The 288,358-nt window shown below is 45.4% G+C and overlaps 2 protein-coding genes across 2 annotated transcripts in view; one reads left to right on the top strand and one right to left on the bottom strand.

The window, feature by feature from the left end:
- TNFRSF1A (TNF receptor superfamily member 1A) overlaps window positions 1-87,914 on the top strand; it is a 97,196-nt gene extending 9,282 nt beyond the window's left edge. Inside the window, exons 2-10 of the mRNA XM_086932877.1 lie at window positions 62,566-62,764; window positions 63,546-63,674; window positions 65,965-66,111; window positions 71,057-71,138; window positions 72,307-72,374; window positions 72,465-72,581; window positions 77,085-77,125; window positions 82,592-82,751; window positions 84,220-87,914. Coding sequence (XP_086789003.1) covers window positions 62,566-62,764; window positions 63,546-63,674; window positions 65,965-66,111; window positions 71,057-71,138; window positions 72,307-72,374; window positions 72,465-72,581; window positions 77,085-77,125; window positions 82,592-82,751; window positions 84,220-84,491 — 1,215 coding nt within the window. The 3' untranslated portion in view covers window positions 84,492-87,914. The remainder of the gene's footprint in view (window positions 1-62,565; window positions 62,765-63,545; window positions 63,675-65,964; window positions 66,112-71,056; window positions 71,139-72,306; window positions 72,375-72,464; window positions 72,582-77,084; window positions 77,126-82,591; window positions 82,752-84,219) is intronic.
- Window positions 87,915-132,805: 44,891 nt separating this feature from the next.
- PLEKHG6 (pleckstrin homology and RhoGEF domain containing G6) lies at window positions 132,806-286,128 on the bottom strand. The gene is made up of 16 exons (XM_086932876.1): window positions 285,727-286,128; window positions 245,731-246,367; window positions 199,391-199,537; window positions 182,681-182,845; window positions 175,796-175,891; window positions 173,899-173,949; window positions 173,152-173,301; window positions 172,190-172,300; window positions 171,457-171,606; window positions 160,399-160,536; window positions 157,474-157,593; window positions 152,654-152,786; window positions 152,093-152,208; window positions 150,406-150,560; window positions 146,485-147,756; window positions 132,806-142,495 (listed from the first exon to the last, which is right to left on the bottom strand). The coding sequence occupies exons 2-16, from the start codon at window positions 246,007-246,009 to the stop codon at window positions 142,486-142,488; spliced, it is 3,093 nt and encodes a 1,030-aa protein (XP_086789002.1). The 5' UTR covers window positions 246,010-246,367; window positions 285,727-286,128; the 3' UTR covers window positions 132,806-142,485.
- Between the last annotated feature and the right edge of the window lie 2,230 nt (window positions 286,129-288,358).

Raw genomic sequence — 288,358 nt, 5'->3', positions numbered from 1 at the left:
CTAAACCCTAAAACTTTCGACCCATAAACTATACCAATCCCTGACCCCTGAAACCTTCACCACCCTTAAACTCTACCCATCACCAAACCTTAAAAACCCTCACCAGCTGTAAATGCTGCCCATCTGTGAAACTTAAAAACCCCTCAACACCCTTACACTCCACCCATCCCTGAACCGTAAAAATCCCTCACCACTCCTAAACACACCTAAAAAAACCCTCACCACCCGTAAACTTTACCCATTCCAGGTCCCTAAAAGAAAGTCACCACCGCTAAACTTCACTCATCCCAGAACCCTAAAAACCAATATCTACGCCTCCAATCCACCCATCCCTGAATCCTAAAATTCCTCCCTACCCCTAAACGCCACCCAAGTTTAACGTCATTTTAGATTTTTCCTTAAAGTTATAATTCCTTTGAAATGTTCCTTTTTAATTTTCGATTTATTTGTATTTTCTTCCTTAAAATTTGGTTTCCATTATTTGGTGTCCTCCAATATGGTTTCTCAGTTTTTGTTTATCCATTAATTTACACACATCAGCAAGCGGGTGTGACAGTCATACAAGTTAGACAAAAAAGTAAGGCCAGGAACTTTAACATTCAATACGTTCTAGAAATTTGCACCTCACAGTGAAACATTGGTCACAATTTGCCTAAAATTTACTGCATTCTCATGGAAGATTACATCGCTCATCTCTTGCCATTTTTACCAGAAGTGTGAAGTTTAAAAAAAATCTTTAGTTTAACCTTTAATTGTTTGTGAAAAAGTTACAGACCCTTTATTCCTCTATTTCCTAAAGACCGGGAGTTGCATTAATTTGCTTCTTTCATTACAATCATTCCTCATGAATCCATTTTTTTCAGGTTGAGCATTTGTGCTTCTTGAAATAGTTTGAAAAACTGCCGGGTTGTTAAAACATTGTCCCTACTGAAGACATTTGCGACATCCCCCTTTTTATCATAATTAATTTCAAACTTGGTAGTAAATTGAAACTCCGACAACGTATTCTAATACTTTAAGTTGGAACAAATACTTAGTCTCTGGGGGTAGGAAGTTGGAATAAGGAGCGTGCTTCCTTGTGAGGGTGTTTCAAATTTAACAGAATCTACAATCCTTGTATGCTCATCGGTTCCTTCTTTATAACTAACTTTAAAAACTATAGTCATAAAAAAATTCTGCTGAAACAAACATATAATCTGTGGTTGCTATTGAAGCAAAATCTAAAAGTACACTGACCGGAACGTCGAAAGAGGAACCTGGCCACAAGCACACACAGTTTAACTGAGACAGCATTGTTCCCATAACCAAGGCATTTATCTCAGGCGCCTGGCTAGAAGGCACATCTTATACTAGGAGAGATCTTTCAAGCAAACATTGAAGGGATCAGAATTAATTTGCAGGTTAAAATCCTCCCTCACCACCTTTACTGTTTGGGGATTTGTTTATCAAAATCTTGGCTAATCGTTTTGCAGCATGACCAGTGAAGTTAACTGTTGTATATTTATACTTACTTCAATATGGCTACTTGGTGTCGGTAGTTCTTTCTTAGTGTTCCTATCTTACTTATCTCCCATAGTACCTAAGAGTGTTCTCTCTAGTATGTGAAGATTCCAGCCTTGGCAGTTGATGGTCTGGTTAGCTGTGAGGTTTACTGCTCTGCTGTCTTATCTTGTACTATCTTAATAAATCCAACTTAATAACCTGAAGACGTGTCCTGCTACCTACCTAAACTACTTACAACATTAACCCCTGAGCTTTTTTCTTAAACTGCACTTAAAAGTTTACTGATTATATCTGGATTAGGTACTTCCCATCAGCATAAAATAAAGCAAAAACATCTCTTGCCCATTTACTATCTATTAGGGTATATCTAGTACAGTCTTGAGTCAAAAGGTCTCCCACCGGGTGAGCCCAATGGTTTTTAATAGCAGGTAGGTCAATTGCTAAGTCTCCACCTATAGAAGTGCGCGCCCCCAACCACACCTCCAGGAGTAAAAGAATTATAGTGCACCAGCCATTCAAAGAGCAGAGCATCCATCCAAAGCCCTGCCAACCTTGGACCAGTCTACCCCAAGAAGCGAGCATCACAAATCCACCCCCTCTGTCTTAGTGCACAATAAAAACCTCATAATATCCCACGAATTATGGACAGGAGTAACTGGAGCTTGCACACAATATCACTCCCATTTCTTTGGGATACTTTTGTTAGCTTCCCTTTGGGAACATTCTAAAACCCTCATATGATTAGATTTAATATTATTCCAACTTTATTTCCAATTTTTGCTGTTAAACTGGTCAGTTGTTGTTTGAATTATCGTGGCAGAGGAGCTTGCGAAACCCAAGTCCAGAGAAAACCTGTCCGCACCATGTTTAAGATTTTTGATTCTCTGCCAATTGGTAAAAAAAACTTATTTTCTGGGATTAACTGCAAACCTTCCTGTCCTACAACATTAGCTGCTTCTACAATAATATTTTCACAAAACAAAATACAGAGCTAGCTTTGAGTTCTCACTCCACTTCATAGCTACAAAGCATAGTAATTTAATTTGAAAAAGCACATGACTACTATTAAAAACAGAAATTTTCTTCACAGCATGAATAGACTTACATTTCTGTAACTTTTTTACTTGATCCATCGCATTCAGGAAGCAAGTAGGTTCACCTGGCTGAACTGTATACATTGTGAATTTGTATGACAGACCTTTATTCCATCTGTCATTAGCCCAGAGGTGCATCTCTTACCATTGTAACACAAAGCGAGAAGCACACATGCAAGAAAGAGTAAAAAAATATGAAGTTCCTCTGCAGGAAATATATCCCTCCAAAGAATCCAGGATCAGAGTTGCACCAATACTCAATGACTGTTGGTGCATGCTGCTGGGAATGGACATTTCAACATATGACACATGCCGGGACTCTTAATTTGACTGGAGCATTAGTCCTGGATTGGAAATTGATAATTCACCTCACTTGAATGAGGATTTGCTGGTTTGACACATGCCTTCTAAACATTTATTGAATGTGGGCACGTGCTTGAAATAATATGGAGAACCACTTAGCTACAACATAAAGCACCATTTAGGTTCCACAGCAGTTCTCAAAGTTTTCTGCCCTGAAGAACTCCCTATGCCTAATGATGAAACATGCTGGCTGTGTCCTTGTCTCTGCTTCTAAAGTGCAAGAAAAATAAAATAAAAAATGAATTTCCAGTGAAAATTCTATGCTTTGTGATGTCTCGTTCCTGTACTATGACATTGTTGTAACTCTGCTCTTTGATTCTTTGGAGGGATACATTTCACGCAGAGATTTTGTTTTTTTGCTCTTTTGTGCATGTGTGCTTCTCGCTTTGTGTTACATTGTATTTAATTTGGATTCTTTTGGATGATTGACCCTAAGAGTGAGCACCTATTGTTTGAGGGATCCATACAGAGGGCGGCAATACTATTTCACAATCATTCTGGCAGTTTTGGTATTTTGGCTTTTAACATTGATTTTATTTCTTTTCGATTAAGAACTTCTACTTGTTACATAATGCAGCAACCACTACTTTCTCTCTGCCATCTTGATCTAGTTTACTACCCATCCAGGTTTACTCTTGATATTAGTATCTTTCCTTTTTTTCCTCAAAGTGCCACCAAGTCCTCAGCAATTTCATAACACTTTACCCAAGTGGATTTTACTGTCTTAGAAAAAGGTCTAGTATTCCTCCTCTTTCGGTGTCCAGAAAAATAGCCATCTTCCAAGACGGCCCTCATTGCGGGACTTTCAGTACGTGCATGACCCAGTGTCGGACTCGGTGAAAGAGTGTACCCTGCCCTTAGTTCTAGGATGGGGTTGAAAAGGCATGATATGGCACTGATGATTGGTTCATCAAGACTGCTCAAATAATGCAAACATTTGAACCCAAAAAACATCCTGCTGATTTAAAACATTTTTTTTTAGGTCAAGCCTACTAGACGGCGCATGCGCTGTCTGTTGTGAGACATATTATGACTTACCAAGAACACAGAGGCGCTTGGAGCCTGCCCACTGCTTAACATTGGTTTACTTTCAGGGGGGGGCCCGGTGGAGGTATTAATCCGGTAAGATGGACCCCCTGCGCAAGGTCACTCCGGTAGGAGGGTGGGACCTAGCTTGGTCTGGACCTAGGGTCGCCTATCATTGACCTTGACGTAGGCTCTAACAGGGATACGCAGAAAGAGAATATCGCTATTGCTTGGCTTACGATAGGAACGTATATGTCTTGAAAGCATGTTAAGGTGAACCAATTGACATCTTGTACCTATCAATGTATTGCCTTTCTGCGTATTGCGTGCGTAATGTAAATAATAATAATTTTTAATGTTTGCTTATCTTATGTAATAAGATACTGCTGGGGTTTATGACCTCTAATCCAAAACAGTGTGGTGCTTTAATTGTTTGCCTTGGGGGGGAAAGTGTGTGGGGGGGGTTGGAGCCCCATGCTAGCCGGGACGGTTCCCACCCCAAGGGTTGTGGGTGAAGAGGAGGGGGACTTTAGGCAGTGCCAGACCATATGGAGAGTGCCCATTGCTTAACATTGGTTTGATTTCAAGTCCCTCCTATTTGCTGCCTTGTTATTTGTGTCCCAGCTTGTCAATCTTGTGCTTGTCCCTACCATGAAGCATTGCATGTCTGCCATCTCTCTCTGCTTCCTTTTCAAGAACCCCGTCACCCATGTGCTTATCCCTATTGCTTTCTTCACACTCTGTGTTGGTTCTCCCCACCTGCGCCCTCCTCTTTGTCCCGTTGTTGCTTCCTGCAGTCGTGCCCTCTGTGTTGCCAACCCCTGTGATGCTCCTGCCCGTGCCCTCCACTCGGTTCATTCTTTCCCCCCCCCCTCTTGTTGCCTCCGCGTCTGTTCTCCTTACTCCTGTGCTGCTTAAGCTCTCCGCCTATCCACTTTCAAAAAATGTTTTTAAATCTTTTTGTTTTTAGTTACTAATTTGACTACTTTCTACTACTCATCTGCAAAGAATTTGAGAAGTTTGTTTTATCACCAGCACAAGTTAAGATCTATAATACTGTCAGTGTTGAGTGTTATTGCAGAGTACCTAGGCGAGCACAATTTCCCACCGACATATTAATAAAAACTTTTAAATAAAAATGGGATGGGAAATTACAAAACACTGTTTGGTTCTCTGTGGCGTAGCTAGACCTTGTGCCCCAGCTGCTTGTAAGAGTGTGTGAGGGTGGTGCTGGCGATTCCTGTGACGACTGCAGATAAGAGTGGGGGAGGCCATCGCTCCCAAAACTCCTGTCTCCCATTGCTATGCCGCTGTTGCTTCTTTAATAGCATAACGTATTGCTATCACGAATGTGCTTTCTTCACGTTTCACCAATGCATACCCAGGGTCGTCTGAGTATGCAAGCCAGCCTGGCAGTTAAGCCGACTGGCCTCTATTCGGGGGGGGGGGGGGGGGGGGGGGAGAGAATCGGGTAACAACACTGCTGCTGCTTTTGACATTGCAGTCCTTTGAGTACTCTGTGGAGCATTCCCTTCCCTGGCCATAACGTACTTGGAACTGGAGTGGTTTGGGTCCCTTTTTAGGTTTTGACTGGCCATGCGCTTTGCGCATGTGCCAAAAAACTTCTTGAGTTGTGTGTGTGGCTTTGGGTCGGCCCTCGTCATTGATTGGCTGGCTCCGTAAACGGAGCCTTGCCATTGGACGAGGGGCCTGTCCGTCAATGCCGGACCAGACACGGGGGCGTTCCTGAGATTCTTTGGCTTTTGCCGACGTCACGCGACGCCGGGAACGCCCCCGTGTCTGGTCCGGCATTGCCGGCACTTCTGCGTCTTCTGTTACTTCTGCAGTAACAGTGCAGGTGAGTGAACTGCCAAATTGCGAAAACACGCGTACTGATAGTGCTTGTCATCATCATTAATTCCAACATGACAGTCCCTTGTTTTCCAAACTCGCTCACGACAGCACCGTTGCTTTCCGGCGTGTTTTCACCAGCTCGACGTGTTTTTTCTTTTTAAAAATTGCCCTGTTGTTCTTCAGTGTTTCCTCGAAGTAGGCTGCCATTTGAACTTTACGGCCACCCCTTCACCAGTCACCATTCAGGGGAGATAGGCAGCGGAAACACGATCTGAAAACAGGAAACAGGCCGAGCAGAGGATGTGTCCTCGTGAAGGGCACCCGCGTGCACAGATAAGCAGCCGTCCGTCATACTCCGTCATACAGCCAGGGCCGCGCTGGGATTGGCCCAGCCGGCCCAGCCTCCGCCGTGTCATCGGGAGAAGGGGGAGTGGAGAGCAGGAAGCAGCCTACGTCTCTGTCCCGAGGCTCCCGAGCGAAGGAGGAGCCCCGGGGAAAGAGCAAGTCCCGCCTCGGCCCTGGCGTTGGGTCCCTGGTCCCCGCCGTGACTGCCCCGGTGAATCGGCCTAAATCCAGCAGCTTGCACCGGGCCCGAGGTGAGGTTCCGTGACAATTATAAGTGATGCATTGGACTCGCACGAATATGGTCGAGTCTGGTATCTATGAACCGCAAATGACGAGCTTAGTAAGTATGCGCAGTTTCGCTGTGCTAACTTAAACCGTTTGTTTGTTACGTGGGTTTTTCATCTGTACCCACGGGTTCCATCTTAGATGCGGCATCCATTTTGTCTCTTGCCCTCAAGTAGCCAGCGAACGGACGCTGTCCGCTTCGCGACCCTGGGACTCTCGATATTTGCGGAAGACACATGTCCTTTGTAAGTGTCTTTATGACGAGGGGGACGCTATTGTAAAGCAGATGGCGTCGCTCGAGACTCATCTTGCTGCACGGACTTATTGTCTCAGCCGTGCATCTCATTAGGCACGTCCCTTTGATGCCTGTATCTCGTGTATCCTGATACCTCCCCTTTTTACATCCTTTCCGATCTCCCCACTGTCTCCGTCTTCCTCTGCACCTGTCTTTGTTCCTATTTCGATCTGTTTATTACCGATTGGAATGCACTAATGTTGGGAAGATGGGTTTTTACAGTTGGGAACCACCAAATGTTTCCCAACTTATGTTCCGGACCTTATGTGTTTTCAAAGTGACCAAAGCGACCCCTCTGGGGGATTATGGTGGGAACCGGGCCATAAACTTTTGTTCAATGTAACCCTATGGGGAAATTGTGTATAAAAGGAGCGATCCACAGAACCAATTTGAAGCAGTCTCCCCAAGTTGCACGCGTGTTGCTTGTCGTGACTTCTGTGTTCCCTGCAGTAAATAAACCTTGAATCTTTGACGCCGAAGGAAGTGTCCCGTGTCTCTGTCATTTGTACGCCGGAGCAGGTTACCCACGAAGGTTTCAGGTGTTGTGCCCTGGCACCGCTGGGTCCTACAGAACCCAGTCCTTCAGTTGGCGCCCAACGTGGGGCTGCATCAGTGGTACCGGTCCAAGCCCGACGATCGTGAGGAACTTCGTGTGAAATCTCCGAGGGAAGGTGCACCCCGCTTCATCGATCCTGTTGTCGAAATAAGTGGCCCGAAGACTTTTCCCGCGAAGATTCCCGCCTCCTGACGGCTGCGACGGACTGCTGCCCTGACTGTAGACCTGTTTTGGCGCCTGGCGTAGACCTTGGTATAGCGAGACGATAGACGGGCCTTCCTGGTGACGCCATTGATCTTTGAGTTAAGTATTTGTGGGTCGCTCCCAGAGTTCTTGGTTGTTGACACTTTAGCGAGTGTTTTTGTTGTTAACGCTGTGTGAGTGTTTTTGTCGGTGACACTTTGCTAGCGTTTTGTTGTTGTGTTATTTGACGACTGCAGCCGCCAAAAACCGAGGGTTTTTGTTCTTTGCTGGGACTTGGTAAATCCCGTAACCCTTGAAGTTTGTGAAACTCGGCTAGTGTGCAAGATGCCTGGTCGCAGTACTTTGTTTAGTTGCTTCAGACCTTGTGGTATGGATTCCCGACTGGAGGACTCGTGTCCGATACCTCCGGTTGGAACTCCCACTTATGACCTGTACAGTAAACATGGGCTAGGCCCGATTACTTTTAATGATTATTGGATTAAATATACAAAAAAGGACGGCGACCTTCGCTGGCCACCTCATGGTAGCTTCGAGGCGCCGATTTTAGATAATCTAGAGATTCAATTGTTCGAACGAAAGTCAAGGCCGGCCATGTTTGATGCCTTTCGGTTGTGGCGCAAAGAAGCCCGGCAGAAAGAAATTAGACAGAATAAACGTAGTCAGCGAGATAATGTTGCTACTATAGTAAAGAAAGCAGAGCAATTTCAGCGTGATAAGGAGGTTAAGGATAAGGAAGTGTTTGACAGACTACAGCGTATGACCGTAGATAAATGTTATCCTGCTTTGCCTACGGAGTCAGAAAAGAAGGAAGAGCCAGTTGAGGATCCTTTAATGTCTTATCTCATGAAGTCGCCACCTCCGTACGTACAGGGTACCGCAGCTGCAGCTCCTGTGGTTCCTGCCGTACCTATTCCCCCTGTGCCTGTTCCTCAGCCTGTTCCTCCGCTTGTACCCGCTCTTCCAACTGTTCCTCCTCCTTTGCCTGTTTCTATCCCTACTGCTCCTCCGCTTCCACATACTCCTGTTCCCGCTACTGTTTCTGCTACTGCTCCTGTTTTGTTGACTCCTGCTGTTGCTACTGTTTCTACTCCTTCACTTGTTAGTCCTGTGTCTTATAATTCTCCCTCTACTCGTTCTCGTAACTCTCCCCTTGCCGCTAGTTTCTTTCATTCGCTTGGGCCTGTTCATGGGTCCGTTAGCTCCGATGGTCCTCAGAGACGTAGTCAGCTTCCTGGAAATAGAGAACGCGTTGCGCTATATAATATGGCGATGGGTTGGATGGTAAACCCTCTTAGAAATCCGCCCCGTGTTGTACTCGAAACATTTTGTCAATTTAATATACCTACCCAAAGATACGTGTTCGATGAAATGTGTAAGTTCCTTCGCGATCAGATAGAGGCTGATGCGCCTGACGAGGTGCTGACCGCCCTGTCTGAGCTTCAGCTCCAGTTTTCACATGGACTGATAGTAGATACTAATGTTCGACGTGCTATTGAGCGGTTGCTATCTCTCCGCCCCGCTCCGATACCTCATGCATTGTTTGTTGAGGATATTGAACCACAACCAGCCGAGTCTGGCCAATATCCTATGCGTGAAGTTCCGCCGGTTTGGGTACCAGCTGACCCTAATGCTCATCCTCCGACATTGGCGCATTTCCAGAGAATATGGATACATCTACCATGGAAACGCTCGGAAGTGTTGCAGGTGAAGCAATCTTTGCCTGACCCTCGCAAAAATCCTACAGGGTATTATAAAGAATTATCGCAGCTCGTAGATGCTACGGTAATGAATCTTGCCGATATTGATATGTTGTTTGGCAATGTAGTACCGCAACCGGTATGGGCTAAGATTCGTCATGAAAATCACCCGGCTGAATTAGGTGGTGCTTGGACTGCCATTGTAGCGGCAGACGCCGGACAAGTAGCTGCTACTAAACCCGACCAGTTGATTCTTGACCTTCCCCAAAGGATTATTACGCTAATGAAAACTCTTATGCCAGCTACGAAGGTGAACTGGGACAAACTGGCAGCCTGTAAGCAGAAGAAAGATGAGAGTGTTTCCGACTTCTTTACGAGGTTCGAGGAAGCATTCATCGACCATAGTGGTCAGGATATGGGTACCGAGGGTGGACAGAGATTGTTTGTGGATAAATTTGTTTCCAACTTATTACCCGATTTAAGCCTTAAATTGAGGAATTCAGAAAGTGCATGGGCCGTTTCTACTTCAGCTCAGATATTGGCTACAGCACAATATTATGAGAATAGAGAGAAAGAAGAGAGCGACCGTGCTGATAAAAAGACGAAAGAACTAAAAACTAAAGTGCTGCTTCAACAAGCATATCCTCCGCGTTCAAATCAGAATGCACCCCAGCAGAATAGATCGCAGTCACAATCAAATCGTTCGCAGCCACGCAATGATTCCTCCTCCCAAAGATCATTGATAGGGTACAATCAATGTGCTTATTGTAGACAGGAGGGGCACATTAAATTCAATTGCCCTGTTTTGAATGAACGTAATAGTGGTAACTCATCTAGAGGAAATCGTGGTGGTTCACAGCAGGCACCACGTGGTAGAGGTCGTGGTGCTCAGAACGATCGCTCAGATAACTCATCCAATAACAATAATTGTTTCGATCAACGTGGATCATCGCAAGGACGATCTGCACAGTATAATGTAGATGACTATTACGTCGATCAGGGAACTGACAACAGTAATTACTAGGACAGCCAAAGACAAGGAGAGGGAGCGGTATCAGTTCCGATTGATCAGAGAGGGCCTTACGTCGCAGTTGCTACATCGGGCGTCGTTGAGCCTTTTCTGTTGGACACTGGTGCGGCGAAAAGTTCTATTCAACATTCGAAACTCCCTGGCGCACCTTTGTCTGGCTTAACAAATGTTTCCGTTGGATTCTCTGGCGCCCCCGTTAGCAATCCAGTTTCATGCCCTTTGCCCCTTAAAATTGGGCCACGTGAGCTGGAAGCTCCGTTGATTCTAACCACAGGTTGTGGTGAAAATCTTTTGGGCCTGGATTTGCTTAAACGTTTGTACGCAACTTTGTATTGCTCTCCTGCGGGTGTAAAGCTTACGTTAGGAGAGAGGGTCATCTCTCCTATGTGTTTGTCTCTCGATAAGCTTCCACCGGAATTGAGTTCTCTTCCTGCGTCTTTGTGGGCAACGGGTCCGAATGACGTGGGCCTACTCGACATCTCCCCTTATGTTGTTCAGTTGAAATCTAATGTGCGATTGCCACGTATTCCCCAATATCGTATCTCTCTTGATGGTGAACGAGCATTGTTAGCGATCATTTATGATTTGATCGAGAAAGATGTGATTGAAGAGACTCGGGGAAACGTGTGCAACAGCCCTGTGCTGCCCATTCTTAAACGTACAGATCCTTCCAAACCACCTGTTTATCGTTTTGTTATCGATTTACGGGAGGTGAATAAAATTGTGGTTCCTCAATTTCCTGTTGTGCCTGACATCACGGCGTTACTGACTCTGATTCCAGCTTCTGCATCGTGGTTTTCGGTGATTGACTTGAAGAATGCGTTCTTCAGCATCCCGATTGCCGAAGAGAGTAGGGACCTTTTCGGTTTCTCTCTCGGTGGACGCAGCTTCCGGTTCAAACGCGCTCCTCAGGGCTACTGTGAAAGTCCATCGATTTACAGTCAAGCCTTGAAGGGTCAACTGGATGCGTTTAGGTTGCCGGTCGGTGCGGCCTTAATCCAATACGTCGACGACTTATTGGTGGCTGCTGATACTCAGGACATTTGCAAAATTGCTACAGTGTCGTTGCTGCAACATCTCTGTGAGTTGAATCACAAGGTGTCACCTACTAAACTCCAATATTGTTGTCAAGAAGTAACCTATCTAGGTCACTTATTGTCAAAGGAGGGAAGGAGGTTGACCCCAGAGAGAATTGCAGCGATTGCGCGAATGGCTGTGCCACAAACCCAAAGAGATGTGCGTGCCTTTTTAGGTATCACGTCATACTGCAGGCAATGGATCCCTAATTTTTCATTGCTAGCGAAACCATTAGTGGCTCTCACGTGCAAGGATGTTTCAACTCCTTTACCATGGACGGAAGAATGTCAGAAGAGTTTTTCTGAATTGCGTGATTCATTGTGTTCGGCTCCTGTGTTGGGTACTCCCGACTACAGTAAGCCATTTACATTATATGTTCACGAGAGAGAAGGTTGTGCGTTAAGTGTCTTAACGCAACCTTTTGGTGGTAAGCAGCGTCCATGTGCATATTTTTCCTCGACCTTGGACCCAGTAGCTAGAGCCTTGCCGAGTTGCTTGAGAGCAACAGCGGCAGCTGCGGTCTCTATCCGACAATCAGCAGGATTGGTCATGGATAATATGCTTACGGTGATGGTTCCGCATGCAGTCGATACTCTTTTGAATCGTACGAAAACTCAGCACTTGACGAGTGCGAGGTTGTCTGGGTACGAATTGACGCTTTTGGCAAGCCACATTCAGATCAAACGTTGTAATGTTCTGAATCCGGCAACTTTGTTACCAATTAGCGCAGAGTCAGATGAAGTAGCAGAACATGATTGCTACTTGAGGACCGAAGAAGAAACAAAAGGTCGAGTGGACCTTAAAAACACCCCATTAGAAGATCCGGACGGTACACTGTATGTGGATGGGTCATGTTTTAAGTTGCCGAATGGCGATGTGACCACTGCTTATGCTGTTGTAACGTTGAATACTGTTGTTGAGACTGCAAGGTTGAATCAGAATTCTGCCCAGGCTGCAGAATTGATTGCTCTCACTAGAGCATGTGTGTTAGCCAAAGGGAAACGTGTGAATGTGTTCACCGACAGCCAATACGCATTTGGCGTCGCACACAGTTTTGGACGATTGTGGAGAGAGAGAGGTTTCTTGACGTCGCACGGTACGAAGATTCAGCATGGTCAGCTTGTGAATGATCTTTTAGATGCATTGACGTTGCCTACGCAAGTTGCGATTGTTAAATGTAGCGCGCATCGTAAGGTGACGGATGATGTTGGTCGTGGTAACGCGTTTGCAGATGAGACTGCTAAGGAGACTGCCCGGAACCTTAGCACTCGAATGTATGTGACGAGTTCGGTTAGGTGGCCTGCAGAATCGAGCATGTGTGAAGACACTATTGAGAGTGTGAAAGAAATTCAGAATGAGGCCACCGAGACTGAAAAGACGAAGTGGAAAGAAAGTACGGGAAAGTTGGATGCGAATGGTTGTTGGATTGATTTGTCTGATCAGAAAAGATGGATGTTACCGGATGCGTATGTGCTGGCCGTTGTGACAATGGCGCATGGGTTAGCACATATTAGCGCGAAAGGTATTTGTAAGTTGTTGTCTCCTGTGTGGAAGAATGATGGTATTACGAAATGTGCTGAACGTTTGGTGAAGAATTGTATGGTGTGTATGATGTATAATCCTGGCAAAGGAACCCCAACTCCTCCTGGCAGTTTTGCTCCCCCTTCATGTCCCTTTGAGGTGATACAATTGGACTTCATCCATATGGAGCGATGCAATAACCTGAAGTACGTTTTAGTCGTGGTTTGCGCATTCTCCCGATGGATCGAGGCCTACCCTCTCAAAGACAATACTGCCTTGTCTACTGCGAAAATCCTACTGAAGGAATACTTTCCTCGGTACGGAATGCCTAGAGTCGTGTGGTCAGATAACGGAAGTGAGTTTGTGGGTAGTGTGATGAAGAGTGTGTGTAAGGGCCTTGGAATTAATCAGAAATTCCATAGTGCCAACCATCCCCAGTCAGCTGGTTTGGTTGAAGGGTACAACGGTACCCTTAAACTAAAGCTAGCGAAGATTCAGGCTACGACTGGTCTCTCGTGGCCTGACGCTTTACCTTTAGCACTACTGTCAACTAGGGCGACTGTACACTCTCGAGTAGGGCTTAGTCCCTATGAAATAGTGTTCGGCCGTCCTGCGAATGTGTGGGGGGTTCCTAGGCCAGGAATGTTTTCTGATCTTGAGTACCCAATGTTGATTGATTATCTACATGACTTGACTGCTAAACTGAGGTTAATTCACCAACAGGTTTACGACGCATTGCCGACGCAGACGGAGGGTCCAGGCCACCAGCTCCAGCCCGGAGATTGGGTGGTGACAAGAAATTTTTCACGCAAAAACAACCTAGACCCGAGGTTCACCGGACCCTATCGAGTGCTCCTGGCCACGAGGACTGCCGTTCGTCTTGAGGGACGTAAGAATTGGGTGCATGCCACGCACACCAAACGAGTCCCCATCCCTTTGTCGGCAGACCCGTGGGCAAGGAGAGGCATTGCGTCATCGGAAACAGAAACATTGCCGGCGTTTGTGCCTTTTAGCGACGCACAGCCTGTTGGAGAGTCCTCAGCACAGCAGAAAGACTTTGTTGAACAATTGTCATCGAAAGACTCGAGATCAGAACAATCAACTGATCAGCAGGACGCTGTCTTTTCAACGGATCCTTTATTCGACGAGCAGACACGTCCTGGGAAAACCCGATATTTTCTCCGACCACGCACTAAGGACAAATAAAAATCTTGCTTTGTTGTATTGACAACTGCATTATCCCGTTTTCCGTGATCAATTTGGAACTTCTTGTATTATTGTAACTATTTTGTATATATATATATATATATATATATATTGAGCTTCATTCCATATACTTTTGCTTCCACAGTTGAGAGACTTTGTTTTTGCATATATACATATTGTGCATTAAAGGCCGTAGGGCCGCGCGCGTACTTCCTTCTGGATAGTAGGTCTTGACGCTAGGTTAAAGACCGTCGGTTCCTGGGAACTCCTAGGGATTGACTATTGCTGCACAGAACGAAGTGCGTCAAGAAACGTTGCGGACGGTCGTAGGGAATGGCATTCTCGAAGCTGAATGATTTGGAGGGAGCTCAGGTTCATCGATTCAAGCTGCAGCAACTCAGTCGTACCAAATGTTTTATATTCCAACTGTTTGTATTGTTTTTGACTGCTTCAGCATTATTGGCGGGTGGGGTGTATTACGCAATGTCTTACTTCTTACCTGCTACACCTATTCCTACTCCTGACCCTAATCTTACCTCTACTGTTTCTCCCCATTCCTTTCATATGTTACCAGAACACGAGCAGGCTAGACGTGTAGAATTCCGCAATAATTCCTTTATTCAGCTCCTTCATCAGCATCAGTTAGTGGTTAACACTACTAATTGTTGGGTGTGTGGGTTGATGCCACATACTACGGATAAGGGAATCCCATATTTGGTGTTACCGTATAGTTCCCAAGGGTCCGCTCAAGCATTTCAAACAATGTTTCGAAGCGCACTGGGTTTCCACCCCATTCGAGAACCACGTTCCCCCTACTCTGGTCCTACCTCGTATCAAAAACCTTTGTCAATAGCGATAGAGGATTTAGATAGTGATATCTATGATCCCTCGCTCATTCCTGAAGAAGAGATACAGGCCTATAGGGTCCTAAGTAGAGGCGAATATAGTGCGTTCACTAGCGAAAAGCAGCTTAAAAGCTCGCCTCCGATATGGGTCGTACCCCACACTGGTAATTTTTGTCTCATGGGTCGTGGTCGAAGATCGCAAGCCCGACTTGGAGCAAGTGCTTGCACTGAAAATTACATTCTGCCAATGTTCTCTTCCCCTGTGTTTCTGGCTGCCAAGGGTACATACTTTATCTGCTATGATCGTGCATATGCATGGTTGCCCGCTGATTTCATGGGCTCATGTTTTATTGCAAATCTGTTACCTCCGACGTTCACTGTAGATGCCGATTATCACAAGACTAGAGTTGTGAGAGGCATAATTAGCGAAGAAGATACTGCTGGTCAAGAGGCAGGAGACTTTTTCAAGGGTTTCCTCCCGTTTTGGGGACCTATGGTTAATAGTAGGAACCTGAGACAGTTGACTCGAGTGGTAGAATCAACAGCTAATATTACTGCCAGTGCCCTTGGTAATATCACTACAGAACTTCAGGCAGAGAGACTTATGACGTTACAAAACCGTATGGTTTTAGATGTCATCTTAGCAGATCGAGGTGGGGTATGTAAGGTGATCCATTCGAGCTGCTGCATTTTCATTCCAGATAATGCTCCAACTGTTTATCAAGCCATCTCGAGGTTACATAAGATCTCCGAATCCATACACGTGGATGTAGGGGATTGGACGTTACTTGGATGGTTTTGGGGTCTGATGTCGACTTGGGGTTGGAAGATTCTGATGATCATCGGAGTCGTTGTGGCGTTCCTGTTCACGTGTTGCCTTTGTGTGCAGTGTGGTCCTGCCTTATGTGGCCTCTGTGCTACAACGTGTATGAGACAGCCACCTGTTACCAAGGGGACTCGATTGGACAGAGCTATGCTACAGCAACATCTCGAGGGTCTGATGAATATCGAATATGATTCGGACTAGTGCTTGCCTACATGAGGGCAAAAGGAGCGTCTGAGGTTCCGTGACAATTATAAGTGATGCATTGGACTCGCACGAATATGTGTCGAGTCTGGTATCTATGAACCGCAAATGACGAGCTTAGTAAGTATGCGCAGTTTCGCTGTGCTAACTTAAACCGTTCGTTTGTTACGTGGGTTTTTCATCTGTACCCACGGGTTCCATCTTAGATGCGGCATCCATTTTGTCTCTTGCCCTCAAGTAGCCAGCGAACGGACGCTGTCCGCTTCGCGACCCTGGGACTCTCGATATTTGCGGAAGACACATGTCCTTTGTAAGTGTCTTTATGACGAGGGGGACGCTATTGTAAAGCAGATGGCGTCGCTCGAGACTCATCTTGCTGCACGGACTTATTGTCTCAGCCGTGCATCTCATTAGGCACGTCCCTTTGATGCCTGTATCTCGTGTATCCTGATACCTCCCCTTTTTACATCCTTTCCGATCTCCCCACTGTCTCCGTCTTCCTCTGCACCTGTCTTTGTTCCTATTTCGATCTGTTTATTACCGATTGGAATGCACTAATGTTGGGAAGATGGGTTTTTACAGTTGGGAACCACCAAATGTTTCCCAACTTATGTTCCGGACCTTATGTGTTTTCAAAGTGACCAAAGCGACCCCTCTGGGGGATTATGGTGGGAACCGGGCCATAAACTTTTGTTCAATGTAACCCTATGGGGAAATTGTGTATAAAAGGAGCGATCCACAGAACCAATTTGAAGCAGTCTCCCCAAGTTGCACGCGTGTTGCTTGTCGTGACTTCTGTGTTCCCTGCAGTAAATAAACCTTGAATCTTTGACGCCGAAGGAAGTGTCCCGTGTCTCTGTCATTTGTACGCCGGAGCAGGTTACCCACGAAGGTTTCAGGTGTTGTGCCCTGGCACCGCTGGGTCCTACAGAACCCAGTCCTTCAGAGGCATCATGAAAAGCCACGTGTCTGTAAATAAATAAATTACACACCGCGTCACGGTAGAGTGATTTCAAGATTACACCATTTATTAATGCCGGAGATGTCTGAGCTCACTAATGCCGACTTCTGGTACCGAGAGAATGGGATGAGGGAATGCCCTGAAGTCTATAGCGCTGGCGGTGACTTGCAGACCCCGCCCCCTTCATCCGAAGTTTCCGTCTTTGGTCCCGGGCAGGCGATTACCTCTGAGCGGGGGCATGAATCGCTCCCAGTGTGTTTTTTTTACTTATGTTGTGGGGAGGAGGGTCTCCCCCTGACGTGGGAGTCTCATCACAGATGTCCCCTCGGCAGCGGACCGGCTGCGCTCTTTCACAGACTGAGGCAAGCCCACGTCCTCGGCCAGCAAACTGCATGCACGTCCCAGGTGCCCGGCTCCAGTAGCAGCCTCCCAAAAAAAAGTTTCACGGCACTCTGTAAAGACTGAATCGCTGTCCAGAGTTTGCAAAACATCTGCCGTTCTGCAAAATGTCATTGTAGAATGCGAGTAGACCCTCGGCGCATTCCTTGGCAGGTGCATGCCAAGGAATGCGTGAGACTGTTCGTGCAGCACGAGGGGAGGTCGGAGGCTGGCCTCGCGCGAATGCATACCTGCCTGTATTATCTGCATATCGGCACGAGTAATGCACCAATCACGCGATGCATTCGGCCCCTGCCTCTGCCGAGATTTATGTTTCACGGACTGGTTAATGTGCATGGTTAATAGCAGCTCTGCTGCAGGAATAAGGCCAAGCATTCCGTGCTGCCAATGAGCTGCACGCAGGGGCGGGTTGACGGGCCAGACCGAGGGGCTCTGGTGGCTACTGCAAAGGAGGTCAAGGTTGTGCGATCTCCTACCTGTGGCGATAAATGGCAGATGATGTATGATTGGCTGCAGAGCCCGAGAGTGGTCCAGCTGTGTTCTGAGCTACATTAGTGGGCACTGCCCATGTGTGATGTACCTGGGCACATCTGTGCCAGGCACACACACGGGCCCGGCCTGGAGTCCTCTTTGAGCGTTTGCTCACATTTTAGACACCGTCTGAAGGCGATGCTCATATCTGGCAAACCCGTGCCTTCAAAAGGCAGTCATTTTTGCGTGCAGTGTCCCAGGGACCTCACTGAACTTCACATATTTATTTCCGTTGACTCTGTGCAGAGAATTAGTTAGCCTACACGTGCCATAAATTAGAACCAATTTGACCAGGAGGTGAATACCAAAGCCACTAAGCGCCTGTCCCCGTCCTGTCTGACAGTGTTGCGCTAGGTTGAACGTGGGCTGTCAGGGGAGGGATGTCCCTGCACCTGTCTCAGGTTTGCCTTGAAGTTTACTGCGATTTTATTCTCCTGGGTGCAGCAGGTGCAAGATGAAATCTGCTGTCTCTGAGACCCACGGGTGCCAGCTCACACACATTTGCAAAGTGCCCACCGCCCCCCAGGTACCCCCTGCATTCCAGCTATTTGAGTACATATACATACCACACAAACGACCCTCTTAGGCGAGGCACGTGTTATCCATTTGCTAAGAATCAAATCTGGAAAGAACTGAACCTGTCATGTCCAGCATATTTCACTTTATCGAGGCCACAATGCTTTTTGATAAAATAACACTAATTCCTATGTGATGGAGTACAGTAAACATGTTTTTACAGCAAGTTCTCTTCCAGTGATTTTACAACTGTGCTGCGTTTTCTTTGAAAATCCATTTCCTATTTACAAGGACGATGATTTTAATTTGTTTTATTTTTTTGTGTCAAATGAGCCAATTAAGTGTCATTGATATCCTGTAATTGTCGTTTATAGAATGTGCACTTTTTTGGTGCATACATTTGCTCAGTCGTCTTTGACACGTCACAGCAACTGTAATGTTTTACATATGGCGATATATCTACGCCAGCCCAATTAAAACAGCGTCTGCCTCAGATTCCTATTGAAGGTTGTGCTATAATTAGAGTGTATGCATGTACGCACATCTTCAGTACCATGTATGACAATAATCAGAACTTCGCTGATTGTCACATTGTCCCCATGGACGTCACACATTGAAATTCTGACTCAGAAGTGCTTCAATTTCATGTTAATCATAACTAGAAGGATAACCCTTAAATAGATTTCTTTCAAAATATCAGTTCATTTGTTTCTCTGCGTTCCACTAAATATATTTTCTTGAATGTATCTGAGTAGGGAACCTTTTGCCCTTCCGATTAGGAGCTATCAATAAACTGAAAGTGCTAACAGATGTCTTGCTGAAAAAAAAAATGAATCCTACCGTTTGACCTGCAGTTTTGACAACTTAAAACACAAAAATTGGTACGAAATGCACACACTACAATGATCCTCCTTTCCTTTGGGGTTTTCTTTTAACTTAGCAATTAAAATTAATACAGCCAAAAATATTTTTCCTTATTTCTTCTCATTTTCATGTAGTTACCATGTGCACACTAAAAAAAAAAAAAAATGCCAGAGCCAGTAGATATGGATTTATGGATGATACAAGCCGTTCCCTACACATATATAATTTATACAAAAGGCCCTGATTTCCTCGTTAGTGTAAATGCCTCTTGTCTCCAGAGTTCACAGTGGAATAATGGTTGGGAAGCAGAGTTCGGTGAGGGCGTTGCTAGATCACGCAGCTAGAGTGAATGTGTCTGCTCCCATGGTACCCTGAGACAAGCTCCGTCGTTTGGTTCTTTGCGCCTTTTTAAAGGAAGAGATCATATCTATTTTAAAGATAAAAAGGAATTGGTTAACAAAGCACCAAAAGGAATGAGGCACCATTCTGAAACAAATTCTATACAACGAGCCTGGCAGTATTAAAAAGTCTCCTGACCTGTAGCAAATTATACCTATTGCTCGTTGGTCAATATCTCTTCCGTTGTCAATGGAAGCGCATTAAATGGAGATTCTGCAGACAAACTGAGTTCTGCTACATCAGTCCTTGCCAAAGTCTGACATTGTTAATACATTAATAATATGTCTGTAATGTAATGGAAAACTATTAATCACATCTGGTTATGTGCCAGAAATCTAACCTGTTGTTGGCTGATTTTTGACAGCAAAGCTCTACATATGCTTGATATTCAGCCGACTTGCGCGCTCTACACCTTTTCATTGTCCTTGCACCAAACTCATCAAATAATATAATCCATAATCCTGTATAATGGCCGTCATTATTGCTCTGATTTATTTAATGAGCATTTGAGGGGGAATTGCTTTACTACGACTGTATGTGTTAAGAAGACACTTGGGCTACATTTATTTTCAATTTCTCCTCTGTCGCTGAGGTCTGTGCATGCATCACGCTGAGGCATGTCTAACACTGAATGTATTTATTGGAAATTATAAGTGGGGCGACAATGATGGGCAACTAAAAGTCAAATAGATGGGCAGAAAGGAATAGTGGATTTATTTGCACCCCAAACTTAAAACAGAAAATATGAAATCAGAGGAACAGCCATGTGCACCTAGGTTTGTCGCTTTGAGATTTCTTGAAAGCCGTTTAATGCTACCAGTAGTCTTCAGAATTTTTTTATTGCTAAAACTGTTATTGGAGGTAGCCCATTATTCATTGCCTCTATACAACTAATTAGTGAAAGGTCTGCATGCATATCTTGTATGATGCAGGGGGTCCCTCAAGTCTAATATACTTGTTGCCTTACATTTTTACTCCTTGCCACTTACCTGCCAGCAGTCCGGAGGCTCATGGGGTCTTATGAAAACTGAGCTTGTTCACTGAGATTTTCTGCAGGCCAAATAATATGGGCTGAAAAGTATTTTTACTAGCTAACCACTACTTAATAATGACAATTTTTCTAAATAAATAAAGCCCCAAATAATGGAAATGCACTAACATTTATTAAGATTCCCAAACTACATATAGGAGCATCACCGGTATCTGAATGTGCAATCCTATTTCATGACCTTTATTAGGACTTTTTATTCCATATTATGCTTTGCTTCTGTGATAATGAATGTTGCTAAGGTTTTTTTTTTGGGGGGGGGGGACATTATGAAATGTTTTAAGTTGCTTAATTTGAGTTATTGATAAATGCCTCTGACCTTCAGTCAGAGCCAAAGACTATTAAATCCGCATTTAGTCACAAACTCCCTCCCTGCGGCGTGGGATATCACGGGATCCCATGAAATTGTCTGGATTATCGTTTGAGTTAATACGTCCCTCGTCAGTCCCATGCCATCTTTATGGGATTTAAACATCTTCTGCTGTAGAGAAATCTGTTCCATACACCACAATTTCACTGTTGTTGATTACACATAAGTATTGCGACAGTTTTGCAGCAGGCTGATCTGTATTCAGATCAACGTGGCGAGGCAATCCGAGTTTTCAGCACATTTCCTAAAACAAACTATTGCAGCCTGTCCTATAATAGCATTTTGTGAATTGAATATGATGAGAATGGCAATTGCATCCATAAGGCAATTATTATAAACGACTTTGCTATGGAAACACAATCCAACCATCTGTTGGCATTTCACAGTATCTTTGGCTTCACAGAGTTGAAGGCCAGACAATATTTAAATACAGTGAACTATGCAGAGATTGTCCTCACATCAAGGAATTAGCATGATGCGGAAAGAGGTTTCATAAGGGCGTGATTGTGAAACTGAACTGACTTACTGATGGCCAAGGAGGAGAAGGCTGAGCAATCAGATAGTTGGAAATGAAGCCTTCTCCGAGAAGCATTGTGTTGATCCACCTCAGTTATTTCTTTCTATGAGTGATCATATGGGCTGTATTACGGATGAATTAATAAACGCACCGATCTATATGCGCCATAAGGGAGTTGCTTCAATTCGGAGAGTAAACTAGTGGAATTACTAAAGTCCAGTTTGTAGTATACAGATGTTTCAGACCCACTCGTATACATTCCGCACATGCTATAGTTTCTTCAAAAGGATGAGGGCGTGACCTTGTTAGGGCTTAGTGGGAGGCATGGACTTGCGACAGGGGAATGGAGGCAATCTATCGTAATCATTACAGACAATAAGAACTGTGTCTGCTAGCCTGTTTGACACAGGATGCATTTTCCACAATATGTACTCAGCCCATCCTTTTGAATTACAAAATAGTTAATTGTGGAATTTGTTTTACATTTGCAATCTCATAGGTTCAGCTCTGTGGGTGATAGACCTAGCAGGAATTCTAATATAGTTTGGAATAAGCCTTCTTTTATGTACGATCAACATTTTTGAGTGCTGTAAAAAGTTACATTAAAAGTTGATTGACCCATTTTTTGTCATTGTTATGTAATAACCCAATCAGCCTAGTGTGACACCGAAGTCTGTGATTTAAGTCAAGACTGAAAGAAATACGTTGATTTAAAAATTGAAACCTTTCCAGCTGAGGTGCTATTTATTTATTTAGACCTTGTAAATGCTCACAAGCAATTATATCTTTCGTACTTTTATACTCATCGCTAAAAACTGGATTGCTTGTTTATGTTCAATGATAATTGCTGTTAGCCAACCCAGTAGCAACCCTTCTATCAATTGCATAGTTGTTTCCCCCTGGATTTGAACTTGAAACGAGCAGGTTAAACGCCATTTTCTGCAGCAGCATTAAAAATACTGAAGCTAGTATTAAAACCCAATAGGAGAAAAGTAAAAATGTTGAAATGTATAAGATCCCTATGTATTAGGAACGGGAAGAGGTTAAAGTAGACACCGGCATAATGACCAGACACATTTAATCAAGTTCACATTTCATGAAGTTTCATGAGTTTGTCGCTCATTTGATTCCCATTTAGTCTACAGCTGACAGGTTTTAGGTTTTGCCTAGCCAATGCGTACGAAGTACGCATGTGCTAGGAAAAAGCTAATGAGTATAGTATGGGGGCTGGGAATCCGCCCCCGTCTTTCATTGGCTAGCTCCATAAATGGAGGCTAGCCATTGGAAGACACGTTTGTCCGTCAATGCAGGACCAGATTCGGGGGCGTTCCCGAGAATTTTTGGCTTTTGGCAACGTCAGCCGAAAGCCAGTTCTCGGGAACGCCCCGAGTCTGTTCCGGCATTGACGGCACCCGCCCTCAATACAGTTGCCTCGTCCCTTGCCGATTTTTTTTGAGCCCCCTGGCAGGTGCCCACCCTGCCAGGGACATTGCCGTCTTTGAGCGAGTGCCACCTCGCTTTATATTTTAATTGAAGCCGGTGCCCACCTGGCATTGCCCCGTGTTTACACCGCCGCCGGCCCGGTGGGAGATTAGGAGGCGCTGTCCGGCCTCCCGACCCCAGGGCCGCGCTGCGATTGGCTGCGACCCGGAAGTCAGGCAGGCCGGGGGGCGGGACAAGCGGAAGTGCCGGAGAAGAAGAGCTCCAGCGCAAGGAGAAGAAGCCGCCTGCCGTGTCCTTCCCTGGGCTCCCAAGTGAAGGGGGAGCCCCAGAGTTCTGGCCAGTCTAGAGGGAGGAGCGGGAGTCCTCTAGCCCCTGGCCGCCCTGTGTTGCGTAGGTGCGTCACCAACTTTGAGGGGGGCAAGCCAGGCTCGTCTGAGCTGCCGCAGTAAGTTAAAGGTAAGCTGTTGGGGGTGGGGGGGGCAGGGGGGTTCTGCAACCCTGGCGACATGCTCACCTGCTGCCCCTGTCGCCCTGGGCCTCTGTGGCGAGCTTGCCGCACCCACATCATCCGTCAGCAGCAGTGTGCGGTGGCTTCAGTAGGTCCTGACAGGCGGCTTCGGGCCGACGTTTCAGCTGCTGAGGGTTAGGGTGGGTGGTTCTGTCGTCCACCTCCCTCCTCCCCCAATCCCCCTCCCCCCCCCCCACCCGAATTGGAAAGTGTTTTGTTTCTTATGTTTTAACAAGGCCGAGCTGTTTGTCTGCCTGGTTCCGTCGCGCGAGGGCCGGCGCTTCACGCCACCTTCCTCTCTTTGCGGCATAGTAAGGGAACCACCTGTTAGTGCGACCTCGACTGCCCCGCATATGCATAATGGGGATTGGATGTGAGTGCGCACAGCCGTGGCACCGCCAAGTCCTGTAAGGTGTACACGGTGTGCTGTCAGCCACTTATGAAGGCCTGTGGGGTGCACACAGACACGTCCTATAAATTGCACACACTGCGCTGCTTTATTCAGCTTACCAAGGTACCTGTATGCACATGGGAAATGACCTGCAGCGCACACGCAGCAAATCGTGGCACGGATGTCTGGAGAATGTTCACGCGCGTCTACTACAGACAATATGTTGTTCAAGTATCTATAGTGTACGTGTAGCACTCTTGCTGTCAGATATAGCGTCCATTTATAAAGCAAGTTTGCATAGTGCGCGTAATGCACATTGTTAATGATACTGTTAATTACTAGCCAGACGCTGAGCAGATCCAGGCAGAATATTCACACCTTTCTATTACGAGCAGGAATCTATACCTCGTAGGATGAGACATACGTATACTAGCATCATAGAACAAAAAATCCACCCAGTAATACATATTGAATTCAAATATCAGCTTCGCCAATGGTGAATGTATATATGTGTGTGTTTATCCCATACAACCTCAGTGCACGTCTATGCTGTAAAGACACGAACCACAACCCACTGTTTTGTAGTGGATGAGTGGGCGGATGGATGAGTGAGCGGATGGATGAGTAGGTGGAAGGATGACCGGATGGATGAGTGGGTGGATGGATGGATGGATGAGTAGGTGGAAGGATGAGTGGATGGATGAGTAGGTGGAAGGATGAGCGGGCGGATGGGTGGGTGGAAGGATGAGCAGATGGATGTGTGAGCGGATGGATGAATAGGTGGAAGGATGAGTGGATGGATGAGTAGGTGGGCAGCTGGAGGGAGGGACGAGGGAGCGGATGTATGATGAGGTCGGCGGGCACCTGCTTTGATAGATGAGTGGGTACCGGAATGGACAAGTGGGCAGCTGGGTGGGTGAATGAAGAGATTGGCAAGCGCATTCGTAGATAGATGAGCGGGTGGATCAGTGGCTGGGAGTTCAGATGGGTTAGATGAGTGGTTGAATTTGCTATTGTAAATGACAATGCCATTTATGTTAAAAAAAACATAAATAAAAATAATGTCAAGAGCAATGCCAATAGCTCTAACTTTAACAAAGGCAAAACCATTGCATTGTAAATGCTTGTTATACACATCTTCTCAACCGGGGATGCAAACTGACTGTCTTAAACGGCAGAACCAGTCAGGGTGGTTCTTCTTTCAAGTGTGTTTCTCAGGCTGCTGTCCACACACAGCCTTTGTGTAGAGTGATGTTTCTCACATCAGGTATATGGGGGACTGTCTCCAATCTAGAGATTGGACAACAAGGTATGCATTTTCTGCATCTGACTGTCATCTTTCCAACTGAGGAGTAATTGGGGGACAATCAAAATGTGAGGCTTGCCCTAGACACTTCCTCACCTTTCACAAAAGAAAATGGAGTCCTACTCTTCATCCCATCCAGCAACCAAACGGCACTGCTGAGGAAGACAAATCAGTGGCTCGTTGTTGACCAAAAGCCTCATTGATTTCCTAAAGGTGGCCCTGTCTCCATCCTACTCACTTCAGTGTCTAGTCCTCCAGCCACAAGAACGCAGGCGATACACTTCCACTGTCTGGGAAAACAGTTCTCACGCCCCATCCTTTGCTATGCCAGACCTGTGGCGTGCAAAACGCACCCAACTGGCTTATTACTCATAGTCTTGATGGAGTAATTGCTTGGCCATATTGAATTTATAATTGTAATTACTTTAGAGGCTGTTGGAGGTCAACGTTTTTCACGGTTTGCGGGCTGAAGAATGATGGTTGTACTTTAGGGTTTGTCTGGCATTTAAGAAAAGTTTTAATTAGGCCGATTCCATATCTAAAAGGAAATGTTTCAGATTCTGGTCAGATGGTCTTGCATGATTTCTTCAAAAGCTTGGACATTTGGCCAGTTTTGGTTTAGGTGTTGGCTTCTTTTAATTGGCTATTGCTGGCTTTGTTGGATTTGCGAACCATTGTCTTGTGAAAAACACAACATGTTCTCCAAGTTGTGGAGTGGATGAATGTTCAATTCCCTGTTGCACCAATGGGTGTACTCTTGGTTTCTCTGCTTTCCAGGGTGTGAAAAGTCGTACAATGCCTGGGGTAGGTCCATGCAGTATTCAGCTCTGCGGTCCAACTTTACTGCAGGCCAGAGTAATTAGCGACCGGACAACTATTTCACTTGTGAGTGTACTGAGAATGTTTGGGCAAGGCGACTCTGTTTTAGGCAGTGGTGGAAGATGAACTTAGTGTGAAGGGAGGATACGATTGTGAAGGGGTTCCGCAGCTCAGCTGATTGGCTTGCTGTAATTTTGATTACCGATCATTGAGACATAAGCTCCTGCGATAACCTCTCATTTGGGTAAGAATTTTGCTTGGGGTAGAGTGTTCCCATGGGGCACTGGGTCAAGACTGATTTGCATATGGCTGGGTCCAAACTGGGGTGGCTTGGTGAGCAGAAGAATGATGATGGATTAAACCCAGATCAGTGACTGGGGGTGAGTGTCTGAAAAGATTCAGTGCTCCGTCCAGCATCTTATTGTGTTTCCTGGGTTGGAAAGTGAGGCATAGAGTGGCTAGTTGGGAGCCGAGGGTGATGTGTTGGGTGACCAGGCTTTTGTGGTTGGCACATTTGCTATTGAAGTGAGCAGTGTTGTTCAAGTGGTGTAGTTGATAAGGTGCTGATTTGCCTTATTTTTTTAACTCTGTTTCTACCAAATAATTGTTTCAGTCGTATTCTGAAAGTTGATCTATGGTAAGGGAGGAATCAAAATGTGTTCCTGATCAGGCGGACAGGTAAAGGGCGTTGTTCATGAAAGATTCATGAGTATCGCGTTTGTTGTTGTGCATGAATCAGGGCTGCTGCCAGAATTTCTGGTTGGGTTGTGAAGTTTCAAGTTGTTGACGCTGCCTAGGACTGGAAGAATTCCTGGCTGAGAGTGACTCACAGCCCTGAGGTTCATCAGGTTTGTGTGCTCCTGTGGCAAGGGTTGCTGCATGCCCAAACCGGAGTTTGACAGTCGGAGATGGCCCTCCTGCTACTTGCTTTTACCCAACCCCCCTGCTTGCTTTTACCCATTCCCCCTGCTTAGTTTCACCCCTTCCCCCTGCTTGGTTTAACCCCTTCCCTCCTGCTTGGTTTTACACCTCCCCTCCCTGCTTGGTTTTACACCTCCCCCCGCTTGGTTGACCCCCTCCCCCCGCTTGGTTGAACCCCTCCCCCCCTGCTTGGTGGAACCCCTCCCCCCTCTGCTTGGTTGAACTCCCCCCCCCCCCACTTGTTGAACCCCCCCCCCCACTTGTTTGAACCCCTCCCCCCCTGCTTGGTTGAACCCCTCCCCCCCGCTTGGTTGAACCCCTCCCCCCCTGCTTGGTTGAACCCCTCCCCCCCTGCTTGGTTGAACCCCCCCCCCCTGCTTGGTTGAAGCCCCCCCCTGCTTGGTTGAAGCCCCCCCTGCTTGGTTGAAGCCCTCCCCCCTGCTTGGTTAAAGCCCTCCCCCCTGCTTGGTTGAAGCCCCCCCTGCTTGGTTGAAGCCCCCCCCCTGCTTTGGTTGAAGCCCTTCCCCCCTGCTTTTGTTGAAGCCCTTCCCCCCCTGCATTGGTTGAACCCCTCCCCCCCGTTGGTTGAAGCCCCCCGCTTGGTTGAAGCCCCCCCTGCTTGGTTGAAGCCCTCCCCCCTGCTTGGTTGAAGCCCTCCCCCATGCTTGGTTGAAGCCCTCCCCCCTGCTTGGTTGAAGCCCTCCCCCCTGCTTGGTTGAAGCCCTCCCCCCTGCTTGGTTAAAGCCCTCCCCCCTGCTTGGTTAAAGCCCTCCCCCCTGCTTGGTTAAAGCCCTCCCCCCTGCTTGGTTAAAGCCCTCCCCCCTGCTTGGTTAAAGCCCTCCCCCCTGCTTTGTTGAAACCCCCCCCTGCTTGGTTGAAGCCCTCCCCCCCCCAACTTGGTTGAAGCCCTCCCCCCCCCAACTTGGTTGAAGCCCCCCCCCCTGCTTTGGTTGAAGCCCTTCCCCCCTGCTTTTGTTGAAGCCCTTCCCCCACCCTGCATTGGTTGAAGCCCTCCCCCCTGCTTTTGTTGAAGCCCTCCCCCCCTGCTTTTGTTGAAGCCCTTCCCCCCCCTGCATTGGTTGAACCCCTCCCCGCTTGGTTGAAGCCCCCCTGCTTGGTTGAAGCCCTCCCCCCTGCTTGGTTGAAGCCCTCCCCCCTGCTTGGTTAAAGCCCTCCCCCCTGCTTGGTTGAAGCCCTCCCCCCTGCTTGGTTGAAGCCCTCCCCCCCCAAACTTGGTTGAAGCCCTCCCCCCCCTGCTTTGGTTGAAGCCCTCCCCCCTGCTTTTGTTGAAGCCCTTCCCCCCCCTGCATTGGTTGAAGCCCTCCCCCCCCTGCATTGGTGGAAGCCCTTCCCCCCCTGCATTGGTGGAAGCCCTTCCCCCCCTGCTTTGGTTGAAGCCCCCCCCCCCGCTTTGGTTGAAGCCCCCCCCCCCCTGCGTTGGTGGAAGCCCTTCCCCCCCTGCTTTGGTTGAAGCTCTTCCCCCCCTGCTTTGGTTGAAGCCCTTCCCCCCTGCTTTGGTTGAAGCCCTTCCCCCCTGCTTTGGTTGAAGCCCTTTCCCCCTGCTTTGTTTGAAGCCCTTTCCCCCTGCTTTGGTTGAAGCCCTTTCCCCCTGCTTTGGTTGAAGCCCTTTCCCCCTGCTTTGGTTGAAGCCCTTTCCCCCTGCTTTGGTTGAAGCCCTTTCCCCCTGCTTTGGTTGAAGCCCTTCCCCCCTGCTTTGGTTGAAGCCCTTTCCCCCTGCTTTGGTTGAACCCCCTCCCCCTGCTTTGGTTGAACCCCCTCCCCCTGCTTGGTTGAACCCCCCTGCTTGGTTGAACCTTTTGCTAGCCCTGCAAAGTTGAACTTCTTCCCCCCCCTGCTTGGTCGAATCTCTTCCACCCTGCTTGGTCGAATCTCTTCCACCCTGCTTGGTCGAATCTCTTCCACCCTGCTTGGTCGAAGCTCTTCCTCCCTGCTTGGTCGAAGCCCCTCCTGCTTGGTTGAAGCCCTCCCCCCTGCTTGGTTGAAGCCCTCCCCCCTGCTTGGTTGAAGCCCTCCCCCCTGCTTGGTTGAAGCCCTCCCCCCCGCTTGCTTGAACCCCCTCCCCCCCCGCTTGCTTGAACCCCCTCCCCCCCGCTTGCTTGAACCCCCTCCCCCCCCGCTTAGTTGAGCGCCTCCCCTGCTTGGTTGAACCCCCCTGCTTGGTTGAACCTTTTGCTAGCCCTGCAAAGTTGAACTTCTTCCCCCCCTGCTTGGTCGAATCTCTTCCATCCTGCTTGGTCGAATCTCTTCCACCCTGCTTGGTCGAATCTCTTCCACCCTGCTTGGTCGAAGCTCTTCCTCCCTGCTTGGTTGAAGCCCCCCCCTGCTTGGTTGAAGACCCCCTGCTTGGTTGAAGACCCCCTGCTTGGTTGAAGACCCCCTGCTTGGTTGAAGACCCCCTGCTTGGTTGAAGCCCCCCCCGCTTTGGTTGAAGCCCCCCCCCTGCGTTGGTGGAAGCCCTTCCCCCCCTGCTTTGGTTGAAGCTCTCCCCCCCCCTGCTTTGGTTGAAGCCCTTCCCCCCTGCTTTGGTTGAAGCCCTTCCCCCCTGCTTTGGTTGAAGCCCTCCCCCCCCAAACTTGGTTGAAGCCCTCCCCCCCCCCTGCTTTGGTTGAAGCCCTCCCCCCCTGCTTTTGTTGAAGCCCTTCCCCCCCCCTGCATTGGTTGAAGCCCTTCCCCCCCCTGCATTGGTTGAAGCCCTTCCCCCCCCTGCATTGGTTGAAGCCCTCCCCCCCCTGCATTGGTGGAAGCCCTTCCCCCCCTGCATTGGTGGAAGCCCTTCCCCCCCTGCTTTGGTTGAAGAACCCCCCCGCTTTGGTTGAAGCCCCCCCCCTGCGTTGGTGGAAGCCCTTCCCCCCCTGCTTTGGTTGAAGCCCTTCCCCCCTGCTTTGGTTGAAGCCCTTCCCCCCTGCTTTGGTTGAAGCCCTTTCCCCCTGCTTTGGTTGAAGCCCTTTCCCCCTGCTTTGGTTGAAGCCCTTTCCCCCTGCTTTGGTTGAAGCACTTCCCCCCCTGCTTTGGTTGAACGCCCTTTCCCCCTGCTTTGGTTGAACGCCCTTTCCCCCTGCTTTGGTTGAACGCCCTTTCCCCCTGCTTTGGTTGAACGCCCTTTCCCCCTGCTTTGGTTGAACCCCCTCCCCCTGCTTTGGTTGAACCCCCTCCCCCCCCGCTTGCTTGAACCCCCTCCCCCCCGCTTAGTTGAGCGCCTCCCCTGCTTGGTTGAACCCCCCTGCTTGGTTGAACCTTTTGCTAGCCCTGCAAAGTTGAACTTCTTCCCCCCCTGCTTGGTCGAATCTCTTCCACCCTGCTTGGTCGAATCTCTTCCACCCTGCTTGGTCGAAGCTCTTCCTCCCTGCTTGGTCGAAGCCCCCCCTGCTTGGTTGAAGCCCTCCCCCCTGCTTGGTTGAAGCCCTCCCCCCTGCTTGGTTGAAGCCCTCCCCCCTGCTTGGTTGAAGCCCTCCCCCCTGCTTGGTTGAAGCCCTCCCCCCTGCTTGGTTGAAGCCCTCCCCCCTGCTTGGTTGAAGCCCTCCCCCCTGCTTGGTTGAAGCCCTCCCCCCTGCTTGGTTGAAGCCCTCCCCCCTGCTTGGTTAAAGCCCTCCCCCCCGCTTGCTTGAACCCCCTCCCCCCCGCTTGCTTGAACCCCCTCCCCCCCGCTTGCTTGAACCCCCTCCCCCCTGCTTGCTTGAACCCCCTCCCCCCCCGCTTAGTTGAGCGCCTCCCCTGCTTGGTTGAACCCCCCTGCTTGGTTGAACCTTTTGCTAGCCCTGCAAAGTTGAACTTCTTCCCCCCCTGCTTGGTCGAATCTCTTCCATCCTGCTTGGTCGAATCTCTTCCACCCTGCTTGGTCGAATCTCTTCCACCCTGCTTGGTCGAAGCTCTTCCTCCCTGCTTGGTTGAAGCCCCCCCCTGCTTGGTTGAAGACCCCCTGCTTGGTTGAAGACCCCCTGCTTGGTTGAAGACCCCCTGCTTGGTTGAAGCCCCCCCTGCTTGGTTGAAGCCCCCCCTGCTTGGTTGAAGCCCCCCCCTGCTTGGTTGAAGCCCCCCCTGCTTGGTTGAGGCCCCCCCTGCTTGGTTGAAGCCCCCCCTGCTTGGTTGAAGCCCCCCCTGCTTGGTTGAAGCCCCCCCTGCTTGGTTGAAGCCCCCTCCTGCTTGGTTGAAGCCCTCCCCCCCTGCTTGATTGAAGCCCCCCCTGCTTGATTGAAGCCCTCCCCCCCCTGCTTTGGTTGAAGCCCTCCCCCCGCTTTGGTTGAAGCCCTCCCCCCCTGCTTTGGTTAAAGCCCTTCCCCCCTGCTTTGGTTAAAGCCCTTCCCCCCTGCTTTGGTTAAAGCCCTTCCCCCCCTGCTTTGGTTAAAGCCCTCCCCCCCCTGCTTTGGTTGAAGCCCTCCCCCCCTGCTTTGGTTGAAGCCCATCCCCCCCTGCATTAGTTGAAGCCCTCCCCCCCCTACTTTGGTTGAAGCCCTTCCCTCCCTACTTTGGTTGAAGCCCTTTCCCCCTGCGTTGGTTGAAGCCCTCCCCCCCTGCTTTGGTTAAAGCCCTTTCCCCCTGCTTTGGTTGGAGCCCTTCCCCCCCCCTTGCTTTGGTTGAAGCCCCCCCCCTGCTTTGGTTGAAGCCCCCCCCCCTGCGTTGGTTGAAGCCCTTTCCCCCTGCGTTGGTTGAAGCCCTCCCCCCCTGCTTTGGTTAAAGCCCCCCCCCTGCTTTGGTTGAAGCCCTTTCCCCCTGCGTTGGTTGAAGCCCTCCCCCCCTGCTTTGGTTAAAGCCCTTCCCCCCTGCGTTGCTTGAAGCCCTTCCCCTCTGCGTTGGTTGAAGCCCTTCCCCCCTGCGTTGGTTGAAGCCCTTCCCCCCTGCTTTGGTTGAAGCCCTTCCCCCCTGCTTTGGTTGAAGCCCTTCCCCCCCCTGCTTTGGTTGAAGCCCTTCCCCCCCTGCTTTGGTTGAAGCCCGCCCCGCTGCTTTGGTTGAAGCCCGCCCCCCTGCTTTGGTTGAAGCCCGCCCCCCTGCTTTGGTTGAAGCCCGCCCCCCTGCTTTGGTTGAAGCCCCTTCCCCCCCCTGCGTTGGTTGAAGCCCTTCCCCCCTGCTTTGGTTAGAGCCCTTCCCCCCCTGCTTTGGTTAAAGCCCTTTCCCCCTGCTTTGGTTGAAGCCCTTCCCCCCTTGCTTTGGTTGAAGCCCTTCCCCCCTGCTTTGGTTGAAGCCCTTCCCCCCCCCCTGCTTTGGTTGAAGTCCTTTCCGCCTGCGTTGGTTAAAGCCCTTTCCCCCCGCTTTGGTTAAAGCCCTTCCCCCCCTGCGTTGGTTGAAGCCCTTCCCCCCTGCTTTGGTTGAAGCCCTCCCCCCCCGCTTTGGTTGAAGCCCTTCCCCCCCCTGCTTTGGTTGAAGCCCTTCCCCCTGCTTTGGTTGAAGCCCTTCCCCCCTGCTTTGGTTGAAGCCCTTCCGCCCTGCTTTGGTTGAAGCCCTTCCCCCCCCTACTTTGATTAAAGCCTGCCCCCCTGCTTTGGTTGAAGCCCTTCCCCCCTGCTTTGATTGAAGCCCTTCCCCCCTGCTTTGATTGAAGCCCTTCCCCCCTGCTTTGGTTGAAGCCCGCCCCCCTGCTTTGGTTGAAGCCCGCCCCCCTGCTTTGGTTGAAGCCCCTTCCCCCCCCCTGCGTTGGTTGAAGCCCTTTCCCCCTGCTTTGGTTGAAGCCCCCCCCGCCCCCCTGCATTGGTTGAAGCCAACCCCCCTGTATTGGTTGAAGCCCTCCCCCCCCTCCTTTGGTTGAAGCCCTCCCCCCCTGCTTTGGTTGAAGCCCTCCCCCCCCCTGCTTTGGTTGAAGCCCCCCCCCCATTTTGGTTGAAGCCCTCCCCCCCCTGCGTTGGTGGAAGCCCTTCCCCCCCTGCTTTGGTTGAAGCCCTTCCCCCCTCTGCTTTGGTTGAAGCCCTGCCCCCCCCCCGCTTTGGTTGAAGCCCTTCCCCCCTGCGTTGGTTGAAGCCCTTCCCCCCTGCTTTAGTTGAAGCCCTTCCCCCCCCTGCGTTGGTGGAAGCCCTCCCCCCCCCCTGCTTTGGTCGAAGCCCTTTCCCCCTGCTTTGGTTAAAGCCCTTTCCCCCTGCTTTGGTTGAAGCCCTTTTCCCCCCTGCTTTGGTTGAAGCCCTTCCCCCCCTGCTTTGGTTAAAGCCCTTCCCCCCCTGCTTTGGTTAAAGCCCTCCCCCCCCCCTGCTTTGGTTAAAGCCCTTTCCCCCTGCTTTGGTTGAAGCCCTTTCCCCCTGCTTTGGTTGAAGCCCTCCCCCCCCCCCCCCTGCATTGGTTGAAGCCCTTCCCCACCCTGCTTTGGTTGAAGCCCTTCCCCCCCCTGCTTTGGTTGAAGCCCTTCCCCCCCTGCTTTGGTTGAAGCCCTCCCCCCCCGCTTTGGTTGACGCCCTTCCCCCCCCCTGCGTTGTTTGAAGCCCTCCCCCCCTGCTTTGGTTGAAGCCCTTCCCCCCCCTACGTTGGTTGAAGCCCTTCCCCCCTGCGTTGGTTGAAGCCCTTCCCCCCCTGCGTTGGTTGAAGCCCTTCCCCCCTGCGTTGGTTGAAGCCCTCCCCCCCTGCGTTGGTTGAAGCCCTCCCCCCCTGCTTTGGTTAAGGCCCTTCCCCCCTGCTTTGGTTAAAGCCCTTCCCCCCCTGCTTTGGTTAAGGCCCTTCCCCCCTGCTTTGGTTGAAGCCCTTGCCCCCCCCTGCTTTGGTTGAAGCCCTCCCCCCCCCCCCCTGCTTTGGTTGAAGCCCTTCCCCCCCCTGCGTGGTTGGAGCCTTCCTCCCCTGCTTGGTTGGAAGCCTTCCTCCCCTGCTTGGTTGGATTCCTTCCTCCCCTGCTTGGTTGAAGCCCTTCCCCCCCCCCTTGGTTGAAGCCCTTTCACCCCCCCATTTGGTTGAACCCCCCCTCCCCCCTCCCCATTTGGTTGAAGCCCCCCCCCCCATTTGGTTGAACACCTTTCCCCCCGTTTGGTTGAACCCCTTTTCCACCCCCGTTTGTTTGAATCCTCCCCCCCGTTTTGGTTGAACCCCTTTTCCCCCCTTTTGGTTGAACCCCTTTTCCGCCCTTTTGGTTGAACCCCTTTTCCGCCGAGCTCGGTTGAAGCGCTTTTCCCCCTAGCTCGGTTGACCCCCTTTTCCCCCTAGCTCTGTTGACCCCCTTTTCCACCTAGCTCGGTTGATCCCACTGCCCCGGCTCGGTTAAACCCACTGCCCCGGCTCGGTTGAATCCACTGCCCCGGCTCGGTTGAAACTCCCCCCACCACCCCCCGGCTTGGTTGAAGCCCTTCCCCCTGCTTCCCATAGCCCCTGCTTGTTTTGACCCATACCCCTTGCTTGGTTTGACCCTTAGCCCCTGCTTGGTGTGACCCATGCCCCCTGCTTGGTGTGACCCATGCCCCCTGCTTGGTGTGACCCATGCCCCCTGCTTGGTGTGACCCATGTCCCCTGCATGGTGTGACCCATTCCCCTTGCTTGGTGTGACCCATTCCCCTTGCTTGGTGTGACCCATTCCCCTTGCTTGGTGTGACCCATTCCCCTTGCTTGGTGTGACCCATTCCCCCTGCTTGGTGTGACCCATTCCCCCTGCTTGGTGTGACCCATTCCCCCTGCTTGGTGTGACCCATTCCCCCTGCTTGGTGTGACCCATTCCCCCTGCTTGGTGTGACTCTTTCCCCCTGCTTGGTGTGACCCTTTCCCCCTGCTTGGTGTGACTCTTTCCCCCTGCTTGGTGTGACCCTTTCCCCCTGCTTGGTGTGACCCTTTCCCCCTGCTTGGTGTGACCCTTTCCCCCTGCTTGGTGTGACCCTTTCCCCCTGCTTGGTGTGACCCACGCCCCCTGCTTGGTGTGACCCACGCCCCCTGCTTGGTGTGACCCACGCCCCCTGCTTGGTGTGACCCACGCCCCCTGCTTGGTGTGACCCACGCCCCCTGCTTGGTGTGACCCACGCCCCCTGCTTGGCGTGACCCACGCCCCCTGCTTGGCGTGACCCACGCCCCCTGCTTGGCGTGACCCACTCCCCCTGCTTGGCGTGACCCATTCCCCCTGCTTGGCGTGACCCATTCCCCCAGCTTGGCGTGACCCACGCCCCCTGCTTGGTGTGACCCATTCCCCCAGTTTTTATACAATCCTCTATTACGTGCTGTGTGGGGCTCCACTCTCCTTACCAGAGGGGTCTGTAGGTGAGGTTCTCAAGAAACCTTTTTAAAATATGAGGACATATTGGGTAAAATTCTCGCGTGTTGCTGGCAGATCCAATGGGAAGCTAATGAAGTTCCAATATTCTGTTACTATGTCCAGGATCAGTATTTATCCAGAGCAGATCGTGCAAAATGCGGCTGCCAGACTGATTGGCAATATCCCCTTCCGCTACTCGGTCACTGTATACTTGAGGAAGCTACATTGGTTGCCAGTGACCCGACGCATTCCGTTTAAAGCACTGGTCTTTGTATTTAGGGCCCTCAATGGACTGGGCCCAGGCTACCTGAGAAAAAGGCTCAAACTTGTCCATTCGACGAGAGCTCTTAGGTCCAACAATCTTTGCCTCCTTGTTACCCCACGCTTTCGCCGGTCCAGAATGGGGGGCCGAGCTTTTGCGGTTGGGACCGCCAAACTCTGGAACAGCCTCCCCTTAGACCTAAGGTTTATTTCCTCGGAGTCGCTGTTCCGGAGCAAATTGAAAACCTGGCTGTTCGCCAGCCCTTAGCTGACACCTCCCTACTGTTTAGCCTGCCGTCTGCAGCGCCGGGACACCCCCTTTTGGGGTAGCCGCGTGCTTTACAAGCTTCTAAATAAAAAAATTAAAAAATAAATTCTAAAAAATGGTGCACGTGCCCAAAATAAAGGTTTTTTTATGTTGCTTTGCGACTGCTTTCACGACTTAGCGGACTGAGCCTCCATTTCCCTACGCATCCTCTGGCCCACTGTCCCAGGGTCTTCTGTGCACCCGATGGGGTCAGTCCAGTCCGGCCGATGGGATTTGAAACTCATCCAATCTGGGCACACCTAGTGAGGAAAGGGGCGGAGGCACCAAATGGAAGAGAACTGGGGGGTCATGGACACCCTTTAGGGGTTGCCAGGGGTCGCAGTTGCGACCCTTTATTTGCCGCTTGCTAGCCCTGGCACTGCCTTTGCAACCCATGGCCTCAAAGGTGGCAAAATCAGTGTCAAGAACACAAGGGTGTCTGGCATTATCAGAGTTGGGCTCTAACCTCCTTTTCTGCTAGGTTTTATTACATTAATGGCGCATAATAAGTTTATTATTCACTATTAGTATAATAAAAAATGGAGCAGCAAGATCTGGATCTTCACTGGCATCTGAGATAAGAAAAATATAATAGCCTTTAAATGTATGTTGTGTGCATGCATGTGCATGAGTTTGTGTGAGAGCGTGTTCATGTGTGAGCATGTATGTTTGCAGGTGTGATTGTGGGTGTGTGTGGGTGTCAAGTGAGGGAGCAAGTATAAGTCAGTCAGAGTATGCGTGAGTGATTCAGGGTGAGTGCGGGCGAGACACTGAGTGAAAATGAATGAGTGCAACTGACAGAGAGTGACTGTAAGTGACCTTGTGGTGTTCTGCTTGCAAATCCGCTGTTGGACCTGGCATGCTTCTTGGCGTATAGAAGCAAACTTGGTAAAATGTTGGCACTGGCATACTGGAGACCAGAGGCGGCTCCTCGGTAATGGCGGAGGAGCGCCGCCCCACAGCCCTTGCCAGCAGACAATAAATAAAATAATAATATGACAATATTATAATTTTATTTATACTGAGCCCCGCAATACAATAAGTATAGGGCGGGCCGAGGCACGGAGGCGTACTGTGCATTTATACGTGCGCATGTGTGTTTGGCTCCTCCCCTACCTAACCGACCGCCCCCGCCCCCTGAGCCCGTCCTATCACTTTAGGTCTGCAGCTGCCGCCACTGCTGGAGATAATACTTGCATATGGGATACCCTCAGCAAAATGTCAGTTCTGGCACACTAGGTACATTTTGTACTGGGCACCTATGGAAAAAATGCCAGCGCTGGCCTACTGGAGGAAATCCTGTGGCAAATTGCTGGTGATGGCACATTGGCGGAAATTCTTGACATATGGGAAGATAACTGTAGCAATGTCATGCGACCATCCATGACCTAATGTGGGTTACAACATATTAGACATAACCATTGACATAAGGGCCATCCATAGTGCAAGAGAAGCAGCATTATGAACATTCTGGCACTTGATTATTGCATGTAATGTAATGTTTGGGCAAAAGGGTGCACCGTAGCAAAATGCTGGTCCTAGTAATGGAAGTTTTTTTACATAAGGGGGTACCCTTAGGACATTCTAAAAACATAACTGGGTGAACTCATGGGGGCTGTCGGGTTTCATTAGCTGGGCACACCATGAAGGAACTTGAATATTCAGTGAGTGTTTGTTTTTTCTGAGCCAATGGCTGTTCTCCTCTAGAAGAATATAGAATATGAATTGTGCAATTATTATGGACCTTAACTCTGGCATCTGAGGTTAGAAAAGTAGACAGGCTTTAAATGGATGTTGTGTGCATGCATGTGCGTGATTTTGTGTGAGAGCGTATATGTGTGAGCATGTATGTTTGCATGAGACATCGTGTGTGTGTGTGTGTGTATCAAAGCGAGTAATGTTAATTATTGTGGTCTCATCAGGATAAGGGTTGCGTGACATCACTTCTTGGGATGATTCAGGGTCAAAGGTCATGTAATGTCACTTCCTATGACATCATTAGGTCAAAGGGTATATGATGTCACTTCGGCTACCCTTTGGGCTTTGGTGAATCGAAGTCCATGCAGGGGTTCTGGCATTTTCAGATTATGGTCGAGGCTCCAAATCCGGAAGTCAAAATGTAAACACAATTAAGCTGTGAAAGTCACGGACTTCCTAGCACTTTTGTTTTTAGTTTATTCGCTTTTTCTAGATTGATAAATGATTACAAGAGTTTAAGTGGAGTACCGATTGTTTTCAGAATCACATGTTTCAATATCCTACAAGTTAGAAGTGACCCTAGCGCGCATGATTTGAGTTTTATTGCTTTTTCTAGATTTAAAAAAGATGGAAAGGGCTCAACTGAAGTACTGATTGTTTTCAGAATCCATGTTGCAACATCCTGTCAGTTTCGTGAGGGGGTCTGATGATCAGTGTAACGATAAAGGCGAAGCTACGTGCCCTACTGATGCGGGCAGGGGTTATCTTTCTCCAGAAGGCCCCTTTGTCAGAGAGATTTATGGGACCAGTTCCTGCTCGTCGGCTCCACGAAAGTACTTTATGTCCTTCCCACCCGCCTAGTTTTATTCTTGAAAATGCTGCATAATAAATGTAGGCGGAAGTCTGCAACCTTAGCAGGCCCAGCGGCAGAGAGAGGCCGCCCTGCGCGGTGCCAGCTTCTGTATGAACGGCGCCTCCCCACCCCGGGGCGCCTGCCTGTGTGATCGTGGACTCGAGCGGCGCTGTGCACCTCTTGTTTCATCCTCGGCCGGGGTCCTTGATTTGAACCGGTCTGGATCCCGTGAGTGGCTGCCGCGACCTAGGGCTTCAAGGAGCTTGCCAAGTGAACCACTAAAATACGGCTTTATTTGTGTGACTTAAGGCCCAACAGAAAAAGACACCTCCCTGTGCTGAAACATGACTGCCCGGTTTGGGGGGACTCCAACCTATGGTTCACTGACTATGGCATTTTATGCATTATTTGCTCATCCCACGTTCACCAATCGCTTGCTCTCCTGAGCATTGATACTTTGCTGTCGACCTTGCTTGCCATTGCCGATTTGCTCATGGGGGCGGGGCCATAATCTGCCCTTCGAGTAGGGGCGGTGTGGAACTGCTGGTTGAGTGGGTTCCGCAGCGGGTGGGTTGCCTGCGTGTGGTATGGTGAGCCCAGCCTGTAGCTCTCACTGCAGGGGCAGCTCACGCTCCTGCTGTGATCTGTGGCCGGCAGCAGCCCCACCCGGACCTGGCACAGACTGCTATCAGGCCCATTCTCATTCTGCATGTTGGCCTAATTATCACATACTGAATGATAATGGGCATTTTGGATCGGGTGTCTTTTTATTCAGCAGGGAAGATCTGAGAAGCCTTCCGCTTTGATGTTTTTCTTTTTTTTTAATATGCAAACGCAGGTGTGTTTTACTTGCATACACAACAGATGCAGGGAGTGCAAGGTTCTCTCAACCTAAAATAACCTTATTTTGACTTGTGCGTGTGTTGGTTGTCTATTTACTTATGCACTATTGCGCGACTTCCTCTGATGTGTTTGCAAAACGTACCTTTTGTCCCGAATTTGTCCTGAATTCTGACCTTCTGTCCTGAATTTTGACCCTTTGTCCCGAATTTTTGCACTCACTTTCCTGAATTTGCACCCATGCCAGTTGGTCACCCTAGTAGGCCATGGTGCCTCTGGTGGATTTAATTTTAATTTAATTTAATGGAAGGCCCCCAACCCCCGCTGCTCTTGACGGGGTGGGATTAGAGGGCAGGCGGTGGGCTGCATCGGGGCTGCAGCAGTGGGAATGCTTTATTGGGCAGCATGATAACACCGGCCTTTCTGGGGGCAGATGGACCTCTGGTACCCACCCCCACTTCCCCAACTGTGAGGGTGGAGTGGGGCCGGCGGAGGTGTCCTTCCCAGTCTCTTGCTGGGCCCGCCCATTAATGCATGCAGACCGGGCCAGGGGGCCTGAGCAGAAGTGACCTCGCTGACATTCAGGTTTGGTTCACAAGTGTGAACTAATCCGTGCACAAGGGCTGCGTGCTGGCAAGATTTGAAGATTTTTTTTTATATTTCAGTGAAATTAAGAAAACAGAAGTTGTCAATAGGTTCTTGAGAGCTCTTTACAGATAGACGGACACCCCCTAGGTTATTTTGATCACTGCACGAGTGTTTATCATCAAAAGGTCACAGGTTCAGTTCAGTCCCTCATAATGCCATGGTTATAATATTGTTAGCTGCAGTCACAAGGGCCACGTCCTATGTTCAGGCGATGTTCTGAGGCTTTTTAGGAACTTTTTTTTTCTGTTGGGACAAAGGGCTTTTGTACAGATTTTATTCTGAAATCACGTATTGGAAGGTGCTTTCGTAAGCTATAGGGATGAAAAAGGAGTATTGGTAAAGATAAAATATTTGCCAGAGATCACACAATTTGGTTAAGTGGGAAGCCGTGTTTTTCCTCTTTGTGCATGAGGGGAGGGCAATGGTGGCAGGCAGAAGCCACATGAGACCTCTGCTCGAGGTTGCAACAGGACCCGGAGCTGAGCCAGCTTTCAGCAGCTCGCCCACCTCTAGGATGGCAGCTGGCCCCCCTCTAGGATGGCTGCCTTTCCAAGGAGTCGATGGGTGATTGTATTAGCAATGGTTTCAATTGGTGCTACCTCTCCTGTACTTGTTCTTCGTATAGTAACCGATCCTTACATTAGATGTGGGATTAGGTGATCTCCCTGACTCGGTGCTTAATTTGTAAACGAATGGGAGCTGGTGCCCAACACACTGGCCAGAAGCCCGCTGCTGGTACAATTAAATGTCGGTGGGCAGAATACCAAGGCTGCGTAGTATGGAACCCACCTCCTGCCTCTTTAATCCACTGCCGGACTCTCCCTGCCCCTCTATCTCGCATTTGCAGGTTTCTGCTTTCGCCCTTTGTGACAGTGTTTCTGTCTTTCAGCTTTTTATTTCTTCACCCTCTTGGTTAATATTTGATGCGGAAAAGTAAGTGCCGATCCCCAAAAAGGAGAGCTGGGGCTCCCCACCGGCTCAAATTAAGCACTGGTCCAGCTCACTCAGGGAAGCCGAAGCCTTCCTGGGGTTCTGAACAGTATTGTGTCTGACCCTGGCTCTCCGGTTCCTGTGTGTCCCTGTATCCTTGTTCCTGCTCAGTTTTGCAGATGCTGATCCTCTTTCTTTTTTTTTTTTTACCTTTTTTAGGGGCCCAGGCAGTCAGATCTTTATAGGGCTCATACCTTGGTGCTCTGCTTGCTGTGTGTGGTGGTTGTCTGTTCAGTGGTGTGATTGGTTATCCAGTCGTTCATTAGAAGTGGGTTTGCGAATCACGAGGTACTTGTTAGGCTGACTTTGATGTGGTGTGTTATTTGTTGTTGAATGGTGCTTGCTATTGGAACAAGGTGTATTAAATGCCCTGACGATGTTTGTTTAGTGTCTTGCATTCTAGCCTGGTGTTTGCCAGTGTTGCGGTGATTGTCCAGTTAGTATTTTGTTGGCTTTCAGACCAATATAGTCTGTTGCATTGTCTTCCACCTCTGTTAATGATTTCCAAGGAGGAGGTCTGTGGTATGTTATAAAGTTCTTGTTGTGGAAGGAGGAGACAGTTCATGAACTCCTATTTTTGTGTTCTGTTTGTGGCTCTCGGGCCAGCCCTGCCAGAAGCTGTGCGCTCAAGAAGGAACAGAATTCACAAGTCACTGGCAGTCGTCTGTACAATCTCTTCAGAAGTGACGTGCACAGTAGTGCTTTCCAAATATATTTATTATCATGAAAAATGGAACTAGACAGGCTGAGAAATTCTACTGTTGTATAAAGTTGTTATGAATTTTAGGGAAAAAAAAGAAATAAAACGTACCCACACTCGCGTGGCAGCCACCACCTCTCCTTTGTCGCAGGAAGCCCCAGTGCTCTCCTAAGCCAATCACAACACTACAATGCAGCGTTGTGATTGGTCTGTGCGCCGTGGTTCGGAGCTCAGATGGGGACAGGGAGCCTGTGCTTGTTCCTCACCAGGCTGTGCATTACCGCCTGGCGGGCAAGATGCAAAGTGTGCATGCCTGTTTAACAGGCCGGCCCTCGGGCTGGCTAAACAGTCATGCGCACTTTGGTCGTGAAAACCACTCCTCTCCCTGGGCCGTGCTCTGGCCAGCCCTTCCCCTCCCTGCACCTAGGAACGGAAAAAGAAATTGTTAATAATGTTCAGTTATTATCGTCTTATTTTTCCTCTTCACTGCTCTCAAAGCAGTGGGGCGGACGCTGCTCCGCCTTATCGGAGGAGCCGCCACTGGTGCTTCTTTTGCACTCCTACCCTGCCACTCCTGGTTGCTTCTCCCTTCCCCCACATTTATTTATTATGTGGAGGGTCAGGTAGCTTATTGCTGTTTGCCCATCTGCCTTAAAAGCAGTTTTCCACTTCTTTCTTCGTTGTAATTTTTTTTTTTTTACTTGCCGTTCCATCTCAGAATGGTAAATAAAAAGAAATGGCACGCTCATCATTTTCTAGGCTTGCATGCCCAATAGAGCATTCGAGTGCCTATAAAAAGAAACGGCCCTGACATCAAGCTCCGGGCCGGACTGGGCTTAGGGCGTTTCTCTGGGAGGCTGAAAGGTTGGTGGCCGGTTTTGCTACTGGGTGTCGGCTTTGAAGCAGTGCTGCAACACCCGCCCCCCCCCCCCCCCCCCCCCAACAAAAGCAGCCAGCAAGCTTAATTGACGCTTTCATTTACAGCCTCTGTGGCCAGTCAGTGCTTCACACTTGCCTTCCTGAAACCCCCCCCCCCACCCCAACCTCCCCCCCCCCCCCCCCCCCCCCCCCCTAGTGGTCTGACAAAATTGCCAGGGCTGTTTTGGGTTTTCAGTCCAGCCCTGCTCCTCCTCTCATCTTGCCGATGCTGTACTGCATGGGTTAGTAAAAAAAAAAACAAAAAAAACATCAGACCCACTTGTGAGCTCAAATGATGCCCAGTTTTAAATCGGCTTGAGTGCAAATACTTTGAACACCTGTTTGTAATATTCCACATCCTAAAGGATTCCTAGTTGCAGTTTTTAGACCAATCCAAGAACTTGGTAACACTAACGTCATACATACAAAGCAGGATACCCAGCAACATGGAACAGACAATGGAAACTTCCAGGGACATGTTCTGCTACCCTCTCAAACATGTACTACTTCGGTACCTTACCATTCAGTACTTCCCGGGGCACCGTACAGTGGATGATACCTCCTCTCTTCTCTAGGGTATCGCCTCATCCGACATTGGGATCATTTTAAGAGTTTTTCCTAGCTCCTAATTCTTAATGCCCATATGCAGGCTCACTGAAGCCTCCAGACTGTGCCAAAGACAATCATACATTCTAGATCTCTGCCTGTGGCCCCTGATTTACTAGCATGACTAATTTTTCTTAGTTTTTTTACAGCAGACAACTTAACAATACAATCCAGTATCCACAATTTTCGATACACATTGTTTGAAAAAAGTGACTCTTTCAGTCCAGTTGCTTAGCAGGTAATGTTTATCACGGTCCAACAACCTTGGTGTTGTGGTGAAATTAACAAACCACTCACACTTCAACTTTCTAGTTTATTATTTTATCTGAAAACATTGATGACAATATTGGAACGTAATTGTTACCTGTTTGGTGTTGTCATTCTTTTGCGCTCTTGTTTATCCGTTAATCAAATCTATATTAGACTAGCGGCCCGTCCCGACGTTGTCCGGGTAAAAAAAGGCTAGGCAGCAATGGTTTTAGTATCATTGTACATTCGTCCCACATGATAAGAGACACATTTTGAAGCAGTGTCCCCAAAGGTCCGTTTTTCCGAATAGAGCATATTGAATCCCTTTCAAGGGAAACTGTTAGAGGCAGTTCAAAGGTAGAATGTGCTGTTTTCCCAGCTGTTGGCAAAGTGGCAGCTATTCCAGATGAAGCAACAGCTAGAGCCAAATTCCCAGAAGATCGAACTTTGGCAAGTATGAGGTTGATTAGGTAAGTCTTTCCTGTGCCACCGGGGGCGTCTATGAACAATAGTTTGCCTTGCTTCTTTTCAACACTATCAACTATGGTGTTGTAGGCGAGTTGTTGGTCGGGAACTAAGTTAGGCAAGTGCTGAGCAAGGTAGGTATTTAGCTCTGAAATATTGTGTGCGGTAGCGATATTGTGGTATCCAGTTAGGTTAGTTCGGACCGCTGGCGGCAGGATGAAATCTTGTAAGGACTTCTCACTTAATAGAGACAGTGAGTCTTCAATTTCTATAAGTCCTTGGTTTATGATTTCATTGTTGATAGCAGCCCGTGCCGACGTTGTCCGGGTAGGAATTGCTGCCGGCCAGTAGTATATTGTTTTGTAAGATTTCGTTTTTGATAGCATTTCTTATGTATGTATGTATGTATGTAACTGAGCTTATAAAGCGCCTGGTTACACTTAGAAGTGTGTCCCCGCGCTGTACCGCTGAGGAACCCATCCTGGCCTGTTCCTGTGAGGCGCCCACTCCTGGGCACCCCAAGGTGAAGCCAGGCATCCTTAGCGATTAGGGCTGGCGTGGAGATTAAGCAAGCTATTGCCCAGAGTTGCAGAGTGGGACTCATGATTAGAGTAGGCACCGTGGCGAGAATTATCGGGTCCGCGGACATTGAGCCCAAGACCCTGCCGCGACGGGAATTGAACCCTGGTCCTGGATCAGATCTCTGCATCAGGGTCTGCCGCTCTAACCAGTGAGCCACACTTCTCCACACTTATCTGTGACAGGCCTGTGAAACGCTCCGATTCACAGATGCACTCAAGAGTGCGCGGTCAGTAGTGTGAACTCGAGTTTCCCTACTTTATTTTTCCTTGCAATATTATATAGCGCGAACTCGACAACATGGCATGAGGACAATTTACATTACAGAAGAACACATTCATTTGTGGTAGGCACGGGGAGACAAAGCGATTTGCCTGGAATCACAGGATGTTGAGCTGATGCCGAGATTCGAACGTAGCTCCACCGGCTCTAAAGTTCGCAATTCTAGAACTTGTGGTGGGAGGTGTGTCTAAAAGTGTATGTTGGTGCTGGCCATCAATGAGAGAGACCTGTGCATTTTTCAATGGGCGGTGAAAAAATATGAGTATGTTGCTGGAGATGTGGGCCGCCGTGCCACCAATGTACTTACCGGGGGAGGGTAAACACAGAATATTCCGCATACCATCACTCTGCATACTTTCATTACGAAAGTACCATGACTCCGCAATACCATTATAATGCATGGCATTAAATTTTATATGCTTTTACTACGCATACATTTACAACGAAATTCGTTGTAAATGCATGAATGGTAAAAGCATGTTTTTTTTAATGTTTGGATGAGGTAAGTGTGGGTATAGGGGTATATGTTTTGGGGTACTGAGGTATATGTTTTGGGGTGTTTGGGTATTTTAAGGGTTCAGATATAGTTTTGGGTTATGGGGTACAGGGGTAGTTTTAGGGTTTAGGGATAGGTATGGGTTTTGGGGTACAGGGGTATTTTTAGGGTTCAGGGCTAGGTTTGGGTTTTGGGGTATAGGGGTATTTTTAGGGTTCAGGGGTAGGTTTGGGTTTTGGGGTACAGGGGTATTTTAAGGGTTCAGGGCTAGGTTTGGGTTTTGGGGTACAGGGGTATTTTTAGGGTTCAGGGCTAGGTTTGGGTTTTGGGGTACAGGGGTATTTTAAGGGTTCAGGGGTAGGTTTGGGTTTTGAGGTACAGGGGTATTTATAGGGTTCAGGGCTAGGTTTGGGTTTTGGGGTATAGGGGTATTTTTAGGGTTCAGGGCTAGGTTTGGGTTTTGGGGTACAGGGGTATTTTTAAGGTTCAGGGGTAGGTTTGGGTTTTGAGGTACAGGGGTATTTATAGGGTTCAGGGCTAGGTTTGGGTTTTGGGGTATAGGGGTATTTTTAGGGTTTAGGGATAGGTTTGGGTGTTGGGGCACAGGGTATATTTATAGGGTTAATATGGGTTAGTGTTTAAGGGTGTTGGGGTATTTTAAGGAGTAAGGGTGGGTTATGATCATGGGGTGCAGGGGTATTTAAAGGGAGCAGGGTGGGATTAGCACACAATATGAGACATGGCATGAAGGGTGGAACGTACCACACACCCCCAGTGTTTGTCACGCCCCCAGCACACGCCCACAGCACACACCCACAGCACAACACAGACACGCCCACAAGGGACTACTTTGCTGGCACGGTTCTTTTACCTTTTAAATGTATATGGTGGGCGTCTGCATAGCCTATGTCCTTCTGCTGCAACTGCCCTTTCCAACGCTGTATTGGGTGTTGTGATTGGTGCTGTGGTTCCTGAGATTACCCGCCTCAAAGGTTTGGGCTCTCTCTTTATATTATTAGTATGGATAACAACGGTGACCAGGTTAATGATTACCCCCCAAATCTATTTTCTCACTGATATAACAGTGTACTCAATCCTAACTCTCATTGTTCTGTTGTTGGGAAGGCTGCCAACAAGTTTAGCGTAACCCCAGTACTCTAACAGACGCTAATACGTCGCAGCATGTTAAAAAAACCTCAATATATATATATTTTTTGAAAGAACAGACGCTCAATGGGCAGGGCTCTGATGTGCCTTTGACCGACCACTACTTAACCATTTATTTAATGTATTGGCCAGTAGATCTGAATACAAGGAGTTTTAGTAGTTGCAGGAATGATCTTAGTTCTTCTCTCTAGTGTTAGTCACGTGTGCATCAGTTTAGTTTTATCAACAAATCCTGGTTTAGTTTGGTGAAGAACTGGAGTTTCGAAACACCCCTGGAATACATCTATGTTTTTATTTGCTTGAGGAAGTCATGAAAAACACCTCTCAGGCTCTTGAATATCACTCTTCCTGCTGAGGCCAAAACTCGAGGTGTCACCAGGAGTTTCTGTTGCCCTTTCTCTAGTTCTGTCGCTGTTTCATGAAACATCACCTTAGAATGCCTTTTAGGCAGACTTGCCTTGAAAACATCTTTTCTTTAGGCAAACAAGAGTTACAGAAAAAATATTTGAGGGAAACCTGAAATGGGCAGTTAGGAAAAGTTTTGACAGAGTTTTGTTATCTTTTGGATTTCAGTGTCACCATTTTATCGTCCATGCTGCTTTCAATATATATATTTAATCTCATAATAATGTAATGTATGTTTTTACTTTACGGTGGCGGTTTCAGATGCCGGGCTTTACATGACATCTTAGAAGTGAGTTCATGCAGAACTCCATCCGTGGGCCTGTACTTTGCAGCTGCGACTCCAAATGCTAAAGCTAATGTGAGAAGAAGCCTTTGTCACCTTACCCAAGCTGATCAGGCTCTCAGGCAGTCCCAAAATATCCATCGATTTCCTGGAAGATAACACTGCTGAGCACCTGATCTATCTGGCTCTGGATGACGTTTACATTTTTGACCTGTACATCCTGGTTATTTTGCAATGTGTGTGTCAATATTGCCTCTTATTTGGTTTACCTGGGGTTATTGTTGATGGTGAAAAGGCATTCGACAGGGTGGAGCTGTCTGTTCACTTACCAATGAACTATATGGTAAGGATAAAGGCCTGAAGAGTGGTGGCGACTAGCACTGGCTCGGAGACTGAACTTTTAGGGTAACCCTGACTCTGTCAATGTTTCTTATTAACCCCTTCGATGCTTATGACGGAACAGTTCCGTCATCAGCGTCGGTTGGGCTGTGCTGATGACGGAACCGTTCCGTCACGACCACGCCCGTTTTTCGAACCTTCAGCACAGCGCGAAAATTTGCACCGTGCTGAAGGTGTTAATTTGAATATCATGTAAATATTATCAACTCGGGATATCCTGAAATTTGCTTTGGCCCTAGATCCCTCCTTAGAAATCGTAATTATTTTTCACATTGCTTTGCCAGACTGATGTTTCAGTATGAAGATTTGTGTCCAAAATGTCCAATGGGTGTCCTCTGTTTTCCCCATGCTGCTTTTTTTTACCACACGCATTCTATATCAACGTTGGACCCAGTGATCCAATTTCACTTTCTGTGCGTTTCAAAAACACAAGGCACCTTTTCATCTATTTTGGAGAACTGTACTCTGTACTTTTAATATTAAACATTGAGAGGTATCACCATGGATTAGGCCTCACCAAAGCCTTTTGTGAAAGTTTACTTATGAAAGTGAAATTCTCAAATTTTGCGTTGCATTAAATCTGTGAAGTTCCTCAACATTTCTCAATTTCGCATTACACCATGTTACATAATCTTCTCTGGCGCCAAGCTAAAAATGTCTGTCAGGAAGGGTAAAACCGCTTCTGAGAAATATTTTCTGCTGCAACAATTTTCCTAAAGCATGCAAAGACTTTCTTTCATATGTGAGATATCCCCTTTCATACAAAACTCATGCAAGATATTGGCAAACTGTATTTCATGCTAAATGCATACTTTTCATGACAGTTTTTGGAGAAAAAAAAAGTAAGCAATTTTTTGGCCACCTCATTTTTACCCACGAGGTCCCAGCATGTTTTTGTTCAAAGCGTCATAAATTAACAACTCTCCAACCATAAGGATATTGTGTTTCTTTACATTTTCTATAGATGCAAGCTCCAAATGACTGCTCATATGAAATATGTGAAGTCCATTTTTAAATGCAATCACTGCTGCATTCATGCAAAGCATTTGAAGCACCTCAGTTCGAAAAAGAATCCATGATTTGCACATTCAGTGAAGGATCTCTGGGCAAGTGGGTACCTTCAATGGTAGTTTGTACCCACCCCCTGTGTCCCAGCCATCATTTATTTAGAAGTCATCTCAGGCATGTTTATGCTCAGGCTGCCAGCACACAAATGCAAAAAGAACAGATCATGGTTGGAATGCTAAATTAATCAAACATTCACCCCCGGTCACAGATCTGGGTTAAATCCATTGTTTTTTGGTCACCAAGCCATTCCAGTTTAGACCCAGCGATATGCAAATTAGTCGTGGCCCTGCTTTCTGTGGGACCAGTCCAGCCAGAGTTGCAAGGCCAGGTCCTCTCGGGACCAGGGACAACGATCCTGGGACCGGTTTCGGGGTAATACTCCTCATCCGACAGGCTAGCCTAAATCTGGTGGCGTAGTGAGCACAGGACACATGTCTGGGCATACCCTTCCCATTTACAGCGGCAAATGCAAACAGAACAGATGATGGACGGAATGCTGAAATAATCAAACATTCACCCCCATCAAAGATCTGAGTTAAATCCATTGTTTTGCATTCAAAGCCATTTCAGTTTAGACCCAGCCATATGCAAATCAGTCTTGACCCTGCTCCCCATGGGAACAGTCCAGCCCAAACTGCCAAGCCAGACACTCCCTGGGCCAGAAACAAGCATTCTTGGACCAGTTTCAGGGTAACACCCCTCATCAACCAGGAAAGCTTTAATGTGGTGGGGTAGCGAGCAAGGGACCCACGTCTGGGCATCCCCTTCCCACTTAGGGCGACAAATGTGAAAAGAAAAGATGATGAACGGAATGCTGAATTAATAAAGCATTCACCCCCTGTTACAGATCTGGGTTAAATCCATCGCAAAAGCAAAAGTTTAAAATACCTCATCCCCAAGGGTACAGTTACGTTCCACTGTGGTAAAGCACAGAGGTCTGTAGAACGGTGATGCTGCTCCTACAGAAAACTCTAGTCTTTTATCCTTGGAAATACGATTTTTTTTAAAAGAGTAAACCATAGCCATAAAATGTAACAAAAAATATTCACCTAGTTTCAGGATTCACTGAGAAATATTTGCGACCCACTTCCAACATTCATTGAAGAAATAATATTGCAAAATAACGAAGCCACTGATTGAAATCTGTCCCTTACGCCCAAAGCCTCTGTGAATTCCCTTAAATTAGTGACTTAACAAAGTCACCGTAACCAGAGTCTGAACTGCATCACTGACTCAAGGAATTAAGTTGGAGCCTAATACAGCAACTTACACTGGAGCAAGCTTTGATGAATACGGGGAGAGGAGGGGCAAACGGAAGGAACTGAAGTACATGGGGTGGAGGAAACAAGAAACTGAAGTACAAGGGGTAGACGAAACAAGACAATGAAGAAGTTCATCGGTGGTGGGAGAAACTGAAGAAGTACATGGGGGTGTGGGGAGGACAGAAGAAACTGAAGAGGTACTTGGGGAGGGGAAACTTAAGAAGTTTTGGAGAGGGGAAACAGAAGAAACTAAAGAAGTACATGGGGTGGGCAGACAAGAGGGACATGGGGTGGGGAAACAAACTGAAGAGGTACAGAGGGTAGGCAAATGGAAGAAACTGAAGAGGTACACGAGGTGGGCAAATGGAAGAAAATAAAGAGGTACACGGGATGGACAAGCGGAAGAAACTGAAGCGGTACACGGGGTGGGCAAATGGAAGAAACTGAAGAGGTACGAGGGGTGTTGAAATGGAAGAAAGTGAAGAGCTGTCAAAACTACTTACAGAGTGGCGCTAAAAAAATTTCATCAAACAAAACATCATGAGAGACTATTTTGCAAGCAAAATTAAATCCGCAGACAACTCAGCTAAAGTGCTCTTTCAGATTGTTAAAAACTTCACTAATCCGACGGCTCTCGTACACCGGTTAGAGCCCTCCCAAGAGCTCTGTGATGGACTGTCGGATTTCTTCCACGAGAAAGTCACTGACATCTTTGCTTCTTTTGATGCAGCGAATAAACCCGATATACTATCTGTACCCCCCACTCCTTCCTCCGCCAAGGGCACATGGCTCTGTGCGTTTAAACCGGTCTCCTTGGACGTGGCGTTGGAAAAAATAAGGATATGCAAATCAGGTTCGCCACTAGATCCCATGCCAGCCCAGGTGTTCACTACTGTAGCGCCAGCGATTGTACAACCCCTAGCTACACTATGGAACGCCTCCCTCCTATCGGGTCAGTTCCCGGAGACTTCGAAGCAGGCCATTCTTATCCCCCTCTTGAAAAAACCTGAGTCCGATCCTGCTGTGTTCAGCAACTATCGTCCTATATCACTGCTCCCCAAACCGGTTAAAATCCTGGAAAAAATGGTCCAAGAACAACTTTCGGACTATCTTGAGTCAAATGAACTTCTACACGATACACAATCCGGATTCAGGACCGGGTATAGCACAGAGACAGCACTATTGGAGGTTACGGAGACCGTGCGGGAGAGCGTGGACAGGGGTGAGGTAGCCATGTTGGTGCTCCTCGACCTGTCCGCAGCCTTCGACACGGTCTCCCACCCCATTCTGCTAGACAGGCTCCGTGAGCTGGGGATCTGGGATATCCCGCTGACCTGGATCACCTCCTTTTTAGCGGATCGTACGCAACAAGTTTGGTGTCGACCGTTCTGGTCCAAAGATAAAAAGCCGCTCGGGTGTGGCGTGCCACAAGGATCTGCCCTCAGTCCTCTTTTTTTCATGTTTATCTCGCACCCTTGGCAAAGGTGATTGAGACATTCGGGGTTAGAGTGGTCTCTTACGCTGACGATAATCAGTTTATCTTTTCCTTTAGAGACCACTCACCCCTTGCATTAGAACATTTTAAAAACTGCCTGTCCAATATCGTAGCCTGGATGACCTTGAACACGCTAAAACTCAACACCGATAAAACTGAGGTGTTGTTCTTTAATCAAGTGACCCCCTTGTCACCTACTACTTGGTGGCCCGTGGAATTGAATCCCCCGCTTGCCCCGGTCACAGTGGCGCGCAATCTCTGTGTCCAAGTAGACAACGAACTATCCTATAAAATCCAGATCATGAAAGTTACCTCGGCCTGCTTTGGCAAACTACACATGATATGAAAACTCTCCCCTTTCCCTCCCACTGAGTCATTAAAGACAGTGACGCATGCCCCTTGTCACCTCACACTTGGAACACGCGAACAGTTTGTATGCTGGTCTCCCTGCCTACCTCCTCCACAGACTGCAGATCGTGCAGAATGCTGCAGCCAGGCTGATCTATAAGATTCCCTTCCGGTATTCCATCTCTCCTTACCTAAAGAAGCTCCACTGGCTCCCTATCACGGCGCGCATCAAATTCAAGGCCCTTGTACTTGCCTTCAGGGCTCTGAATGGAAAAGGCCCCAGTTACCTCAGACATAGGCTGAAGTTAGTTCAATCCTCTCGGGCTCTTAGATCTAACCACCTTCGTCTTCTACTCCCCCCCCCCCCCCCCCAGATTCCGCCTAGCTCGTAAGGGTGGTAGAGCTTTCACGGTGGTGGTGTCTAAACTATGGAATTCCCTGCCTATCAGTCTGCGCTTCATTGACTCCGAATCTCAATTCAGGGGCAAATTGAAGACATTTTTATTTTCCAGCTGCTAATTCCTTGAGTCCCTCCCAGTTGCAGTCCTCAGCGCCGGGACACCCCCGTTTGGGGGTAGCCGCGCGCTTAACAAATGTCAAAATAAATAAATAAATAAGAGGTACATGGGGTGGGCAAACAGAAGAAATTAAAGAGGTACATCTCATCTGATTTCAGAAAGTCACTAAAAGAGGAACATTGACATAGATCTGAGAGTGGAAGCACAGAAATATGAGTTAAACACAAATTATGAAATAATAGAAGCTAAAGCAATGGTATACAAAAAGAAAAGTATTGGAACCAAACCTTAAAAAACACCACAGAGAACAGGATATAGAGCGGCTACACCCGCTGTCTATGAAACTAAAAAGCAGCAGAATAGAACCAATTGATGATAATGCCAGAAATCTCAAGTTTGCATCGAGTGAAATTAAGAATAGAGTGATCCGCCATGTTGAAAGGAGTACAGCAGTTGAGGAGAGTAAGAACAGAAGATTGTTTATTGTGTTGACTGTGAACTAGTATTTGAGATGGAAAGTAGCACCAATTCGTAAATTAGCCAGAACAATAATCAGATTGAACAGGTGATGAGTGGCAGTTAGTAGCCTCGGCAAAAGGAAAGAGTTGAGAGAAAACAATATGTTCCATTATCTTTGGAAGGTGTAGAATTTGAGGAAGATTGGAAATTACATATATCCTTGAGACTTAGAAAGATTTTTAAGTAAAGTTGGAACAATTGAAGAATTGAAGGAAGAGAGAAGAGTCCAAAGTTAAAAGATAAGATGGGGAGGCAGACCAGTTAAGGATTAATACTGGATACACAGTTTTCACCAAAAGAGTAAATAAAGAGCCAGTGGTAGATGCTGTGGGTCCTGCCTCGGATTGAGAAGGCTGAACATCCAAATCCGAGAGCACGCGGAAATGTAACCATTCTAGAAGGAAAGATAGAGATTCAGGATAAAAAGGTGTACTGATTGGGGAAGGAAGGAAAGTAGTGCAGATGCTAGAAATATTTGATGTGAATTACGTAACCAGATGATCAGCAGTGTGAGAATAAAGAGATGAGTTAGGAGAAGGTGGGGATAGCAAACACTTAAACGTCCAAATAGGCCAACACTGTGAGATTGTTTAGTGATGAGTGAACCAATCCTTGGCCGCTTTGAGTTGTGTTATGGACTGAAAGAAAACAAGATCGAAAAAACATGAAGGTCCAGTGTTTACGCCTTTGGGTGTTCAACATGGATATGGAGTTTGGAAGAAGGACGTGATCTTAGTGGAGAGCCAAGGATAACTGGGTTTACTAGTAGGTTACAGGGATTTCAGAGTGGCTTCAGCATTGCACCTGACAAAGAACAGTGAAAAGCAAAGAGGTGGCTTGACACAGAGGACGGGAAGAGGATAGGGCTACAGAGGGTAGAGTATCCCGGATGCTAAATTTGCTACTGAAAGATTGGAATAACCAGTAGAAAGTAAAGAAAATAAATATTAGTGTCAGTTCTGATGACTTTGTCCTGAAAAGGTGGGTGTTGGTGAGGGCTGTGTCTAGGACACCAGAGGAAGCGCCATTGATATCCATGCTTGCATCGATGACTGTCCGCATAGCCAATTGTCATCTGTTCATATTAATCCATATTTACTTACTTGCAAAGAAGCAGTCTGGGTTCTGCTTGGTGGGGTGGGTGCACCGCTTTTGGTGATTGTCCCTATAGCCAGTGCTTTAAATAGGGTGGGGCTCACTGGTACTCAGTACCAGCACTTCTCAGTTTGCTCCCTTTGGGCACCTGCACTTTTCCTTTCCCAAGTGGAGTACTGATGCCCATGACGTTGGAACAGGGAAAGATATAAGGATGATCGGATGCGATTCAAAAGATGGGGCTGTAAGAGCACAGCCGGTTCTGTGCTCCTCCCTGACAGCTGAATGCCAGTATGCTTAGTCCCAGCTGAGACAGCATTTTATTCAACAGATGCTCATTTTCATAATGACACGTTGGGTCACTCATTAGGCCATTGCAGGCCCTAACTAACATTGCAGGTGACTAACAGCACAAGGACCAATCAAACCCTGGGCTGTTACACTGTGTCTAACACTGACTCTCTGTGTGACCTGAGGAGGGCTTTTCCTGATGAGAGCCTGTCTGTAATCAGGGCTCCTGTCCCACTGCCCACACAGAGGCACTACTGGATGCCAGACATCTTGTTCCCCGCCAGTTTAACCTTCTATCTCAACAACTTCCCCTCTTTCAGACCTTTGGGAGCTGTAAAAGAGGTGCCTTTCTCTGGTTGGGATGGAGGCGCTGCAACACAGGAGGGGTCCTGCACAGTGTAGCTTTAGAAGCATGTTTTCTATTGAGATGCAATTCCTTTCCCTGCCTAGGAATATCCCTGAATGTGTTAATAAATACTGTTGATTTTGCCATTTTTTTTTTAATTTCTTCCATTAGGCTGGTTTTCACCAGTGTTTTTTGTTTGTAAGCTCAGTAGACCGAGCTACATGGAAAGTATAAATTGCCCAGGATCAAACAGTTAAATAGTAGACCTGAGAATGCAGCACACTACAATTACTGCAGAGTATGCATGTACCATCATACTGCATTTTGGGGATTATACTATGAAACAGGGCACTTTCCCCGTCTCTGGGTAATATCCGGTCCATTTTTCTTTTAAACCACACATCCAAAACCAGCTTTTGCAGTGATTCTAAATACGCCCACTCTTGACAAAAGGGAGAGGGGACTAATCAAAGACAGAGGTCAAATGTTAGAAAACATCATCTTACAAATTGCTGCCTATTCTTTTAACATGAAGATGGGTGTCCGCTTGTCTTTTTTCTGGCTGCTAAGTAAGCTATATGACAATCTTGCTGGGGTACAGGGATTTTGAAAGGAAAGGGTACAGATGTAAGTTTTTTATTACAGCACACAACATTTAAATACCTGTAAAATAAGTGTGCAAATATGTCAAAACATATCAGTAGATGGGAAAGCACAAATGAAGCACATTTTTTGTAATTGGGTAGCATGATGAAAACAAAGATGATATTCTGATCAAAACAAATCAAGGCGGGTTATAGGGTGATGTGCAAATGATAAATGCTTGCTAAACCTGATTTTTGCACATTATCGTTTGGGCAACATATACTTTTATCAGTAAAACTGCATGCCATGAGAATGTTATGGCCATTTCAATGGTAAATGTGCTGTCTGTAAATGACGGCACACTACCATGCCATGCTTTAGTAATATACTTGCAACTATGTGCACCATCAATCGATCGATCATTTATTTGTATGGCGCGGTTAATCACCACAGGGGATATCCAGGTGCAGTCCTGCAGGTATCGGTTGAAGAGCCTGGTCTTGAGTTCCTTCTTGAAGTGGTTCCGCGTGGGATAAGTGCAGAGGTGGAGGGGAAGGGTGTTCCAGGCTTTAGCGGCGAGGTAGGAGAAAGAGCATCATCTGGAGCGGCTGCTGCAGATACGCTGTGTCTTGGCGAGGTGTGCGAAGCAGAGGTTTGTGGAGGTTTGTGGTAGATCAGGCAGTGGTTCAGATATGCTGGTCCTCGGTTGTGAAGGGCTTTGTATGCGTGAGTCAGGAGCTTGAACTGACATCTCTTCTGGATGGGGAGCCAGTGGAGGTCTTTCAGGTGCTGGGTGATGTGTGTCCTCTTGGGCAGTTTGAGGATCGGTCTGACTGCTGCATTCTGGATTGTCTGGTGTCTTTGCAAGAGTTTGGTGGAGGTGCAGGCATAGAGTGTGTTGTTGTAGTCAAGCCGGCGGGTGATGATGGCCTGTGCTGTTGAGAGGCCATCTGAAGATTTTGCGGATCATGTGGCTGCAGGCTGAGATGACGACGTTGACCAGACCTTTCATGGAGAGTTGGCTGCCCAGTTTGATGCTGAGGTTTCGTGCATGGGTCCGAACTCCGTGGCCACCAGGAGTCATTCCAAAGGGTGGTGTCTGCCGAAGATCAAAACTTCAATTTTTTTCTGTGTTGAGTTTCAGGCTGTTGTCTTTCATCCATGTTGCAACGTTCTTCATGCGATGCAGTTGTGTAATTTGGTTTTCGTTATGTAATTTGGTTTTCGTTGTGGAAGTTGGTTTTTGTCAGGGTGGGGTTCATTGAAAGTGAGACGAGTTGTGTGCGTCGGCGTAAGAGATGATGTTCTTCGATCTGACAATGCCTGTGAGTGGAGTCATGTAGATGTTGAAGAGAGCTACATACCACACCCGTGCCAATCTTCTGCTGTTTGGTGTGGCTCACATGCTACACTTTGTGCGATGCTTAGATTTTTAACAATCCCTTAATGTAGTGATGTAACATTGATGCAAGCACCCCCACTCTTAATATTTTTCCTGAAGCGAGTTTCTCCAGGATGTAGTAAAAGCATTAGACCTCAAGTACAGTATGAATAGTAATAACTCCTCATAAGCTAGATTTCTGACTTGGTTATATCTTTTAAGATGTCCTGCTTTTGGGAGGAGCTTACAATGAAACCCCCAAAAATGCTTTGGGTGACTTAGTTCCCCTCCCTCGCTACTCAGCAAACATCTGTCCATGCACATGGATTATATCCCCACACACATGAAGTGGACAGGGGGCCACCCTGGTCTGGCTTAGCCTCACTCTGGGGGTGACGTAAGCAGTGTCCACTCCTGCTTGTCCAGCTCCTTACTGAGTCACCGGCTCTCTGTGACCTGAGGAAAGCCCATTCACCAGCCTCTGTTTTCAGGTTTTGACACAGCCAATGACTGTGTGAGCTGATGAAAGCCATTCACCAACCTATGAATACAACTCCTGACTCAAACTCTGACTTCCTGGGTGGCCTGAAACAGCCTTCTCACTACTCATGTGTGTCCTGTTAGCCACTGACTTGCAGATGCTATTAAGACTAGTATTGGGCAGAACTCGTGTGATTTGCTGAAACGAAATTCTGCCAATTACAGCTAAAGTAGTCGAGATTATGTAGAATTTCGCAAGAAACGGAACCCTGTTTTCTTAGTTCAAAATGCACCCTTCCTTCTAAAGTGAATCGGAGGATGCATTTTACAATAAGAAAATAATGCTAAATTCAACAACATAAACAGCAACGTCTGCTTGTGCTCTGGCGGTAGTCCTCTTGCACCCAAATTACCCCAAATTATGCGAGTGGGAATAAGAGTGTAATTTTGCGAATCACAAAAATTACACTGGCGTAATTAAATTTTAATCCAGCCAGGACTAATTATGACCCATACATTCCAAAGGTCGCCGCTGATGCACACCTTAAAAACCCTTATCCTATTCCATGTACCATCCTTGTATGGCCCCTAAACCCGCACCCACTCCATTGTACCTGTACTTCATTTCCCCCCAGTTAAAGGACTGTCTGTACCAGAAGGACTGACAGCCCTGAGGTTGTTCAGGCTCGGGCTCAAGGGCAAAGCAGTACCCTTGGGCAGTATTTGTTTTCCGGGAAGAGCCCTTGGTGCTCGCCTCCTCCCACGCCTCCGTTGTGCAATCCCCTCGAAGGTGCGGCAGGCGTGTGTTTTTATTCCCGTCACTTCCTGTTGGTCCTGTGCGCGTGCAGGCCTTGAGCCATCCAACCAGCGGGCGCCGGAAACCCTGCACGGATTGCAGCTGGAGCTCGTGCAGATGAGAACAGTGAGCTGTGTGTGTGCGCGCGCGCGGAATGCCTCCTCCCAAAATACACAGTCGGATGATGTCACGTGATAGGCCAGAAGGCGAGCCTGTCTCGTTTGTAGAGAGCGTGATTTTCGATTTGAAGTCAAGTGGGAATTAACCTGTGACCATGACAATTTCACACGCCCCCCCACCCCCGGTTGGTGTTTATTTTGGGGAAGCCGTGGATCATGATGGTGAAATAAAACGGTGTTAAATGTACACTAACCCGTTTCCAGAGAAGTGTATGAGGCCCTCACATTGCAACAGGTGGGGAGGGCTAGACTTGCAGCCGCGAGCTACCCTCCCCGATGGAGGGGCTTTGAGACTGCCCTTCTGCTGGGTGATACCGAGGGGGGGAGTCTAGGTGCCCTTACACCGTGCTCAGTACCCGAGGACAACAGCTGGCCACCGCCTCGGGGTAGAGATTCAATTCTGTATCGTGTATAGCGCTTCTTGACGGATAGCGCCTCTCCTGTCGGACCGCGTGTATGGCGCCTCTTGTCGGACAGCGCCTCTCCTGTCGGACAGCCTGTACGCAGCTCGCTTCCAGTGAGTGCCGCGCTCTGTGCTGGCCCGGGGTTGTCGAGACCGTGACCCAGCTGCCCTTCCTGTTTGGGCTCTGCGACCGGTTTCTCGGAAGGGCCTTCCTCTTCTTGTCAGGGTGGCCTGCGTACACAGAGGGCCCGCGGGAGAGACAGGTCCGTCCATGCCAGGCCCTGACCGCGACAAAGACGGTACTGTACTCACACGCACCCTGAAAGGTGTAGAGGGGTTTGGGAGGGGGCGGTGGTCTCACAAATTGGTGCAGTTTCACTCAATGGGTGTGAGTCTAACACAGTCTCGTGCCACGCGCAATGACGCCACCGTCTTTAGTCGAGTTCCAGGTTTTGGCGCGGTCTCCTTAGTGAGCGTGCAACCCTCACGCTTTTGGCGTGAGTCTTACGCGCTAATGGTGAGCCTCACTAGGCGGATATTGGTCACACAATGAGGCATAGACTCACTCCAGCCGATGTGAAGCTATACTTATTAACGGAGCTGCACATGTTGGCGGAATCAGACTGCGTGTTGAGTCTCCCACCTCTGTGCACTGAGTGTACGAGTGTCTCACGCTTGGTTTATAGTCTCTGCTACACGCTTGTTCACCCTGTAGACTCTAATGTAGTTGTACACATTGGATTAATGTCACTCAGTGGATGTGGTGTTCACTGTTTGGAGCAAAACCTCACTATGTTGGTGAGAGTCTGTGTGACTGTTGCACTCTGTCGGACACTATTGTATTGTATTGCAATTGCATTTATATAGCGCTTACTACCCTTGAAGAGGCATTGAAGCGCTTTTTCGGCGAGTAGCACGCTACTCCGGAACCCATAAAGGATTAGTGGTGAATTAGCATAGTGAAATCTGAAAGTAATTTGAGTGGTGGATATGTTAGTCAGTTAATTGAATTGAGAAGGATAGTTCAGGGTTACTATGCATGATGGTCTCGTACAACAGCACAGTCTCACACCTTAGTGCACTCCCTCGTTTGGAGTGTGTAAGCCTCACAGTGATGCACAAGCAGTCTCACTCCAACTTCAGCCATCCCAACGGCTTTAAGAGTGGCACATTCATCAGATGGTGTCACTCAGCTCGTGCACGTTTTTACACAACGGTACACTAGTGCGATGTCTCACTGAAGTTGCAGTCATCCTCTGTACTTCAGTGATGTGGCACACCCTGAATCAGCCACTCAGTCACTTTTTGTTTAGTCTTATAGTCTCTCACCTCAGTGCACAGCTCTGTTCAGCTGTGGTACTCTCACATTTGAGCACAAGATCTCACTACAGCCTCCGTCATTCCACCATCTTTAATGGAGGGACACACAGTGACTCTCTTCTGGTTTAATTTAACATGAGCCTCGCTCTTGTGTGCGGGCTCAGTTCAGCCGAAAGGACCCTGTGAAGCGTTGGTGTCTAAGGAGCCCAACCCGTGCTCACAGAGGCAACTGAACATCCGTGTCAGACCACATCCCACCCTCACGTGGACGAAGCACTGCCTAAACCGGAGTGTACGACCTCGGCAGCGCAATTTCACTTTTTGCACACGCCTACTCACTACAGACATCAGAAGGTGCTAATTAAAGGACACAGCACACCCACAGAGGAAACACAGCTGTATCAATAACAAACAAACTGAAAATTCAACAGTTCTCTTGGTCAGCCTTACATTTAAATCACAATCACTCATACATACCACATATCAACCTAATTATTGTGTATCAATTCAATCAGTATAAAGAGAACCCAACAAAATTATAAACATACAGTAAAATATGTCAAAAACATAACACATTTTTATCGATAAAAAATACATTCATATGTGACATCATAAAAAAGAAATATCAACAATGTATACAGCAGCCTAGAATGTACATGTGACAAATCAATCCGACATTAAAAAAGAGAGAGAGACACAGTAACAAGTGACACGTTAAAAAGTCATCCTAAAAACATTAATTCGATTGAATCTATTGTGCAACATCAGAACCACATACCTAATATCAGATTTAATAGTTCCTCGAATTTAAAAAAGAAAACCAGAGCATTGATGCGTTTCGGTGTGCTGTCAACTTATGCACCACCATCACCAGGACTGTTCATAATAAATGTCTCTTTAGGCAAAGTTTTTTGAGATGTATACTTGTTGTTATGTGTTTAGTCGCTAACTTTTACCAGATACGTATTTGCTAAAGTCACTATCATCGTATCCATTTATCATATCGCCTTTTTGTGCCTTGGAAAGCGCTCTGATACCCGCAAGGGTCTTGTTCGCGCTATACAAAACTGTCAAAATAAATAAAATAAAATAAAAACACATATATCTGTGTTGGGACAAAAACATACATATCTGTCATAAATATGTTCCTGTCAATAACAAACACAGCCATTTACTAGCACTAAAACCTGTAGATGGACAGTGAACAAACTGAATGGCAAGCAGGGGCGAAGCCCTGCCAAGTACAACGGATCAGGTGTTACTAGACAGTACAATAAGGAAAGCTGAAAGGGTGAATTGGAGCTCGGCCGAATCAACCAGGGCACAATGGTGTCCAGCCCTCTCAGAGACTAAGAGTTTGATGTAGAGGAGAGATCTAATGTATATACCGTCAATCCCCCATCACCCCAAGAAAAAAAAATTGGGCACCCCATCCGAATTGCTGCTGAAATTACTGACTTCTTTATTTTATGGTTGGAGACCTCTCCAGATGCACCATCGGCTCATCCTGTGAAATAATGGTGGAACTGACAAGTTAAGCTGATTTGTCTCTCACCGTGTACGGTGGAGGCAACTTAATCTACAACTGGCGTAGAAGTAGTGGCTGACAATCGACAACATGTATAGGGTCCATGACTTGCTGGGATTCTACCATGCGGGCACCGATAGTGCAGCCCGACTTCGGGGGTGCATTCTCAGCACCTACATATGCTAGAAATGTTCATCTCCATTGACTGACATTGGTAAATTCTCTGTTGAAATGTTTCCCAAGAAGCATGGCTCCTCCAATGGTGGAGTCATGAAAAAACCTATGCCGACCATGCAATCAACCCTAAATAAGGCAAATTTCCAACAAGTCCGCAGCAGATTCTCATAGTTGAGAGAGAGCCAGTCACATCCGGTTACTTTTACTTAACTATCTAGAATTGTTTGTGTATATCTTTACTCTGGGGAAATAGCACAACGGCAAAGTCCTTCCTGAAGTTGCCTTACATGCGAAGTGACTAGCTGCCTTGGCTCGATACGCAACCTCTTTGCGTTCCACTCGGTGAACTGAGCCGTTCCCGTTTATTCACAAAGCCATCTTCATGAGAGTCTGCCTCTGCGGTGTCATATCTTCATGTTGCTGGTCCCTCTGGTTGGAAACCTCAGGATGCATCTTGTCCCAGGGATCTGCTTTTATCATGGCTTCTCCAAAGTCCTCCTCCATGTACATCGCCCAGTTCACGATAAGGGATTTTCGAGCTCATTATATTTTCTCAGCTGCATACCTGCCTTGCTAAAGATGAGCTGCTGTAGTTTGGAGGATCAGCATGCATGGATAATCTGGGTCCTTCCTTCATCATTATGATCACCAATTTCCTAAGGCGACATGGGTTCATCAGTGGACGTCCTATTTTCCTGCTTGACTTGTCTCAGGATAATTAACTCATTACCGGCATTGATAGAAGGGGCCAAGTAACTGTTTAGGACTTTGAAGTCGGATGTGAAGTTGGCGTGTCCTGGTTTGGGGTGAGTGAGGAATACCGTGTGGACCTCTTTCTTTTACAAAATATAGTGACGCGGAACATTTGGCCATGGTATTCCTCTCTTTCGTTGTATGGATTTAGTTCTGAAGATGTTTTGCTCTGTTTCCAGCAGGAAGGTTCTGAAGAGGAACAGTTGTGAGGCTTAAAGGTGGGAACATAGTAGAAGAAGAGGGCTATTTTTGCGGGCCTTTCCATCTGACGTCTCGTTGGAGGGTGAGATGGTTGAGGATACTCATGTGTGTATTGCTGGGTCGTGATCTGCCTCACTGCCAGTTATTGGAGGGTACCAATGTGAGATTACGGTAGGACCATGAGAGATCCTGACACAGTCATACCCCTGCTGCGTTTGTGGATGGCTGTGCAAGTGCCAGTGTGTCCCCGTCACTTGGACCATACCATTGCCACAGTGTAATGGGTGTGTGCCTGCCTATGACCGAGAAACCAAGGCTGTTCTTAAAGGGGCTGCAGCACAGGTCTCCACTGCCTACCCAATAGCATGGCTGATAAAAAGGCTGCTAGGCATGGAGTAAATTAAAGAAACTAGCATTGCAAAAGCAATCACGCCATGTAAGATTATTGCTTAGTTTTTAATTCCCACAGAGTGGGTAAAGCTGAAGAACACACCTAGAAAACACGGGGCAGTAGGTTACTAAGGATGAATAAATACCTGAAAATGACCTTCTCCATGGCCCTGCCACACTAACTCTACTCTCTTTCTCGCCTTAGCTGATTCTTGGCCTGGCACACCTACAGGCGGCCAAGGTGACTGTTCCGGACGTGTTGGGTGCCCTGCTGATCCACGGGGCTCCCATTGGAGGTAGCAATTTATCGAATGACACTTGGAGAGTGCGGCGGGATGCCGATTGCGAAGGAGACGAGTACAAGCACCCAAGCGGGGCATTCTGCTGCAAAATGTGTTTGGCAGGTAAGAGGGTTGGAGGAAAATGTGAAAGGATGACTACTTGTGGACACCTTGAGTTGCACATGGGATAGAAGAAAAAGCAGAGGGTCAAGAGGAAAGCCCCTCTGATACATATGAAGTTACCCATGACAGCACCAGTAAGAGTAGGCGGTGGTAAAACACTGCGTAATGGAGGTGGTAGTTGAAAATCCATTAATGGAAATTGGGAGATGCTTGTGTGTGTTGGGGTGGGGAGAGTAGGGCACAAATGGACTTCAGGACATGGAGAGTCACCCCAGAATGAATGGAGTGTGGGTGAGTGAGTGCGACTTGAAGCTCCCACTGTATACTTCGAGGCACTAGTGGGTGGTGTAAGATGTGTGGAATAAGGTGGTGGGAAGGCCCTCTGTTGAAACTAGGAAATGCCCCAAGATGGAAGCGAGCTGTAGGGTATGGTTAACGATTCTGCCATCTCTGCTGTGCATTATGGGAGCCATACTGTGGTGGAAAAAAGCTGAAACATGATGAGTCTCAGGAGTGGAGGGGCTGTGGGGAAGAGGGAAAAGACTCTGTTAAAATCTGATTGAAACATTTGGAGAGTGCTAATGTATAGGAGGATAAAACCTGGGCTTGGGCGGTGGATGACCATGAGTGGGCAAGGTCCGTCCTTGGCACTGAGACACATCATAGGGTATAGATTTGTGAACTTGGGGGGAGAGCTGAGGGTATGGACTTGTATATGTTGAATTTTAGCTTGGTCCCAATCATGCATGTTTGTTTGCTTTATCCCTCCCCCCTCCCCCAGGCTTCCGGAAGGTGTCAGACTGCCAAGGCGAGGGCCAGGTGACGAGCTGCCGTCGCTGCGAGCAGGGGTCTTACACAGAAGTGCCAAATTATGTATCCAAGTGCATGCTCTGTGATGCATGCAGGGGAGGTGAGAGCCTGGCAGGGCAGCATTGCGTACTATCATTGTGTACCATTCTACATGGTGCGCGAGGTGTGTGGAGCATGCGCAGTTTGAGAGGGTCTGGAGGGTGTGAAATATCCACAGTGTAACACGTGTTTGTTGAGTGGAAGACACTGTCATATTTATAATGTGCGGTGTGAGAGTGATGGGCTCTTGGTGTGTAATAGCCAATCAGCTTTTATAGTTAACTGAATTAAAAAGCCAGAACTAAAACAAAGAAGGTTTCACCTCTTCACAAAAAATAAAGTATGTTAAAAAGACAATTTCAAGACGGCCTTTGTTTAAAGGTCTGAAACTTCCTCTAATTGTTTCCATGTACATTTTGTAAAGCGCACGCACCAATAGTAGCCAACCAAAAATTGATTTATCCGATCTAAATTTCAAATGTTGTGCATTAAAATACCCTCTATTTAGAGATTTGTTTTAGAAGTTGGCATCTCTATATACATACGCCCTTTTAGACCTACAGAGAAATCCCCACTCCTGGCTCTGCATGTAGAATCTAGATAGCCTGTTAGTACAGTAGTGTCAGAAATTTTACTGCCTAAATAATTAAAATCCTACCATATTATAAGAACAAATACAATACACTTATAAATACAGTAATGAAACTACACATAAAAATAGGCTGGTGCCAACACTCGAAACAAAATCTAAAATGGTACTAATCACTAGATCCCACAATTTTAAAGATCAGACATTTCACAAATGTGCCTATCATCACACAATTTATGGTGGATGAACAATATTTGACTGCCTCTTTACAATTTCAAGTTCCTTCATTATTACATTCTAAGTTCTAAGCAGCCTCCTATCTTCTGAGCGAACAAAGGGCAAAGGTAAAATGTAAATAAGTCTCTTTACTATAACCACAGAGGCACATAACTTCCACTTTTTTCGGAGGGGCCAAAGAGAAGAACAGGTGAGACAGATGTAACAAATATGTAAGACTTCTTAGAACCATGATCCAACTTTTAGAAAGACACATTTTCGAAACCCACCTAACTTTAAAGGGTATGAGGTGGGCGATCTTTATTTAATTTTTTTTAAATTTAATAATTGCATTGCACTGTCATTTATAGACGGCATATTTTCCATTAAAACCGGCACTAACTTTGCACGGACCCACAGTTCGACTGATAAAACTACATTGCAAACAAATGATAATGTGTGGAAATCGGATTTCAATGAATATTTATCATTTGTGCATCAAGCAAAGTTCCTAGATTTGTTTTGAACCTATTAGGATATTTGTTTCCATCACACTTAAGAATTACAAACAAATGTGCTTCATTTTAGCTTTCCTAACTGCTGAATGTGGGGAGTTCACTTACAGGTATTCACGTTTTGTTCCATTACAAAAAACACTCTCTGAACCCCAACACGATTGTCACTTAATTCACTTTACTTTATTTTCTCCGACTGAAAAGTGAGTGGAGTTTGTAAACACCAATCGCAATATATATAAAAAAAAAAAAGAAGCAGCCATTTTTTTGGAAGACTTGACCTGACATTTGACCTCTGTCGGTAAAACGCAGCAAATATGACAAGATAAACATAGCATTTAACCCCTTGCATGCGCTGCAAATTTTTGCGCTGTGCGGGTCATTTACATAGTGGGCGGGATTCGGACGGCCCCGGCCGTCGTGAGCACACATCCACCGCGGCACATGACGGCCGGGGACCGTCATGAGCATGCAAGGGGTTAAAGGCTTTTTTATTTATTGCTTGGATTGCGCAGAACCCATTGGAAATCGCCTCACGGCCACTAGTAGGTCGCGACCCACGTTTGGGTCACACCGCCCTAGGTATGTAATACTCCTAGAGCGAGAGGTGTGCATATTTGGATTAGCTCATGGTATGTAATATGCAAAGTGTCAGAGTTGTTTGTGCCTATGTAAGGCTAGCACCATTGCAGAATATGCAATGTGTAAGAAGTGTGTATATGAAAGGTTCGAGGACGTGTGACATTCATTGCATTGAAAGTGTCTGCAGGACCCTAGATTAGAGTATGCAATATCCACTCAACCCTGTTTCTTTCCAATCACTTTTAAATATATTCTTTCCTTGGGACAAAATGTGTGATATATAAATACAACATACTTACGTGGGAAGTTAGCTTTCAAAACCACAGGGAGTTAGGAGACACTGAAGTCTGTTTTTCCATGATGTGTGGTAACTGTAGGCCATGTGTGAGTAGCTGCTCCTCTTGGGGGACACCTCTGTTTTCTCATGTATTGTCTTTCACCTTCTACAGGTTTTGGGCAGATTGAGATTTCTCCTTGTTCTACCTCTCGTAAGACTGTCTGTGGATGCCCCGGTGGGGAGTTCCAGGTGCAAGTGGGAAGTGACTTCCAATGCAAGCCATGCAAAGAGTGCACAAATGGGAAGACCTTGAGGAGCTGTGAGTAAAACGCCATCCATGCCTCCCCGAATACCCAAGGCTCCCTCCACATTCTCAGTGACACATGTTAGGGCCCTGCACCCCCTCACTATGCTGCGGAGGCCAACCCCATGACCCGTTAGGTGAGGCATTTTTGGGTATAGTGCAATCTATGGACAAAGTGCTTCTAGGTACATCAGCCATCTAGGAGTCGCTGCATGGGATTGTTTGTAAAGGTTTCAGGAAATTGGACTGATGTGGGACAAGTGTTTAAGCGCACACCTAACCCGCAATACCAGAAGAGATATTAACATACATGAAGGCTTCCTGTGATTAAGTTGAAGTGCCAAGATGTCCAGTATTTAAAGGGTTGGCAAAAAATTGATATAAATGTATGACTTTCAGGATTTCACCGTAAACCAAAGGCTCGGTTATTAAATATGACTTTAGATGGACATAATTATTTGGCAAGTAGGTGGATGGGTGCTTGTTTCGATAACATCCTTTTGAAGAGGGTACGTAGGTAGAGAAATGCCACCCTTTCTTGGGTTTGTCCAGAGTATTGAAGTCCAGGAGTATAGAGGTCAGGGACGGCTTTCTTGAGTTTGTCCAGGGTATTGAACACCAGGAGTATAGAGGTCAGGACGGCTTTCATGGGTTTGTCCAGAGTATTGCACACCAGGAGTATAGAGGTCAGGACGGCTTTCATGGGTTTGTCCAGAGTATTGCACACCAGGAGTATAGAGGTCAGGACGGCTTCCATGGGTTTGTCCAGAGTATTGCACACCAGGAGTATAGAGGTCAGGACGGCTTCCATGGGTTTGTCCAGGGTATTGAACACCAGGAGTATAGCGGTCAGGACGGCTTTCATGGGTTTGTCCAGAGTATTGAAGGCCAGGAGTATAGAGGTCAGGGACTGCTTTCATGGGTTTGTCCAGGGTATTGAACACCAGGAGTATATCGGTCAGGACGGCTTTCATGGGTTTGTCCAGAGTATTGCACACCAGGACTATAGAGGTCAGGACGGCTTCCATGGCTTTGTCCAGAGTATTGCACACCAGGAGTATAGAGGTCAGGACGGCTTCCATGGGTTTGTCCAGGGTATTGAACACCAGGAGTATAGAGGTCAGGGACGGCTTTCATGGGTTTGTCCAGAGTATTGAAGGCCAGGAGTATAGAGGTCAGGGACTGCTTTCATGGGTTTGTCCAGGGTATTGAACACCAGGAGTATAGCGGTCAGGACGGCTTTCATGGGTTTGTCCAGGGTATTGAAGGCCAGGAGTATAGAGGTCAGGACGGCTTTCTTGGTTTTGTCCAGAGTATTGAAGGCCAGGAGTATAGAGGTCAGGACGGCTTCCATGGGTTTTGTCAAGAGTATTGAAGGCCAGGAGTATAGAGGTCAGGAACAGCTTTCATGGGTTTGTCCAGAGTATTGAACGCCAGGAGTACAGATGTCAGGGACGGCTTTTTTAGATTTGTTTAGAGTATTGAAGGCCAGGAGTATAGAGGTCAGGGATGGTGATCTCAGACAGCGCAGACAGACACAGCAGGATCCTCACACTTCTGAACCTGAGATTAAGGTGGGAAGCTACGAGGACAGATCAACTAAAAAGAGGCAGAATTGACTCCCAAGCACCGCAGTGCTGGTGGCAGAGAATGATTGCGATCCTTTCCTTCTGAATGATAGACCATTTGTCGCAGACCATTGGGTTCTAGACCCCAAATAGAACAAAAAATGCATGTCCAAACATCACAGTATATCACAACAGCAGCCATATTTCAAAGAGTAAACAGTGTCCATTGCTTTGGAAGAGGAGTAAGAAAGGTTTGTAGAAAGGAGCAATTGAGGTGGGGCCAATACCAGAGAGCGGCTGGGTGGTACATTCAACTTACCATTTCCTGCAAAAAATGAGGGCACGCACTGGCCATGTCTGAGCTTATGAGCACGAAGCATGCGGGCGCATTCTCAAAAGTTCAAGATGAGGACTTTACAAGACATCATATTCTGTGGGTCATGCTGCTTTTGCTCTTAGCACTCCCTCCCTCAAAGGGTCTTTATTTTTTAATTTCACCATCTCTTGATTTCCAAGGGAGATGCTGGATCTTTTGTGCATCTGGCCCACCACCCCCACTGGCAGATAATGAATTTGTTTTGAGAACATATCCTCCACCAGCTTATTAATTAGTCTGTGCTGGTTACCATCTACACCAGTGGTTTCCAAACTTTTTTGACCCGTGGCTCCCCTGACCCACCGGGCATAGGCTGTGGCTCCCCACTACGTCACTTTTCCTTGACAGGTGGAGAGATGCAAGCCCGGCCCCAGGAACACCTCCATCCCTCTCCCCGAAACCCCGAAAACAGCTGGGATGAAGCTGATGAAGGTATCACAACCCTACAGCGTCCCTTCCGCCCACAGCCACCACAGTGCCAGCAGTGTGCACACCCATGGATGCAGGCTCCAGGCCCTCCCCTCCAGTTCCCCCTGGACACTGCGTGCTATCAGCGCTCCCACAGCATCTCACAGATGAGGCATCCACCCGTGGCTTCACTGCAGAACGTCTGTAGGGCACGTGGAGCAGCAGCCACACCCTGGGCCCACTCTTGCTTCTCCACCAAAGCTCATTCCTCAAGCAGCAGCACCCACTCTTTATCCCAGTGCAGAGGGACCCCACCCCTTGTCCGGCACTCTGTCTCCCCTCAAGGCTCATCGGTCAATCCAGGGAAGGAGGGGACCATGTTGGAACTGCCCGCCCATGCACACTCCATTCCTCACACAGTGCCGGCAGCACTCCTTCAATGCCGCAGCAAGAGGGGCTCACCCAGGGCCCGCTGCCACCTCCTCTCCCTTGCAGGAGACTGAAAGAGCCCCAGGCAAATGATAGGAATCTGTGTAAAGCAGCCGAACCTGGAAAACAGAATCCAAGGGAGTCCAGTGGCACCAAAAACACACAATCACAAATACAAATGCGCGAAACATTCAGACAGGTCTGGGCCTGCGACCTGGACAAACACCAGCACTTCTCTATCTTTGTTCTTGCCACCTCCCTGCTGTCCCTTACTCTGAGTTGATCTGATTCGAGGGGCAGTGATACTCGGAGCGAAATGGCCTGTGTGACAAGTTCACTATTGTATACTGTAGATGACGTTCTTTTTTTAGGTCAGGTTTGCTCTCAAACAAATCTATTGCTACCAATATACCTGCAGTGGGCTTTGGGTCCACCATTCTCCACCTTTGCCTTTTCGACAACCAGCTTCCTTCAGCCATTGGCTACAAGACTTTGTCAATCAAGGCTTCGCTAAGCCGTTGGAGTATTCATCTCTCACCTAATGGTATTTGCTGTTTCTGCCTCTACTTCAGTGTTTGCATTGCACTGCACAAGAGACGGTTTTACAACTACAGGCCTCTCTGTGGATTCCTGCTGGCTCCCACTCAAGTGCCTCGCTCTAATGTGCTGCATGCGTTAGACCTGTTGGATTTGCCAGTGCTTGTTTACACTTATTTTTACCTGCGCATATTTAACTTTGCTTGGTGCCAACGATATTAGTGTTTCTGTTGTGAATTAAATACATGTAATCCAGAGGCTTGACCTAAATCACACGTCTCACTTCTTTTTTCATGTCTGAGATTTGTTTAAACAGCTTAGTAAGATGCACCAGCTAAACTGGAGGGCTATAGAGTAGGATACAGGAAGTTATAATACAAAATGTAATCAACTCACGCTGACTACATTCTTGTATATTAATGCAAACTGGCCCAGAGGGTGGGGAATTAATACATTATGATGTCTGTTCATCATCAAAGCACTCGCACATCTGCAGTAAAAGGCCAGAAGCCCAATTGCTCTTTTCCACGACAGATATGTCTTCATTACAACTAATAGGAGTAGCCTATATCCAGATAAGCAGTGAGTACAAAAAGATTGCGCATGCAAATATTTTAATGAAAAACATAACTTTTCAATTCCACTTGTTAAGAAAACAGCTCTACGTGTGTTTTGAGAGCTGGGAAATAGAATAGAAATCCCACCAAACCTCAGCAGAATGTTTAAAGAAAAAGAAAACACTACTTATTATTATACAAAGAATAACAGATACCAGATCTAAATTAAATGGAAACCCTTTTGGTGAGGCGAGCGTTGTCCACGCCCGCTGTGAGACAGGTCTGTGCCTGGGACGTGGACGAACACCAGCACTTATCTGTCTTTGTTCTTGCCACCTCCAAACCTCCCCAAGTGTCTCAACGATCGAGTGAAAACAATGCAGTGTGTATCCCAAACAACGAACAGCAACCTAATCTAGTGCTGCATGGGGAAGCCGCCTAGCAGTCCGTTCACAACAAACAACTGGTGCATGAATACTGACCACAGAAAACCGATCAGACACAGCGGTTCCCAAACTGGTGCACATCTATTCGCGGCGCCCCAGACAAGTTTTGATGGCGCACTGGGGTGCCGCGGCGCACAGATTGGGAACCACTGATCTGCACCATCGGGCATGGTAGGTCTAGGCCGCAGCCCATCTTCTGGGGACGCAGTCTATTTGTTCCGGACAACTAATGCAAGGGGGCGTGCTTCTTCTAGGGCACATGTTGAGCCTGTCCAGGGGATATCTAGAGTTTAGTATAAGCCTTTCCTCCTCACCCACTGTTGGCTTGAAGCCTTCCTGATTCTGAACGAGATACCCTCCCTGCATGGAAGCTGTGATAAATCTGTTCTGAGACCACCGCACACCTCCTTTGAACACATTGAAAACCTAGCCCACTCTCAGAGGAATCCTTAAGTTATGCACCAGGGAACATGCTGGGTCTGTTATAAGCCCACTAGAGACAATACACCTAGTCCTTCCTAAGTGCGCTTGCTACCACTCCAACTACATATCCTGCGAGCATTCTGAGGTCTCCTGAGGACATACTATGTTTAACCTGTGTCTGTCTCTGAATCCCTTTCTTGTTGTGCATCTTTGCAGGTGAAGGGTTCCTTGACACAATTTGCCTGTGCAATAGTGGATTCTTCCACGACATCGAGCTGCCGTGCCGTCCATGCAATGAGTGAGTATGCTATTGAGTGACAGCAACCCTACCAATTTTAATATGTTGGGTAGTTTGGTCAGTATTGCTCTTTGTTGTCGATCGAATAGGGGTGTTGGCTTCTTTGTGCCGTGGGAGTAATACTGAGCTTGTCCCTCTGTCAGAGTACATACTAGCACTTCAGTATGTTGGAGTAGGAAACGCCCTTACGTCCTACCTCGTTACCTATTGTATCCTGTGTCTGAGTTAGTAAAGTCTTAACCCCATGATTATGGAACTAACTTTCCGAGTGAGTATTGGATGCAAGTGACTGTTTTGGGCTTTGTCTTGGTGTTGTAATGAGTGAGTACCAGTCTCATCCATGCAGGGAGCCAGTATTTGGCCCAAAGCACAGTTGTAAAGACACATTGCCTGCCCTTGTATCCAGGTATCAATAGATATAGAAAATAGACTACACTGAGTTCCTTGATATGTGCAAAGAGTATAATTTCGGCACAGATGTGGAGGGTCTACTTCTGCCTGCACTGAGTTATTAGTGTGAGAAGGTTTACGTTGCTGGCATTGGTTGTAATGAAAAAGGGTGCGAAGAACAGAATGCCTCCAACACACACAAAATATGAAATAGAGCTGGATTTAAATAGTAATTGAAAATGTGTTGTGGAACTCAACACAGTCCTCCCAGGAGACAGCCTGTAGCTTCATTGTGTGTCCACAGTGTTGGAGAAACTGTTCTATTTGACCCAATTCCAATGAGCCGTAAGACATTTACCATACCAATGAGCACTAAGACATTTAGCATACCAATGACATAACATAACGTGTGTATTTGTAAGCGCACGTTCACCTCAACCGGGGTATCTTGGCGCTGAATAACATGTTTATTGTTACCCAAATCCATGGTACTCATTTTATCGACCTCAGATGGATGAAAGGCTGAGTGGACCTGCCGGGATTTGAACCTCTGACAATGAGGTCGAACACAGGCCCCTGCAGTGGAAGCATTAGTCCACTGAGCCACCAGACCCAATGAGCAGTATGACACTTCAGGATAACCAGATTTAGGCAATTATATCTAGCAGGTTTCTAGGGCAGGGAAGCGGTCTCGCCGATGTGTTCTATTTTTCTGGTTCCATGTGGAGGTCCACCAATATAACGTGTGGATCTCATGTCTGTGTTTGCTGTTTTTCAGGTGCCGGAGTGATGAATGCCGTGATCAATGCCCTCTGGCCATACCTATTGAAAAACCTGTACCCAGGGGTGAGTACTGAACAAGTGTTCAAAACTGGGGCATGCAGGGCTCTGAAGCGAGGGGTCGCGAGTTCTCATCAATACTTGTTCCCTCTACAGGTACCCCACCCCTCCTGATTGCATTAACAGGAGTTTTCGGGGGCTGCTTAGTTCTCGTAGGAATTTGGATTGTCTGGAAATTTTATCATCGTTCTTCTTCAACTTTCTATAACCCAGGTGAGTGTGAGTGCATGCTTGCTGCATTAACGCTGTTCGTATACGCAGTATACGCCATTGAACGGTTTTTTGAGAGCATTGTTGGGAGTGAGGCTAGACTGGTATCTCAGTGGTGCAGGATAGGGGCAGGGGGATCAGCCATAAACTAAGAGTTAGCAATGGTTACCACTGAAAGACTAAATTCCAAAAATAATTGCCCCTGTTGAAATGATAGGGAGCAGGACAGGGGAATAACCAAAGAAGACCATAAAAACCCACCTCCCCAAAGTGTAAAGAATCACAATATCCTTATTCAGTATTCACAAATTGCAATTATATCTCTTCTATATGATACAAATCAGAAAATATAAAACACACTTTCATCACTCTCCTTGTATCACACGCGGCCATCCCCCATCTTAAAAAGGCCGCCTGCGTTCACGCTACACACATCCCCATTCATTCCATATCAAAAAATCTTTTTGCCACATGCACATCAACAATATTCAACAGAAGGAACTGTTGCAGGGTGACAGTGATGAATGTCTATTTTGTGATTACTATCATATAAAATAAGTATAATTGTAACTGAAAGAATTGTAAGTTATAATATATGTTTACTTGTTAGAAAGTAGTTTTGAGTGCTGATTTTGTGATTCTTTACACTTTGGAGAGGAGTTTTTTTTTCTGGTCTTTTATCGCTGATAGACAGCCGGGCCATTCCCTGTGGTCTTGTTATATTTCACATGTTCGGTTTCAGCCTTTACAGGGATGTTTCAAGCCGCAAAGGTTGTGAGAAGAAGCTCCATAGGGAGGAGCAGGCACATAGAAGGATCTATCCACAAACGGATGGAGAGTATGTTGCTAGTAACTACCATTAGGTGACAAGGCTGACAGATCTGACCACCTCAGTTTGTTAATGTAGAATGTCACCTGGACATCTTGAAGTAGGCAGAGTTTTGAAAGTTTTGAATTCAACTATTTGCCTGATTGAGAGTCCACCTAGTGATTTAGTGGGTCGTGGACCAGGGTCAGCTGACTCGATAATTCTCGCCTCGGTGCCTACTCTAACCAATGATCACACTCGGCAACTCTGGGCATTAGCTTGCCTCATCTCTACAACGGCCCCCCACATTCGCCGGGGATGCCTGGTTTCACCTTGGAGATACCCAGTAGGGACCATCTCACAGGGATAGCCAGGATGGGTTCCCCAGCGGTCTACAGCGCCACAACGCCTCAGGGCAGCAGTGCGCTTTACAAGACACACACATTTACAGTCTGGACCTTTCGACTATGTTCTTCTTTTATGTGCTTGTTAGAAACTGATCACTTGTATTACTATGCGAATAATGTGGTAATCTTGCCTTTAAGGCCCTCCTCATGGCTGGGAAATAGATGATACAGGAGAGAAAATGCGCAATGACCAAGCAAATCCGTAGATAAAAACAACTGGAGAGGAAAGATATCATAGAGGCTGCGTTTTAATGTCGTTTTCGAACAAAAGAGACATCGTCATTGAGAGCGACTGTCAGGTTGCAGATGTTTTATTTATTTATGATCAGCAGTTTTATATGGCGCCAACATTACCCATGGTGTTGAAGCACTTTACAGTAGCAGTGTATTATTTCAAAAGGCACATAGGTTCCATAGTCCTAAATAACGGGCAGCAGAACGATTACTGTTGATTGGCTGGGAAGGTGCCAAATAACATTGTGGTCGAACGGAAGGACCCACGGCACAGAGGATCACTGCGATGCTCTGAGGTAGGCAGCGACGGCTTAAAAGGGACCGCTCAACCAAAGTAAAGTTGGGTCGGAAGGTCCTAAAATCGCAACCATCAGTCCTAAGGCATAACCAGTTCTGATGTACCTGTTGTGAGCCTACTTGAGAAGGTCCATGGCTTGGCAATGTTGCCCATGTCTTGAATACTGGTTTATGTATATGTGGTACATGCAGCTGTCCAGGGTGCAGCTGCTTAGGATGAGCACAAGAGGCATGAGGTGGTGACAATGTTGGTCCTTCCAAGACTCCGTAGGCGAGGCTTGTAGAGACAGGAAGCAAATCCAACCTTCTAAGACCGTGTACGCCATAAGAAGGCAACCGACTCAACGCGCTTCTGACGTCACAGGTCAATGAATAAAAGGGCCTTGGAGGGTGAGAGAGGAGTGGAGGTTCCCTTTCAAGGGAGGAGTGGAAGATGGAATAGCTCCTCCTCCCCTTAAGGGTTCACAGAGGACGTAGATGGGAGCAGGTGAGGCGGAAAATGGTGTCTCAGAGAGTGAGGTGTTATATACGAGACAGAGAAAAGAAAGGGACAGAGAGAGCTAAACAAAAAAGAGAGAGACGAGGATAACCTGAAGATGGCAAATTCTTGTAAAAATTATAAAAGTGACAAAGTCATGGTGCACTGTTGTCTAAGTCAGTCCATTTGCTTTAAGCCCCCACCATCCAGCCCCTTTTATCTTACTGTGTCTCTTTTAAGGCCCATTGTCAAATTGGACCACATTTCCTGCAAAAATATGGCCATGTTAAAAAAGGATTTTAAGTTGTGGTAGAGCCCATCTGAACTAAACATTTTGAGCCATAAAATCTCTTACCCAAGACACCATTTTGGAAGATCAAACCCTGACAACCCAGCCACTGTTTGGAGGGGTTCCCAATCAAAATCCAGGGAAGCTATTTTCGGAGTCAAAATTGAAAGCACACATGTGCCTATTATGAAGAGTTGGTTTTGGGGGGGGGAATGTCCATGGCATGGTGAATGCATGTGTACTCCTGACCTGAGTGATGAACCACATGTGGTTTCTGGGGTTCTGTTTTTTAGCAGCCCCACTCTAACACCTACCTCCAGCCAGGACATGAGTGACAAAAGACATTACCTGTAGCCCATTGCAAAGTGGCTCACTGCTGCTTTGTTTGTTTTCACTTAAAACACTGCACTCTTTTAAGCATGCTTGTCTCTGTTTTTAATGGCATAATGCATGATCCTCTGGCCAGTTAGCTGGTACCCCTTTCATATCCCACCCCTCGTTTGAAGACCTCTGCTGTACACAAACCACCTCCATGTCACTCAAGGCGGTTGTGATGTTCCTTCCTCCTTCTGCCCACTCTAACAGTGGAACCACCTTGAGTGCTTGTAGCAGCAGCAAGCCCCCACAGTCTGCCATAATGAATCTTTCTTCTGCTGTGTTCAGCCTTGCCCATGCATGTCCTGGCCCCTTTGATGTTACACTAGTACACATTTTGAGTTGATGCTGCATGCTCCAACAATCACAGACAAGCCTTAGCACGTCTCATGATAAAAAAAACTCCCTTGTGGAGCAGCATGCGCGCCCCCACCAACCCTGGTAAGCCGGAGTACTTCTGCCACTGCTGACTGTACAACATTTCGAGGACACTTCTTTGACCCAGTTTGAGGGGACCAAATCCTACGCTAAACCTGAACTTGACTGGGGCTGACAATTTAAGCATGCTGTAGAGTTTTGATATAACGCGCACTAGGACCCTTGCGGTTCTGGGCGGACTCTAAACAGGAATTACGTAATCTGCTGGGAAATGTTGAGGTGTGGTTTTAAAGGTTATGACACAATGCTTGCAGTGTGTGGTTGTATGTTGAAGAATAAATAAAGGCTTATGTTGCTGAGTTCCGTGTGCAGCACATTTCATTTGCATGCCCCCGGGCTGGGGAGGATGCTACCCTTGCTGTTGTGGTTGTTGCCTCAAATTGGCCAGTTCATAACTCTGCCGGTTCCTATTAAATAATCAGTGGTGCACCATCTCAGACCGAGAACTTGTGACTTGACTCTGGTTTGTGCAGCACTTTAACCTGGCGCGACGTAGCACTGGTTATCATTAAGGAGAGGGAGGATGAAGAGAAAGAAGGAAAGAGGCAGACAACAGAAGGTGGAAGTGGGAGAGAAGGAAGGTGGACAGTAGTGGAGAATAGGTGAAAATAGAGAAATGGAGTAGAGGGAGTGAAAGGAGAAAAGTGATGAAACTGGAGAACAGATAGACAATAGAGGGGAACAGGGAACTTCGAGAGAAGAAGGGCAAATTGAAAGAATAAATAGGAAAAGGTTCAGGAGGAGAGTGAAAAGGGGTGTTAGGAGAGTGAGCAAGGTGGAAAAGTGGTATCGGGAGAGATAAACGATCATACAGATGAGAAAGAGAAGAGAACAAAGGATGGGAAGCAGTAGAGATAAAGGCACAATGGAGAAGAGAGAGCGGAAAGAATGAGGAAAGGGAGCAGAGGGAGACGTAATGGCGTAGAGGCAATAAAGAGTGAAAACATAGGTTGTAAAGAGGAAAAGGAGGAGAGAAATTGAAAGCTTGGAGGGAAAGAAATTGTGAAGAAAGTGGGGGAGATTACAGGGAAAGAATGAGAAGAGAGGGATACAGCGAGCATGTGGTGGAGAGAGAGAAATGACCAAGAAAGAGGGAACATACAGGAGGCACAGAAAGAGAGAGAACAAGCACAAGAGGCGAGTTTAGCAGTGCCTTTGACATGTTTTCTTTTTGTTTCAGTGTCTCCACAGTCTTCTCCAATAGACGGCGGCACATCACAGGTGAGTAGGAGCAAAGTACCCTGCACGAGGGGTGGAGGGCTGCGAGTAGAGAGGTTACCTGTCTCTCCTTCCCTGGTCTGTAATTCACCTGCCTGACTCTTTCTGCCCCTGTGGTATTTCTCTGTCTTTCCTCTGAGTGTTATCCTTGTACAGTCCTGCTTGTGAGCTCGAAACGATACCTCCTGATTTCCCAAGTAATGTTTGTGGTTTCTGGCCTGATACCTTACCTGATGTGTGCCTTTGCCCAGCAGAGACCTCTTTCTCTTATGCTGTGACTCAAGAGGTGCTGCGGTCTGTGCTCTGGATAGGAAACACTGTCATGTCTGGCACAGAAACTGCTACATTTGCAATTCTGCTAATGGTCATGCTCACCGAATCCACTGCAGACTGTCGCAAGCCTGCCCTATCCCTGAGCGTAGCAGCCCACCCATTCCAGCAGCCATTGCGCCCCTTAAAGATGTGGGTGTTTGGGTCCTCGGGTGCAGCCAGCCCGATAAGATCCTTCCATTTCTTAACCATGCTATCTTTCCCCAAAAACTGGGCCAGCTGGGCGACCTTCTTTTTCTCCTTGCTGGTGTGTTATCTTTGCATATGCCCTCTTTCCCTCCATTGTCTGTGAATCTTTTATCCCCACTGACTGTGGAGAGAATATGGAAACCCTTGTTCTCAACCAGTGAGTGTAAGGCCCAACACCAACAACAAACCACACGCTGGCTCTCATCTTTACTCCCCATTTCAAAGTTACAAACCAATAATCGACCTTTAATAGTGCCCTCTCAGACAGTCTACGTTTATTGGACCAACCATGTTTGATGTTGTGTTCTCTGCGGTGAAGAAAGGGAAGGCTGTGTAGGAGGGGACCCCATTTAGATGAATAGTGGTCTGCATCAGGGTCTGGTCAACAAGCGGCCCCTGGAAGGTTTGAGAGTTCATTCTACTACGGCTAAGGCTGCGATCACTACATTGAATCGCGAAGTGCTTGTCCTTGAGATTTGACCATCTGTGATATGGGCATCATTTTATACGTTCACAAAACTCTACTGTCTTGACGGCCATGTCTGATGGAAAGGGACTGTGCTGCTCAGTCCTGCTGGACATTTTGGTCCGAGTCCATGCCACAAACCCACCCTCTGGGGGCTATGCTTTGATATCGGTGAACAACCTTTACAACAAAACTTTTACAACACACTACCATTACAACGCGGTCATTACAACGCAAACCATTACAACGCATTGCGCTGGGGGGCGCTCTAGGATAGGGAATACGTTTAATTTACTATCCAACACCTTCCCTAGTGTCCACGGGGACTGGAGTTGGAATAGTAAATTAAACTTTTCACTATCCAGCACCCCAAAGCGCTATGCGTTGTAATGGATTGCGATGTAAAAACCGCGTTGTAAAGGCAGGCGTTGTAATAGCCTGCGTTGTAACGTCATACATCCTTTGATATCTATTCTTAGGTGAGGAATCTGAAGTTAGATCAGCCATCAGCAAGAGCATTACTGAGGGCAAGTAACTTGTACTGATGATTACTTCTAACTAACCACAGACCTCTTCCTGCCCTATCTCTTTCCCATTCTGTGAAGTAGCCTTTTTTTTGTAACAATTAAAAAAAATCCGAAATTAGTATTTGGCACACTTGTACCAATAATTGTTCATTCTCTGCATCTGAGGGGGCTGAAGGGGGCAAAAAGAGAAACGGATGTCAGCGTGTAGGGCTGGTGACTCCATGTGGCTCTGCGCCACCACTTCCAGGGTGGCACAGAGTCCACAATGCCACCTAGTGGTGCGCTGGAAAAAGGTTTTGAATTCCAGACTGATGCTGGTGTCTGGAGAATATTCTAAGGTTAGAAGTCTGTGGTTATATAGAGTATCCACCAGAAATAGAAACACTGAAGGTAAGTAACTTGCTCTTTTGCCAGCAACTTTCTTTTACTAACACTTCAGGTTCTTTTGAACAAAAATGGTATTGCAAAGTAGATAACTATCATATTTATTTCATTCTAAAATTAGATTTACTATGTAGATTGAAGTTGTCTTGGAGTGTACCCCACGGGTCACTCAAATTGCGCCTACCTTTTAACATTATATTGGAAACAGTGGTCCCAACCAAAAAATTCTTAAACAGAAAAATCTGTACAATAATGAATTCGTTTTGTGAGCTTCCTAAGTCAACCGCTCAGTTGAATTAATCAAAATTACCACTCTGGTAACCTATACAACATAGTTCTTATACAAAACCTGACACAAACCAAGGATTTATTTTGAAAGAACACAGGAGTTTTAATGATTTACTCCATTTCAATTCACTGTTTTTATATACATTTTTACAGTTTATATACAATTGTAACCTAACGGTAAAAAAGAAGAGCAACGCAGCTTCTAAAGTAGTGCAAGAAAATGAAAGAAAAGAACGTGGTTGTGGTGAAGAAAGGGTGCAAGCCTCAAAAAATAGTGACACGTGAAAAAGGGGGAGTTTTTTTACAAATACAGCTATACTTAGTATTCAGCTGTTCTCACAGAAAGAGCCACAATTAGTTGCTATTATATTTTTATACATTTATACAGTCAAGCAATGACATGTATAATGGTTTTCAAAAGTGGTCCTATCTGTAATGAAAAGAAAGGCGTCGACGTTTCGACCCGTCTTTTGGTACGTGGGCAAGTTGGAGCCTCGACCTGCGGGTCTTCCTCAGGACGAAGATTGCACACACGTTTTTACCGTAGGCTATTCACCGGATTGGCCCACTAGAGGTTAATGGGCTGCCAACGTCCTCCAGTGTTGGGATAGACGGGTAGTCCGATGGATCAAAATGGGACACCATAAACTAGATGGTACATCGTCTGTATGGGTATTCAGGCGTTTTAAGGTCAAGGACACTCAAAGAATACGTTTTTCAAAATGGACCACCCTAGACTGGATGGTGTGGCGTCCGTGTGGGTATTCAGGATTTAGGGTGACCGCCACTCGCGCAATAGCGCCCAAACACTTCTAAAGCACCGTGTGTCACGAGTGTCACCCAGGCAGAGTCTGTTCGTTTTTCGCCAATTTCCTCCGCAGTGTAGCGATAGTAATCGCGCTTTCACTATGCCGCGTTGTCCGCCTTCAAACGCCGAGCCGCCATGTTAAGATCAGGCAACCGTTAGGTTACAATTGTATATAAACTGTAAAAATGTATATAAAAACAGTGAATTGAAATGGAGTAAATCATTAAAACTCCTGTGTTCTTTCAAAATAAATCCTTGGTTTGTGTCAGGTTTTGTATAAGAACTATGTTGTATAGGTTACCAGAGTGGTAATTTTGATTAATTCAACTGAGCGGTTGACTTAGGAAGCTCACAAAACGAATTCATTATTGTACAGATTTTTCTGTTTAAGAATTTTTTGGTTGGGACCACTGTTTCCAATATAACGTTATTTACCCAGGTCCCTGAACCTTATTGGGTTACCCCATTTTCATAATGGCTACCTTTTAACATTGACATGCATGCATAGGCACTAGTGAGTGAACAACAGTATCTGCCATTTCAGATGTATGAAGATGACCCCCAAAATCATCTACGACTGGAAACTAAAGCTAGGAACTTAACCAGCCATTGAAAAGCACCCAGGCCATAGTTACCACACGGCTGAGGGATTTTGTCTCTGCCTCATCTGTACCATAACCGAGGCTCTGGATCAAACAATACGATTCCATTTGCCTGGCCTTGTCTGCCGTGGCAGCTCGCGCTTCTTAGCAGGGAGAAAGGAACTTGAAAGGAATCATTCATTTCTGTCCAATATGGAACAAGAAAATTCAGTGATCAAAGAGGCCAATTTCCTAACTGGCCAATCTTTGTGACTAACCACTAAGATTAGATTAGTAGCTCTCTCGTTGCAACCTTCTCGGACTATTGTTAATCGATATGTGTTGTTCTGTCTATAAAATAAAAAGTGCAAAATCTGACTGAAGATTCACCTTGCTTATTTGAGGTGCCGGGACGAGCAAAACCAACCTGTTTTTAAGGCTGTAGTAGTTTTGTGCCTCATTGCATACAGACCGTTATCCACCACCCTCGATTGGCCCCAATTTTCTCACAACTATCCTTATCATAAATAAAAGATGCATCCCTTTCTGGCATCCAAAGTTAATGATAACGTTGCACAACCTAATCTTGCGTATCAATCAACGAAGCCCTATATCTTACCCACAAGTATTTAGTGACGCAATGCAAGGTTCAATTCAAACAAAGTTCCCACAAGTGTTCCGAAGTCAACAAAAATAAGTAAACAAATTTATAAATTGGTAAATAGTCTGTATATGGCATCACCAATGCCCTCCCATTGTAAAAGAGAAAGAATTCCCATAGAGAGAGAGAGAGCATTGTATTACTTTTATTACCCCTAATGGGGCGCTGAAGCAATTGCCTACATGGGTAGCATGGATGGTGGAAGGATGTGGTCTTTGTTTTGAGCCTATGTGGGAAGTGTTTTTATATCATGGTGATGACCACTGATGTGCGGTTATACGTAGTTTGTAAACTCTATAGTTGGCCTCGGTTATCTCACCCTGTTTTCTAACTCCTATAAATATGCCGATTATTTACCTCCTTCATGGTCCGTAATCTCTGGATATGGCCTCTTCCCCATGCTGTATTGTCTTTCGAGGACCTCTCTCTTCCTCCGTAAACTCTGGATATATTGCTTAGTCTATGTTGACATGTAATCACTCTCTTGCTTCGCCGGTCTTCATTCTCCACATATGGTCTCACTTCCTATTTGTAGTATGTAATCTGTGTTCGAGGCGCCTTTTTACCACTCCGCATCCGTAGTCTAGTCAATTCACAGGGCCTTGAGGTCCCTCTCTGGTGTGTAAAATCTTTATATGACCCTTTCTATTCCCTTATTGGTTCTAATGCTGCATGTTACCCCCTTGCCCTGCAACCTCCACAGTCCCCCTCCGCAGTCTCTGTACATGGTCTCTCTCCTCAGTTTTGTAATCTTGGTGTATGTTCTACTTCCACCGCCCTCCTTGAACCACAGGACCCCAGGGGGTGAGTAAACACTGGGTATATTAAAGATCTTCCCTACAACGTAAGCGTAGCGGTCCCTTAGCCAGTCACACTCCAGCTCACCTCCCTGGAACGCTAGCTCAGGAGCTGGAACTTGGACATGTAGGAGTCCACATTCCAGGTTCCAGATGGAACAACACAATATAAGCTTGCCAACTTATAACAATCCTCTCTGCTTGGTCTTTTTCTCTGTATGTGAGTATTTTCTCCATTTTAGTAATCTGTGTGTTTGCCCTATTTTGCTTGCCTGACTCAAATCTCTGTGCAAGGCCTGCCAATTCTGAATATGGCCTCCCTCCCCTTCCTTGTTTCCTGCTATACGACTTATGGATTGGTTGTATGATTTCTGAATTGGTTGCTGTTTTGTGTCTGTTTTGTAACCATAAGGTTGCATTTTTTTCATCTTCACCTAGATGGAAACTGGACTTACTAAGTCCACATACCTCCCTGGACAGCCAGTGCAGTGCTCTGATCCAGAGGTCCTGCTGCCTGTGACCGCCCCTTGCCCATCCCCTATGGTGTCTCAATTACCAGACTGTGTCAGTGATGCCGGAAGGACACAGCTTCCTGAGGGTGAGTAGATACGTGGCACATGTGGGTGTGCCTAACTTGTCATTATCACACCTTAGTGTGATAGTGTGCCTGGTGTATGCCGGCGTCTGTGTGCAAGTGCGACAGGGCTTTGGAGATGCGGCTAATGTGCTTATAATATGTATGTATTCTTTGCAAATGTGCCTTAAGTGCTCCTGTTTGGTGAAAGTTTATGTTAAATGTTACTAGGTATCTGATGTGTTGTTGAACACATGTAGCTGAGGAACACTGGGGTGTGCGTTCATCCCTTGGTACGCAGTTTATTGGGATGCTAATGGTGTGCTGAGGTTTTGAGTGTATTTGATGTATGAGTAAGGGTATGTCTGATGTATTTTAGTCTATGCGCATAAGATATTAAAGTGTGTGTGTGTATAAGTGTAAGTAATGTAAGTAGCCTGCATGTTCTTGCGGATGGGCTACTAACCTATTGGGTCCAGTGTCCACTTGTTCATATGTCTGAAAGTCTAGAAGGCTGTGCCTTGCTGGCGAAGGGCTGAATCTCTATTAGATTATCAATCATGGTGTCTTGCTTTACCTAGCCAAGCCTTCCATGTGCAGTTGGCATTTACGACAATGTTTTACCTACACATTTAAAGCTAAATAAGATGAGAGCTGTGCTGTGCATGCCCTCCACTGTTCTGTAGGTGCACCCACAAACCCACGTGGTAACAAAGCTGGCTCACACGGGTGCGTGTGCTGGCGGATATTACAAAACTTCAGAAAGTGCGTTGCAACAACCTTCACAACTCATTAGTCAATCCCCTTGGTGTGCCACATACAGGTGTGCAAGCGTGTGCTAGGATATGAACGTGTGCATGTGTTTCGGTACCTAAATTATGAAACCCTTACAGTCGGTGTACCTGATGTAAGATGTGTGTAAAATCTATGCAGAAGAGTGTTGGCATTGGGGTACGGAGTACAGACAGCATGCCGCCCTTCATATTTTGTTTTAAATCGGACTATTCATAGTGCAATGCAGAGGTCTAAGCTTGTCATAGCTTCTCTGGGCCTTCAACTTTACCCAAAGACTGACATTAAAGCTTCTGGTTGTATGGAAGCTGTTTAACAAAACATGGCACGTTGTGCTTGAGACACAAATCCATTCATAAGGCTAGCTTTAGTGCTTGTAGCAACTCAACAGATTTGTGGGCTATTATGTTGAAAGTTTTTTATGGGATGCACAACATTTTTTTGGTGTTATATGTTCCTAGTGGTGGTTTTCTTTCGCTTTAGTGGACTGTATTGTGTATGTGGAGCATCGTACCAATTCTTTGTTGATCAGTAGTGAAATTGTAAGTGTGTGAAATGGAGTTGAGATCTAATCTGTTGGTGTGAGAGGAGTTGTGTGAGCCCCATGGTGTACACAGTGGATGAGAAATCTATATTTGTCCATCTGAAGCTTACCTACCCTGATAACTCATGTGGATTCCTTCTCTTCCTTCCCCTCCAGACCCTCGTGTTCTCTACGCCGTGGTTGACACTGTCCCTCCACGTCGCTGGAAGGAGTTTGTTCGCCGGCTCGGTCTCAGTGATCATGACATTGAATTGATAGAGATGCAGAACCGGGACTGCCGTGAAGGGCATTATGAGATGCTGCAGAAGTGGCGATGCCGAACGGGGGTGGCTGGGTCCACTGTGGAGGTCATTAGTCGAGTGCTGCGGGAGATGGACCTAAGCGGCTGCAGCGAGGCCATCCAGGACGCCCTCCACCCTCAGGCTTGATGGATCCAGATCTTGCTTCACTTTCATGTGTGTGATCCAGGAGATTGCTCCATTTTCAGTCTTGCGTCATCCAGGACCCACTCTTCATTTTAGCCTGATCAACTCTCAGTGGTCCAGAACTCACTTAAGAGACTGGTGATGTAATTGAGGCATCTCCTCAGCTGTGCAATTCTTGTCTCACTATGGGAGTCATTTTCATCCCTTACTCATGACAATCTTGGGCCCTTGAACATTGGCCTGGCTAATATCTCCTTGTGTGAGACACCTCAATGTCTTGCCTATCTGCTTCCGTATATTAAAGATAAGGAGCCCTGAAGGACAGTGAACAGTCTTTCAGAAAGGATGTCATTGATAGACAAGGATCCCTAGACTTGAAGAACCCCAAATGTTGAATACTGGATGCCGGAGAATGAGGTACAGCATCTCTTCATCAGAGGACATTCTTCATTTCAGGTGCAAACCCTGAAAGTCAGCTTCGTAAAGACCTCTCCGCATAAGTTGGATAATAAATGTGTGAAGGAACTCTAGTATCCTGCTTTCTTGGGCTATCACTACAATAAGTCACTTGTTGGACACCGCTGCTCCCACCCCTATTCTTCTCTTGTCGCAGTAGCCGACCATGCCCGAGTACCCTGCAGCATTTCATATTTCTGGTTCTCTCGTAGGTTCACCAGTTTATCAATTCCTTTCTGGAGCCTCCAGCATTTATGGTTACCGATCATGAGTTTATAGATGCCGTCCTACCAGGAGAGATGGGGAGGGTATTGTGACATTGAAACATTCTGTGTAGAGAGGAGGGGGTTGTTCGGAATGGTATCTCCAGACTTTTCTCTGGATATGAGCGTATTATCAGTGACGTTACAATACAACGCTCTCTCCTGGGAGTATAAGGTTATTGGGATTGATATGACGTGCTCTGCAGAGACCACAGTATAACATACTTCCAGAGATTGGGTCAGTGTTAGAATAATTAATATAGCATTCCCCACATAGATCAGAAGGCTATTGGTGACATTATCATATAGTGATCTCGGCGTAGACCAAAACATTATTAGCAATTTTTTCAATTTAGCAATATCTGCAGATATGAGAAAACGACTGATAACACAATCAATAAAGCATTCTCTGCCGAGAACGCAAGGTTAGCGGTTTTCGGTGCAGAACCCAGAATATTATTGTTAACATTGTCAATAAAGCGTCTCCTACAGATTATCGGTCAGATTATCACCATAACAGTCACTGCAGATATCGGAATATTATTGTTAACATTTCAATCTAGAATCTACTACAGATTATCCGTCAGATTATCACCATAGCAGTCTCTGCAGAAATCAGATCATTGGTAACATAAGCAATAGGGTTTTTACCGCATGGATCAGAAGAATATTGGTGACATTTTCAATATAGGCATTTTTGCAGTGATTTGGAATGTTACTTGAAACATTATCAATAAATAATTGACTGCAGAGATCAGGAGGTCAATGGAATTCTCTGCAGAGACCACAATATTGCTGGTATAATTGTCAATATTGCGTTTTCAGCAGAGAATTTGAGCTACTGGAAAGATTACCAATATGTTAATCTATGTGGATATCAAGAGATTGCTTATGTTATTAATAAAAGGTTATTAGAAAGGTCAGAAGATTTTAGATAGTGCTGTCAATATAACATCCTGTGGAGAAATTGCAAAGATACTAATATCATGCTAGAGATCGGGTACTCCGTAATGGAAAAAAGTATATTTAGAAGTCATTGATACAGTGTTCCCTCCAGAGATCAAAAGCATATTTATACATCATTTTTGTTTTTTCCGGAGTTTTATGTAGGGCGAACTTGACCCAACGGTATCTGGTATCAGAACGCTGTACATGAGCACCAGTTACCTTACAGAAGGTCATTGACCCAGCGTTCCCTGCAGAGATCTTGTTATTGATTATGGTATAAATGTAGTATTTTTTACCTTTTGCACAGAGTATTATTGTATTGCTCAAAATGTTCTTATAGTGTTTCCTCTGCTGATCGGAAATACTTTCATTGAATGTTAAATGCAGGGATGTCTGCTATAGGGTCGATGAAACTGTTGCCTTTTCTGGTGCTGTTCAGTTTCGTCTTCCTATGTAGAATTGCTAAGAGTGTTACATATGTATATATGTGCAAGTACAAAACAGTACGTATGAATGTTATGTGCAAAGGCATGATGCCGGTGTGAAAACATTTCCTTTGAAATGGCCTCATTTTGAGTGCCAGATAATTGTACTATAGGGTACAGATGGTCTTTGAGGCTGTGTTTATTGTTAGCGTACATTAGCGGGTTTGCACAAAATTTGCATAAGTGTATTTTCTTCTGGGTGCTATGAAGAGGCAATTGGGCTTCTAAAGCACTATAACACAGAGAAACTTAGAGCTTTGTGCAAACCAAAGCGTTGAATGAGGCACCAAAAACGACCAATGCGCAAAGATTAATTCAGGGGGGTTTTCAGGGCCATATTGAGGATTTTGGGGGCCTGGGACAAATGTATTTTGGGGGTGGGGTCTGTGTTCGAAACAGCTTTGAATTTATGATCCAATTTCAGCTCTTTCATGCACTCTTTCTTCAGGTCACTGACCGTGCACAGGTTACACTTGTCCAAATTCTACTTGTTTTTCCATCTAATATTCAGGGATAGTGACGCGTGTTTTCGATATCGTAACACCGCTGCAGCTCACTAATATTACTGCAAATATTCTCTGTGACACCCTTCATTTCTTATATCTGAGCTCCTGTTTTGAGCTCAAAGAAACTTTCATTATGTATGTTGCATGAAACATAAACACAGCATTTCTCTGCAATCTCTCTGTAATAGACTCTAACACATCCACCACATTAAAAGTGAATTACAGGAAACTGGTATTTAAAACATTCTGAGAATTATTCAAGGTCCTCAGGGCAAGACTCTCTGCAGAACAGAGCTGGCTCTATCAGGGGGGCTCTGAAAGGCTGGGGCATGCTGCACATCCGGGTGTGAGTGTGTTTTTTTTATTCTTTTGCACGTTCTGCCAGCTCAGCCATTGCCTTTGCTCTGACAATCCGTGCAATATCCGGCTCTTTGCCTTGAACACACTAATAATACCTAGAATCTGTTTCTCTGCCCAAAGAATGCCTTTCCCGCTGCTAAAGAGGTTTACTGGAAATCACCCAGTGGGAGGTTCGGGTTGGGAGTGGAATTCGGTGTGGCCCCACCCCTTTGTGATTTTATGTCTGCGTTCTCAGGAGGTCCATTGTTAAAACGTAAACTGTTCAGTTTATTAACTCACGTCAGTGGGGTTCGAAGCTAAATTCATTTTTCGCACGAATTTTCGAAAGAATGCAACCTGTAATAAAATCCTCACACTAGTACAGACTTCTGTCGAAAAGCAATAAAGGTATTTGTTTGCGAAATATCATTTCCCAGCCTCTTGTAGTTTGTTCAAGCACGGAAATGTATCGACGTTTTCTTGTCAATCACAATGCTGCCCTCCAGCGACAGGATGTGTTAGTGCAGCACCAACAATTTCTTTACTTGCGGTGAACCTAAAAGTTGTCCCAAATGCTGCTAACCTCATTGATGGTGCGAACTAATTTCCGGAAATATGAGCGTTAATGTGCTTGTAGCTTTAAGAAACATGTTTTAATAAAAATGTTTGTCTATTGATTTTTTTTTAATGTAAAATCGACGCGAATCAGTGTTGTTGATGCTGTTACACTACATGACTGCATTTAGTGACATGTATTGAAAGATGTAAACTGGCTTAGAAATATGTAATACAACTCATTAATTACCATGAGCCAACATACAAATACGTTTTTGTTTGTAGAATATTCACAGTGAGTACATTCTAGTTATTATTATTCGTAAAATTCCAGTGTCTCGCCCCCCCTTCGAAATATACATTCAAAAAAAGCAAGCCTGCATCGACATGCTTTAAAAGTGTTAGCAAGGTACTTACATTTTTGGGGGAAATGATTATTAAAACAAACAGAAGGATAATTGTGCTGTTGAAACATATTAGTTCTGGGGACTTTACCAAAGTATTGTTAAACCAGAAGCTCATGGCACTTAAAGAATATCAAAAGGTAAACAAATGGCGGGTATTTCTTCTGGGAGGGTGGCAACCCTAAAGATATCACGGCATCTTTCGGTAGTCTGAGGTATGGCTTTCCAAACGTTTAAAACTCAAGCCAAAGTGCCATTCAATATTGTAGATCTGTGGTTTAGGAGGGTGAATAAGCTAGTTTAAATTAACTGTGAGGCTTTTTTTGTTAGAGGGTGAGATCAGAGGACAGAACCAGACTATTTCTCACTTGGTGTAGCTTCTCACAGCCTGGTAAACATATATGTATGCCAGGTAGCTGATGGTAGCAGATCTTGTTGGGAACCCTTATAGCCAGTTAATTGCATGGAAAGGCTGGGTGTATGTTCAGAGTTCTGTCTTAAGAATATTTGAAGCAACATTATAGTCTTTCAAATCAAGTTGTGTTTTTGTATATGGCTCACTCTGGGCTGAAATATTTCTAACCTCTTCAAATGCAGTTGAGGTATAAAATGCAACGAAATAAAGTGATATGCCCAGGATCACTGCATTTGGCCTAGTGGGGAAGCAGGGACTTGCCATTAGGCTACTCGAACATCCAACCAAATGTCACACATCTTAAATTACCCCCACATACTACGGCTTTAGCTACACATTCCCTTCATGGTTTCGTAACTAACTCTTAGTCGGTCTTGTGACATCTTTCAAATATGGTGGAGGCCATAATACGAGACTGAGTTGGGAAAGCGCCTAACGTGCTATTCTGACATTGTGCCCTTTTCTTATATATTCAAGGCTTCAATATGTTGCGTGTTAAGCTGATCAATCTGAGGTTCGAAGATCAAACTACAGATAACATAACCCCAAACACTTCTGACCACAGGCCACACAAATATAGCAACATTACTCATTGCAGACTGTACTCGGTCTGCAGTTATGCATTAATGTTGTACCTGTTGCTTTACAGGTGAGTGCCTCCTTAAAAATCACCACTGTCCTTGTAGCACATGTTGTTTTGAAAACCCTTGATAAACCCTGAGCAGTTAACACTGACGTGTATTTTTCTCAAGGTTAGTCTCCAAAACATGTTCAATAGTCCGGCTATTAAAGTATGAAAAGTGTAGATTAAATAAAGTCTTTATAATAATGACATGGAGGTATTTAAAAAGATCACTGATTTAACCCAAACTGCAATGGATCAAATGGAATAATTGGGAATATATAAATGGTGTTTGAAAGTGCATCGATAATATCATTAACTGAGAACTTTTTCACAGTTTGGCTAGAAATACAAGGTTTACAAACACATGCAACTTGTGGTCTGCTTATAAATTGAGGACTTAAGTTGTCAGTCGCATGTGAAGGATGTGTTAATTAGCATTGTTTAATTGTATGGGGGGGAATAATTCTGAAGATGTGAAGCCTTGATTTGGTGATGCCACGCCTCCCCTTTTCTTCCTGCCTGAAGCTCAGAACATTCCCACCAAGTAAGGCTCTGGGCCCTTGATTCAGTCTTTGTGTCCGGGTAAGCACTGCACTCTTGGAGAAGGTCCCTTAGAGTGTGTGCTGCTGAGAGCTTTAGGTGTCTCTTAGGGACCTCTCTCGGCATACCCTGCCCCAGGGCTGGCCTTCTGAATGTTGGTTGGATATCAAACCATTCCAGAATATCAGATTATCCAGGATTTTTCAACTGCTCTTCAAGGTTGCTCAAGAGTACTTCCTTAAGGAACCATGGTTTTCTCTATTGTGACGTTGCCCAGGTGCCCACGGTTAATGGGCCAGGTACATAATATGTTTGTGTTCCAGTTAAGAGGTGCGCAGCACCTCTAGTTCAGATCCTGGCTCTTTTGCCAGCGCAGCCCCTGCCCATCTTCTCAGCACCCAGTCCAGATGCTGTCCTTCTGCCAGTGGATACTGCAGCATCACGGGATACAGCCCTCCTCATCACTGCTATAGTGATACAGGAAATCCCCGTTCTGCAAAAGCAGCATTGTTCCCTTCCATACGCTAGATAAAGGTCATGATGGAGGCAGTGTCCCGTGGGACGAGCTGGCTATATTCAGTTAGTCTGACGTCTGTGGTGGTAGCTGAGAATTGATAGTGGGCGACCCAGTATACCCTTGAGGGTTTGGGCAAAGAGTATGATGGGGTAAAGATACCTTCAAGGGATTTTAATAGACACAGGAATTTAGAAATCACTTAAAGGATGAGATCGTGTGGGCTTAGTGATTTGGACCCACTAATGCTGGTTATGCAACAACAAAAATGACATATATTCAAAGCTGTTACTTATGAGTAATCAGTCAGGAGAGAGAGCAAAAAGAGATTGAAAAACGGGTGTATATAAACAAAGAGTATTTAATCTTTTTTTCAAATCAAGTTAAAAAGTTGGGTACAAGATAAACAGCAAAGATGTAAAAGGGTAAAACCATTAATCCACACAGCCCTTGTTACATCAATTGCTCAAGCTTTTCTACCTAGCACAAAATTAATTAAATATTGAATGGTAGATAAAGCCACAGTCGACATTTCGGTGGTGGTAGCTGGCTGTTCAAGCAGTAGCCCCCTCCCCTCCCCCCCCCCTTGCCCCCCCCCCCCCAGACCCTCACAGGTAAGTAGTGCATTCTACACATGTATTGATTTATTTTTGTTTGAAGAGGACGGTGACCTTGGGCTGGGGTTTAAAGTTTCTATAGAGGTTAGCCATCTTGATTTCATATAAATTGCCCTTGATGTATTTTGTTAGACCCAAGCCCTTCATCTTAACTAAGTCATTCTCCCTCAAATGCAGCACAAAACAGCAGGACAATGATAACTTTTTCATAACTATTCCCATGTTGCCATGCCTGTTCTAAACAAATGTGAACCAAACTCCTCCCCTGGGAACCCCATCACTTTCAAAGCCTTCTGCAACACGCCCAGAACCTGAGACTGTAACACTCTGCTCCCCGTGGCATGCCGTAAAACTTCACCTTCCAGAGGCTCCACTCCTGGGAACATCTGCCACCATGGCAGGGGCAAACCCTTTCATCCAAGGACAGCCGCACCTCTATTCTCACGGAATCCAGCTTCACAGCTAGGAAGGTCAAAACCACTAGTGCTCCAACTGTCTTCTCTGGTGCCATAGGGTTCCCCAAGTCTTGCATCAAATCCAGAAACCTGATCAGCAGGTCTGCACACTCCGTAGACTGTGGGAAACCCACAATGCACAAATCATCCAAGTGGTGTGTCATAGTATCTGAATTAGTAACCATTTGAAACAAGTTCTGCAAAAATGTACTAAAGGCTACAAACAATGAGCAGGAAACAGAACAGCTCATCGGCAATGCTTTGTCAACAAATCTCAGACATGAGTCCCTTTCTCACTGCACCATCAGGATTCAAGCAAGCCGGGCCGAAGACGGCTGAAATGCCAGAAACCGGTCCCCGGTAGCTTGTCTCCTTTCTGGTGAAGAATTGGCTTGGTAGTTTAGTCTGCCCTGTTCCCATGATGCACTGGGCCAGGGACAGACTGATTTGCATATAGCCAGGTTCTGAGCTGGGATGGTGCAGCGAGATAAATAACGGTGATGGATCAAGCCCTGATCTTTGGACTGGGTAAGAGTGGTCTGCTTAATTCAGACACTCTGTTCATCACCACCCCCTTTTCTGAATCGTTTTTGGCCACTATAGGTGTGGCAGGGTATACTCAGACATGAGTCCCTTTCTCACTGCACCATCAGGATTCAAGCAAGCCGGGCCGAAGACGGCTGAAATGCCAGAAACCGGTCCTCGGTAGCTTGTCTCCTTTCTGGTGAAGAATTGGCTTGGTAGTTTAGTCTGCCCTGTTCCCATGATTCACTGGGCCAGGGACAGACTGATTTGCATATAGCCAGGTTCTGAGCTGGGATGGGGCAGTGAGATAAATAACGGTGATGGATCAAGCCCTGATCTTTGGACTGGGTAAGAGTGGTCTGCTTAATTCAGACACTCTGTTCATCACCACCCCCTGTTCTGAATTGTCAACAAATCTGCATCTGGGCTCCGAGCAACGCCAAATTGTCAGGGTGAACAGGCAGCTAACAAAAAAGCCGATTTAATATTGCATTTCGCCATCAGGGCACCTGGCCCAAACCTTTTGCTCAATGCAATAGCTTGGACCACTAAGGCATAATGCATGCTGCTCATCCTATCAGGAATAAAATCATTTATTGATTGACCCTCTGGCCAGCAAAGATGCTGAATTAGTCTAAGTTCCAATAGCTCCTTCTTAGGGATAATCCAATGGGGATATGATTAAGTAACGTAACTGTCAATCTTCAAAAGGGCCTGCCATCCTCCCTTCATCAGCTTATGCCAAACCATCTACTCATGCCCTTGGATGGAACACAAATCTCAGCCGAGTGGCACAACGCGGGCCTACATAGCCCAACTCAAAACCTTCCAACAATAATAAAGTAGCACTCCAGGATAACCAATATCTTAATCCATCGGTCTCAACTGGCGTACAAGCCTTTCCCCGTGCTGTTCTGTCCTCATCCTTTGGCCCTCTCACTGTTGTATTACCACTGACCCCCTTGTATGACGAGTGCCCCCTGCTTCCCAATGTGGCCAGCATTGCAAACCTGGATGTCTCCCTCAGCATTTTGAGAATTCATGCTCAAAATGGCAGTACTTCCTATTGCACGTGCCTTTGTTGTAGGCCTGGCCATGCTCCTGTATTTATCGTTTGCCCTCAATCCCCTGACCCCACCCCTCCTTGGGTGGGACAGCCATGAAAGGGCTTATAAATCACTGGCCACCCACTTGCCATATAAGTCATTGGCCGGCCGTTCGAGCATCATCTTTGCAAAAACAATTCATTGTCTGAATGTCCCCAGATGCTGTCTGTGTCATCTGCCAAACAGGCCCTAAATTCCTCGTCTTACCTCACCTAAGCCCGGCCCCCAAAAGGTTATTTGGGACTTCAGCACTACGTCCAGGTATATAAACCATGACACTCATCGCTCTGGGTATTTTCCGCTACAGTATATCAGGAAAGCTGACATCCAATTTTCTATGTTAACCGGCAGCCATGGCCTCTTTGACAGCTTGTTCTCCTCCTGGCCCTTTGTTAGCCCCGACCTCCCTATGTAACCACTTGAACACCTCCATATACTCCCCTTTCAAGATATGTTCTTCAGTAGATGCCATGAAATGTGCTCGGTGTGATTTTGTAATCCCTATGTAAGGAAGTTGTTTTATATTTAATTTCCTTACTTTCTTTGGCCTCTTCTTCATCCCTCACTAGTTCCTCTGTGTAGCCCAAGCTAGATTTCCCCGTTTCTCCCCCTGGTCGTCACTAGCCTCTGAAGCTGCCCCTTGATCCTGAACGTACCTACCCTTCACTAGTCTCACCCCTGTGCTAGATCCCACTGCTTTCCCGGATTTCTCCCCTTGTCATCAACTTCTGCACTTGTCCCCAGGTCCTGCACAAATGTACAAACACAAATAGAAGTTGGTGGTCCACTAACTATAGTGAGAGAAGAAAAAAATGCAAACTCTGTATATATGTCTAGTTTGGTGAACAACTTGGTTACTGCTGTCTGACTAGTATGTCATCCAATCCACGTGGCACCCCTCTTGGTTGTGAGGTGCAGTGGTAGGCTTGTAGGAATTCCAGATGATGACACTGGCCACAAAGGGCAGTTGATGAAAATCCTATAGCATTTTTGGTGTGTCATAAAGAGTTCATTTGAATGAGTAGTTACTGGATGTAACGCATGTTTTAGTGACTGTTTATACAGAGTTTGCATTTTTTCTTTTCTCACTATAGTTAGTTGACCACCAGATTCTATTTGTGTTTGTACTAGTATGGAATTGGGGATTGAATCTGGAGTGGGTCGGTAAATATTTTCCCTTGGACCCGTTTTTCCGTCTGGAATCGTGTATAATAATCCTGCACAAATGTACCCTTTACTAGGTGCACATCCACCCGCAGTTCCTATCTCCACTGACTGACAAACCTTTTTATGTCAAAGCACACCTTCCTTACCTGGCTTCGAGGTCGTAGCTCAGTCTGAAGCCGGGCGTCCCGATGCCAGTCCTCTGTCTGTCTGCACGGGCATCTCCCTTTGCTCTTCAGGCTTTCGCTTCGCCTGTAAAACACCAACTCCTAGACCAGCATTAGCTGCCATGAGCCCTTGACGCAAATCTTGAGGCGCTTTCACCACCCAGTCTTCTTACTCTCCAAGTCCCATTATTTACCCTCTTCCAGCTCATCATCATAATCCAACACATGCTCTTTCCTTCCAGATTCAAAATCATCACGCCCATATAAACTTGGGCTGGCCATTGCTCCATCACCCACATCTCCATCGCCAATCTGCTCTTCATAAAGTTCCTATGAAATCCACCCGCTGTGGAGATACCGCCTAAATCCTTCCCCTGCCACATCCACTTAGATCCGCCGCCATCTCAGAACCAGCTGCACCTGTCTTCGGATTGGGGTTTATGAGTTGTACCAAACTCGCCCTTTTGAAAATGAACGACTCAACCATCCCTGCCAAAATCCCCTGCCGGTCCTGTCTATTCCCTCACTAGCTCCTCACCCTCTGATGCCCCTTTCCTCAACCTCCAGAACCCACATCCACCATCCCCTTGCATTCCCTAAGCCATTGCCTCTGATTACGTATACAGGCGCAGAGCGCGTACAGAGGCCCATGCATCCCAAGAAACACCAGGTAGACCCTAACCCACTCTCTCAGGACCTCTGAACTGCTTCCTCCACAGCCACATGTACCTCCCCACCTGACGGAAATGGGCAGATTCAGACTGTTTCCAACATTTTACCATCCCTTGCCCAAACCCAGGGGGTTGCAAATCCATGGCTGCTTCCAACCCGCTCTCATGCCCTTCGATACTGGAAACGGGCTGACCTCCCGGCCCTAAGCACACCAGCTTATTTACTGTCTGGTCTGTCGCCCCTTTGGGCCTGCCTGCTCCTGCTGGGCAAATCGAGTGGCAGGCCAGTGTCATAGTTGGCCCTGCCCACGTCTATGTGCACCATCTCTCTCCACCGTGGACCTTTCACCGGCCCGCATGGGCCTTAGCTCTGCCCCACTCTGCTGAGTGCGCCACCTCTCTTCAGCGTGGACTCACCTCACCCGCATTAAAGACCAGCCTACATGCCTCCAGTCTCCCAGGGAAATATGTGATGGGATAATTGACCAGTCCAGCCCTGTCTTTAACCAGACATATACGTGGCAAAGGCTAGAACATGGGCAGGGTAACGCGGGCACTCGGGAACTGGCCGAAGAGCTGGGAGCCGAGTTCCAGCTGTGGGCTGCTTTGTTGGCCAGTGTGGGGGCTGTCTGTGCTTTTAGGATGCCACCAGTGGGTGCCCGAATGGCCTTTCTAGAGGCAGATGAGCAGAGATATCACTCCCTTTCTCTCGCTGGGCCGGCCCATTAATGTATGCTGATTGGGCGGGGGCAGGCGGCCTGAACAGAGGAGGTCTCAATTGCAGTCATGTGTGGTTCAGTAGTGTGAACTAATCTGTGCATTTTTTAAAATCTAAGTGAAGTTAATAAAACCTGCCCCCCATCCTTTTTATTAAACTTTGCTGAAGCAGTGTTTTGCGGAAAGGCAATACGCAAATGTGGGCCACTTTTTTGGGTGTGCCCAGGCCAGTTTTTGATCCCAATCCAACCCTTAATATGGGCACTGTGGGCCCCTTAACCTCATTGACGCTCATGACTAGCTCAGATCGTCATGAGCCACGGTTCTCGTGTGCTCATGATGAGCTGAGCTCGTCATGACCGTTGGAACGCTCGCATGCTGGGCTAATTCCCCTGCTGTGCGAGCGTTCTACAGGAACGGGAGTGGTCATGACAAGCTCAGCTCGTCATGAGCACACGAGCACCGTGGCTCATGACGAGCTGAGCTCGTCATGAGCACGAGGGCACTGTGCGCGCCCCCCTCCCCCCAGTACTGCGGGGGAATCAGTCCCACATTCAAGGGTTTAAAGACAAGCCCATGTGCCCGCCTACCCTTCAGGGTGCGGTCCTCCTTTCATTGTAAATCCTATGGCTAGAAGTAAACCGCTGTGCCATGTTTCCCAGGTCCATGCTTGATCTATTGCTACAGTCCAGCTTTTTCTTTGAACTCTGGGACTGGTAGACTTGTTGATTCCATTATAAAACGAGACTCCAAGCCCCAGAATTCAAATGGAAAAACCTGGAGCAGAGCAGCACATCACCTCATGAACCCGGGAAACGTGGCAGCTTTGAGCGAGATGGGGATTCTCGGGGGCCCCAATCACGTTCTGCAGGCAGGACCCGCCATCTTGCGTTACGTCACTGGGTTAGAGGAAGTATTGAGCTGGACGCTGCCACACCCTTTTTTTTTTCAGAATACACTGCCTGTCTTGTGGTTAGTCAAAGAAAACATGTACTCAATTCGCATTACACGTGATGTTTTTACGTCATCGCTGCATAATTATACCAATGACCATTTACATAGCACTCTAGAATAAACTGATTTGTTTAGTTTCACTTCGTGGTAGGTATTAATTGTTAATCTTATTCATGGCAAGAAAAACAAAGATTTGTGTTATCCTTAAAGGAATTCAAAGTCCGCCCTTGTTCTTTACATGCACGTCATTGCCAAAGATGCTTACCTCATACGAGGAAAATACACCTGCAAGCCAGCAGTGAGAGACTGAATGGTTAAACAAAAGGGAAAGAAAGTAGTTCTCTAAAAGTGAGCTGTTGAAAAATACAAGTCAGTCAAGCAGGACACTTGGGGGCAGATTTATGAGGCCCTTGCGCCACGTTTACGCCGCTGTTGCGTCACGCAAGGCGGCGTAAACGTGGCGCATCCCTACGAACGATTTACAACGTGACGCATCTAGGCAGATGCGTCACGTTGTAAAGCCCTGCGCCGCTTGTGGGCGTTCCGGCGCAGGGTGGGTGTTCCGGGGCAGGTGCGCCTCGCAAAAGTGGCTGAGTGAAATCTATGAGATTTCACTCAGTCACTTTTAAGCCAATGCTGCGTCAAAAGCCTGCGCCTGCTTGAAGCAGGCGTAGGTCTTGACGCAGCATTGTTAAAATGGGGCACCCCCGAGCCTTGCTGGTGCTGCGTCGCGACACATTTCCGACACAGATGCGTCACGCATCTGTGCCGTTTTTGCACCATGGTGCGCCGCATTATAAATGCGGCGCACCATGGCTGGCGGAGCTGTGGCGCACTGTGGCGCATGTTAACTGGCGCATCCCTGGGGATGCGCCAGTTAACATAAATCTGCCCCTTGGTCTTTTTCCAACCAGACAGCTTGGGCTAGACCAGGGCACAAGTCCTAAAACAAGCATTGGTAAGTACATTAGGTTTCGCCTATGCGATTAAAAATACATTTTTGTGTTGTGTTGTAATTTGTAGTTTTGTGAGTAGCTGCACAATAGAAGTTATTGAAACTCTGTTAAAAAGTTTTTTGAGTTGTTTAGTGAGAAAGGCAATATATTGTGCTGTTACTAGTGGTAATAAAGCAGGGATGTTAGGTAAAGGTGGAGGTCAAAGTGAGAACATTTTTTTACCTGATAACTAGGTTTGAACTGGGTGCAGCCATGGGCAGATTAGGTGGAGGGTGTATGAAAAAGACAGCAAGCAGAATGTAAGTACCGTGTAGGCGTTTTTGAAATGGTGTTGTTGGGTTGCTTGCTAGTGAAAATATAAACAAATGCAGAATAACTTATTTTTTGTAATGAGCATCTGACCAATTGTGTCATATAAGAGAACGAAAGTGATGTAAATAGTAGAAATGTAGGGTATTTCAAATGTATGGAGAGGACCTATTGGCAAGGTTATTGCTAAGATTCAGGTGGTTCCACTTCTCTTGACATTTGCAAGAGGATGGGGACTGTAGACATTCACGAAGTGCTGTGGGTTTATCAAAAATGTGATGGATAGCCCACAAGTTATTTTGCCTGAAGGAATCTCACCCAAACATGTTGATGGCTTAGGGGGCTGTCACGAAGCCACTTTCTGCATATGTTAGATCTGCTAAACCTGTCTGTAGCCAAACCTAAATAGAAGTTGATTAGGGCGCGTCTGACAAATGTAGTTTTCTCAATGCAATATTTTCTTTTTTTAATTTTATTTTTTAGAAGCTCTGGAGTATATCTGCTGTTCCTTTATTTGCTTTTTTTAACTTATAGGGGAATACACTAATCAATAACAAGATTGTGACATTTAGATTTTTTTCCCAAGAAAATGTCTCTGTTGATAAAATACATTAACAACTCATATTGAGTTCCAAAGTACTTATCAACGTAAAAGCTACTTGTTTGCGTTCAGAATTCAGGAAACCTAAACCTTATTAAGTGAGAGTCAGGCGTGCAGCCTGTACTTCAACCTAAGAATAACAAACGGCAGAGGACTCCAATACAGCATTGCAGATTTCAGCAAGTAATTGTCTTTTCAGAGCTTACATGAGCCAGAAAAGGTTTGTGGCACGGAGTAAATAGTACTGATGTAGAGTACATTGGTGTATAGTGTTGCAGAGTATAGTGGCATATAGTGCTGTGAAATGAAGGTCGTTGTTACACCCTGAAATAACTACACAATATGAAAAGCATCAAACCATGCACCTTTCAATGCATTCTATTGTGTACTTCTTAATGTCTCATTTCGGCCTTTCTCTGCCAGGACCTTGATGTACTCCTTCTGTCTTTGATGTGCAGACTCGAGACCAGGAATCCTGACTGGTTTAATTTGATAAACTCTGAAATCAAAAAATGGGATAGATATTTTTAATAATAAAGGCCTGCAATCATGCATTTGAAGCTCTGCTAAGGAAGTATTGCTTTCACAGATGTCCCAAGCAGAATTCATGTGAATTGCGATAAGTTCGCCTCCCCAGATGTTAGCAATTTACGTAAATCTAGAAGAGGAGTAATGGAATCCAGCAGACATCAAGGACATAAACATTCTTCATTTACTGACAACGCCTACATCTCAGTTTACTGAATGGATTTAAAGCCTCTGTTCCTAATTGTGGCTAACAGTGCTTTCTGTAAATGAAACACTAGGAAGTCACTCAGCAGATGTAATCTGGGTTTCAATCCTGACCCCTCAGTTGACCCATGTCTTTTTGGGCAGGAATCCAACCTCCTTGGAACTAGAACTGCCCATTTTCTGCTGAAAATTGTCCATAGGTACCCTCTCTTTAAATCGAAGAAGGTGGGAGGGCATGAGTCCATTGTTAGCTGACAGGTGTGTGGTGTTCTCCTTAAACTCTGATATGCAGCAAATCAGTTTTGCACAAACAATTTTCAGTGATTAAACAGCTATTAATATGTATTTGTGATCTGTAGTAATCAACAGCTCTACAAATAATAAATCAGATCTAAAGGGCATTTTAAAGAAAAGCCAACAGTGGGTACAGAGTACACCAAGCACTGTGAATCTCATGGTTTTAGCATGGCGTCAGCAGCTTTACTTTTAGGCATGTCCTGTATGAGGATAATCTAGACCAATCACTGTGCGTCACACAATCAGAGGCGACAACTACCCCAGTAGGCCAAAACTATGGACATCTGCAGTTAAGGAATAAAAGAGGCACCAGCGTAAATCACCCTATCTTGTGCAAGGCTTTAGTTTGTGGGTCAATCAGCACCGCCAACACCACCTTGTACAGTTTTCCTAGGACGAGCCTGATTATAGAGTGCATGCCAGAGTGTGTGAGTTTGGACATATCTGTCTGCAATAGTGTGGTAAAGCGTGGGTGTGTGAATTTTTAAACAAAAGGTTTCTAGCAGGCAACGGAAGGTGTTTAACTAGATGTTCCCAGCGTTGGCTAGCTGTGTGGAAAACCCTAGGGTGCCTTGAGTTAATTCACCGTCCGGTCAAGGGATGCGCCCAAAGACCTTGTTTATTATTATTTTTATTTTAATGTTTTATAGAGTGCAAACTTGACCCATGAGGGTATCAGAGCGCTGTACACAGTTACACGGTAAACAAAGCAACAAGGCAAGATGACAAAGCAACGTAAACTCAAGTGCAGAAATATACAAAGTTTGGGGAGGGGTAGGGTAGCAGAGGAGCATAGGATACAGTTACAGTTGGCCCAGTAGAAGCAGAAATAGAAGCCCCAACGATTACATATCAGGGGGAGTTGGTAAACACCGGAGGAGGCAATAGGTATGGACTCAATAGGCACACTGTGGAAGGTGCAAGCATGTCATTGGCCTAGAAATTTGCCCATGAGGAAGGGTTTGGTCTCCTTCTTGAAGCGTGATAGAGAGGGGATTTTTCGGATGTCAGGCAGGAGAGAGTTCCAGATTCTTGGTGCTGCTCCGCAGAATGCCCTATTGTAGGTTCTTTTTTTCTGAAAGCGAGTAGGTTGGAGCAGGAGGTTTCTAGCGGACCGGGAGTTCCTAGTTCCTCCAGACATCACCAGTTTCTGCGCCAGATAGGCAGGGGAGTTTGTGTAGAGGGCCTTGTGAGTGATGCAAGCAATTTTCAGTTGAATACTGGCCTCCATAGGGTGCCAGTTTAGTGCTTTCAGATGTGGAGAAATGTGGTCAAATTTCCTGGTGCCTGTGAGTAATCTTGCGGCCGCATTGAGGCAGGCTTTTAGAGGTCCAGAGAGATTTTAGGTCAACCAGTGAGGGTGGAACACCCATATTCCAGTCTCGAAATGACTAGTGCTTGGACTGTCATTTTTAAGTCTAGAGCATCTATGAAGGGTTTTAACTTCCACAGGTAGCTCAGGTGGAATCTGGCTGATATAGCCCTTGAGTTGATGTGGTCACGCATGTTCAAGTTACTGTCAAGGAGTATGCCCAGGTATTTGGCAGAGTTCACAATGGGCGGCGGGCAATTTAAGGCTGTGATAGCTTTGATCCAAGTCTCGATCTCAGGGTTGGCTTAGGAGGGGAGATCAGGAGGAATTCGGTTTTCTTTGCATTGAGTTTCAGTTGGTTAGAGGCAAGCCATTGGACAGTTAGTTTCAGGGTCTCGTTCAGGGTAATGATCTCCCCAAGTGATGTAATATTGATGTATATTTGGGTGTCGTCCGCGTACATGTGGTAGGATATGTTGGCGGTACGGAGAACTTCAGTGAGTGGCTCTAAGTAAAGGTTAAAGAGGGTGGGTGATAAGGTTGAGCCTTGGGGGACACCTACTGTGACTGGGGTGGGAGCTGAAAGTTTGCCGTTTATGAGGCATCTCTGAGATCGGTTATGTAGGAAGGACCTGAACCATTCTGGGAAAACACCATCAAGCCCCATCCTGAGATTAAGACGTTCGAGTAGCTTATCATGGTTGACCGTATCGAAGGCGGAGGATAGATCAAGCAGGATTAGAAGGCAGGTTTTGCCTTGGTCAAGGGCTTGGAGGGCATCATCCATGATGTGGAGCATAGTGGTTTCCGTGCTGTGTCCCGGTCTGAAGCCAGATTGAAGGTTGTCCAATAGATGGAAGTTATTAATGTTCTGACTTAGTTGCTGTTGGACACATTTTTCTAACACTTTAGCTAACAGAGGGATATTGGAGATAGGTCTGAAGTTGTCGGGCGAAGCGGGGTCCAGCAATGGCTTTTTTAGCATAGGAAGGACTTGACCGGCTTTCAAGGGCTCCGGGATAGAACCCTGCTGAAGTGAGGCATTGATTATTGTAGTCCAGCAGGGAATAATGGCTTGGGTGACCACAGTGAGGCAGTTAGATGGTAGAGGGTCATTGAAGTGGTTATTGGGGTTCAAGGTAGAGAGGATTTTGGAGATGGAGTCTTCGTCGTAGTAATCGAAGTCAGTCCAGTGAGCTTGGTTTTTAGGTGTTGCCAGTGTGGGTAGTGCAGAGAAGGGGGAGAGGTCAGGGGGGGGATGAGAGTAATCGGCGGTATTGAGTTCAGTTTCTAGTGCCTTGGTTTTATCAGTAAAGAAGGAAGAGAATTCCTCAGAGGATATTAGTGATTTAGGGGATTCTTTCTGAAATTTAGCCAGTTTATTAGATTGGTGTTTGATCAGCTCAAAGAGCTTGCGAGGTCTGTTTCTGGCATTCCCCAATTCCGATCTGAAATATTCTTTTTTTGAGTTCAGGATGTGTTTGTTGTAAGAGTTTCTTGACTGGCGGAGAAGTTTAAGGTGCTCAGCAGAGGGGTGCTGTCTCCAGATTCTTTCAGCTTGTCTTAGGGATCTCCTTTCCATGTTGAGGGAATCAGAGAACCAGGGGTTTCTGTCTTTGATTTGTGACCTTTTTAGTTTGAGGGGCCAGGTCGTCCAGGATGTTAGATATGTATGCTGAGTAATGATCATTGAGGTCACTGACCGCAGTAATGTGCGAGTGGTAGGGGGGAGGGGGTGGATCGGAATTGCAGCGTGCTTCCAGTTTTTTAGTGTCTCTGATCCAGCGCTCGGGGATCACAGATTGTGGTGTCTTTGACTTTCGAATCCCTGGTAGAACGAAGGAGATGGTGTGGTGGTCGGACCAGTCGCATGGGTCTATGGAGACAAGTTTGACTGTGGATTCTTTATAGATGATCCAGTCCAGGGTGGCCCCTTTTGAGTGAGTAGGCAGCGAGCAAGCTTGGGACAAGGCTTGATCAGAGAGGAGGTCTTTGATAGCGTGGACGTGGGGGTCTTTAAGGTCATTCCAATGCAGGTTGAAGTCACCAAGGAAGATTTCTTTAGTATTGGAGGGAATCTTGGTTGTGATGATATCCATGAGCACAGGGTCAGAGCTGATTTGCATATCGCCATTGTCTAACCCAGGGTGGTGTGGAGTGCAAAAAAACGATGGATTTGGGCCCAGATCTTTGGACTGGGGTGAATGTGTGACATTGATCCACATTCTGTCCATCACCTGTTTTGTTTGCAATTGCCGCCATAAGTGCGCTGGGGATGCTCAGACGTGGGTCCCAGGCACTCCACACCACTGGAGTCAAGCTAGGCGGGCTGATGAGAGGTGTTACCTCGAAACCGGTCCGGTCCTCGGATGCTTGATTCCGTTCTGGGAAGGACATGGCTTTTGTAGTTCGGACTGGACTGTTCCCATGGGGCACAGGGTCAGAGCTGATTTGCATATCGCCATTGTCTAACCCAGGGTGGTGTGGAGTGCAAATAAAACGATGGATTTGGGCCCAGATCTTTGGACTGGGGTGAATGTGTGACATTGATCCACATTCTGTCCATCACCTGTTTTGTTTGCAATTGCCGCCATAAGTGCACTGGGGATGCTCAGACGTGGGTCCCAGGCACTCCACACCACTGGAGTCAAGCTAGCCGGGCTGATGAGAGGTGTTACCTCGAAACCGGTCCGGTCCTCGGATGCTTGATTCCGTTCTGGGAAGGACATGGCTTTTGTAGTTCGGACTGGACTGTTCCCATGGGGCACAGGGTCAGAGCTGATTTGCATATCGCCATTGTCTAACCCAGGGTGGTGTGGAGTGCAAAAAAACGATGGATTTGGTCCCAGATCTTTGGACTGGGGTGAATGTGTGACATTGATCCACATTCTGTCCATCACCTGTTTTGTTTGCGATATCCATGAGGAGGTCAGTGAAAGAGTCACTCGAGCCAGGGGGGTGGTAGAAGATGTGCAAGTTGCAAAGGTGTAGCGAGTTTCTGGAAATGGAGATGGCGAGGTATTCACAGGAGTCAGTGGAGTCAGCAAGGAGTTCCATGACCGAGAGGGAGGATCGGTAGATGCAGGTGATGCCTCCACCTTGTTTGTTGGAGAGCCTGTCTAGCCTAGCGATGTTGTAGTTAGGGGGACTAATAAGTCGAGGCAAGGGGAAGAGTATTCATTGAGCCAGGATTCGGTTAGTATAGTTAGGTCTATGTTTTTATTCAGGATGAGGTCAGCGATATCTGAAGCATGTTTAACTGCCGAGCGGCAGTTAATTAAGAGGCCCGATAGAGGGGAGTCCGGGGGAGTGTCAGGGCAGATAGAAGCACTGGCGCGAGGTTGCTTTTAACCACACTTCTGTTGTGAAGCGTTGCTGGTCTGTTAGGGTTGATGGAGACTGTGCAGATGTGCTGTTTAGGACTCGTATCTTGAGGGCACGGGGAGTCTTGGGCAGGGTTATGGTCTTGGAGGATAGCTAGGATTTCTTCCCCTGTGAGGTCCGAGTGAGAGGAGGTGGTCTAGGTGGAGTTGTAATTGATTGCAAGAGCTCTGGCTTCTACCACAGATAGGAGGCAGGGATGTTTGCGCTTACAAAGACGTCTTATTAAGGAGTGTTTCAATTTCAACTACACAGGCAAAGTACTTCACCATAAATCACTCTCCAAGTGAATGCCTTTAAAAAAAAACACAAAAAAACACAAAATGATGAAGTATGGATACCTTTTCCCGACAGCTTACCAAAGCAATGCAAGTTAAGAAGCACAGTCTGTGAATTGGTGACTTCTTACATACTAAGTAAACAATGCAGAGAGGATGTGGCGTAATGGCCAGGGCTGCCGGCCTTCAAACTGGGGAACCAGGCTTGAGTCTAGGCTCAACATCCTGTGGTTCTGAGCTGACCCAAAAATAAATGTGGCTATATAAAACTGCAAAAGAAATAATAAAAACCGTAGTTTGTTAGGTCTCGCCTGATCCATCGCTCATGCTCTGCTCAGCGAGGCTTTAGTAAGAAATGTAAATTCTAAACACGTGCTTGTGCGTCTGTTTTTTTTTATCACCCTCAATTGGCCTTTGCATGCGTCTTTCTAATAAAGACAGCACGCAATTGGTCCAAGGTGGGTGATTGTCCCGCCTTCTTTGTTCCCTGGCCTAGGGTGCGTGGGAGCGAGCATTTAACGCCATCTGTTTCCTATGATCGGTTCGCGTTAATTGGAAACAGATGGAGTGATGGCGGTCAGCGCTAGTCGCATTGGTTACTATTAGTTGCCTTTTCAGCCATTGTTACTGGCATGTAATGAAACGTGTCGCGTTGGTCGGTGATTGCGAGTCAGCGTCATCTTAACTTGTTAGTCTACATTTATAATTAACACAAACAATAAGTACACTTTGGAGGGGTGTCTGGGGGTGCAATACCTGCATCATGGAGTCTGCTGTTTGGCGTCCTAGCAGCGTGGACTTCTCAGGGCGGCGAGACGGCCGGCGTTTGCTCAGAGGCTGTGTGCTCCATACAGCTCTACACCCAAGACTTCAGGTGTTTGTTTGTTTCTGCTTAGTTGGACATGTAGGGCTTTCTTCACGCTCCGCTGAGCCATTTCACAGAGCTGTATTGTTAAAATTGACAGCGGCAGTCAGTCATAACAATAGGAGCACCTCCTTACCCCGAGGGTGCTGTCTGTGTGCAAACATCTCTCGAGGGCTAATTCACGATGGGTGACGTGGGCGAGGAGAATGAAGGCTCTGCGTGGAGAGACGGAAGCTGTATTCAAACGTGCTTCATGTATTCGGTTAACAGTATACTCTCCGGTGACTGAATGTCTTCATGGAGGTGGGAGTCACGTAGGCAGAACAAGGCATGATAACTGTAAACATGTAAGCCTTACTAAAGCCTTTAAAGCTAGAGTAATTCTGTTTCTAAATATTCTTGATATTATAGATAAGAGAACCGAGACACGGGTAATCAAACTGAATTGCCCAAGATCACACAACTTCGCTCGGGTGGACTGGACAGACTCCTGCCCTGGCATTCCCACAAACAGGTTTCAGGTTAGGGACTCCTTTCAGAGCAGAAAGGGCTGCTATGACCAGACCACACCTCAAGGCCACATTTTACTTGTCCTCTCCTGCAATTTGAGGATCCTTTCAACATTCCTGCTGGGACTGATGTTGGTTTTTAATAGGAGTGGGGATTCGGGAAACTGTGACTTCAACAGGTTCTGCGCCAACAACACTCCCGCCAATTCACGAAGTGGAGTAAGATGAAGAACGTTCAAGACTGTGGCCTACTACAACAAAGCAGTAAAGTCACTCTGGACACACAACAGCTAGACACGTATAGGCATTCAAGTGTCAAACAGTTGATTAGGGCATATAATTTGGATGGGCATATTATTGGTGTGGTCAGTGTGTGTTTGTGCCCTGTAACTATGCGGCCCCACAGAAGAGCTTCATCAGTGGGGTGGGAGGAAGGTCCGAAGTGGAGCAGCCGAGCAGGGGTCTGACCACGTCCTAAGTGTCAAAATACAAGCTGAGCTGTGAACAAAATGTCATTTATAGAACACAAACATACATAAGAAGGGTCAAAAGGGACTATTTAGTGACCTTGCATTGCTATTGTCCCTTACGTGTAATAACCTTATCCATAAATAGCAATGGGTCAGTGTAGGTGGAACTATCTAAAAACTGTGTGATCTAATCAAGGGTACAGTCACGAAATCCACTGAGAATAATTCGTGGTGAAAAATAATTTTCCCATCAGATACCCATCCTGTACCGCCCTACATCATTTGGGAACCTTCACCCGAAGGAAGTGGTGAACAACCACTGTAGATTAGGTAGACTGTAGCCTAATCTGTTAGAAGGAAACTAAGAAGTAGTGGCTGGTTAAGTGGTATCAAGGGGTATTCTGACTTGCAGTGCAAAACAAAATAATAGTGCTGGGTGCAATGTAAATAAGTAAGATTGGGTTGTGGAAGTGGAAAGAATTTACTTTTAATGGAGTCCTATCCACACCCAAGTTTAAAAACAGAGCAAAGTAGTGTTCAACAAATGACTACTCAGATGAAATTTAGGTCGACATGTTTCTGCAGTTAATGTAGAGTCCCGAGATCTCTGCCTGCTTCATCAGGACCTTAACTAAATGCTACTGCTTGGTGTACAAACGGTGAGTAATAAATGAAAATCATATCACCTGGAGTGAGTCCATGTAGATGATTCAATTGGTCAGGAAATAGCAGTGGACAAACAAACAGAGAAGACACGCACAGTTAATGACCATAGTCCACAGCAACAACAAATAAAGATTTGCATTTATCAATAGTTTTCTCGGTCAGAGGATTTCTGATCACTGAACACAGAACCTCCATGTGTTTATCGCTATTTTAAAAAAAGAAACAAAACAAAAACAATGGATCAAGTAGTATCCACTCACCCAATTTAAGGGGAATTCACTCTCCACCTCACCCGGCATACAGCTCAGGTATAGATTGAGCACCGCTCTATAAGGAGAGAAGGAGAAGAGAAGTATAGGAAGGACTGTAAAGCTGTATTTAGTAACTCGGTTTTATTGGAGATTTAGTCAATTGCACAGGGATTTTATACTGTGCATTGTGCGTGATACTCTATCACTCACTGGTTAGTGTTTCTGCCGTTTTTTTCTGCAAATAATGTTTGCTGTATTTGTATTGGAAAACACACGCAGAGAGAACACTCGTGAGCTATAACTTGATGATGGTTCTTGTCAAGCATTCAAAGTTATTTAAATAGAACGAACGTTAAGTAAATGCGCCCGCGTCGGAAACAGCCCATCAAGTATGGCGGGGGCTGCCGACTATTGCCAAACCAAGTGTCAAGTGTGGCGTGTTTACATCAGGCGCAACACATTAAATGCAGCAAGGATCTATGATCTGTTTATCACAGAGGAGATGCGCCAAATTAAATACGAGGGCATAGAGCTAGTAGCTGCATATTAGAACTGCTGCGCGTTCCCTGGCTGGCTTACCTGTCCGTCGGTACTCCTGGCATCCGTCTGGGCTGTTTACGTGGGAGGTACCTAGACGGACAGGAAGCCGCCATAAGAGCGCTATAATTACGTGCTCTGGAGTCACGTGATCGCGTCAGAGCTTATAGGTCTGATGGGATATGTAGTTTGTCTGGAAAAGTATCAAGCGTATGCTGTGAATGAAAAAATACGAATGACAGACTATCACTATGAAGCTTAGGCGATTCAAGTATTAGATGTATATCAGAAGGGTTCTGTCACTTCATAAAATTATTACGTGAACGTCTGAACAATATCAGACGAAAAATGTTAAAAAAAATAGAAAGCTGTCATCGCGCTCCCGCGGAATTATTAGTACAAATAGAGTACATGAGGAGATATTAAGGGGGTTACATCACTCTATGTATTAGAACCGTATGGACACGTTATTGAGAGTCCCAGGGTCTAATGGGGGATGTAGTGCATCCGGGTTTCATTGGTGGTGAAAACAAAAAACGGACTATCGTCGTAGTAACTCCAGAGATACTGCTCCAGTGTTACTATCGTCTTTGCAGCCAGTCGTGTTTAAACGACTCAAAATAACTGATAGTCATCATCTGTCACTTTAGAAATGATGTCAACTGACAAGATGCATGCTGAAAGGCAATATTATTTCACTTGCAAGGGGGGGGGGTGTGTGTGTGGGGGATCAGTTTGGGATAAATATCCTGTAATGACAACTAGGTACAAGAGAGGACCTAGATGAAAGGTGGATTTATAAGGAAACTTTTTCCGATTCTCAAGCCGTTGTTTAACAAGCACTACTACGGGCTCATTATCAACTGTCCTCATTAAGTGTTGTACACACCAATTTGTAAGTCTAACAGCGTGGATGCTGTTTGCTTTGTGGGCAGTAAATTGAGAGTTGGATTTTACGGAAGATTATAAAGTTATAACCAGATCATATTGACATCCATGGGATGTCTTCATTCAGTCCCAATTTGTCAGTCTGCAGTTTGTGCACCCATCTTTGTTCTTTTCTGAATAGAAATGCACTGATGTCTGAGATGCGTGTGTGGATCACTGGTTGTTCCAGCACACTCCAACGTAAATCGGTGGGTAGATGGTGGACTGAAATGAAGTGATTAGTAAGTCTGGTTGCTTGTTTATTGCAGCGTATTGAGCTCTTATGTTCTGATATCCTTAACTTCACTTTTCGAGTGGTCATACCCACGTATCTCTTTTCACAAGGGCAACTGATTAGGTAGATTAGATTGGCACTATTGCAGTTTGTGAACCTGCACTGTTCCCAAGCTCGTCCGGTGCCAATATCAATCGATGTTGACCTTGAAGTTTGAGGACACGCAGCACATTGGCCACAAGGGTGATGGCCAGTGACTGCAGGCATATCCCATAGGGTACCCACAGCTCTAGGGGTTACACATCGCGGTCTCGTATGGACTAATTTGTCTTTCAAATTCTGTCCCCTTTTGAAAGCAAAGAGTGGGGAGGGCAGTATATCATTGCCTGTATTGAGAATTCCATGCTCGCAGACATCTAAGACACCGTAGATGACAAATGACACTAAGACTGACATCTTAGTGTCATTTGACGTTGAGAGTTTGTATACCTCGATACCACAAACAGAGACACTAGAAGTCATAGAGGGACTGTTACTTGCCAGAGATCTGAAATCAATCACACAAGTCAGATTCATCATGACACTAGCCACCTTGGCTATGATGGAGAACTTCTTTGCTTTCGAGGACTCCCTGTACTTGCAGATTAGCGGGACTAGCATGGGCAGCGTTTTTGCCCCTAGTCTCGCTAATTTATACGTGCACCATTTTGAACAGGAGCACGTGCTCGCAGACACCAACCCCCATCTAAGGTGTCTGCGAGCATGGAAACGCTATATAGACGATATTTTCGTCGTGTGGCAGGGAACGGATATACAACTCAAGGCGTTCCATGAATGGCTCAACCAGAGAAATCGTTTTTTGAGATTTACAATGGAATACAATACCCACAGTCTAGCTTTTCTAGATCTATTGATCAAGAGCACGCCCACAGGTTTGGTGTCGGAACTTTACCGCAAACCAATAGCACGGAATTCGTTGCTACATTATCACAGCTGCCACCCGAAGTCTTTGCGCGACAATCTGCCCTACGGGCAGTTTTTACGCATCCAACGCAACTGCTCCACCCGCTCGTCATTCGAAATACATGCCAAAGGGCTAGCACAAGATTTGACTAACAAAGAATACCCTAAAAGATTGGTCAAACAATCTAAGAAACGAGCGGCTAATAATAATAGAGCTAGCCTATTGGAAATTCTACCTCCTAAACCCAAGACGGATCGCATGACATGCGTTACCACTTTCAGTACCCTTTCTAACCAAGTCACCTGGATTGTCAAGAGACACTGGGGAATTCTCAATACAGGCAATGATATACTGCCCTCCCCACTCTTTGCTTTCAAAAGGGGACAGAATTTGAAAGACAAATTAGTCCATACGAGACCGCAATGTGTAACCCCTAGAGCTGTGGGTACCCTATGGGATATGCCTGCAGTCACTGGCCATCACCCTTGTGGCCAATGTGCTGCGTGTCCTCAAACTTCAAGGTCAACATCGATTGATATTGGCACCGGACGAGCTTGGGAACAGCGCAGGTTCACAAACTGCAATAGTGCCAATCTAATCTACCTAATCAGTTGCCCTTGTGAAAAGAGATACGTGGGTATGACCACTCGAAAAGTGAAGTTAAGGATATCAGAACATAAGAGCTCAATACGCTGCATTAAACAAGCAACCAGACTTACTAATCACTTCATTTCAGTCCACCATCTACCCACCGATTTACGTTGGACTGTGCTGGAACAACCAGTGATCCCCACACACATCTCAGACATCAGTGCATTTCTATTCAGAAAAGAACAAAGATGGGTGCACAAACTGCAGACTGACAAATTGGGACTGAATGAAGACATCCCATGGATGTCATTATGATCTGGTTATAACTTTATAATCTTCCCTAAAATCCAACTCTCAATTTACTGCCCACAAAGCAAACAGCATCCACGCTGTTAGACTTACAAATTGGTGTGTACAACACTTAATGGGGACAGTTGATAATGAGCCCGTAGTAGTGCTTGTTAAACAACGGCTTGAGAATCGGAAAAAGTTTCCTTATAAATCCACCTTTCATCTAGGTCTTCTCTTGTACCTAGTTGTCATTACAGGATATTTATCCCAAACTGATCCCCCACACCCCCCCCCCCCCTTGCAAGTGAAATAATATTGCCTTTCAGCATGCATCTTGTCAGTTGACATCATTTCTAAAGTGACAGATGATGACTATCAGTTATTTTGAGTCGTTTAAAGACGACTGGCTGCAAAGACGATAGTAACACTGGAGCAGTATCTCTGGAGTTACTACGACGATAGTCCGTTTTTTGTTTTCACCACCAATGAAACCCGGACGCACTACATCCCCCATTAGACCCTGGGACTCTCAATAACGTGTCCATACGGTTCTAATACATAGAGTGATGTAACCCCCTTAACCCCTTCCACACTCATGACGAGCTGGGCTCGTCATGGTGTAGCCTCCTCATACACTCATGACGAGCCCAGCTCGTCATGAAACAATGTAAAACAACAAATTCCAGCACAGAGGGGGAAAACGCATAGCAGCCATGGAGTTAATATCTCCTCATGTACTCTATTTGTACTAATAATTCCGCGGGAGCGCGATGACAGCTTTCTATTTTTTTACACATTTTTCGTCTGATATTGTTCAGACGTTCACGTAATAATTTTATGAAGTGACAGAACCCTTCTGATATACATCTAATACTTGAATCGCCTAAGCTTCATAGTGATAGTCTGTCATTCGTATTTTTTCATTCACAGCATACGCTTGATACTTTTCCAGACAAACTACATATCCCATCAGACCTATAAGCTCTGACGCGATCACGTGACTCCAGAGCACGTAATTCAAGCGCTCTTATGGCGGCTTCCTGTCCGTCTAGGTACCTCCCACGTAAACAGCCCAGACAGATGCCAGGAGTACCGACGGACAGGTAAGCCAGCCAGGGAACGCGCAGCAGTTCTAATATGCAGCTACTAGCTCTATGCCCTCGTATTTAATTTGGCGCATCTCCTCTGTGATAAACAGATCATAGATCCTTGCTGCATTTAATGTGTTGCGCCTGATGTAAACACGCCACACTTGACACTTGGTTTGGCAATAGTCGGCAGCCCCCGCCATACTTGATGGGCTGTTTCCGACGCAGGCGCATTTACTTAACGTTCGTTCTATTTAAATAACTTTGAATGCTTGACAAGAACCATCGTCAAGTTATAACTCACGAGTGTTCTCTCTGCGTGTGTTTTCCAATACAAATACAGCAAACATTATTTGCATAAAAAAACGGCAGAAACACTAACCAGTGAGTGATAGAGTATCACGCACAATGCACAGTATAAAATCCCTGTGCAATTGACTAAATCTCCAATAAAACCGAGTTACTAAATACAGCTTTACAGTCCTTCCTATACTTCTCTTCTCCTTCTCTCCTTATAGAGCGGTGCTCCATCTATACCTGAGCTGTATGCCGCGTGAGGTGGAGAGTGAATTCCCCATAAATTGGGTGAGTGGATACTACTTGATCCATTGTTTTTTTTTTTTTTTTTTTTAAAAATAGCGATAAACACATGGAGGTTCTGTGTTCAGTGATCAGAAATCCTCTGACCGAGAAAACTATTGATAAATGCAAATCTTTATTTGTTGTTGCTGTGGACTATGGTCATTAACTGTGCGTGTCTTCTCTGTTTGTTTGTCCACTGCTATTTCCTGACCAATTGAATCATCTACATGGACTCACTCCAGGTGATATGATTTTCATTTATTACTCACCGTTTGTACACCAAGCAGTAGCATTTAGTTAAGGTCCTGATGAAGCAGGCAGAGATCTCGGGACTCTACATTAACTGCAGAAACATGTCGACCTACATTTCATCTGAGTAGTCATTTGTTGAACACTACTTTGCTCTGTTTTTAAACTTGGGTGTGGATAGGACTCCATTAAAAGTACATTCTTTCCACTTCCACAACCCAATCTTACTTATTTACATTGCACCCAGCACTATTATTTTGTTTTGCACTGCTAGTCAGAATACCCCTTGATACCACTTAACCAGCCACTACTTCTTAGTTTCCTTCTAACAGATTAGGCTACAGTCTACCTAATCTACAGTGGTTGTTCACCACTTCCTTCGGGTGAAGGTTCCCAAATGATGTAGGGCGGTACAGGATGGGTATCTGATGGGAAAATTATTTTTCACCACGAATTATTCTCAGTGGATTTCGTGACTGTACCCTTGATTAGATCACACCGTTGTTAGATAGTTCCACCTACACTGACCCATTTATAGAACACATGCATTATGTAGAGCAAAGTTATGTTTTTTACCACTCAGTGCCACATAATTACACTCTACTGAATGCAACAGATACTCCACACAATACCACTCAGTGCCACATAATTATATGCTACATAATTACACTGCACTCAATGCAACATACACTTCAAATAATGCCACTCAGTGCCACATAATAACACACCACATAACTACACTCTACTGAATACAACATACACTCCACATATTACCACTTAGTGCCAAATAATTACACGCCACATACATACCCTCTACTAAATGCAACATACACTCCACACAATACCACTCAGTGCCACATAACTATATGCTACATCATTACACTTCACTCAATGCAACATACACTCCAATTAATACCACTCAGTACCACATAATCACACACCACATAAATACACTCTACTCAATGCAACATAAATACACTCCACATAATACCGCTCAGTACCACATAAGCACACATCACAATTACACTCTATTCAATGCAACATAAATGCATTCCCCATAATACCACTCAGTGCCACATAATTACACACCACATAATTACACTCTACTCAATGCAACTTAAATACGCTCCATGAAAAATGAAAATTCTCTCACAAGCTCATTGTGTCATCTTTCTCCAGATGTGGAAGAGGCCACGGATGTTTACAACAAATGACTAACCATGGCCTGTGATTTGTTAGCTCCTAGGAAAAATGGATTCCCAAACGAGCTTCACCTGCTGCTCCTTGGTACTCTGACGAACTTAAAGCCAAAAAGTTGGCTTGTAAGCAATCGGAGAGGACATGGCGCAAATGTTATGATGAAGCAGATAAGGAAAGATACAAAATTTGGATCACCAGTTATAAGCATTCACTCTCAAAAGAATAAAAAATAGTTTTTTTCAATGCAAATAGCATTAGCTAAATCTCATTCAAAAGAACTTTTTAAAACTATAACTAAACTATCTACCCCGAACACTCCTAAAAGTCAAGGCCATCCTGAATTCTGCAATAAAATTGCGGATTCTTTAGACAAAAAAATAGAAATCATATTTTCTTCATTCACTAATATGACTGTAAAGAATCAGATTAGTCCCAACATGAGGGAAGCGGACGAGTCCGGCTCCTATTGTCATTCAACCATTTTACTCCTTTGGAGAGCTCAGATATGCTCCAAGTACTGAATGTGATTAAATCAGCAGCGCCTAGTGACCCTTGTCCAGTACGGATCATTAAACAAATCACTGAAACTATTGGAACAGCACTGACCCCTCTGTTGAATGCCATTTTGTCTTCTGGCATATTTGCCAATTTGTGGAAAAAAGCATCTGTTCTTCCTTTATTGAAGAAGAACACTCTGGACCCCAAGGACCCTAATAGTTACAGACCGGTCTCTACGCTTCCCCTTCCAGCTAAGATACTGGAAAAGGTAATGAACAACCAACTCAGTGATTTTCTCCATCTTAATAATTCTCTGAACCCATCGCAATATGGGTTCAGAGCCTATCATAGTACTGAGTTGGCTCTGTTAAAATCCACGGAGGAAATCCGAGAGGCCGTGGATAGAGGAGGAAATGCTGGACTCATCCTGTTGGATCTATCCGCGGCCTTTGACATGGTCCATCATAAAATATTGATGGACCTATTGTCGGAATTTGGTGTAAAGGTGTCCGTGTGTAAAATTCTACAGTCGTTCCTATCAAATAGGTTGCAAACTGTCGACCTGAATGGTAATACCTCTTAGCCATACGCTATTTAACATATACGTGGCACCACTGGCTGGAGTCATTAGGGCCTTTGGCTCCCAGCCCACCTCGTACGCAGATGACACTCAAATTGTGCTATCGCTGACCGAGGGAGTTGAAAAGGAGGCCGGGGATGACTGTATGAGCACCATTTTGGTCTGGATGCCCTCCATTTGTTTAAAACTCAGGGGCATCTTACCAAGGGCATTATCGCCGATTTAGCGGGAATTTTTCCCGCTAAAGCGGCGATAATTGTATCGCCCTATTACCTAGCTGTCGCTAACACCAGTTAGCGACAGCTAGTAGGAGATAGCGGGCATTTAGGTGCCAACTTTGCATGTCAGCGATAATTATCGCTAATGACATGCAAAGTGGGCATGCCAAGATGTTAGCAACTGGAAACAGTCGCTAACATCTCTATCTCCTATTACCAACTTTTGGAAATAATCGCTCTAAGCGCGATTATCTCCAAAAGCTAACTCCTGCCCAGAGCTGTTCTTAGCCATGTTATCCACTGGTAGGTGGATAACATGGCTAAGAGCATTTGCTCGGTAATGCATGAATATCGCTGACTTTACAGCGATATTCATGCATTTTGGCCGATTTTTATCGCTTAGGAGATAAACCTTGATAATAGCAAGGTTCCTAAGCGATAAAAATCGGCCGAGCTCTGCGATATTAATATTGCCGCTAAACCAACATAGCGATAATCATTGCTAGTTGTTGGTAATATGCCCCTCAATTCCTCCAAGACCGAGATCCTTAAATTTGGCAATAATCCTCGGGTGTGGACACCAGAGTGGTGGCCAGAGGAACTTGGTCCATGTCCAGAACTTTCAAGAAAAGCTAAAAATCTGGGAATTCTGGTGGATAACAAACTTACTATGGGAGACCAAGTAAGTATGGTGACCTCAGCCTGTTTTATGGTTCTCAGAATAATCAGGAAAATTAAGATCTTCCTCACTGAGAGCAATCTTAAGACAATGGTGACAGCCCTCATAATGTTGCGTCTGGACTATTGTAATAGCCTATATCTTAACGCTCAAAAACAACACTTGCATAGGCTTCAATTGGTCCAGAACGCGGCGGTCAGAATGCTGTCTGGAACACCAAAGTTCATTTCTGTTAAGGGTGAACTGAAAAAACTGCACTGACTCCCAGTAAAGCTAAGAACACACTTTAAGGCTCTGTGTATTGTCTTTAAGGCCGTTAATGGAATAGGTCCTGAGTTTCTCAGACGTAAACTACAATGGTTTGTCCCAGGCAGGATGTTAAGATCAACAGGTGCTAAACAAGTGCAAGTTGCCTCCTTAAAAAAAACAATTGGCGAGGTAGAGGCTTTATTGTTTGTGCTTTTAGAGCTTGGAACAAGCTCCCTTTTCAGCTTCGAAATGCCCTAAACCTTTTTTCTTTCCGTAAGGGCTTGAAGACATGGCTTTTCTCTCAGTAGCACGTTATCAGCCCTTCCAGGTAACCAGTACTTAGCGCCAGGACACCCCAGGGTAACAGTGCGCTCTAAAAGGATAAATAACATAACATATAATACCACTCAGTGCCACATAATTCCGTGGCACATACTTACATTGTACTCAATGCAACATAAATAGACAACATAATACCACTCAGTACCACATAATTACACTCTATTCAATGCAACATAAATACACTCCACATATTACCACTGTGGCACATAATTACACTCTACACAATGCAAGAAATACACCCCACATACCACTCAGTACCACATAATTACAAGCAACATAATTACACTCTACTCAATGCAACATAAATACACTTCACATATTACCACTCAGTGCCACATAATTACACACCACATAATAACACTCTACTCACCGCAACACAAATACACTCCATAAAATACCACTCAGTGCCACATAATTACATGGCACATATTTACACTCTACTCAATGCAATATAAATAAACTCAACATAATACCACTTAGTACCACATAATTGCACTCTATTCAATACTACATGTAAATGTATTTGAGCTTATATAGCGCACAGCTACCCACAAAGGGTTTCCCGGCGCTTGCTTAGGGAACCCGTCCTGGTATTCCCCTGTGAGATAACCCCGGCAGGGTATCCACAAGGTGAAAGCCAGGCATCCCGCCGCGAGGGGCCGTTGTGGAGATTAAGCAAGCTATTGCCCAGAGTCGCAGAGTGTGAACCCGTGAGTTGAGAAGGCACTGGAGCGAGAATTATCGAGTCCGTGGAATTTTTGAGCCCAAGACCCGCCGAGGCGGGGAATTGAACCCTGGTCCAGGGCCGATCTCAGCTTCCGGGACTGCCGCCTCTAACCCCTGAGCCACACTTCTCCAAATACACGCCACATAATACCACTGTGGCACATAATTAGACGCCACATAATTACACTCTACTCATTGCAACATAAATACCCTCCACATACCACTCAGTATCACATGCCACATAATTGCACTATACTCAATGCAACATAAATACACTCCACATAAATGCACTCTATACCACATACCACCAATCAACATAAATGCACTCCACATCATGACACAATTTCACTAAGCATAATTTCACTCAACCCCACAGTTCCAGGCCACACAATTCAACTCCATACATTTCCAATACACACTGCATAATTACAAACCAAACAATATATTTCAACTCCACAATCCACAACGTACCTCCAATCCACAGCATATAGTGTCACCACCTGAGCACCAAACATCATTCACCACCACTATTTTGCATCAGCACACCACCTGAACATCACGTCAGTCTCCCCTTGGGATCTGGCATCTGTTGATTCTCCCCTAGTGTCTGTCCGTTGCTCGTGTTCTATCTAAATTACTGTTGTCCAAACTCCACTCCCCCGTTATTTATTCCGCTCCCCAAAATTTCTTTTTTTAACAAACAAGCATGAGAACAGGCAGAAAGAAGTTGCCAGCAGTGCAAGTACAAAAAACTAGAAGACATTTTTTATGTTAAAATCTTTTTTTAATCAGGTTTTTCAGTTGTATATAATGTCATCTTCGTTTGTATAATGGTTACAAAAATGCTTAACACTTTTTATTATTACTTTTCAACATAATGCACAGCAGCCACAATGCTCTACAACATAGTTAAAAGTTCTGGCTAAACACATAAGGTCTCAAAGGCGAGACCTATTGGCTATGCCAATGCTTGTTTCCAATGTGTCGGCCATTTCTGCAGCACATTCAGCATCCTTAGATCGCTTTCTGGACATGACCTTTGGAGGAGTAGGGAGATGCCAGCAGAGCAGACACTTTCAATAATGAGATGTATGTATGAATGAATGAATGAATGAATGAATGAATAAATGAATAACTTTATTGTGTGGTTCCTTAAAACCATTACATTAAAACCAAAGTATAAAATTACAAAAGTTAAAACCGAAAATGTTTCTGCAGACAGGTTACCAGAGTTCACCGGACACACGCGGTCAGGAACCTGGGAGGGCTGCCCGGTATCCTGCGACGAAGTCTCTATTCCTGCGTGACCTTGGCAGCCATCAGCTCGGACCGAGTCTGTTGTATGAATTTTCCGAATGAGGCCATCTGTTTTACTATGCTCAAGGTGTATAGATGGTAAATTGCTTCCTTAGCTGTGCGTGACCTGGCGTCCCTGAGAATGGGCCTGAGGTAGAGGGTGCGGGGTGCACGTAAGGCTGGGCAGTAGAATAGTAAGTGTGCCAATGACTCGCGTTTATAGTTGCAGAGTCTGCATTCCCGAGCTCCCGTGTCTACATTTCCCGGGTGGTATAGTTCTTTGAGCGGCAGGGGGTGCAATCTGTAGGCAAGGATCTTGTGGAGTGCTGGTATGTATGTATGTTTCTTCAATAAAAGGGTGCGATAAGACTACATTTTTGCATTAGGGCAAAAAAGTGATTTAAAGTGGCATTATAACGGGCCTCTATCAGGGACAAGGGAAAATGGGGAAGGCATCCATGAGAGGTATGCGGAACAAGTACTTAAGTGGATGCTTGCTTGTGCCCTGGGGGACGATGGAGTGCACCCCATGATGAAGACATTAAAGTGAGTTCCTACTTGTGCCCCAGGGGGACAAGGTAGTGCCTTCTTCGTCCATAGCGCAGAGAAGGAATAAAAGGCATGTTGAAAGATCTTCACGAAGATAATGACAGCACGCTGCACCCACACCACTCTGGCATCACTGTAATTTATAAGCGGGGGTGGAGCTCTTGTTTTTATTTTGCTTCCCTTTTGTTGCTTGAGACGCTTTAAAGAAGTTCCCCAAAAATGGATAAACACACTACTTTGCTGATGGGAAACTGATAAGAGAAACACACAGAAGAACAGGAAATATAATGCCTACAACCAATATAATGAGGAAATGTAAAGTGACAAGGACCAATAAAAAGGGAGAAGTGAAAGCAGGATGTAAGTCCCTTTTAAGATATATTTAATGCAATAGATTTCACAAGCACAGCACAAGCGCTGTGCAGGCAAACCCTAAAAAAGGCAAGGGGGGGGGGACTAATCAATTTAGACAGTATGCAGGTAACATCATGGCGTGTGACATTGCATGTGGCATCATAACTCATGACCTCACAGGAAGTGACATCACAAGAAATTATATCAGAGCATAACGCCTCACACCTGTTTAGCAGGTCTATCTTGAGTATATTTGAGTGCATTACAAGATTTAATAAATTTGATTTTCTGTCGGGGTTGTGTAAAAAAAGTAATGCGATCCCAACGCAAAAGCCCTCAGTTTATATATTAAGAGCCTCATTTATGAGAGGGTAGCTTCACGTTTGCACAACGCAACGTGCTGCATGCATGACACAAACCTTGAAGTCAGAGTTTTGAAGCCACGAAAAGCCTGGCTCAGAGTGGCTTCAAATTTCTGGAGTATCATAATTCCTTCCAAATCACTGCATTGCATTACTCTGCCCTGATTAGGCATGCTACTCCAATGGGTTTTGATGCATCCCTAGATTTACAAGAAATTGTAAACATGGCGATGAGTCAAAAACGTACACCTTTCCTGGGGAGGAGTAACAAAGAGAAATATCTCTCTACTTCTCCGTGTTTCTTCCAAGAAAGAGAAATAAGCCTCCCAGGATTGAGAGGCCCAGAGGCGGAGTTTCCGGCTTGGGGGCAGAGCTTGCGGCTTGGAGGCGGAGCTTTCAGCCATGGCTAAATACCCACCTCCGAGTCGGAAGCTCCGCCTCCAAGCCGCAAGCTCCGCCTCCTGCCCAGAAGCTCCACCTCCGGGCCGTAAGCTCCACCCCCAAGCCGGAAACTCTGCCTCCGGGTCAGAATTTACGGCCCGAGTGCGGATGTAAAGTTAGTAGTCTTAAGTCTATTCTGTGAATACCGAAAGTAGTAAGTTCATTCTGTGAATCCCGAAAGTAGTAAGTTCACTTTGTGAATCCCGAAAGTAGTAAGTGCATTCTGTGAATACCAAATAGTAGTAAGTTTAGGATTTAGTCTTAAATTCATTCTGTGAATCGGGCCCGTTGCGTCTGTGGGAAACTGCAAAACGTGTAGCAGTACTTACTGTTTTGTGGAGTTCGACCAGTTGTTGCACCCCATACGTCATGTCTACATCCTTTCCTGTTTCGAGCACGGAAGTGGTGTTAAATCTGATCTGTGTGCTTAATCCCTCACATTAACTTGTTCGAGATATTGACCCCAATAGAAAGGGATGTATTGATAGCCCGACAAGCACACAACTGGTTCTTTGAATGACCCCTTCTAAAAAGCACTTGCTGGGACTCTTGTGGCTCAGTGAGTTGTCGTTGAAGTCCATTCCCGGAGTTCTTGGTCCCAGTGATCTTCAGGCAATCTGGGCTACAGCTATCGCAAGAAAGTCTAGTAGAGCTTTGCGTCCAGAGAATATCCCACTAAGCACACCCCGAAGAACCTAGAACTCTGCTTTCATCCCTGAGTACTGCTGCTGCTCTTCTAGGAGACCCCGGTTATAACCCCTTCCCCAAAGCCCCCAGTCATAGACAATCCAAAAGAATGCGGACACAGCCGTCCCCAAACAGATGCAACAGATAGGATGGATCAGATTTTTTAAGGCACAAGTGTAGGACTCTGTTGGCACTCATAGTGGACATAGGGGAAGTAAGGTGCCAGCAATCGCTGATACAGAAGGAGGATACATATGCACATTGCAGGACACTTGCATGGGTGTAGAGCTCTCGCAAGCAGCGATACGCTTTACAAATGCGGTGCGTTAGAAGATGTTTATTTTGGGGTGTGCACAAAGAGTTGCTGATAGCATTTTTGGTGATAGCTTAAACTCCCCACTATCGCTACCGTACCACCACAACACATCCACCACCACCAAACACACCACATCCACCACCAAACATACCACATCCACCACCACCACACACACCACATCCACCACCACCACCACATCCACCACACACACACACCACATCTACCACCACCACAACCACCACCGCCACATCCACCCCCACATCCACCTCCACCACCATAACCACCACCACATCCACCACCACCACCACATCCACCACCACCACATCCACCACCAGATCCACCACATCCATGTGTGTGTGTGTGTGGCTCTGTGTGTGTGGCTCTCTCTGTGTGTGGGGGTGCAAATGCAATAGGTCTCGCATTTGCGAGAGATTAAGCTATTGGCATTGTAAATGACAATGCCATTTATTTATCTGTTTTCAAATCTAACACATTAATAAAAAAATTGTCATTTACAATGCCAATAGCTCTAACTTTTGCAACGGCGAGACCGTTGCATTGTAAATGCCTGTTATAGTATAGCTGCCCCTTTGGCACTGCAGTGAGCTTCCAGCAGTGCAGTTATGCAGCACCCTGCCATGCATGCAATGACTGACCTGAGTGGTGGCATCAGATAATGCGGCCCCCCGGGGTAAGCCTGGAGAGAAGAAGGGGATACATGTTGTGTGACACCACATACTAAGACCCCATTAATGCACAAATTTGTTCTCAAGTTTAAGAGTTTTGCAAACCTGAGAGCTCTGCAGAAGGTTTGTAGATGTCTTCGAGAACATGTATGGATTCCCCATTGGAAGTAATGTTGGCTGGAATAGTGGCAGGAATTCGGGTTTACTACTTCTCAGTTCATGTACAAGGCAGTATATGGCTTCCTCTTCCCTGACTGATCAGCTCTGACCTCATCTGCTATTCCTTTATCATGGCTCCAGTGGTGGATTCAGGTACAAGAAGCTAGGACGGTTTGTCGTCCACTGTGCCAGGATGCATATGTAGGTGTTTCACTATGTGCAATCCATAGGCCTCCAGAGCCCAACCTTACACACAGTTAGGTACAGTGTCATCAACTGCAGAGAAGGCGTAACCATGACTACAGGACATCACAATTTAGATGGATAGAGCAACATCCTTTAATGCAACACATTATGAAGAATAATGCCAGCAAGAGGGCATTAGTACTGCATTTACTAAACCTTTGTGCTGACACTCAAGCTATGCAAGACATAGCATCAGCCTCCTTTCCATTTTAAAGGCTGATGTGCTGTGCTAAATAGCGTTGCATCACAAAAGCACAGCCACAAACTTTAGAACATGTGGGCCTAAGTGCCATGTCCTGATATGCTGTCTCTGGAAAATATTACACCTCCCCTAAGTTGTGCTGTTGCTAATTTGTATAAACCGTTTACCAACTGTGCAAAAAAAAGAAATATGCAAAAACTATATAATTTATTAAAATGCGACAAACGTCTATTTGGACAAATGACGAAGATGAATACAAGTTTCACACAAAGCACGCATAAAAACTGAAGATTTCTTTAAAAAATTCATATAGTCATCTATATGTATGCCTTCTTAGGACAAATGATATGGTATTGAGTACATTTACATTTCATAACACCAATTGTAAGAGCAAGAAATGAGTTCTTAGCATTTGTTGATGCGTTTCAGTGGGTTAAATGAATTCAGACCACCTTCCTCAGGGCACAGAAATGTATTGCATCTTCCATAACGAATTCATATATGGTCATATATGGTTTTATAAAACCAAGTGTGAGCATAATTATTGTGAACAGGGAATTTTACCTATACTAGCACAATATAATCAAGGTGATACATATTCAAAGACACCTCCTGGTATATTTGGTGGTCTCCTAAAATTGGTGGAAGCCATCATCCTCGAGCTATTAAGTCATGTATTATGCCATAATAAGGTAAACACAAGCGTGCAGAGCTGACCTAGAGCGTTGTGCCCAAGTGGGGGTATATATGAAGTGTGTGTGTGTAGTTAGTTGCCACATCCTAAGTAGTGTGTGCAGTTATGGAGACCTTTTGTTCTGTGGCTTCAGAACTCCTCTTGACATCCAGGGCCAGCTTTACTAAGCCCTTGCTATGCTATTGCGTCACACAAAGGCTTCTTTGAGATTTACTAAGCCATGCAAAGCCATCTTGCATAGCTCTATGTAAATCTGGATTATATCTACCTTATGTTACCCTGCCCTGGGAAAGTGTTCCATGGGTGGAGCATAGTTGTTCCCAAACGTTTCTTGGCGCAATCCCATGTTTACTGCATTCTGCAGTACACATAGAAAGAGGAACAAGCCTTAGAGGATTGTTTATGTACTGGAAGGTGGCCCCTCCTGCATAAAAAACAAGCCTGCCTGGAATTATAGCACCCTTGCACCATGGTGCAAAGCAGCCTGTGTAAGAGTTAGGCTGCACTCAGTGCAGAGGTGAAGGGAGAGAGCAGGAATGTGTCATATCTTACTAGATATGGGGCAGTCCTGCTCTCTCCACTTTGCCACTGTATTCAAGCTAGCCTGGCTGATGACGGCTCAAATGCCAGAAATCAGTCCCAGGATGCTTGTTCCCGTTCCAGGGAAGACATGGCTTTGGCAGTTCAGGCTGGACTGTTCCCATGAGGCACAGGGTCAGACTGATTTGCATATGGCCATGTCTGAACTGGGGTGGCGGAGTGAGCTAAAGAATGGTGATGGATTAAACCCAGATCAGTTGACTGGGGGTGAGTGTTTGATTGGCTCAAACGCTCCGTCTATCATCCCCTTTTGCAGTGCTTTGTTCGCCCTAAGTTGGCAGGGTATGCTCAGACGTGAGGCCCTTGCTCACTTTGCCACTGGATTCAAGCTAGCGTGGCTGATGACGACTGAAATGCCAGAAACCGGTCCCAGGATGCTTGTTTCCGGTCCAGGGAAGACATGGCTTTGGCAGATGGGCTGGACTGTTCCCATGAGGCACAGGGTCAGATTAATTTGTATATGGCCATGTCTGAACTGGGGTGGCGGAGTGAGCTAAAGAATGGTGATGGATTAAACCCAGATCAGTTGACTGGGGGTGAGTGTTTGATTTGCTCAAACGCTCCATCCATCATCCCCTTTTGTATTGCGCTGCTCTCTCCCTGTGACACAACGAGGCTCACAGCAAGTTCTCTTGCTATGTTAGATAGAGTACATTTTAGTACATTTTCCTCCAGAGCCTATGGGTATCACCTTAGGGATGGCTACAAGCACCTACAATCTTTATTGGGACTCTACATGTCGCAGAAAAAGGGATATGTTTTAGTCTTCACTTTTAAGAAAACAGCTTTTTCACTACTCCAGAATAAACATGCAATACAAAACATGCAATATAACAAATGGAAATTCACTAGTTATTTGTAGCTTAACAATTTGTAACCTTGTAACTCACAAGGTTTATCCCTCATGTGCCCCCATCCAATGTCCTTGTTGTTACTTGCCCCCTCACTCTGTCGGTGTTGGTACTTGCCTCCTCCCACTGTCATCGTGTTGCTTAACTCCCACCGCTGTCTTTGCTGTTGTTTGCCGCACCTGCTGCCCATGTTGTTGCTTGCCCCTCCCATCCTCCTCCCTCTGTCCATGTTGTTGCTAGCCCCCTCCGTCCATTCATCCTCCTCCTCCTCCATGTTCCTGCTAACACCTACACCTTACTACTAAAAAAGATACATCTTTGTCACCACGAAGCTTCAAATAACTCCATTAATCACAGGAACATCTTGGCTCCCAAGCAGCCTTTAGATTTGCTGATTAACCATCCACACACATTTCAGGTAACAGGCACTTTGGCAAAAATGCATGTTTCTTCTTTCACCATCTGCCTGTCCCTTGGCTTCCCAGTACAGGAGCCCTCCCCCAACTCCCCTTTCACTAAATGTCCGCATTAACTGTCCAGGGACGGCTGTATTTTAACAAACAAAAATATGGGAACTGCAGTGCTTAATTTGAGCCAGCGGTTTCCAGTGCTGGACACCCACATTTAATTGTCAACACCGGTGCTTGTGACAGCCTGCCACAAGGTGGCGCTGTCTGGCTAATTTATAGATGACTACAACTGCAGTTAATTATTCATTCTATATACATTAAAATGCTGTTACCTGCCGCCCAAGCCATCCTTATAGATTTGGGAGCCTGAAATAGTCAGAATTGTCACACTTGTAGGAGTTTGGTAGTTGGTAGTCGGTAGTCATGTTGTTACTACCATTAGCAGCAAAGCAGGGGCAATGTGTGGTGACGAGAGGCCTGGCACTTTTAAACAATATATAAATTAAGCACTGGTGGAACTGTTTCTGCAAAATTATAAAAGATGGCGAATGTAGTTCTCATTAGATCCCGCCCACTTCAACCACTAAATGTAGCGCTAAGAATCTGCTGGAGTGGCAGCAAATACCACTTACCCCTAACAATGCATGTCTTTGAGTACTTCCTATACCAAAGGGTGCTTCTGCGGAAATGTCACCTATCTGGTGCCCTTTGAAACTGAACATTCCCACGGATGTGACCTTAATTTTGAGTTATTGGTAACTAATCTCTAGGGAAATGCAAAGACAAAATGCAGGCGGCGCCACACAACTAGTGTCAGCATCATTGTGAATGTCTAGAAATATGCCCTTACCTCTTCTGGCTGGGGACGCCCCCTGGAGTCTGTGCAGGACTTTAGGGGAAAAAAATGTGTAAGTTGTAGTGCACAGATGAATTGCAAAGACCTCCTCTCAAATCATTAATAGTGGACACTTCACCAGAGAAAGCAATGCTCCGGAAGCTCCGCCCCTCAAATGTTCCTACTTTATCTGTGAATGAAGCTGTTCACCGCTCTCTCATCATGCACATACATCAATCATACATGTATACTGAAATATCATCAAAAAGTGTCTGAAATATTGTTTACAAAATATCACCCCATTGGGTCTAGGTTTTCTGTTTACTGAATAGGATGATATGCTTTGGGTCATCAAATATTGTGACAATGAGGTTCTGGTACCACACTGTCAAGAGGCAGGCTGAGAATAATTCTGCATTCGATTGGATGATGGTAGTCAGGGTGCAAAGCTCCATGGCATAAATATAGAGTTGCTCTATCATTTTGGACTTGAGTTTCTGTCTAACATGGAGATATCTCTTCCAAGACATGAAGGGCCAGGGCTCTGAGCTGTGCACAGAAGGTTGGTGGACACAACGAACCTCGATGTCTCAGGTGACCCGTTTGTGGGACGGGTGACATTTACCAAGGGTCATCTGCACCCTGAGTTCACCAGTTGTACACATCTGTTCATGCTGGCCCCAATCGCTTGAGGCTTTACTAGGGTTGCCTTGTATTGTATTATGTTATCATATGTCCTCAGTTTTAGTGTGTCAGGTGTACAAGATTTCCATCTGTTGATGGGGGGGTGGGGGGGGGGAGCAATCATAGCGTGGTCTAAACTACGAGTGCCGTTAGAACACATGCGTCGTTACCACATATCCTTTTACGATGACCTGCCTTTCCAACGCATGCCATTACCATGGAAAATGCATGTATAAAGGTTAGTGTATTATATATATGTGTGTATGTTAGGGCACTGGCATTTTTCGAGTTTAGGGTGTTTTTTTTGTTGGCAAGGGAATGTTTAGGTGGGTATGGGATTTTGGGTGGCAATGGAATTTTTAAGGTTGGCTCTGGGATTTTGGGGTGGCAAGGTAATCATCAGGGTGTAATGTGGGTATGAGATTTTGGCTGGCAAGGAAATGTTTAGGGTGGATATGGGTTTTGCATGGTAAGGGATTTTTTATGCTTTAGGGTGGGTAAGGTTTAAGGGTTATTAAGGAAAAATATATATTATATATAAACACATGAATATATAACAATATGTATTTTACATATCTATATATGTGTGTAAATATGCACACATGTATGTGTATAAACAAAAAATATATATATTTGTTTTTACAAATACATATTGCTTTACCAGACATGTTTTTACAATGAAAATGTAAGTATTTCGCAGATAACTGTAAAGTATATTTTTATATAAAAGACTTTATTTTGATCGCTATGTAATACTTTTTTCGTGGTAAAGAAGTTCGTTGTAAAGGCATGCATGGTAAAGACACGGTCGTTGTAATGATCACGTTAAGGTAAGGGTTGAATAGCATGCATGGTTCAGTCATACAAGCACAGCTGCTACACCTGCTTTGTATTTCGGTCGCAAATGCTCCTCTAACAGCGCATCTTTTCAACATTCTGTGAGCAAAAAGAGGTAGAATTTTTTAAGAACTAACATAACAGACATCATAGGGAAAGACATCACACAAACGTTGGGAGGATGATGACATGACAGGAAATCACATTACGGGCGGTAAGACTTGAGTGAGAGAACAAAACCAAGTGACCCTGATGGCACCATGAAATGTTATGAATGAATGGCCCTAGTACACGGAGGTCCGTGTTAACCTTTCTAACACATCTCTTCAATAGCACACATACCAGAGTGGTGCAATGCTATAAGTCATTGTCTATGGTAACGGGTGCCAGACATACATTTCAGAACTCTACACAGTTTAAAGAACACGATGGCAACTTACTTCCTGTTCAGAAAACTGACTCCTCCTCTTAATGGGTTCTACTGCCAGCCAAAAGCAGTAGGTGAGTGTAATACGTCGGTTGCTAGAATTTCACCCAAAATCTACCTCCTAAGGCAGTCGTTTTTGCAATTATGAAAGTCTGTTCTTACTTCTACGGCTTGCATTTGTTTTGTGTACATCAGGGAATCATGCACAGCGGTAGCCTACAGCGCATCCATTGTGTGCAAAGGAAGCATTCATTAGTGATGGACCAGTCAGTGTGTGAGAGAAGCCTGTGCACCCACTGTCCCTGGAACCAGAGTGTGAGTAAAGCATGCACCGATGCAATCAATGATGAACCTGGTTGAGTTAGCGAAGCTTGCGCTACTAATGCATGTGATCTACCTCTTCCGTGAGTGGGGAGCCTGCATTATTTACTGATGCACCAGTCAGTGTGTGAGAGAAGCTTGTACACCCACTGTCCCTGGTACCAGAGCGTGAGTAAAGCATGCACCGATGCAATCAATGATGAACCTGATTGAGTTAGCGAAGCTTGCACTACTAATGCATGTGATCTACCTCTTCCGTGAGTGGGGAGCCTGCATTATTTACTGATGCACCAGTCAGTGTGTGAGAGAAGCTTGTACACCCACTGTCCCTGGTACCAGAGCGTGAGTAAAGCATGCACCGATGCAATCAATGATGAACCTGATTGAGTTAGCGAAGCTTGCACTACTAATGCATGTGATCTACCTCTTCCGTGAGTGGGAAGCCTGCATTATTTACTGCTGCTGAACCAGTCAGTGTGTGAGAGAAGCTTGTGCACATGCTGTACCTGGTACCAGAGCTAAAGCATGCACCGATGCAATCAATGATGAACCTGTTTGTGTAAGCGAAGCTTGCGCTACTAATGCATATGCACTACCTTTTCCGTGAGCGGGGAGCCTGCATTATTTACTGATGCACCAGTTAGTGTGTGAGAGAAGCTTATGCACATGCTGTCCCTGGTACCAGAGCTAAAGCATGCACCGATGCAATCAATGATGAACCTGGTTGAGTTAGCGAAGCTTGCGCTACTAATGCATGTGATCTACCTCTTCCGTGAGTGGGGAGCCTGCATTATTTACTGATGCACCAGTCAGTGTGTGAGAGAAGCTTGTACACCCACTGTCCCTGGTACCAGAGCGTGAGTAAAGCATGCACCGATGCAATCAATGATGAACCTGATTGAGTTAGCGAAGCTTGCACTACTAATGCATGTGATCTACCTCTTCCGTGAGTGGGAAGCCTGCATTATTTACTGCTGCTGAACCAGTCAGTGTGTGAGAGAAGCTTGTGCACATGCTGTACCTGGTACCAGAGCTAAAGCATGCACCGATGCAATCAATGATGAACCTGTTTGTGTAAGCGAAGCTTGCGCTACTAATGCATATGCACTACCTTTTCCGTGAGCGGGGAGCCTGCATTATTTACTGATGCACCAGTTAGTGTGTGAGAGAAGCTTATGCACATGCTGTCCCTGGTACCAGAGCTAAAGCATGCACCGATGCAATCAATGATGAACCTGGTTGAGTTAGCGAAGCTTGCGCTACTAATGCATGTGATCTACCTCTTCCGTGAGTGGGGAGCCTGCATTATTTACTGATGCACCAGTCAGTGTGTGAGAGAAGCTTGTACACCCACTGTCCCTGGTACCAGAGCGTGAGTAAAGCATGCACCAATGCAATCAATGATGAACCTGATTGAGTTAGCGAAGCTTGCACTACTAATGCATGTGATCTACCTCTTCCGTGAGTGGGAAGCCTGCATTATTTACTGCTGCTGAACCAGTCAGTGTGTGAGAGAAGCTTGTGCACATGCTGTACCTGGTACCAGAGCTAAAGCATGCACCGATGCAATCAATGATGAACCTGGATGGGTTAGCGAAGCTTGCGCTACTAATGCATGTGATCTACCTCTTCCGTGAGTGGGGAGCCTGCATTATTTACTGATGCACCAGTCAGTGTGTGAGAGAAGCTTGTACACCCACTGTCCCTGGTACCAGAGCGTGAGTAAAGCATGCACCGATGCAATCAATGATGAACCTGGATGGGTTAGCGAAGCTTGCACTACTAATGCATGTGATCTACCTCTTCCGTGAGTGGGGTGCCTGCATTATTTACTGCTGCTGAACCAGTCAGTGTGTGAGAGAAGCTTGTGCACATGCTGTACCTGGTACCAGAGCTAAAGCATGCACCAATGCAATCAATGATGAACCTGTTTGTGTAAGTGAAGCTTGCGCTACTAATGCATGTGCACTACCTTTTCCATGAGCGGGGAGCCTGCATTATTTACTGATGCACCAGTTAGTGTGTGAGAGAAGCTTATGCACATGCTGTCCCTGGTACCAGAGCTAAAGCATGCACCGATGCAATCAATGATGAACCTGGTTGAGTTAGCGAAGCTTGCGCTACTAATGCATGTGATATACTTCTTCCGTGAGTGGGGAGCCTGCATTATTTACTGATGCACCAGTTAGTGTGTGAGAGAAGCTTATGCACATGCTGTCCCTGGTACCAGAGCTAAAGCATGCACCGATGCAATCAATGATGAACCTGGTTGAGTTAGTGACGCTTGCACTACTAATGCATGTGCACTACCTCTTCTGTGAGTGGGGAGCCTGCATTACTTACTGCTGCTGCACCAGTCAGTGTGTGAGAGAAGCTTGTGCACATGCTGTCCCTGGTACCAGAGTGTGAGTAAAGCATGCACCGATGCAATCAATGATGAACCTGTATGTGTTAGCGAAGCTTGCGCTACAAATGCATGTGAATCTACCTCTTCTGTGAGTGGGAAGCCTGCATTTCTTACTGCTGATGCACCAGTCAGCGCGTGAGAGAAGCTTGTGCACATGCTGTACCTGGTATGTGAGTGAAGCATGCACCGATGCAATCAATGATGAACCTGGTTGCGTTAGCGAAGCTTGCGCTACTAATGCATGTGTGCTACCTCTTCCGTGAGCAGGGAGCCTGCATTATTTACTGCTGCTGAACCAGTCAGTGGGTGAGAGAAGCTTGTGCACATGCTGTACCTGGTACCAGAGCTAAAGCATGCACCAATGCAATCAATGATGAACCTGTTTGTGTAAGCAAAGCTTGCACTACTAATGCATGTGATCTACCTCTTCCGTGAGTGGGAAGCCTGCATTATTTACTGATGCACCAGTCAGTGTGTGAGAGAAGCTTGTGCACCCACTGTCCATGGTACCAGAGCTTGAGTAAAGCATGCACCGATGCAATCAATGATGAACCTGGTTGAGTTAGCGAAGCTTGCGCTACTAATGCATGTGTGTTACCTCTTCTGTGAGCGGGGAGCCTGCATTACTTACTGCTGCTGCACCAGTCAGTGTGTGAGAGAAGCTTGTACACCCACTGTCCCTGGTACCAGAGCTAAAGAATGCACAGATGCAATCAATGATGAACCTGGTTGAGTTAGCGAAGCTTGCGCTACTAATGCATGTGTGTTACCTCTTCTGTGAGCAGGGATCCTGCATTATTTACTGCTGCTGAACCAGTCAGTGGGTGAGAGAAGCTTGTGCACCCACTGACCCTGGTACCAGAGCTAAAGCATGCACCGATGCAATCAATGATGAACCTGTTTGTGTAAGCGAAACTTGCGCTACTAATGCATGTGCACTACCTCTTTTGTGAGTGAGAAGCTTGCATTACTTACTGCTGCTGAACCAGTCAGTGTGTGAGAGAAGCCTGTGCACATGCTGTACAAGGTATGCGAGTGAAGCATGCACCGATGCAATCAATGATGAACCTGGTTGAGTTAGTGACGCTTGCACTACTAATGCATGTGTGTTACCTCTTCTGTGAGCAGGGAGCCTGCATTATTTACTGCTGCTGAACCAGTCGGTGGGTGAGAGAAACTTGTACACCCACTGTCCCTGGTACCAGAGCGTGAGTAAAGAATGCACAGATGCAATCAATGATGAACCTGGTTGAGGTAGCGAAGCTTGCACTACTAATGCATGTGTGCCGCCTCTTCTGTGAGCAGGGAGCCTGCATTATTTACTGCTGCTGAACCAGTCAGTGCGTGAGAGAAGCTTGTGCACCCACTGTCCATGGTACCAGAGCGTGAGTAAAGAATGCACAGATGCAATCAATGATGAACCTGGTTGAGTTAGCGAAGCTTGCACTACTAATGCATGTGTGCTACCTCTTCTGTGAGTGGGGAGCCTGCATTACTTACTGCTGCTGAACCAGTCAGTGTGTGAGAGAAGTTTGTGCACATGCTGTACCTGGTACCAGAGCTAAAGCATGCACAGATGCAATCAATGATGAACCTGGTTGAGTTAGCGAAGCTTGCACTACTAATGCATGTGTGCTACCTCTTCTGTGAGCAGGGAGCCTGCATTATTTACTGCTGCTGAACCAGTCGGTGGGTGAGAGAAGCTTTTGCACATGCTGTACCTAGTATGTGAGTAAAGCATGCACAGATGCAATAAATGATGAACCTGGTTGAGTGAGCGAAGCTTACGCTATTAATGCATGTGTGTCACCTCTTCCGTGAGCGGGAGCCTGCATTACTTACTGCTGCTACAGCAGCAGCGTGTGAGAGAAGCTTGTACTGATTTTACAAGTGCTGTCCTTGGTATACCAGAGTGTGAGTGAAGGATGCATTAATTCAGTCAAGTGAATTCAAAGTAAACTTTACTCGGCCAGGGGCCATCAAAGCATACATAAAATAAAAATACATAGGTTAAACATTTTGTCTCGTACAGAATCATAGACAATACCCAATTTTCAAATGACAATTATGCGATACAATATTTATAAGAGTCAAGTCATAGAGACTAAATCATGTCTAAAACATAAAAGAATTAGCCCTTAAAATTCATCTCTCTTCCTGATGTAAAACACTGATTTTATCAAATTAAAAAATGCAAAACAGAAATCAGATGAGCTTAAAGACTGCATGAAAACGAAACCATCCTTATGCCGCCTTACATTGGCTTTGAGCAGCAACTGCACCAAAAAACAGTGTCTTGGATCTTGATACAATGGGCAAAACGAAAAGAAATGAGCGATGCTTTGGATCGAGAAGGTGTCCTGCCCCTGGGAATGGAAAAGCAAATGTAAAGTGCAAAGTGCATGGTCTAAACAAAGTCAGCCAGTGACGATGTGTAGGGAAAACGCACCACCTCATGTGCGGCTCTAAACCACAAGTTGTTAAAACTATGGCATAGTTTACAATTGATTGTTTGGCCTGAGCAGCGGCCAAACATTTATTCATACAATGCTCTAAAAACAGTTCGTTAAAAGCGAAGTATGTGAACGAGGCCGATAGTTTGGGGGGAATTTATAACGGTGGAGGAGGCCCAATCGATCAAAGGTGACCTCCAAATACCTTAGCCATTGTATCTGCTCTACCCTATGTAATGACACACAGTCTGAGATGCAATATCTAATCAGACCGGCCTCTAAGGATGACCACATTTTAACCCACAATAATAAAGGAGGAAATGTGACATGATCTTCCAGGTAAGACATCCCGAGCTGCTCATGGCATATTGAGCCTGCTGTGCCCCCTGGAACTGAAAGTAGTCTACGCAAAAATGTATTTTCTGCGCAATGTAGAATATCCACCTTATTGTACCCCCAGAGGCCAGCACCGTATACCCCCCGCTGAGATGGTCTTACTCCTATATAGATTCAGCATTCCTGGATTATGTTTATGGGGAGTTTACAGACTAATCTAAAAGTTGCTTCAATGTTACGGTCAAATGTCTGGCATCTAAGTGTTAAAAGCGGGATCCAGCTCAGTGACTGGTTAAAGAAGATCCCTAGATAATTTTAAAAAATTTACCTTTGATAAGATGGACTCCCCCACAAATGTAGTCAATGTTGTACCTATTCTGTGTTAGCGAAACTTGTGCTACTAGTGCACGTGTGCTACCTGTTCTGAGAGTAGGAAGCATACATTACTTACTGATGTACCAGTCAGTCTTTTATGTTATGTTATGTTATTGCATCTTGTATAGCACGCAGCTGCTCCAGCCAAGTGGCGTCCCGGCGCTTCCAACTACGAAGTACTAACACAACACAGCAACCTGCAACCATATCAGCTGCCATACCACCGTAGACTAAACTAAAGGAAAGAGAAAGGTTTTAATAGCTTTCCTAAAGGAAAGTAGACAATCTGTGCCGCGAATCTGCTCCGGCAAAGAGTTCCACAGCCTAGCTAACAAGGTAACAAGAAGACCGTCCACCTGCACGGCTGCGCTTAACCTGCGGAGAAACAACCAGATGCTGCCCAGCTGAACGCAGCCTGCGGGAGGGAACATATGGAGTAAGCAAATTACTCAACTAGTTGGACCTAGTAAGGTTCACTATCTTAAAAGATAGGCACAGTGCTTTAAATTGAATGCGATTCTCCATAGGAAGCCAATGCAGCCTCCGGATAGTGCCGGCAACAGAACAGAATCGCGGGAGACCTACCAAGATTTTGCTGCAGCATGTTGGTCACGTTGCATTCGAAGTATTTCAGCCTTATTAGCCCCGAGAAGAAGGGAGCTGGCATAATCCAGGCGAGATGGAATGGTTGCCTGAACAACCAGCTGACGTGTAGCAGGATCAAAAAACTTCGAAAGGGGCTTAAGACCCCGCAGAAGGCCAAACCACGTGCCAGCCACATTCCTGGTGTGATCCCGAAAGCTGAGAGATGAGCCCATCCACACCCCAAGATTTTTAACCACAGTATTTGGCGTGAGGATATCACCCAGGACAGTTGGCTACCAATGCTCACTCCACAAGCTCGCGTTCTTTCCAACCAACAAAACCTCAGTTTTGTTGGCATTCAGTTGCAGGCAGTTAGTAGCCATCCGTGCGGCTACAGCCGTCATTCCATCTCTAAACCTAGAGGCATTCGGAGAAGACCCTTCAGCCAAGGTAACAACCAGCTGCGTCTCGTCCGCATATGAGACCATAGTGAGGTTCCATTGCCTGGTGACAGCTGCCAAAGGCTGAACGTAAAACTTGAACAACAAAAGGCTCAGTGCCGAGCTCTGAGGTACCCCCTGGTCAATGGAATGGACCTGGGAGAGAAACGGGGGAACGGACACTCAGAACCATATTTCGGTCAGAAAAGATCTGAACCATTCCAGAGCCGACCCGATCACCCCAGCTTCCTCTAGTCGCTGTAGCAGGATGCCATGTGAGACCGTGTCAAAGGCGGCACTTAGATCTAACAAGATCCGTGCCGCACTTTGACCAGCATCAAGAATGGACCGCAGATGCTCAGTAGTGGCAAGGAAAGCAGTCTCAGTACTGTCATCCTGTCGAAACCCATTCTGAGATGTATCCAAGATGTTGTTGGAGTTCAGGAACTGAGTTCCTGAACTCCAACAACATCTTGTTGACATGTGCCTCTACAACCTTAGCCACCCAAGGAGGAGAGATATGGGTCTAAAAATTTCAGGCTTGGATGAATCCAACGTGGGTTTTTTAAGAACGGGGGAAACCCAACCCTGTTTCCATGGTGCCGGAACAATTGCTGTCGAAAAGGAGAAATTAACTATTTGACAGAGCGGCACCCGAAAAATAGAGAGTGACTTCCTGAACTGCGTTGGCCTCAGAGGATCGGCAGGAGAGCCAGTTTTAATTTTACCACTCAGCCGGGTGAACTCCTTCTGAGACATACAGGGAATGGCTGCCAAGGTCGGCCAAGACCCAGCGCTCAAAGGCAAAGAGATAGAATGAGTGGAGACTAGGGGAAAAGATTTGGAGATAGCGCGGACCTTTTCCACAAAAAAGTTAGCTAAATCATCACACTGCTGTGCGGACGATGTAGCAGACACCATAGCTTTCCTGGTCCGAAGATCTTTGAGAATCTTAAAAATGCATTTTGCTGGGTTAGGACTCAACTTAATTTCGCTAGCATAGTATGCAGCACAAACTTTGCAGATGGCTCTATGGTACTGCTTAATTTTAGCGAGATAGCATAACTTTTTCTCGGAATCGTATTCCTTCTCCACTCCCGTTCTGCTTTCTTGCAAGCTTTCCTTAACACAGTCAAAGAGTAATTGTACCATGGGCTGGTAGTAGTGGTTTGCCCCTTAAACCATTTAGCAGGGATAAGGGAGTCAAGACCATGAGTTATCCAGTCACAAAACGAGCCATAATCAGACTCAGGGTCTTATAGAGGCCCCAAAGGGTTAGCAGCAAGGAAGTCATGAAACTCCTCTAGCTTCAACTTGCGCCAAGGACGTTTAAAGACCGGCTGTAAGATGTCCGAGTTACGAGGCTCAGTGAGCGGAACAGACATTTCTACCAAAGCATGGTTAGTCCAACCCATAGGTTTAGGAGTCTCCACCTTAGAAAGCTGAATATTAGAGAATATAGGGTCTAATAAATGCCCAGCTATATGCGTAGGACCAGACACTAATTGGTCCAGCCGAAAAGCAGCCAAGACTGTAGATTTCACTATCATGGGTTGAGTCAAAATGCAGATTAAGATACCCAAAAATACTAAAATACTAAAATTGGCCGTCCCCACAGCGAGTGAACTGACTGCTTCTAAGAGGGCATATTTAAACTTGGTGGATATACCAGGAGTCCTGATAGTGTCAGATGAGGACTCACGGAGATTCTGAAACGGGCACATTCGCAACCTTCAATTAACTCCTTAGTAAACAGACATGAATAGCAGGATTTAAAGATAACTGCAATGCCTCCCCCTCTGGACTCCCTGTTGATCGTGCATAAGGAATATCCAGAGGGAAGTGCTAAATTAGGCTCCGCTACCATGTCCTCACTCAACCACGTCTCACACAGAAAAAATAGATCCGGCGCTTCCTCTGTAACAAGTTCATAAATTTCCAAATAGTATTTGGCCAGCGACCTCACATTAAGCTGCAATATTTTCAGCCAGGCCTGGGGCTGACTACCAGATACCCGTGGTAGGGGTGGAGGAGCAGGTATGACTTAGCTACAGGCCGGGCAACCCATAGATTCTACCCCTAGGTGAAGTGGAGCTGCCTTACATAAAGTAGTCCCTGAATTAATAGCCAGAACTTCTTCCCTGCCATATAAGAGCAGTCTGTGCTGCTTCTGACCAGGGGTCCTGGTGAGAGGCAACGTATAGGCGCGTACGGGTGCAGACGGGCTTGCCTTTGGCGCACCGCCAGCGCGCCCGCTGTGCGCGTCCGCTGCGCTCCCGCTCCATAGTCCTCTAAATATAGGAGCACTCAGCAACTAGACCGCCAACCAAGATGGCGTCTAGCAGGGGAAACAGGAAGTGAGGGTTTCCACCAGTTGAGTTCAAGACGCCCTCCACAACAATCGGCCCGAGAGGCTGCGGTGGACAAGGGGGATTTGAAACGGTTAAAAAATTCAGGTAACACAAAATAGTAAAAAAACGAATAAAGAATTGACACACGTTAAAAACATATAGCCCTAAGTGCGCGCCTGCCCAAGCGGCGTAAGGAGGCTAGCAGAAAAGATTAAGAACGTTGCTGGCAGGTTAGGGCACAAACACCTCGTGCAAAGCAGTCTGTGAGAGAAGCTCGAACACATGCTGTCCCTGGTACCCCAGTGCGAGTGAAGCATGCACCGAAGCAGTCAATGATGTACCTATTCCATGTTAGCGAAGCTTGCGCTACTCGTGCATGTGCACAACCTGATCTGTGAGTAGGAAGCCTGCATTACTTACTGATGCACCAGTCAGTTTATGAGAGAAGCTCGTACACAGGCTGTCCCTCGTCCCGTGTCAAGCATGCACTGATGCAGTCAATAATGTACCGGTTTATGTTAGCGAAGCTTGCGCTACTCGTGCATGTGCACTACCTGATCTGTGAGTAGGAAGCCTGCATTACTTACTGATGCACCAGTCAATGTGAGAGAAAAGCTTGTGCACATGCTGTCCCTCGTCCCGTGTCAAGCATGCACTGATGCAGTCAATGTTCTACCTATTCTGTGTTAGCGAAGCTTGCACTTCTAATGCATGTGTGCTACCTGTTCTGTGAGCAGGAAGCCTGCATTGCCGCTGCCAGGGCTATACTTGGTGTCTTTGCAAGTGGACCGCACGCTGCTGCCAGTGCCAAGCAAACTGTGTAGGTGTGATGGATGCTAAAGTTGTTGTTGGTTTGATGCCCTGACTTACTGAAGGGAGCATGCATTGCAGATACAAGTGTTAAACCTGTTCTGTTGTTGTGAAGAAAGCTTGCACTGCTACTGCCCCTACTGTTACAAACCGCTGTGTACGTGTACGGTCCTATCTGTGCTATTCCTCTTATTATTGTTGTTATTAATTTGTTCTTTTGTACTACAATAGCAGCCATATTGCAGGTCTCTAAGGTGTGTGTGTGTGTGTGTGTGTGTGTGTGTTGGGCTCTGTGTGTGTGTTGCATTGTTGCATCTCCACTGTTGGTGCTCATGTGGTAACTGTGTCTCATGCCTACGAAAGTCCTTGTACACTATAAAAGCAAAAACTATAGGTAGTCAACTGGGCAACAGCTAATATCCGAGGGGCTCCTAAAATAATCAAGAACATCAGCCATAGTATTACAATGTTTGTAAACAAACGGTAGCAAGTGTTTGAGAAAGCCTACCTAAAGAAATCGCTAAATGAGAAAAACAGCCTAAGACTTCAAATAGCCCTGGAGACAGATATTGGCAACAACAACACTGAGAAAGGACCAGCAAAACTGGATCTGTCAAGAGCAAATGTGTACTGGACAAACCGGATTGGCCTGGCTTTCAGGAATACTTTTCAGTCAAAAACTATGTTGAAGGAATGGACTTCCTGTGTAAGGTGAAGCCAGAACCCCTGGGGTGCACCTGCGGCTATTGATGGAAATGGTGCTATGAGAGCACAGAATGTATATCTAATGCCAAGTAAGAGCAGGGGTGTCAAACAGGGGGTACATGTTCCCTTCATCTCTCTCACAGGAATCCACACAGCTGGACGCCTTTAGAATCTAGACGCACAAAGTTAAAAAAGAAACCCAAATAGTTTTATAATATGTTATATATTTGCTTTTTGTTGTTGATGGTTGTTAAATGTTTCCACAGTGCACACACTACCACACTACCAGGCACACTCCAACAACAGAGAATACATGTATCAAGGGAGAGGTGACTTCATCTTCCAACCAGAAGAGATCCAGAAATGGAAAGAAGTTCCTACTGACGTGTAGAGAGGCACAGGATGTGATCTCATCAAAGATGCCCCATCACAGGAAGCAAGGTCATCAACTAGGGTTCTACAAGAAAGTTTGCCATCTTGGTTGGAGATGTGTGGATATGCTTTTAATCCCTTCTTGAGGGTTGAGGGTACACATAATCATTCTGTGGAAACCGGAAGAGATTGAAAACTGGGCCAATGAATGCTCCTCCCAGGGTTGATGAACACAGGGCCAGCTGAAGGGCCACATGACTGCTGAATTTGCTAGTATCAGTCCTTAGTGTCAGGCAGTGCTTAATTTGTAAAAGGATGAGTGCCGGTACCCAGAGCTCTGCTCCAGCAGCGCTATTCAAATTTGGCGATCTAAATAACAAGCCTACATAGTCGTGAATTCCACCCCGATATCTCTGATCCAACACCAGCCACTGCTGCTCCTTGATCTCACTCTTGTTATGGTTTCCTGTTTTTCTCTTCTTCCTCCCTCTTTGCTGGTGCAGTGTTTTTCCCACTTTTGCTCGCGGTCAATATTTGATGAGGAAAGCAAAGTGCTGGTCCAAAAATATGAGTGCAGATGGGCCCCACTGGCAACAAATAAGCATTGCTAGCAGGAGCTACCCACAAGCCCCCCACCCCCAACTGGCTGAAGGTTAAAGGGTATAGGTCAAGACCACCAGACAGCATCAAGACAGACCCGGACTTTCTGCACATGGCAGGAGATGGACCGGACTCACAGACTGAAAGTTTAGCATCCTTGGGCACCAAGTGCAATGGGCTGGTGGAAACCTGGCACAAGCATGTCCACCACAGTAGAGCGGATAAATAAATACTCTGTATGGTGCATCACCACATGAACTCAGACGCAAGAGGCGTCGTGCATAATATATTGTGCAAGTTTGGTGTGTTGTGGTGATCAAAAATGGTGGACTTTGTTACAAATAGTAGCCACATGGCCTAAAATAGTAGTCTTGCAGAATATTCTGGGGGTACATGATTCCACAAAGCTTGATCTAATTAGTGAGATGCAGGAGCTTAATATGACTAGGTGATGGCTTTAAAGTAAGACGATTTAGTGTAGCAACCCATCACAAGTTATACAGTGCTGTACCTGAAAGACTTTATGGGTCATAGGACCCAAAATGGAGGCGCACGATAGGTTTAGAGTTGAGTGTCCGTATTATCTAAGGTGATGGATGCTGGTGTAGGTGGCATCACTGTGCCAGAGATGGAAAGAAAGACAGTATGACTAGCTAGATTACATCAAACCTGTGAGGGGGTGTTTGATTAAAAAAATACTGTAAATGTACATGTTTATCTTTAATAAAGAAGGACTTTGGTCAGTAGTGCACATGGCGGGAGATGTGCGGGGGGGAGCGAGGAGTAGGCGGTGTGAGTGATCTTCATAATACCCACCATAAATGGCTCACGATGCCATTAGCTTTCATGTGACCAACATTCGAGACAGTGATCTACACGATTTAACCAAGAAGGACTCTTGTTGCCAGGAGTGACAACATCACTCATTATGACAGCTTCGGATGGTGAAACTACACCTTGTTACTTGAAGAGCGCTTTATATGGTGACCTAGGGCATGACCTGAGATAGGGGAGTTTGAGCTTGTAAATCTCATTTTAATGTATGGGATTCTGCAATTCCTGTATAAAATCCCATCTCTAATATATTTATAATTGGTGACTTACAAACACTAAGTAACCTATTATAAGGACATGACATCAGAACTTAGATAATTGTAATGTATGTTGCTATTCATCTAGATTTTTACAAGGGTGTTTTATGCTTATGTGTAAACTTGTAGCCTCTGGGTAGCTCATGTATGTACTAAAGATTTTTAACTCTTATGTTTGTACTGTGCTTTTATGATTGCTATTGCAAATCGAATAAAGAAAATGTGATTGATTGACATCAGAACTCAACTGTAATACACTATAACAGTTAGGTTCAGACGGCACAATGCCTGCTGCCACAGCCAGCTGTTTAACATGTTTATTTTTCTGCACTTCTTGGGTAATTATAGAAAAGTTAGAATCTTTCCGAGTGTTTCTACACATCCTGAACTACTGCACCTTTATAAAAAAATGTTTTAAACTGATTCAATGTTTTTGCAGCATATATCTAATAGCTTTTCTGATGTGTTTAATTTTACAATAGATATTCTGTTTTTAGTCTTCATATTTGCAACCATGCTCTTTTTCATATGAAAGAGTTAAAGACCAAGGATGTTGGTGGTTTGAGGGAAAAATGACAGTGTTACCATGTAATATAATGAATAAAGTACCCCCTTTCGTACATAATCAGAATATTGCAAGTCACTTCGGAGTTCCGTTTCTTATAAAGGAACTTCGTCGTTGGCTTCATTCCTCTACATGGTCATGGAACGACTCAGATACTTGCAACATTCTTATAATGTACCGCAGGGAGTACTTTATCTCATATATAAGCAACCAGGGTGGAAACTTGGGATGGTGATCTGCCATATGAACCAAGGTTTTGGAAGCTTGGCACTAAACCTCTAACAAAACAAAGTTTTGAAGTTTGGGAGATTCAAGAACTCTATATCAGGAGACAGCAGAACCTGAGCTAGTAAGCTTTTCGGTAATATAATATGGGAGAAGCTTGAAATAGGGAATCTCTATTCTTCCTAACAATTGTGAGCTGAAGAGGTGAACAACAACATAGACAAGTGACAGAAGCTTGCGATTTCCGAGGTTCCTGGATCAAAGATAATAGCTTCTTGTATGGAAATGGGAGGAGCTAAACTTGATAAAGGTAACATCTACAAGATGATAGGTGTTGTAAACTTGAGATAGACAAACTCTTTGTAAACACAGATGGTGGATGCTTGGCATGGTTACGGTCTGCATGTACTCAGGGGGTAGAATGTGGGATTTCTTAGTGCACGTCTTTAGTGTGTCCATATGTCCTTAGAAGGTGGAGTTGTGGCACCGTTAGTGCCTACATGTCCTGAGCGGTGGCTGAAGCGTGCCATACTTATTGTCCACATGCCCCGATAGGCTGAAAGTCTGCCACCTCTAGTGTGTAGACACCACACCAAGGTGATGAGGTTATGACTTTTGGCTTCTTGTGTCTTTACGTGGCGGGCATGGTCAATGCTGGGCTAAGAGCCATATTTCATATCTTCCATCTCCTTGTGCAGGTAACACTGGAGACGCGCTTACACTTCCCTGCAACAGAGACATACATGTTAGAAAAAATAGTACTAGTAGTAACAAATCATCATCCAGTTATAGTTAACTTTTAAGGTCCCAGTAAAATTCACTATTATGGTACCCCGTTGCGTGTGAAAGATCTCTCATGTCTCTTTCTGGACCTAGCTAAGATAAGCATCCCTCCTAAATGCATTTGCTGACACAGGTTGCTGCCATTATGCCATTTGTATTGTATTTGTTCTCTGGACATGAAGCCAGTCTGGGTATGCCCTCTCCTCACAGAGGTTCTCAGATGGTGGTGGCATCTCTGTCCTACATCTCACAGTCTTTTCTTTCCTACTGATTGTTCACTTTAAGGCAATGCAATGACACAATCAGCCTCATACAGAGACGTTTTAAGGCATGGGAAAAGTGGGCTCTGGCCCAGGGCCCCAACATTTCAGGGGGCCCCAGATGGAGACAGCTCTGTTCTGCAGAGAGTCTTGCCCTGATGCCCTTCAATAATTCTTAGGCAGATTGTTTCAAATATCAATTTCCTTTACTTTATTTTTAAAGTGGTGGATGTGTGAGAGTCTATAAAATAAATTTTGCAGAGAAATGTTGTGATTATGTTTCACACAACATCCATAAAAAAGTTTCTTTTAGATCAAAACAGGACCTCACATGTTCATATATCACAGAGATTATTTGCAGTAATATTAGTGAGTTGCTGCTGCACAATATTGATAACATAGATCACGATCCCTACATTTTAGATTGAAAACACATTTAGAATATGGACCAGTGCGCATGTGCACTGCCAGTGCCCTGGCCAAAGATGGCATGAAAGAGCTGAAGCTGGATCATAAATTCAAAACTGTTTCGAACAGGGGCCCCCAGAATACGTTCGTCCCAGGGCCCCCAGAATATGTTTGTCCAAGGGGCCTCAAAATCCTTAAGATGCTCCTGGCCTAATATCAAGTAATTCTTCTCTCCCCCTTTTTATATCATGCTCCAAATCTTAATTTGAAATTGATCATCCTACTGTGAACCCAAGTGTGTCCCATTAATTTGAGCCAGGGTCAAGCTGTATCCAGAACATCCTTAGCCCATACTCTTCTCTTTCCGTCTCACAGTAAGAGGACAGACAGTATGGCAGGATTGCCAGAATTTAGGATCTAAAAATAGTGCAGCTCAACCTGTTTTCCTTGAAAGTGAACGCAAGGATTTGTAGAGATTAGGAAAGCAAGAAAGGGGGACTATTCATATTTGGCTGGAAACTCTGCTCGATTTTCTCTTTCGGACCCGGAAGAAGGGCCTGAAACTATCATAAGTTAGATGGTTCGCCCCAGAAGATCCTATAGGACTGCATCAAGTGTGAGGAAAGTCCATTTACATGCCAATTACTCAAACTCATGTTTCTAAGCATTGCAGTGAGTTTCTGATAGCACTTATTTTCTACCCATCACTCTGTTTAATTTACGAGGCTTCTGTATTGTGAATTAACTATTGTTGGTCAGTCCTACTGTGATTCTATAAAAAGAAATTCAACACAAGTCCTAAACAATGTAAAGTGGAAACAATGCTAAACATCTTGAACTAGCTTGGAGACAACCTTGCAAATCAATGAAGAGGCCAGTTCCTTCTTAACATCCCTGATGTTAAGAAGGGATGTTAATAATTGTAATAGTACTAATTGTGCTAAAAACAAAACAATACACTGAGGTGATGTGTTCCTGAGGGACATTCCCTCTTCAGTAAAATTAATTCATACTTGGGTTTTGAAGATTAATGGGGTTTCAAGGTTTACATCTCTTAATTGCTATCCAGACTCCTTCCACTATTTCAGAAATCACATCAGAATACCATATACCAGCCACCATATGTAATGACATCCCTTTTCACTACTGTCGACAAACTCGCCACTGGCTCCAAATCGAGTCTTCAGCTGTTCATCCACCAACGGACCTGCTTGCACGCTATCTAAAGGTTCTAATCACTATTGTACACCCAGAGCCACCGCCTTCTCCTAGCAGATCAGCAGTCCGTTTGGTCATTGCATCTTTATGCTCCTCAAACCTAAGACAGGTGAAGATGCCAAAAAATCAGGTTGCCGACTATCTAAAAAATTACAAGGTTCTCAATTAGTACCTCCAATCTTTGCTCAAACCGAGGCGAAGTAACAGTACTAATAACTTAGTATTGAGTAACCCACCAAACAGGGAATGTAGTAATGATTCCTGCTGAAATGTTGTGGAGACGTGTGCAGATGAAGGAAGGTTTTTGGGGTGGTTTGTGCCCTATTAATATTACTCCCAACTCATTCAGATTTACTGAAAGACTGAGGATTTTATCTCTTGTTCTCAGGGTTAATGAAGGTAACTTGAGGAATAGAATAGAAAGTTAAATAGGATCCTAAGCCCTGATTTTCTTTGTTTCCTCTACCTGCCCTTTCCTTAGTCTCTCATCAGCAAATAAGAGATGGAGAAAGTGCGAGGGATGAGAATTTGGTCAATCCTCTGATGTCATTGCAGGTTAAAAGGTGCATCCAGGAAACAACAAACAAGCATGACTGGTCTCAAAGAGACACAAAGAGGGCTCACTCATTGTAAATACCCATCATTTGGGAGCCCTTATCCATACTGTGTTTCCCAATATGTGTAGTACCGGTGCATTGATAAAAAAATTGATTGGCATGGCAACCTCCCCCACCCCGGTGTCATTCTTCATTAATGTCTGGGCTTATTCACCTGAGATCATTCTAGGTGTGAATAGAATCCCTGGCGTTGCAAGGAGAACTTTTGAGTGTGGGCGTCTATGGAGCCAGGATATAGAGGATATGAAAACCCCTATGTCCTAAACCAAAGAATTTCCATTTGTTTAGGTTGGACCTATGGAATTGTTAAAACTATGGAAATGCACGGGACTGCCTATTACCTCAGCATCAGAGTGGGTGGACATGTTTCAGCCTATATAAGGGCCCTACATAGGGTCTCCGCTTTCTTTAAGACCCAGATCCCTTATTTTTCTAACTCCTCTCTATAATGGTGTTAATTCATCCATCAGGAGACAACCACATTATACATATTAGTACAGGCCTTTTGGGCAATAGCCGATGAGTAGCTGGATTTTGATGGCCCCTACTTAAACAAGTGAGGGGCCCCTTGGAAGAGTTCATGGGGGAAACCCTTCTACTCACACTTTCGTCAAAGGGGTTTCCTGCTGGATTACCTATGTGTTTGATGCGGACTCTCTGGCGCTTCATCATTTAAACTACTACATGCATTTTGGTGACTGAAGTTCAATGCTCCCTTTCCATAACTACCTTTTGTTTAGGCCGAATCTTTTCCACTCCTTTTGCAATGGACCAGGACTCTTCAAAATCTTTTGCATGATGGTCTTGCTACAAACATTACCACTACTCTGTGTCAGGAACTAAAGACCAACTTTCAAGAAGACCTCGGCTAAAAGCAACAGCGACTCCCGCAGCCACATTAGGACTCCCTGTGCCCCCTTCTACCACGGTGCAATATACCATAATTCAGCATGGTTTAGGACAATAAAATACATTTGAAGACATCTGAATTGACTGAATTAAATTTTGGTTTGGCTATTTGATGGGAGTCGCAATTGAAACATGTTGCTCATGGGTTCCTCTTCTACCGGACTGGAACCCAATCTCACAGACCCTGTTTCATACAGAATTTGGCATTAAACCTTAGCACCTAGTAGTATCTAATGGTGCTTCCTTACCATTACTATTAGACCTATGTTTTGTCGCATTTTGCTACTATATATGAAATGGCCAAAGGCATTTTCCACAACAGACTTTTGAGGGCTATAATTATCAGTGAAATGTTCTTAAGTTCTATTGTCACCTCACATTTCTTTCCTCCTTACTGAATCTGATACATTAGTTTTCTCTTAGCCCACCCATGCCTATTGCTTGAACTTTTTGAGCTCATTTGGTCACAGGTTCTCCCTCATTTTCCTCCTCACTCCCCCAAGATTGCCAGGGTACTTACGAGACAGATGTTGTACTATCAATCTTGATGCTGCGGATCCGTCGAAGCTCCGCCTTGGTCATTCGGCGACGCTGGTGACTGGCATCTCGTACAATGTCTAAAAAGATGTCCTCCGTCAGCAAGGGTTCCATGACATTGTGGGAGAGATTTAGCAGGCTGGTGTCTGTCAGGAACTCATTGGGACTTAGGAGCCACGGAGTTACTGGATCCTCCACTTCTCCAGCCTCAGTGGTGTCGAAGTCATCTTGAAAGTCTTGACTGTCTGATCTCTCAAAATTAAATGCTGCACCATTGGATGGGGGATCTTCTTCATCCGCTGAGACCAAATCATCCTCTACGTTAACCATCTCACTTGTCTGTAATGAGTCCCTAGGTTTGGAAAGGTCCTCAGTCAACTCTATTTCAACAGTTCTGGTGTGTCCATTCTGCTCCTCTTCCTGCTCCTGCAGGGAGAGTCTGGAGAGGTCTTGCTCCCTGGGAATGACTTTGTCCTGCCCTTCCCGGTTAAACTCTACTCTGGGACTGCCAGCCTCTACCTCCAGTTCTTCTGCATCTGACATATCTGACTGGCTGTCACTGTAGAGTTCAACAGAGTCTGTCAATGAGTGGCGCCAATTGGTCTCACGGTGCTTGGCACGCCGAAGGGTCTCTATCACCAGGCTTGGTCCCCGCATGGCTCTGGAGAGGGGCCGAGCTGTGAAGCTGGAGTCGGAACTCTCCTCTTCTGGATCAGACTGGCGGTAGGCCTCGGGGGCCTTGAGGAAGGGTCTGGGTGTGGAAAGAGTATACTTTGGGAGCGGCCTTAACCTGGTCACATGAACCTTTAATGATGTCTTGGGCACAGTAGACTGCGCTATGTGGGAAAGCAGCGGCATGCTTCTCCGTAATTCCCGATTGGGTTTTGGAGATTTCCCACTAGATGCTGTACTGGTCTCAATGAGATCAAATGGTTCAGAGAGATGCCTGTGTCTCAGGTCTGAAGTGGATAAAGTCAACCTTTGGTCCTCGCTAGGCAGTGACTGATGCCTTTTCTGCTGTCTGAGGACAACGTCAGTGGATGTGTTAACCTCCATATCATCTGGCCGCATGGATCCCATGGGCGGGGGAAGTGTCCCATAACCAGGGTCTGAGACCTCCGAGTGCTCGTCTGCACTGCTGCTAGCGTCCGCAGTCCTGGATGAGTTGGTCTCACCAGTTTTCACTCGACTGTTAATGGTCTGGTCATCCTCTGTGATTATCAGGCGTGGAATGGCAATTGGAAACTCAGACTGACTGCAGAGGGAAGGTGGAAAACAGAAGAGAAATAAGTTCAGGCTCAAGAGATGACGTCCAATTATTACACTCACTCACACAACAGCCATGCAAAATACAACTCACTCAACAAATGCAATGCCCACTCACACAACAGCCCACTGGCATCATGCAAAATGGTGGAGCTCCCCTGCAAAATATGAGGAGTGGCCGCTCAGTCGTCCATCAGAAAGATATTTACTGGCTTTGAACTGAATGGGGGACCCCTGAAGGAAAGGGGTCCCCTGAATAGGTTGGGGAGGCTCCCTGGGCTGCAAAGGACCTGCAAAAGTCATCAAAAACCGTAAAGCTCATAGCAAATTCAATGCTCATGACCTCGCCTTCGATGTGATAGATGCAATTACAAAGGATATATTAAAAAACCATCGCTGGTCATGCCCTGAACCCAGTGCAATGCGGGGGTTGGTCATGGGGCCTGGTCATTAGCGGTTCCCTGCACTCAGCCCACAAACGGCCCGCAAACATGAGCCACAGGAGATAGCTGCAGGGCCCGGCCAATGGGCAAGCCCTGTACCCACTGTGCCTGCGCATCATGGCCTTTTCCTGACAAAGGGGTCTGGTCTCTTATTTGTTTTAATAAATTTAGTTTTTAATTAATATTTTTAATTTTTACAGGTTCACAGGCCCCGCCACGTGTTCTGAAAGTGTTTCACTTCCCAGTTGCGGAACTAAGAACACTGCGGGAGGCCCATGAAGAGTCCGAGATCGATTATCAAGGGTTCACTGACCCTTCGTCAGGGTTTGCGAACCTCAGGGCCTTTCTATGGTCCCCAAAACCTATGATGGGGCCCACAAAACTCATAGTAAAATCTATATTTATTTATTTTGTCTGGGTGGAATCCCCTTGCCCTCTTTCTCTCTCCCCCCCCCCCCCCCCCCCCCCACACCTGAGCTCTAAGTGGCTGCGGGGGTCAGGGGATGCTGTTCCTATTCCCTTAAGGCTTTTGTATATTAGTTTCCCCAGGGCAGAGGGACCAAACTGCATGTCCTGTAATGGCCGCTACAACATCATTTTCTGATTTGCTGCCAGCCAATCAGATGCTTTGGCTCCATTGCTCGTTTGGTCCACAGAGCCGAAATGCATGATGAGAAAAATGCGCCATCATCCAATCAGATTACATTTTTTTGTAATTTAGTTAGCAGATGGTCTGTGAACCCGGACTCCCGGACCAACGGCAGTATAATGGTCCAGATATTATATCGCTATTTTTTAAAACCCTTCCAATCCCACCATAAAACATTTTGTAAACTCTAATTTCCTAAAAAGTCCCCATTAAATGCATTTACACCAAATGAGGCAAAGGCACTTCCTTAAGTAAAGTTCTACTTTCACACCACGTTTGGTTTCATTTTATTTAGCTGTGTTTGTTCTGTACACAACTACAAAGAATCAAAATGAGAAAAGCCATTTTTTAACCCCTTACATCTTGATAAATTTGCATGAAACTGGCCACGCTAAACCCAAATCGGCTGGTTTCTTTTTTTTAACTCTTGTGGAGATTCGAAAAGTGCCAACGTTTTTAACGAAAATTTCTTTTTAAATGGAAGTGGACCGAACAAGGACTACAAAGTCAATATCGCCCAATGTCTAACTTATAATATATACATACCTATATTCTACATATAAGATACATAAGACCAGAGTCTTATATTTTGTGCTCATTCGATAAAGCTTAGATAACAATTAATCTCACCCCACACTTTACTCCGCTCACTGATTTAAGAACTACAATCTCTTAATCCACCAACACACTCAACCCAGTGCCCCAATTCTTTACTACAGTCTCATCCTTCCATGCCTTTTAACTCCATTTGGAATTGCACGTTCCCTACACTCACTGAAGTTAACTTTAATCACAGCAGGACATATTGCATAGCAAACCCCAGCCGGACCTAACTCACTCCAGCTGCTGATGTATGGTTGCATTTAGACTTCAGTGGTAACAGGACTTCCATTGAAAACCGACTGATGTGCGGTTCGCCCAGAAGCACAGTCTTTTCAATGACTCACCACAGCTGGCTCCACCGCTGGAAATACCCTGCCAACTCACATGGTGATGAAAGTAACATCCTCTATAGGGCAGACCTCCAAGGCCAGGTCATCCCTTTTCCTCCGATTCACAACTGGGAAGAAAAAAATCCTAAAAATATCCCCAGGTGTAGGAGAAATTCCCCAGTTTGTCAGGAACATGAATCTTTGCTATCCAAAAATAAACCATGAGTGGTTCTTAGGAAAACAAAAAAATGGCGCCCACATACCATGTCAGTTGGTGGGTACGCGGCACTTGGCTGCCACAGATCCATGGCCCGCGCACATGAGCCGAAATATGAAATGAAGTTCGCAATAACTGAATCACTCACTGAACTCAATTGGACAGACTTTGCACTCCGGTGATAGGAGAAAGCTAAAATACAGTTCCCTATACTTCCCCATTGGATATAGGGCAACCTTATCCGTGGGAAGGGAACACCAGCTCTTCAGTGACCTTTGACAGTCAATGTTAAAGGAAGCATTTTATATAGAAAGCTGCCTATGCGGATTATGGACAGTTTTGGCAGGGTTATGAGGGGGTATGCCTAGCTTAAAGAGGGAATGTACTTTGAAACTACCTCCTGGCATCTTGCGCCGTGTCATCGCTCCACCGGGAGAGGCTACTGTTGTCCAAGGTCGCAAGGTCGTTCTGAAAGTCACTGGATAGGAAGAGGGTCCGGCGCTCCTGCTCCTGACGACGAATCTCTTCAGCTTTCAGTGTCTTGAGTGACTCCTGAGGAAGGTGAGAAGGACAGCAAGATGAGTGTAAACTAGAAATGTCATGGTAGTGGTGGAAACCCAGCGTGGGCTACCATATGGGGCTACTGGTGATGAGGGAGCTTATTGGGGCCAATGGGAATTGATCCACAGTGAACCACTGTTTCTTAGGTAATCACTTACCCACGTTCTGTTGACACATTGGTTTGCCCTTGTGTTTATACACAACGAATGAAAAGGACAGAGCAGAAGGATGTAGTGGGGAAATGACTGGTCGATCCTGGCAAGCCCACGTTGCCGTGTTTGCTCCGCCGATAAGCGGAGAATGTGGGGCTGTTCCATGTGAGACTCGTTCATACGGTACAGTAATCAACTTCCGATGGAAGCATTGTTGGATTACCAAGGGACTACTTCACCGTCACTGCATCTATGCATACATGGCATTATATCCTTGTCTTTCTGTCAGAGTGTTATTCAAAATATCAATATTTTCACATAGCCACTGTTCATCAGTCTCTCTGGGCAACTGGGCAGTCTTCCCACTTGGAGCCACCAAATGTTTGAATATTTCAGGGAGAAGCCTTATGTGTGTGGGACAGATTGGGGTCTCTCCATAGCTCTGGATACCCAGAGAAAATTATGTTTTTATCATGGAATTGGGTACGGGAGGTCGCCGGGTTAATTTGCCAACACCTCACCTCCTAACTAGAGGAGTGTAAGATTCACCCCTTCATTTACTTATTATTTTTAACATGAAGCACCAAGTAATATTTTGATAAAAACATGTTGCACTGGAGGATCAGCTTTCATTTCGGTGGATTAGGGAATAGTTGGGTCTGGAAGGGGGGGGGGGGGGGATTTACAGAACCCAATGTGGTTATACATGGCATCTGTTAAATAAGCCTTTGAGTGAGGGCAAGGACAGGTAGGACAAAATGACCTCTGAATAAAGTACAATGCAAAGCGTACACAGTAGAACAGTAAATAGGAATATGCCTCCACACTAAGGTATATACACAGATGTGTATATATTTACAATAGTTGGTCTTGTTTTTTTTTTTTTTTTTTTCTTTTTTCCCCAGGTCCTATGATTAACGTGTGCACTGCCCATCCTGGCTATCAAGATTAACAGTCTTGGTACCAAAGTGGTCTCGATAAATCGGGCACTATCAACTGAGATACTATCCTAAGCTGGTTTAAGATTGGTCTCCGTATAAAGTGCTGAAAGGAACTGGCCTTGCTTCGCGCCCTACAATTTCCTTACCAGCTATAAGCTGAGTTGGCACAATACACGACTAGTCGGCCTATTGCTCTGTGGTGGTTTTCTCTTTGGTTTTGGTAGATTGGAGCTTCGCACACAAATGAGGATAAAAAAAAAAAAAAAAAAAAAATAGTTGGTCTCACTACAGGGGCAGATTACTTTCATGGCCTTCAAGTTTCAAGAAGTTGATAATTTTAAATTTCACCATGTCTGGTGTCCACATTTTGCCATCTCCCCCATGCCTCCTAGTTTAGGGGTGGGACACAGGCCCTACCACACCTTCTCACCTGTGCACTTGTGAATTTATCCGTCCACTCCTTGCAGAGGGGGGCACTTGCACACTGGAAGCTGAGTGCCAGAGCCACACAGCCGAACTCGTTGAGGTAAATGAGGAGAAAGCTACCTGAAAAAAAGTGAATTATTAGCCACGAGTATAGAAGATGTGCAGGGGCAAACAGACATGTTCAAGGTCACAGCTTCTGTGATGGGAAACGAAAGAGAGGAGTGAAACATCACTGAAGGAAAGGGGCAATAACTAGAAGAAACCAACAAAGAAACATTAACAGGGATTTATAATAGTATAGAAAGGGATCCACTGGATCTAGATAATATTTAAGGACTCAGATTCCTGATCTGTATTTATGCAGGTAATGTATAGTGGCCTGGCAGGTATAGATTGCTGAAGTTACAGGGTCATACACAGCGCAGAGCTTCTGGAGAAACAGCACCATGGGCAGGTTCTGGTGGCCGAAGGCCTTTTGTACTCGGACAGCGATTGTGGATTGGGACCTTAAAAGAAATGAGTTTGAAGAGGAATAGGGTACTAGGTGCAATGCCAGAGTACATACTGGGGTCTCGCAGGGGTTGCACTACGGTCTTGTCCAGCATGAGCGGGGAGCGGACCACCTTGGCCAGCTCCGTCTTCCGGTGCATCTTGGTGATAAGGAAGGTATCCGTGAAGAGTAAACCATGGACCTCCATCTAGAGAGAGAGAGAGAGAGATAGACATTAGTTAGTTGGGATATGCATTTCTGTGGATGCTCCATAAGGAGGCTGACCTGTATCTTCAGATAGGTCATATACAGGTCTCGTCCACCTCTTTATGTATGCAGCTCTTCTTGACAACTTGTCCATAGGAGTATGTGTGGGCTGTCTGTTCCATGTGTGTATGTGTGACCTGTGCACAGATTTAGTTGATTACATGAAATATGTGATGTTACAACGCTATCAAAATGATCGTGGTATGTAACATCGCAGTTTTTACAACGCAAAACATTACAACGATTTGCGTTGAAGGGCGCTGAACTTAGGAGTAGTAAGATTTACTATTCCAACACCAGTCTACGTACAGTAAGGAAGGTATTGGAATAGTAAATCTTACTATTCCTTAGGTTATAGCGCCCTCCAGTGCAAGTCGATGTAACGCTTGCTTTGTAATGGCAGCGTTCTAAATGCATTGTGGTGTAATCACCGCGATGTAAAGGATGTTTCCCGTATATCTGGGGCTGTACCTGGGCTCCTCACTCTCGCTATATCTATAGGAGTGGACAGGTGAGGTCCATATATGTCTGCGTATGAGTAATACACGTCTGGTCCATACCTGCGTATATGTATAAAGTACCCATGCCTAGTTCCAAAATTGCATGTGTCTACTGTAATCAGGCAGGCTACATTTGCAGGTTGAATTCAAATGGTATCTATCTGCAAATATATAGTTCACGGCATACAGGTATATATGACATATGCAGATCCACAGCATGTACAGTTCAGATGCCCAGTCTATATATGTATGCATTCTTATTCCACAGCCACACATCTGGAGCTGCACACCGGACCAGCTCATGGACCTGCATGACCAACTCTTCACTTCTTTAGGAACAAACTAGCAGATGCATCAACGTAGCCATTTGCTATTCCTATATATCGATTTTTAAGGAATCGCTATTTAGAAATAGCAAAAGTCTATGCATGTAGGAATTGCTATTGAAATAGTGATTCCTAAACATTCCTTAATTGCTACTCGCAAATTGCTAGTCGCAATTAAGGAATGCTGTCCCATTCGTTCCTATGGGCCTACAGGCCCATAGGAATGAATTAGAGATTGCATGAGCAATTTGCGAGTACCAGTAGGTACTCTCAAATTGCTCATGCAATTTAAAGGGTGCAAGGGTGTCAAAATGACACCCTGTTGCACCCCTGAAATTGATCTCTGCACATATGTTGCACACACACATGCCCTAAGGGCATGTGTGTGCGCAAAATGAAACTTTGAAAAATGCACAAAAGTGCTTTTTTCAAAGTTTTAGCAAATTACCATGAAGTTCAACTTCATGGTAATTTGCTAGTCCTATTAGCGAATTCGCTATTTTTTTGACTTTCATGCATTGCATTTAAGGAATCTCAATTTGGGATTCCTTAAATGCAATCGCAATTCAAGGAATCTCAATTTAGAGATTCCATAAATTGCGATTTTTGCATTTGGGATGATTCATCCCAGATGCAAAAATACCGAGAGCAAAGGGACAGATTCTGAGAATATGCCCATTTGCAACCGGTATTTACTTTGATGCATATGCCTGAAAACATATTAACACTTAGCAGAAGGCCATTCGCCTGATATTGTGAGTGGGCAAAAGGCATTGCTTAATTCAAGCAGGTGGTTTCTGGTGCTCAGCACTGGCACTTGTCACACCTGTCACCTGTGACAGTCTGCCACAAGGTGGCACTGTCTGGCTAATTTAGAGATGACCTCAACCACATAAATTATTAATTCAATATACTTTAAAAATGAATATTACCTGCCGCCCAAGCAATTCTTATAGCTTTGGTGGCGTGAAATAGTCCGAATTGTTACACTTGCAGGAGTGTGACGGTTAGTAGTTGTGCTGTTTGCGATCATTGGCAGCGCAGCAGGGGAACAGCTGACAGGCAGGGAGGGCAGTTGAAGAGAGATAGGTGCCAATCCTTAATCTAATAAAAGGAGTGTTTGTGCGGCTTGAAGTCCTGTAAAGCTTTTCAGTGAGCAGTATAGCTAGGATTGAATAGAGACAGTCAACATGTTGCCATGGTAACTCTCCGATCACAGCAAGTAAATCTGTCAAAGTTCACCCTCCCACTCCATACCCTGTCTTGCCCACTGATAACATGTTAATGTTGTCCTGACTGAGATACTAACCCACTGCCTGACTAAAGGGGTAGTCCAAATATCCGGGGAAACACTGGCCGGCCAGAGGCTGGCATACATACATAAAACACAGCAAAGGATTCTGGGATCATAAAGTCTGGGACTTGAGGGAAAAGAGCGTCCACACACAGGACTGAGCATGTGGAGGTTAGGTCAGCCGGGGCATTGCATGGCATATCATCCCCCAGCTGGAGGCTGTGTTTGGGGGAGCTGGTGAGGCATGTGGCCTGTAAACTGCCTCTCCTAGTCAAATGACTAATGTATCCTTCTACAAGGCTGCTCAATCTAGGCTGTTTGTTACTGTTTGCTGTGCTCATTAGTTAGAAGTTTTAAAGGATGCTACCCTTTCCCTTTGGTTACTTTGGAGCACTACACTTCAGCAGCCTCAGCAGCCTTAGAGCCCGCAGTCGGGCACTACCAGCCATTAAAGGCCTGAGCCGAAGGCTCAACATTCCAATGTTCTAATATGCTATAGCAGCCACTGAGCAAACACTCTTTAACTTCCTGAGTAAGGTGGAAGCCGACGCGTTGCAGTGGAAATATATTTTAATTCTTTGGGGAGTTCAAGTGTTTCAGTCACTTCGTTAGTGTATGATACTATATATATATATATATATATATATATATATATATATATATATATATATATATATATATATATATATACACACACACATCAATCAATTTTCTATAACTGACGATTTGCTTACAATGAAGTTTAGTTGGAGGTTGGTTTACCTTTCAGGTATGGTTTAAGTGCATTCCACATTTTGGCGCCCTGGTCTACCAAAGATCTTGCTCTGTTTTTCAGTTCTTTAAATGTTGTTTGGTTGGTTAGAAGTACAATTGCCGAACGTGGAATTTAGGTTGAAGTATAACATGGGGGAACGGGTTGTGCAGGTATTTAGGCCTTTGGACTCAGTAGGATTTGTGAACCATACTGTGGACCTAAAACTTGAGCACAGTGGTGTTGGAACAATTGTTGGAGTGGTGGTGCTGGTTAATAATGTTACCTCTCTGAAGTCATAGTGGTTATTTGACAGTGTTTTTGGAAACTCAACAAACTCTGCCAGAGGGAAACCATTTGATGGGTCCCTTTATTGTTCATTCTCCAGCTAAACTTGTTCAAGTTTTACGGGGTGCTTGATGCAGCTCCCACAGCCCTGGTTTCAGTGCCGCTGGCCTTCTATACTCTGGGAGAAGGGGAGTGATTTTAGGGTTGGTTTATGGTGGTTGTGTTTGCAAAAGGTCAGTCCTGGTTTAGGGTTGGTTTAAGGAGGTTGTCTTTTTGAAAGTTCACTCTTGGTTTAAGGTTGGTATAAGGGGGTTGTGTTTGCAGAAAGTTCAGTCTTGGTTTAGGGTTGGTATAAGGTGGTTGTGGTTGCAAAAGTTCAGTCCTGGTTTGGGGTTGGTTTAAGGAGGTTGTCTTTTTGAAAGTTCACTCTTGGTTTAAGGTTGGTATAAGGGGGTTGTGTTTGCAGAAGTTCAGTCTTGGTTTAGGTTTGGTATAAGGAGGTTGTGTTTGCAGAAGTTCAGTCTTGGTTTAGGTTTGGTATAAGGTGGTTGTGTTTGCAGAAATTCAGTCCTGGCTTAGGGTTGGTTTAAGGGGGTTGTCTTTTTGTAAGTTCACTCTTGGTTTAGGGTTGGTATAAGGTGGTTGTGTTTGCAGAAGTTCAGTCTTGGTTTAGGGTTGGTAAAAGGTGGTTGTGTTTGCAAAAGTTCAGTCTTGGTTTTTAGCTTCTTTGTCAGCTGAAAGTAGATAACAACATACTATGGCATCAATGTCATTCCACCTTTATAACTTATGATAAGAGAAAATGCTGCATTGCTCGTGACGTTTACAATACTTAAAAGTAGGATCAGTAACTAACCTCATGCAAAATACCTCCTGAAGGGAAGAAACTATGCAGAAAGGTATACACCCCCACACAGTCAATTTCTGCTTGCAGCAACGTTCACAAACCTCCTAATGGTTTTTGTTTGAACCTTTGCATGCTTACAGTGCCCACCAGAAGCAGCCAAATGATTCCAGACCAGAGCCAGGCCATCCGATTGGTTTTTGTAGGTGTGTCAGATGCTATAGGTTTGGTATTAATCGGTCTCAATAGGCTGGTGAAAGGTGCAATCTACATGAGGATGTATTATCCAACATGGTGTACTTTGAGGCAGGGGCATACCCCATCTGTAATTCCAAAGTACAAAAACACAGATGCAAAGGCCGATATCTTTCCCTGGTACTTCCTGTAGCATGTACCATTGGAGTGTGCAAGACTCCAGTAAATATCTGCACAGGTGTAGAAAGGGAAGTGGTTCAGCACTTACATGTACCTATATCACAACAAACCCACAGAGCTGGCACATTTTTTAGCTTATGCAGACTGAACACATTTTGAGCAATACATGTAGAGTGTATCCGGGTCGGTTTTGAACCAAATATGTGCATCCCACACAAACGTGCAGTGTACAGACAGGAAGAATACTCACCCTTGCCTCCTTGCCTTCCTTCATTTTCAGGGGTCCTTCCTTGAGCAGCTGCCGGATATTGTGAGGCGCGACCCCGGAGATGGGGCAGGTGAGGTCCAGGGTTGTATAGGCTTTCAACTTCTGTGAAGAGGTGGGAAGAACATGGTTATGGCTCAGCTGAAGAGGAGCAGCAATGTATCTACTTCTTGGAGACAAATCATAATGTTTTAATTGCTGGGAGTTGTTAAGCCTGTTTTATCAAAGTTTACATAATTAATCACTTTAAGGTCATTAGCTGTGAAGGCATGAAGGACTCATGCTATGCAATGATAATTCCTGTCATGTTAGTGGGGTCAAGATGTGTCCAGTTTCACTTCCTGTGATGGCATCAGTGCCATGGCTCACATGGCATCGCTTCATTTCATATTGGGAGGACAAAAAGCCACGAACCCGGCATACTTCCTCTTTCTTTCATAGATCACAAACTCTCCTTCTTTTAAACTATGTGCCTGCAACTAAACCGTGCCAAACCTCATCTATCAATCCCACAACCCATCTGCATGAACTTGCCTACCCCTAACTAAGATCACACCTAACTCCTATTAATTTAACCTTCCACAAAGAAATCAGAGTAAATACACAGAATGATTTACTTGATAGCACAACAGTTATCCTCCAAACCAATGGATTAACCACTAACTTTGAGTTACTGGGTTTGAATGCTGCTTGCTGGATAGCGCTTCAAGGCCTCGCCGGGGTAGTAAGCACTATGTAAATGCAACTAAATTTACAATTACATTGCTGGCTTTTCTTTAAAGGACATTGTACGCGCCTTTTAATAAGGACACCAAAGAATAAGGAAAAAATACAAGCTCTTCCTCCCACTCGTTAGGGTGACTGACTCCGGAATCTGGGGATCACGGTTCGATCCCCGGCACCGGCGGCAGATTAGCCCAGCACCATGTGACTCGGGGCAATAGCTTGCTTAATCTTCCCGACGGCCCCCAGCGCCTAGAGACCCTTACGGGTGATTGTGCGCTTTACAAATGTGTATAATAATTAATTAATTCTCAATCTTTTGAGTCCACCAACATTATATTTCGGGCCCAAGGCTACCCCATCCATAAACTGTCAGTGTCAGGACCTTGCCATCTCTTCACAGTCCAGTCCCAGAATGATGTGGATGCTATGTCATTCCAACTTCTAATGCCCCTTGTCCGCCTCCATTAGAATGTATTTTATTTTACAGCACTGAGTCTGCCTTGATAGAAATTACGGAGGCCATCCGGGACACATTAGATGCTGGGGGCAGGGCATTTCTGGTCCTATTGGACCTATCAGCCGCCTTTGATACTGTCCCCCATGCACTTCCCCTGGCCCGATTCAGAGGCTAGGTATTGGTGGTGCCGCTTGGGAATGGTTAAAGTCCTTCCTTGACGGTAGAACCCAACAAGTTTGGATCTCCCCTTTTGCATCTACTACTCAAGCCTTGCAAATAGGGGTCCCTCAGGGATCCATACTGAGCCCTTTGTTATTCAATTTGTATATGACCCTTCTAATCCAGCTAGCCGAGGATCTTCGAGCTAAAGTGGTAGCTTACGCTGATGATACTCCGCTTTTATTCACCTTGAAAAAGCACAAGACTACTATTTCTCATGTTCGAACCTGCCTGTCTACTGTGTTCAACTGGTTTACGTCTGCCCAGCTGAAATGCAACAAAAACAAAACAGAGATCATGTTCTTTGGGGAGTTCCCTTCCTTGTTTTGGCATGGCTGTTGACCTGCTAATGCCCATCGCCCATCCCCATTGGGTGTCCCACTAAATAACCTTGGGATCTGGTTTGACGAAAAACTCAGCTTTGTCTACCAGATCTGTGAACTGACAGGCACCTGCTTCGGCATTTTGAAGCTTCTTAGAAAATTCTTGCCCCTACTGCCTCTCCCCACCAAAGAAATGGTAGTCCGGGCCTTAGTCACCTCACATCTCGATTATGCTAATGCATTGTATGTGGGTCTTCGGGCTACCTAATGGATAAGTTGCAGGTTGTGCAGAATGCCGCAGTGCGGCTGCTGCTGGACTTACCCAAACACACTAGTGTGAGGCAACCTCTACGTAACTTGCATTGGCTGCCAATAAAAGCAAGGGTCATGTTCAAGGCTTGGATTACGGCCCATGCAGCGCTCCACGAGTATTGCCCGGAGTATCTGAGGAAATGTTTCTCGTTTTATGTCCCTGGCAGACTCTTGCGCTCATCGAACATGTGCCTGGTTTCCACACCCAGAATTCGTCTCAAAAGAAAGGGGGGCAGTTCCCTGTCCTATCTGGCTGCTAAGCTGTGGAACTCTCTTCCCCTGGAGCTCCGTTGCCTTCCAAACCCTACCCAGTTTAGGAAAAAACTCAAGACTCTCCTATTCAATTAAGCTTGTTTCCTTCTGCCTTTGTTTCTGTACTCTGTTCACGTTCTCTCTGGGCTCGCGCCGGGACACTCTTCCGAGTAGCCGCGTGCGTTATAAATCACCACTAACATAACATTTAATTTGCTTTTATATAGTGCTCCAGACTCCTAACAAAGTGCCAAAGGACATTAAGGGACAAATAGTCTACTACCCCACAAGGGAAAACTATGGACCCACACCCCTATCGAGATCCAAGAGTACATTAAAGAGCGAATAGCACTTGCCCATGGGGAAGCCTTGCAAGGTGGCCTATGCTTGAAGTGTTTTCTTGCCATGTGTGACTGACCAGAGTGTTGCTCTTAACCGGATATAATTAGGTCCTTCCGTGTAGTTCAGTAAAAGGTAGTAAAGGATAAAAGACAATCATTTTACATCTATTCATTCATTGCTGTGTCTGCTTGGAACAGTGTTGTTTCTGAGCATGAGCTATATGGGAATTGTTCTGCTGTCTCTCCCCCCCCCCACATTCACTATCCCTGGCTCCTTCACCTTCTCAATTTCCTCTGATCCTGGCTCCAGAATGTCATAGGCCCCGATGCGGTCCATGGTGGCACGAAGCTTGTCGTAGTCTTCACCACGCTGCATCTGGGTGTTGACATTTTGTAGAAATTGTTCTACGGAGGATACCTGAGGTGGTCCAAAGAGTGAGATGAAAGGAGAAAAATCACATCTTCAGTATAAACACCTATTCACCCTCCATTTCCCCTTTTGTGCTTTGTTTACTAAAACACTGTATTTACCGATACAAAATGGTCGATTGTACAGGGCGCTACTGGGTGTACTCATGGTATACTGAAACATGTTTATTTTCTAGCTTTGTATTGCATAATTAATTGCTTCTAGGTGCATGAGAAACCCACCTTCAGAGTTAGGAAGTCATGCTTAGCACGCAGAACAGCAGAAGATACAACTACACTACATATAACTTTTATTTATAGTTTTGAGAAAGATTAATCATTATGATGAGACACCACTTGGATAAATTGCTTATTACACAAAATTCATACCACAGTGATCAGATTAGTAAGAAATCAGGTATAATTCCAGCAGAAGAATAGATACATGATAGGGAGGGGTGACAAGTCCATGAGTGGTTGGGTGTATGGTGAGTAGAGGCTTTACTAGTGTTGGAATAGGTGTCTAAAGTTTACTCTTGAAGACCATGAGGGACAGAGCAAGAGGGATGGAGCATTGCAGATGTTTGAGAGGAGCTTGTTCCAGAGGTGAGATACAACCTCTGTCAATCTCCTGTATCCTCTGATCATGTTCTTGGATCTGTGCAAGATTAACTTTCTCAATCATGGTGAGCAGAGTGGGTAGGGTGATTAGTATGTTTTTTATTTGGCCTTTAAGGTATGTGGGGGAAGAACATTCCAAGGACTTGTAAACCAGAAGAGGATGTTGAATATGATTCTTCACTACACAAGGAACTGCTGGATGTGTTTTAGCTGGGCTGCCACAGATAGTCATTATTTACTTCTGAACATGAGGCGGCCAGTCTTGAAGAGGGACCTGGGTTAAAATCTCAATTTGGAGGAAAGATATGTGGTATTTTTACATTCTGATGTATCATTTTACAAAGTGACAGTGTCTTCTTCATAAATGAGGGAAGGGCTGATGGATAATGGTTGCCTCTTATAAAAATAAAAAAAAATAGGCTGTGTGTGGGCTCCCTATTGGAGCCCTAGATGTTGTACCACAATCACAGTGCATTGCAGGAAGCCTTCCGGCAAAGGTCTCTCATCATGATTAAAATAGAGGCCACACATTATTTTGCCTGGTCTTTAATTCTGGGCAGCACAATTTTGGGGAAGATGGGAAGGCAAATTTAATATTCTAAATCCAGTCCTAAGAATTTTCGGGGAAAGCTAACATTTAGCAGCACAAAAAGATGCAACATTATAATGTCTCATGTATTTTAAAGAAAGGTTGAAAAGTTGTAATTTAGCAGTGCCAGGAAGTGCTGCTCTGAAGGAGCCACTCAATTCACACATCTGGGAATATCAGGTCAAGCGCACCAGCAATCTGAGCCCAACAGTAAGTGTCTCTGTCAAAGTCAAGGCATGTCAGGAACACCCATGGGTTACAGGCCAGAGGTGCTGGGAAATGATGGTCCAAGTTCAGATGTGAGCCTCACTGACCATTCAGTTTGCCTCTTAACCAATCATCCAAATATGCACCAGTGTCTATCTCCCTTGCATATCACTCATTCGCTTCACATACAGGCTCAATAACTAGTTTGCCACAATACTTAGAAAGCTCCCATCCGAACCTCATGCACGACACCCAAAATAAATTCCCATATAGGACACTCTAAAGCTGCACACTGCCAACTGTGCACAACAAAAAGGTTAGCTTCTTCTTGACAACCTGGAAGTCCTTCAGGACCTCCTCAGGGGTAGAACGCTCTGTATAACTGGTACAACCCAAAATTGTTGTTACCCTGGGTGTACCCATGGTGATTTTCCAGTAAATATAGTCTCTTTGGTATATTCCTCTGGGAGCCCAGATTTCCAGCCCACCTCAAACAGACCATGCTTGGGACAGCCCTCACCTCTCTGTGGCCGACAAGGTAAGGAGAAAACCGTGTGATGCCCACTATCACACACCATACCATGCCAACACATGGCTTATGGATAGCTTAAGGTTATGTAAAATGTGTACTTGTGGGTAGAGAGGGGGCAATCAAGGAAGATATGAAATAGGAAATTAACTGCATACGTTTCCACATGTAAAAAAGACTAAATAACAACATATATGACTGGGTTGAGGAGGAAATCCCTACAATGTTCACTGTGTGTATCCCCAAAGACATGTGTCAGAGGAATCAAGATGTTAGGATAGTTCTTGCGTGAAAATAAAGGTGTACCATAGAAAATGATGTCCTTGATAAACTCCTTGCTTGGGTTCTGTGAGAGGTACTAGGGACACATTCAAGATTTTCCTCATTGGAGACCATAAAGCTACAGAACAGAAGCAGCAGCATTTAAGAGAACCTTTTGTGGGTCTCCAACGATGTGCCAAGGAAGAGAATTCTTGAACGATATTGCTGGTAGAACCGTAAAGACAGATATTATAAAGTCAGAGGACACGTCATCCAAGATGCTGACAGGTTAGGAGCTATGCAGACCCAACAAGGGTACGACTATTGTTGTGAAATATGGTCTGTTAAACCCTCTAGAAATGTCCCATGGGCGGGTGTTGTAATTTCAAATATAGTATCCGTGAAAGGTTATGGATCTCTGGCATGTAAATCTTTATTTTACTTGTTTTTTCGTTTGCAGGGCTTCTTGGCACAAATTGAGTACTGACTGAGTGAGTGTAACTTTTGTTTTTGCAGGTAGTTAACAATAAATGTTTATATGGTTTTAAGATAATTGTGGAAATTCTTGCAATCTTCCATGGTACTCAACTGGGCAGGTACAAGGCCTATCACGTGGTGGGGTTACTTTGATGGTAAAGACTGCAATGTTATGTTGATTTGTGTGGTGCACTAATCACCTGTGAGGGTATCCAGGCACTTGGGCAGGTGTGTGGGTATGAGGTCCCCAAGGTGCCTATATAAAGAGCCAGGTCTCCAGCTTCTTGCAGAACTCAAGAAGTGAGTAGAAGCCTCTAATGTGTTGGCAGAGGTCATTCCGTGTATTGGATATGATGTAGGAGAATGAGCGACCTCCAGTTTTTGTGCGATTTAGTTAGGCAGAGCTTAGGTGTCGGGTGGGTTGGTGAAAGTGTATGCGGCTGTTGGGAAGAGAGAGATTAGTTATGCTGTTGCTGCGTGGGCTCAGTGGTGCACTTTAACATCCCTGAACTGTAGTGCATTGAGAAATGGTCTTAGACTAGAGGTGATGCGGGTATATATCCAACATTTGTACATTAGCGGGGTGAGGCCTCTCTTTTCTCTATCCTACAGATAATGCATGTGCACCAAATTCCCCTAGGGTTGGCCAAGGGCAGGCAGTATGCCCATGAATCAAAATAAAAATGGCAAATCAGATAACTAAAAAGGGTCACTTTTGGTCTTAGAAAAACTGGCTGTATAGGTGTTTTGCAATGTTTGAGAGACATCATACATTTGTGCTTGCTGCGGGCAGTGTTTGAGGTGACATCATAGAAATCAACATTAAAATAGGGCCCACCAGACCATAAAACAGGTCCAGAAAAAGCCCCAAAAAACACAGCCTACAAACTCCCAAATCAAACTCATCCTTCTGGTACTGCCAGAGCGCCCAGTAGGCCAGTCCCACCCTGGACCCACTCGCCCTAAACACCATGGACAGCCTCATAAGCTACTGGTAGCTCTCTCTGCGAGTAGCTCTCCTGTATTCAGCCATGCCTACTAAATTAGAAGCTTTTGTTTGGTTGAATTATTATATGTATATCAAAATAGAAAAGTGTGTTTCAAGATGAAAATGTGTGTAGTTTAAGAACTCTATTTCTAGAATATATTTAAGTATGATACTTGGCTGATGAATCATACAACATTGGAGACTAATTATAAATAATATTAACTTGTACCAGTGGAATTGCAGCTATGGCTGTTATGTATTACCCATGTAGAAGGACCTACACATTTGAGGGAGGTTCCTGACTGAATTTAATGGGACATGGATAGAGCCATGGGTCTCCTCTCATAAGTGGGAATGTACACAGATTCAGCAGGCAGTGAGGAGTTTGGAGCCATCCCAGGCAGTGCCTGGTGTGCCAAAGAATGGTCCCAGGATTGCAAGTTGCAAGGGAGAACAAATAAATGCAATATGGGAGCTCTATGAGATAGCGATTCCGGGTTTGGAATGTCTGATTAACAAACATGAAAAATATAACATAAGGGTCGGATAAGCTGGGTGTAGCCCAGCTCCGAAATAATGGTAAATCAAACTGTCCTGGGGTACTCAGTTTACTGAGGGAACTGATAAACCTCCAGCTATAAGTGAATATAGGGTTAAGAGCAAATCATGTGCCAGTGGCAATTAACATTATAGAAGGTGCTCTGGTTTGCAGTGGGACAAGATCCGGACTGACACCCTCCACAGACAAGCGGGTGACACCATTCCCACTGGGGCTTTGGAAACTCGTAGACCCAACCTCAGCATGCTGATCAGCAATGCACTAGCCCCCAGACCTCCTTCCCAAAACTGATGGCAGGTACGTGGTGTCTGGACATCTTTAAGTAGGTCACAGGTTTAAGGAACCTGGGTAATGGATGGCAAGTTCTGAGAATTTTGGTGCATTTCATTAAATAGAAGTACCAAGGAGGCCAAACGAGAAAATGGACTGAAGCACATACTGCAGTAGTAGCATACTTTACGAGAACAGGACAGCAGAGGGACCCTTCAAGCAGCAATTGGAGAGCCGAATAAGGGGCTAATCACAGGCCCATCAGAAAGTCACAAGCCTGCCCATCCAATCCGGCAAGGTTTTTAGGCGGCATACTGGACTATGCTCAATTTGCCACTTGCAAGTAGACGCAATCGTGTTCAGGGTGGCATTCAACATAACATTTTTTGAGACCTACCGAGTCACCGAGCTGGCGACATCGTCCACAGGGTCGAGGACGAATCATGTCTCAGAGTACAGGACCTGGTTGAGAGGGAGAGTAGTCTGATACAGAGTTTAAGAAGATTAAGGACTTGATTAACATGCCAATTAGGTCTTCTCAATATATACATGCCTATAAGACCAGCAGTTGAAGGCTCAGTATTCAGACATATGGATGGCTCCTTCTTAAGTGAACTCCGGTTTAAGCAGGTTACGAGCAAGGCACTGGCAGCTTGGGGTCTACATGCAAGTTGATTTGGGACTCATTCATTCAGAATAGCAGCAGCATTGACACAAGCAAGGTATGGCATGAAAGAAAGAGGTATCATAAGATTGGGCCAATAGCACTTAAGAGCGATCAAAATATGGTTGGATAAGTCGCCGAGAGGTTGAACCATGAGGATTAAACACCTGACAGCAGAGAGAATCTCTGGTGAAAGACATGTTCTGCTGCTGGTTTTTTAATTCCCACTGTACAAGGGCACAATGTCCTGAGGATGGTCTCAAGAATTGCTTCCTTCTGAGTTCAAAACATCAATAACTTTGCTAAATCAGCCCATGAAAATTGTATTTGATGCTTTGTATTTGTTAACACAGAGAAATTACGCTTGGGCTCTGTGGATGTTACACCATACAAGGGGTCTTCAACAAACTATTGCATTAGTTATACAAACATGGGGATCAAAGCATGAATGCCCTCACAAGTCTTACCATCCCTATGTTAAAGTACAAACAAAAGGTGCTACTTGTACTAGAGTATTGAATATGCAATCGCATATGGATATAATGATCAAATTAGAACAAGAATTTATCTCTATATACAGGATTGCTCCTCCCATCGTTTATTTAAGATATTAGACAATGTGATTGGTCATACATGTATATATACTTGGGTGGAAAAAGTTTTCCCAAAAGCAATAAGTGGTCAGTTAATGTGGATGCTATTAACAGAAACTTGTTCCGGTCTTTCTATTTTAAATGTTTGTCTTTCATCTTGTAAATAGTGTTTTTATGTAATTTTGTAGCTCTTAAGAAGTCAGATTGTGGACGAAATGCGTTGGCGGTTGCAAAAAATAACGCTTTTAAAAGAAAAATGAATAAAGGATGAAGTATAAATTGACAAGACCACATTGACTCTTTCTTGGGAAAACAGTTGTGTCCTGAATTTATGTTTTTGTGTATTTTACATCTGTGATATTTATAAGTGTGCTGGGCTGTTTTCTCTAAACTATTGCATTTGAACTGTTTTGGCGTGTCATATATGTTCCGACCCTTCATATGCCTGTGAAAATATTTCATGCTTGTTCAGTTCAGCATTTAAAAAAACTAAACTGTAATTACAATGTGTTGAAAAATTATCCGCCATTATGTGAATATTGAAACAACATGTGCAAAATAATAACCTCAGAAGTTTCTTTGTTTATGTATTTTCTGTAGATATAACATCTCCTGAGGGACTTTAAGAATGCCCATGTAGCCATGTAGGCAAGCACTTCAGTGTCTCACATAGGAGCAGTAAGCGCTATAAAATCATTGCAATACTTTATAAAGAGTGGTCCATGACTCTAATGAGGTTGGACTTGTTGTCCGGCGATGCAATATATATTTTTGAATTCACCTATTGAGTTACTTTACCAGTGTGTGGTGAGGCCAGATTGAAGAAATGAAAGCATGGTTAGTTTTGCCAAGACACCATCCTCAAAGAGCAGGAGAGGTCCTGCTGTAAACCCCTGCAGAAATATGCAAGTGATAACTTTGCCAACACAGGCACAACCCTGGGTCACCAGCGACTCTCCTGATAGGCGACCTCGCCTCCAAGGACTACATCCTCCTCGGGGACCTGAACTTCCACCTCGAGAACAATGACGACACCAACTCCACCACCCTGATCGACAACCTAGCCAACCTCGGACTCAGACAACTCGTCACAACACCCACCCACTCCGCCGGTCACACGCTTGACCCCATCTTCTCCACAAGCCCCCACGTCTCCTTCAACCATACCACCGAACTCCACTGGACCGACCACCGCTGCATCCACTTCACCTTAACGAAACCTACCACGCACCACTGCACCCAACAGATGCCTCACCGCTGCTGGAGCAAAGTCATTGAAGACCAGCTAACCACCACCCTTGCCCAGAGCCCACCCGCCGACCATACCGACCCAGACACCGCCGCCCGCAACCTCAGACAATGGATCAACGACTGCGCCAACACCCTCGCCCAAATCAAGAAACCCTCCAACAATCATACCAACAAGAAAGCCAGCTGGTTCACTGAAGATCTTCGGGCCTCCAAGCAAACCTGCCGAAAGCTGGAGAAGATCTGGCTCCATGAACGAACACCGGACAGCCACGCCGCCCACAAGAATGCCACCTCATCAGATCCACCAAAAGGGCCTCCTTCAAAGACCGCATAGACAACAACGCGCACAACAGCAAAGAGCTCGTCAACATCGTGAAGGAACTCTCCAACCCCAGCTTCAACACCAACAATGTCCCATCCTCGCAAGACCTGTGCGACTCGCTGGCCACCTTCTTCCACCGCAAGATCACAGACATCCACGACAGTTTCAATGCCACGACCGCCCCGACAACCACTGAGACCTCCGCCCCCACGACCACCATCCGCACCAACCGCCTGCTCTACTGGACCAACATCAACGACGATTACACCATCAAAATCATGAACACCATCCACTCCGGATCTCCGTCAGATCCATGCCCACACCACATTTTCAACAAAGCCAGCACATCCATCGCACCCCATCTCCGGAAAGTCAACAACACCTCCTTCAAGACAGTAACCTTCCCGGAGAGCTGGAAGCACGCCGAGATCAACGTCTTACTCAAGAAACCGAAGGCGGACCCCAAGGACCTCAAGAACTTCCGGCCCATCTCCCTGCCTTCGTTCCCAGCAAAGGTCATCGAGCCAACGAGTCAACGAACAACTGACCCGCTACATCAAGGAGAACCACATCCTGGACCCTTCCCAGTCCGGGTTCCGCAGCAACCACAGCACCGAGACAGCCCTCATCGCTGCCACTGATGACATCAAGTCCCTGCTGGACAACAGAGAAACGGCGGCCCTCTTCCTCCTGGACCTGTCAGCCGCCTTCGACACGGTCTGTCACCACACACTACGAACACGCCTCCACAATGCTGGGATCCAAGAGAAGGCCCTGGACTGGACCTCCTCATTCCTCTCCGGCAGAACAGAGAGCGTCCGCCTTCCCCCCCCCCCCGTCTGCTCCAAAGCCACCAAGATCATCTGCGGCGTACTCCAGGGCTCATCCCTCAACCCAACTCGGTTTAACATTTATATGGCAACGCTCGCCCACGTCGCCCATCGGCATGACCTCAACATCCTCTCCTACGCCGATGACACCCAACTGATACTCTCCCTCACCAATCTTCACGAAGGAATGAAGGCCGTTGCTGAATGGATGAGGAACAGCCGACAAAAGCTGAACTCGGACAAGACGGAGGACCTCATCCTCGGATCCAACCCTTCGGCCTGGGACGACTCCTGGTGGCTGACCGCATTGTGAAATGCTCCAACACCCACCGACCACGCACGCAACCTAGGGGTCATCCTCGAACTGCACCCTCCCCATGACCAAACAGGTCAACGCCGTCTCCTCCTCCTGCTTCAACACCCTCTGCATGCTCCGTAGGATCTACAAGTGGATCCCCACTGAAACGGGAAGAACAGTCACCCAGGCTCTTGTCAGCAGTAGGTTGGACTATAGAAACGCCCTCTACGCAGGAGCCTTGGCCAAACTCATGAGACTGCTCCAACGCATCCAGAACGCCTCTGCATGCCTGATCCTTGACATCCCTCACCACAGCCACATCACACCCCACCCGAGAGACCTGCACTGGCTCCCGGTCAACAAGAGGATAACCTTCAAGCTCCTCACCCACGCACACAAGGCACTCCACAACACCGGACCAACGTACCTCAACAGATGACTCAGCTTCTACACCCCCACCCACCAGCTCCGCCGACCTCGCCCTCGCTACAGTCCCCTGCTTCCGAAGAGCGACCTCAGGCAGCAGATCGTTTTCCCACCTCACCGCAAAGACCTGGAACACCCTCCCCATCCTCCTACGGCAGACCCAAGACCTGCTGACCTTCAGAAAACTCCTCAAGACCTGGCTTTTGGAGCAGTAGCAGCATTCCCCACCCCAGCGCCTTGAGACCCTCACAGGTGAGTAGTGCGCTTTACAAATTATATGATTGATTGATTGATTGATTGATACATTCAATCAAGATAAGGAAGAGAATTAATGTGAAGCACTTCACCAGAAAACATAGATTGCTCTGTGGCAATGAGACTAGAGTGTGAGTATTCCTCGTAGGGAAAGAGGATGACCATGGTTAGTCTGGCACAACATTGTACTAACAAACATATTATCCATTTTAGACTACTGACACAAATTATTTTTGCCTCCACTAAACCTCGATTTAGATAACCGGGCAAATAAAAATGGCTACCTTGTAGACTCCAAAAATAGTACAGCTTTTTTTCTCCTTTATGTAAGGCCAGATTAAGAGAGGACACCCATCATGAAAGAGTGGTGATGACAGTGTTTAACACCTTGCCTGCTGCCTTGATTCCTCCCCAGTGCTGGACATCCCTTAATTGGGTGTGGTCATGACGGAACCATTCTGTCATCAGCACAGCTCAACCGTGACTGATGACGGAATGGTTCCGTCACCAGCATCGAAGGGGTTAATTGGTTGGGTTTAGTTGTCTCTGCTGGATTTGTTCCAAGAGAGGCAGTGTCTAAGGCTGATCGGGATCCGATTACTCTAGAAGGCTTAGCATGCCTTGAAGGCAAACTCTGGCAAATAGCCTCTAGAGAAAGGGTCATCTATAGAAGTGTGGATGATTGTACCATGCTCTGTGGGATCTCTGCTCCAGTTCTTTGGTGGCAACAGCCTCTCAAACAAAGTTTGGGAGGTTATGGAATATACTCTACCTGTATGGAATCCTCAAGGGGTGATATTCTTACTGTGTCGGTCAGCCCCTACCTGCAGATAGGGCTCCCAGGCTGAAGAGTGTACCCTAAGGTTTCCTTGGGTTTGTTGAGGTCCTGCTCGACTTAGTACCTGGTTCCTGAGGATGGGGAAGGCCTCTAGGATTCTCTTTGTCAGCAGAATCAGAGAGCCATTACTTTGTGGTTCATCCCCTTACTGTTGCCCACCTTCACAAGTGGGTATAGAGTCCCTTTATGGAGATGCTCAAGGAGCTCTGCTGTACTGTTTAATGTCTTCCACTTGGGTGGACTTCCAGGCTGTACAGGGGGCTCTTTGAAATATACCTCGGTGAGAGTTCCTAAATGTATCATTAGAAAGCTGCTCAGCACATCCCTCTTGGCTTGGACCACATGTGATTGATAAGGACCAAGCAAGGATGGATGTGCCTTGATTGGGGTACTTTAGAGTGTTATTACCATGCTGTTCAGCACCTCTATGGTGACCTTATTCTCTGGCTGAGGACTACTCTCTTTAGGAGTTCTTTCTCTGTCGAGTTACAGAGTGACTCTGTGTCTAGGTGGAGCTGGTTCCTCAGAGCAATGAGGGGGAGATGTTGCTATGTGATGAAGGTACCTATGCCACTGACTGGTTGATAAGACTCCTTACTCCCCGACCCCCAAAGAACTCAATAATTATTTTCTGGTTAGTGAAGGCAGGTTGTAAAGGGGGTCTCTAAAGCTCTCCACTGTGGAGGTCCTCAAGGAACTCTTACATTTCAGTGAACATCCCTCTTGCCTAGGTCCTCAGTTATTTGATGGGTCACCTCCTTCAGGATGCTCCTACTATGCTCTTCAGCACCTCCAAAAGGTTGGGATCTCAGACTGAGAAGAAGTCTCTGTGGATTCCATCTCTGGGGTTCTCAAAGGGAGTTCCTACTAAGTTGTTCAGTGGATATATTATGGCTAATTCCTCAGGTGGATTCTTTAAAAGGAGGGTGGTGGTTAAATATGGAGCCCTTACCATGTTGTTCAGTGCCTCCCTGGTGGCTGGGTCCTCGGTCCGCTTCAGGATAGCTTTTAGCAACAGCGAGTACTTGGTGATCCGCTGATGAGGTCTCATGAGCATGTCACTCAGGCGCAGACGATGAGACTGTTTATGTTTCTCAACCCACTAAGAACAAAAAGTAAAAGAATGTGATGGAGAATCAGGACTATATAGCCCTTTCAACAATCATGCCACACCACAATAAGATCACATACTCATTCAGGTGAGCCCTTTGCTGGAGGACTATCAAAACAGAATCCCTTAAGTAGGATTCTTGATCTTTGAACCAGCTGTAGTAGAAGACACACCAGAATTCTATCCTAAAAACAATCCTCTCCTTAGAAACTAGACATCCGTTCATCCCTTGGGACCTTGTCTCACTGGGACTTGTTTGAAATATGGCTCTGCCTACCCCTGGAACCCAATTTTCTACTAGGCCATCTCCTTCCATTTGGCCCTCATCCCAAAACGGTTCCCTGATGTCACATCTGTCTTTTCCTTCATTTAGGTTTGTTTTTGTGTCACCATGGCTGTACAATTAAGTGACTTAGATCATCAATCAAAGAAAATGTGATCAATGTCCCACATTTCTGAATTTTGTTCTGCTTTCACAAACCTAACCCTGGGCGTATCTTCCTCTGGAGTACTCTTCGTCTATACCATTCCACCAAACCACCCAGAGAAGGTGTGAAGGTATTCAGATACTCACCGACACAAAGACTCTGAAAAGCTCGTTGTCTTTATACTGGACCCGGGCAAATTCCATCTTCTTCTTCACCTCCAGGCAATAGTGGGTGTAGGCTTTGAAGCGCTCTGGGAACTGATGCAATAGATGAAAAGGTGTTAGGAAGGTGAGAGGAAAGTCTGGGGAGGCAAGGTCTACCACTGAAGTAAAGAACTTCTGACAAGATGTGTGAGGGAAGGAAGACTACCATTGTAGATATAAAGGAGTGGCGGGGCTTTGAGGTGGTGGAAGTAGGGAGTTGGGGGAGGGTCAGATGTCAGAGAAAAGTGGAATAAACAAGAGAGAACTATAAAGCGCGAAGAAGGCTCGAGGTAGTGAGAGTCATGATTAAGGTAACAAGTGGGTGATTAGTATGAGAAAGGTATAGGGCTTAAAGGAAGTGGGAACAGATAGAGAATATAAGATGCAGAAGTGAAAAAAGAGTTTGGATAAAGTTATGAGAGACGGAAACCAAAATGAGGGTTATAGGAGCTTTTATGTAGGTATGATACACTGGGGTTCTGATGGACTGACAGGCAGCATGATACTGCTCTGTGATACATTGTTGGGCATTCTTCTGGTGGGAAGGCTGGGAAATGTTTCAATGGGATTTCATCACTTCCCTTTCAACACTGGCACCTCACCCCTACCCAGATTTCAATTGTGTGTGCAACATATCATTGAAGCCTCAAGACAGCATGATACATGGAAACCCTCATAAAAAAAGTATGTGGTTATTAGTCAACCAGTCACCCTTTCCCGAATGCACTGCATGAAACCCATGTGGTTAATCACTAGCTGCCCCCTCCCAGTCAACCCAAATCCCAACTACTTATGCAGAAGCGTATTGATTGCCCATGCCCTTTCGATCAGTCTCCTCTGGACCAGAACCATGATCTGGTAGCAAAGTGGCAGCAGTCTCCTGTAACCACACGTCCCAGACTCACCGTCTGAAAGCCCTCCTGGAAGCTCATTGGGTCAAAGGGTTGCCGGGTTCTCCTTGCCTCTTCCAGCACTGGGGAGATGACCTCCTGCCAGAAAGATCTGTGAGCACGAATGATGTGGGGGATGTTGCTGAATAAATTCTCCGGGTGGATCTATGCCGTCAACAAATGAGAAATTCCAACTTATTTCACATTTTATTAATTGGAGCTAGATCAACCACTGAGGTGCAATCAGTAAGATGCTGTGAACCTCTCCCCATATTCTTCTGTTACTTACTTCACTACCACATCCTCTCGGTTTCTTCTACTTGCCTCCCTCTGTCACAGATCACTTTATAATACCCCACATTTCCAGTGCAAATGCCCCATTTGCCCATCTCAAAGTTCCCGGTGAGTGATGTTGAGGGCAGATGAAAGCTGCCAGACGTCTGCCTATGTTACTGCCTCTAAATGTCAGTGATCATCACCTCTGAATCACGTCACTATCTGTATATTTACTCTGTTGCGGCACTTGTTCGCCACAACCTTTGAGGCTTTTTCTTATTCACTCATAGATGCTGGCCCTGACACTTCTGAGTGGATAACAGATCCATGAATGTATCACCCTTCCTGGTCCTCCACACGCCTAGCCTCATGGCTCCCCGCCGAGAGCTACGGCTGGGCTACAATGTGGTCCACTCATTCCATTACTGACCCCAATGTACACCTACAGCTGTAACATACCTCCCCTATCCCCAAGACACCACATACCTCAGTTAGGAAATTGGCATCATGAAGGTTGAGCAGCGTGCAGATCACAAGCTACAGGAGACATAAAAACAAATGCATTCAGTCACTTTGTTTAACCCACACATTGTATTACTCTATTTCATATAATGGACTGGGGGCTGGTGACATCAGAAAAGCTCGTGTTGGTTTCCAAATCCAGAATTTCAATTGAAAAATATGAACAGTGGCCATTCCAAGATGGGCCTGAACATCTCAGACATTTGAGCCATTCAGGAGTGTTGTGGGAATACTCAGTCGCCCACCGCTCTGGTGCTCCACCCATTAGTACCTTCTTTGATAGAGGGCATGCCTTCAGGGCACAGGCCAGGTATCCCCACCATTCCATGTCAATCAATTAAGAAGCTTGGATTAGTGGCTTCACTGAGAATTAAGAATGGTTTAAACAAGTAATGAAGGCTAGTTTCCGACAATCTCAGACTATTGACAGATGGAAGGTTGTTTGACTGAAACAACAATGCAGACACATTAACAAAATGTACACAATTTGTTTTATCAGAGCTGCCTTTCTAGACCCTCACAAATTATTTCAAGCAGTTGTAAGTACAAGGGTAATTTGTAGCTTGGCCGGTCCAAGAAAGAATTTTGCATGTTGTCATTTTATACCATAAAGTGCAACCATGTACACAAAAAGTACTTTAGAACAACAATATTTTTTGTACATACCCTTTTTCGTGCTCTACACTGCCCTGAAAGCTACCATAATTGACTTTCATGTTCTCTGTACTAGAGTTAAAGTTCCTGTGAAAAGTACACCAACGTATAATGCTCTTTTTGTATCATATATAAGCAAACAACCCTTTACTAAAAGTTCTTTACAAAACATACACAACTTAAGAATTAGAAACATTATGTGCTATGTACCTGTGTTTAACTTAACTATCGATAAAGAGAGTTAAAAAAAAATAAAAAATTAGACACATTATTCAAAGTGGGATACATTGGAAGATGTCTAACTTAAAAAGTTTTTAGGCCGATTTCATTGCATTTTTGGAAAATGTAGGTTGTAAATCCACATCAGGGAGAGTGATAAGGAGGGAAGTTTAATAATAGTCTTGGAGACACAGGCCTGTTTGCTTGGTCAGTTTAATAGAAATTGTTCTACAATGTATGCCGAGGAGGGCAAGAGCCAATCCTGGGACCGTGGTGTTTACATAGAGGTGATATCACGCAATGTCGGCCTCCGGAGAAAGCGAAGGTCTCAGTCCTGTCTGCCCCTGGGGTGCTTTGTGCAGAGCCAATAGGACTGAGTGGGGGATAGACCAAGTTAGGGGGAAGAGGCAGGTTTTGGGTAGGGTATATAGGTGTCAGGAGAGGAGAATCCAGCCTCTTCCTGATACCTAAACACCACTGGGCAGGGAGACAGGTTTTTAGGCCCCCCACCAACCCTACATGTTGTAGGGGAAGGGGTGGTAAATGCATTGTGTTGCCAGTTTTGGACAGGTCATAGGTGGTATTTTAGGTGGTGGAGAGTCACATACGGGCATATCCACCCCTCGAGGGGGGAACGAAGAGGGCACAGGGAACTGAAGATGGTGGCAGGATGCGACGAGCAAGGGAAGGATCTTCAAGGGAGGATGTTTGGAGGGCAAGTGAAAGAAAGTTTGGGTGGATGGAATGAGGTTAGTGATGGAGAGGGGGAAGAGTGAACAATCGATATGGTCTTATGGGGGACGTGTAAGCCGGTGAGTGGGGAAATGGTGCGGGGAGAATGGAACTGTCTGGGTTAGGTCAATGATTCATATTCTGGAATTTATTGTTAATGCTTATAAAATTCATTAGTGTGTGAGCAACCTTGTCCTAATAAATGGCTTTTCCATATCACAACAGCGTGGAGAGTGGCTATTGCAAAAAGTCTTACGTCAGTCATGATACGCAGCTTCTTCATGTAGGACAATTCGGTGCAGAGCAATTCCCATACTGCCTCCTGCTGGTGCGAATACTTTCGGCTCATGTTCTACAAGCGTACATAAAAGAGGGAAACAGAAACAAACCTATGTCAGAGGAATAAGCAGCATTCTGCTCACTAAAACATGTCCCAGGAACTAAGTATGACCCTGTTGGTCAAATTTGCAGCTAACATTCTATTGAAAGATCTATATATTTACATCTTTATGCACAATGTTCCGTGGTCTAAAGGCGAGTGCATACCCGTGAATGCATCTATATTTATGCTATGTCAGTGAAAATAAATTTGGTCCAATCACACGTTATTTAAAGGAAGTGTAATTAATAATGCACATTCACAGTTTACTACCCTCTTTGCATTAGCATGTATACAACTTATTTCACACTAGTGAAAATAAATGTTTGCCTAATAAAACACATTATTTGAAGTAGGTGTAATCACAAACAGGAAGTACGCTTTTCCGTAATTATGCAAAAGTAGGTGAAATCGGTCATATTTTGGTGGGAGGGGGCATTTAACCAATAAAAAAGGATGGGAGACTAGGAGGAACTATAATAACATATCTAATACTACACTCGCTCCTTTCCGGATAGATATTCATCCCCCCTCTCTGCCTGATGCAAACCAGGCTGCTATGGCTCTCTCGGCCGCTCTTACTAATGCCCTGGACTCGCTAGCACCCCTTAAAAAACACTACTCTGCCAGGAAGAGTCCCTTGTCACCCTGGTTCTCGGAACATCTAAGATCACTACGGCAGAAATGTAGACAGAAGGAAAGAGCCTGGTATGCCCGCCCTGACCCCCTGAGGAAAAACTTACACAAGTCCGCCCTGAGAGAGTCAAAAAAGCTATAGATGAAGAAAAAAAAAAAAAAAAAGAACTACTTCAATAAAATTACCACCTCATTGAAATCCTCTAGGGAACTTTTTAAAATTATAGACACCTTGGCCACACCTAAAACGATAGAATCAGTGAACGAGTTGCAAGAGCTCTGCGACGATATCGCAGGATTCTTCCACTCTAAAATCTCGGATATTTACATTTCTCTCAAATCCATTAATACTTCACTAGATGCCAACAGTACACTCTTGCCCTCCCCTCCCCCCCCTCATATACAGAAACCACTGATTCTGATTCCCTGCCAAATTTCTCGTTTCCCTCACCTGCCACATGAGGAATTAAATCACCTTCTCGATGTCACTAAATCATGCTCGCCTCTTGATCCCTGCCCTCTAAAAATCTTGAAGGCCTGCAAAGAGACAGTTCTCCCTCCCCTCCTGCAGGTTATGAATATGGCCATTGATGAGGGATCCTTTCCAATTCCATGGAAATCTGCAGTTGCAAAGCCCCTCCTAAAGAAACCTTCTCTCAATCCAGAAGTCTTAAAAAACTTCCGGCCAATATCTTTGCTTCCAGCCCCGGCAAAGATGCTCGAGGCCCACCTCAATTCTCATCTGACCATATATTTAGAAAAGATGGGTCTTCTTGACATTTCCCAGCATGGGTTCCGTGCTGCTCACAGCACCGAGTCCATCCTCACTGTTGTGTCTAATAACATCCGAACTGAGGTGGACAGAGGGCGGACCACTATGCTGGTACTCCTCGATCTTACAGTAGATTTTGATACCCTATCCCCTTCTATCCTGGTCGACCGGCTGAAGGGGATAGGGGTGAGGGGAAGTGCCCTGAGTCTCCTGTCTTCTTTTCTTTCTCAGAGACAGCAAAGGGTTTGGCTCGGTAGCTTTCTGTCTTCCTCTCAAGATGTGCAATGTGGGGTTCCTCAGGGCTCTGCCCTGAGTCCCCTGTTATTCAACATCTATGTAACCCCACTTGCCGAGGTGATAAGATCCTTTGGGTACCAAATATTGTCTTATGCAGACGATACCCAAATTATCATCTCTACTACCTCACCGACCATGGAGGCCGCTTCCATATTTTGAACTTGTATGGAAGCGGTCTCTCAGTGGATGGTGCGCAATTACCTGAAGCCCAACGGTGAGAAGACGGAGGTCCTAGTCTTTGGAGGAAACCCTGACATCTGGTCCAAAGACAGGTGGCCTCCCTCTTTGGGAGATTGTCCCCAACCCACAAATTCGGCCAGGAACCTTGGCGTTCTCTTTGACTCAGCCCTCTCCTTTGACCTTCAGGTAAATTGAACTGTATCCACCTGCTGTAATACCATCCGCATGCTAAAAAAGATTGCTCCCTACTTGTCATATGACGCTCGCAAGCAGTCAACTATTGTCCTGGTATCTTCCAGGCTTGACTATTGCAATGCGCTGTATGGAGGCATAAACAAGAAAGCCCTCCATTGTCTTCAGATGGTTCAAAACTCTGCTGCTAGGATGGTCCTAAACCTCCCAAGGCTATCATCCGCAACTCAGGCCAGAAAGGATCTCCATTGGCTACCCATACATGCCAGGATTTCCTTTAAGCTTATATGTCTGGCCCACAGATCCGTGTTCGGCTCGGGCCCTGATGGTATAAAGACTCTGGTTAGTCCCTACTCTCCCAAGAGAACCCTTCGATCATCCTCAAGAAATCTGCTTGCGGTCCCCAGATTTAAAAAGGCAAAATGGGGAGGAAGAGCCTTTTCCACTCTGGCCCCTAAACTGTGGAATAACCTCCCCCCGAGCTTTCCAACAGACCTTCCTTGATTACTTTCCGGAAGCTCTTGAAGACTTGGCTCTTCTCTCAGGCTTATTATTAAATATATTTTCTGTTTATGTATTTTTTATATACCTTATGTTTTAGTCTGCGCCTTGATGCCCTTTGGGCTAAGTTTGCTCATTATAAATAATCCTTCATTCATTCAATTAAAAGCACCAGGAACAGCACCACTCGCATTCCATTGTTTTCACGCCTTCTCAATTATTCGTTTCAGCAAATGGCGCCATTCATAGTAAATTTTTACAGTGAGTAGCACGTGATTATCAAAAGTGGCGTAATGGAGTCATTTCAGGGATTTTGAGTAACAAGCGTAGCGTGAAATTCTAAAAATTGCACACATTACACTGGCGTAATTTAAATTTCACACTGGTCCTAATTCAGACATTTATAACCATGTTGCAAAGGCCAAGCCCCATGTTTAGGCATAGTACAGCTGCATCGTCTCGGTCCTCTAAATCGAAGATCATACCGCGGTCCATCACTGCTTCAGTCTGTAGGACCATGCGACAGGACTGTGCTGCTGGTCTGCTGAAACACCTGTGACTATAACGAATGCACATGGAAGAAAAGAATCCCAGATACTAATATGCTATTTATTACCATTGATGAGGGAGGAAGAGGCCGCATGAGCTACGCAAGACTCCCCACACTCCACAATTGTAATAAAAGACCACTAATAATCAATACACAGAAAATCAGTATATGTAATATGCGTTTAACAGCTGTCTGCATGTACACACACACACACTATATATATATATATAAACACACACACACACATATATATATATATATATACACACACACACATTGATTGATATATATATAAAAAATATATACAATATATATATATATATATATATATATATATATATATATATATAAAAATATATACACAATATATATCAATCAGTGTATGCGTATTTAGAACTGTATGATTCTTCGTATAGATAAAAGGTGTATTTATCTGATTATTTGTGTACATATCTGTACATGAACATGTGTCTTGATATATTCGTATACTTCCAAAAGGGGGTTGTGTGTGTGTGAGTACGTTTGTAGGTTTGTATGATGGACCTGTGTGCATACTGATGCATCGGTGTGTTCCAGGAGTATGAGTGTTTATTCGAATTTGTATGGGTGTGGAGGAGTACCAGTGCCTAATTTGAGCCAGTGGTTGAGGGTAGGGCCCACCAGGACTTATTTGTTTGGGACTGGCACATTTATCCTGATCAGACTTTGACCCAGAACAAGAGATGCAAACACACAATGAAGAAAAGGATGGAAAAACTATGACAAAGGAAGAAAGCAGGGGTGAAAAGGAAACTACAGGGCTGAGATAAAGGGGCAGGGAGTGTCTGGAGGTGGATTAAAGAGGCACGAGGTGGAATCATGACTATGCAAACTTGGTTTTACTTACACCAACATTCAGCAATGCTGGGCTTGGGCTTCTGAGCAAAACTTCGGGCCAGACACTTATTCATTTACAAATTAAGCGCCTAGTATATCCTTATTATTAGGGGATGTGTATATGTACGTGCATCTTTGCCTGTGGATGTCAGTACGTCCAGCTTTGTGCATATGGATTTGTTCATTTGTGTGCATTTATAATCTGTAATAAGTTAAATTAGGGGTAGTGTTTGAGAAGGCCTGGCATGGTCTCTCTAAGGAAACATCTCGTGTTTACCTGGACTTAGTTTTTACCCTGCTTAATCTCTGGGTGACATTCCAGACTACAATGCATCTGGAGTCATGGAAGAGTCATGTACCTTGCCAAAAAGCTGGTTAGTTCTCCGGGCCTTTGATAGTTCACCAGATATGTTTTGACAAAGAAAATCCTTGTATCCTGTGGTCAATCAATTTCTTTTTAATATTGTGTAAATATACATACATACATACATACCAACATCAAGTTTGGGAGGAACTGATGAATTCTCTGCCATTTAGCAAAGTCCAGAATCGAAGAAGAGGACTGAAGCCTTCTTCCCGCTTGACATGAAGACAAGTTCATATCCAGGTACAACAGTAGATTGAATACACCTTTATGTAGACCACAACCCATCAGTCATTCCCCACTATGAAACCTCAACGACCTGCACGCTTATCAGTGTGTACAACTTTGTTAGTTTGTGTGTTTGGGGTGAGTGTGTTTATGTGTATATCCATGAAGAGAGATATGCATATGAAAGTTGCATGTTTGAGCTTAAGAAAACAGGTAGCCTTGCAACTATCTAATGCTCTGAAATAATGCTCGCCATGTGTGCATTTAATTGTACTCAACATGCAATGGACCGATCAATCATGCTAATCTTAAACATGATTAGTTCATAAAACCCAAAAGCTATTGTGATGAAGGTTTTATGTGCAACCTGCAAGTCACATGTTTGAGTGCTCAAGGGAACGGTTCAGAATTTCATCCTTTAAATTTCAATAAAATAAGGACCTTGTCTATTGGGCAGTAGTAGACCGCTGGAACAACCAATGGGTACATTAGCAACGTGTGATATACCAAAGTATGTTAGGAAGAGCAAGGATGTCCAATCTGTATTGGTACTAAAGTCCTAGTGCTGTGCGAACAGCTGTGGTAAATGGACCTTTGGTTTGACTCAGTGGTTTGACCTCCTTGTCTCTGCAGTGGCCACACCCTTTGTGTGTCTACCTGATGGGATCCATGTATTCGTTTTGCTCGCTATCAGAGGAGAAGGCTGTGTTGGACCGTGCACACATATGTGTAACAGAAGGTAGAAGTTGTATACTTACACCTCGCCAGGTCATGGTGAAACTGATGGTTGGGGGTATGCAGGTCTTTTAGTGAGGTGCACTCACCTCTGCAACTTTACCCCCGGGAGAGGATTCTTCTGTCCCCTCTGAAAAACCCATCCAGCCTTGTGTAACTGCGGTCCATTGGTTAATCTTATGTACATATGTGGTAGAGTGTGGAATGTGACGTATGTCGTGTGTTGCATGTTTGTGAGGTCATGTGCAGCATGATTGGGGTCCTTCATGAGAACCAAGGTTTGTTTTCAGGTTGCCTTTCATATGTAACAAACTATATGTGGCTGCCCTCTATAAACTCATGGCTTATCTAGGATGGATTAGGCAGCACTCATTGACCTCTGGTCATCACATATCTGCTGTATCTGTGACCATGGAATGACCAGAAAAGGTTTTATGGCTTTGTTAGCGTAGGCTCCTGCTGTGCCAGTGGATAACCTACCCCTGCTTAGATTACCTGGCCCATCTGTGGCTATGAGGACCTCTCGCCTTTGTCTGCCCCAAGACTGCTCTGGAAATCACTTATATCGCTCTAAAGTAATCTACACTGTCATCCTTAGAATGCTCGTTCCTTTGACCAGTTGGGTGAACTTTCATTCCTCCTTTGTGAAGAAAGTCTGGCAATATGGCTCCTATCATGGCTGGCCAGGGTTTCTGTTTATGAAGACAAAACACCCTTTTTCCCACCAGTGTCTCCTTGAATTGGATAAGAACTGGCCCTCCAAGACCAGTCTTTAGTATTTGCCTGGATCACAGAAGAAGCTCGACCCATGCAGTATTTCCTTCTCTCCCACCCAACAAAGTTAAGGAATAAGCCAAGGCATTGCTAGACTGCTGCTAGAACACCTCTTTGGAAGTCTTTTCTGCCTTGCATGGTCACAAGAAGAAGAGAAAATGCCTGACCCTGAAGGATAAACAGCAGACGGCAGCAGTCTGGATCAACATGGAGGATGGCTTGAGTGACAGAACCTGCCCTGGAGATAGCAGTCTGCAGCTATCTGGCTAGGACAGACTTCTACCACAACTACTTCATCTATGTGTACTTGGACCAATCTAAGGACTGTCCCTTCTGGCACGTCTGCTTTGCCTCTCGACCACCATGTTGTCTCTCTTTGTTTCTTAATACCTTTGGGTGCAAAGACACAGGACAAACATAGCAGAGCATACCCGGACACACTGCAGCTCGATCCATTATTGAGAGAAAGAGACAGACTAGAAAAACAAGAATGAGATAGAGACATCTTCATGTTGTAAGGGAGATGCATTCATGTCTGAGACTACCCAGACAGGTGTAAACATTAAATTCGGGTAACATTGACAATGGTGTGCGCCAATATGTGAATCAGTGGAGTGGATCTGTGTTCATACATCTGGATCACTTTGTGCACCTCACCTCGTGGCCCCTGACAATGTCCCTCCAGGAGTTTTCCAGGCGAATGCTGGTCTCATTTCCTTCTCTGATTTCCCAGTGCAGGCGAATATCGCGAGATAAACGGGGGAGGCCGTACATGCTGTAAGCAGTCAATTTGTTCCGGAGCAGCGCAACTTCAGTAGAAATCTGTGGAAGATACAAAATTGTCATTGTCCTCCAACATAAAGAAGCAAACTGGATACAGACCTTTAACCCCAACTTGACTGGACTAAACAGTGATGCAGAATTCCAAGCTTTGACTCCTGCACCACTATTGGAGATTAAAACACTCAGCAATTTAATCTAATACCTTCTGTTATTGGTCATATGAATCAAAATAAGTGCAGATTGCAATCATTCAGAATAACAACAAGCGAAGAGTATAGCATAGTCCCTTTTATTGAGGATATCGAGTACCAGCTACTAAATTGTGAGTGCAGAGTTTAACGTTCAGGAGTTACATATGATAGGAAGTATTGTTATCACTGTCTAGGAACAATTTCTGTAGTGACAATGGCTTCTATTGTACATTGGCAAATGTCACCAAGTAGATTGCTTTAAACTTACTTATTTTTACTCCATTTTTTGGCAATAAACATGCCAAGGCGAGAAGCATGTCCTGTCCTCAGCCAGTCCCAAAAGTATTAAGACGTGCTGTGTCTTGTTCTTTTGCAGATTATTTCCTGGTAGCTACCTCACTGTCAGTGTTCTATGTTTAAAATACATTTCATTCAGTGGCATCTCACCTCTGATGAGCATGCAGAAACACTGCACGCTTGCGGAAAAACATGCCTTTATTTTAACTTTCCTCGAATGCCAAAACTGCAGTACGGACACCTGAAAATCCCCTCTACCCAGGTGTACGAAGACTAGATATACATCATTAAAATATCATATCCTATAGGATTATTTTGAAGGCTCCCCTTGGCTTTTCAGGGAATCTATTGAATCAGAACTGTGGCTGGAAAGAAAGGAAATATGGGGAGCGGTAAATGGTTAGAACAAAAGCACTGCTGATAGAGTTACACAAGAATGAAAGGCATGCAAGTGATATGACCAGTTACTTGACATTCCTGGACTAAGTTTTCACAAATCACCAAATTTTGTGTGTTCTCTGTTTTGTTTTGCAGACTCTGCCTACACCATCAGTATTTCTGCCTATCAACAAGCGAGTTGACTGCGTTTTTTCACTTTCTTCCTTTGCATACAGACGTTCTACATGATCTTTAGAAGGCTTAACAGTCCCTCCATATGTAACACAACCCGCAATAGCCTTATTACATTTCGGCTGGGTGTAATGCATCAGTATTCCTGCTCCCGTAATTACCAATATGATGGTGAGCTGTAATTATGGGTTGTTAGAATACCACAGTATTCCCACGTGGGACCCCTAACGACCCCTAAGGAATAAGGAACTACTGCAGGAATATGCATTACCACACCCAATTTTAGTAGTCATAAATATAAATTATTTAATACAGAGCGTTCTTTGCGGCATTGCAATGCTAGCTGTTGTGATTCGAGATTCTCCTCGCTTGATATTATCGTATTCTGCGTGTTTTAGCCTTGTTGTTGTAGAATAATACTAATTTAAGGAAATCCCAGGGGCGTGGCTAGCGCCGAAAGATGGCGGCGTACCAGCAGAGCTCTGGACCCGGACAGACACAATGTGGTTTTGGCTGTCAGAGGATGAACATCCTGAGTAAAAAATGAACTCCCTCATGTCCTAAGTGTTCCTCATGCGGCTGTTGGAGTCCTTTAAGAGGTTCATGAGCTATATCACACAACATAACGAGTTGGCGCGTCAGTCACCAGATATGTGTGAAACAAGCTTCAAAATGCCACCCGTCTCTCCTCAGAGGGCTGTGGTATTGCCTCGGACATCACGCTGCGAGATTGGATTTACAACCCTAAACTCAAGCAGGCCAGCGCGATATTCCAAGTATCTTGTGGTGTGCTTGTCCCAACGCTGTGAATCTGCTAAAAAGATGCTCTATGGGAATACCTTGCTACCTTAGGAGCACCTATATAAAATGGCAGCCACAAGAGTTCCACCCGCTTTATAAAAATGTCTAAACCTCTGCTATCTGGCTATCTCGGTCTCAGTGTTCTGCTATTTAGGTCTTGGCTAGGCAGCGCTTGCGCTGTCTCTTCGAGACATGTTGTATTCAGGATATGTGCATGAAGATCTGCCTACTTCCCGCCCATCTTTTTAATTGCCTCTGTCCCTGTCCTTTGTAAATGGTGTCTTTTCATTGGTCATTAGCTTTGTAGTCCCTTCTTAGTACCTCCCTGTCTCTTTTTGTAACCTCCCATGAGCACACCCCCTACTACATGTGTTACGCCCTAGGTTTTAAAACAGCCTCAAGGCACTGTTTTGATAAAGGCCTTTAGACAGGACACTCACTTGGTCCTAAACAAGGTTGGAAGTGGTTACTTAACTCACTAGCACATCTCACATTTATATTAGACCTTCTATAAATTTCCCTTCATCAGCCCCACATAGAGTACAACTTAATCCGGAATTAATGTAATAATTATTTTGTAACATTTCAAAGCTACTAATTGTATATATTGAATGTACTGTGGTACTGTCTTGCATGCAATGCATTATGGGTAGGGTGGATTTACCTTATCTTCAAGGTTTAAAATGCTCATTTGGGACCTCTAGGTGCAGCTTGAGGTACTGCACCTACACATCTCACATTTATATTAGATCTTCTATAAATGTCCCTTCATCAGCTCCACATAGAGTACAATCTAATCAGAATTAATATAATAATTGTTTTGTCACATTTCAAAGCAATTAATTGTATATATGGACATAGCTATTTGATTGTACTAGTGGTACGGTCTTGCATGCAATGCATTATGGAAGTACCATATGTGACCAAAAGTTTGATGCTCACTAGGGACCTCTAGGCGCAGCTTGCGGTACTGCACCTAAACATCTCACATTTATGTTAGACCTTCTATAAATTTCCCTTCATGAGCTCCACATAGAGTACAACCTAACCTAATCCAGAATTAATATAATTCTTTTGTCACATTTCACAGCTACTAATTGTATATATGGACATAGCTATTTGAATGTACTCGTGGCACAGTCTTGCATGCAATGCATTATGGGTAGGGTGGATTTACCATATCTTCAAAGTTTATGATGCTCACTAGGGACCTCTAGGAGCAGTTTGCAGTACTGCACCTACCACATCTCACATTTATATTAGACTTTCTATAAATTTCCCTTCATCAGCTCCACATTAAGTACAACCTAATCCGGAATTAATATAATAATTATGTTGTCACATTTCAAAGCTAATTTCCGAATGTTGCTGACGCAAGGGGATATTCACAAGGTGAGGAATCTACACGGCAGATGTATCTATCGGAAATTTGAGTGCAATGCATTATGGGAGTACCATATGTGACCAAAAGTTTATGATGCTCATTAGGGACCTCAAGGAGCAGCTTGCGGTACTGGCAGTACTGGTGCCTTGCTTACTAGGGACCTCTAGGAGCAGCTTGCGGTACTGGCAGTGCTGGTGCCTTGCTTACTAGGGACCTCTAGGAGCAGCTTGCGATACTGGCAGTGCTGGTGCCATGCTCACTAGGGACCTCTAGGAACAGCTTGCGGTACTGCACCTAGATATACGATGCTGGTGCCTGGCTCACTATGCAATCATTTGCAATGCACTAGGACTTACATTACTGAAAGTATGAGCTATTGGCTTTGCATTATTTGCAACACCAATACCTCAAACTATCAGTAATACAAGACCTATTGCATTGCAAATGCGTGTTTTATGTTTTGGCAAAGTACTACTGACTGTATGAGGAGACAAACAGAGGCAAGCAGTCGTAATGAGTGACAAGTTGTGTCAAATAGTTGTTAAATAGTTGTCAAGTAATTGTAACACATTGTGGCAACCAGTGTCAAGTCGCGGTGTCTGCAAGTTTCTGCAAGTATTTAAAAAATAACCCACTGATTTAATTAATTGCCGGCTTGAAGTACCTCATGCTTGCATGTCTAATGTATTTCTGCATCATCTGGAGAAGCTACACGAGACAAAATAATGTAAAGAAGCAGGTGCACTTTTAGGCTGCTTACAGTCATTGTCTCCGATACAGACTACAATTTTCTAGGGGCGTAGGTCACATTCCACTCGTAACTACAAGTGGCGGCAAGTAGTGACGAACTGTGTCAAGTAGTTGCAAATAATGATATCTGCAAATGTCAAGTTTCAATGTCAAATGGCTAAATTAAAAATATCAATGCATTACTTGTGATATCATGAAAAGCAGTCACAGGGGAGGATTATTGCACAGAAGTTGCTGCATTTTTTAAAACTGGTTATCATATCTGATACAGGCAACCGTATCCTAGTGTTGAATGCAAGTGATATCAAATTGTGGTAGGTAGTGGTGCCTCCAAGCATCTGCAAGTGTCTACAAATACACCACTCATTTCACTTAAAGCTGGTTCAAAGCCTATTATGCTTCAACGTCTAATGTGAATCTGCTGCATGTAGCCCAAAAGGTTAAATGCGTGCACCTTGTCTGACATACGTTCGCCATTGATTGCTCTGCTACACAAAGAATCTTATATCTGAATTCAAAAGTATTCAAAAGTTCCCTGAACACTATTTTTGGGATTTTGTCTCCATCAAGCATAGCAATGTATGTTAACAGTGCACGTTCCTTGCCTTTCTATTCAATCTGCACTTTAGCAGAATTGTTGCTTGCACCTCTACTTTCTGGTTGACTTGTCGACTAGCAAATGAGACTGTATATAGTCAAAGATATCACTCAGGCAGCTACATAATACATTACGGACTATAACACCACATTCCGCCACATCAGATATCTTCAAGTGCTAAGGAACAAATGCAATTTCTCTAAGCTTAAAGCTGCATGATCATGGCAGACACTAGAGAAAGATCACAGAATTGAACCCCGAGGGTCCAAAGACCATAGAGACCCCAAAGAACAAAAACCAGACCAAAAAGGAACTAAACAAGATCCGCAGTCACCAAATTCCCCAGTAAGAGAGAAACAGGACTTTTTTTTAAAGCGTGGACATTATACTATCGAAACTCAACGTTCTCCATGATCTAAAAGCAAATACTGAACTCCTTCAATCGGAAATGGGTGGTCTCGTCCAAGATGTATGTGCACGGACTATCAGGCTGGACGAAACAGAATCTTGCATCAGTTGAAGATAAGCAGATCTCTATTACAAAATCTTTGGAATTAATGTTGCAGAAAATAATCTCTCTAGAAAAAGAAATATCATCCTTGGAAGATAGAAACAGGAGAGGTAACCCCTGAATATTCGGCTTAGCAGAAGGGCAAATCTTGCATCTTCTTCCTTGAAGCGGGGATTCGTCGGGTCCATGAACTTACTTTTGGCCATATCTTTTTTAGATTGAATAGGCCCACAGTATCCCAACACATGTCACCAATATCTCCCTAAACAAACCAAGGGCCCTAATCTTCACTACTCTAAGGTACCAGCATACTACAATGATACTTTACCGTACAAAGAAAATAGAAACTGTCAACTGGATGATTACAAAATTGGTAACGCACAAGACTATGCAAGGCCTATAGTGGAGCAAAGAAAAAAATTCTTAGCTCTTCACTAAGATCTCCGCTCCCTCAACAGATCTTACTCCTTTATTGGCTTAGCAAAATTAAAGATCATCTTTGAATATTCCCCACATATCTTCGATGAACCAAAAGATTTGGAAACTTCCATACACAAAATATTTGAAAATCAAATTTCACATTGAATATTGGTTTAAATGATATGATATCCCTCACTACTCTGTAATGCCACTCCTCTGATACAGGTAAGAGCGGTGGGGCCGGCTGGGAGGGGGGTGGAGTGGGGGGGGGGGGGGATTTCAAGAGACTACCACTAGGGAAAATGAAATAAATAATACATTTTCCCTCATGGTCGTCTCTCAAAATCCCCCGCCCCCCCCAGCCAGCCCCACCGCTCTTACCTGCAGCAGCTGCAGCTGTCCGATACGAAAATCTCATGTGTTCTACTTTACATTGCCACCATTGTAACCCCCAATGTATTGCTGATCGGATTCATTTAGCAAATAACCCTTGTGGTGTAAATTGTTCTTGAGATATGGCCTTGTGGTTCAGATGTTATATCTTGTCTCAGCTGATATATAATCTTATTCATAGATTCGCTCCCATAAGAGTTTTCATAAAGCTATTTGTTCCTCTTTTTGGATTGGCTTAAGCACACATCTATGGATGATCAGCTGTAGTTATCCTTCTACGGTCAATGAAAAAATATTATACCATATAATAGGTGGTTGCAACACTCCTCTATGGTCAATAATGTTGTGGGTAATCATGTATGGTTACATTAAAAATGCTATCATATCACACTATAGGTTAATCTATGGTTAAAATAGGTTTAAGCTATGTTTAATGTAATTTATCTTTGCCTATTCTTCTACGGTTGACCATCTATGGCTAATTTAGAAATGTTACTTTATCAGTTGATAGGTGTTCACAGTAATTTCATAATCCTGCTCGGGTCCGGACCCAATGTGGCTGTTATTCTCTGCTCCCAGGCCTACATGGCTCCTTTTTTGCTTCGGGGGTTGGCTGTTCTGGGGTGGAGACTGGTGTGCATTTTGTCAATATTAAGGTTTTGTTTATCTATACCGAAGGTCAGATCTACGTTGTTAAGGATCTCATGTAACACTTTAATCAATATTCATGTGCTACTAGGCTTGTCCTCCTCTTTTCCCTTCTGGTCCTTCCATTCCCCTCTCTCTCTTTGGAATCTCCCTCCTACCACAGACTAATTGTAGAGAAGTGTGGCTCAATGGTTAGAGCGGCAGATCCTGATGCAAGAGTCTGGCCGGGACCAGGGTTCAATTCCCACCTCGGCGGGTCTCTGGCTCAATTTCCTCGGACCTGATAATTCTCGCCTCAGTGCCTTTTCTGATCATGAGCCCCACTCTGCACCTCTGGGCAATAGCTTGCTTAATCTCTACAACGGCCCCAACAACGCTGAGGATGCCTGACTTCACCTTGGGGGTGCCCAGGAGTGGGCTCCTCACAGGGAAAGGCCAGGAAGGGTTCCTCTGCGGTATTCGTACAAGCGCCGAGATGCCTACGGGTAGTCGTGCACTATATAAGTGCGTAATTATTGTTCATTCTAGCCCAGATTTAAGAAATTAAGATGGTTTCCCTTAACACCAAGGGATTAAACCATACTATCAAATGGAAATAGATTTTACACTCTTGCAGCAAATTAAAAAGTGATATCCTACGACTCCAAGACGCAAAAGCCAGGCTGATGGAAGGTGGCAGCATGCAACATAACTGATTATCTGACTACGCTTGCTCCCCCACTTGCAAAAAGACAAATGGGATATTCACCTTGATTTTGATACTATTGCCCAGGATGACTAAGACAGATAGCTTATTTCCAAAATTACAAAAAAAATCCCTCCCTTTGCATAGCAAATATTCATGCCCAAACGATGGACGACCCAAGATCCTGGTCAACTCTCAACCAGAGGCTTCTTGAAATCCGACCAACAACAATCTTATCTTAGCAGGAGACCTAACCTACCCTAAAACACCACCCTGGACAGATCATCACAATAGACATACAGGTCCAATCACTCAGATGCTCTGGTTCAGAAACTTACTAAGGACAATGAACTTTTGGTGCCTTCAAGTTCCAGAGGGCGCCTAATATCCTCATAGCCATAAATCCTTATCCAGATTTTTTTTTTTATTAGCAAACCTGATTCAATCAGTATCCAATCCCACCATTTAGCCTATTATTGTAATGGACCATGTTTGCATCACTGTTACCCTAGACTGATCTGATTCTCCTCCTAAAACTAAATCCTGGAGAATGAATGATGAGGTTCTTGAGGCTTCTGCCTTCAGGAATTTAGTGGCACAAGCATTAACCATTTATGATAAGATAACATTGCCTCGGAGGTTAAGGAATGCACTAAACGGGATGCTATGAAAGCTACCATTAGGGGCGTGATGCTAGGTTTAATGGCAAATAAAAACAAGCAGTTGAACACTTAACTAAATGGTCTGGAGAAACAAATCTAGATTTTAGAAAAAGACAGGATCAAAGACCTTAAATCTAACAACACCTCGAAAATCAAACATTTTTAAGTACAAAAACAACAAAATAGTTAAAGGGCATATGTATGGTCAACCAAACTAAAAATCCAAAAACCTTCTAGAGCACAGTAAAGCTCGGAGATTACTGGCTCTCACCCTCAAGAATGCTAAAAAAAATTCCATCATCATTTCAGCCATTAAAGATCATGTAGGGTGCCTAAACAATGATCCCGCAAAAACTGGGAATACATTTCATAACTTCTAGTCACAATTATATAATCCCACGAAGACAGGTGGTACTGATTGTGCAGCCACCAGTTAATCCTTTCTAGATCCTGTCCGACTCCCCCACAATCCCAAATGAGGCAACGTCTCCCCTCAATAACCGCATTACACAGAAAAAAAATTGCTCAGCCATCAAATCCTTAAAAGCAAACAAAGCCCTGGGTCCATGCGGTTTTCCTGCTTCTTTTTACCATGGCTACCAGCAAATATTGGCACTGCATGTTCTGGACTGGTTGGTATGTGTGACCACCTTTGGGCCGGATACTCACAAATTGAGGCAGGCAGTCCTCAAAAATTGGCACCTGTTGGAGGACCTTGAATGCCCCTTCCAACGCCCCATTTTTGCATACAGAAAGAACCGCAGTTTGGGCCAACACATTGTGCGAGCAGATCTCCCCAAGTCCCCACCCAAACATGATCTCCGAGCTCTATGGGACATGAAACCGGTAGAGGGACACCATAGATGTGGGAATTGCGTCTCGTGCAGTAGCACCATTGAGGGTAGTGAGTTCGAACACCAAGGAACTAAATGGAAACATCTGGGGTTTTCAAATTGCAAAACCAAAAATGTTATTTATGCTTTGATCTGCCCCTGCCCTAGGCTATATATAGGGAAGACAAATCAGCAGGTGAATCTACGAATAGGACAGCATCGATCAAGGATCAAAAAGAGAATATTAACAGCCCCGGTGGTAGAACATTTCATTGAAATGTCCCATAATGAGAATGATTTCCAGTGGACTGTTCTACACACCATGAGCCACGTACAGCGCCCTGCGGACATTGAAAAAATGCTACTTGAGAAAGAAGCATATCTAATTTTGAAATTTAATTGCACGTTGACTGGCCTTAACACCATGTCCGAACTGTCGAGAATTTGAGACTTGGTGTCATACGGCCATGTTGTCACTATTGCGCTCCATTCTTTAATGATTTATGAGGGAATTGTTGTAACCCATAGCGTTTCAATCATTCAGAACATATATTTGCCTTTCATTGCTTGCCATTTAATTGACCTCGGATTGACTTGATCACATCAGAATGGGGTTTGCACTTCAAATCCCAGAATGCACCTCAGCCCAAGTAGCGCTACCCAGCAGTGTTCCTTTAAGTATGTGGAAATGGCTGCCGCCTCTTCCTGCTAACATTCAGTGAGAGAGAAGCACCGTATCTGAGCTTCTAAAAGAAAAGGTTCTCGAGGTGAGCGTAACAAACGGAGTAGTCGATCTGCTTAGAGATCTTCATTTGTTGTGCCTTCCGCCAACTAACTATCCGCGCGTCTTTTCAGACCACGACGGTACGTGACTGAAAAGCGCAGAGCGGAATCAAGTCACTGCGATTCCTGACAGCCCCGGCTGGGGCCGCAGAGTGGGGGCGAGGCGTGTCATTACCAGCAAAAACGAAAGGTACATTTGATTGCTGTGCACTAGTGTGCCATAACGCTAAGTCTCGTTTTTTGTCAAACACATTAAAAGGCCCATATTTATTTAGTGCTTTGCTCTTCCAGGCAAAAGGGTAGAAGTTTCTGCCGCCTCCAACAAAAGAGCGTGAAAGGTATAACAACTTAACAAAATAAAATATTGTGCTTTTTATGAAAAAGAAACCTTCATGTAAACACGGAAGTTTCCCCCTTATGACAAATGGGTACATATTTCCCATGCAGGATTCCAAGAAAAGACAATCCTCCGCCCCCCAGCCCCTTCTGGCCACAAAATCGATCCATAAAAAGGTATGAACCTTCCAATATTATCCCTGTTTTGCAAACTAAATGCGGGATGTGATTCTATACACTGGAGACCATATAGTAAATAAAGACAACACCTCTTTTCCAGGTTGGTGTTGTCATTGAAGTTATCCTGGTTGCGCCCTGAATAGAGGATTTGGTCCATTAATAGAAACCCATACAGGCCAACCTATTACCGATACTCAGGTATTTTTAATTCTATTCAAACGGTTCTTCTTTCTTTGAAGAGGCCATTTGGTTGTATTAAAACAGTTTGTTTTTTACATTCCAACAGAACAATATCAAGAGCCCTGATGATAGTTTGGAAACCCCATGCCCAAACTTGAAACGCGTCGGCTATCCAGCAAGAGTTAATTATATACATTGAATGTTTACTAAAAATATATCTGCCTAACGCTTGTTTGCTCTTGTATTGAACTGGCTCTTTTTTCGTATTTTTGATTTGTTTGTATCAAATTGTCCAATCGTAATGTTTATGGTCCAGCACTGTATTATTTGTGGGATGTTACATTTGAAATCTTTTTTTCACACAGTCTTTTTCACACAGTATGTTAGTATCATTGTGTAAATGTAGGTTAGTGTTAATTGTCAATAATTGTGCATGTTGTATTATCTATCTGCCAAACAAAATTGTTTTTTGAAACATTTATAAAGAAAAGGGTATAAATAAATATACCGGACCAAATTTAACGTTTTCGTTTATTGGGTCCCCAAAACGGAAGTGATTGAGTGAGGGGGCATATTTTGTTTGTTTTCATTATATAGGGTCCAGCCCTCCCTCAGCCCCGCCAAGGACCTATCTCCTCTTTTGTGTTCAGGAATTTAGTGGCACAAGCATTAACCATTTATGTTAAGGTTAACATTGCCTCGGAGGTTAAGGAATGCACTAAACAGGATGCTATGAAAGCTACCATTAGAGGCGTGCTGCTAGGTTTAATGGCAAATAAAAACAAGCAGTTGAACACTTAACTAAATGGTCTGGAGAAACAAATCTAGATTTTAGAAAAAGACAGGATCAAAGACCTTAAATCTAACAACACCTCGAAAATCAAACATTTTAAAGTACAAAAACAACAAAATAGTTAAAGGGCATATGTATGGTCAACCAAACTAAAAATCCAAAAACCTTCTAGAGCACAGTAAAGCTCGGAGATTACTGGCTCTCACCCTCAAGAATGCTAAAAAAAATTCCATCATCATTTCAGCCATTAAAGATCATGTAGGGTGCCTAAACAATGATCCCGCAAAAACTGGGAATACATTTCATAACTTCTAGTCACAATTATATAATCCCACTAAGACAGGTGGTACTGATTGTGCAGCCACCAGTTAATCCTTTCTAGATCCTGTCCGACTCCCCCACAATCCCAAATGAGGCAATGTCTCCCCTCAATAACCGCATTACACAGAAAAAAAATTGCTCAGCCATCAAATCCCTAAAAGCAAACAAAGCCCTGGGTCCAGACGGTTTTCCTGCTTCTTTTTACCACGGCTACCAGCAAATATTGGCACTGCATGTTCTTACCCTCTTACCCATAACTTTGGCTCAACAGGTAATCTTGGAGACTCCTTCTCAGAGGCACATATCTTGGTTATTCCCAAGTAGGGGAAATACCTCCTCGATACAAAATAATTTAGACATAGTTCGTTATTAAATACAGTTGCTAACATTTATACTATCATTTTAGCACTCTGACTTGAGAAAGTCCTTCCTTAACTCATACATCCATATCACACAGGTTTTGTAAAAGGGCGCATAGCAGCTGATATTAGGGTTTTCCCCCATTTTTTTGTGAAAGCAAAATTACTTTCCACTCCAGCCATGGCTATGGCTCTGGACACAGAAAAAAACATTCAACAAGGTTTCTTGGCACTTCCTAAAAGCCACTTTTGAAAATGTCAATCTAGAATCAAGATTTATCTGCTTCTCCATAGCAATATACAGTAACCCAATGGTCCTCATTAAACTTAATGGACATATTTCCGATGCTTTTAATCTAGCTCAAGGTATGAGGCAAAGGTGCCACTTATACCCTTTATTGTTCCTTCTAACAATCGAACCCTGCTACAAACTATTAGTAATAACACAAAACTCCATGGTATTACTTTCAAAAGCGTATCTTAGAAATTTGCTGCATATGCAGACTGGGTCCTAATTTTTCCATATGAGACAGAAAGCACCATCCCAGACATTCTTAATGTGATCACAGAGTATGCCAAGGTCTCAGGCTTCCTTAAATATGGAGAAAACCTAAATCTTCCCCCTCAATAACTTGTATCTTCCATTTATGGACTCAACTTCAAACCTCAAATGGCAATCTAACAAACTTAAAAACTTGGCAATTGAGTTTGCAGAAACTATCTCAGAAACTAAAATTCTCACAGAAACCTTCCTCCTTGCAAAGATCAAAAAGTTAACTGAGGAGTGGTCTCTGAAGTTTATTACATGGCAGGGTAAGACTGAAACCGTTAAAATGTTAATTGCCCCTCAAATAACATATCTCATTTTGCTGCCACTGCACTTCTCCAACTCCTTCTTTACATCTCTCAATGCTCAAATATAAGCTTTTATTTGGAAAGCAAAAAAAGGCAAGAATTTCCCTCTGTAAATTGAAATCTAACAAAGAGTTGTATGAAGCTCCCTAAGTTCATATTCTATCAAACCGGCTTCAAATTTAGACCAATCTCTGGTGGTTGCATCCATTTGTTCCTCATCACTCTACTTGAAAGTACATAGTGATGGACCTAACTTCCACTCTCTCGCCCATAAGTATCCTAACAAAACATATGAAGGTACCTCATTCTTACCAAACTGTTAAAGCCTCTGTCTCCGCTATCAGAAATTAGATAAATACTTCCCTCATAGAATCAAAGGTTCAGAGCTAGCTTTCCTATTGTTCAATCCAACCATAAAAATTGATCCTAACCCCTCTTTTTTGGGAGAGATGGGCCTCTCTTGTATTACTATAGGTTAAGGACATTATATTCTCAAATGACTGGCTACTTTTGCCACACTAAAATCGTTCACCAACCAATTGATTTTTATAACTTCCTGTCTCTTAAAGTGGCTTTAAAAAACATATAAAGCAGAGTGTCTCAATTTCCTTCAGAACTTAAAATCCAAAAATCATAAAGTCTCCACAATCTATAAAATACCTTTTTTAAAACCTCTCCAGCTTTAACAGACGAGATCCAGAAAACTTGGGAAGTGTCATGAACTGAATAGAACAATAACCCCATACCGACATCACAAAGGTTAAATATCTGGAAATCTATGCTATTGCATACAGTCTTCACCTCTCATCTTACAGTGCAAACGTTGGACATTGTGGACTTCAGAACGGTTAAATAAGCTTGCTCTTTTATCTTCAGCTGCTTGTTGGCATTGCCAACACACAACAGATGATCTAGAACATTTGATGTTTTACTGCAAAAACATTAACCCCTTCTGGATATTTATTCAAGATACTCTAGCAAACATCTTCAACATACAAAATTCCTCTATCACATACCATAATCTCTCTAGGCATCCATGCAGCATCAGACTCGGCAACACTAAGCTCACTATCATTATGGAACTGTTTCCTCATTGACGTTCTACTTGCGAATGGCATTAAACCATTTCTTTCCAATTGGAAAAATTATAACAACATCTCATACCATACGTGGTGGGCTTGGGTATGTTACATCAGGAAAGCCACCAACCTTCTACATAATCCGCCATTTAACAAAAAGTCCCCTCAACTTTCATGGTCCTAACAGGACTTATATCTGCAAAAGATGAACCCGCCATAACTGTATCAGAAGACTCTCTCATACAATCTAAATATTCAGTACTTCTCTCCCTCTTGGTCTTCTGTCTTCATTCTACCCCGCTCTAGCTCCTTCCTCTCACACATAGGCCATTTGATGTGCTATACTAAATATACACTTTTGTTGCTCTCCAATTTCTGTTCAAGATATGCTTCTACTCCGTTTGAGATGCAAAGTGTTGCTACAATCAATCCTGACTGTTTTTTTCAATTGCTTTGTAACCTCTTTGTATCTGCTAATACATTTTGTATTTTGTTCTTTGGTAAAACAAAATGCAATTCCATTGTTTAAAAAAAAAGGAAATACCAATGTAATGCATATACAACTTCACAAGGTTTGATGTATCAAAAGAACAGTAAAAGCAAGCATTGGCAATGCTAATAGGCCTTACTTTAAAGGAATGCTGTAATGATAATGTGTAGAGTTACAAGTAGATAGTATGGGAATCGATATTTGGTTGCGTGGAAGCAAATAACAGTAGAAGAATATTGGTGTAGGTTAATAGGTCAGCTGACATTTGCAATGTCTAGCCAGACCTGAAAATCCACCTAGGGTAATGACTGATGCTCTCATCTGTGCTGCTGCCAGACAAGAACATCATAAATAATCGAGTTATTTAAGAACTTTAATAGCAGTACAATTCCATGTGTGTCCCCTTGAAAATTCAAGCTCAGGCAGCTGCATAATTCAACAAAAATGAACACAGATGTTTGGAGGGCAAGCACTTCTTTTGTGGAAGCGTACAAATTCTGCCCATTCAAAACATGTACTCCTGGCTCCCAACATGTGGGCAGAATCAAAACCCAGTTCCTGGTGATTCTCACATAATTGTCTGGCAACAGCTGCATTGTCAAGCTAGACCATAACAAGAGCTGAGAAATGAATTTGCAGTCATAAGTCACTAGCGACCATTATAGACATAGCTACTATGGATATAGAATTGGGTACAAACAAGTGTGCACCTTACTCAGCTAGGGCTTTTTTTGTCAGCCGAACGTTGAGCAAATCAGCCAGGCAATAACAAGCATGTGGGTTTGCAAACCTCTGAAAGTGGAATCACATGTGCTATTGGTGCATCATTCAAAATTCCTACATGCATAAATTAGAAAAGGTTCACTGATAGCGCAATCAAATAGACAAATAAAAACAAACCAAACCCAACCTTAGCAATCACTGTACAAGGGTGACTAATTTGTGGTATTCTGGGAATCAGGGCCTAGGACTTATTAGGGAGTACAAGGACAGTATTCAAAGATAATTCCTCTTTTCAATACTGACCAATTTCTAAAAGATGTTTGGGTGGTAGTGATCTCAGCATGCTTCTGAGCAGATACATATGACAATGTGGCTAGCGCCCACACAAAATGACAATTGTGGATGTAAAGATGTGTTACAATTACATCTGCCCCGGAGATAATTTTGTATGAATGAAAAATTGATATGACACTTCCTGGTTGAAACCTGTCACCTGTAGGTGGCACAGAGATCTTTGCAGCAATTTGCCGAGCTAACTTACCAATGGTAATCATATTAACCTTTTCCGTGCTGATGACGGAACCGCTCCGTCATCAGCACAGCTCAACCGCGGCTGGTGACGGAGCGGTTCCGTCACCAGCATGAACCCGATGCGCGGCCACCCGCCCCCCTTAGCGCTGCGGCGGAATAGCTGCCGCAGCAAAGGGGTTAATGTTGTCAAGATGTTTGGACTGTCTTCGGTGGCAGGACACTAAAATGTTCCACCTGTGAAATTGGTGGGGGATGAGGCCACAAAGATATCTAATCAGTTATATCACTAGGTGGCTCCATTACTGATAAGATCCCCACTGCCTGGCCCATGAGGATGTCTCGGAGGGGTGTAGGCAAGTTTGTCAGAGAATACGCCACTAGATGTGCAAGATCCCCCTTGCGGGTGAAGAGAAGGCTGTTGCTTCTCTCCAAGAACATCAAGCCTAGGTGATGCACTCACTACCTAGTCTTCCTTTCAAACAGAGCATTTTGAATTATAGTTCACACTACATTGCATTCTTTAAATTTGGAACCAATTTCAAGAAGCTATAGGGTGTTCCAATAGTTTGCCTACTTTTCAGTTTCACTCCTTAACACCACTCAATTGAGAGCACCTTTAAAGTCCTTCAGGACCTCAGCACATTTCATACAAATCTGGGACTCGGTCAATCATAATATTTCCTTGTATAATCAGATATTATTTCCATCTTACCCATCATTTTGTAAGGGCTATGTTTGCCTGATATAAATATTTTTAAGTCACTAATGCGCTTCTTTGTTGCAGGTTTCCTCGCTTAGCTTACCTCACCAGTGAGACCAAATGCGCAGTATTTGAAAGAGAGCTCTTGCTTCCTACACCCAGAAAGACTGGGGTATTAAACCTCAGGCTCATCAGTCCTACCATAACAACTGGCTGCTTTCATATTCAGAGAATCCTGAGAATCAAAGGTCTCTGGCAAGTAAAACCTCTGGGCTCAGAGAAACCCATAGCCTATTGATTCAGTGACGTGCGAGCTTTACAGTGCTTCACAGGGATATTTTGGGTTTAGGGAGCTAAAGTGGGACCTCTCGTGAGTTCTTTAATCTCACTGATGTGTGGTTAGTGATGCTGCTACTAGTTATCGGTCAACAATACCACCAAGAGGTAGTAAGAGGTGTCTCTAGTGGAAGACCCCGATAGGTTGGGTTGTAGGAGTAAGGTCAAACCCTACCTTGTTATTGATCTTGCGCTCCAGTGACTCCTTTTTCCTCTCGAGCTCCACATCATTGATTGACACGGGCGTCACCGTTAGGTTCTTGGTGGTTCCCCGGGAAAACGTCACGTAGTCTGGCAACCTCTTCCTTCGCTTCTGAGGCCCCTAAATGCAAAGAAAGAAGCAGCATTAGTAAGCCCCACAACAGTCACTGGGTAGGAGCCTTGCAGACAATACAAACCAGTCAAGTCTGTGTGTTAGTTATGTGCAGAGGAGAGGGGTAAGAGGCCTCTCAGAAATGCATCATGTAGCAAAGATAAGATGGAATTGGCAAGAGGGGACCAGTGAATGACCCAGTCCATCCGGTCACGTGTTGGACACCACAGTCCGATTTCACAGAGGTCTTAGGGCTTCACAGCACTATAGAGAGTCACCAAGATGCCATGACCAATGCAAGAGGTCTTGCTTAAGAGTTAAAGTGCTTAGGCTTCCAGGAAGAGCAAATGGTTTTGTTTAAGAACCAGAAAGCCCGGTAATACCAACGTATATACATTGTGTAAAGTTCGCAATGTTACTTGTAAGAATATTAAGAAAGTCACATCAGTGAACTGAAGGTGGACTCCACCCACAGTGTAGCAGCATTTTCCCTCAATTACACCCTCCCAAGCTTCAAAGCACCAATTCCTAAAACTTCACAAACTGAGTCTTTGACTGACACCAAACTGAACACATGGAGGGTTCACTTGTAGGTACAAGATGTTGGTTCAACTACAGCAACCATGAACCAGCCACTGAAAGCAGTCCTGCTTTTATCAGCCCAGCAAGTATCCCGTGATGTACCGCTGGTTGGCCAGTTCACCAGTGATTGGGCCTCACGTGCAGAGCTAGAGCAAAGTTGAGAAAGAACAGTGCTAGGCCGACTCACTTCAAGTACAGTCACCCTAATCATGACCTACACCTCCACTCACTTCAACTAAGAGGACTTTCTGCATTACAGGGCTTCATAAATTGAGTTCATGAGTGGGAGGAGTCAGGCTTAGGACTGACCCTACATAAGGCTCATGTGTGAATTCACTTGGGGGACACTACCTCGAGAACAAACAATTTTCTGCCAAATGCACTTTACTCCTCCCTTTCAAATGACCACTGGCCAACCATATTTTCAAGAAATAGCCCTCTCGTTCTTATATTTGGACAGTGTATTTTGGAATGACCAGAACACCTTCTACAAACACCTTACCCATTCACCAACCTGTGTCAAGTAGGCCACCCAAATAAACTCATTCATACAAGTTCCTCACAATAGATGCCACCCAAACTCACCTTTTCACTAATGCACTGCCATACATAAATGGTTTCTCAACTGTCAACTGAAGCTGCCATTTTAGAATGCTAATTTGAGACTGGTCCAATGGGGGCACAAGAATCAGTATTTCAGTATAACACCGCTCCTGATCCATCAGGCGCACACAGGACAAGAATGGTGGTGTGCGCTTCGTCACTCTCTGGAGACCTTTCAAAAGAATAGTAAACTTTTTGTTTCAGCATATAGAATTCTGGGATCAAAACGTACTGCATAAAATGTATGCCATTTATATCCAGTTTTTGCCATCATAATGCGATGAATATACTTGTAAATCTCTAAAAGAGAACTGAAGAGTGTTTTAAGATTTATAAAGTAGGACAAATCAATCGTCCTGGCTTCTGAGATTTCCTATGGCTCCATGATACTGCAGCACACCACACATGTTCAAGTTTAACAACATCTATTTTAGCAGCTTGTAACTGGGAAGAGATACAGTTCCTTGTAAGAGCCACACATTCAAAGACAAGTTTTCTTACTGGGTTTGCTGCAATATAGGAGTAAGACATGTAAGAGAAGATGTACTGCCCATTTTTCTGCAGCTTGCGCTATGTATAATTAGATATTTACAGCGGACTACATGCGCAAATAACACATAGGATTGGGGCAAAATACAGGGTAGAGGCAAAAACAAGTGAATTTACCGCTCTAGCCACCGGTTATCATAAGTATTTAGCATCCATCCCCTTGTGATGAAAAATACAGCATCAAACGTTCAGAATTTATTTGCTGAAAGTGCAAGCAGTCATTCTGCCAGATGGTCAGTTCCACCTATGGGAGGCTGTGCCTGTTCTCCACCCAGGCTGTTCATTAAAGCCAGTGGGGAACAAGCAAAGTGTGCATGACTGTTTGGTCGGCCCAAGACGGCCAGCCAAACCGTCATGCGCACTTTAGAGTGTGCTCACCACTTCTCCTCCTGGCCCCTGCTCTGGCCAGCCCAGCCCCGCCCTAAGCAGGAACAGAAAAATAAAATGATGAACTGAATGGTTATTATAATTGTAGGTTTATTTTTAAACTTACCGCAGAGCAGTGGGGTGACACTCTTTCGCCTTAGTGGAGGTGCCGCCGCCGGTATCCAATGAAACTATGCTGAATCAGAGAATATGCAAGAGGAAGGGATGGAAGAAGAAATGGTGGGAGCTCACCTTGGGGCATATCTGTCATGGCAGAAGAGAATCTCATCAGTTTTAGAAGTGGCGGTTGTCAGATGGTCCGCTCGGGTCCTAGTGCTCCCTTGTGACTAGACCACAACAATGGGGCCAGCTGCATCTCCTGCGCTTCATGGACTTATGGCGATAAGTTCTTGCGTTAAGAAGGGAAGTGCTTTGCATGGTACTGTGAGATATTGTACCCAATGTTAGGGTTGAGTTCCATATTTTGCTGTAGTGTAATTACTCGAAATTATGCAAGATTACTCAAGGTTAATTTCCTAGTATACAGATCTTTTTTCTTGGCGGAAAATGCAGCTATGGTTCCATAATGGACCGAGGCCCTTGCACCCATGATGGATTAGAGGATGCATTTTTTTTCCAAGAAAATAGTGCTGAATGAAATCGACCATGAACAGCAGCAGCCACTTGCACTCGGTTTCTGTGCTCTTGAGGTATACATTCTGGCATCAAATTACTCTGAATTACACGAGCAGGAGTAATCGCATAATTTTCTGTAATTTCATGTTACAAAAGTTCGGTGAATTTACCAAAATTAATAAGATTACTTAAGTGTAACTTAAATTTGGCCCAGCTTTAGGATGTAACACGCTTCATTGAATGTAAAGAATTGTGGGTCCAGGTCAGAATGGGCCAAATACTTGTTCCCAGCGAGGGGCAGTCAGAGCCTTTAAAGTTCAATGGAGACCACGGTCGAGGGATTGTGGAGGGAGGCACTAAGGAGGTTTGGACCATATGACCCATGAAGGAGAATGTGTGCTATATATAAACAAATGGACAAATAGTGCTCCCGCGCAGACGTAGGTTGTAGCACGCCACATCCCGTAGAGGGGTGCGAAGACCCTAATGATGAAGCATGACACCAAGGGGCCTGTTGGTGTGTGAGGAGTATTTAAAGAACACTTTGTGCTCCCCACCATTGTAGGGACCACCCATACCCCCCAGTGGATTACATTTGTTTATATATACCTGACTAGGGAGAACGAATCCACAGTTTCTCTCTCTCTCCCCTCTTTGTTATTTTCCGGAGAATGTGTGCCGGCAGGAACGCACGGTCTGAATGAGGATTGGGGATGGAAAGAGACAGTGAGAAGGATTATACTGAGAATGTGAGAGTACCATGGTCCCCACCAAGTATATTCCTGAAAGCCCAAATGGCTATAGTGAAATTCTGACCTTTCATCCCCAACACAGTGACACACCACCTGCACAAGTAACGGAGAGTCTGATTGAGACTAAAGTGTGATGCCCACGGACCATGACAACTGGAAGAAAGGGCCTAGTAGCATGGCGCTGGAAGTGGACAACCTAGAACTTGGCCTGTGACATCCCCCAAATCTTAGTTATGAAAGCTAGAAGTAGGATCCACTGAAACGAGGAGCTTACTTTGGCTCTCCATGTTTTACAACAACTGCAGAGCCAGTTCCTTGTGGACAGACAGAGAGGCAGGGGCTCCTCCAAGAACACCGAGGGCCCCAAGAGTATTGGGGGAGCTGGGTCTGTTTGGAAGAACAGCTTTATTTTTCAGGTCCCAACAGGTGAAAACACACTGCTACCTTTTGTTAAACTAATATGTAAAGCCAGTTGAACTGTCTCAGTCTGCATGCCAGGTCTTCGATGACAGAGGGATCATGTGACCTGTGCTCGCAAGATTATCAGAACCAGGGTTTCAAAGCTGACCGACAGTAAGTGGGGACAGGGCTGACCGACATCGAGGGATTCATGGTCCTCATGCTCGGAGAGCCGCTCCTTAAGACGAGTGCTGATGGAACCAATGGAAATTGTGGGATACTGGGGTTAATATGTAGCTGGGTCCACTGAGAGAGCACAAAAAGGGAAAACTATGCATCAGATGTCTATTTGGGGAAATGGATAACTTAGAAATGTTTTTTGTGGAGGAGGACATTGCTGTGAGGGCTTAAAAGCTGGTGCTAGTAGTGACCCAACCCTGGACTCACCAGGCTTTCAAGATCCCTTCACACACTTACAGGTACAGGAGAAGCAGCAGCACTAGGCAACAGACTGCAGGTACCGGGGCAGGTTTCCACCGAGGGGGCTCCACTGGTAAGAAATCCACTGTCTTGGAGATGGAAACCGCGGTAAAAGTGCTTTAAGTTTGCATTATAAGGATCATAGGTGAGTTATGTCTTTAGGCAAGCACACAAAAGTGTGTAAAACTCCAACCCAATAGGTACACACTTTGAATGGAGGATGATGATCCAGGAATATTGTGAATTGTCAACGTGGGAGCGACAAATGTAAATTGCTACTGGCAACTGCCTTGCTATCTTAACAATACCGAAACCTGCTAAACGAAATTTACAGCCAAGACTTTGAACCCTCTTTGCATCAGACGGGTTGATTTACAAATTGCTGTACTTGTAGAAACGACATGCATATGGTTGATATTCTGAAGCCGCCTGCGCTTGGTTTTTCTCACTCTCATCAGATCATCCTTGCACCTGCTTGTTGGTATAGTGTTGTTGCTTTTTCTTGTCAGTTCTGGAATTTAATATAAAACTTCTGAGTTACCTTCCATTGGGGACGCCCTGCTCCCTTTTTCAGTGGTTGGCAGTTTTGATAAATGCATTTGCAGACTCATCCGAAAGCGGAGTTCTTTGGCAGGAGAGATTCTCCACACCTTTTGGGGTTATGGCCAACCGCATTGTGATCTAGTTTAGGCTTTGCCATACTGCAGGTGCGCCCTTGCCTTGGTAGAGGGCAGAGGGGTACACAGAGCATCTGATTCGACACACTGCTGAACTGGAATCATTCCCCTGTCCCATGGTCCTGAAAGGTTTCTCGTGCATCCTACACCAACGTGATAGTGGGTTAAGCAGGTGCTGCAAACATGGGACACTTATCCCTGGAGCAGGCAGAGAGGGAGCACGTGCAGAGCCCTACTGAACCGCTCACAGGCATGATCACAGTACCAGGACATTCTCAAAAGGTCGCATGGAAAGCAATCTCCACGGACTGCAGAGTGGTCAAAAGATCAGGTCTGACTCCTAGCTAAATGATCTGATCCCTTTGTGTAAATCTGGGTTTTCAATTCAGTGCAAAAAGTAGCAGGACTCGCCACCACTAATGCTTGAAGTAACAAAATACCAATCAAAATCTACTTTATAATTCTAAGTCTGTATATCCATTCTACTCAAAGTTTAAACGCATTAGCCGCTTACGCACACGTACAAATTATCATATAGTCGGTTTCAATTGAAATTATATTCAGGAATTTTGAGAAAAGTGGCATTTTTTTGTGCAACATCCACATACATTCACTTGTGAAGCGGAAGAAGTAGGACTTGCCAGTTTTTTTCCCAAAATGCCAATAGTTATTTCTAGTGGACATGTCAGAATGGTGAACCGTTTTATATTGTCCGCTCCATATTAACTCTACCTTAAGCAGATATTACAAGCCAAGGGCTGCAATAGTTACCGGGCAGACCATACAGGCTGCCTCGGCTGACACTATACGGTCACCTATCCCTGAGCAGCACCTGGCCACCCAGTCTTCTCTTCTGTTGCCAGTATCCACTTGTCTCACTGGTCTCCAAAATCTGCTCTAGCCTTGGTCGGTTTCCTGGACTCTGTGGTTTTACCATAAGCCGGTTTCAAAGAAACAGATTATTATGTTGCCATCCTTATAAAAAAGTAAATGTAATTTGTTTGTGACATTAACATCTCAACTATGGCCTAGACCTGGAGATGCTGTTGAACTTGGTTCAGTCCTGCTGACCCTTGGCATTGCAAAGATACTTGAAGAATCATTAGGCCGTAAAAGATCAGACACGTTTAAAGGAGTGTCTAGAAAGACGCCCTCTACAGATGAAAGGCTGGGAGGGACTATTTTCAGAACTATGGACATCACTAATCACGCAAAACAGGTTTGTTTACATTCGGAATGCTCTATTATATATATTTAAGTGTATGGGACAACTGCTTTTCAGGGAAAATGCGACTGTCTGTCTCCATGAATGCGCTTTCATCTTTTGTATATTTGCAGGGTCAAAGCAACTGATTCGGAGATACATTTTTGTAGCAAGAGGAGTCAACACAACAATATTCTTTCAAACTAGCGCAGTTTCTCTCCTCTCCTTATAGGGGACTTGGTATTATGTGACTGAAAGGTAACTGAAATACAAGAATACACAAAAATAAGCAACAGCAGTGTAGGCCCTAAAGTTGCACAAGTGTATCGTATTGAATATCATGAGCAATCCTACGCTCTACTTTTCATGGCCCCACTGTCTAAAAGCCACAATTAACTAACATACACTACGACAAATTGAAAAGAAGCCTTCACTATATTATTCTGTTTCCAGCCACAATTCAGGTAGTCCAATGTTTAAGAACATATCAATAATGAACAAGAATAAGCATCAATTGTCAGGAGTCTTGAGATTGAATTCTGTATCCAACTTTTATTCATTTTTCAACACGTTTCGTCCCCTAGGACTTCATCAGGGTTGTGCATTCCAAACTCGTGTGATTTCCATGTGGCATGAAGTATGAACTCCTCTTTCAGTGTGTTCATAAGGATTCAATCCATTTTGGGTGGCGTAGTACTCCCTAAATCATCTTCATCCTTTATGTGTGTAGGGCTCAAAGGTCAACGGGAAAGTTGTTGTGAAATACTAGAATATTTTATATCCATCAGCAGGTGTTGTCGGAAAGCAGATTATCGATGGTGTAGGAATGTACCCCTGCAATATTAGAAGAAGAAAAAACGCAGGAGGTGTGTCTAAGGGTAGTTAGGTGCATGGGCATTGAGTCCAGAAGCACGATGCAGCAAACAGAATATTGAGAAGATCTTTTGCCCAGTGATGGAATCTGAAGCAGGCGATTTGACACTTGGCAAAACCCTGGGTGTCCACATTGGTACTGGCGATTAACTGTTGAGGGCTCTCTGAAGAGTATCTCTTGTGTCCTGAGGAGAACAATTAAGAAGGCAGAGTGCACACTTAACTACAGGAGTGGAACCAAGACAACAGGGTCTGGGTGGAAAGCAGAGGTGAGGTGCACTGGGCAGCGGCGCCAGGTCAGCTGTGCCAGAGTTCACCATAGGAGGAGGCACAACCCTAAACAAATTTATGGGCTATTCCAGGGTGCCCAGCGGTTATGAAGAGCAAGCGTGGCCCCAGGGAAGAGCCAGATGAGTTGTCCAGGGTCCCCAATACCACCTCCTCCTGTCTGAGCAGCACAATGGCACTGTTGGCTGACAAGAGGCAGGCAACATTGAAGAAGGACACTGGACACACCAGGCCAGGAAGGGTAGCAGCCAGAGTAACATACATGCAAGCTTGGGGAAACACTGGAATCACAGAAGCAGCATCCACAGACCACGATTCAGGTGACGAGTAGCTAATTCATTGAAACTTAGGCGAAATGAAAAGGCGTTCGACAGGGTGTCCTGGGGGTACTTGTGGAAGTTTTTCGCTGGAAGGGATTCACTTTGAATTTCATTCAGGCTCTCCAGGCTCTACACCTATCTCATCTGCTGCCATTCGTATTTCAGGGAACGAGTCTGATTATTTCTCTATTAGCAGGGGGACCAGACAAGGTTGCCCCTGTTCCCCCCTTCTTTTTGCTTTATTTATTGACCCTTTCCTTAGTTTGATTGAAAAGTCCCAGGCCATATTTCCTGTTAGAGTTCAGGGAACCGAGTATAAGGCATTGGCATATGCCGACGATATTGTTGTACTAACTGATAGTATTGCTGGATCGTTCCCTGCATTAGAGGCTCTTGCAGGCTGATTCGGTGCAATCTCGGGCTATAAGTTAAACGTCGCAAAGACGCAAATTATTCAATCTACGGCTATCCCACCCTCACAGGTTCCTGTAGTTTCAGAGGCAACATATTTAGGCGTTCAAATTTCGGCTGATGTAGACCAGATCTCTGATCTGAACTATTCTCCTATAATTGATCTACTCCATAATAAGTTAGAGAGACGGGACCATCTACATCTTTCGTTATTGGGTCGCTGCAACATCTTAAAGATGCTTGTCCTACCGAAATTTTTATATCTTTTCAGATCCATTCCACTTTTAATGTCTAAGTCAATATTAATAAGAGTGGAAAGGATCTGTCAGCGATTTTTATGGGGCTATCGTAAATCAAGAAGGGCATCTAAGTGGACCTGTCTACCGCAGGATCGTGGTGGCTGGACAGTCCCGAATCTGACATATTATTGGGCTGCTCTGATACAACACTTTGACGTTCCTTTGTTGGGAGATTCAGCTGATATTCCTCTCCATATGTCACCATCAATATATGCAATATCGCTTGGCGATGCTACTAAAGGAGTCTTAACCCGCATTCTCGAACCAAGCTAATTTAAAAACACAAAATTTAAGGTCTGTTGGGCCCTATTTTCGGTCTGGCAGAAAGTTCGGCACCATTTCCATTTGTCAAAACTTAATTACTATACCCAGTTTGATGCTCCAGGATTATTACCCTTAATATTTCAAGAGGGGGCTATTAGCAGATGGCGCTTTGTAGGCCTGAAGGAAATTGGGGATCTAGCCTATCTTGGTCAGATGGCCTAATTCTCTATTTTGAAGGAGAAATTTCATTTGCAATCCAATCATTTTTTAAAATATTTGCAACTCAGAAGCTTCCTTGATAAGAATTTCCCAACAAATCCCAAAATGTTCGACAAGATTACCATTGTCGAATTAATATGAAGGAATGCTAGATTAGGGCATCTCTATCAGTCCCTTCTATCTCAACTTCCAGATGGTTTAGGGGAGCAGAATAACAAGTGGGCGGGTAAATTTGGAGTGCCACTTATCGACTTAAACATCCCACTGGAATTAGCTAGATCTGTGTTGGTTTCAGGTATGCTCCGTACTCAAAGTTATATGTCAATGTTTAATCTCTATTATACTCCTGCCAAACTTGTTAGTTGGGGAGCTATTAGAGGGGGTAAAGGATCTTACTGTCCAAGATGTAAATTTTTCTCTGCCAATTCTGTTCATATGTTTTTTGCATGTCCTGAGCTATCTTCTTTTATTAATCAAACTGAAACTTTTATTAACCAGCTAATTGAAACTCCGGTTAAAATCTCAGCAGAATTGTTAATAACTGGTTACGAATATTCAATGGCTTCTGAAAGAACTAGGTACACTCAAGCGTTCTTGTTTATTGCAATGGCCATGTTTAGACTCTGTATCACATCACATTGGATCAATGTTGAACCTCCGACTTTCTGTCATTGGAAGGCAAGGATGCTTGCATAGTTTAAATTGGAGACATCTGTTCAGGCGCTTAGAGGGAGGAAAAGGGGTCTGATCGCTGCCAAGAACTGGGCACCATTGCGAACTGGTTGGCCAATTAAAGTTTATTTTACTGTGTTGTATAAATTTCCACATATAACTTATGTAAAACTTGTGTTTGTATGTATAATCTGTCTCCTACCACCATGGGTTTCTTAAAGGAAAAAATAAAAATAAAGTAAAAAAAAAAAAGAAACTTAGGCAAAATGGCTCTATGGAACTGGATGAGCCATGGTAAAGAAAAAAAGAATGGAATAGAAAATATACCATCTCCTTTGTGACTGGCTGGATTCTGCAACTTTCAGACCTGAAAGCAAACTCATTCCCTTAATGTTGAAAAATTCTACAGTATAAAAATAAGGGGTGGCAATGAAGCAAACTGCAGTTTTGGGCATTTGACTCTGATCTCTGGGGTTACATAGTTAAGGAACAGAGAAAGTTGTGATAGTGGCACACTCAAAGGCAGAACTGGAATACACGGACCAGAAAATCATCTTTTCATAGACCGGTCCTTGGATAGGAATAAAGAAAAAGCTTAAATGGCAATTCTAAACACTCACTAGCTCAGGGGGACACTATGGAATCTGGCAGCCTCCAAAGCAAGGTATTAGGGAGAAAGGGCGTAAGCACTCAGTTATCGACCCAGAGAGACGAGTGGAGCTCATGTGGTCGATCGTGCTTTCTTTCATGGAACGAGTGGAGGAAAAACTGAGAATGGTTGAGGGCTGCTGTCATTGTATCTGGGAAGGAAATCATGAACTAAAAATAAAAAAAACATTCTGGGTGAGAAAGTGATGAGTCCTCCAGCACTTCTCCAAAAGAAAATGTCATTCGTATTGAACTGGGGAACCACACTGGTTTTGTCCAACTGCCTGAAGATCCACCCTGTATCTCCTCAGAAGTTGGGTGATATCTAAACTTATTTCACATTTTGGAGGGAAGTCAACTGCATGCAGTCATTAGACAATGATATCATAAGGGAGACACGGATGACCCACAAGACTGCAGACTAGATTGGCATGGATGTTTGAAACCATGATAGGGACATCAGTGGTGCAAGGCAAAATTATGGGGTCTGTATTCAATAATGTGATGAGGGACCCCTGCATCGCCTATATCTCACAGAAATTCATTTGAGTTGGCCTGAATGGTGGGTCCTAGAAAATTGGGGGGGGTGCTAGACAATGAGGGGTAGGGGTCCCTCACGCTGGGGCCAGTGTCAAGCCCTGAGGAACATGCAAGTAACTTTAAATCTGAAAGATTCTACAGTCAGTCAGTATGTCCTACACATAGGTTAAATATGGCATTGGCTTGCATATGTATTTCCACTTGTGAAGAGTTGCCAAAGCCCCAGGGTAAATACTAGTCAGGGTTCTAAATGTAGTAGCAAAGTATTCATATGCCTCCTTTTCAAATCTCTCTTTTGGATTGATGGTCAGTACGCCCACTTGAACCTAACATGATACCTTCTGTTTTATTTTGAACCACCTCAGCTCCACTACTTTTTTTTCTAAAATGTTGCTTTGCCATAAAATATTTAAAAAGAAAAATCTATTACAACACAGAGACAGATCTGCGTATTTTGGAAGTGCCACACAGAACGCATTCAAGAACCGACTGCAGTTTCTATTCACGTAGAAGTAAAACAGTCTCTAAAGGAAACTGTTGACGAAATATATTACTGACCTTGTGGAAAATGATGCACACTCTATCATAGTTCAGAAATAAGAAACAAATTTATTTCTAGATGGTTGTATAAATTGCACTGACCCACACTGTCCAACCAACGAGTGGAAACAGCTGAAGTTACTCTGGAAGGTTAGGAGTGTGTTAATGTGGACATAGCTGGAAAGATTATAAACAAGTTCCAATCACATTCAAGTCCCTGCTTTGTGTACCTCGCTATGCAAAGTCCCGAATGGAAGGAAGGTCCTTCACGGTTAGGACTGCCAGGCTGTAGAACTCTTTGCTGTCCCATAGGCGCTTGATAGAGTCAGAACTTGAGTTCAGGAAGACCTTGAAGTCCCGCCTCTTTAATCAAGGTTAGACCCATTGATTGGCTTATAGTGAAAAGCGTATTCACTGAATGAGGCATCATGTATAGATAATTTACGATCCCACGGTTCAGCCTATAAACCCTCTATAAAACAGATGGGCGTGACGCATGGGGTAGATTCAAAGTCTTTACGAATACCCGTTAAATGGGGTTTCAATCTTTATGTTTACTCTGTTGTTTCAGGTTTATTTGCTGTCATTTCATAGCCAAGTCTGAGGTTTCCTACCTGTATTCTGGAGGAACAAGTACCGCTACGAGTGCTTCTAAAGGTTTATTGGTTTCACGGAAGGGTGATTCCCTTATCGAAACTATACAAGGGGAGTGTATCATTACGCATTAATTTAACAACTATAGGAGTTAGGAACATAAGGGCCATATGAGGGAAGGTTCGATTATATCTATATTTTCCCTACAAAGGCATCGATTTTTTATAATTTTTAAAAAAAATAAGGATATCAGTCCACTTGCAGATGTTCCAGACTGAGGTACTCCGTATAGCTCTGGATTAACAGATTCAGAGTAAGGTATGGGACCTATTGGTACATGTTTGCCACTACGGAGAACCCTTTAGGCTTCTTTGGCCCAAATAGGGTCTGTTGTTAACATATATCCCAGAGAGGTTTTGACAACTACAATCTACTTTTACCTTTTAATAGATACCAACTGAAGTGCTCTGGGCTCCGAGTGGTCCTATAAGATTTTAAAGTGACCCAGTACAGCCATAGAACACACATAGGTAGGTATGATGTGGTGTTTATGAATTTGTATGTGTGCTGAGGTATGTGGGTTTCAGTACATTAGAATAAGTGTTCACTGATTTTATTTCTAACCAGTAGGTGCGAGTTCTGTGGGGTACGGTGGATGTCTCATTTATCTTGAAGAAATGGACCCTTTAAACAATTATCGATAACAATGCATTAATGTAATCCATAGCAATGTGCATTTACAATAAAAACATTTTTTGAATATGTTATATAATGGAATATATGCAGATTGTGACGTGTGTTTTTAAGTTTTTTCATATTAGGTTTTAGACATTGTTTTCATCGCAAATGAGATACGAATATTACTTGTGCCCGGAGGAAGGTGGCTTTTATTAAACAAACACCACCGTAACACTGCAACGCCTTTGTTTAAGCAAACTGTTATATCCGACATCGGAATTCGTTGATGGACAGTGAATGGATTTATGAAATGGATTCCATTTGGAATAATCGAAATATGATATTGTGATTGTGTTCACATTGTTACCTTTTTGGCTCTTGTGTAACATACATGTGGTATATTGTTTTTAAATTTTGTGATTGCGATCTTGATTGATCTGTAAGATTAATTCTTAGAAAGATAGGAAAAAAGTTTTTAATAAATATATCTTTTGTCATAAATGTTGGTTCTTTATCATTGTGTTTACCATAATTGTTCGACAGGGTCCATCATTATTTGGTGTGTTTTTTTAACTTTATTACTGTATGATCGGGTGGTTGTGGTGTATATATGGTTGTAGGTAATCTGAGATAACCTTCTGGTAGTCCCAAGAGAGCCTTTACCTTGATTAGACTCATTGTTAAGCCAGTTCCTCACCTTCACTAAACGTGAGGAGCCAGAACACCTCTGCACGAGGTAGCTGTCGCGCTTTACAAATGCCATTATTATTATGATTCAACAACTAAATCATATCATGTTAAAGTCTGTTTTATTTACCCTGGAAGGAAACAACTCAATCCATTATTGCTTAATTTAAGAATACGGTTTTAAAATTCTAAATATAATACGGACAACCGTGGCCAACCAGTCACTGGCGTTCGGTTGATTTATTCTCACGGTTTTCACCAGAGTACATTACTGAAAATCTTATATTAGCAGATTTTTCTGAGTGATAATTATGCCTACTGATTTTAAGGTATATTTCATTATCCCCATGTGCGTTTACCTTTATTTTTTCTCACCTTACATAGAACAATTGAATAAAAATGTTGCCGGTTGGGATAAGAAAATATGTCTAACCATACCTCCCCCCACTGAGACAAGAACTCTTGATTTACGGACAACTGGAGGTGGAATTAAGAGAATGGTGGAACGAAAAGACAGTGAGGTCAGGCAATACAGTGGGAGAACGAATTGCGACCAGGAAAGCAACATAAACTTCAGCAGTTATATTTGGTTTCACTTTAAAAATAAAGTTCTTGGTTCATCAACATATTTCATCAACATATTTCACTCCATTAAATGATTTGTGGTCTATACTATAATGATCTGTACTCTCAGTGGGCCTCCGCTATCTTTCGAAAATATGAACTTTTTTTGCTCCTGTTCATGAGTGAATAATTCTAGGGAGTGGATAGTACTTATCTATAATGGGTGGCAGTTCTATCGATCGTTCTAAATCTTCACTCTTTTCTGCTCTATTGATCCTCACAAACTTTGATGGGAATTTGTGTGTTTTCGTAAGCCAATCTCAAAACAATCAGATGAGAAAATGGGAAGAAGAGAAGCAAAATAGGGGCTTATGCACCCAATGAGAGAAGGTGTCAAGAGGGAAAACTGGTGAGAAGGACATGCAGGCCAACAAAAAGAGATAAAGTAGGTAGAAGTAAGATGGACGTGATATCAGAGGGTAAATGCTCCTGTAACGTGTAGGGATTCGCCCAGGCACTTGAGGAAGAAAAAGGGTCAATAAGAGTCAGATAAACAGACATAGAAATAGATAGGATTGTGGCAGCCTTCTCAAGGTGGGATTTTTTTTTTTATTCAATTCTTTATTCGGATTTATAAACAAATCCATAAAAGAGCAGCAGTAAATGAATCCTAATTTCATAAATCTAAAATATTCAATAGAAATATAAAATGCACATTTATCAAAAAACATAATTATTTACACATTAGCTCTCAGGGGATGTAGATTAGCAAATCAACAATTCAGAATAAACTCATATGTCCATCTCCCTTTTATAAAATTATACACATGTCCAGGATCCCATTGATTTCAGCCTGCAACTTTTTGGTTATAAAAACGCAGTGTGAAAAATGCAGAGATCTTCATTAATTTCTTCACAGCGCAAATCATCCAAACAGGATAAAGAGTGTCGTCTGCAAAGGGCCTTTTTGATGTAATCAAGAATAATGCAAAATTTGTGTAGGTTTTAGAGGTTTTTCAAAAAGCTAATTGCCATCTCATAATGAATAATACCTTGAGATAAAAAGTGGGGGCGCACTGTCAATGACCCTATATCCTTATAGGATCTGCAAAACAATTTTTAAAATGCATAGTTGTCTGTCTTGCCTGCTCATTACACAGGCACCTAGGTAAATGTTTGAGCAATGCATGTGACTTGGGAAAAACCACTAAGTGGTGGCTCATCTCTAGATGAACTCTCGTCAACAAGAACCTGTCGTAAATGTTCTTCACCTTCCCTCTTGATTTATATCCACACAATATCAAGCCACTGTAGCTTTCTTTTTTAGGGCTCGCCTGCTGATGCGCTTGCGTATAGCTGGCAAAGCTCTATAGTGGCTTATCCAGAGTTTAACCACTGGCGATTCCATACAGTGCATGTGCTTTTTAGGTCATTGGCAAGCGCAAGCCCTAAAAAGCGCGTGCCCAATGCCACCAGCCGCCTGCCTGCCTGCCTCGCATTACCACATCAAAGGCAGCCAAGCCTCCCTCCCACAAGCTTCTCAGCGTGCGCTCTGCATTTCTCCTCCCAGCGCCGGCCGTACTGTCAGTTTCACGGCCGCCAGGCCGTGTCTCCTTTTATGCTCCCATCGAAAATATCCAAACGTTAACATGAATAGAGAGTTTGAAATGTCCAAGTCTACTCACAAGGGCTTCGCCAGTTCGTCCCCAAGAGTCTTGATTTAGTAGAATTTAGTAACATTTCCTTTTTAAGTTTCAGCGCATTTTCACACGCGAATTTGCATTCGTTGTTTTCCTTTAATTGTGCCTGTGCTTGGCAATGTTAGCAGCAGACCGTGAACTGCTCGCCCCCACCCTCTTGTCTTATTCAAGATCTCCAAGCAGATGAGGACAGCGAATGCCTCTTAATGTGTTTTATATCAAAGGCTGACGTTCGCCCCCAAGAGTCTTGATTTAGTCGAATTTAGTAACATTAATTTTTTTTGTTTCAGCGCATTTTCACACGCCCATTCGCATTCCTTGTTTTCCTTTCATTGTGCCTGTGCTTGGCAATGTTAGCAGCAGACCGTGAACTGCTCGCACCCACCCTCTTGTCTTATTCCAGAGCTCCAAGCAGATGAGGACAGCGAATGCCTCTAAATGCGTTTTACATCAAAGGCTGACGGGAGTTCTGACAGTCCGCATGTCCGTCTATTTCTTATTTCACCCGGCAGTCTCTCCAGGGCAGAAGACGCTGCCTCAGAGCCCTGCCAGGGCTGCAGCTGCTCGGCATGGTGTGCCCGTGCAGACTCAACCCACCATACCCCGAGCTCTGGCTCTTCTTCCCCTCCCTCTCTCCCTCTCTCCCTCTACCCTCTCTCCCTTTCCCTCTCTTCCCTCGCCTCTCTCCCTGTCTCCGTCTCTCTCTCCCCCTCTCTCCCTCCTCTTTTCCCCTCTCTCTCTCCTCTCTCCCCCTCTCTCTCCTCTCCATCTCGTTACCCTCTCCTTCTCCCTGCTCTCCTTTTTTTCCCTCTCCCCATCTCCCACTCAGCACCACCACAGCACCACTCAGCACCACCACAGCACCACTCAGCACCACCACATTATCACTCTGCACCACCACAGCCTCACTCTGCACCACCACAGCCTCACTCTGCACCACCACAGCCTCACTCTGCACCACCACAGCCTCACTCTGCACCACCACAGCCTCACTCTGCACCACCACAGCCTCACTCTGCACCACCACAGCCTCACTCTGCACCACCACAGCCTCACTCTGCACCACCACAGCCTCACTCTGCACCACCACAGCCTCACTCTGCACCACCACAGCCTCACTCTGCACCACCACAGCCTCACTCTGCACCACCACAGCCTCACTCTGCACCACCACAGCCTCACTCTGCGCAACCACAGCCTCACTCTGCGCAACCACAGCCTCACTCTGCGCAACCACAGCCTCACTCTGCGCAACCACAGCCTCACTCTGCGCAACCACAGCCTCACTCTGCGCAACCACAGCCTCACTCTGCGCAACCACAGCCTCACTCTGCGCAACCACAGCCTCACTCTGCGCAACCACAGCCTCACTCTGCGCAACCACAGCCTCACTCAGCGCAACCACAGCCTCACTCAGCGCAACCACAGCCTCACTCAGCGCAACCACAGCCTCACTCAGCGCAACCACAGCCTCACTCAGCGCAACCACAGCCTCACTCAGCGCAACCACAGCGTCACTCAGCGCAACCACAGCGTCACTCAGCGCAACCACAGCGTCACTCAGCGCAACCACAGCGTCACTCAGCGCAACCACAGCGTCACTCAGCGCAACCACAGCGTCACTCAGCGAAACAACAGCGTCACTCAGCACCGCCACAGCGTCACTCAGCACCACCACAGCGTCACTCAGCACCACCACAGCGTCACTCAGCACCACCACAGCGTCACTCAGCACCACCACAGCGTCACTCAGCACCACCACAGCGTCACTCAGCACCACCACAGCGTCACTCAGCACCACCACAGCGTCACTCAGCACCACCACAGCGTCACTCAGCACCACCACAGCGTCACTCAGCACCACCACAGCGTCACTCAGCACCACCACAGCATCACTAGTTCAAATATGTTCTTTCAATGTTTCAAGCTGTTTTCAAGGCTTCAAGCTTTATTATAAATCACAAAAAGATGTTAATATTTCACTTCTGTTCTTGAATTTTCGTCACAATAAAAAACACTTCACATAATCTTCCCAAAAGTTATTTACAAAAGTTTAAGCTATTGCCATTACAAATTAAATACATTATTTAAGTATTAATTATTTTAAAACATTAAAAGCCATTGTTATTTGTAATATCAATACATCTAAGTCCCGTAAATATAAAACATGTTGCATCACAAATGCTATAGGTGTCACATTTGCGAAAGTTATAACTATTGACATTGTAAATGACAAACCTATTAATTTAGCTATTTTAAAAAATAAGACATAAATAATAAAAATTTCATTTATAAGACCAATAGCTCAAACTTTCCTAATGCGAGCCCTATTGCATTTCCAATGCTTGTTTCTTCTAGTTCTCTAAGGGCTGTCCTTTTTCCCAACAAAATTAATTTAATGTATCTTCTACTGAATTTCAGAATACTGTTGGGTTCTAGGGGGGTTAAACGCTATACCCAACTCTAATAACAGAGATCTTACATACTGAAGCCAAGGTATTTTTCCAAAATTGTGCAATCCCAAACCATCCTTGACAATACAGAAGACTAATTTGAGGCGGAACTGGAGCACGCGGGAGGAACAAAGTGAAAGGAGGCAGAGTAGGGGGTGGTATAAACAAGAGTGGTCTAGAGAGAGAAGAAGACCATGGAGAGTCTCCAGGGATAAAGAACACTCGAGGGAAATAGTGCTTGAGGTGAGGAAACAACCACTGCGGCAGGGATGAGAGGCGAATGAGGCAGGAAAGTGGAGGGCTGTAACAAGGGAATTATTGTGGGAAAGCCTAGAGGAGGAGTGGATCAACAGCAACAACTTACTGTGAGATGCTTGGTGCAGTCGCAGAACATACAAAAAGAGCGAAGCCGACAGAGAACAAGAGGCATGAGGAGTACAAGTGAGTGCTTGTGGTGGGGGCTAGGAGAGTGAGGGATAGATGGAAAAGGGAAGATGCTATGGAAGGAAATAAAGGGAGGACAAGACAGGCTTTGAGGCAGATGAGGCGGCAAGACATTATTGAAAGGCACGGAAGGACATGAGCAATAAATACCTCGGGCACCAGCAACAAGTGGCAAGGCAAATAGAGTGATAAAATGACAGACGAAGCGGTGGGAGACAGAAAATTGGGGGTGGAACCTAGAGAAGTAATGGTACAGCGGACACATGAAAAACAAGGGGAAACGTGAGAGAAGAAAAGCCCTAGACATGAGATCACACAAGTTAAGATGAGGGAGAAAGACATTAGTTTAGAAGACAGAAGAAAGGGCTGAAGTTGGAAGAGAGAACCTAAAGAATACCGATATTAGAAAATAAATAGAATAGGCTATGGAATAGCTGAGGTCCTGGGGTCAAATTTGATGGCAGCCACAAAAAGAACAGAAATGGACGGGGGAATCTGTGGCCATTTTTTATTACTACGTAGAGACCAGGTACAAGGATGGTTCCAGGATACTAGAGTGGGAATTGGCCAACATGACCAATGTACAGGCCAAGAAAAAATAAAAAATGGACAGCAACTTTCAGAATATTTTCTAATGCTATTGGTCAGAAACAACCACATATCAGTATGGAATTCTTCAAATACATGGAAGTAAAAAGATTACACACACCATCGTCAGTGGAGACGAGACGGTGGCACCAGCACGTTTTATTGGGCACATCTTGCCACCCCTGGGGCTTCCTGTCCATTGATTGGTATTTCTGGGGTACCCCACCCAAGATGTGATGAACTTGCATGCCGACCAGGATCCCATACCTAGTAAAATCCGGCATGGGTGTTCCAAGTGTGGGAACACATTCAACTTGGAGGCTGTATGAATGAGACTTGTTGCTACCACCATCTGGAGTCATAAATCCATGTGTGGCTCACCCCACTGCATCAACTATCCTATCCCACAATTGCAGCATGATCGAAACATCTCATGGTACTTCGGATGTTTATGCCTTACTCCCCAACACACACGTTCTGCTCACCCGTAGCTCCTAGAAGTTAAGCTACCCTCAATTCCACTTAGAAACCTTCCTTCGACGTAACTGCTTGGATTCTGCTTGGGTTATATTTCAGTCATGCCTTCATCCTATCAAGCTGAACTTGTGGAGCGCGTCCTGTCTCAGCACCCCACTTGCTTCGTGTCTTCCCATCCGGTGCCCCCACGTCTTGCTTTGCAGTAACAGAATAAAGAGCAAGAAGCAATGGATGGAAATCTCATCCACTGGTAATATCTCTGGGACACATTCCAAACCATCCCCTGTGCAGTGGAGATGCGACCAGCAGCATCTCAACATGCCCTTGAGATACGTCAGCATCTGCACCCCAGTGTGATCAGGTCATCCCTCCTTCCAGAGCTAGGCTGTGCTTCTTAAAGTTGAACATGTGGATTAGAAGCAACGGCACTTCTTATGTTTACCGATCCGCGTGCCAGCTTTTCTCCACTGCCAAGGAGAGTACCGGTACTCATGAAAGGTAAGCTCAGAGGTGGGGGTGCTGCTGAGCTCGAGGCTGTCAGAGAGGAGCAGAGCTCTTAGCTGAGCCCTGCTGAACCATTAAGGGTGAGAGGATAAGGGAGGAGATGCTGTTTTCTCCTGCTTGATACTATTGGGAAAGAGAGTGCAGCCAAGACTCGGACCACTTTTGTGTGTGAAAAAGGCCGCTTTATTTTTACAAAAACGTAACCTGGCAACTGCCTTCAAAACTAAAACCTCACTATGCATCCCATACCTATAACCTGATCCCACCCCCTTCAACCTGCCCCATCCTGCCATTAACACATTACGAACATTACAATGTATTGCAATTAAAAATACACAATTCTATTAAATCTATATCCTATGCCTGCAATTCCCAAACTGTAAATAACCAAACGTGTAAAACTGAACCTTGAACTATCTGCCGACCCTTTCACTGCCCCTGGTTCCTAACACATTAGTTTTACAATTGTCTCATTTTTAAAACGGTTACATTTTTTGCATAAAAAGTTATATATTTCCTTCTTCTTTGATGATTTTGGTTAACCTGTCAAAACCGTTGTGGCGCGGGTAAGGAGGGGTGGGAGGGGTACATCTGGGAACGATATTCTAGGGCCATGAGGGATGTGCTAGACCAGGTATTTATCGCTCGGGGTAGCTGTTGCACACTGTAATTACTGTGTTACAGTCACCCCTCTGCAAGTGTAATTCCAAGATACTGCTCTGCAGAGCATACACAGGCTCCAGGGGAGGGCGTGGCAGAGGAGTTTCCATTAAGGCATGTCACTATAAACAGGTCATTGTTTATACAAGGGGTTCATCTCACTGTTTCCAAACGTTTTTCAACCCCAAAAGGTAAACAAATCTTCAAACAAGCATTGGCAAATGCAATCAGTCTGGCTTAGAATTGAAAATGCTAGTCGGGCCATTTGGGGTTGGCAATGCTGGTTGGCCACGACTGACATTGCGACGAGGATTTGGCGAATGTCCTCTACAAAGTTTCGCGTATTGACTTAAAATTGGACGACTACAATCGTATGAGACACTCTTTCGTACAGACTTTTAAGCCTTGAAAAAGTCATCAAATACGACGAAACACGTGTCGGCTGTATCATTGCTACGACAACTAGGCATTAGGAGCGAAGACTTACATGCTGAACAAAGTGTTATATGTCGTGCAGTTTTGTATATTAAATAAATTTCGGACTACCCCAAGTCCAATATATACGTGCTCTGGTTGTGCTCTGCTATTTTCTTTGTAATGCTGGTTTGTGTTGACGGAAATTTCAATTTTAAAAATGAGAAGAAATCTCTAATGCTGCATTTAAAGGTAGAATAAAGTTCTTTACTGGTGCCTCTTAGTGCCATCAATATTGCATCCCTGAAGTCAAAGAGATTGTGAAAAATCCAAGCGTCACACAAAGAATAATTAGAGAAAATAAGCCACGCCCGCCAATTCAGCAGGAAAGTGGGTAGTATGCAGCAGGTGCTGCATTTTGGAGCAACTATATTACTGAACCAAGGCGGGGTAGAGCACTGTCATTTACCAACAGTATAATATCCACTGAAATGGCTATAAAAGTTGCACTGACATCCAGTTTATAGATAAAGTTATACAAGGGACCAACAATAAGATATGAGCAAAGATCCATCATCACCAAATAAAGGCTCCTGATTGGTTTTGATTCTATTAAAAATCTTTCTCTCCATCACACTTCAGAATTACAAAATGTGTGCTTCATTTGCTCTTTCCAAACTGATATGTTTTGAAATATTTTACAGTTCATCAATAGGAGCTTAAATGTTGTTGTGTTAAAAACACCCTATGACCTTCTCTTCCCACATCGGCAAGGTTGTCAGGTTTATCCCCCTATCTTTGCAGCCAGAGAAAAGTAGACAACAATCTACTTGCAAAAAGAGCAAGCATTGGCAAAGCCAATAGGTTTCGGCAATCAGCTATTTATGTTCAATGAAAACTATTCTGAGCTAGTAATATTATTAGAGTTGCAAGGTTAAAGAAAGATCAAATTAGGAGCCACCCTATGTAAGATTACCATCAGTTATCTCCTCAGTGCATTAGGCCCGCTTTTCAGCAGTAATATAAAAAAGATTTTGTCAATTTTGAATGCCTTTACGTAGTAATGCATAACAGCAAGAGATGTAGTGTCTCTGGCACCCAAGTAATGATATCAGTAATCTGTCTTCTCACAGCCCCAAGATTTATTACTACATTTTCAGTTTTAAATATATTTTGGAAATTTAACATTTTTTCCCCAAACATCTGCATTTTCGTCTTGAATACACACTTTTCAATTTTAGTATACATACATTAATTCAGCCAAGTAAAAAAAAATGTTTTTAGGAGGCTGGGCTGCATACAGGAGATGTATTTACAGGTAGCTGGAGAGCTACCAGTGGCTTGCCAGCTACCCATGGGAAAAGTCTTCTGTATACTTTTTTTTTAATTTGGGCTTGATATTTTTTTTCTCCTAACTAAAACATGTTCATGTTCTCTAAACCAGTTTTCTTATTTTAGGTCATATTTTGTCTTTAAGTGAGGAAAGTTCACATTTTTCTGCATTGTTCCAAAGCAAGTTCATATGTTTTTGTCGTATGTGAAAATCCATAATATGAAACAGAGCTCAAATGTGACCAGGTCTCGAAAAAAATCTTAATCAGGACTTCAGATGCTTGCTCGATCCAAAATGACCAACTTTGTAAACGTTCTAGTCTCAAATCCCCAAAGTGCAATGCCTGGCTGTAAGGAAACCCTTATATTTGCACTTATGTTGTGAGGTGTAGCTTATCCACTGAGGGTGAGTCTTGTATACTTTTTAGGACTTATTTATTTTATATATAAATTATATAAATTTCTTTATTCGGAGTATATTTATTTTATGTATTTGCTTTTTTTTTAATAACTATCTATATATCTATATATCTATATATCTATATATATATATATCTATATATATATATATATATATATATTGCAACTTAAAAATATAAATAGTCGACAAACTGATTCAGAACCATGGAGGACAATTAGGTTGATGATATTATAGCAACAGGCAAGGCAAATTTCAGGAAGAGCAGGTTGTACTAGAGGGAGTGACTGAAAAACGTAGGGATTGGATCTACTGGGGCAAAAGTGTGGGAGGCGGGAGCCAAAAATTGAGAGAAATCCCTCAAACTCAAAGACCCAGGCAGAAACAAGGGAGATTAACATGGTAAGGAAGAATCATGTAATTCCAGATTTGTAAAGCGCTACTTATCATCCCTAAAGGCATCTGGCCGCTGGGAACCATAGGGGAGATTGAGTGATCTACTGCCCAGAGTCACATGATGCTGAGCTGAGCTGCCGCCGGCGCTGGGGATCGAATCATGAGCCCTGTGCTCCAGTCAGCCGCTCTGGCCGCTGTGCCACACCTCTCCAACGTGGAGCAAAAAATAACAATAAGTGTATAGAAACAAAATGGCAATCAATTCGTCACTACTCTCTTATCTCCTGCAGGACAGGAGTGGTCTTACCCAAGGGGCACTGTGCCGACAATCAGACCAATAGCTCTTGCTATATCTTGCCTTTCTCTTTTGTAGCCCAGAACCTTCGTCTTTGAGGCAGTGCCAACTGGCACAACATATTTTGTGTGCTACACCGCTAAGCAGGACATAGGCATGTGAAGTAGGGCGCTCTAGTTCAATTCTGTCTTACAGAGGGCTACAAAGCATGTCCCAAGTAGGGCTCTATTTAATATAGGCAGTTTGTTTCAAAGATTGTGACTGTAGAAATGGATGTATGACGTTACAACGCATGCTATTGCAACGCATGCCTTTACGAAGCAAGTTTTACAACGCAAGTCATTACAACTTCTTGCGTTGGGGGGGGGGGGGTGGATAGTGAATAGTTTAATTTACTATTCCAACTCCAGTCCCCGTGGATAGTAGGGAAGGTGTTGGAAACTATTCGCTATCCTAGAGCTCCCCAGCCCAAGACGTTGTAAAAGTTGCATTGTAATGGTTGCGTCGTAAAGGTACTTCGTTGTAAAAGTTGCATTGTAAAGGATGTTCCCCATAGAAATAGTACTTTTTTTTATTGTGGAGACTATGGATTCCAAGAAACTACTTCGAATTTGCACCACCCTAATCTTAAGTGACCTGATGTATATCCTGGTTTAGATTCACATAAGGCAGTTACAACAGGTTTCTAATGTACTTTTTACTGGCACAATGGCTCTAGTCTGGAATTTGTTTCAATTAAATGAAATACAAGCATTTTAAACAGAAATGCATGCCCGACGTAATGCACTTATAATGCAGAGTTTAACCTACCATAGGTCATATTCATCTCCAGCCACGGCCGGTAGTAGGTGTAACTGCAGGGCGGTGACATAGGGAAGGGGAGGGGCAGGTTGGGAGGGTTGTACTGTATGAATTACGGACTATAACAAGCAAGTAAACTTATAAATAAATAAAACTAATTTCGTTGTGTGCACTACATCACCAAATGCGATGCAGTGCACACAACAAAATTCGTTGTATTTATTTATATGTTTACTTACCGGTTATAGTCCGTAATCCATACATTACAACCCCCCACCCTGCCCCTCCCCCTCCCTACGTCACCGCCCTGCAGTTACAACTACTACCGGCCGTGGCTGCCCTGATCTAGGGAGTCTGAACTGGGGTGTCGAAGTGAGCTAAAGAACGATGATGGATTTAACCCCGATCTGTGACTGGGGTGAGTGTCTGAAAAGTTTCAGCGCTCCGTCCATTCATCTCCTCATGTTTGATTTGGCCTGACATTTGACCTCTGTCTTTGAACAATGAAATGTGACAAAATAAAAACAATATTTAAAGGCATCACTATTAGCCATTCACCTTCTGAAATCCGTGTATGCTGGGTGTACTGCGGCAACCCTACTTCCAGCGAATAGGGAATAGTATTTTGGAAAGTGTGTTGTGTATCTAGGTTTGTAGTGACGACATTAGGGCGTTGCCATACAGCTGAAGCGGTTTATAGCCAGACCAAAAAAAAGGAGGAAGGAAAACATGGAAACATTTGAAAGGATGATGCTCAAAGAACTAAAACAAAGCAGTGAGGGGGTTAAAGGGAGAGCAAAAGGAGAAAGCTAGGCAAAGAAGAAGATGGATGACAGAAGGGAACAAGAAAACAAAGAAGAGGGTGAAAGAAGGAGGGGGAGAAAGAGACAGGAAGGTGGAATGGGGAAAAAGGAAGAAAAGGAGGAAGGTGAGGAAGGATAAGGGTGAAAGGGAAGGAAGAAAAGAGGAAGGAAAAAAGACAGGGGGAAGAAGGAGGAGTGAAGGAAGTGGATGAAGAAAGGAGGGTAAGTGCAGAGAGAAGAATGAAAGAGTAAACAAAGGGAGGAAGGAAGGAAGGAATGGGAGTCGAGGGGAGGAAAACAGAAGGAGGAAAGGGTGGGAAAGAAGGGAGGGTAAGGAAAAAAGAAGAAAACGTGGGAAGGGAAGAAGAGGAAGGAAAAGGGAGGGAGGGGAAAAGAATATGGAAGGGGAGAAAGGGGGAGAGAGAAAGGAAGGGCGGAGAAGGGAAGGAACTGGATGAAGAAAGGAGGGTAAGTGCAGAGAAAAGAAGGAAAGAGGTAAAAAAAAGGGAGGGAGGAAGGAAGTAATGGGAGTCGAGGGGAGGAGAAAAGGCGGAAAGGGTGGGTAAGAATGGATGGTAAGGAAGAAAGAAGAAAGAACGTGGGAAGGGAAAAAGAGGGAGGAAAGGGGGGAGAAAGGTAAGGAGGGGAAAAGAATATGGAAGGGGAGAAAGAGGAAAGGGGAGAGAGAAAAGAAGGAGCGCACATTGGAAGCAAGGGGAGAGAAAGCGGAAGGAAGAAGAAAATGGAAAGAAGGAAAAAAGATGAGGGGATATGATGGAACGACGGGGGAGATTGAAAGAGGAAATAGGAGTGAGGGAGAAAGGAAAGAAGATGTGAGGAAATAGAGGAAGAGTGGAAAAAGGAAGGGTTGGTGGTAAGGGTGCTAGAAAGGAAAATAGATAGAGAAAAGAAAGCAGACAAGTGCCCCTAAGACGCCACCTATATTGTAACCGGCAGATAATGTTCACTTACATGAAGACAACATGTTTCATACAAATATAGGACAGAAGTGTACAAATCTGGCTTGAGCTTTCAGTAGGTTGAATACCATCTGAGGAGCTCTCTCAGCATTGGGAAAAGCTAGATATTTTTCGACAGGCTATGGGTTCTGGATTTTAGATTCAGCAACATGGACATGCGAGGCTAAGGTAGGACATGGGACTGAGGTTCATTCGACACCAGAGATGGAAATCTATCAATTTCTCTCTAGGCTAGTCCATCTCTGTGGGCCCAGAGAAGAGCTTTATTTTCAACAAATTGTTTGATTAATCATTAACAGAAGCAATGCTAGCTAGGGCGGTTGACCTCGAATCTGGGAAACTGGGTTCGAGTCTCGGCAATGACCCTGAACATCCTGTGATTCTGGGCAAATCACTTAATCTCCCCATGCCTAACAAAAATGAATGTGTGTCCTCAGTTAACATAACTGGTGGTATGTAAAGCGCTCGGATACCCGCTTCGGGTCAAGTTTGCGCTATATAAGACTCTGCAAAAAAAAAAAAAAGGAAAACTATTTCTCTGAGAAGTCACAAATTAGGGGAAAAAGGTGGCAGGAAAAGGTGCTCATGCGGAACGGAGTCACATGAGGCGAGTGGTGTAATTAGATGGACATTTAGTGACATTAACTAGATTATACGCAAGTCAGTTTACATAAGAAAAGCATTTTTTGTTTGTTTTGCGAATAGCTCTGATGCCGTCTGAAGAATTTTAACAAAACTTAACCCCTTGCATGCTCGGGATGACCCCCAAACCCCCCCCCCCCCCCCCCCACCGCCCCACCGTCATGCGTCACGGTGGGCGTGTGCGGCGGACAGCGGGGCCGTCCGAATCCCACCCACTATTCAAAATCGCTCGCACAGCGCGAAAAATTGCACTGCATGCAAGGGAGTAAACAAAAAAAACTAAAAAAGTTTATCCACCTCAACTCCTTCCTGGAAAGTTTCATGGTGTTCCATCAATTCAGGGGGTCACGTCCTTGACCTAGTAAGCACTAACTTTGATATAAATATGTCTGACCCTGAAATAGTAACCTGGTCTGACCATATGCTGATTAGGTTCACCTGGTCCCTGTCCCGCCCCGTTGAGACCAATCAATCAGCTGCTCACACGCAGAAAATTAACATAGTTACGCTCTGTGATCAACTAGATACCTCTCGCCCTACACTTCCCTCTGAAATTGAGTCAGCTGTTAGTTCTTTCAACTCATGGATTGAATGTGGTGTTGCTTCCTCAACTAAAACAGGTCGTGTATGTAGAGTGCGCTCTACCCCTTCTAAACCTTGGTTCTCTAACACCCTCCGCGATCTCAAATCAGGTTGTAAAAAACTTGAAAGACGTTGGAGACAAGCCTATCTCCCTGAGGCTAAGAAAGAACTGAGGACGGCACAAAAGAGGTACTACGCAGCAATTAAATCGGCAAAAAGTCTATACTACGACGGGCGTATAACCAAGGCTAATAACAATAGCAGGGAAATCTTTGCCGTTGTTAAAAGCTTTGTTTCTCCTTGTGCCGCTCAACCTCCTTTAACCTCTTCGGCTAAATGGTGTGAAGAACTCTCTGTGTTCTTCGTGGAAAAAAATTGCAAAAATCCAAGACGATCTGCGCACTGTCTGTAATAACTTCCCATCCTCAATGACTATTCCATCCCCCATTATGCCTATCCCTATGGATCAGTTTGTCCTTTTTACTCCAGTGGATAACAGATGTTGTAAAAATTCTCGCTACTCTACAATCAGGATCCCCTGCTGACCCTTGCCCTGCCAGAGTCCTTGCGGGCCTGGCTAATACAGTCGGCCAAGAGGTGACACATATGGTCAACCTCTCTTTTTCCACTGCCACTGTCCCGACATGTTGGAAGCAGGCCAAACTGCTGCCACTTCTTAAAAAAAATGGCTTAGACCCGAAGGTCCCCGCTAACTTCAGGCCCATATCATTGTTGCCGGCCCTGGCAAAGGCATGTGAAAAAGTCACATTCACACAGCTGGATAAATTTGTTGAAAGCTCTCAGGCTCTTCACCCAGCGCAATCAGGCTTCAGAGCTGCTTTCAGCACAGAGACGGCTCTGGTTGAGGTTGCGGAGGCTATTCGGGAATGTCTGGACGGAGGTGGCAGAGCGGCTCTGATTTTATTGGACCTCTCTGCCGCCTTCGATACGGTCCCTCACTCCCTCTTACTTACCAGACTAGCGGCCATAGGCATTACTGGCTCCGCTCTTGGCTGGTTGACATCCTTTTTAGACAACAGGTCCCAGCAAGTGTGGATGCCGCCTTTTTCCTCCTCTCCCAAAAAACTTTCAACTGGTGTCCCACAGGGCTCTACCCTAAGCCCCCTGCTTTTTAATATATATATATGACCCCTCTCATTTATCTTGCGGAACAGCTAGGAGCCAAAATTATGGCCTACGCCGATGATACACAGCTTTTGTTCACATGGCCCAAAAACAACTCGGACACATCGAGAGCTCAATTCTGTTTATCATCGGTCTTTCACTGGCTGGCCTGTGCCCAACTTAAATGTAATGAGTAAATCTGAAATCTTGCTGTATGGTTCCTTTCCAGATAACTTCAGTGACTCTCTCTGGCCCACCGATTTCCCATGCCCCAAATCCATCGGTGGACCTGCAAAAAATCTAGGAGTCTGGTTTAGTAACAACCTCAGATTTGAGGACCATCTGAAAAAACTTACTGGAATTTGCTTCTCCACATTCAAAACCCTGCGCAGATTTCTCCCTTTGCTTCCGAGAGAGGCCAAGGAGACGGTCATTCGCGCTCTCATATTATCCAGACTGGATTATGCGAATGCCCTCTTCTGCGGACTCCCGGCCTACCTGATTCATCGCCTCCAAGTCATCCAAAATGCTGCGGTTCGGCTGTTGTTTAATATACCCAGAAGTTCTAGTGTCCGTCAACCTCTTAGAACTCTTCACTGGCTCCCAGTTGCTCAAAGGATTTTATTTTAAATCCTCGTGCTGGCATACCGAGCAGTCCATCAAACGGGTCCAGGTTACTTGAGGAAAAGATTTTCTCTTTATGTCCCCAACCGCCCTCTCAGGTCAATCAATCTCCACCAAATGAATGCGCCAAAGTTTAAATACAGTAGGCTCGGCGGCCAATCCATTTCTGTCAGAGCGGCGAGAGCTTGGAATACCCTTCCTCTCCACTTGAGAACATCCTCATCCATTACAGCGTTCAGGAAGGGCCTAAAAACCCATTTCTTTAACATCACTGCCTAACGAATGTCTCTCTATTCGGGATATAATTTGATCTGTTTCTCCCTTTCTCTCGCGCCAGGATACTATTTTTTAGTAACAGAGCGCGCTACAAAAGCCTCTATAATAATAATAATAATAATAATAATAATTAGGAGGGGTTCGGATGAGGGGTGTCCAGAGAAAAAGAGAGGCGGAGTTCCAAAACACTTTACAATGCAGTTTCCATTGGGGAAACAGAGAAAACGGCTGAAAAGAATACCAAATTTGGAAGAAAGCTAGTTCTTTACTTACCAAGTGTGTTTTTGGGGATTTGGTGTAAATCTGTTCTGCTGCTTTAGAGAAATTAAGGGTAAAAAAAAGTAGCGATATCGGTTGCCGGGGCACCCAACAGGAAAAAAAACATCAAATGTCAAAAAAGGAATGCTGATGGACTGGTTTTGCGGAAGTTCAGCGAAGCCTAATAATGTGATTCATGGCCACAACATGAAGGAACATGTTTAGACGGCCATTTCCCGACTCTTGGACCCGAAGACTATAAACAACACTTTTGGGGGGGGATCTGATGCTGTCTGGTAGGCAGTGCAGCCCCTACCCTGTGTGGTCCTGCTAACAAAACAAAACAAAGAGGAGTAAAAATAAAGAATGAACAATGTGAAGTTGTGGGGGGAGGGGTCCTGTGACCTGTTGGCCACCCATGGGGTGTTTGTTTGCCACCTACAGGGCTTGGCCAAAGGTCAAGCTTGGCTGGCAAGGGGGAGGAGGGGCTTGCAGCGCTATGAAGCTCTGCTTATGACATTACATATTATACCACTGATGACATATAAACTCTACTGTGGTATCAATTATTTATGTATAACTGGTGAATTTCGGTTTTTTTTTTAATTTAAAATGATTTTTATTATTAGAAGACCTGCATATAGCTCTACTTATACCGTTTTTCCGCGAAAAAAACAAAATATATATCTTCCTTAAAGTGACAATCCGGAAATTAAATTGTTGGACTCATTAAATTGGTTACAAACATGATTTGGGGAATCAGATTTATAGTGCTAGGCGTAAACAGTGAGTCTGAAAGTTTAACAGAGGTGTGCGCGTTTATTCTCATGGGAGCTCAATCTTGCATACTTCATGATTACTAGGCTGCCCCATGTTCGGTAATGGTGTAGTTTTCTTCTGAAAACTCGCAACATTTCATTGCAAGTTTGGGATGGGGGGGGGGGGGCGGCTGAAAACGATGTATCATTTTCACGTGACTAAATTTCTTTGCGACCGTGAAACTGCACGGATGGGAGTGATCTTTTTCCTTGCAACAATTGAAAGGAGACCGAGCTCTCGATTTTCACATGCTAACCAACATGTGTAGAACTTTATGGACTTTGGATAGTATTATTGATGAGAATTATAAAACGATGGTGCTATAAAAGCTTTGCAATTCTCAGGACCCTTGATGTAATACATGGTAAGATAGCTGAGGTGATGAATGCACTTGCTGGAGAGAAGCTTGTGTAACCTTTAGTTACAGATTTGAATAAAGCTACAATTGCTCGAGCCCTATATGTAACTTGTAAATTGCACATTTGTACTAAACGAGAGATTGTCTTCGTGCTAATCCCTTTGTTGCAGAGTCCTCTTGCAACATGAAGGCCACAAGTTACAATATCTTTGAAGTGTGCTTTTCTCTCCAGACAGCTTCCTGTTCCCCACAAGGCAGGAGTGTGAACCCTCGCAGCTGTTAACTTGCTCTTTCGTTAATATAAGCTTGGTAAAATGGGTTTCTTGGTAGTAATAAAACACACCCTTACTGAGCAATGAATAACATGTTGGCTTTAATGGAGCCTACAGAACTGCTGTTAGGTGCTTCCAGGGAAGAGGCCAGAGCATGCTGGCTTCAAGGGTATGTGTGAGAAATTAAAGGAAACCCTTGTCACACCAAGGTGTTGTACTGGAGTTTGGCGATAATGGCTCACTGCGAGTAATGGTCATTAATATGCATAATAGGGGCTGTGAGCATGCCAACAAGCACATTATGTAAATGAAAGGTGCTAAGAGGGACAATGTTGAGGCCATGTGGAATACTGCCAGCCGTGCCCAATGGGGCATGAAATGGAAAACTGTAGCACGTGCCTAATGGGGCATTAATGGAAAGAGTGTGAGCTTGGACTGAAGTTTACAAGATGGAAATTCAGACCATGTTCTAAGACAGGATGCAGTTTAGAAACTGAAAAAGTCGCAGATAGGGGATTAAAGGGATTTGTTAATTGTGATGGTTGGCAAATTGTGCAAATGTAAATGTTTTGCACTTAAAAACAGGTGAGTTTCAACACCTTGAGTATGCACAATTTTTCAATGTATTTCACAAACGGCTCACCAATCTCCTGCCATCACCTTACTGACTATGAAGGAAAGATTTTGAACAAAAAATAGGTCAAAGAAAAGCTTGATGTAAAGAAGTATGTTACACGGTTCACCCCATTAAAGTACCTTCGTTAAATTACACAACAATACGATTACGCCCAATAATACCACATACACACTACATCGCAAGGTAATTCTCGGGTAAGCAGATGAGGACGTACAAATAGTAATAATGTGCTAAGGTTATCAATTAAGTAGTATTCGAAATAGTGAGTGAGATTTTATTTAAGGTCAAAATTTTCCAATTTAATAGTATGGCATACAACCAATTTAAAATTTAAAATGCTGGAAATAAAAATCGGGGTGCGTGGCCCATAGTGTAAGTGACCAGAACAGCTTGGTTCTTTCCAGCACGCTATTCCTCATCACCTCTTCTTTCACCAGGGACTTCTGACCATCACTGGCAGACCAGTAACACTCTATACCTGAGTGCTTGACAAGCCAGACTAATGTATCCACATAAATGCAGTGGAAGAGACAGCTGCACGGATCATGCCAGTAGCACTGTCTTTGTAAAGGCCGCCTCTCACCGCTGGCAGCAAACAGAAGCGGAGAACCGTCCACACCCAGCCTAACCACAAGGCGGTAGCCATGGCTCAGAGGGTAAATTCCTGGCAAGGCCTGGACTGGCTTTGGACAAAGAGGATCGTGCGGTGATGTAGAAATGTGATCATTGCTAAAGAAATAACTAACATGCAAGGTTCCTGAAGAGATTTTTGGACATACCTCTACTTGATGAGATTAAGAGTGTAGTTTCACAGTGAGGGGTCTTGGCAGGGGTGCCTAAACAGTGTCCATGCGGCAACCAACATGCCCCACAGGTTAAGAACCCCAGTGTGAATTTGAGAGCTGGTCAGCAGTTCTAGTTCTATGAACTGGAGTGCAATTTGAAACCTAAGTGTCCTTTGTTTCAGCATACACCTGTACAACACCCGATGGGGAGTCCTACTCGTGCTGTGGAGATACTGGCTAAACCTAACAGTCACATGGGGATTTGTTAATGTACGTGTTCTGAATACTGCAGAGGGAAACCAGTAATTGTTTCCTTATGTGTATTAGTTAAGTGCACTCTTACTCATAAAGATATCCTTGTGTGGAACAGGAGTGTGTGCCTAGCACTGCCTAGGATAGGTTTGTTATTTGAAAAGCCAGATCTTCAGCTTCCTGTGGAATCCAAAAAGAGAGGAGGCGGCTTTGATGTGGAGTGGGATGTTGTTCAAAGCTTTAGGAGAGATGTAGGAGAAAGTCAGCCTTTCCGATCTGGTTCTGTGAACGCGTGAACTGTGTGTGAGTAGGAATCCAGCAGAGCAGAGGTGTCTAGGTGGGTGGTGGAAAGACATGCAACTGTTTATGTAGGTGAGGCCTAAAGTGTGTAGTACCTTGAATTTGTGTGTGAGGAGTTTGAAATTAGTGCATTTGTGTATCAGGAGCCCGTGGAGTTCCCTGAAGTGTGGTGCAATGTGAGCTCTGTAAAGGGCTGTGCAGAGCCCATGGAGTTACAGAAAAACTCAACAGTATTGCTCTGCAACCCCCAATGAAGTCCCCTCGGCTGCTGAGGGTTATTGGCAGCCAGGAACTCCTTTTGTTACCACCACTAAGTCCCACACAGTGGGACTGCGGAGACTCGGAGGCCCCACCCACTTTCTCAACCCCTCTAGAAACGGGCCTCCTGGCGCACTTCTCTACTGGTTGGGGATGAAGTCCCATTGGATACTGAAGGTCGTTGGGGGCCAAGAACTCCTATGGTTACCACCAGTAAGTCCCACACAGCGGGATTGCGGAGACCTCGTCAGAGGCCCCACACCCTTTCTCCACAACTCTGCAAATGCACCTCCTGGTGCACTACTCTTTGGGGGATGAAGTGTAGGGATGAGCACACCGGTAAACTAGACTCCACAGGCTGATGGCAGAGTTTTTGCTGAACTCCACGTTCCATGCAGAGCGTGGACTGGCAAAACTCCATGAACTCTGCCGGCAGAGCAGAGTTTACCGCCCACCCCTAGTTCTGGGTGAGAATTTGAAGAGGAGTCCGGATGGAGAGTTTTGGATGGTTTAAGTCTTCTGGTAAGTTGCTTGATGATCCCGGTGTAGCCGGTGTTCCCATTGTTCAACTTGCTGAAGACTAGGGCATCAGTGACGGTTTTTCTAGTGTTGATTGGGAGCCAGTTGAAGATCTTCCTCAGTATCTTCAGGGTGTGGAAGCAGGATGCAGTGAAGGAGACGTGTGCAATCATTTGCAGTTTGTTATCGATGAGCAATCGGAGGTTCCTGGTCTGGGTGCGGGTCTGAGGCTAGCCAACAGTTGGTGTCTCATGGTAAGGTGTTCTTCTTCTGTCTGTTGGCCTTGAACAAGACATAGTTAGCTTTCATCCAGTTTGCAACTTTGTTATAATGGCGGTGAACTTGTTTCTTGTGTAGGGGAGTCTTGTTTGAGAGGGAGAGTATGGTTTGAGTAGAAGAAGATTTTTATGTTGGGTGTGCCGATAACAACTGGCCCGAGGAATCATGTATGTGTTGAAAAGGGTAGGACTGAGTGATGAATCTTGACTCCCCAAATGTGTTTGTGGGCTTCTGATGAGTAATGTGCCAGACTTAAAGCTTGTATTCTAACTGTTAAGAAGCAGCAGATACAGCAGAGAGGAGTGATGCTTCTGCACTGTGGTTGTGCCTGAATCCGGAAAGAATGGCATGAAGGAGCTGGTAGTTGCTGCAGTGGATGGCGAGGCATTGGTTGATTAGTTTCTCTAAGATCTTTTCATAGGTATGATAGGAAGGAGCTGGGTCTGTAGTTGTAAAGGGTGGCTGGGTCAGTGGATGTTTTCTTGAATGGGGCAGGATGACCGGTTTCCAGGTACCAAGGAATGTGCCTGAGTTGATGTAGGCATTGAGGATGAGGGTTAGAGCTTTGTTTATCAGTAAGGGTCCTTTCATGAAGGCATAGTAGGGGCAAGGATCAGATTGGGTCCCCCAGTTGATGGCCTGATGGTAGCAGTGGTTTCAACAGTGGTGACAGCAGTTCACACGGTCAGTGATCATTCGTCAGCGATGAGAAGCTAAGTTGAGATGCTGAACGAGTCTGGTTGGGGGTTGGAGTTGGTTTTGGGACAGAAGAATTCCGAGAGCTTGTAAGGGGGTAAATGTTGCTGGAGGTAGCAGGAGGTGCAGAAAAAGATTTAATGATGCCTCAGGGCGGATTTGAAGACATCTATATCTGTAGTGTTTTGACTTGTTTTCCATTTGCGCTCCAGTTACTTGCAGTAGTTTTCATCAGTCAGAGTTCCTCTGTGTACCCGCTGGCCCATGGTGGGGCTCCTGCCATTGGATTGCGCTTGAAGCCAGGGTATCAGTGCATGCAGTGATCCAGCTGTTGAGGTTCTTTATGGCTTTTGGAAAGTTATTGGTGAGCTCGGGCCAGTGTGCGGGATTGGTGGAAGCCCACTCCTCTTCTGTGATGCTTTTTTAGCTGCAGCAGGTGGTTCCAGTTGTGGTAGGTCTGAGTTGGTGCGGGATGGGTATTCTGAAACTGACATGGGTGTGTCCATGTTGGAGTTTCCAGCTTGTTGACTGTGCTCTCATCGATGGAGAAGAAAGTCAGGTCCAATAGAAGTCCAGCGGTGTGGGAGGGTTCATTAATGTGCTAGGTGAGGCCAAGGTTTCCAAGGTTTTCTAGAAGGGCCTTATAGTTTGGGTCGGTGTGGTGTTCTAGGTGAAATTTAAGGTCTCCGAGGAGGATGAAGGTGCTGGCATTGAAAAAGGGGTACGAAGAAGTCTGTATTGTCACTGGCGAAATTGGTGTGTGGTCCTGGTGGTCGGTGTATGTGGGTTCTCCTCAAAGAGAAGCTGGTTGTTTTCTGTATCTTGAATGTGAGGTGCCATGTAGCTGGTATGTGTGTCCATCTAGGTGGGCAGCTGATGGCATCTTTGAATACAAGGATGACTTCACCTCTGGGCGTGTCCTGGTTGTCTTGCCTATCAATCATTTAGATGGTGGAGTTGGCTTAAGTGATCTTCAGTGCAAAGGTTGGATTAAGCCGGAGCCATGTCGAGCAGTAGGTGCCATATCTCTGTTGCATTTTGGAGAGTGAGTGGGTGTTGAGGAGCATGGATGCAAGTGCGGCATGTTGGGTGTGTGGTGGTTGGTCTGAATGACTGTAAAAGGGTGGCTTGTTTGTGTACGCGAGTGGGGTGCTGTTGCTGCTGGAGTGGTAGGCATAGGTTGTGGGAGATTGCATGAGAATTTAAAGATGGGAGCATGTGAACGATCCTTCCATGTTATGTGCTGCAGTGTAAAATCAGTGTGGCAAGCAGTAGCCAGGTTTGGGAGTGTGGAGAAGCCCTGCAGGGTAGCAGTGGGTATTGGTTGGAAAAGGCAGGGACGGACTGGGAACTGAAAGCAGCCCTGGCAAATTTTGGCACACCAGCGCCCGTCCTGCGCATAGCGAGTGAGCGCGGCGAGCTTGCCCGACCACTACTAGGAAGTTCGGGGGGGTTCTCTCCCCAAGAAAATTTTGGAAAAAGAAAGACCAAAATGGTGAATTTTACAGCACATTTTTCATTACGTATTCAATTGTATCAACTTTCAAAGCACAATAAATAGTAGATGATGACCATAAAGAGCACCAGGTTACCCACCCAGTCATATGTACCCATAGACATTCTTTCAGAGCACCAAAAATAGACACGAGGGGTGAATCAGAGAGAATAAAGTAAAAGTGAGACCAGCCCTCACATGGTGTGTAGAGAGCAAGCGCAGTGAGAAACCACTACTAGGGGGAGATTGGGGGGTTCTCCCTCCAAAGAAATTTTGGAGACCAAAAGCCCAAAACAAAGCATATAGTGTACAACATGTAGACACCAACCATACATGACATGCAATCACCTACCATACATAACATGCACATTCCTACAGTGCACATCATTCACATATGGGAAACATCCTTTTACGACAACTTTTACCACGCAGTGCCTTTTACAACGCAGGTTTTTCAACGCAAGTCATTACAACGAATTGCGCTGGCGGGTGCTGTAGGATAGGTAATAGTTTAATTTATTATCCAACACCTTCCCTACTATCCACGGGGGCTGGAGTTGGAATAGTAAATTAAACTATTCACTATCCAGCACCCCCCAACGCAAGTCGTTGTAACGACTTGCGTTGAAAAACCTGCATTGTAAAGGCATGCGTGGTAAAGGCATGCGTTGAAAAACCTGCATTGTAAAGGCATGCGTGGTAAAGGCATGCGTTGAAAAACCTGCATTGTAAAGGCATACGTGGTAAAGGCATGCGTTGTAACAACGTACATCCTTCACATACCTACAATGCGCAACATGCACACATCTATATTGCACAACATGCAAGCACATACCGCACATGAGATGCGCACACATACAGTGCGCAATATGCACACACTATATTGCACAACATGCATACACATACCGCACATGAGATGCACACACACATACAGCACAGCACACTTTCTCTGTCCATTTGTCATCAATCTGTCTACCCAGCCTTCTTTTCGGACTTACACCATCTATCTCTCCATACTTCAGGGTTTGTCTGTCTTCTCCTTTTTTTCCATTTGTCTGTTTACCTACTCAGCCATCTACCCGTCAATCTACCCATCTTCAGAGTTATTAAGTACCGCCTCGCCTCTTTACATCCCTGTGACCGGAGATGCAGCGTTGACGGACTCTGTTTTGATTCTTTGCCTTTGACTGTGCGATGATGGTGTGCATGGAGTTTGGCTGCAGCCTGTACTGCGCCTTCAAAGTGAGGTGTGCAGCTGACACGCTGACGCTCACAACCCAGGCCTGACAGACAGTCAGACTACTGTGACTCTCTCTGACTCACGTGAGGTCACGGAATGAAAACAAAACTGGCCCCCTGTGAAAAAAACGACTTTCACCCCATCCAACCTACCGGGGATTACCCGGTGCCCGGAAATATCAGACTGGCCCTGGGAATAGGGCTCCTAGAGTGGCTAGGTACAGACTGGCATAGGTGGGTTTGCTTTTAGCATGCCAGCAGTGTGCCCACTGTGTGCACCTGCTGCACATCTGTGCTGTAGCCACCATTAAGTAGGTCTTCATAGGGGGAGGAGGAACCCATGGGGGGGGGGGGAACCAGTGCTGTCACTTCCTGTGCAGATGGATGATGGCACGTGCAGTGAAGGGAGTACATCGTTCAGGGGTCGAGATAATAAGTACCATTAATTAGAGTATTGATATTTTCAACTCTTAAAAAATGTAAATTCTAGGAAGAAAAAGTTATATAAATAACTAGCAGCCCGCCCCAGCGTTGCCTGGGGCAGAAAGGGGTTGGGGGCAGCATTTGAGGCTTGCGTGCAGCCCGCCCCGGCCCCCGCCCGCCACGACATTGTCTGTGAGCCTGCGCCCAACCTCTCGCTCCCCTCCCGCCCCGGCCCGGCCCTGCCCGGCCCCCTCCCGCCCCAGCCCTGCCCGGCCCCCTCCCGCCCGTGCTCCGGAGAGCCTTATCCTTACCTCAGCCGCCGGTCCCGATCCAGGCGCCCCGCCCGCACAGGCCGCCACTTCGCCCAGCAGCAAGCAGGGCTGCGGCAGTCCACCCAGCAGGTCGCGATCTTCGTCGCCATTTCAGGAAGTGTTCAGGAAGTGTTGGGAGCGCAAATGATGTCATCACGCAGACGTCGCGGCCGGCGCTACTTGCAAGGGACTACTTTAATTTTATTTCTAAATTTTTTAAACAACATATATTTTTTATTTTTAATAGCCTATGTCCTTCTGCTTGCCCTGAGGTTTTCAAAGATGTCTTGGGTGTTTTGATTGGTGGTGTACTTTTCGAGTTTACCTGGCTCAAAGGACACAGTTCTCTCTTTATAATAGTAGTATAGATCTAGAATTTTCCATGTGAAAGAGTCATTCGGACTGCTTTTTCTTTGTCCAACACTTAAAACACAAAGGGCCCGATGTAGGTACCAAATACCGGTCGGAAACGGCCGATTTCGGCCGTTTCCGACCGGTATTTGGCCTCCTGAGATGTAGGGGACCTTCTTTTGTCCGATTCGGTATTTTACCGATTCGGTAAAATTACCGAATCGCAAAAATACCGAATCGGTAATTTTACCGATTTTTAAATTTGGGATGTAGGTGGGACTACTTTCTGTCCCACAGGCCCTTCAGATTCGGTATTTTAACACCCAATCCAATTGGGTGTTAAAATACCGAATCCAGGTGTGCATGCACATGTGTGCATGCACACCTATGCCATGTGACAGACAGACATGCCCTTAGGGCATGTCTGTGTGCCACATGGCTCACATGCCTGTTTTGGGGGTGCTAGAGGGTGTCTAAGTGACACCCCCTGCCCCCTTGCACAAATCGGTAATTACTGAATCGGTAATTACCGATTCGGTAATGCCCATTGATTCCTATGGGCTTCAAGGCCCATAGGAAGCAATGGGGGATACCGAATCGGTATTTACAGAATCGGTAAATACCGAATCTTACAGATTCGGTATTTACCGAATCTGAAATACCTACATCTCCCCCCTCTAATTTACCACTTCATAAATACCGATTTGGTATGATTCGGTATTTATGAAGTGGTAAATGTAGATTTACCTACATCGGGCCCAAAATCAAGCAACGTGTAATACCCACAAGAAGCAGCATAATTACTCCACCCTGTGCCTAGCAGGAATGAAAGACTATACTGTAATCTAATCGGTATCCAGAAACATAATCAAATGTGACATCTCTCTAGTAAGAGTCAGACATTCCTTTGTGTTTTAAGGGAGGTAGAAATGGCTCTTGAAACTTGCATTAAGAGACGTGCAGTTTTGCATCTCTGTTCTCTCAGGATGTTCTCGAGTATGACATTACCTCCATGCTTCAGAGATTAACTGTGTAAAGTAGACTTTCCGGATCTGAATTTTGGGAATTATTTATGGGAAACGAATTCCCAGTACCTGACCTTTAGTTTTGAGAGAACAAAATCCCTTCTGTGTTCGCTGAAAGCAGTGCCCAGGGTTTTATGGCCATGATCATGATTACGATCCTTTCTTTGCATGCAGTAGGTGATGGTAGCTCCACTGGTTTATAGGAGCCTGCCTGCTGCTGCTGCTGCCTACCTGGCCTGCCCACAACCTCAAGGCCGTCAGGCTGATGATGGCTCGTCACAGAGTAAGGGTGTTCCATGCAATCGGAAAAAAATATGTGCGCGCCGCGCTGCTTGCCCTACACAACATCCTGCTTTTCATGGCAATATTTAGCCAGTATTAAGCCCGTAAAAGCGGAGTCACTGTTAAGCACTGAGGCCGGGAGGAGGATACTAAGTTCAAACAAGGCAGGGGCCGGGCAGGGCCTTTGACTTTAAACCCGGCTTACCGACGGCCCTATATCATGATACATCAAGTGGCCTTCTTTAACAACGTAACCCAGGCCGCCCCTATTGTGATATAAATAAATGTCTTAAATTTAAGTGTACATACTACCGTGGGCCAGGGCAGGCCAAGCACAGTGAATCATCGAATCTCTTGTTGATGGAGATGGAGCCGGAGCTGCCGCGGTGGCAGAGCCCAACACGCCACTAGGCAAAAAAAAAAGAAGTGTGTTTTGGTTTGGGAATACTGATGCAATGCATGGCATGATGACTGCTTAGACCGGCTTGCATACTACTTACGGTTACGCTCGTGGTCGGCCAGGGTTGGTGGGCAGTACCTTTCCACCTGGTGCTACTGCTGCACTGCCTGCCCTCGACGTGGTCGGGCTGAAGACTCCTGGGGTGCAGCAATTGGAAACAAATCTGCGCGCAGCACGCAGCGCTCACAACCAAATCTAGCCTAAACCCAGCCCAGTCCGAGTCTAACTCCCGCCCACCACGGGCAACACTGTAATAAGGAAGGGCCGCCATGACGCCATCGAAATGATCACATTATGATGATGATCAATACACAGACTGAAATTCCTTGCTCAATGCAGTCTCCGGCCGGCTCAGAAGTCACAACGAAGCAATCATTGGGACTTGGGGAGAGCGAGAAGTTAGAACAACACCCTGCGCCGAGTCAAAGCTAACATCATGTAAAATGTCACGTACAGTCATGCAGAGTTGCAGACGTGTGTAGACCCGGCCGTGAAAAGTAAAGAAAAGAACTGACGCCGCTCCTCCTCGAGCTCCTGATGTCATCACGCAGACGTCGTGGCCGGCGCTACTTTTTAGGGACTACTTTATTTTTATTCGTAAATGTTTTAAATAACGTATATTTTTTATTTTTATATAGCCTATGTCCTTCTGCTTGCCCTGAGGTTTTCATAGATGTCTTGGGTGTTTGGATTGGTGGTGTACTTTTCGAGTTTACCTGGCTCAAAGGACAGACTTCTCTCTTTATAATAGTAGTATAGATAATATGCATTGCTATTATTACCATTAACATTTCCCGGACTATGAATGGAAATGGGATGATCACCCTATGCAGCTCTATGCAGGAGGTGCAGAGGGTAGGGAGTGAGGTACGAAGAGTGATCCATGGGGGATGGAGGGGAATCTGAATGGGTGGGTTCGTTAGGAGAAAGAAAGTGAAAACAAGCTGAGAAATATCTGTAATTTGGCATGTGAGCGCAGTAAACTGAATTGTATGGGCGCTCTTATAATTAAGGCTAATTAATAGCAATTTCCATGTTCCCATTTTATCAAGCTAAGAATAATGGGAGAGTTAAACTTACAAGGATTCAATCTTCTGCCCCTGCCGGCTGCGTGCACCCAACCGTCTGAGCTATTTTATCAGGCTGGGTACTTGTGGCCCAGAGAGCTCTGCAGCAGATGCATTATCACACCGAGTTGCCTCATTAGCATATGAACCCGTGGCCTGCAGGTTACACCCAGTGATCTACAACTGGCATATCAATTATGTAGGCTGTGGCATTGTATTCAATGACGTGTCTCCCAATAGCAACACATAAATAAATAAAAGGCTGTTGCACCGCGTTGTAGCATCGCTGTACAGTGAAATATGGACCACAGCTCACTGGTATGGATTAATTTATTGCAATGTCTAGCCTGTACGCACAAGTACAATTTAGCCCCTTACCTTGACCAATTTCCTTTATTCTTTTTTGACTTTTACGCATAATTCTTTTTTGCATTTTTTATTATTTTGCATCTATACTTGTTTTTATTAGATGCTCAGTTTTTCTCTGCAATAAAGTTTGAAATTGCCCACTACGCGCAGAGTGGCAGTTTCATTGCCCTCTTGAATTATTTTAACTATATTCACCCAGAGGCCTGCTGCCTGCTGGATACACTTCTTCGCAGTATGCACCGTAAAGAACGTATGTTTGTGATCAATTAAGTAAGCCTTAACAGTTTCATCATCACATTTCCACCTGTCATTTATTTGAGGGCATAGTTATATTACAAAAATGCACTTGTACTAGGGAGATAATAGCCTGACCAACACCTACACCACCTCTGAGTCAGCCACCATCTTGGGGGCCACCTATCTCCAAATTTGTGGATTCCACAGTATATGTTCGTCAATATCCAGCACCGCTTACCCCTGCTGCACGCACTCACTCACGCACGCACCAGGGGCGGCTCATGGCGGCCCTGGGCAGGAAGCATAGGTAGGGGGACCCGGAAGAGGGAGTCCGGGCGGGGTGGAGCGTGGAGGCCAGTGAAGAGGGGGGGTTCAGGGAGTTTGGAAGTGGAACAGAGCCGGAGGCCACCAAATCCCTGCCAGGGGCCGCCACGCAAATATGTATCGATCCTCAGAGGATCAGGGCTTTAAGTGGTATGAAAAAACTGGGGGGTCTCTCAAAGGGGCGTGACTTTAAAACATTTACGTCCAAAATCTGTGTTTAGCATAGTGTGCTGCCCTACTTGTATTTTGCTGTTTCTGTCATTGCATCTAGATATGTGGTACAACAAGTAACATCAAACCTACAACGAGTAAGGACTATTGGCTTTATCAATGGTTATTAGTTGCATAAGATAAATAAGCTGCAACTATGGCTTGTTACACATAATATTGAAAAAGCTTCCAATTAAAGCCCTGGTGACATCAAGACAATGTTGTTGCTCTTGCGTTTCAGAAAGAGAAGGGAAATCCAGAAAGAAATTGACTTTTTAAAGGATTTCCCTTCTCCCACAACCCACCTGGCATGAAGTCATGCCCTAACTTCTCCACTGGTGAGAAGTGAGCAGTGTGGGTAGCACACATCGAAGTGCCTGCTGTCTCGAATCGGGTCTCTATCAGGCTGTTTTACGCCCTGGCACTTTTTTCCGGACTGCAGTGAACGCAAACTGCTGTCACTGCAGTCTGGAAAAAAAACAGACCGCCTGTGCCAGGGCTCAAAACAGAGCCCGATAGAGACCTGTTTCGAGGTCCCCTGAAAAAACTGCTGGTGCTCAGACCCCTTGAGACCCGGCCCACTTAAAGCCCTGCAGAGGATTAATATATTAAGGATATATATTGGCGTGGCGGCCCCTGGGGTTTGGCGGCCCTGTGCAGGTGCACAGCTTGCACATGCTTACGGCCGCCCCTGCACGCACGCAAGCAGCACTAAGGTTGACACAGCCTCAGGCCTCCAGTTCACTCCACCTGCTGTTTCCGGTCGGCTCACATTCCTGGCCGATGCTGTACAGCCGAGTCACTCGACCGGCCGGCGTCCACCTTGTGTGACGCACAGAGCGGGTGGGGGGGCAAGTGAAAGCGGGTGACTTGACGTCATAGACAAGCCAGGAGAGATGGGGGAGGGGGTAGGGCTTTAAATGGGGAAAAAAATAGTCACAGGTACTAATTTAAATGTGGCGAGTGGGCGGGGCCAAAGGCAAGACACGACATACTTAGGGACTTCTATACTAGTTGTAGCACATACCAAAACACATGAAAAACGGTTTCTATGAACAAACTAGATTAACTCGTTACACAAAACAAAAGACACGCGCAGTGATATTTTAACATTTCCTGGTTTTGTAATATTTGCAGTTTGAACTTATTTGCTGTTACTTGGCACAATCCTATATATTCTCGAGCATGCGCACACACACACACAGAAAGAAACGAACAGATCTGCACGCGCAAAGAATTCCACACATTTCCTTTACTAGTCCCCCAAGAATACCTTGATTTCCTCCCCCTTTTCTCACACGAAAACAGGCACAAGACAGGTAACAGACACCCATAAGCAGACACACACAAAAGAATGGGGTGGGATTGAAGCCCTTTTAAACTCCTTATCCCCGGTGGCTTTCTTAATTGCACTGTCACCGATTTCTTGTAAACAGCGTGATGGTGAACACACCCGGATATCATGCAAATTAACCCAAGCTGAATAGTTCAGTGGGGGCCCAGCTCTGGGCTACAGAAGTGCTGGCCGTCACAGACCGGTCACCAGCCCTAGCAGCAATGTGCCCATCCTTTAATCAGTACCGGTGCTCTGCTCGGCAGTAGAGAAGTGCCGGTACTCAAAGCGAGAACAATAAGAAGTGCCGGTACTCAGTACCTGCAAGTACCAGCCCATTTAAAGCACTGGGTGGAGGGGTCGAAGGTAGAGAAGGAGGCGCAGACTGAGACCGCATAGTGAGGGGCAGCGGCGAAACAAACATTAGAGAAAGTCAGAATTCCTCTTGGAAACCAGATATCAGACACATTCACTCTCGGACTCCCTCACACCGGACCTTCACAATACATAAACTAATAACTGAGATCGAAGAAGGCCAACCCCACAGACTGATATACCACCAAAATCGAGATATATAGCCTCAAAGGATTATTTAATTTCTTGAAAAGGAATAAGTTATATCACAATTCACTTTTGGTGATCAAAGACATATAAAAAAAGGTATAACATTCATACATAGCATGCAATATGTGATAAAAACAATATGTGCAGATTTAAAACAAATGTCGAAATATATACAGAGACAGGAAAGAAGAGAAAAAGTCCTAAAAAGAAACACTTTTTCCACAGTTCTAAGAAAGCGGTTGCATTGACTTATCCAACAATTTACACCAAATTCATATCCCTGTGAATAAGAAATTGTAACATATATGCAATAACCAAATCCCTGCAGTAGGTGCAAAACCCACCGAACTTCGTCAAGGACGTTGTAATCTGTGAGCTGCATAGTAAAAATGGATCTCTGTAGCAGCTGCATTCACCCACTAGGTTTAAAACTTGAGAACAGTAGTCTCAAATCAGTTCTCTGCAGTCAGTATTTTAACCCACCAGACTATCTGTAGAATTAGCACCTGCGTACTGCAGAATACTCCGAGGTATACAGTGCACACAGTATTCTTATATAGTGCCTTGACTATAGTTTGACCTGTAGCATACCCTGCCTGCTAGATTCCATCCATTTGTCGTCACTTCCCTTTCCTCTCCCTCGTTATTCCTTCCCTCTGCAGATTATTCCTTCATCCATCCTTCTCCTGTTTCTAATTGCTGGCCTGTCTGCTCCTTCTACTCTTATAAACTATGCCCCACTCATCCGCCAGTTCCCTTTCTTTTGCATTCTGTGATACGGTTCACCTCTCACCTTTTCTGGTTTTCTGCCCTCGTATGCTCTTTCACTTCTTCTCGTCTCTGTTCCCCTCCCAATATGTATGGAATTATCATCTTCTTGCGTCATTTTTCCGCGCTCCTCTCACCTGTTCCCTCCGCCGCCGGAGAACAGCAGAATGAGCGCCGAGAAGCTTCTGGCTTCCAGCATAAGCGGCGGCCGGGCCGGCACCACGCCCAGAGAGGCTTGCAAGTTTAACTCGCACATTATTCTCAGTCTCCAGAGAGGTCAGGGAAAGTTAAGGACAGGCGCCCGGGGCACAATCCTAGCTGTCAGCCCGCTCGACCTTTGTTGACCTTGACCGATGGTAAACATGCGCGTTGTCAGACGTGACAAAGAGGGAAGAAAACGGCCTACCCAGGGATTCTGAGAGAGAGAGAGAGAGAGAGAGAGAGGAGAGACAAAGACTGGAGACAGACCTCAAGAGACATGCAGCCGGAAAGACTCGGAGTGACACACAGAGAGACCCTGCAGAGAAGGGAGAGAGATACAGAGAAAGAGAGAGAGTGTCCCAAAATAAAGAGGGACAACGAGAGAAAACTACGCTTCTAGCAAAAAGGGTGCTTCAACCCACATCCTCTCGAATCTGATTTCATATAGAAAGTTCTGTGTTTCTTGGCGCTACATAGAGTGCCCAAGATTCCTTGCCAAATCAAAATTTTACACTTACGCAAAGTTAAAACATTTAGAGTTCTAGTGAGAGCGAATGTACAACTGACACAAAGGGGGAAGAAGGTTATAGCAAAATATAGGTATAATGTACATCACACCAGCCAACCAAAGAGGCCAATAGTCTGTAAAATGTTGCAACCCATTTGGAATCGGACCATGTGTCGTTGGTTCAAATCTCCTCCCGGGCTCTACAGGGCTCCCATTCAACCATCCCCAAGGGTTGCGCCTTACCTGCTCCACTGTCTTGCTTTTGGCCCGGTGATTGTTGAGGGGGTACTCTCCTGGGATTGTCCGCGGGCTGGTGGGAGTACTCTTGGTCGCGAGCTCTTTCTGGGTTTGATGAGGTTCAATCCTGGCGTCCCTGGGATCCGCCGCGGAAGACTCCCCGACCGGTTCCGCCTGCTCTTCCTTCTCCTTCTTGGGCTCCCCCATCATTCCCACATCGTAGAACATGTTGCTGGGAATCTCATGAGGAACATTCCAGGATTTGGCGGAGTGGAAACCCAACATAATGTCGTTTCATCATAGATGTCCTACCTCTGGTCGAGAGGGCCCGTCATTCTGATCGAAGAAGCCCTGTGCCCAATTGAACGCGTCCAACCTCCCAACGTCCAGTCACAAAAGTCCTTGTGGTGACTCAGAACTGCCTTCCGTCCAGTCACAGACCACCTGGCCCCAACAGCAAGAGTCTAGCCGTCCAATCACCAGTCCTTTCTTTGGCGGGGAGCGTCCCGATGTCCAATCACAAAGGCTATTTTGAAGGGAACGCTGGCCCCGGTGGGAGATCAACAGTGACACGACCAAGCAGGACAGAAGACTGGTTGGGCGTTTCCCTCTCATCCTCATCCATAACAGTTAGTGACGAGCCCTAAAAGGAAATGGACACCATTAGTCAATAGACGCAAACCCCACCTTATGCGTCCAATTACTTTATTCATCACTACTCAAGCATGGTGAACAATTTAGGCATGTGCCGTCAACATCTGTCTGTTTAATGCATACCTGGTCAGGCGGTGCTGGATGTTTTATGCATGCTTGCTCACACCTAATTTACATGAGATGGCCACTTAGCCGTGAACTTGTAGGACAACAGCAAAGTAGTTACTAAGCACACACCCTAGAAAGTTATTTATGAAGTATGCATATCGTCTTTAAATAGAATCAACTTTTGCTCATTTACTGAAGCCTTGGTTTAAGAGGCTCTTTACGACGCACCTGCAGTAAAACAACCTCAGACTCAGCATTACACACCCAAATTTCAACTGACTACGCATTTAAATTTCTACTAGGACCTCGTGTTGTGCGCCAGCCATCGATGTGGGCCATGTTCTAGAGGGTCGGCCATCTTGTGGAGGTGTCAGGACATTGACGGGGTGCTAGACAGCGCCAGCTTTGGCTAGTATGTCAACACCCTGCAATGGAAACTAGTTTAGCCTCAGACTGGAGGAAGCTCTTACTCAAATACCCCAGTGATCCAGGCCTCCTGCCAGAAGGCAGTTATATTTTCTTTGCAAACACAAGGAGATTAAGAACGGAGCGCTGAACCTTTTCAGACACTCAACCCCAGTCACAGTTCTTGGTTGAATCCATCATTGTTCTTTAGCTCACTTTGCCACCTCAGTTCAGACCCAGCTATATGCAAATCAGTCTTGACCCTGTGCCTCACGGGAACAGTCTAGCCCGAACTGCCAAGTCAGGTCTTCTCTGAACCGGAAACAAGCATCCTGGGACCAGTTTCTGGGTAACACCCCTCATCAGCCAGGCTAGCTTGAATCCAGTGGCAAAGTAAGCAAGGGACCCACGTGTGGGCATACCCTGCCAATGTAGGGCAAACAAAGTAAACACAAGCCGGTCCCAGGATGCTTGTTTCCAGTTCAGGGAAAACCTGGCTTGGAGGTTCGGGCTGGACTGTTCCCAGGAGGCACAGGGTCAAGACCGGTTTCCATATAGCCGTGTCCGAACTGGGATGGCAAAGTGAACTAAAGAAGGATGATGGATTCAACCCAGACCTGTGACTGGGGTGAGTGTCTGAAAGGTTTCAGCCAGGGCTTTAAGTGGGATAAAAACCTGGGGGGAGGGGGTGTCTCTTAAAGGGGCGTGGCCATTGTAATTAAGGGCATGACTTAAAAAACACATAAGCCAAAAATCTGTGCTTAGCAGTGTGCCGCCCGACTTCTATTTTGCGGTTTGTCATTGCATCCAGATATATGATACAACAAGTAACATCATACTCACAACAAGTCATGACTACTGGCTTTGTCAATAGCTGTTAGTTGCATAAGATAAATGAACAGCAACCATGGCTTGCATATAATAATGAAAAAAGCTGTGACTTAAAAGCCCTGGTGACACCACAACAATGTTCCTGCTCCTGAGTTTCAAAAAGAGAAGGGAAATCCAGAGAGAAAATGACTCTCTTTAAAGGATTTCCCTTCCCCTATAACGCTCACCTGGCATGACATCATGCCCTAACTTCTCCACTAGTGAGAAGTGAGCAGTGTGAGCAGCGCACTTCGATGTGCCTGCTGTCACTACAGGCCCCCTTTAAAAAATTGTCTGTGCTCAACACTGGTGAGGCCCACTTAAAGGGGAGAGGATGCAGCCCAATGGCTAGGGCGGTCAACCTCGAAGCTGGGGAACTGGGTTTGAGTCTCAACAACGACTTGCTCAACATCCTGTGATTCTGAGCAAATCGCTTACTCTCCCCATGCCTATTGCCTAACAATAAAATGAATGTGTCTTCATGTAGTGAAACTGGTGCTCGTGTAAAGCGCTCTGACACCAGATGTCTCGGGTCTAGTTCGCGCTATATATATAAAAAAAATACATAAATAAATATGGCCTGGTTTCAGCGCTCCGTCCAACATCTTGTGTTTGCGTTATCCTTTCTTGAGGAGAAAGTATAATACTACATTTACAAAAAAACAAAACAAAAAACACCCACAGTATTAGCGTAGAGTGTCCATTGCATGTAAAGTTTCATAGATCAAGCACCCTGAAGTTGTGGAAGCCCAGCCGTTTGGGAATGAAGGAGCTAGGGTTAAACGGAATAACTGTGACGCAAAGCGCGTGCAGCAACGGCTCAGCAGACAGAGGGCGAGGTCGGTACTGCCGCACCTGGGGTCAAGGTGAGGCAGCAGCCACGAATGGAAGCCTCTAGACGAGGTGACGTCACAAGGCACCACGCTTTTTATAGCTTTGGTGCATTCCTCTTCGCGCGCCCAGCCCCACCCACTAGCAGGTCATGCTCCCTGCGCTGGCACTAGGGTGACCAACTCGCATTGGTGCAAATTCAGGACGGTGAGTGTAAAAATTCAGGACAAAGGGTCAAAATTCAGGACACAAATTCAGGACAGGAGGTCAAAATTCAGGACAAAACTTCAGGACAATTGGATAAGTTTTACAGACACATCAGAGGTCGCGCAATTGTATATAAGTAAGCCCAGCCCTATCTAGACATATTCAGCCATTTGCAAACCTATCCATCATGTATCCTTCCATCTTTCATTTCACTCATCCATCTCTTCATCAATCCTTTCACTCATCCATCCATTATCCATCCGCCCTTTCACCCTATCCATCTGTACACTCAGCCATTCACTCTTCTACCCATCCATCCATCCATTCACTCATCCATCCAGTGATCTACCTTTTCACCCATTCAGCCATCCTTTCACTTACTCATCCATCCACCCAGTCACTGATCCTTCCACCCATCCACCCTTTCAGTCATCCATCATCCTCCCTTTCTCTCTCCTTCGACTCTTTCACTTAGCAATCCTTCCATCCATCCATCCACCCACCCTCCTTCCATCCATCCATCCACCCACCCACCCATCCATCTACTCATCCGCTCATGAATCCATCCATTGACCCTATCACTTATTCATCCCTTCTCTCATCCATTTATCCTTTCACTCCTTCACTGGTCAATACATCATTTTGTCCATCTACCTTCCCGTTCACTCACTCATCCATCCTTACATCCACCCTTTCACTCATCCGTCCATCCATTCGCCCTTGCACTTATCAATTCATCAATCCATCCATCCTTTCACTCATCCATCCTTTCACTCATCCATCCACCCTTTTACCCATCCAGCTACCCTTCCACCCATACATCCAGCTATTTCCGTTTTCTCTCTTCCATCCTTCCACTCACTCAACAATCCATCCATCCTCTCCCATTATCCATCTCTTCAATCTTTCATTCATCCATTCACCCTTTCACTAATTCATCCAGCCATCCCTTCACTTACTCGCTCACCCACCTTTTCATATTAATTTTGAGCTGAGCCTTTTTGAGAAGTGGCCGATCAAGAACTTCACCCTCGCTGCAGGAGACATTCCAGGACTGGGACAGAAGCCACCCAGGGCAGAGACAGGATCCACTACAGGAGGGGACAGGAGCCATCACAGGCGGGGGGGGGGGGTGACAGGAGCCCCCACATGGGGGGACAAGAGCCATCACTGGAGGGGGAACAGGATCCACCAGGGTGGACACGGGGTGGGTATGCAGTATTCTAGTATCATCTTGGTCTCTTCCAGGGTGGGGGAGGGCTCCTCACCCCCACCTGGACAAGACAACGAGAAGACAGGCTCTGTTTCCTAAATGTTAGTTTTGCCCCCATCCCCCCACTGAAAGGTGATACTCCAAGAGAACTGATTTAACTGATTGTCCTCCATAGTTTGTTAATCAGTGTGGGGGTGATTGTGCCATTTCTCTATTTTATTACAATATAGACTGCATGTTTGAAGAATCGAGGTTTGTTTACAATTTAGTGACATTAGCTCTGTGAAGTGAACCACATGCTGCCTCAGTGTAATCAGGGCCGGTTCTAGGATATTTGGAACCCTGGGCAGAAAGGGAATGTCTCACACCAGTTGAAGATACAAGACGCATTCAGTGCTGTTTGCATCTGAATAGATGCCCCTGCTCCGAAGCTGCCAGCCCTCCCACTGTCACCTTCAAGCACCTCTTAACAGCTCATCAAGGGCTGAAGGTGTGAGGGTTGCCATCCCGCTGTGCCTCGCCAATGCTGATGGGTATCTGAGCTTTTGTACTGCCTCGGAGTCTGTTACACCCGACCACAACAGCATCGCAGTTAAGAAGGGAGGTGGGGGCCAGTTGTGCCAGTTGTGCCGGTTGTGCGACCAGTTAAAATTACGGACAAATGGCGTCCGTTAAAGAATCCTTCACGGACAACGGACAGACGGCCGAAATTACGGACTGTCCGTGAAATTTACGGACGGTTGGTCACCCTAGCTGGCACGCTTTCAGCGTCGAGCTGATCCGGCCATGACGTCGGAGTGTTTGCAAAATAACTCGGCTGGCAGGGTTTCCACCGGAAAGCCTTCCAAGAGTGGGCGAAGATCTACTCAGACAGGGAAATTATCTTGGAAAGCAATCATTAAGCATTTTGCACCAATGCTTTTTTTTTTTAAAAAAAGCCTTCCTCGCCCTGAAGGAAGAGTAGAGGGGCCTTACTCACCCTCAACAAGCAACTGCACACGCGATCACTACTTTACTCTGAAATGTGCAAATCAACAACTCAGCTCTAGGTCTTAAGGCATGTATTGCGGACATCTCCTAATTTAACAGATGGAAATGGTTCCTCAGTTTGAGGATCTTACCCTATTTTAAGGTCCAGAGAGAAGCTGTGTGTGGGCGCTGCTTGCATTGAAAACGTCAACACCGAGCGGCAAAAAACATATTTCCTGGTTCCTGACTTAATTGTGATTAATCAATGTGCAGGTATGGTGCAAAACTTGACAAACCAGTTTCATTTTCGAAATCAGAATCCTCGACAAAGATTAAACAGCGAAACATGTGTCAGCTCTTATTGAAAAAAAAGTTGCACAAAAGATCAAAAAAGTCAAATAAGAATTACAATGAAAGTTACATGAATGTGTATCTTACATGGGATTGGGAACCGTAATTCCATAAAGAAATTAAGAGATTTATGGTGAGAGTGGTCAAAATTGCTTTATGTGTAGACGTGGCGGCCATATCATTCAACACCAGTAGAGCAAGAGTAGCACCTAGAAAGGTAAAGGCTTGAGACCCTAGGAGGGTTTTACAATAGAGTCACAGTCACTGGGAAAACACATGGGAGAAAGGGCTCACCATTTGAGATGCTGAAAACCTTTGTGAGGGACAGAGTCCAGAAACAGAAAAGCAGCAGCCATCATAACTCTAGAGAAGAGTAGAGTTTATGTGAAGGATTAGGTCTACAGCAGTGCCGAGACAGTGGCGGTTTAAGGATTTTGGTGGGGCCATGGGCCTAACATTTTGGGGGCCCCCATTCGGAACATTTTAAATTTATGATCCAATTTCAGCTCTTTCATGCCCTCTTTGGCCAGGTCTCCACAGGCACACTGGTCCAAATTCTTTATGAGTTTACATTGAATATTCAGGGATAGTGATGCGTGTTTTCAATATTGTAACATAGCAGCAGCTCACTAATATTATTGCAAATAATCTCTGTGACCCCGGCCCATTTCTCCTATGTGAGGTCCTGTCTTGCTCTAAAAGAAACTTTTGCCATGAATGTCTGCAATAAACTCCCCACATATCACCTACTTTGAAAATAATTTAAAGGCAAACACTATTTAAAACAATTTTTTGAAGAATTATTCAATGTCTTCAGGCAAGACTCTGCAGAATAGGGCTGGCTCTATCAGGGACCCCCTAAAATACTGGGGCCCTGGTCCATAGCCAACTTTGCCCAAGCTTTAAAATATCTCTGATCTGGGGAGAGTCCACCCCTCCCTGGTGGGTGGGGCGGTTTGTAACTAACTTGTCACCCAGTGGACCCAGAACAACTTCCCCATCTCTGTTTGCACAGCAGTCCTCTGGGTACTCTGCAAAGCACAATCTTTCTTAGAACCTGGAACTGGTACAACAAATTGGACATCTGCTCTACTTTTAAAGAGGTACGGCAGAAAGAGAATGAGTATTTTCTCTCTGCACCTTCAGAGTGATGCAGGGTCAGCTCCAGTTTGGAGCATCCACAACTGAGGCACAAAGAGATGTAAGCATTCTATACCTGGCTATCACTACCCACATTTCATAGTGATCAGGAAGAGAGACAAAAAGGCTGGTCTCACCAAAAGCACCTTCACATTCTGCACAGTCGAGACTGCAGTCCCACCCTTCCCACCACCCTCCACCAAATGACATTGCTCATCACAACTAACAATGAAATCTCAAGCCACATGATGTTGATAATACTCAGCTCTACATCAAACTCTCCTCTCAAGAGACTATCCGGAGACTGGATGACACCCTGATGAAAACGAAGGACTGGGTGGCACACAGCCATCTAAAACCAAACCAGCTGATAACCAAATTCTTCCTTTTCTTCCAAAACATTAGATCTCAATAATCGCTACCTTGGTCTTTTAACATCAAATCGCTGACCTGCACTCCAGCCACCTGCGGCTTTGTAAAATCACTTGGTATCACACTTCACTCCGATCTAAACATGCAAACTTGCATACTAGCTTCAACCAGAAACGCTACCATGAACCTGCACCTTATAAGAAACCTAACACCCTTCATACTGCTAGGAGACCTCAAAACAGCGGTTCAATCTCTAGTGCTCTTAAGACTGTTCTATGGGAATGCCACTATTATAGGTCTACCTAAAGCCAGCCTAGCCCCAATGAAAGTGACATTAAATGCAGCAGCAAGACTTAACTGGTACACGCTGTTATGATCACATTGCCCCATAACTCAGAGCCCTCAGCAGGCTCCTAGCTGAACCTAGGATCCAACTGAAGGCTGCATGCATAACACACAATTCTGGTTCTAAATACATGGCAAATAGAATCAAGCTGTCAGGAGGTGGAAAAGATTCTAGTAGTGCTAAATCCCACTTACTAGAGCCACCCACATTCATAAAAAGGAAATCCGACAGCCGCAATTTCTCTGGATCTGCCCCCAAAATGTAAAGTCCCTCGCACCCTCAAGGGAAGCAATTACCTCACTCAGGCTCTTCAAGAATAAAGTCAAACTTGTACTACTAGAAAAACGAGCAGGCTTGGGGCTTCCAAAAATGGAACCCACAGACCTCCATTACTTTTGCTTTCTCATACATGCTATTCATGCACCAAAAAAGCCACTCACAAATACATGCAAACATTCATAAGGAGTCAGCGCTAGGACCCGGGTTAATACGTAGCAGCAGTACTTCACACAGGTGGGATGGTAAGCTTGCACTCAGGTAGATAAAAGAAAAATCTGGTCCTGGCAACAGACATAGAAAGGAAGGCTCAATGCCACCAGCACTGTACAAGCTAAACCCATAACAAGGATGGCAGTCCACCGTTAGACAAATGAGGGACACTTTGTGCACCTCTCCAGGTCCAAAACAGGGCCAGGACCTCCCTCATTTCAAGGGACAGGCCTATACCTCCACTCACCTTAGTGTAATTTGTGTGTAGAACTTAGGACACCCTTTTTTCCCCCAACTCCTCCATCTGAGTTGTGTGAGCGCCAAGATACTCCTTGGAGTGAAAGTTGCGCGGTAGAAATGTCCCTTACATTACATGCTATAGTAGCATCTGGGTGAGGTCAAACCCAAAACCAGGATACACAATACTAACAGTTGGTTGCTCAGGACAGGGGGGCCCACCAGCACACCATATGGGGGACATTCCTGTCCCAACGGTCCTGCATAAAGTTCTACATCTTTTCTAATTCATGTCTACCATTTTTGCAATCAAGAGTGCAAAGATTCCTATTGGGCGTAATGCAGCAATTGGTACTTTCTGCATCACCTCCAGTAAACCGGCCCTGGTTTGCCCAGTAGCAGATTTTAAACCAAAGACCTTTGTTGGACATACCAAGGCACAACACTTTTTGTGATGATTTCCTAAAGGGCACCAAAGGTATTAGCAATCCCAAAACATTTCCTCTGGATTACCCATCCCAACCTCAACCACACAGTCTCTTTTGTTAACTTTTAAATCTGTCAGCCTGTTCCATCATTATCTGACCCAGCTCCTTACTCAATACATACAATCTTCAGCCACTTTCTAATTGAATTATTAGTCTATGTATAGGGTGACACAGAATTGGTCGACCAGTAAACATGTCAGAAGTCTAATGCACATTTTCACAATTGTTTCCTACTGGTGGATCAGCATGAATCCAAGTAACAAACAGCTATTCAAAGTGGCCAACACATACCCACACATTTTGAAGATACAGTAAGGCAAAATTAGGCACCTGCATTCCCAACAGAGAGGTCATAAGACTGTCCGTTCAACAATCTAACATTGCCAGGTGAGGGGGAGCAAAATGTCCCATCAGGTCTGATGAAATAAACTCTTACATCACCCTGCTTGCTTTTGCAAAAAAATGCATTGTGCTACATGGAGAAACATTACCTCTGACCCTCTCCTGTAACAGCTGCTAGGATGTCACTAGCAGACTTTTTAAATAGTGTTTATCTGCTCCAGCTTATTCAGACTGCAGCTGCTAGACCATTGGGCAAAGAGAAAGTGCAGCCGCATCCACTGTACTAATTATACAAGGCAGCTCCCAAACCTCCACGCCCAGCCTTGAGTTTATCATGACAACAGGGATCACAGCCTTACAACAGAACCAGCAGGTCCTGTTCCTTCAGACAATAAAAAGCCAAGCCAAGTGTCTCCTTGCGGTTTACTCACAGCTGTGCTCAGAGGTTTAAACATACTTATTGCAGCTTCAATAGTTTTCTCGCCCATAAGATGCTTGAAAACCAGGCCCAAATTTACCTTCGCTTTGCATCGTGTTTGCGCTACTTTTGTAATATAAACCCCAAGTACAGTGCTCTGGTTGCAAATCGCGATTTGCATTGGTTATTACCACAAAGTAATGCAAAGTTGTGCAGTGTGATGCCTTGTGTTACTTTGTGTCAAAGTGGCATTCCAAGGGTGGTGCATGGTCATTATCAGGCCAAAAACATGTTGTTTCAATCCAAATACCAATTTACAAAGAGACAAACAGGGATTGGTAACAAAACACAAAGCCTACGAGGCAGGTGCAATGAGTGGAAATGTTTTCATTTCTCCTCGTTTTTCCTACTTTGCATGTGGGCTGCAGTGTACAACACACAGAAGATTCTGCCCTGCTCTCCCCCTTTCTCAGGGCACAGCGCAGAAACTTTAGTTGCCATGCACTGCACTGCAGCGCATGACCTCTTAGCAAACTTGGGTCCAAGTGAGTGAAGAGGAACAAAGAAAGGAGGCTTCAGGAGCAAACCAAAGGGAGGTCTCATGCATGGCGATACCAGAGGGTACTCAAGAGGGAGATTGTTGAGTAGGCAAAAGAGGGAGTCATCATTCACAGTTGACTGGGAAGGATAAGGAGGCAGAAACAGTTACACAGGGAAAGGAGTACAGGAACAGCAAGAGATCCAGGGATGGGCAAAATGGACGCAGAGAACTTGGAACACAGATACTTTGAGCAAGATCTTGCGTCAGAGAAGCACCAGAACAGGGACAGCAGGGGGCTCCTCCATTATGGTGAGTGCAGCATGCACTCACATTAATACAATAGTAATAAATACAACTTTATTATAATGTGTCTCAGGCTCACACTGCTACCCCGTGAGGCAGGGGCGGGCTGATTAGTTCAATTGCACTATTACTTCAGCCCCTGCCAGTGCGCATGTCAGATTGGCCGGCTGTCTAGATCTGGCCAATCTGACATGTTTACTTCAGAGCTAGCAAACCCAGGGCTGAGAAACAGCCAAGGGGATTGCAACCACAGGCCCCAAGTACCTCAAAATGAGTGCTGGGTTAGCCTGCTCCAACCAATCCTGGAGCTGCTCTGCGGCTGCAGGATTGGTTGGTTTAGCGTTGTACAAGGGAGGAAGCACCTCCCTTTCCACCCACGTCAGTGCCTAGGAGAGCAGCAAGTCGAAGGAGACCACATCCAGAGCTTGTGGTGAGTGTTTTGGGCAGTGTGCCCCACAATATTGTAACATTGCCGGCCGCCGCTGGACACGGAGGCATGGTTAGTGAGACTCAGGAAAAAGGGGCACAAGGAGATGTGGGAATAGAAAAGAGGCACAGATATGCAGAAAGAATCAGGAATATAGCACTGAACGTAGAGCGAGATCTTGGGATGGGAAAGCACCAGGGCAGTGAGGCTCAGGGACTGAGAAATAGACGCAGAACCAGTGAGATACGGACACTTAAAGACTGACTCAAACTCACACAGGCTTAGTGGAATTATACAAGACCAGACCCCTTCTTACAATCAAGCCTTAGGACTACAGGTTACTCTGATAATTCTCAGAAAGGTTAAGTGGAAGCTTTCAAGAACTGGTCACCCGCACCCTTTCACTTGGAGCAGATCTGCGGAAGAAACGAACAACTAAGTTGACACTTGTGTGGTTGAGCACAGTTGAGACCCACCCCTCCCCTACCACAAGGGAAACCCCCAACCAACTGTAGTAGGACTGATAGGACTCACAAACACCAAGTACAAGATCAATACATACATCCAATAGACCCCCTTCGATGTGGGACGACCTACTATCTGTAGAGGACACTCGGCGGTCTGTTTCCCAACCCCCAAGTGGAATAAAAAGAAAGAAATGAGCAAATGTTTCAGCATACAAAGACTGCAGAATTAATCCCAGCTCAGTATATTAAGCAAAAAGACTCACCCCTTAACAAGGGCCTTGCTTCCCAATCAGGAGGTTTAATCCTTACATCCCAAGAAAAGCATCAAGATCCCACGCCTATTCGTAGTTCCATTGCAAGGAACAATTCAACACAAGCAGCAAATCTCTCTCAATCACTGCAGTTAAATATCCAGAGCTTGGTTCCATAGGGGATGGAAGCAACTGCACTACTGCGCCAACACCAGATCACACCAAGTCAAGATCGCGTAGAAACAAAAGCCCATGTAGGGGTGCCACTTTTAGAAGACATACTTAAAAATCATATTTAAGTAAGGGTCATGTGACTAACAATAATTACTCAGTTGCTACTAAGAACTCTAAATCCTATTTGAGCCCCAGCGTATTTTTGTAGCACCCTAGTAATTAAACAAAGCAAACATAATTGAAAGCTGTCTAGTGGGTGTAACACTGATTGACACAAGGTGACACATTCAGTACTCCCGTTTACACACATTCAACCTTCCAGCCACACAAATGTCTCACTGGCCCATTTAGACTTGCGGAGCCATCCTATTCATGCGATGGACTCAGAATTTCCAGAGTGACCATACATGCGACTCAATTTGGCACCCTTAAACACTGGAATGACGCATACCCTGAACCACTACCCCTGTCTAGACCCCATTTCACCCTCTCCCTTGCTCCTTAGCCAAGCAAGCACCAACCTCACCCAAAAATAAACCATCTGTTCATGCATCACTTCTGGTAGAGAAGCAGAAGCCTCCTCCTCCTCCTCCCGAGAGCAGGATCTCTAGCATCCTTGAACATATGGGAGAATGACGTCTTAGCGTATTGGTCAAGAAATTATCCTGCTTGCATTTTTGCAGCACTTCAACCTCTTGACAAGGCACCTTGAGGGTAGGTAACATGCTATTGGTTGGAAGGGGGTTGGGTTGTGGTTTGGATCATGCATGCAATAACCGGAGTTGTGCTCTGATCTTGTTATAAGTTGGTGCACCGCGGTTTGTAGCGGAGTAGAAACAAGCAAGACATTGGACATAAACTTATAAGGTAGAATGTTTGGCTTGAAGGGCGTCGGACAGCACTATGGCCCATGTAGGGAGTATGTTGGTATTCTGCTCGATTGAATGTGGCTGCTCATGTCGTGATACTTCAAAAGCGTAGCGGTCCTTAAATGTCAAAGGGGGTTAAGGAAACAGCGATTGTAGCACACGTTTGGCCTACTATCTTTGAGGGAGATTTGGTTATGGTTTTAGGGTGAGAATGAGCTGCATTTCTGCGGTTTCTCCGCCCTCCTTTCGATCGGGAATGGTTCTCTCAGCTGACCAAGTCATCATTCATTAGCTGTTCAAGGAAGAGCCAGCTATTATTGCCATCTAGAATTCAAAGTGCTCTTGGATGTATCTGGACTTTGCAAGAAGAGAATTCCATTGTTGTGCTTCCTGTATGGAGAAAGGGAGTTTTACTTCTGCATTTACTTTTGTAAGGAACAATCAACTGAGGGGCCAGCCCATAGCAGATGTGTTTGATCTTAGAGTATCTCTGCTGGACTTGCTCATCAGGTTGATTTACCTGCACTGTCTTCTGTATGATGTGTGGGTGCCGATAGCCACAAAAAAGGCTGAATAGGGACAATAAATCGATACTAACAGAACAGAAAGAAGTTACACGCTGGCATCGATTACACCCTGACACCATGGAAACACTAGAACAATCCTAGAGGTGAGTTGACCTTTGTTTGCCTGTAGCTCAGGAAACAAATCAACAAAACACAAAGCTAAAAAAAAGCACCGACAGTCTTTTAATCCCATTGGTTTCCACCTAGTTTAATCACATGCTTTGGCTAACTTTGTTGTCTCTTTTAAAGCTCTGCTTTGGATTCACTGTTTCTTGCCCATTTCGTGTTTGTCCCGTCGCTGGCGCATAGTTCTTTTATTCCGGTTTTATTGTAAGTATCCTTCCACTGCTGATGTTGGGGAACTATTTTTCATTTTACAAGCCTCAGTAGCATTTCACTTTTAGCCCTCAACAGAAATGCATGACTCTCCAGGTTGTGGCCCTGCTTGCATCAATGAGTACCACTGTATTTCAATACATATGTTCTTTAAAATATGCTTATAATATCCTCCTGGGATCCAGCAGAACAAAAATGTACTTCTCTCTTCTCTGGCACCCTTTCATTTGTAAGCACAGATGTTGTCAGAGTTATCTTTGCTGTACTGGCTGAATTTAATCTCCTGGTTTTTTTCTTCACATCTTTCGATCTTCCACTAAAGATAATTTGCATATTCAAAGCTTCAGAAAAAACAGATTTTTTATTTTTACTGGTTGTCGTTGAAGCTAAACAGTCTCCAACTTCCAAGTCACACATTTCCACAAAACCACACGAACAATGATCCTCAAAGCATCCAAATCATCATTGACAGAGCAACCTGGCAGACACATTGATCTGCAAACTTTGTGTTCTATCCACTACAAATTACACAATGTATTGTTAAAGTCAACACGTATTGTAATATTTTTTAAAATAATGTTTTTTCAGTCTTTACCGTAGCGTCTTGCTCAACTTTCGGTTACTCACCAATAACTACGCCACACATGGAGAGTAGTTATACTCGTCTTTATTCTTCAGCGTGTAAGCAAGAACTCAATGTTCTAAACCTGCATTTACTTCATTACCCTCAAACGCTTCCGTCAATGACCTACAGAGTCCATCAGGAACTAAAAGAGTTTTGTCATTCTGTATTTATACAACACTACACCTCCTCCATCTCTAAATAAAAGTTACAAAATTTTACAATAAATAAACAAATGAATACATTAATGCATAAAAAATTACACATACATAATAACTAATAACTCTTCAATGAGCCTTCGTGGCGCGTGATCACACGTCCTGATACGGTCATCAGAAACCGGGAGCTTGCAGTCAAAGTGTCAGTGATCTGCTTAGGTGAGGTGGAAACAACAGCAGTTGCAGGATCATTAACTGTCTGTCTGGACCCAGTCTCTACAGTGACATCAATGTTTGGTGAGTGATGAGCCACAAGTCTGAAGTGACAAGAATCTCTCGTAGGGTACTTCGCAGGACGTTGGGCAGTCACCATATTTCCTTTGGTGATTGTGACAGTAAAGGGCTCAGCCTTTAAAGGAGCATCAGATTTTTTTTTTCTGGAGTGTCGAATTAGGACTCGTTCTCCTCTCTTGAAAGTGATGTCTTTCCTGCACATCGCTTGTCAGCATATATTTTCATTTGGCATTTTCCAACAGAATCTGCTGTGCAAATGTCTTCCTCAGTCTTTGATCTGAGGTTGGACCATTGAGGAACTTGGTCGTCATTGCTCTCCCAAACATTAACGTTGCAGGGCTTTCCCCTGTAGTCGAGTGAGGGGGTCGATTGGTAAGCTCGAAGAGAGGTATTCAAAACAACTTTGAGGTCAGGCTTCCCTAATGCAGCAGACTGCAAAGCTTTCTTTAGAGTACTCATGAATCGGTCTACCCGCCCATTGGCCTGGGGTCATAGAGAAGTACATTTCTGATGCTTTATGTTGAGATGTCTGAGAAAGTCTCTGAACTCTTGACTATTGAAGGGTGGGCAGTTGTCCGTTTCCATTCGTTTTAAATGGGCTAAAAAATTATATAAGCCTAAATGTAATTCTTTTTCAATTAAAGTGAAAAAAACAAATAAGAAAAATAGTATATAGTGTTCTCTCTGCGGAGGTGGGAAACTTAACTAAAACAAATATAAGAATTGATTTTGTTTAAGACAACATATTTGTCGTAGGGGGAGACAATTGAGCCATCTCACCTATTACTACAGGAGTTTGCTACTAGTGACCTAGGCATGTTGCAAAGAAGCCATCTATTCTTTCAATAACCTTTTCATGAGAGGAAATTGGGAGTATTCATCAACAATGACCATTAGATGATGTCCATTCTCAAGAGGACGGAAGAAATCAACAGCAATTCTCTCCCAAGCATGGTAAGGCAGTTCTTTCATGGTTAGCAGGTGTTGAGTAAGGTGTGATGGGTAAGACAGTTGCATAAGTGAAAGGCCTTTAAATCTCTTTCAGCCGATCTTAAGAGCTCTCTTTGTGGCACCTATTTTTCGATGGCCCTCATGGGCTACTTCAATTACTTGTAGTTGTAGACACTCTAGAATGAAAATGTGTGCACCTCGCAAGGTGAAGCCTTCCTGAGCTATAGACAATTCATCTCAATTTCTGAATTGTAAGTACTCACTATTCGAGAGGGCCGATGCCAAGACTGGTGAGCAAAAATGGCTTTCAATTTCAGCATGTCACTATCTAGGCTCGTAGCAGTGACAATTTGTTCAAATACCATGGCAGCTGGGTTGCTTGATCTTACACTGAAATGTATGCAGGCCTTAGCTGTCTTAGATGGGGTTCACTTTTTCTGTAGACTATGAATAATTGTGTGGTTGTATTCTTGAAATCTCAGACCCCAATGCTCAATATGAGGAGACATCTTGGCTTTAGCATTGCAAATATTTTCAATAGTGCTTGATGATCAGTCACTACTGTGAAAAACCTTTCCAGATAGGAACACATGGAAATATTCACAAGCCCACACCCCTGCCAAGCTTTCATTTTTCAGGTTGTGAATAAGCAAGTTCAGGTTGTGACAAGATTTTACTAGCGTAAGCCACAATGTGTCTTCGGACATTAGGCTGTCAATTGTGGTGTGCAAGAATTGTGCCTAACAGGGCTAGAGCATTCCTTCAAATTCAGGGCAGACCCGGTAAGCCATTGGCATCTGGGTAGATAAAGTCACATATAAAGCAAATGATGCCTAGGACACTAGTAGTAAACTCTGTAGTAATAGGTGAGATAGCTCAATTGTCTCCCCCTACGACAAATATATTGTCTTAAACAAAATCAATTCTTATATATGTTTTAGTGAAGTTTTTCACCTCCGCAGAGAGAACACTTTATACCATTTTTCTTATTCATTTTTTCACTTTAATTGAAAAAGAATTAGATTTAGGCTTATATAATTTTTGAGCCCATTTAAAACGAATGAACGAACAAACATATATTTACACATCACTTTTTACATAAATCTATACAACCACATATACATACATCGATCCATAGGTATTTCCTTTTTTCAAATACTGTAGCACAATTTCTTTCCAAAAGGATGCTAGCTATATGTAAAGACTCAGCAACGCTTCGACATTTTGTTTAAAGAAGACCCCAGCCAAAGTACTTTAAGTTGTGGGAAACATTGTTTACAAGGAGTAAAAGGACTGAAGATAGGTCTAAAAAGATATGGACCATTTACACTCTTTGTTTCAGGTCTGGTTGATCTTACTTTAGAGGAATGCTGAGTCTTTACATATAGCGAGCATCCTTTGGAAAGAAATTGGGCTACAATATTTGAAAAAAGGAAATTCCGGGGGAAGGTTTCATTTTAGGGCAATTACTTATGGTATTTTATTAGTAGAGGAGAAAAAAGAAAAAACAAATTCCAAAAAATGAGAAGATCCAGAAACCTAAAAGCAGAAAAGGTTGAAAAATAAAACTAAAATCTCCCAAAAAGTCTTTTAAAAATATTGTGTGGTGGGCAGAAATCTTGATTTTTCTCTTAGACATTTGTCTAGATTCTATTTGTTTCTATTATTTATTCGAGTAGTTTGAAAAGTCCCACTCCTACCCAGGTGAAAGACAATTGCATCTCTGCATATTGGCTCTTTCAGAAACCCAGTCCTGAGCTTCCAGTAAAAAAAAAACAAAAAAAACCCCCACAAAAAAACCTTAGATTTCGAACTCAAGTTTTACTTGCTAGCTAAAGAGATTCATGCTTTTAATTGGTGTAATTTTGTGAAGCAACCGTTTTCACATATGAAAAAGATGGACCCACTGCTTCAAAGCGACCTTCTCCACTCTGGCAAAAAAACAACACCTTGGGCTCCCAAACCCTTATTTTTTTTGCCAAAGGGGGCGTATACTTTAAAACAGGGTTATTAGTGAAAAGATAGGTTTTTCCCTTTAAGTGTGGGATTATGCCTTTCTCCATTCCTGCACTACCAGCGTGTTTGAGAAACCCATCTATGTCCTTGAGGCACAAAATATGGGCACAGAAACAATTTCTTAACTACTTTCCAATTGAGTTTTACCATTCCGGGACTGCAACTGTGTGCCTAGAAGCTGGCTCATTGTATTGTATTGTATTGTATTGTATATTGGATTTATATAGCGCTTATCACCCAGGGGTCTCTAAGCGCTTGCCTTGGGAACCCGTCCTGGCTTTTCCCTGTGAGATAGCCCCTACAGGGCATCCCCAAGGTGAAAGCCAGGCATCCCGCCGCGGGGGGGCCGTTGTGGAGATTAAGCAAGTTTAATGCCCAGAGTTGCAGAGTGTGAACCCATGATTAGGTCAGGCACCGAAGCGAGAATTATCGAGTCCGTGGACATTTTGAGCTCAAGACCCTGCAGCGTTGGGAATTGAACCCTGGTCCCGGGTCTGACCGCTGCTTCAGGGTCTGCCTGCTCTAACCAGTGAGCCACACTTCACTTTCATGGGCAGAAAAGGCACAAAGGTAAAGGGGTCCTCCTTCCTCATTTGCGAAACTTAGCGGTGCATCCCTGTTGTGCAATATGGGCACCTGAATAGGTGTATCTCAAGTTTCTAGGAGAGTCCTACACTTAATATAGGCTCGTTATGAGAAAGTAGGATTTCCCAATGTAATACTTATCTGTCCATGTTTTTGAGTTCTTTGTGCACCCGTTATCGCCAACATGTCTACCGTTGCTAGTGAAGCGGATTCTACTGGCCTTGAGATTGCTGATCATCTTTCTCATGGCTCAACTTCGTGATGGTGTCTTGTGTCTTTAGAATTCTTGATATTAAAGAGGAGTATGGCTTACAGACGCACAGTGAAAGCCTTTTTAGCATTGGCATTATTAAGTCGTATTAGCGCTGCCACTACTCAGTCGTATTAGCGTTGGCATTACTCAGTCATACTCAGAGGAAAAATACATTTTGACCAAAGAGGTGTGCTATACTGACACAGATGTGTACCCAAGTCTATTCAGGACTTTAGGCTTAAATTATCCTTCTGCGACTGGAGGCCTCAATATCACCAGCAAGTCTTATTGTCAAACAATCCATCTGAGTTCTACATGCAAACAAGCCTCCAACCTCAGAATCTGAATCAAGCATCTTAGAGTGGACATTTCCCTTTGACCAGGCAGAACTAAAAACATTTAGGTTCTACACTGGTGGCAGGGCAGTCGATAGCCACAATTGATGGTGGCCATTAGGCATTCACCGGCATGAAAAGACAAAACTTCACACACTAGCTCTGCTTGTTTGTGCTCCCTCTCAATTGAAGGCAGGTTTAATTTTGTGCAGAGTGCCACAGTGTTTTGATAATCATGCTGAATGCCACAACGTTGTAGCCCTTCCTTGAAGGGCCATGGCACACAACACTTTATCTGCATCCACTCAGTTGTCTAAAAAGGGCCCAATGAACTGCACATGTTATTCTGTTGATCAGCACATGCAAAGTTGGATTCAAGTGAGTTTGAAAGGAGATCTATGCTGGTGGCTTGGTATGGTAGTAAACCTTTTCAACATTAGCAATAACTTTAGTCACTGTGTGACAGGCTAAACAAAGAGCAACTCTAGGCAAGATCAGTCACCTCTGCAACCACAATCATTACCTTCATAAGTTTTGACTGGAGAGAAAGTTTCTAACTACAAGGAGAAGATCATGGGTACTTGCTTTTTGTATACCAGCAGCGATACAGTGTTTACGTTGGAGGCTTTGTCAGATGCAATAAATCCGACATGAAGCGGTTGAGGCGGTAGCTAGTGTGACATCACCTCATATTTTCCCTCAGGACCACTCCCTTGTGGAATTTACCAGTGAGTTCTTGCATACATAAGTGTGCTTGTTGACAAATAACTTCAGGCTGAACTTGCTGAGGCTACAGCTGCCAACATGCCTGAGATTCTGGTTACTTGGCATGCGAGTGAGACGTCACAGCCATGTAGTCAGTGCTCAGACTAACGGTCTATGTGTCAATGGCCAACTATAAACTACTGGCCTCAGACTTGCCAAGTGTCTCTGCTTGTGAAGTAACCACCTGCTGGTAAAACCCAGATTCAGTCTCATGGTAAACATGGGAGCAACAAGAATCTTCCGCTATTGTTGACCATCTAGAAATAGCTCTGTTGAGGGTGAAACAAGTGAAACCCTGTGCCACTAAGTCAAGAAACTTAGCAAAGAAATATTAATTTTCTCAACTTCACCGGGACATAGTTTCAATTTGCCCAGCCCATTCCTGGCAGGTTGGTGTCTCTTTCACCATAGACTGGGCATCGGGCTGCAGAGAATTGTATTTCCGGCTATCACTCAGGGCTGCTCTAGAATGGAGTGGCAGTGTTGGCACACAATAGCAAACACCCTACACAGTTGTCATCTCCTCCACCCTTCTGCCAGAGGTACTGCCATGAGACCTATAGTAGTAAGGAAATGAAATGTAGTACACCACTCCTACAACACTAAAGAGCTTCCTAGTAGCAGAGGGAACGGTTCTCTGCAGACCATGGTCCCCTATGTTAATCTGCTCTTTAAATTTAAAGATACGTTTCTTTTTTAAAAAAAATGCATATTTGTGTGATGCCAAAGAACTTTTAAAAAATTGCAAAGCTGCGAGGTGTCAGACTTGCTACTTCACCTCACCTCACATCTTGTTCCCAGTGACCTGTTGACCTGAAATCAGTGTCGGTTGGGTGTGCACGGTTTGTGTCTGATGCGGTTAGTTGATGCATAGGGTGGTTGAGGACAGAGCTGGCCACTGAACTGGTGGCCACGAATAACTATACATACTCCTATGGGTTAATGATATTTATCTGTGGCGGAATGTTTCAACTTTGGAACAAATTGTTTGTTCTATAGGGAAAGAGATTGTTCATGGTCAGTGCAGCTACATAGGTGGTGCCTTCTCAAGAGGATACACATAGATTAAGTAGACAGACAAGTTCCAGGCTTGCCTTGCACTTCTGGTATACAGCAAAATTATGAACATGGACATTTCTCCATACTAAAAGGAAAAGTCCACATCAAAGACAGATGTTGAGGGCTACGCAGAAGGGAGTCCCTTGGACTGGGGCTGGAACTGGCATGCTTCCTTGTAGCCACATTAGCATTCCTAACTTATTGCTTGTTCCAACAGGTTTTTGTCTGCAAGGATGGTTTTATGGAACATAGTACACATGCATACATGGATTGGAGGAGCAAGGGAACATGCTAAATTACAATCCAGGTAACAGGATCACTTTGCGTGCTTTGCTACCCTGCTGTGTATCAGTACGGTTAGACGCGCCTCCCTTGCGGAGGTGAAACATGAGGTCTTCATTGGTTCTCAGCCAAGAAACAGAGTCAGTCAAGACCATGTTAATCATCAACATAAAATATATTGATCGTGGTCCTGAGAGTTGGAGGGTTGCCAGACTGTGTTGTCTACACACTGGCCTGCACAATTTCTTTTGATGCACCCTGACGTAGTGCCAAGCCCACCACATCCACACCCTCTAATTGGTGTCCGCTGCTGCAGTACTCAGGCCAAACGAAACATCATTTTTTTACCCCAATGTCTTTGCATGCTTAGTCGAGTTGGTCTCTACGGCAATCGAGTAGCTGCACTGTTCACGGTCTCTCTCAAAGAGCTGTCAGAAGAGTGTGCTTATTTCTCCCTAAAAATGTGAGCCAGTGCCGGAAAAAGTTCTCACCCTAGGCTTTGGCTTCACTCACACACTGGTAAAACCCCAGCGACCAGTCATGCCGCAAGGCGAGGTAGTGTTTGGTTACCCAGGTCACTTTATTACAGTGCCAAGTATAAAGCATAATTTTTTTTTGCATAATTTATTTTGTTTTATTTAATCGGACACTAGTCTCAGTCTCATACTGTCCCCATCCAGGCCAGCCTGTAAGAAAAAAAATCCTCAGTGTCAGTGTGGTTGCTCTTTAAATCTCAGTTTGAACTGCAGTGCATGAGGACATGGTCCTCTCTACTAATTAAAGGTTTTTGACTTTTCCCCCTTCATTCTGGTAAAGAGGCAGCATAAGGCCTCTGAACTAGGGTCGCAGACTCGCAGGACTTCGAGAGGCCTGGTGTCACACACACTTGAGTCTCTCAGCGACTTTACTACAGTGTCTTGTGGAAAACACACTTTTTAGTTCTGGGGTTTGTTGACACCATAGATATCAAAAATACCTACTGATACATAGAGTAGGCTTTGGGTTTCCCCTGTTCATCCATTGGCTCTCTTTGACCAACCTTTTTCAGCCATTGGCTTGAGACTTAGTCAATCACTTCTCGGCTCTGCCTAGCAGAGAATTTATCCCTCTCCTAATGCTATTGGTGTATTCTTCCATATCCCCTCCAGTGCTTGCATTGAACTGTATGAGGGACTACTTTACAATTAAAGCTCTCACGGTCAGCTCCTGCTGGCCCCCTTCCAACGTTCCTTGATCTAATGTCCTAAAGGGGCATGCATAAGCACATTAAACCCAGATGGAATGGATTTGTTAATGCCTATTTCACGAAATGTTTGATACGAGACTAGAATGTTGGCGGTCTTCATAAGTCACAGCCTCTAGCATAAATATACAGACACCTTGCAGGTGATGTTATTGCATTTACATAGTGCTTACTACTCCTGAATGGGCGTCAAAGCGCATTTCAGAGAGTAGCATGCTACTCCGGAAGCCAAAAAGGATTAGTGGTGAATTAGTATAGGGAGATATGAAATTAATTTGAGCGGTGGACATGTAAGTGCTAGCTGGATTGCAAAGGATACTGTCATTTTAGAAAATACAGGAACGGTACCTCTCAGAGCCTTGTGTACTGTTAGCCTGCATCTTCTTAACGACTCCCCTCCTTAACACCTCTGGTACAATTCTCCTACTTGGGAGGTAGGATTATGAATGAATATATTACCTACTGGCGGTCGCCAGTAGGTAGTTATGGTTAGGACCTAGCTACCATAGGAAATCCGCAACATTCTATTGGGAATAACTTTGGCGCCGGTTGAGGAATTTGCGTATAATTTTCCAAAATTTAGGCCAGCTCCGCTCCGCTCCGCTCCTTCCCTGAAAGTTTCTGGGGGATTCGTGAAGTGGGGGCTGAAAAAAAAGGGGGGGTCCCAAAACGTGTTTTCCCCATGTTAATTTCCATAGGACGAATTGACAAGGTTACAGCCTGAACCGCTGAACGGAATTACGCCAAACTTTGCGAAATTGTAGGGACTGGTACGCAGATGTGCCTTTGCTCCATTTGGTGAAATTTGCTCTAGTGTTTTTTTTTTAAATTAACTTCAAAAACACATATATATCTATAGGCGCGCTCCGAGCGCTCACCGGTACGCGTACCGGTGAGCGCACCCGGCGCGCTACGGGAGTGCGCGAGCGGAAAGCTGATTGGCTGTCGACATTCTAAACAGTCCGGAGAGTCCGCCATTTTGTGTCTCGGTAGAATCGACACACAAGAGGTGAAAATATAAAGGGGGAAATGATTAAAAGGGGCAGGGTACACACCCCCTGACCCCCTAGGTTTTCTGAGTGGGGGGGCCTAGAAGGACCCTGAAGGGTAAAAAACCTTTTTTTTTTGCAATTTTCGCGGGGTAAGCGCTGGTTGCGTTCCCATGTACGCTCACCGGTACGCGCACCCTGAGCTCACCACTTCACTCACTCCTTTACAATATATAAAGAATATAGCTCTTTTTGGAGAATTGGAGGCAGTTCTAAAAAGAACTGTTTTTTCCTTCATTTTTTTTTTTTACTTTTTCCGAAGGTTTTTAATTGTTTTTTTTTTTTTTAAGAACAAAAAAAAAACTAGGGAATGCCAAACTGCTCAACAGGAGCAAAAAAAGGGGAAAAATTAGGGCTGGGGAGGGCAGCGATGTTCTTCTCTTTTTCGAACAATTAGTCGGATACTCTGTTCTCCATAACAAAGCAGTTTGTCACACTGCTTACACCTAATGGTAATGTTATTAAAACAGGCTGAATATTTGGTATCAGGTCGACTGCTCTTCCTCTCCCCGATGATGTTGCTCCTCCGGTGGAAGTCGAGGCGCCATCTCCAGGTGCATTCCGTGCCAGGTCCCGGACACTCTCCCGGGCATAGTTTTGGGGGTGCCTTCTTTGGACATGCCTGATCATTGTGGAGTTCTCAAAGCTGTATTTTTTCCTGGGGTCACCACGAGACAGAATAGTGTTGCAGATCTTACATTCCACTTTAGGAGCATTCACCTTCTCCCCTTCTTGAATGCTAAAAAACTTCCAGATGAAGTGCTGCTTCACTTTTGGCTGAGGAGGTTCTTCCTGGAGAAAGTCATCAGAGTCATCACTGCTGCTTGGTGGTCTTGCAGCCATTCTTTGCAAACAATTGAAGAGAAGAAAGGAATAGGTCTTGTTCTCTCCAAAGTGAAAGGGGAAGTGAAGGGAATGGGTGGGGTTTTCATTAGTTGTAAAAAAAAACTGGTAACCAATGAAAAGTGTTATTTTAAGGTCACATGACTTGACGCGCTTACGCTACGCGCTCCGGAGCGCTTACGTGGCACCTATGTAGGCGCTTCCGGGAGTGCTTATGCGGCACGTACGTAGGCGCTTCCGGGGGCGCTTACGCGGCGCGCCTGAATGACTTTGTTAGATTTTCGGAAATGCGCTTAAAGGTGAAATTCGGTTATTGAAAATGAAAATTAGTACTTTTATTAGTATGCCACTGAATGTCTTGCATTATTATTTACTTTAAATACATCATTATATTTTTTTTCGCACGCGGGAATAGCTCTCTCGCTACGTGTACGGGTGCGTTTACCGGTGCGCGCACCCAGAGAGCTCCAAGGTAAAATGGTAAAAAAAACAAAAAACAAAATAAAACAGGAAAAATACATTGAAAAATTTATTTTAGAAAAAAATAAAAAATAATTTTATAAAAAATATAATTGATAGTTATAAAAAACAACTATTAAAAAAAATTAATAATTCACTTTAAAAATCGTAGGTTACAAACTCGTTATAGTAAGGATTTAGCTTTTAAAAAACCTGTGAAATTCACTGAAAAAACCATATGTTTAACACCAGTTATAGTTAGCTGGACATTTTACTCATGCAAAACCATTGAAATTCCCACGTTATAGTTAGTTGGACTCACTATAACTCGCGTGCCCGCAATCCACTGCTGATGATGTCACATATTACATCATTCATGACATGGTCAGTGACATCACTGATGACATCACTGATGACATATCAAATGACATCACTGATGACATCATCCAGTGAATGTGTGTTTCTGTAAAGTTAAAATATGTTTTACATATTGAAGAATGAGTGTATGTACGAGTGTGTGGATGAAGGATTTAGTAGGTGCGCGACTGACTGTATGAGTGAGTGATTAAATGTGTCTTACTGAATGCATAGGTTAGTGACTAAACTGTCTGAATGGGTGCATCATTATGTCTGTTGTTGTGTAAGCTGCTGCATGTGTTGATTAGTAGCTATATGAGTGGCTATATGGGTTATTGATTGGTTGCCCAAGTATTTGTATACGAGGGTGAGTGTGTGTGGGAGTGGATGGGAGGTGTGTGCCTCTGTGCATAGATGTGTGAGCAGTGGATTCACTTGGTGTATGGGTTCAAGAGTGCCTGTGGAAACAGCTGTATGGGCGGTTGACTGTGTGCATGGGTGTGTTGGTGAGTGAATGGATATCTCAGTGCTACATGTCCAAGTAAGTACATATGTAAAACACAGTGCATGTGAGAGTTGGCATATATTAATGACTATACATGAGAGCCTGTGATTGCGTAAGTGACTGTATAGATCAATGTGTACTTGTATCAGTGATTGTAAAAGAGAGTAAGTATGTGTTAGTATATGTTTGAATAAGTAAAGTTATGTGTGTATAACTGTATAGAGGAGGAAATGGGAGTGTGATTGATTCTTTGCATGACTGACTAGGTGCGTGAGTAACTCCATGGATGAGTGGCAGTGTGTGAGTATCTCTATAGGTGTATGAGGGCATATGATAGTGTTGTATTGATGAGTGACTGTATGTATGAGTGATTGTATGGGTGAATGAGTCGATGTGTGTATAGACTTAGGAATCAGTGAGTGCGTATGTAGTAACTGGTATTGGTGTGTCAATGGTTTCTGGAATGGTAGTCCGCATTTAACACTGGATATATCAAAAGTTAGATTAGAGTGTGAGGAGGTGCATCGTATTATCACATGAATGATGTCATCAGTGATGTAATTTGAGATGTCATCAGTGATGTCATCAGTGATGTCACTGACCATGTCATGAATGATGTAATATGTGACATCATCAGCAGTGGATTGCGGGCGCGCAAGTTATAGTGAGTCCAACTAACTAGAACGTTGGAATTTCAATGGTTTTGTATGAGTAAAATGTCCTGCTAACTATAACTGGTGTTAAACCTATGGTTCTTTCAGTGAATTTCAAAGGTTTTTTAAATGCCAATTCCTAACTATAACGAGTGTTCAACTATGGTTTTTTCAGTGAATATATATATATATATATATATATATATATATACACACAATTAAAAAGAAAATATTATTACATTTTGTGATGGGGAAAACATTTTGGAACACTAAATATGGACTGGTTTCGCGATACAACTTCACCCCTAGCACCGCACTGCTTCCCTCCCTGCCCACCCCGCTTACCACAGGGAAATATCTAATGATTCAGAGTTTTCCTGTAAGATTATGACTGGAAGGCACCCAACACTTGGGCATGGAAGACGGGTATGAAGGGGCATGAAGGACACAAACGTAGGGCACATCTACCCACTTAGGAAGGAGAGCCACATATAAGGGGACAATGAGACGCACGTACTGGGGCATACAGGGATACTGGGAGACTTACTGGGTATGGGCCAATGACCGCCTCTAGAAGGAGCCACACCCTGTGTGACATCATCCACTCAGCGCATAACTTACCACAAGTCAACAGGAATAGCCCAAACCAGCACCCTTCTAAACGGCTGCTTAAAAATTAATTCACCCATTAAAAAAAATAGCAAAAAGGAGTTCTACATTATCAAAATAAATACAATTCACAAAAAGTGTTTCTACTTTTTTATATCAAATTTGGAAGACGCAGTCGTCACTGGGAATTGGTGCGTTTCAAAACGTACTATTTTTTTTGTCTTTTTAGAAAGAAAATAAGTGCTTTATTCTCTCTTTCTGTCCCGAACCAAGCCCTGGGCTCAGGCCAAACTTGCTTTGATAACGCTTTTTATTCTGGCAATGGCAGGTAACAGAGGTGCAAGGGGCCTGACTTCAGAGTGGGTTCTTGTTGTGAGCCAAGATTGAAAGACAAAACAGTGGCCTGAGAGAGAGAGAAAGAGAGAGAGAGAGAGAGGGAGCGAGCGAGCGAGCGAGCGAGACTGACCAATCTGGTGCCTGAATTTCAAAATGTGAAACGAGAACCTGGAATCAATACCGACCTCCCTACCTGTCCAAATTGTGTGATCCTAGGCAAATATTTGATTTGACGTGGCCTCCTTTTCCTTTATTATCACACGTGAAAGTACTTTTAAATACATGAGTTCAGAATGTGCACTATACAAGCACCTCTTTGGGTTTACATGACCACTGACTTGCCTTTTAGTTCACGAATGTCCTTGTTGCTGGTGGGTGACATGAACATTTCTAACAACTATCACTTTAAATAAATGCCTGTCTATGCAGTGATATAATCTGAAGTCCTTAAGGGAAATGCTTCTTTGTGTTAAAGAAATACACAGTTTTGGATTCGGAAGTGATGGTATAATTTTTACATTATGTTTGCCCCACAATACAAGTGTTTAATTTGAGCAGGTGGTTCACGGACCTCAGCACCGCCACTTAATTGTAACAACTAGGGCTGGTAATAGTCTGCCACATGTAGGCGCTGTCTAAATTAAAGATGTGCACAACAACAGTTGTTTATTAATTAAATATATATTAAAAATGACTATTGACTGCTGTCCAAGCCATTCTTCAGAATTCGGGGGCCTGAAATAGGCTGAATTGTCGTAGTTGTAGGAGTGTGATGAATAGTAATTTCGTTGTTACTGCCATTGGAAGCGCAGGGAGGGGCAATGTGTGGTCCACACTGCAGGGGCTTCCTGATGAAAGCCCTGGCACTTATTTATTTTTTTTACAAATTAAGCACTGCAATATACATATCAAATATTTTCATGGCTAGGCTTGTGCACAAACTCTTAGAACCAAGCCAGAACCTAGGCTCGGCCCACTCTATTAATTTTCCTGGGAATATGGGGCAGTCAGTCACTTGATAAAATGATTTGTAAAGGTCGAGGACTAGAAACATGAAACCCTGCCTACTGATTTGACAACTCTTCCATAAAGCCTTCTTCTTACCAAGACGAAGAGGAGTGCATGCAGGGAAAATACATTTAAAATAAGTGCTCCTCCAAGATAGCAGACTATTGGAAAAAGGTCCTACGAACAATGTCACAAACGGTGGGGATATCACTGGTCCCCGAGCCACACAGATGTCTGCTAAATGTGTGGGAGCCCAATGACCTGACGCGCCCTGCGCAAACGTGGGCCACTATGAGCTCGATGTTAGCTAAGCGAAATATAGCGCAGAAATGGGGAGCGGTGGAGGGACCATCACGGAAAACTTGGTGTAAGGACATGTCTATGCTGGCTGAAAAAACTGTGTTCATAAATAGAAAATGTCCCCGGAAATGGAGCAAAATATGGGGGGGGATCATGGAACAAATATTGGAGGGAATAGCCCAAACCAGAATGGACAGACGAAAGTTCTGAAGATGAGGACTAATGTAACGATGGGGTATGGTTGTACAAAATGGTCCGAGGGGATGGCCGCAATTAAACTTTTTACAGGTGTTGTAAATCTATGGAGAGGGTGGATGTATATGAGTGTTGTAGTATATAATACTGTCCAACCTGACTTTATTGCCAAAGTTGTAAATGAAAACAATAAACAGAGTTTAAAAATTTAAAAAAAAAAAAAAAAAAAAGAAGTGCTCCTGGGGCAGGGACCCCAGGCTGTTGTGTTTTATGTGACCATAGTCATGAGTTCCCAGGTAGAACTAACAGGCCCGGTGGGACGGAACTTCAGCAGGGATGTTTGGGGTACAACACTCCTCAAATACATTCTTGGTTTGGTAGGTCAAACTGAGGGTCCTGAGTTGGGTCATCTAGGTCTGTTTTTCTCGTTCTCATTTCAATAAAGTTTTAACTTGCCCAGTTTTTGGATCAGAAACTTTTAAATAGTGACAGGTTAATCAGGAAAAAAGTAGTAATTCTGCCCCTGTATAGAAGTGCAAACTTTTTTGAATTCAAACACAATGGCAGTACTAAGCTTGAAAAGTTGTACTAGTATCAAATTTCGGGGCATTCTTCGGCAATCAAACACCCACAAGGCGATTGGATGAATGCTTGAAAATTGCTTTACCAATGGCCGACACTCGAGGTAGCATTCAACTCTTTGTTTTCACCCACGGTGCCACTCTTAATAAAGGCCCACTAAATACAAGTTACCACTGACTCTATTCCTTATGGAAACAGTCCAATATGAACATTGGTCATCCCAACAGTCCAACCCATAGCCCACTGCTTTCTTCAGATGGGAAATTTGAGTTTCATCCTTGCCGAAAGCTCTCCGACTAAGCTACATCCCTGCTGAGGTGCTCACATTGCATTTCAAAATGACAATTGATTTTCTTTAACTCCTCTGTTTCTTACCTAATTTACAACTCTAGGGAAACCTTGTTAAGCATCAATCAGACTTCTTAATCAGTTTTTTCCATCACTTATCTCTCTACACCTCTTCTTTCCGCCTTTCAAAACCTCTACCTTTGACAGTCTCATTTCTCCCTTCGTCTGATCTGTTCTTCTATACCCCTTATCATTCGCCCCTTTTCACCTTATTACCTTTCATCTCTCATAAATCTATCACTAAGTCACCTTCCTACCGGTCTACTTCTTCCGCTCTGCTTTTTATTCTCCCTACCTTTGCTGTCAACTTCAAACAATCAAACAGCATTTGTTGAGCGCTACACTGTCACCCCATGGGTTATCTGGGAGAGGTGTGACGCCGCGGCTAGGGCGACTGCCTCCGGAATCTGTGGATCACGGTTCGATCCCCGGCACCGGCGGCAGATTAGTCCAGCACCATGTGACTCTGGGCAATAGCTTGCTTAATCTTCCCGACGGCTCCCGGCGCCTAGAGACCCTTACGGGTGATTGTGCGCTTTACAAATGTGGATTATTATTATTATTATTATCCGGGCACTGTCTCCGTGTCGAAGAGCCAGGTCTTGAGTCTCTTTCTGAAGTATGCCAGCGAGGGGGCTGTAGAGATCTGGAGGGGAAGGTAGTCCAGGTCTTGGCAGTGATGTAGGAGAAGGAGCATCCCCTGCTACGAATGCGTGGGGTATGTGCAAGGGCGAATGAAGAGGAACGCAGGTGTCTAGAGGGTTGGTGGACGTTCAGTCAATGGTTGAGGTAGGCATGTCTTAGGCCGTGGAGGGCTTTGTAGGAGTGCATGAGGAGACTGAACTGGCATCTTTCCTGGATGAGGAGCCAGTGGAGGTCCCTCATGCAGAGGGTGATCTGGGTTTGTTTGGCGATGACCAGGATTAGACTTCACTCTAAAACCGTACCCAGCTCATCACCTCTCTTTCTCTACCTACCCCATCCTCTTTATGTCTTTTTTCCGACTACATCACATTTCATTTTTTTTCTTACTTCTGCTACTACCTCAACTCTATAAGTATCCCCCTCATCCTTTCAGTATACCAATCTCTGTTCTTCTTCATCTTGCTCCAGTCCCCCACCCCCTGCTTTGTCTTTTATTCACTAGAGTTGGGGGTCAATGTTGAGATAAAGTAGTGTAAATGCAGAAAGAGAAGAGGAGGGAGGAGCCAAGAAGAGAATTACGAAGAAATGATCAGATCTCACCACAAGAAATGGTGAAAATCCTCTAATCACTGCTTTGATTTTCACTGTGTGGAGAGAACGCCCGTTGTGAAGGGTGACTCATTTGGGATTGCGAATATGCAGCAATTAAAGCTACAATTTCAAGCACGTGCATATGACTTCTTTAATTGATAGGCACTAGGTGACTAAACATCCATCAAGTCACACTTGCCCTGCCTTTAATACACTGTAGGAACAGGCTGGTTATAATCTGAATTCTTTTTAACAAGTTATAATAAGTTGTAATATTACACACACAAAAAAAGAAATCTAGAACCTTGGCCCAAAAAGAAATGCCTTTGTCCATGCTTGTTCAAGATTCCTTTTGATACTCTGGCTGGCAGATGCCAGGAAGCTTGTGCTATCTGCTGGTTTTTTGTACCCTAGTTTATGATACTTTTATATATAATTTAGTGTTGTTTGCCATCAGGTAAGCTTAAATTAGCTGAAAATCAGAAGAAAATTAATAGTTGTTCCATGCATGAACCCTCAAAATATTTCTTGTCCGGGACCACAAAAACCTTTAAGGCAGCACAGGGGGTGGCGGTTCCCCCATTAGGGCGTGGGGGCGTCGCCTCACCCTATTCTTGCAGAGCAAGCAGAAAAATAATTCCATTTTATGTTTCTGCTTCTCGCACTACAAGAAATTCAGAAGCGCCTGGTTGTGGGTGGGCAGTTGGACGGTCCCGCTCTAGTGCGGGGGCGTGGCCGATCAAAGCAGTCATGCGCACGCTCCCTTTTCTCAATGTAGGCAAAAGGGCCTCCCATTGGGTGCCCATCTGGGGTGCTATGCAACTGCACCGCACCATTCACAAAGCTGCCATTGCAGCGTTGTGATTGGTGTAGGGGTGGGGAAGGAGGCTGCCTAAGTAAAAAGCAACCACGAGCAGTAGGAGCTGAGGCAGCGACGCGTGATCTTCAGGAAAGTACGATTTTATATTATTTTAATTGCGGCCGCGACTGTTAAAAGAATGATGACAGGTTGGCCTCTGAATTACCGTATTTAAAATTATGGATATTCAATCTGTACGTGTTCTGTGGCGCTGCTCTAATCCGAGGCATTTACTGGGTAATTCCAAGCACAGCAAGCAAGTAAGGACCCATTCCCCTTCATAAACGCCCTCTACCCCAAGCCTGTGAGTTAATTAGCAGCAAGCATAGGCATCATGAATTACCAATTTTGTTTATGCCTCCTTTATCGCGTGCATACCTCCATTTTTAGGTTTCGCCTGTTATCATTCGCCTGCGAATGTAATAGGCGAAAATTCAAGGGCTCAATCGACTAGTTAAACCACTGCGGTTTCTTCACAGTGCATGTGAGTCACGTGACCACAAAAGCGGGTCACGTGACCACACAAGCACACGCATCTCCCTAATCCGCCTGCCTCCCCTCGCTCGCATTCACGCCCCCCCACCAGGCTCTCCCGCCCCCATCCGGCTTCCCACAGCGCATCTGCCTGCCACACTTCTCCCCTCGCTCGCATTCCCGACCCCCCACCAGGCTCTCCCGCCCCCATCTGGCTTCCCTTGTTATAATGTGTCATGCAACGTAATGGTTCCACTCCCAGCGACCTAAATCGTTTTGCTTTACTAACTTTCCCTACTGCTCTCTCTCTCGTTCATGCTCTCCCTTACTTATAATCTCTTTTCTTCTCTCTCGGTTTCTCTTTTCTTTGTCTTCCCACTCTGGCTGTCAGGCTCTATCCGTGTGTGTCTCTCTCTTTCCCTCTCTTTGTCACTGCCCTCTTTCTTTTTCTTTCTCTCCTCTGTCTCTTTCTCTCTCTATCGTTCCCTTCTTACTTTTTCTCTCTCTGGCTCTGTCTCTGTCACTCTCTTTTACTCTCCCCCTCTCTCTCGCAGACTCTTTCTATATCTCGGCTCCCTTTCTCTCTGACTGTCTCTTTCTTTCACTCACACACTGACTCCCTGTCTCGCTCTTGTACTACCACCCACTTTTTGAAAACTCGGGCCGACATGATTCCGGCATAGACACTAGTTTCCCAGTTGTCATTTAGTTACCACCTCGTTTGAGATAACTTTTCAATGGTTTGTAACTGCAATTATGGTCACACTCCACTGAAACATCTCATTGCGAACAGCAATTAGTAAGGGACACCCCTTTTATGCTCCCCCCAACTAAGATTCAGAATAATTCGCAAAATCCCTTTTGAAATTCAAGAAGAATTTTCGGAACTACAAAAGGCGTCTAGAACATCGCAAAAGGCAATTTGCGGTTGCAAACCCTGTAGTTGTGCAGACCGCAGGATTTGTGACAGCAATTTGTTTCTGCTTTTTGCTTTAGTGCTTCAGGCTCCACATCTCTAGACGCTGCAATGATGAGAATGTAGCAAAGATTCTTCTTCAAAATAGAATCAGTGGTATGGTGTGCACAGACCAAGGAGGATATACCATCCAGGAACACCTGGGCGGCAGTGCTTAATTTGCGTTGGTGGTGGCCGGTGGTAGGTGGCTGTGCTCATTTTTTGGAACTCAGGCTTATTTTTCATCATCAGATTTTAACCCAGAGCAAGAAAGGGATAAAGGCAGAAAAGAGAGAAATAATGAGTAAGAGAAGGATAGAGAAACATGATATTGCAGAGAAAGCAGGACAAACAAGCACTGGCGTTGCCAATAGGTTTCGCATTTGGAAAGTTGGAGCTATTGGTTTTGTATTTGACATTTTATATTTATATACCGTTATTGGCATCGTCAATAACAATATATAAATATAAAATGTCATTTACAAAACCAATAGCTCCAACTTTTCAAATGTGAAACCTATTGGCAACGCCAGTGCTTGTTGTTTTTCCGGTTTTCATTTAATTAACCCAACTGGCAGTTGGGTTGATTAAATGAAAATCGGAAAAACAAAAATGGGAGGTATGCACGAGATTAAGGAGGTATGCATGCGATAAAGGAGGCAGCGTTCTTGCTTTCGGTTTTTAATTTCAGAAATGCAGTTGGCAACTTCATTTCTGAAATTAAAAACCGAAAGCAAGAACGCTGCCTTCGCCGAATCTCTGCGTAGTCGGGGTTACTACTCAGTAAACGAGGAAGCCACTAGATCACCACCTCTGTGACCAGGGAGGCAGTGCCTGACGCTTCACTAAAACGGGACTCATGTGCGTAGCTTCCGCCCGTCAAGTGATTTATGTATGCAGTTTTATGTAGCGCGAACATGGCCAGCCTGCATCACAGCGCTCTACAGAGATGGGATAACATCAATAATTATGCTAAAAAACAGTAGCAGTCACAAAATCACATAATTTCAGTGGCACTGCTTATGTAGAGTACAACGGTAAAACCAAGGGTTGTGCCATTTATAATGGAAGTGCAGTGGAGGAATCGGATTGCTTGTTAATAGCATGAATTAGGGGGGTAGAAGTGAGAGTGGGAAGAAGGTGGCAAAAGAGCCAAGAGAAGAGTGGATTAGGACTTGAGGCCTAGGGGACAGTTGTAACATGTTCAAAGCAACTGTAGGAGCAAAGGGAACGCAATAGAGCACAGAAAAGATAAGATTGGCAATGTCACACTACTGTTCATTAATCTGCACATGCAAACCCGATCTGCACCACCTTGACAGCCTCTTTCTTTGCTGCTCACCAGCAGACAAGAGTAGTGCTGTGTGCTTTGCTCTTTTATTGTCTCTATGGATATGTCTTTATTGACGGACGTTTTCACTCGCTAAAAATTCTATGCACCCATCTCCAGTTTGAGCAAGTACTGGGGCGCAGCTCTGTAATTGGGTACAGGTTAAACTTACTGTGCTTGTGATTAAACTTTATGTCGTGTGTGGCACATGTGCTGCACTGGCGCTGTATAGGTGGAACATATGTACCGCAGCTGTATATCTGGTTTTAAGCTGTTTTATATGTGCAAGTAATACTAAATGTGTACAAGGGCCACATGTACACCGTTATTTGCTTGAAAATGCACCATTTGCGCACTCTTTTTTTTTTTAAAGATTCTCGGGGGTAGAACCCCCCGATTCCCCCGTATGTGGCTTGGCTTGTGAGCTACGCTCGCTTACTGCAGTACAACAATTATTTTACACCTCACTACTTTCAAGTGTCACCAGCCGCTATTGGTCACAGGGCCCACAAATAGCCTGGAGCACTCATGGGTTCTCACCCACCCCCACTGGTAGTGCCAATGGAGCCACATGGAGTCAGAGCCTTCAGAGAGGCACCCACAAACACAACACCCAGGGAACTCCCCAAAGGAGGGGGCACTCAGAGGTCCCATCAACAGCCAGAAGCACCCATGGGGTCCTACCCACTGCCAGGAGTATCCAAAGTGCCAGCCACATACACATCTAGGGAGTACCCACAGTCGGAAGCACCCAGAGGTCCCACCAACAGCCAGGAGCACCTATCGGGTACCACATACTGATGGGAGCAGGCACAGGGAGGGGGAGCAGGAAGCAGGCACAGGGAGAAGGGGCAGGAAGCAGGCACAGGGAGAAGGGGCAGGAAGCAGGCACAGGGAGAAGGGGCAGGAAGCAGGCACAGGGAGAAGGGGCAGGAAGCAGGCACAGGGAGAAGGGGCAGGAAGCAGGCACAGGGAGAAGGGGCAGGAAGCAGGCACAGGGAGGGGGGCAGGAAGCAGGCACAGGGAGGGGGGCAGGAAGCAGGCACAGAGAGGGGGCCAGGAAACCGGCACAGACAGGGGGGGGGGTCAGTAAACCGGCACAGACAGGGGGGGGGTCAGTAAACCGGCACAGACAGGGGGGGGGTCAGTAAACCGGCACAGACAGGGGGGCAGGAAACCGGCACAGACAGGGGGGGCAGGAAACCGGCACAGACAGGGGGGGGCAGGAAACCGGCACAGACAGGGGGGGGGCAGGAAACCGGCACAGACAGGGGGGGCAGGAAACCGGCACAGACAGGGGGGGCAGGAAACCGGCACAGACAGGGGGGGCAGGAAACCGGCACAGACAGGGGGGGGGGCAGGAAACCGGCACAGACAGGGGGGGGCAGGAAACCGGCACAGACAGGGGGGGGCAGGAAACCGGGGCGCCAGGAAATCGGCACAGACAGGGGGGCCAGGAAACCGGGAGGCCAGGACACCGGCACAGACAGGGGGGGGCAGGAAACCGGCACAGACGAGGGGGGGGCAGGAAACCGGCACAGACAGGGGGGGGCAGGAAACTGGCACAGACGAGGGGGGCAGGAAACCGGCACCGACGAGGGGGGGGGCAGGAAACCAGCACCGACGAGGGGGGGGGCAGGAAACCGGCACAGACGAGGGGGAGGGCAGGAAACCGGCACAGACGAGGGGGAGGGCAGGAAACCGGCACAGACAGGGGGGAGGGCAGGAAACCGGCACAGACAGGGGGGAGGGCAGGAAACCGGCACAGACAGGGGGGAGGGCAGGAAACCGGCACAGACAGGGGGGAGGGCAGGAAACCGGCACAGACAGGGGGGAGGGCAGGAAACCGGCACAGACAGGGGGGAGGGCAGGAAACCGGCACAGACAGGGGGGAGGGCAGGAAACCGGCACAGACAGGGGGGAGGGCAGGAAACCGGCACAGACAGGGGGGAGGGCAGGAAACCGGCACAGACAGGGGGGAGGGCAGGAAACCGGCACAGACAAGGGAGGGGGCAGGAAACCGGCACAGACAAGGGAGGGGGCAGGAAACCGGCACAGACAAGGGAGGGGGCAGGAAACCGGCACAGACAAGGGGGGGGCAGGAAACCGGCACAGACAAGGGGGGGCAGGAAACCGGCACAGACAAGGGGGGGGGGGCAGGAAACCAGCACAGACAAGGGGGGGGCAGGAAACCGGCACAGACAAGGGGGGGGGCAGGAAACCGGCACAGACAAGGGGGGGGGGCAGGAAACCGGCACAGACAAGGGGGGGGGGCAGGAAACCGGCACAGACAGGGGGGTCAGGAAGCAGGCACAGCCGGCAGGGGGACCCAGGAAGCAGGCACAGCCGGCAGGGGGACCCAGGAAGCAGGCACAGCCGGCAGGGGGACCCAGGAAGCAGGCACAGCCGGCAGGGGGACCGAGGAAGCAGGCACAGCCGGCAGGGGGACCGAGGAAGCAGGCACAGCCGGCAGGGGGACCGAGGAAGCAGGCACAGCCGGCAGGGGGCCCGGAACCAGGCACAGCCGGCAGGGGGCCCGGAACCAGGCATAGCTGGGGCGGGGGTCCCAGGAAGCAGGCACAGACGGGGAGTGTCTTGGGTGCCAGGGCACGAAGAGTGAGTAGCATGAGCATCCAAGGAAGGCTGCATAAGGGAGCACTCACCTTCTAAAGCCACTGTCCACCCCCGTCCCAATGCCATAAGGAGCCCCCACTGCCATGGGGACCCAGAGAGCTCTCAAACCAGGGGGTCCCAGGAAGCACTCAAACCAGGGGGTCCCAGGAAAAGTCAAAGTCGGGAGCAGAAGCAGTAATGAACATCTACGGACTGAAGCATCCAGGGAGTAACAACAGATGTAAAATTTCAGGAAGTGCCGACAGCACATCTATAGCATGGGTCTCCAAACCGGTCCTGGAGGGCCGGATCCATGCCAGGTTTTTAAAATTACTACATGTATCTCAAGGGGGATATCCAAAATATCTGGCATGGATTCGGCCCTCCAGGACCAGTTTGGAGACCCCTGATCTATAGAGACGTTCAGAGAGAAGGCGTCCCCTTCCTCTGCCACAACTACTCAGGGGACACCCATAAAAGATTCCACTGAGCCGTTAAAGCAGGGGGAGAACCACCCACTTCTGTCCCAGGAAACACACACAGCCAGTGTGGCCCAGGAAAAAACACAAACATACAACCGGGAACATCCTTTTCAACGCAACTTTTACGACGCATGCCTTTACATCGCAAGTTTTACAACGCATGTCATTACAACGCATTGCGCTGGGGGGCGCTCTAGGATAGGGAATAGATTTAATTTACTATCCAACACCTTCCCTACTATCCACGGGGACTGGAGTTGTAATAGTAAATTAAACTATTCACTATCCAGCACCCCTCAACACTATGCGTTGTAACAACATGCGTTGTGAAACTTGCAATGTAAAGGCATGCATAGTAAAAGCATGCGTTGTAATGTCATACAACCCCCAGGAAACACCCCACACACACAGCCAGTGGGTCCCAGGAAACACACCCCACACACACAGCCAGTGGGTCCCAGGACACACACCCCCACACACACAGCCAGTGGATCCCAGGAAACACCACCACACACACAGCCAGTGTATCCCAGGAAACACACCACACACACACAGCCAGTGGATCCCAGGAAACACCCCACACACACAGCCAGTGGGTCCCAGGAAACACCCCACACACACACAGCCAGTGGGTCCCAGGAAACACACCCCACACACACAGCCAGTGGATCCCAGGAAACACCACCACACACACAGCCAGTGTATCCCAGGAAACTCCCCACGCACACAGCCAGTGTATCCCAGGAAACACCCCCCACACACACAGCCAGTGTATCCCAGGAAACTCCCCACGCACACAGCCAGTGGGTCCCAGGAAACACCCCACACACACACAGCCAGTGTATCCCAGGAAACACCCCACACACACACAGCCAGTGGGTCCCAGGAAACACACCCCACACACACAGCCAGTGTATCCCAGGAAACACCACCACACACAGCCAGTGTATCCCAGGAAACTCCCCACGCACACAGCCAGTGTATCTCAGGAAACACCCCACACACACACAGCCAGTGTATCCCAGGAAACTCCCCACGCACACAGCCAGTGGGTCCCAGGAAACACCCCACACACACACAGCCAGTGTATCCCAGGAAACTCCCCACGCATACAGCCAGTGGGTCCCAGGAAATACCCCACACACAGCCAGTGTATCCCAGGAAATACCCCACACACACAGCCAGTGGATCCCAGGAAATACCCCACACACAGCCAGTGTATCCCAGGAAATACCCCACACACACAGCCAGTGGATCCCAGGAAACACACCCCACACACACAGCCAGTAGGTCTCAGGAAACACACCCCCACACACACAGCCAGTGGTTCCCAGGAAACACCCCACACACACAGCCAGTGGGTCCCAGGAAACACACCCCACACACACAGCCAGTGGGTCCCAGGAAACACACCCCACACACACAGCCAGTGGGTCCCAGGAAACACACCCCACACACACAGCCAGTGGGTCTCAGGAAACACACCCCACACACACAGCCAGTAGGTCTCAGGAAACACACCCCCACACACAGCCAGTGGTTCCCAGGAAACACACCCCACACACACAGCCAGTGGGTCTCAGGAAACACACCCCACACACACAGCCAGTGGGTCTCAGGAAACACACCCCACGCACACAGCCAGTGGGTCTCAGGAAACACACCCCACGCACACAGCCAGTGGGTCTCAGGAAACACACCCCACGCACACAGCCAGTGGGTCTCAGGAAACACACCCCACACACACAGCCAGTGGGTCTCAGGAAACACACCCCACACACACAGCCAGTGGGTCCCAGGAAACACCACCCCCCCCACACACAGCCAGTGGGTCCCAGGAAACACACCCCACACACACAGCCAGTGGGTCCCAGGAAACACCCCCCACACACAGCCAGTTGGTCCCAGGAAACACCCCCCACACACAGCCAGTGGGGCCCATAATAACACCCACAGCCAGTGGGTCCCAGGAAACACACCCCACACACACACAGCCAGTGGGTCCCAGCAAACACACCCCACACACACAGCCAGTGGGTCCCAGCAAACACACCCCACACACACAGCCAGTGGGTCCCAGGAAACACACCCCACACACACACCCAGTGGGTCTCAGGAAACACACCCACACACAGCCAGTGGGTCTCAGGAAACACACCCACACACAGCCAGTGGGTCTCAGGAAACACCACCCACACACAGCCAGTGGGGCCCATAATAACACACACAGCCAGTGGGTCCCAGGAAACACACCCCACACACACAGCCAGTGGGTCCCAGGAAACACACCCCACGCACACAGCCAGTGGGTCCCAGGAAACACACCCCACGCACACAGCCAGTGGGTCTCAGGAAACACACCCCACGCACACAACCAGTGGGTCCCAGGAAACACACCCCACGCACACAACCAGTGGGTCCCAGGAAACACACCCCCCACACACAACCAGTGGGTCCCAGGAAACACACCCCACACACAGCCAGTGGGGCCCATAATAACACCCACAGCCAGTGTGGACCCAGAAACACCCACAGGTTGGTAAATCAGCAGTCACAAGCACACACAGCGCGAAAAAAGCGTCAATTGAGTAGCCACAGCGATAATCATTCAAGGGCCCTAACAGCTCTATCAATAGGCGCAGTCAGAAAGTCCTCCGTTCTTCCCCCAGAACTATTTAGGGGCACCTTAAATGATTCAAATGACCATTAAAACCGGAAGGGGGTAGGTACCCGCTGTCAGTGCGGCGCAAGAACCACCTGCTCGCTGCCTGAGACACGGAGTACCTTCCGCCAAGAGGCACCCAGCGCCCTCCCTCCCTCCCTCCCTCCCTCCAGAGGGGGCGTCACACTCACCACAGGCGGCTTTAATTACCTTGTCGTGCGGCTTTGGGAAAACAGTTGAAAGTTCCACAGAACCTGCGGCAGGTAAGGAGGCGCGTGGGAGGGGAGTGCGCTCACCTGAGCGGCGCCGCGTTCCGTCAGCGCTCGGGGCCGTCCACCCTCATCTGTCGGTGCCGCGGACTGCGTACCCCTTTACCTCCAGAGGTCGGGGGTGGTCTGCAGGTCAAGGCCTGTCCTGGGGCCAGAGGCGGGTACCTCATCCACGGGGAGCGAGAATCGGGTCCTAGTCAGTAACGCTGCGCCTTCCACTCTGCCCGGAACGAGTTAAGCTCTTGGCCTCCAGGAGTCAGCGCCTGTATCCGGACTTTCCCCTGATGTTTGAATAACCCTGGCGGTGTTTGATCTGCGGAGTGCTTCCCCGACGCCGAGCCCCGCCCTCCTCTGTGACAGGTAGGGAGGGAGGGCGTTCACCTCACGCACACCTTGCCTTTCAGGAAGGGACCGCGGGCAAATGGAGGGACGGGCCGGCCTGTGACCAGAGAGCCGGGGGAGCTGGAGAGCGTCTGACAGACCAGTAAACAATCGGAGGGCAGCGTTGAGACTGCCCGGAGAGCGGATGACCAATCAGGATTCTGCACGAATAAATTCCAGCCTGTCTTAGATGAGAATTACAAGTTCTGGATAATTATTTTAAGGCTTTCAGGTGGCCTGAGTCACGACTTTGAAACGGGACCCTCCCTGTTGGGACCTACATTCATGTCTCTAGGTTTAAAAGCAAAAACACTGATGGATTTATTGAACAATGAACCTGAAAGTCAGTAAACACCCTAAGGCAATCCATGTCAGCAATGCAGTCTCTATTTACATGAACCTGTTTTACTTCCTTCTGCATTCCCTAAGATGACTTCCCTTCTCCGGGTGTTATTTTTCGCTAGTAGAGCGCAGTGTGACACCTGTGGCCTGCACGTGTCCTGGTCAGTTCTGGTTGATGCGTGATGACGGACAGGACCAGGGGTTTACATGGGAAAAGAAAAGTGCAGGTACTCAGACACACATTGAGCTATGACTGAGGGGGCGTGGCGAGAAGGCGGGTTTAGGGGTGGGGCCAATAGGCGGAGCTACTGGGAGACATTTACAGGGAATCCATATTTTCTTGTCCTGAATTCTGCAGTCTGTGGTTGCTGCAGTTAATGTTACACATCTGAAGTCATAGGGATTGTGAAAATTAAGCCATCATACAAAAAAAACAAGTGTAGCAAAGAGTCACGTCCAGCATGCAAGTAGTAATGGCGTGGTATGTAACTGGTGGTGCATGGTGTGGTAGCGCACTGTCATTTAGAGACCGCACATTTTCCACAGACATGACCACTACAATTGCACAGACATGCAGGTTTGCTGATAATGCTATAGAGCGAACCCTGGATAATGTGTGGAATGGGGTTCCTGCCGGTGGCGTAGCCAGTGTGTCATGGTCCTGAGGGCGAGGAAGGAAACCTCACCTGCCCCTGTTGGATCTGTGAAATACAGCAATAATCTAGGTTCAGTGGGCCCCACAGACATCAATTACACTGCACCTGCTGCACCATGGAAGCTAGGCCCTTTCTTCCAGACAATGTTTATGTTTGTACATCACCCTGAAAAGTCTCCTGCTTTGTTTTGATCCAGTTAACACCATCGATGCTAGTGTTATTTTCCTCCTGTGCTGCAGATCATTTATTCCCATTGTTCATGACGAGCTGAGCTCGTCATGAGCGTCCAAGGGGTTAAATGATTCCACGACACTTCAGAATCAAAAAAGAACTGCTTCTTTTTGTCTTTCATACTTCTAATTGTGAATTGTGTACAATTTATTGGCAGGTTTTTATGTTTTGTTATGTTAGCAAGAAATGACATCCCACAGACGTTCAAAAATCCTCTCACTCTGCTGTCAGAGAAAAGTAGTAAACATCAAACTCCATGTTTAAAAGAGTAAGGAGCAGTTTGTCGGAGTAGCACCTGACATTCAACCGCGTGACAAGAGAAACAAACAAGTTAAAGGCATCATTTTGCCCTTTCACCATCTGAACATGAGCACAGTAGCAAGGGCGGTTCCTCCACTGGAGCAAAGGAGTATCACCTCACGTAAATGCCCCTGAGATGAAAATAAAATGGTAGTTCATTATTACCTTTTTCTTTGTCATCCTCCCATCCTGAACGAGCATCAGAACGGAGAGGGGGCTGCTCCTGAGTGGCAGAAGCAGGGACTGGGAGGAGCATGGGTTGTACGTGCACTTTTCAAAGTGAGCATGTCTTTTTGGCCGCCGTCTTGCGGCGGCCAGCCAGACATGCTCAGTTTGAAATCTCGAACCCAGCTGTTAGAGCAACTGCAGGTCTCCATAGCGACAAGGAGTGCTGCGTGAGGTTGCACCCACCAGTAGTGGAGCTGCTCTCCTGCTGGTGAGAGCAGCACCCTGATTGGTCAAGGGAGTTTGCTGGTGAAGGGGCTGCAGCATGACGAGGTCCGGAGCAGGAGGTCCTGTTGTCAGGTGAGTGATTTAAAAATATATATTTTAAGTTTGTTTGCGCATGCGCCCGTTTATTTTGATCCTTTTATTTTATTTATTTGAGCGTGTTGCCAGCCGCCACTGGTTGGGGATCACACTGTACATCTAGCGCCTGCGGTG

Source organism: Lissotriton vulgaris, chromosome 7, assembly GCF_964263255.1.
Source record: "Lissotriton vulgaris chromosome 7, aLisVul1.2, whole genome shotgun sequence".
NCBI lineage: Eukaryota > Metazoa > Chordata > Amphibia > Caudata > Salamandridae > Lissotriton > Lissotriton vulgaris.
The sequence above is the reverse complement of the archived record's forward strand: the minus strand, read 5'-3'. Positions and strand labels throughout refer to the sequence as shown.

What these genes read in the sequence shown, in the direction of transcription:
- PLEKHG6 (XM_086932876.1), bottom strand. Translation starts at nt 246,009, where the DNA reads ATGTTGGGTTTCCACTCCGCCAAATCCTGGAATGTTCCTCATGAGATT. An exon ending in GCAACCCCTGCGAGACCCCA is followed by an intron (nt 152,209 to 152,653) that starts GTATGTACTCTG and finishes ACTTTTTTTCAG; the next exon opens with GTAGCTTTCTCCTCATTTAC. An exon ending in ACGGCGCAAGATGCCAGGAG is followed by an intron (nt 147,757 to 150,405) that starts GTAGTTTCAAAG and finishes TTCCCTCTGCAG; the next exon opens with TCAGTCTGAGTTTCCAATTG.